Source organism: Oncorhynchus mykiss, chromosome 4, assembly GCF_057628025.1.
Source record: "Oncorhynchus mykiss isolate SJ-2025 chromosome 4, ASM5762802v1, whole genome shotgun sequence".
NCBI lineage: Eukaryota > Metazoa > Chordata > Actinopteri > Salmoniformes > Salmonidae > Oncorhynchus > Oncorhynchus mykiss.
In genome coordinates this window covers 50,414,597-50,702,954 of record NC_143025.1, presented here as the reverse complement: position 1 = coordinate 50,702,954, position 288,358 = coordinate 50,414,597, and the positions used below count along the sequence as shown (strand labels likewise).

Sequence of the window (288,358 nt, the reverse complement as noted above, 5' to 3'; positions counted from 1 at the left end):
GAGATGCGGATACCTCCCAGCTGCATGGGTTCAGCACCCGAGCCGGCAGAGGAAGATGGTAGTGATGCGGAGAGGGGGGCGACGGAGAGCGCGAGCTCCTTTCCACGAGCTCGGTGACGAAGATCAACCCGTCGCTCAATGCGAATAGCGAGTTCAATCAAGGAATCCACGCTGGAAGGAACCTCCCGGGAGAGAATCTCATCCTTTACCTCTGCGCGGAAACCCTCCAGAAGACGAGCGAGCAAGGCCGGCTCGTTCCAGCCACTGGAGGCAGCAAGAGTGCGAAACTCAATAGAGTAGTCTGTTATGGATCGATTGCCTTGACATAGGGAAGACAGGGCCCTGGAAGCCTCCTCCCCAAAAACAGATCGATCAAAAACCCGTATCATCTCCTCCTTAAAGTCCTGATACTGGTTAGTACACTCAGCCCTTGCCTCCCAGATTGCCGTGCCCCACTCACGAGCCCGTCCAATAAGGAGAGATATGACGTAGGCGACACGAGCAGTGCTCCTGGAGTAAGTGTTGGGCTGGAGAGAAAACACAATATCACACTGGGTGAGGAACGAGCGGCATTCAGTGGGCTCCCCAGAGTAACACGGCGGGTTATTGATTCTGGGCTCCGGAGATTCGAAAGCCCTGGAAGTGGCCGGTGGATCGAGGCGGAGATGGTGAACCTGTTCTGTGAGGTTGGAGACTTGGGTGGCCAGGGTCTCAACGGCATGTCGAGCAGCAGACACTTCCTGCTCGTGTCTGCCTAGCATCGCTCCCTGGATCCCGACGGCTGAGTGGAGAGGATCCGAAGTCGCTGGGTCCATTCTTGGTCGGATTCTTCTGTTATGGTGAGTGAATGAGGACCCAAAAGCGAACTAACTTAAACAGAGCTTCTTTAATAACCAAACATAGGTAGGCTCAGATAGACCGGCAGATTCCGACAGGACAGGACAAGGTTACAGCAAACATGACGATAGTCTGGCTCAGGCATGAAACACAACAAACAAGAATCCGACAAGGACAGGAACAGAAACAGAGAGAGATATAGGGACCTAATCAGAGGGAAAAAGGGAACAGGTGGGAAACGGGGTGAATGGGTAGTTAGAGGAGACGAGGAACAGCTGGGGGAAAGCGGGGGAGAAAAGGTAACCTAACAACGACCAGCAGAGGGAGACAGGGTGAAGGGAAAGGACAGAGACAAGACACAACATGACAGTACATGACATAGTCTCCTGTCATGTACAAATGACTGACATAGCAGATTCGGACGGGAGTAAATTTACAGATGTGGTGTTTTGTGCTCGTGCACATACACTACCGGTCAAAAGTTTTCGAACACCTACTCATTCAAGGGTTTTGCTTTATTTTTACTATTTTCTATATTGTAGATGTTACGCCCTGACCATAGAGAGCGTTTTATGTCTCAATTTTGGTTTGGTCAGGGTGTGATTTGGGTGGGCAGTCTATGTTCTATTTCTATGTGTTTGGCCGGGTGTGGTTCTCAATCAGAGGCAGCTGTCTATCATTGTCTCTGATTGAGAACCATACTTAGGTAACCTTTTCCCCCACCTGTTTTGTGGGAAGTTAACTTTGACTTTGTTCAGGGCACATAGCCCAAAGCCTCACGGTTTGGTTTTGTTCTTTGTTTTGTCGGCGTCATTTTTAATAAAGAGAAAATGTACGCCTACCATGCTGCACCTTGGTCCAGTCCTTAAGCCAGCCGTGACAGTAGAATAATAGTGAAGACATCAAATCTATGAAATAACACACATGAATCACCCAAAAAAAGTGTTCAACAAAACAAAATATATTTTATATTTGAGATTCTTCAAATAGCCACCCTTTGCCTTGACATCTTTGCACAATCTTGGCATTCTCTCCACCAGCTTCAGGTAGTCACCTGGAATGCATTTCACTTAACAGGTGTGCCTTCTTAAAAGTTAATTTGTGGAATTTCTTAACTTCTTAACGCGTTTGAGCAATTCAGTTGTGTTGTGACAAGGTGTGTGTGTGGGGGGGGGGGGGGGGGGGGGAATGAAAGTCAGTCAATATGGAACATTTCTTCAAGTGAATTTGCAACAACCATGCTATGATGAAACTGGCTCTCATGAGAACTGCCCCTAGAGTAGACTGCGTGAGGTCTTCATGGTCAAAATACTGAAAAGAAACCACTACTAAAGGTCACCAATAACAAGAAGAGACTTGCTTGGGCCTTGAAACACGAGCAATGGACATTATTTGTCCTTTAGATTTTAGATTTTTGGTTCCAACTGCTGTGTCTTTGTGAGATGCAGTGTGGGTGAACAGATGATATCTGCATGTGTATTTCCCACCATAAAGCATGGAGGAGGAGGTGTAATGGTGTGGGGGTCCTTTGCTTGTGACACTGTCTGTGATTTATTTAGAATTCAAGGCACACTTAGCCAGCATGGCTACCGCAGCATTCTGCAGAGATTCTGGTTTGGGTTGAGTGGGACTATCATTTATTTTTCTACATGATAATGACCCAACACACATCCAGGCTGTGTAAGAGCTGTTTTACCAAGATGGAGAGCGATGGAGTGCTGCATCAGATGACCTGGCCTCCACAATCCCCCTGACCTCAACCAAATTGACATGGTTTGGAATGAGTTGGACCACAGAGTGATGGAAAAGCAGCCAACAAGTGCTCAGCATATGTGGAAACTCCTTCAAGATTGTTGGAAAAGCATTCAAAGTGAAGCTTGTTTAGAGAATGCCAAGAGTGTGCAAAGCTGTCATCAAGGCAAAGGTTGGCTACTTTTAAGAATCTCAAATATTTTCACACATTTATGGTTACTTCATAGTTTATGTCTTCACTATTATTCTACAATGTAGAAAATAGTAAAAAATAAAGCAAAAGCCTTGGAATAAGTAGGTGTTCTAAAACTTTTGACCGGTAGTGGAATATACATTACCCGACCGTCCCAGTAAAACTAATCGCACCCGAATAGGGCACAATAGGGCCTGACCTATTCCATACTATAATCACATCAATAAATGTGTTATAACAATCTCTGAGTACTGTAACACACGTGACAGCAAAATGGATGCATAGGACTTGACAAATAAACTCGAAACAGGGAATGTTTACTGGCTTCTCAGGAGGTAAAGTGAAAATCAGATGTGTGGAATACATTTGACTAGTGAAATGTACTGGGGAAAAAGAAAAAGAAGGAAAGGAGCGAGTTCTGCGTGCATATTATGTGTGCCAAACAGGTGCTATATAGATTACAATGTCATTTTTCTGACCGTTTGGAACAATGTAAACACTAAACAAATCATAAGCGTACCTGATAGTCTGTTGTAATGTTTATTTTTAAGCCTTTATTACATCAAAGACTCAAAACAGTCACATTCATTCGTGAATGCAATTTCTGAAATTGAACTGGTGTATATATTCTTTACACTATTTTTATTTTTAAACTAAAATGCTTGATTGCATTTCAAATCATGGATGACTCGTATGCTGTGTGATGACTTGAACAAATTAATGATTGCGCAATAGCATATATAAGTATTGAAATATATGCCTAAATAAGTTACGGTTTTAAGACTAAACAGGGTGAACTCTTAGGCCTGGTGGTTATACAAGGTTGATATACTAAGCCTACTAATGATAATGACATTACTTTTGATACTAATAATAGTAATAATAACATTAAGAAGAAGATCAAGAAAAATTTGCCTTATTATTATTACAAATAGTATTTTTCTGTGTAAACACAGTGTAAACACTAAATAAATTATAAATAATTCCAGACAGGCTGTTCTAATGAAAAGTGAAAGCCTTTATTACAATATAGCAAAGATTAAAAACTGCCGAATTTGGGAAATTGTTTACTTGACATGTTGTTGCATGTGTCTTGGTGCTCATGGAATCAGTAGGCTATTTAAACAAACACTCAAACAGGCAACAGAAGCAGGATCTGTCTTATTTCTGTAGATATGGATGATTTATAAAGCCAGGCACATTTAACAGTTAGACTGTTGATTATAGACCTAATTAAGTTGGGGTTTCCTCTCTCCTCACTTTTCTTAGACAATTAAGGCAAGGCCTGTTTTCTCATCTCTCTGCTGCTGCCTCCACCGCATTGTTCTCAACCACAATACGCTGATTAACTTTGCTATTAGGCACATAGCAACATGGTCTAGGAAAAGGTGCCAATTCAACAGCGCACTGATGTGTTTCTGATGCGCAAACAACAACCACTATTCAATGCGGGATAAATCGCATTTGTTATAAAATAATTAGATTTTTATTAGTGTTGCACCATTTTTTTTTTTACCTTTATTTAACTAGGCAAGTCAGTTAATAAGAACAAATTCTTATTTTCAATTACGGGTTTAACTAGGAACAGTGGGTTAACTGCCTTGTTCAGTTCACCTTTTCACCAGCTTGGGGTAAATTTTGCAACCTTTCGGTTACTAGTCCAACGCTCTAACCACTAGGCTTCCTGCCGCCACATTGTTCTTATGTAATATAAACATATCCAATTTCAGTAGCACATGTCATAGTGATGGACTGTGCTATCCTCAAAGCCTCCACAACGGATCAGTCCACTCAGACAGGATGTGAATCAGACAGGTGATATATCTACATATATTTTTTGCTACTGCTCAACTAAAGAAATCTCAGTCAATGAAACAATCGACTTGTCGACTAAATGGGGTCAGCCCTAATCTAGATTGATTTGGCTTATTTGTCCTTTTTAACTTCACCAAGGTGTTTTTTTTTGCTCTTGACATGCAAAGGCTTCAAATAGACACGCATAACCTCAGAGCTATGCTTCCAATATTAGAGAAGACAGATTAAGGGATTTCTTTCAAATGTATTTTACTTATTTCACCTTTATTTAACTTGGTAGGCCAGTTGAGAACAAGTTCTCATTTACAACTGCGACCTGGCCAAGATAAAGCAAAGCAGTGCAACAAAAACAACAACACAGAGTTACACATGGGATAAACAAACGTACAGTCAATAACACAATAGAAAAATCTGTATACACTGTGTGCAAAAGTTTAAGATGCTCTAATGCTCTAATGATATTTGTGTCAGTGATGTTTTGGTATCACAGCATGATCATTGAGGAGGTGTCATCAGAATTGACATAATTGGAACACATACGCACAAACGTGTCCTACATATCTACAGTTAAATCTAAGAAAACAAAGCCTCTATCCTCAGAGATTTGCATCTTCTTCTTAAACTGTCTAAATCACACCTGTCATTCTCAAAGGACAGAATTCCTCTATGAAGACAATCTAATTCTCATGCAGTCCATGCATGAAGTCACGTGCAGTAAAGTTTATCTATACACACTCTTCTCACAACATGAGAAAACTCACAGGAGCATGGGACTAGACTTCCAACATGTTTTCTTACGGGATACAGTTTCCTCTGGGCTTAGCATCGAACCGAGCCGGCTGTGGTGGGAGTCGGTAAAGCGGCGGGCTCCCCGAAGGCCAGACCATCTCTCTCCGGTGACATCACCGCAGTTAATCTCCTCTGCCAAAGAAAATGGCACACACTGGCCACGGCTGATGAGGCGAGAGACAGGAGTCCCTCGGAGCCGACAGGGTTCTGGCAGCCGGCCCATGTCAACACACACCCCAGGAGCCTATTGGGCCGGAGTGCAGTGATATCACTGGACTAAAATCCCTGTACAGCCCATAGGGCCCGAACTCCATCCATCATAGGCAAATACGTGTGCATGGTTTATGACAGCGGATTTGATGCACAAATAACAAAGGCTGAGAAAACAGCTACCATTCAAAAGCCTGGAGAGTTTCTATTTTTCGACAGCAGAACCCTGTCACGTCAATGCTTACAAATCAATTTGAGGATAAACTCTGTGGCGACTCAATGGGATGACTCTATACCGGAGCCTATTGCCAATTTTAAATGTCAACAAAAATTACTAAGTCAAAATGTATTTTGAAATTATGGATTTCCCTTCTACCTTCTAAAGCTGTTTGTACTTCTACTCGAGTATCTGCTTTTACTTACATTATATATACAAAAGTATGTGGACACCCTTTCTAGTTAGTGGATTCGGCTATTTCAGCCACACCTGTTGCTGACAGGTGTTTAAAATCGAGCACACAGCCATGCAATCTCCATAGACGAACATTGGCAGTAGAAAGCCTTACTGAAAAGCTCAGTGACTTTCAACATGGCACTGTCATAGGCTGCCACCTTTCCAAAAAGTAAGTTAGTCAAATTTCTGCCCTGCTAGAGCTGCCCCAGTCAACTGTAAGTGCTGTTATAGTGAAGTGGAAACGTTTAGGAGCAACAACGGTTCAGCCACAAAGCTAGGCCCATTATTTCCAGAGAAAGGAAATCTTAACCTGTCTACGATACTGGTTCCCAATTGGGGATCAACCCTCCCACGTTCAGCTGAAACGGTGGCGCATGGAACGCAAAAATATTCTTAAAAATATTTAACCTCCACACATTAACAAGTCCAATAGCTCAAATGAAAGATAAACACCTTGTTCATCTAGCCAGCAAGTCAGATTTCTAAAATGTTTTACGGCGAAAACATAGCACATATATATGTAAAACCACCACCAGACACAGCTCATTTCAATAGCCAAAACATGCAATCAACAAACGCAGGATTAAAAAATAAATCGCTCACTAACCTTTTGAAAATCTTCATCAGATGACAGTAATATGACATATTACACAGTACATATTTTTTTTTTCAATAATATGCCATTTATATCCATAAATGTCCATTTACAGTGAGTTCACCTTCAGAAATTACTCAAAAATGCCCGCAGGAAATCTATGTAGCGCGGCAAGATAACGTAAATAGACATCATAAACTTTGACTAAATATACATGTTCTACATATAGTTAGAAAGATACACTGCTTCTTTATGCAACCGCTGTGTTAGATTTATTTTTAACGTTACAGAAATCGCACACTGTTCCATATGCTGAGACAGCGCTCAGTTCCAAGCTACATTTCCACGTAATGTTGGAGTCAACAGAAACACAGATTTAAGCATAAATATTCCCTTACCTTCGATGGTCTTCGTTCAGAATGTTCTGGAAGGCTTCATACTTACCCAATACATCGTTTGGTTTCAAGTCTTGCGTCTTTGTATTAGCTACTGCTAATAACATCAGCTGAAATGCACCCAAAACATCCTCTGGTCCGGATAAGTTGCGCATCAAAACTTCAAAATTACACATTATATGTCGACTAAACAGGTCAAACTAAGTGCAGAAGCAAGCTTTATGATGTTTTAGACGTGCAAAACAAACTTCAATTCAATCGGCCATCGTCTGCCCTTCTCTTGAGTGCTGGAAACAAAGGAATGGCTGGGACCAATTCGCGCCCATACGCACAGCCTATTCTCTCGTGGCACGCACTAATTTCACTCCCATAGGAGGCTCTAATGAAAGAGGACATCTAGCGGAAGAGAAAGAAAGTGTCCCCAGAATCATAGCTCGTTGGGAAGGGTGGGGGCCATGACGTCAAAGTTGCTCCAACTTTCATGGCCACAAAAACTAGTTTGGAAGAATGCCTGCCCTGTGAGTTCTGCTATACTTACAGACATAATTCCAACGGTTTTAGAATCTTTAGAGTGTTTTCTATCCAATAATAATTTTTATTTGCATATATTAGCAATTTTTGACAGATTTTTTTTCCAGTTTACTAGGGGTACCCAATCTCTCCAAAGGGGGCGTATGTCTGCCATATCCTTAACAGGTACAGCGTACCATCTAGATGATTCTGTGCTTTTAACTTTGTGACAACAGTTTCGGGAAGGCCCTTTCCTTTTTCAGCATGACAATGCCTGTGTGCACAAAGCGAGGTCGAGATCGGTGTGGAAGAACTTGACTGGCCTGCACAGAGCCCTGACCTCAACTCTATCGAACACCTTCGGGATGAATTGGAACTCCGACTGCGAGCCAGGCCTGATCGCCCAACATCAGTGCCCAACCTCACTAATGCTGTTGTGCCTGAATGGAAGCCAGTCCCCGCAGCAACGTTCCAACATCTAGTAGAAAGCCTTCCCAGAAGAGTGGAGGCTGTTATAGCTTTTTGTCATGTAGTGTACGTTCTACAGACACTATATGGGCTGAAATAATTGAAAAGGGTTTCCGACAAAAGGAACAAGCTCAATGTAACAATGCCAAGACAACATTTTATTTTTTCATTAAATCAAGAAATCACAATGTGAAAACAATTTTGAAAGCCATAAACAGGTTCAACCACACCATCTATTTATCTCCCTCCCCTTCATCTGTCCATCCATCCATCCCTATTTGGCCTGCAGCATGTGCTGGAATATTTCGGCTGATATTTTTACCTGTTTTATTAAGACCCTGTCTGACCCGTTGAGTTGTACTCCCTGCAGGAATTGTCAAACTGTTCCCTGCCTGTTAGGGAAGACTGCACAAAGTCATAAAAACAATGTGACAGTCTCCCTTACTTCCAAGACAAACACAGGAGTTCTTGACAGGTCATGCGTGTTCGGTCCAAGCCAAGGCTTAGCTCGTTTTTAGAGAATTGTAGTCAATATCCCAGAGGGCATATTAACTCGCCCCTAACACACAGCGAGATGGAAATTTGTGAAACAGAATAACGGGGCAATATAAAGTATGGAATGATGCACGCTGTTTTGGGCTCTGATTGACAACACGGGAAAAATAGAATAGGTGGAAATGTAATCGCAAAGGGATTGTTTCTGTGCACTACAAGACATGTGGTCTGACCAATGTTTATGTGGCTTTCTGGAACAGTGAAGAACATTCTGTGAGGGGAGACCAATGTTGTGAGGGAGAGGCTACAGTATGTTGAAGTTTCCTCATGTCTCTATTGGTTTTTGTATGTGGTATCGCTTTGCAATTGATGCTATCTTGCTCCCTGCTTTAAATCTGTCAGAAAGGCCGGGCTACACTTTGTCATGTCATCGTTTCATTCAAACAGATTCTCTCCCTTTCTCTTATTTTCTTCACCTCACTGTCAGAGCTAGAGGAGGATAGGGAACAGCTGGACAGAATGAGAGCATCTCCGACTTGGCTATGGGTCAACTGGATGGAAGCGGCGCGCACACATAAGGATACAATTTACAGTAAGCATAGGATTGCATTCCCTAGTGCTGCGACAGATTTTGACTAAAGCCTCTGTGTTAGACACACAGATCAGATACAATGTTATAGGGTCAAAAACTAAACTTTAAACATTCTGGAAAATAATTCACATAATGGAAATATCTTTTGGCTCACATATGGGATCATATCTAGATAAAGCCATACTAATTGTTCTAAACACTAAATATCTGTGCATTTGTAAATGACCTTTCTCACATTAAGTAACAATGATAGAACCTGAATCTGGGACATTTAACCTTTTTCAAACCTCATCCACTTCTTTGCTTTAGACAGCTGACTGATAAATTCCACTCACCCTTCTCATTGTACACAGACAGACAGTGTGCATTCTGGGTCAGAGACACAGTGAGAGGGATGGGGCGTAGTTATTGCAGGGCATCAGGACACTGTGAAGCATTTATGTGAAAATTGATAGGCTGCAGTGCCTTGCAAAAGTATTAATCCACTTTGGCATTTTTACTCTTTTGTTGTATCACAAACTGTAATTTGAATAGATTTAAAATTGGATTTCATGTAATGGACATACCCAAAATAGTCCAAATTGGTGAAGTGAAATGAAAAAAATAACTTGTTTCAATAAATTCTAAACAATAAAAAAATGAAAGTGGTGAGTGCATATGCATTCTTTGCAATGAAGCCCCTAAATAAGATCTGGTGCAACAAATTACCTTCAGTTGTCACATAATTAGTTAACTTCTTTGGGATAGGGGGCAGCATTTTCACTTTTGGATGAATAGCGTGCCCAGAGTATACTGTCTCCTACCCAGTCCCAGATGCTAATATATGCATATTATTAGTATTATTAGTAGTACTCTGACATTTCTAAAACTGTTTGAATTATGTCTGTGAGTATAACAGAACTCATATGGCAGGCAAAAACCTGAGGAAAAATCCAAACAGGAAGTGGAAATCTGAGGTTTATAGTTTTTGAACTCAACCCCTATCGAATTCACAGTGCGATATGGGTTATGTTGCACTTCCTAAGGCTTCCACTAGATATCAACCGTCTTTAGAACGTTGTTTCAGGCTTCTACTGTGAAGTGGGAGTGAATGAGAGCTTTTTGACTCAGGTGTCTGGGAGCAGCCTTGTTCTTAGTTACGCGCATTCACACGAGAAGTATCTCTCGTTCCATTGCTTTTCTACAGACAATGGAATTTTCTGATTGGAACATTATTGAACATTTATGATAAAAACATCCTAAAGATTGATTCTATACTTAGTTTGACAAGTTTCTTCGACCTGTAATATAACTTTTTGAACTTTCGTCCGACTGGACCTGAACGCGCTTTTGAATTTGTTTACCTAACGCCCTAACAAAAGAAGCTATTTGGACATGAATGATGGACATTATTGAACAAATCAAACATTTATATGGTGGAACTGGGATTCCTGGGAGTGCATTCTGATAAAGATCATCAAAGGTAAGTGAATATTTACAATGCTATTTATGACTAATGTTGACTGTGCAACATGGCGGATATTTCTTTTGGCTGTTTTGGGCTCTGAGCGCCGTACTCAGATTATGCTTTTTACGCAATTTTTTTTTACAAATCTGACACAACGGTTTTATTAAGGAGAAGTTTATCTATATTTCCATCAACAGTTACAATGAGTATTTCTGTAAATTCATGTGGCTATCTGCAATTTCACTACATGTTTTGGAACTACTGAACATAACGCGCCAATGTAAAATACGATTTTGGGATATAAATATGAACTTTACCGAACAAAACATACATGTATTTTGTAACATGAAGTCCTATGAGTGTCATCTGATGAAGATCATCAGAGGTGAGTGATTCATTTTATCTCTATTTGTGCTTTTTGTGACTCCTCTCTTTGGCTGGAAAAATGGCTGGGTTTTTCTGTGAGTTGGTGGTGACCTAACATAATCGTATGTGGAGCTTTCGCTGTAAAGCATTTTTGAAATCCGACACGGTGGCTGGATAAATGAGAATTGTACATTTAAAATGGTGCCTAATACTTGTATGTTTGAGAAATTTGATTTATGAGATTTCTGTTGATTTGTATTTGGCACCCTGCAATTCCATTGGCTGTTGGCGACTGTTGGCAGTCCTAGACTGGTTAAATAAAGTCCACCTGTGTGCAATTTAAGTGTCACATGTTCTGTCACATGATCTCAGTATATATACACCTGTTCCAGAGTCTGCTGGTGATATATACACCAGCTCCAGAGTCTGCAACACCACTAAGCAAGGGGCACCACTAAGCAAGCGGCACCATGAAGGCCAAGGAGCTCTCCAAACAGGTCAGGGAGCAATTTGTGGAGATGTACAGATCAGGGTTGGGTTATAAAAAATTTAAAAAACTTTGAACATCCCATTGAGCACCATTAAATCCATTATTAAAAATGGAAAGAATATGGCAACAAAACAAACCTGAGAAGTGAGGGCTGCCCACCAAAACTCACGGACCAGGCAGGAGTGCATTAATCAGAGAGGCAACAAAGAGACAAAAAAAACCTGAAGGAGCTGCAAAGCTCCACAGTGGAAATTGGAGTATCTGTCCATAGGACCACTTTAAGCCGTAAACTCCACAAAGCTGGGCTTTAAGGAAGAGTGGCCAGAAAAAAGCCATTGCTTAATTAAATAAAAAAATATCTGAACATGTTTGGTGTTCGCCAATAGGCATGTGGGAGAATCTCCAAACATTTGGAAAAGGTACTCTGGTCAGATGAAACAAGAATGTAGCTTTTTGGCCATCAAGGAAAACGCTATGTCTGGCGCAAGCCAAACACCTCTCGTCTGGTGGCAGTATCATAATGTGGGGATGTTCTTCATCGGCAGGGACCGGGAAACTGGTCAGAATTGAAGTAATGATGGCACTAAATACAGGGAAATTCTTGAGGGAAACCTGTTGCAGTCTTCCAGAGATTTGAGACTGGGACGGAGGTTCACCTTCCAGCAGGACAATGACCCTAAGCATACTGCTAAAGCAACACTTGAGTGGTTCAAGGAGAAACATTTACATGTCTTGGAATGGCCTAGTCAAAGCCCAGACCTCAATCCAATTGAGAATCTGTGGTATGACTTAAATATTGCTGTACACCAGCGGAACCCATCCGACTTGAAGGAGCTGGAGCAGTTTTGCCTTGAAGAATGGGCAAAAATCCCAGTATCTAGATGTGCCAAGCTTATAGAGACATATCTTCAAAGTTGTACTCCCAAGAGACTTGCAACTGTAATTACTGCAAAAGGTGGCTCTACAAAGTATTGCCTTTGGTGGGGTGAATAGTTATGCACACTCAAGTTTTCTGTTTTTTTTGTTATGTTTTGTGTTTGCATCTTCAAAGTTGTAGGCATGTTGTGTAAATGAAATGATACAAACCCCCCCAAAATCTATTTTAATTCCAGGTTGTAAGGCAACAAAACAGGACAAATGCTAAGGGGGTGAATGCTTTCGCAAGCCACTGTACGTCAGTCTTATCTCTCTGCACATTGTAAATTTGTATTTATTACCCTCTATCAAACATACACATTAATACACATAAATATACACTATATACATAAATCTACACCTCAATACACAAAAACACAATGAAAAAAAATAAATCATGAGTAAAAAGGTACTAAATCAGCCATCTGAATTGCCCTAGAGGCACCAACTCTTCTTATTTTAGAGAGCATTGGAGATTATTCCACAATAAGGTCTAAAAAAACTCAAATAGATTTACAGAAATTAGCCATCTCTAAGGTCGGGTCTGTCGATTAACAATGGTGGAAGTTTATGCAAGAGGGCTTTATAAACAAAAAGGGTACAATGTATTGATCTGCAAGACTTCAAAGAGGCCTACATTCCTACAGCCTACATTCTGATACAGAAAGCAATAATGTGTACTGAACCTGTCACACATAATGAACAACAGAATCTCACACTCAATTCGTTCAAATATTTACAAAAAGTATTTCTGCAGACTAACACGTTTTTATGTGGCTTAATTCCTGTGAAAATACAAACAAAATTGCGTGATTTAGGAAAATATATTTTTGGGGTGTCACCTTAGAGAGTTTTTTATGTCTGTATTTTGGTTTGGTCATGGCATTCTTTGTTCTATGTTTTGGCCGGTTATGGTTCTCAATCAGGGACAGCTGACTATCGTTGTCTCTGATTGGGAAACTTTTTCCCCACCTATGTTTTGTCGTAGTTGTTTTCTGTTTAGTGTTCTGCACCTGACAGGACTGTTTCAGTTCCGGTTTTGTTTTGCACTTTCTAAATTTTGTTTCAGTGTTCAGTTTAATAAAAGTCATGAACACTTACCACGCTGCGCTTTGGTCCGATTCTTCCTCATCAGACGACGACCGTTACATGGGGGGCAAACTTAGGAACAATATTTTGAAAGTTATTGTAATAATGCATTTTTGTGTCCCACATATATTTATATAAAAATAAAAAACGTGTTAACAATACAATATTGTTAATCAACAAAGTTGTCACCGAAATACTTATAATATAATAGTAGCCTTGTGTTTTTTTATTCTTTATTAATGCCAATAGTGTTTTCAATGATTGTTTTTTGCTACATACTTTGGGATATTGGTGCCATGTCGGATTTTATGAGGGGTTGCCAGATTGTAGTAAAAAGCTGTATTTGTCGATAGTTTTTTGTGTTATTGATGAAGGTATTTGATTGGGGAATGGGGATACATTTTCATAATTGGAAATTACTTAATCAATAAAATGGGAAACAAAAGACCTGTTTGGTTTCAATTCCCCATGGTATTTGCAACTACAATGAACCTGGACTTCGATCAATTATACCGTATCAATGCAGTTAATGTATACTCTGAATTATTTTGGCTCTCTTTTATGGCACTTTCAAGGCTGATTCATGATGATTATTACGGTCATGTCAATCATGTTGTAACGGTTTTCCTGTTGTGAAGTAGAGGCGGACCAAAATGCGGCGTGGTGGTTATTCATGTTTTTAATAAAGACGACTATACATGAACAGACTAAACAAAACAAGAAAAGTGAAAACCTAAACAGTCCTATCTCGTGCAAACACAGAGACAGGAACAATCACCCACAAACACACAGTGAAACACAGGCTACCTAAATATGGTTCCCAATCAGAGACAATGACTAACACCTGCCTCTGATTGAGAACCATATCAGGCCAGACATAGAAATAGACAAACAAGACATCCAACATAGACTGCCCACTCAGATCACACCCTGACCAACCAAAACATAGAAGCATACAAAGCAAACTATGGTCAGGGTGTGACAGTACAGCTCTGGTGCTGAACGTGGCCCCCACTTCACCGTAGTCTTAGTCCCCCACCTTGTCCGCTTCCGTGGCCTCCTAGCCACGGCGACCCTACTTAATGGGGCTCTGGCGCCTCTGGGGGGCTCTGGCGCCTCTGGGCTGAGGGGCTCTGGCGCCTCGGTGCTGAGGGGTTCTGGCGCTGGGCAGACGGGTAGCTCAGATGGCGCTGGGCAGACGGAAAGCTCCGGCAACGCTGGACAGGAAGGCTCTGGCAGCGCTGGAGTGAGTAGCTCTGGTGCCTCTGGAATGAGGAGCGGGAGCTCTGGTAGCGCAGAACAGGCGGGAGACTCCGGCTGCGCTGGAGAGGAGGAAGGCTCTGGCAGGGGAGACTCCGACAGCGCTGGAGAGGAGGAAGGCTCCGGCAGCGCTGGACAGGCGGGAGCCCCTGTAAGGATGAGCCGGAGAGACAGCCTGGTGCGGGGGGCTGCCACCGGAGGGCTGGTGGGTGGAGGTGGTGACTGATAGACCGGACCGTGCAGGCGCACTGGAGCTCTTGAGCACCGAGCCTGCCCAACCTTACCCGATTGAATGCTCCCGGTCGCACTGCCAGTGCGGCGAGGTGGAATAGCCCGCACTGGGCTATGCAGGCAAACCGGGGACACCGTGCGCAAGGCTGGTGCCATGTAAGCCGGCCCAAGGAGACGCACTGGAGACCAGATACGTAGAGCCGGCTTCATGCCACTTGGCTCGATGCCCACTCTAGCCCGGCCGATACGCGGAGCTGGAATGTACCGCACCGGGCTATGCACCCGCACTGGGGACACCGTGCGCTCCACCGCATAACACGGTGCCTGCCTGGTCTCTCTCGCCCCCCGGTGAGCACAGGAAGTTGGCGCAGGTCTCCTACCTGGCTTCGCCACACTTCCTGTGTTCCCCCCCCCCAATACATTTTTGGGGCTGACTCTCGGGCCTCCATCCACGCCGCCGTGCTGCCTCCTCATACCAGCGCCTCTCCGCCTTCGCCGCCTCCAGCTCTTCTTTGGGGCGGCGATATTCTCCAGGCTGTGCCCAGGGTCCTTTTCCATCCAACTCATCCTCCCATGTCCATTCCTCTTCTCGCTGCTGTTGCTGTTGCTTCTTCTGCCGCACCTTGGGACGGCGACACTCCCCTGGTTTTGCCCAGGGTCCTCTCCCATCGAGGATTTCCTCCCAAGTCCAGAAGTTTTTAATCGCTTCTCCTGCTGCTGCCCGTTACCACGCCGCTTGGTCCTGTTGTGGTGGGTGATTCTGTAACGGTTTTCCTGTTGTGAAGTAGAGGCGGACCAAAATGCGGCGTGGTGGTTATTCATGTTTAATAACAAAAAAAGATAAACACAAACACTACAAAACAATAAACGTGGAAAACCAAAAACAGCCCTATCTCGTGCAAACACAGAGACAGGAAAAATCACCCACAAACACACAGTGAAACCCAGGCTACCTAAATATGGTTCCCAATCAGAGACAATGACTAACACCTGCCTCTGATTGAGAACCATATCAGGCCAGACATAGAAATAGACAAACAAGACATCCAACATAGAATGCCCACTCAGATCACACCCTGACCAACCAAAACATAGAAACATACAAAGCAAACTATGGTCAGGGTGTGACACATGTTATATACTTAGGCTATACTAAGGCATATACCAGCATTGTAGGTCTACTGCCTCTGCCAAGAGGCCAACTAGGCTTTCTTGGCAACGGCCATTAAAGTTCACTTTACCACATATGAGCCCTGGTTAGAGTCTCTGTTGCAGCTTTCACTTTCTTCCCCTACACTGGTGGCAGCGATGGGATCACGTCCAGCTCACGTCTAGTTAATTATCCACATATATGGGTAGACAAATATGTATTTTTATTTAACCTTTATTTACCTAGGCAAGTCCGTTAAGAACAGATTCTTATTTACAATGACGGCCTACCCCCCCCAGCGAAACTCTCCCCTAACCCAGAAAACGCTGGAGCAGTTGTGTGCCGCCCTATAGGACCCTATGTGACATCCGATCACTGCAATGATCTGCAGCAAAACAGCAAAATGCAGCAAAACACAACTTTGCTTTTTTTAGGATGCAAACCAGTAGTATGAATCACTGTTGATCCATCCTGTTTTGATCCAATGAGATGGATGTAGGATTTTCTACGGCCTAGAATCAAGGCTTTTCCCAGGAAGCTAGGCTCCTCTTGGTTCCGATTGGCGAATACTGAACTCAAGTTAAGGTTTCTATGTCAGACTCTCCTATACCCCTTTGCCCAACATGTTATACCCCAGAGGTTGAACAATAAACCCTTTGTAGGTGATATAACTTGTATCATTATAATAGGGCTGTGAAACCCATAGTCGAATAACTTCAGGCTGAGCATTTCTCACGAGATATTCCTGCTGACATTGAACATAGCTTAGGGTATTTAATTCATTTCAGACTCTCCTATGCTACTATTCCCAACATATTATACCCCATAGTTTGAAAATAAACCATTTGCAAGCTGATATAGCTTGTATCATTATTATAGGGCTGTGAAACTCATAGCCGAATGACTTCAGACTGAGCATTTCTCACCATTTATTTACCGAAAGCAATTTCCGTTTTATTACAGGTAGTGTCCATTTATTTACAGTTGTGTGTTGATTAATTATTGCTTTCTTCAGTGGAAATACAGAATATGAATAAAAAATCTAAATGTACCCAAAGCTAAATCAAATCGAGATGTATGACTATTTAACCATGTTAATCATTACTGAAACATGCACATTTAACAGTTAAAGATAATGAATACATGACAAATAGATACAAATATGTTAATATAAATAATTCATACGAAAATACAAGAGTTGGATATTACATGAGTACAAAGTGAGTGTGTGTATTTGACATAGCCTTGTATAAAATGCATTATGAAAGAAATGGTGTAATGTACACAAAAAAAGTGGAGCCTTGTATTAAATGTATTATGAAGAAAATAGTGTAATGTAGACTCCATGAAATATTAAATGCGTAATGAATAAAATTGTGACGGCCTAATATTGTCTACATGAAAAAGGGGCCTTTCTGACTACAAGTGCACCAGTACCCCAAAGCTGAAAACAAGCAATGAAAACAGTATTGGCATTAATAAAAAATGTAATAATGTAAGGCTGCTATTATAATTATTTCAGTAAGAACCTGTTTGATTAACAATATTGGGTTATTAATTAACACGTTTGTTTTTTTATATAAATAAATGTTGGACACAAAAATAGGCAGTGTAGAACAGCATTGCCCAAAATCCATTGCTCCAATAACTTTTAAAAGATTTTTCCGAAGTTTGCCCTCCAAAAATATATTGTAAATGTATTGTAATGTAAGTTGCACAATTATGTTTGTATTTTCACACAAATTGAGCCACACATAAACATACGACATCTGCTGAAATACTTTTTTGTAAAAATTTGCACAAATTGAGTGTGAGATTGTGTTGTTTATTACGTGCGAGAGGTTCAGTGCACATCATTGCTTTCTGTATCAGAAAGTAGGCAGGCCCTCTTTGAAGTCTTGTAGATCGATGCATTGTACTCTTTTTGTTTATATTGGGCTACTATTATATTACAAATATTTCAATGACAACCTGGTTGATTAACAATATTGGTTTATTAACACGGTTGTTTTTTATATAAATACCTGTGGGACAAAAAAAAAGGAAGTGTAGAACAACATTGCCCATGAATCATTGCTCTAATAAATTTCAAAAGATTGTTTCGAAGTTTTCCCCCACATTTTTAATTTTCCTATAAATGAAGTCGCACAAACGTTTATTTTCACACGAATTAAGCCACAAAGAATTTCACAAAATCTGCTGAAATTCTTTTTGTACATATTTGCACGAACTGAGTGTGAGAATGTATTGTAATAAAATGTAATGTGTTGTGATAAACTGTGTCCATTGGCTTCAATACAGTGGCAGCTGCATTAATGTAAACGATATCACCATAACCTATAACCGGTATGAATGTTGACTGGATTATTTAATGGAAGGTATGCTGTTTAATGAATCTTACAATTCTATGGATACAGTATATAAACAAATCTCAATTAAAAAAAAGTGGCACCCTATTCCTATCAAGGTAGCCCATTTTAATTCTTAACTTCATAACTATCATCAATATGCTTTTTGAATGATAGCTTCTCGTCAATCCAGATACCCAGATATTTAAAAGTGAGGACAAGATCAATGTGGGCACTATTCGATGTACAAATGCATAAATCATCAGATACCTGTCTAAGCTTTTTTTTTTATAACTTATACTTAGTTTTTTCTGCATTAAGTACTAATTTCAGTTCAACAAGGCCTTTCTGCAAAGCAAAAAAGGCAGATTGTAGCTCAGAGAAAGCCTTGTCAATAAAAGGGGCAACAGAATACAACAGTATCATCCACATACAAATGGAGGGTTACAACTTCCTACAGACAAACAAATGTTTATGTAGACAGTAAAAAGTACAGTGCCTTAAGAGATACTGTTGAAAATATGGTGCAAATAATTCAGTAGGCCATGTTTTCCTCTGAATTATTTGAGTTTTTTTAATTCATTAGTATTTTAAAGTTTATTTTATGGGAAGTTGAGGGGCTGAAAATACTGTAACAAAAAGGAAGTAATGTATCCCGTAGGAGATATAAAAAGAAATCGCATTGCACCTCCCCAGAACATATACTTTTGGAAAAAACATTTGTTCCCTGATATAAATCAATGAACAACTCTGCGTATGGAATTATATTATGATATCAAACTTGTTATTCAGGAAATGGTTTATAGACAGCCCTCGGCCTGTCCTGCTGGGTTGTAGGACTGGTAGAAGCCGTTTATTGGGCCACGATCTCACCCCAAAAACATCAATGTACAAGAAACACACACACAGACAGCTTAGCAAATAAACACACATACTGAGAGCTTAGCAAAGAGACACATAAAGAGGGCTTTGCACATATCACCGGAAGCCGAAAGGCAAACAGACTTGACGGCTTACTGCTCACACACCTTGTGTGCGCCTTTACCATTCAATGAAAATATTTTGAACACAGCTTCTCACCACCACAGACAAAAAGGTAGTGTGGCAGACAGTTACACATCACAGCTGGGGCTCAATTAGTACTACTGAGTTATTTATTTAGCCTATTCTAACTCCCTACACCATGGTGAAAACCTTTCCGACATACTGTAAGCAATGTTTGAGGGAACACAGTTTATTAGTTGGCATAGCATTTATTATATATGTAACCTATGCTCATTATGCGTTAATGTACTGTAGCTATACTTTGTGATATCTGATTATAATGTGTCAATAAGCTTTATATAATAAATAATTAATAAGCATTTATGGCTGAATGATCTTATATCAGTGAAATGTATCCCTATGTATTTCTGCATGGATGCTTGATATTGATATTGCATAATGGGATAAAGCTAGTTTTCTGTTAGTACTTTATACATGCATAAATAGTTTTCCTTTCATGAAAAAAATGTGCTGTAGGGTAATAAAACATACATATTATACATTACTGTCTATTCCCCACTGTTGATTTTTGTATTTGCTTTTTAAAACTTGGCCAACATCCGGTGAAATTTCAGAGCCCCAAATTCAAAATACAGAAATACTCATAATAAAAATTCATAAACTATACAGGTGTTATACATCGGCTTAAAGATGAACTTCTTGTTAATCCAGCCGCTTTGTCAGATTTCAAAAAGGCTTTACGGCGAAAGCATATCATGCGATTATCTGAGGACAGTGCCCCGTTTACAAAACTATACAAACATTTTCCAGCCAAGTAGAGAAGATACAAAAGTCAGAAATAGCGATAAAATGAATCACTTTCCTTTGATGATATTCATTCATATGGTTGCACTAACAAGACTCCCTGTTACACAATAAATGTTTGTTTTGTTCAATCAAGTCCCTCTTTATGTCCCAAAAACTCTGTTTTGTTGGCGCGTTTTGTTCAGTAATCCACTGGTTCCAGGGCAGTCAAAACCTGCAGACTATACATCCTAATAGTACCAGTAAAGTTTGTTGAAACATGTCAAACAATGTTTATCATTAATCCTCAGGTTGTCTATATTTCAACCGGACAATAGCGTTTTTAATTGAAAGGAAAAACAACGTGAACTATCGGTCAAGCGCGCCAAGCAGCTCTGCGTTTTTCCCCTGTCCTCTGACCAAAATGTATTTTTTACTCGTCGTTTTTCAAAATTCAAGCCTAAAAGCATGTCTAAAGAATGTTGACATCTATTGGAAGCCATAGGAACTGCAGTCTGGGCCCTAACCCATAACACACTCAATAGGCATTCAATGGAAAAAAGCTCATATAAAAAAGAACACTTCTTGGATGGATTTTCCACGGATTTACGCCTGCCATATCAGTTCTGTTATACTCACAGACATTATTTTAACAGTTTTAGAAACTTCAGGGTGTTTTCTATCCAATACTACCATCCATATGCATATCCTAGATTCCGGGCCTGAGTAACAGGCAGTTTACTTTGGGCACATTTGACATCCAAACTTCAAAATACTGTACCCTACCCAAGAGAGGTTTTAACTATATCTGTCCATATAAAATCTTAAATATATGCCACAGAGTATGCCAAACATCGGTTCCATGGTAAGTGGGTCCCATGGGATTCAGATAGTGGTTTTGATGATAGAACTTGACTTGAAATGTTAAAGGAGCATGGTTAAATATTTGTAAGTTTAATTATGAGAGATCGGCATTTGATGAAGTCTCGCTTTGGTCTTCATTACCAGAAATGTAACACCACTCAAATCAAGTGTGGCAGGCCATTTTTTTCTCCTATGAATTAAAGGTGCACATTATTTAGCTTATGCATACTTAGCTGGGAACATTTACAATTCCTCAGGAACAATAACGGGGAAAGCGCACATACTTTATTGTGGATAAATGCCCTCATCCTTCTCCCAGACTTTCCTCCACTTACCCACATCTATGGACAAACATTCAGCCAGGAAGGAAGCAAAGCATATTTGGGCCACTTGAAGTTCAGAAACATTTGCAGGTAGAGAGCAAAAAAGAGAAGAGACGGCGAGGCTGGCTCTGAGAGGGAGTGAATGAAGAAGGCATAGGAATGACAGAGAGATGAAAGACAGTGTGAACCAGCAGGAAAGAGCAGGGTGTCTCACTTTCCCAACATGCTCCTGGCAGTGGAAGCTAGGAGGACCTAACAGGGTGTTGACATGTCTGAGGGGGAAGCTGTTTGGATAAAGATTCCCCCCGTGCCCATCACTCCTCTATGGACGGGATAGATTGATACAGAGAGAAATAAAGAGAGAGGAGAGAAAGAAAGAGAGGGAAAAAGAGAATAAGTGAGAATTAAAGAGTGAACAAAAAGGTGTGATAGAATGGCTTCATAAACGAGAGCAACAACAGTGTATGTTTGAAAAGGAGATGGAGAGAGAGAAAGAAAGAGCAAGAACAACAAAGGAGGAACTGTCAGCTAAAGAAGGCACCTCATTAAAGAAGGCACCTAGATAGTATACTGGCTGGCAGATTATGACAGATCTGCTGCTCCATGCAGCATCCCCTCCTCACGCTCCTCGCTGGGAAGACATTACTGTAAGCTCTAAACAATGCAATCACCATGATTTTATTGACTCACTCAGGCAATGGTTTTCCCCCTGTTGATTTCACTTCATCTTAAATATTAGTGGTATCAGAAAATCTTTCCCTCTCCCTCTAACAGACAACTCTGACATTTAAAGTGCCATAGCAGTCTGTTCCCTATGCTGTGCCAATACAATGGCTGTTGTATTGGCATGCAGTCTGCAGTCTCTGACATTAATGACAGCTGGCCTGGTCGCTCAGGTGGGGGAGTGTAATCATCTATGAGACAAAGAAAGGGAGAGGGAGAAGAAAGGAGAGAGGGGGGAGAAGGAAAGGAGAGATCAGCATGGGAATAAACACAACAATCGCATTTAGTATGGAATTAAGTTGGTTTCAATATAGCAACTTTTGCCATTATTTCAAATGCACATAAAATCCAAAGAGGAAATATTGCAGTACATCCATAGTGAAAACTGATTACTGGCTTACTGTTGAACTGAACCTTTTTGGGATAGGGGGCAGCATTTTCACTTTTGGATGAATAGCGTGCTACTCTGTCCCAGATGCTAATATATGCATATTATTAGTAGGATTGGATAGAAAGCACTCTGAAGTTTCTAAAACTGTTTGAATGATGTCTGTGAGCATAACAGAACTCATATGGCAGGCAAAAACCTGAGAAAAATCCAACCAGGAAGTGAGACATCTCAGGTTTGTAGTTTTTTAGAGCTTGGCCTACCGAATACACAGTGTCTATGGAGTCAAGTTGCACTTCCTACAGCTTCCACTAGATGTCAACCTTCTTTAGAAACTTGAATGAGGATTCTACTATAAAGGAGGAGCTCATGAGACCTGTTTGAGTCAGTGGTCTGGCAGAGTGTCTCAGGCTCGTGACGCGCGCTCCCGACAGAGTTAGCTCTCGTTCCAGTGCTTTTCTTCAGACATAGGAATTCTCCGGTTGGAACATTATTGATGTTTTATGTTAAAAACATCCTAAAGATTGATTCCATACATCGTTTGACTTGTTTCTATGACCTGTAACGGAACTTTTCGAGTTTTTGTCTGGACGAAGTGCTCGCGCCTCATGAAGATGGATTACTGGGCTGAACACGCTAACAACAAGTGGTTATTTGGACATAAATGATATACTTTATGGGACTTTATGGAACAAATCAGTCATTTTTTGTCGAACTGGGATTCCTGGGAGTGCCTTCTGATGAAGATCATCAAAGGTAAGTGAATATTTATAGTGTTATTTCTAACTTCTGTTGACTCCAAAATGGCGGATATTTCTAAGATCATGCTTTTCCGTAAAGTTTTTTTGAAATCTGACAGTATTAAGGAGAAGTCTCTCTTTAATTCTGTGAATAACACTTGTATCTTTTATCGATGTTTATTATGAGTATTTCTGCAAAATCATCAGATGTTTTGGAATCAAAACATTACTGCACGTAACGCGCCAATGTAAACTGAGATTTTTGAATATAAATATGCACATTATCGAACAAAACATACATGTATTGTGTAACATGATGTCCTATGAGTGTCATCTGATGAAGATCATCAAAGGTTAATGATTAATTCTATCTATATTTCTGCTTTTTGTGACTCCTCTCTTTGGCTGGGAAAATGGCTGTTTGTTTTTTTGACTTGGAGGTGATCTAACATATGTTGTGCTTTCGCTGAAAAGCATTTTTGAAATTGGACACGATGGGTTGATTAACAAGAAGTGTATTTTTAATTTGCTGTATTGGACTTGTTAACCTGTTGAATCTAGGGGGCACTATTTTCATTTTTGGAAAAATAACGTTCCCAAAGTAAACGGGGTATTTTGTCAAGACAAGATGCTAAAATATGCATATAATTGACAGCTTAGGCTAGAAAACATACTAAAGTTTCTAAAACTGTAAAAATATTGTCTGTGAGTACAACAGAACTGATATTGCAGGCGAAAGCCTGAGAAAAATCCAATCAGGAAGTTCTGCGTTCCTATGCATCCCTATGAATGAGATATCAACCAGATTCCTTTTTCTATGGCTTCCCTAATGTGTCACATTGCGGCAGTGGTCAGCTGGAGTCTCTCAGAGTGGTTTGTGAGTGTTTTGTGCGTAAGAGACAAATGCGGCCATTGTTTCTCTCTTTCCTACTAAGAAGCCACCTGTCCCGGTTGATTTATAGATAGGTTTTTGAAAACCACCTTGAGGAGTGATTATAAACAACGTTTGCCATGTTTCTGTCGATATTATGGAGCTAATTTGGAATATTTTTTGCCGTTGTCGTGACCGCAATTTCCGGTCGAATTCTCAGCCAAATGTGAAAAACTAACGGAGTTTTTGGAAAAAATGAATATTTGCTATCTAACTGGGAGTCTTGTGAGTGAAAACATCCGAAGCTCATCAAAGGTAAACGATTTAATTTGATTGCTTTTCTGATTTTCGTGACCAAGTTGCCTGCTGTTAGCTAGGCAAAATGCCATGCTAGGCTATCGATAAACTTACACAAATGCTTGTCTTGCTTTGGCTGTAAAGCATATTTTCACAATCTGAGATGACAGGGTGATTAACAAAAGGCTAAGCTGTGTTTCAATATTTCACTTGTGATTTCATGAATTTGAATATTTTCTAGTAATATCAATGTCCGTTGCGTTATGCTAATTAGTGTCAGTTGATGACAACTCTCCCGGATCCGGGATGGGTAGTTAAGCAATGGTCCCTTTAAGGATTTTGGGCTAGGGGGCGGTATTTTGACGTCCGGATGAAAAGCGTGCCCAAAGTAAACTGCCTGCTACTCAGGCCCAGAAGCTAGGATATGCAAACACTCCAAAGTTTCTAAAACTGTTAAAATAATGTCTGTGAGTATAACAGAACTGAAATGGCAGGTGAAACCCGAGGGCAAACCATCCCCCAAAAGTATATTTTCTTCCTACCACTGATTTCAATTGCTGGCACTATTATAATAAGGCGAAATCCTCCCTGATTGCAGTTCCTAGGGCTTCAACTAGATGTCAACAGTTTTTATAAAGAGTTTCAGGCTGTTTGTTTGGAAAATGAGGGAGAAGTTGTAGTTTTTCTAAGTGGCTCCCATTTTGCCTGTCGTGTTTCCAATGAGCGTGGAGGAAAGTGCGTTCTTTGTTATTTATCTCCGGTAAAGACAATAACAATTCTTCGTGTTAAATTTTTTCATTTATTTGCCAAATTAGGGTACCTAAGGTTTGATTATAAATGTTGATTGACTTGTTTGGATAAGTCTATTGGTAACATTTAGGATTAATTTTGTATGCATTTTGAAGGAGAGAAACCAAGTGGATTATTGACTGAAGCAGGCCAGCTAAACTGAGTTTTTATGGATATAAAGAAGGAATTTATCGAACAAAAGGACCATTTGTAATGTAACTCAGGCCTTTTGGAGTGCCAACAGAAGAAGATATTTAAAGGTAAGGCATATATTATATTGCTTTTTCTGACTTTCGTTTCGCAACTCCCTGGTTGAAAATGATTAGTTGAATGAGATATCAACCAGATTCCTTTTTCTATGGCTTCCCTAATGTGTCACATTGCGGCAGTGGTCAGCTGGAGTCTCTCAGAGTGGTTTGTGAGTGTTTTGTGCGTAAGAGACAAATGCGGCCATTGTTTCTCTCTTTCCTACTAAGAAGCCACCTGTCCCGGTTGATTTATAGATAGGTTTTTGAAAACCACCTTGAGGAGTGATTATAAACAACGTTTGCCATGTTTCTGTCGATATTATGGAGCTAATTTGGAATATTTTTTGCCGTTGTCGTGACCGCAATTTCCGGTCGAATTCTCAGCCAAATGTGAAAAACTAACGGAGTTTTTGGAAAAAATGAATATTTGCTATCTAACTGGGAGTCTTGTGAGTGAAAACATCCGAAGCTCATCAAAGGTAAACGATTTAATTTGATTGCTTTTCTGATTTTCGTGACCAAGTTGCCTGCTGTTAGCTAGGCAAAATGCCATGCTAGGCTATCGATAAACTTACACAAATGCTTGTCTTGCTTTGGCTGTAAAGCATATTTTCACAATCTGAGATGACAGGGTGATTAACAAAAGGCTAAGCTGTGTTTCAATATTTCACTTGTGATTTCATGAATTTGAATATTTTCTAGTAATATCAATGTCCGTTGCGTTATGCTAATTAGTGTCAGTTGATGACAACTCTCCCGGATCCGGGATGGGTAGTTAAGCAATGGTCCCTTTAAGGATTTTGGGCTAGGGGGCGGTATTTTGACGTCCGGATGAAAAGCGTGCCCAAAGTAAACTGCCTGCTACTCAGGCCCAGAAGCTAGGATATGCAAACACTCCAAAGTTTCTAAAACTGTTAAAATAATGTCTGTGAGTATAACAGAACTGAAATGGCAGGTGAAACCCGAGGGCAAACCATCCCCCAAAAGTATATTTTCTTCCTACCACTGATTTCAATTGCTGGCACTATTATAATAAGGCGAAATCCTCCCTGATTGCAGTTCCTAGGGCTTCAACTAGATGTCAACAGTTTTTATAAAGAGTTTCAGGCTGTTTGTTTGGAAAATGAGGGAGAAGTTGTAGTTTTTCTAAGTGGCTCCCATTTTGCCTGTCGTGTTTCCAATGAGCGTGGAGGAAAGTGCGTTCTTTGTTATTTATCTCCGGTAAAGACAATAACAATTCTTTGTGTTAAATTTTTTCATTTATTTGCCAAATTAGGGTACCTAAGGTTTGATTATAAATGTTGATTGACTTGTTTGGATAAGTCTATTGGTAACATTTAGGATTAATTTTGTATGCATTTTGAAGGAGAGAAACCAAGTGGATTATTGACTGAAGCAGGCCAGCTAAACTGAGTTTTTATGGATATAAAGAAGGAATTTATCGAACAAAAGGACCATTTGTAATGTAACTCAGGCCTTTTGGAGTGCCAACAGAAGAAGATATTTAAAGGTAAGGCATATATTATATTGCTTTTTCTGACTTTCGTTTCGCAACTCCCTGGTTGAAAATGATTAGTTATGCATTTGTATGCAGGGCACTGTCCTCAGATAATTGCATGGTTTGCTTGCTTTATTTTGATGTATTACACTTGTGATTTCATGAAAGTAAAATATTTATAGTAATTTTATTTGAATTTGGCGCTCTGCAATTTCACCGGATGTTGTCAAATCGATCCCGCTAGAGGGATTTGATCCCTAAGAAGTTTTAAACCAGACAATAGAAAGATTAATGATTTTGACTGGGAGGATGCAAGTGATACCTTTTGAAGGGCAGCCCTGTGACATTAGGGATCCTCTAATTTAAGTGGGCAGTCGGTCGTTTCACTGAAGCGGCCTATGAAATTCAACCCTTATTTACCCTGCCAGTGGATTGGAGCGAAGGCAATAAATATGTAAACCTGACCTGGGACGCAAATCGAACGTGCCTCTCGCTCGGTCCCAAATTTCACGTTTTGGAAGGCACGTATGAGACAGGAGTGAAAAGCGCAGCAGAATTCCTCACAGCTCAGATAGTTTCAAGATGGGGCTGTTCAAAGCTTTCGAGAAAGGAGCACACCGAAAGAGAACCCTTCTTTGTCTCTGTTTAGAATCAAAGACTTATGGAAATATGCCTTGGAAGTCAACTGTCCTCAATGGGAAACGTGAACTCAGAAAGTGGCGACGCACTCCAAGAGAACAGTGAGTGGCTGCTTTCTCTTGATAGGGATGGGAACATCGAAAGAGCACCAAAACGTCAAGGAGTCTCATTTGTTTGTATTACAAATGGCCCTGTAAGGGTCAGAGTGATAATCATGTGTAAACACACTCCTCCTCCTTGGTAACACGATGGAAAGGCTTCAAATTGAGCCTTTTCTCTTCCAGATGAGTGTGTGTGAATACCTCCTCTCGAGTGCAGTTGTAAACAATTTATTTAGAATTAATTTGATGCTATGGGAATAGAATGTGATCAATACCTTTGCTGAAGTCAACTATACTGGTTCTGGGTGTCAGTATTAGCTGTATGAAGTTACTCATAACCTAAAACTACCAAATAATATTGTATAGTTTGGGTGCGATTTTTTAAAATGACAAAATCATTTTTTTTCTCTCTGTTTGCATAGTAATACTTATTCCAGTTGCGGGTGGCCACAAGTGTTTTAATCAAAACCACACAAACACACAGACACACACAGAGAGCCCTCGGTAATTAATATCCCCTCTGTCTCCCGAGCCATGAGGCGATTCAGCTAATCCCCTGGCAGTTTGTCCATTATAATCAGTGCTGTGGCCTCAGTAAAGCCTCTGGAATGCTGTAATTAGCATCATTGATTTTCTCCTCATATTCTGGCATGCAAATAGCCCGAAAAATAAGTAACTTCTCTAAGGAGACCTATTACTCCAAGCCAGTGTACCAGCTCATTGTTTTTTGCTGGGTAAGTACAGGTTGGACTAAATCCATTTACAGTGCATTCGGAAAGTATTCAGACCCATTCACTTTTTACACATATTGTTATATTACAGCCTTATTGATTAAATTGTTTTTTCTACACACAATACCTCATAATGACAAAGCAAAAACAGGTTTTTAGATTTTTCTTGCAAATGAACAAAAAAAATCTGAAATATTACATTTACATAAGCATTCAGACCCAGTACTTTGACCCAGTACTCAGAGACAACGATAAACAGCTGTCTCTGATTGGGAACCATATCAGACCACCATAAACAAAAAAATACCTAGACCTACTTAACTCTAGACATACAAAAACCCTAGGCAATACAAAAACTAGCGTTTCCACCCTAGTCACACCCTGACCTAACCAAAATATAAAGAAAACAGAGATATCTCAGGTCAGGGCGTGACAGAGGCCACTGTGTACTTGGGGACCTTCAATGCTGCAGAAATGTTTTGGTACCCTTCCCCAGAAGGGTTCACAATCCAAGGCAGTTAAACCACTGTTCCTAGGCTGTCATTGTAAATAATAATTTGTTCTCAACTGACTTGCCTAGTTAAATAATGGTTAAAAAATACATGTAATTTTTTTATATTTTTTTAAATCAGCCTGAACTACTAATTCATATGCACATTGCATCTGAAACTGTTCTTTAGAGATTGCAACACCTCTGTCCCCACAAAAAGTGTGTTTAGGGCTCCATCTATGTTCGTTCCACCTGGGCCAATTTACCCAGTTGTGTATACGTAATACAGACTGGTGCGTAAGACATAGCCAAGCTAGAGGCAATAGGACATGTCTGTTATAACTTTACCCGCTCTGAGAAACAAGGCCTTATATCTCCAGAATGATACATCTACACTCGTCCTCCCAGCACATGAGGGTAGTGCTGTTACTGTAAACGACTAAACTCTCTATAGGATTGAAGTAATTAGGAAACTGATCAGACTATAAAAGACTCACTGCAAACATCACAAAATAGCTTTTGGCTGTAATCAAACAGACTTTCACCAAGGGCATGCACAAAGGGGATACCAACAAAAGAGAACAGATTATTGACACGTAAAAACAGCTCAGCGCCTGTAATCTGCTGTCTCTAAAACAGTGTTTAATTATCTAAATCCCAAAGCGACAAATCTTCTTTGCGATATCAGACCAGGTTTGGCAAAAGACATGAAGATCTCTGCTCGGCTTCAATTGCCCTGATTGATAAATATGCCCCTATGTATTGTGACACTTTTGTTTACAAAGACACAGTTAGACATTAGTTACACTTTTTCCACTTAATAAAAAGGACTCCACACAACATTATTGTACCAAAGAATTTCTGCAAATTGTTTTTGCCCAGTAGGTGGCTTTTGACTATAGTTTCAAGTATTTGAAATAGCCTAATTGGTCGGCTTCAGCTTGCACAGAATAGTAAGGTAGTGATAGTTTTTATGCTACTGCTGCATGATGCTATAAAACTGCATGTCTCAGCAAGTTGATCCCTGCAATGGGAGGATTTATTTAGCAACCCGTGCATCCAATCTATCCATTACGCATGGTTCACCCTTATCATCAAATATATTTGCCATCGGTGCTATTGAAAATCGGATAGCTTCCTTATGTTTCAGTAAACCATTAGCCAACACTAAAACAATTAAACAAAGTGTCATCAGGTAAATCTATTATAATTTCATTTTGGTGATTAAATACATTTTTCCTGTTATTACAAACTGTAGACTAATTAAAAGGTTAAATTTGTTATATAGGCCTATCACAAACCTCTTTTTGTAGGCGATTCTGGTAGGCTAATTACAGCATGTTGTTTGCAGCATAAACCAGCTTATTATCTCTGAAGTTCATTAATTTATTGGTGATGGATGCTTTAACTGTAAGTTTAGGCTACTGTTAAAGAGCTCACATAGGCTACTTCTATGCCAGAGCGAGTGAGATAACTAGTCCTACTGGTAAATGCAGTCTAAGCAATTCCCTTATGATATCACAGTACCTCCCTACCAAGGTTTCCATTAGCCTTTAATTGCCGGCTTTTGGCTTTTAAAAAAAAATGAAAAGCTGAATTTTTTTTTGTTGCCAGCCAAATTGTTGCAGGCCAAATTTACCGGGAGAGAAAACAATGGTAGGCAGGCTATCAGCATGTCACCTACCACTTTATAATGTGAGCATACTTATTATTATTTTTTTTTATCTAAGTGTTTGACATATTATGAGGCTTGAAAATCCGACCATAGAAGGTGGAGGCAATTGTTTTATGAAGACTTTTATGAAGAGTCCTACCATTTCTATCCATCTGTGGGTCAGTTATGATTTACATATGTGCATTTTCATGGATCACTTTTATTTCAATAATAACGTTTTCTCAAAATCATTCTCATGTGGTTAATCATAAAAATCTTACTTAAAATGATACAAATATCAATGTAAAATTAAAGTAATGCGAGAGCACCTGCCTCTGCTATATGGACACATTGATGCAACGTGATAATTGGCGGCTAAATAGCCTAAATGAGTGCATGACACTTATTGATCAATGTAGCAGTTGGCCTATAACATCCACTGTCAACAAAGTACAAATATATAAAGCTAACAAATAAAAACAGTATAAAAAATATACCGTACTGATATATTCAGTTTCTTTCAATCAATCACATTCATCTATCTACTCAGCCTCTCTTTCCAGCTGTCTTGATTTGAGCTATCGCTAGTGGAGTGCAATGTCGTATCAACTGGATCTGTCCTGAAGCTGTCTCTAGCAAACTTGGTATCATTATGCCCAGGGCTCTCCAACCCTGTTCCTGGAGAGCTAACATCCTGTAGGTTTTTGCTCCAACCCTAATCTAGCGCACCTGATTCTAATAATAAGCTGGTTGATCAGCAGAATCCGATTATTTACAAATGGGGTTGGAGTGAAAACCTACAACGGTAAGGAATAGGGTTGGAGAGCCCTGAACTAGCCTATTCAGGGCGTTAGAGTTTCCCGCTCCAGTGAGCTCTGGACAGACAACTGTTTTGCACAAGGGAAAGATATTTTATGACGTTTCCACTGGATTTATGGGATCATAAGATGATGATACTTCACACCGAGGCTTGGTGATAATCGACGGGAGATTGTTGGAAATACTTTTCAGAAAAGCCTACTCCTCAGGAGATGGTAGAGAGATGGTAACTCCCTAAACAACTTACTCCGTGGTGCCCCAAATCCTAATGAGTTACATTATTGATTTAATCAGGTAACAATTAAACATAGTTAGTGGATTAAATAAATAACCATCAACAGATTAATGAAAGTAAAGTAACGACAAGGTGCAAAAGCAACTCTTCAACCTCAGGAGGCTGAAGAAATTTGGCTTGGCAACTAAAACCCTCAAACTTTTACAGATGCACAATTGAGAACATCCTGTCGGGCTGTATCACCGCCAGGTACGGCAACTGCACCGCCAGCAACCGCAGGGCTCTCCAGAGGATGGTGCGGTCTGCCCAACGCATCACCGGGGGCAAACTACCTGCCCTCCAGGACACCTACAGCACCCGATGTCACAGGAAGGTCAAAAATATCATCAAGGACAACAACCACCCAAGCCAATGCCTGTTCAGCTCGCTATCATCCGCACGGCGAGGTCAGTATAGGTGTATCAAATCTGGGACCGAGACACTGAAAAACAGCTTCAATCTCAAGGCCATCAGACTGTTAAATAGCCATCACTAGCACATTAGAGGCTGCTGCCCTATATACATAGACTATAAATCACTGGCCACTTTAATAATGGACCATTAGTCATTTTAATAATGTTTACATATTTTACATTACTCATCTTATATGTATATACTGTATTCTATCCTATTCTACTGTATGTTAGTCTATGCCACTCTGACATTGCTCACCCAAACATTTATATATTCTTAATTCCATTCCTTTACTTTAGATGTGTGTATTATGAAATTGTTAGATTTTACTGCACTGTTAGAGCTAGAAACACAAGCATTTCGCTACACGTTATTGGGGGTGTAGCGAAATGCTTGTGTTTCTAGCTCTAACAGTGCAGTAAAATCAATAACATGTGCTAAACACTTGTATGTGACAAATACAGTTCGATTTGATTTGTCGCTATTCATGTTATCTGTTGTCTGTAGCTTGTGTGGTATGTAAACACTGCACATAATTACAGAGTTGTTTAGCGAGCTACACATAGCTTGGCTGCTGGTAACTCGCGATCAACCTGTTGGAGACCCCTGGTGTAGAGCATACATCGAAAGGGGAGTGTCCTCTTTAATATTGCAGATAGATTGTAGCTTCCATCAATAATGTATATTTTTTGGGGGTGTGTGTCTGTATATATACAGTACCAGTCAAAGTATTTGAATGCCAAGAGTGTGCAAAGCTGTCATCAAGGCAAAGGGTGGCTACTTAAAGAATCTTTTTTAACACTTTTTTGGTAACTACATGATTCCATATGTGCAATTCATCCTCCTACCCAAGAGAGGTTAAGGTCTGCCCAAGTTACTGCCTAAATCCACTAGCCGGAACGACCAGACGACGGGCCGGAACACAGAGCCACAGCCGGACCTCCCATGTCCATTCTGGTGGTGATCTGTAGCTTGCAGAAATCCTACCAGGGTAAAACACCAGGGGGACTGCTACGATGATCCACAACCCAGGACATCCGATAGTCATTCCTGTGGTGGGTTGTAACATGCAGAATCCTTCCAAATTTAACCCAACAGAGGGGGACTGTCATGACTGGCCTGTTTGGGTCAGGTTACTGTGGACCACAATCCTACAGAGAGATCTCTCACACCCACCAGCAGGGGAGAGATCGAGAGGTATTTATTTATTTTTATTTAACAAGGCAAGTCAGTTAAGAACAAATTCTTATTTACAATGACGGCCTACCAAAAGGCAAAAGGCCTCCTGCGGGGGCGGGGGCTGGGATTGAAAATAAAAACATGTAATATAAATATTGGACGAAACACACATCACGACGAGACAACACAACACTACATAAAGAGAGACCTAAGATAACAACATAGCAAGGCAGCATAACATGACAACACAAAATGGTAGCAACACAGCATGATAGCAGCACAAATCATGGTACAAACATTATTGGGCACAGACAACAGCACAAAGGGCAAGAAGGTAGAGACCACAATACATCACGCAAAGCAGCCACAACTGTCAGTAAGAGTGTCCTTGATTGAGTCTTTGAATGGAGAGATTGAGTTAAAACTGTCCAGTTAGGGTTTTTGTTGCAGCTTGTTCCAGTCATTAGCTGCAGCGAACTGAAAAGACAAGCCACCCAGGGATGTGTGTGCTTTGGAGACCTTTAACAGAATTTGATTGGCAGAACGGGTGTTGTATGTGGAGGACGAGGGCTGCAGTAGATATCTCAGAAAGGGGGAGTGAGGCCTAAGAGTGTTTTATAAATAAGCATCAAACAAAGGGTATACAGAGATTACCAGTTTACAGAGGAGTATAGAGTGCAGTGATGTGTCCGATAAGGAGCATTGGTGGCAAATCTGATGGCCGAATGGTGAAGAACATCTAGCCACTCGAGTGTATCCTTTCCTGCCAATCTATAAATGATATCTCTGTAATCTAGCATGGGTAGGATGGTCATTTGAATTAGTTTTGCAGCTGAGGTGAAAGAGGAGCGATTATGATAGAGGAAACCAAGTCTAGATTTAACTTTAGCCTGCAGCTTTGATATGTGCTGAGAGAAAGACAGTGTACCATCTAACCATACTTCCAAGTACTTGTATGCGGTAACTACCTAAAGCTCTAAACCCCTCAGAGGTAGTACTCAACCTGTGGGGAGAGGGGCATTCTTCTTACCGACCACATGACCTTTGTTTTGGAGGGTGTTCAGAACAAGGTTAAGGGTAGAGAAAGCTTGTTGGACACACAGAAAGCTTTGTTGTAGAGCATTTAACACAAAATCCGGGGAGGGGCCAGCAGCGTATAAGACTGTATCATCTGCATATAAATGGATGAGAGAGCTTCCTACTACCTGAGCAATGTTGTTGATGTAAATTGAGATCAGCGTGATAATGATGACATCATTGAGGACCTTTAAGGATGCAGTGACACATCCATAACCTGAGCGGAAACCAGATTGCATACCAGAGAGAATGCCATAGATATGAAGAAAGCCTGTCAGTTAATTATTGTTGTTCCAACACTTTTGATAAACGGCGCAAAATAGAAACATTGTAAATGTCTATTGTAGCTGGAAACGGCTGATTTTAATGGAATATCTACATAGGCGTACAGAGGCCGATTATCAGCAACTATCACTCCTGTGTTCCAAAGGCACTTTAATATTAAACATTTATGAACATACAAGTATCTTATATCGGCTACGGGACCGGTGTCCCCCGCGGAACGGTTGAGCTAACATGGGCTAAAATGATTAGCATGAGGTTGTAAGTAACAGAAAAATATCCCAGAACATAGACTTATCTAAATGTATTTCATTTTCAGCACCCGCATTTACAAAATAATTGCACTTCTAAGTTATTTGGTATTAATATAAAACAACACATCAAATACAACAATACAGCAAAACAAGGAGTGAGACAAGCATAAAAAAAACAAAAAACAAAAATAAATAATTTGATACAGTTGCTACAGGTCAACTAGCACAGATAATACAGTGCTTAAGTCCAAGATGCTGTGTATACACATACCAGGCCTCTTACATTACCAATATATAAGGATAAATATACATCACTCCGGACTTGTAAGAACCTAAAGAAATTATGTCTGGGGAGACCAAATTTAGCTGATAATTGTTCAAACGTACCAAATGTATTGTTAATATAGAGATCTCTGAATATTTTAATACATGGGGAAAAGCTGGGTTTGAGACTAACGGAGCAAAAGAAGAGGTTGTCTGAAACCCAAAGTGGCACCTGAATTGATTCCATATCTTAAATGTTGTTTTGACACATATATTTTTGGTGAAGGAGGAGTAAGGGCAGCAGGGTAGCCTAGTGGTTAGAGCATTAGACTAGTTACCGAAAGGTTACAAGTTTGAATCCCTTAGCTGACAAGGTACAAATCTGTCATTCTGCCCCTAACCAAGGCAGTTAAGGCACCCACTGTTCCTAGGCCATCATTGAAAATAATAATCTGTTCTTTACTGACTTGCCTAGTTAAATAAAGGTAAAATATATGTATCTTTTTAAAAGGGCCTGTAATGTAGGAGTGAGCGATCGAAGACAATGATGCTGGTATAGATGAAGTGGCCTTCATCTCTAGCCAAATTGAGGGTGGGAATATCTCTCTGCTCTACAACCAGTACTGAATGATCCTAAGGTTAGTGGCCCAATAATAGAATCTGAAACACGGTAGCGCTAGACCGCCATCTGGTTTGGGACTCTGCAAAAGCTGTTTTCGTATCCTAGAGGGCTTTTTGGCCCATTTAAAATGTAGAATTAGGCCATCGATCTTTTTGAAAAACATATTTCGTAGAAAAATAGGTAGGCACTGATAGAGATAAGAATTGTGGAATATAATTCATTTTAATATAATTAATTATTACAACTAAGGAGAGGTGTAGTAAAAACCAGTGTTCCAAATCGTTCTTAGTACGGGTCAAAAGAGGATCAAAGTTGTCTTGAAAAAGGTTTTAAAATCTGATTGTGATATATGTACCCCGAGAAAAATAAAACTACTGTGAGAAATTTTAAATTGCAAGTTATGTAAAGTGTATTTTTTGCAGCCATATTAAGCGGCATCAATTCACTTTTACTGAGATTCAGTTTAAACCTTGATAAGTCACTGAAAGATGTGAATGTGGCAAGGGCAGTAGGAACAGCAACAGAAAGGTTGGATGTGAATAATAATAAATAATCTGCGTATAAAGACAGTTTGTGTCCGTATCTGACTACACCTTTGATGAGGGGGTTGGAGCGAAGTGCTATTGCAAGGGGTTCTATGGCGAGGGCAAACAGTTAGGGACTTAAAGGGAAACCCTGGTGTGTCGATCGTTGCAAAGGGAAGCAATCTGATTGAGTGTTATTAGTCCTGACAGAGGCTTGATGGGATGAGTACAGAAGTCTTATCCAAGTAATGAATTTGGAGCCAAAGCCACATTTATTTAGAGTGTAAAAAAAGGTATTTCCATTCCACCCGGTCAAACACTTTCTCTGCCTCCAGGGATATAATGGCTTCAGAGGCACTGGTCGTTGAAGATTGAAGAATGAGTGTGTCTATTTTTAATAAATCCTGTTTGATCTGGAGAGATAATTGATGGGAGGACTGTTTCCAGATGCATTACCTAAAGTTTGCCTAGAATTTTATAGTCAACATTTAGCAGGCTAATTGGACAGTATGATACACAGTCAAGAGGGTCTTTGTTTTTTTTAAAGACTAAGACAAATGGTTTCCTGAGTGAGAGTCTGTGGGAGAGCACCATTTCCAAATACTTCATTGTAAATTTCAATTAGATTATGGGCTATTTTGGAGATAAACTTTTTATAAAACTCTGCCAAGTAGCTGTCAGGCCCTGAGCTTTTCCCTGAGTGAAGGGATTTGACGGCATTAGACAATTCTTCTACAGTGATCGGCTACTCTAATGTTTTAACCAAATCCCGGCTGACAGAAGGCACAGCAAGTGAGTGGAAGAAATAATCCAATTCCACTGTATCCGCTTTACTTTCTGAAGATTATAAAGTCTGGTAAAATCTCTTGAACCCATCATTGATGTCCCTAGGGTCTAATGATATCCCAGAAGATGAACGAAATTTAGGAATCTGGTATGATGATGATAGTTTATGTAATTTGTGAGCTAATCATTTACTGGCTTTATCTCCTTGTTCATAGTAAGTGCTCCTAGACTTGACAAGTGGTTCAGCAACCTGGTCTGTTAATAACGTGTCAAATTCTGCTTGCAAAGTTAAATGCTCCTTATAAATACGGCATAAAATGAATCTAATTGGGCAATACAGAGTGTTAACATAAATAACCTATCCTTTTTCAGTTTGTTCTCATGTGTGGTGTAGGAAATAATTCCACATCTGATATAAGCTTTCAAAGTTTCCCAGAAATAGACATATCTGATATGGGCAGAAAGCTTATAATCTTGCTAATCGGACTGCACTGTCGAATTTACAATAGCTATTACAGTGAAACAATACCATGCTATTGTTTGAGGAGAGTGCACAATTATGAACTTGAAAATGTATTATTAAACCATTTAGGCACATCTGGGCAGTTTTGATACAACATTTTTAACAGATATGCAATAGTTCATTGGATCAGAATCCCCTTTTATCTCCTGGAGGACTACAAATGACCACAAGGTACAGGAATGGTGGACACACATGTTTCACTCAGGATGGATTAATAAACAAACACTTAGTAAAGAGCTCAAAACATGTCTTCCTCAAATTGAAATCCTACGGAAAAAAACTCAAACATCAAGGACGGCGAGGCAGTAGGAATCAGTAGGAATTATCCACTCATGAGCTAAAAGAGTCCACACAGAACTGTATCTCCCTCTCTTCCCCCTCTCACAGCTGAATGTAGTGGTGTTGACCAAAGCAATTGAATAACATTGCCCAAATGCCCAGCTATCCTTAAACAACAAAACCGTACATGGATCCTGAGTGAACCAGCAGTCCAAGGCACTGCATCACAGTGCTAGAGGTGTCACTACATATCCAGGTTCGATCCTGGGCTGTATCACAACCGGCTGTGATTGAGAGTCCCATAGGGTGGCGCACAATTGGCCCAGCGTCGTCCGTGTTAGGGGAGGGTTTAGCCAGGGTAGGCCGTTATTGTAAATAATAATTTGTTCTTAACTGACTTGCCTAGTTAAATAAAGGTACAAAAATTGAAAATACTCATCAGTGACATTATGGTGGACAAATCTATTGATGTTCTGTGCCTAACAGAGACATTGCAACAACCCAATAACTCTTGCCTGCTTAACTAAGCAACACCATCTGGATATGTTTACCTTGACAAACCTTGTACTGTGGGTCGTAGAGGTGGGCTTGGTGTCCTTATCAAATTCACACCTGTACTGCTTATAGTCCTCATCTACTTGTCTTTTCCTTTGTCACTGAATCCACCATTACTGAACTATTTTCTAAATCCAAAACCTCGCTTGACCACATGCCCACTGTCTTAGTAAGGCACGACTCCCTGTACTCTGCCCCCTGGTGGTCAAGATTGTAAATGGCATAGTTCCTACTCCTTACTTACACCAAACTGATGGGGGGTCCCTGTGCCTTGAGGGGGAGGGGACCCCCCCCCCCCCCTTCAACCTTATGAACAGTGCAATTAATATATTATACATTTCATATATTCTATCGCAAAAATAATATTTTGGTTGTGTTTATGAAGGTCTAAGGTAACATTGAATGTGATTGTTATTTTATTTCAAATAACACAATAGCGTTTTCATTAGTTTGTTACTGTAGGCCAGGGGTACTCAACTCTTACCCTTTGAGGTCCAGAGCCTGCTGGTTTTCTGTTCTACCTGATAATTAATTACACACACCTGGGGGTCCAGGTCTAAATCAGTCCCTGATTACAGGGTACAATGACAAAATGCAGTGGAACTGGCTTCGAGGTCCAGAGTTGAGTTTGAGAGCTGTAGGCTATATGTAAATATATATATTTTTGAATCAAGTGTTCAATACATTTTATTTGTGGAGTGCCTTTGTTACAACTATGAAACAGAACTTGTGTTGGAACTACCAAGATGCACGGTCAGCAAGACTCACGGTCAAATTATGAAAATATCAGTAGCCTAAACATCATTATTTTCGCCAAGCGTGCTTGACAAATAGTGAAAATCAGCACAAAGCAATAATGACATTATAATGAATAAGTTTAGATATGACAGCAGCAAAAAATAGAAAATGAATAATATGTCGGATACCATGGCAAATTTGTCAGTTTCATCAAAATGAAGTAACGCATGAACTCTCTGAAGCAATCAAGTGACATGGTTTCTCCAAAGAAAAGTATCCCATACATGTCTGACCAGAAGCATTCCATATAGACTCTCTTTCCACCGCTCCACTGCTCCACTGACCTACAGGATTGAAATGAACGCTTCCAGCTCATCAACGGATACCAGGCAGTGTCTCCTTACTCTGTGTGCGCCTTAGCCACAGTACAGTTCCTGAATGCTGTAGCATGTTCAAGTTGCTTAAACAAGGAAACCTGGTGATTGCATTGCTAATGTTTTTTGCTTAATGCATTCTGGGTGTCAGGTAAACATCTGTTAGACCAAATATGTTATAACAAAACAAGCTGAAGGGATGGTTAACTTGTCTTTTGGGTTAACTTTCCAAAGTGAATGATGGGAAGTGAACGATGGGAGTTACCTTTTACCTATCTTGTCCTATGAAACTGCCTAGATGACAGACTCTCTTCAACATGCATAATGCAAACAGACCCAACTCATCTTGTCACCTTGTCTTACCTTTGGTTGATGCGGAAACAAATATGGCTGCGCGCACAAACTCTAGCCACTGTCGGATTACTTAGGACTTTTGGAAAGTGTTTTGCTAAATTTTACTCACCCGTGATGTGATCAATTGTGAATACTAATTGTCATTGTCTAATTCATTTTATTTTTTTAATCAGCCAAGAGTTAGCTAAGTATGACCACTTACTAACTCTTTCCTCATTCAGTGCTAGAACTAATGTGGCCTACTTTTTCCAATTTGGATGAGAATGACAGCTGTATCCAGGCAGAGCGGTCGGCAGTGCTTGTGCCATGAAAGCTGGTCAGTTGAGGCGGAGAAAAGGGATTCTGCTCTATTTTTCAAGCAGCACCGTCATTGTTGACCAATCACAGTAGAAAATGTAGCCTGCGTGATGATATGTGAGCACTTACAACCAACAGCAGGACCAGCTAACTAGCCCACTCTAGCTAGCTAGCTGGCTAACACTAAATTAAATTTAACCAAGAACAAAAAAACAATTACAATCTATTTGTGGACTAATCATTTCAGAGTGAGCATGCACATTCAGTTTTTGCATTCTGTAGATGAGACTGCTCTCCATTTCTTCTTTAATAAAATGCTTTATTGGCATCTAACAACCTTGGATTCAGTTCACTGTGGCAACAAATGAAATTAATGCAAATTCACTCTTTACCTCAAAAGTGACAGCCAACTTATGTTTGGGTTCTTTGGTAGTCGTCTTGGTCAACGAGCTAACAGATACAGTGCCTTGCAAAAGTATTCGACCCCCTTGAACTTTGCGACCTTTTGCCACATTTCAGGCTTCAAACATAAAGATATGAAACTATATTTTTTTGTGAAGAATCAACAACAAGTGGGACACAATCATGAAGTGGAACGACATTTATTGGATATTTCAAACTTTTTTAACAAATCAAAAACTGAAAAATTGGGCGTGCAAAATTATTCAGCCCCCTTAACTTAATACTTTGTAGCGCCACCTTTTGCTGCGATTACAGCCGTAAGTCGCTTGGGGTATGTCTCTATCAGTTTTGCACATCGAGAGACTGACATTTTTTCCCATTCCTCCTTGCAAAACAGCTCGAGCTCAGTGAGGTTGGATGGAGAGCATTTGTGAACAGCAGTTTTCAGTTCTTTCCACAGATTCTCGATTGGATTCAGGTCTGGACTTTGACTTGGCCATTCTAACACCTGGATATGTTTATTTTTGAACCATTCCATTGTAGATTTTGCTTTATGTTTTGAATCATTGTCTTGTTGGAAGACAAATCTCCGTCCCAGTCTCAGGTCTTTTGCAGACTCCATCAGGTTTTCTTCCAGAATGGTCCTGTATTTGGCTCCATCCATCTTCCCATCAATTTTAACCATCTTCCCTGTCCCTGCTGAAGAAAAGCAGGCCCAAACCATGATGCTGCCACCACCATGTTTGACAGTGGGGATGGTGTGTTCAGCTGTGTTGATTTTATGCCAAACATAACGTTTTGCATTGTTGCCAAAAAGTTCAATTTTGGTTTCATCTGACCAGAGCACCTTCTTCCACATGTTTGGTGTGTCTCCCAGGTGGCTTGTGGCAAACTTTAAACAACACTTTTTATGGATATCTTTAAGAAATGGCTTTCTTCTTGCCACTCTTCCATCAAGGCCAGATTTGTGCAATATATGACTGATTGTTGTCCTATGGACAGAGTCTCCCACCTCAGCTGTAGATCTCTGCAGTTCATCCAGAGTGATCATGGGCCTCTTGGTTGCATCTCTGATCAGTCTTCTCCTTGTATGAGCTGAAAGTTTAGAGGGACGGCCAGGTCTTGGTAGATTTGCAGTGGTCTGATACTCCTTCCATTTCAATATTATCGCTTGCACAGTGCTCCTTGGGATGTTTAAAGCTTGGGAAATCTTTTTGTATCCAATTCCGGCTTTAAACTTCTTCACAACAGTATCTCGGACCTGCCTGGTGTGTTCCTTGTTCTTCATGATGCTCTCTGCGCTTTTAACGGACCTCTGAGACTATCACAGTGCAGGTGCATTTATACGGAGACTTGATTACACACAGGTGGATTGTATTTATCATCATTAGTCATTTAGGTCAACATTGGATCATTCAGAGATCCTCACTGAACTTCTGGAGAGAGTTTGCTGCACTGAAAGTAAAGGGGCTGAATAATTTTGCACGCCCAATTTTTCAGTTTTTGATTTGTTCAAAAAGTTTGAAATATCCAATAAATGTCGTTCCACTTCATGATTGTGTCCCACTTGTTGTTGATTCTTCACAAAAAAATACAGTTTTATATCTTTATGTTTGAAGCCTGAAATGTGGCAAAAGGTCGCAAAGTTCAAGGGGGCCGAATACTTTCGCAAGGCACTGTATATGCTCTGTTTTAAAGATTATGACTTACATTCTGATATCTTGCTCTTATTTCTCTTCCTGAGGGTCCCAGTGATCAAATTAAGTTTTCTTTGATAAAATCCATTTTTATAGCTTAAATCAGAACATTTTGTAACCCGTTTGTGCCGTGAATTCCGTCTCTATAAATTTTTTACGGAGCATTCGACGTAATTACACACGGTAAACCATTGTTTATCTAGTCATGGTTGGTTTCAGCGCATTCCTCTGGATGTTTGCAACACAGCCAAACGTCATTGTTTTTTTTTGCAGGGAGTATTGACCGAAGTGAACTGATTTGAAGACAACGAGCAATGACTACCTTGCTCACCAATAATTTTAGCGAAGCTTTGTTGATGGATTGTATTTCTGCCCAATGACCACTGATCTTCTTGAAATCTAGCTGGGTAGATAGCCAATGAGCTGAGGTAAACGCCAGTATGTAACGGTTTTGGGTTGGACCACCATTCCTTGTTTGTAATCGCACGTGTAACGACCTCCATTCTCGCCTTGACGATCAGAGGAGTTGCTGTGAGGCTTGTTACGCGCAGCAGTATTTCGGAAAGTTGTATTTTCAACGATTTCATTGAAGATATCATGGCGAATAAATCAGGAAAAGCAAAGTCAAAGTCTAAAGTGAAAGTGAAAAAGTGAAAGTGAGACAGTTTTTTTTTTTTAGGAATCTTTGAGTGTTATGATTCAAACAGGAACTGAGGAGCTGGTTCTGCAAGGACAGGACGTACTTCTGGACGGGTAAGTGCTAATACAGTTTTATGAAATATAAATATATACATATATTTTTGCAAAAAAATAAATATATATATATTTTTTTATTTTATTTTTTATTTGCAATGAAATGTGTGGCAAAGATAACCCTGAAGGAGCTGCAAAACTCCACAGCAGAGATTGGAGTATCTGTCCATAGGACCACTTTAAGCCGTACACTCCACAGAGCTGGGCTTTACGGAAGAGTGGCCAAAAAAAGCCATTGCTTAAAGAAAAAAATAAGCAAACACATTTCCTGTTAGCCAAAAGGCATGTGGGAGACTCCCCAAACATATGACAGAAGGTACTCTGGTCAGATGAGACTAAAATTGAGCTTTTTGGCCATCAAGAAAAACGCTATGTCTGGCGCACCTCTCATCACCTCGAGAAAACCATCCCTACAGTGAAGTATGGTGGTGGCGGCATCCTGCTGTGGGGATGTTTTTCATTGGCAGGGACTGGGAAACTGGTCAGAATTGAAGGAATGACGGAGGGAAATTCTTGAGGGAAATCTGTTTCATTCAGTCTTCCATAGACTTGAGACTGGTACAGAGGTTCACCTTCCAGCAGGACAATAACCCTAAGCATCCTGCTAAAGCAACACTCGAGTGGTTTAAGGGGAAACACTTAAATGTATTGTAACGGCCTAGTCAAAGCCCAGACCTCAATCCAATTGAGAATCTGTGTTATGACTTAAATATTGCTGTACACCAGCAGAACCAATCCAACTTGAAGGAGCTGGAACAGTTTGGCAAAATTCCCCGTGACCATGCTCAATTTATCATATTTTTGTGTTATTTCTTGCTTGTTTCACAATTAAAAATATTTTGCATCTTCAAATTGGTATGCATGTTGTGTAAATCAAATGGTACAAAGCCTTCAAAAATCAATTTAAATTCCAGGTTGTAAGGCAACAAAATAGGGAAAATGCCAAGGGGGGTGAATACTTTCCCAACTGTATTAGCTGTCCACTGGCCCCCAATCCTGAAGACCCCCACCCCCACCCCCACCCACACTTGTCACCCCTCCCCTCGCAGACACTGGAGAAAGGGCTGGGATGGGCCTATCAGCTGGACTGCAGCTGTCTGTATCAGTGGATTAGTGGGCAGACCTCATCAGCCTCAGTGCAAACTTAATTCCTGGGTGCCTTGCAGGGTACCTTGCAGCCAGTGGGAGGCCATTATCTCTGAATGACGCCATACAGACAAGGCACAGGGCCTCGCTCCCACACACAGCAGGTACTATGGACAGTGTGCAATGTGCTTCACACGTATGCACACTCACACAGACACACACTTACACTTGTCCGGCCCAGGTCCAAAAGGAATATCTGAATATAGTATCTAATCCTGGGAAAGTAAGCAGACAGGTGGTTTGATTCCAGCATATGTGTTAATTTCCTTAACATCAATCTGAGAAATAACTAGCTTGCTCTTTTTGCAGAGACTGATTTGATTAATTGTTCATAATATGTATGTCTCTGTAACTTTCTCACTCACTATTCATGATTCATTCATGATTATCTGTACTCATGGTAGCATCCACATTAATAAAGAAGTGTTTATAAACATACTCTATTCTTATATACAATATAAGTGTAGAAGTTATATACAAGTGACTCCAAAATGACACACATTATTTACCATTGATTTACAGTACCAGTCAAAAGTTTGGACACACCTACTCATTCAAGGTTTTTTCTTTATTTTTACTATTTTACATTGTAGAATAATGGTGACGACAACAACACTATGAAATAACACATATGGAATCATGTAGTAACCAAAAAAGTGTTATATACTTATATTTGAGATTCTTCATCATAGCCACCCTTTGCCTTGATGACAGCTTTGCCACTCTTGGCACTCTCTCAACCAGCTCCATGAGGAATGCTTTTTCAACAGTCTTGAAGTAGTTCCCACATATGCTGAGCAATTGTTGGCTGCTTTTCCTTCACTCTGCGGTCCAACTCATCCCAAACCATCTCAATTTGGTTGAGGTTCGTTGTTTGTGGAGGCCAGGTCATCTGATGCAGCACTCCTTCACTCTCCTTCTTGGTCAAACAGCCTGAAGGTGTGTTGGGTCATTCCCCTGTCGAAAAACAAATGATAGTGGGACTAAGTGCAAACCAGATGGGATGGCGTATCGCTGTAGAATGCTGTGGTAGCCATGCTGATTAAGTGTGCCTTGAAATATAATAAATCACAGACACTGTCACCAGCAAAGCACCCCCACACCATCACACCTCCTTCTCCATGATTCGCATTGGGAACCTCACATGCAGAGATAATCCGTTCTGCGTCTACTCTGCGTCTCACAAAGACACAGGGGTTGGAACCAAAAATCTCAAATTTGGACTCGTCAGACCAAAGGACAGATTTCCACTGGTCTAATGGATTGTGTTTCTTGGCCCAAGCAAGTCTCTTCTTATTATTGGTTTCATCTAGTAGTGGTTTCTTTGCAGAAATTCTACCATGAAGGCCTGATTCTCACAGTCTCCTCTGAACAGTTGATGTTGAGATATGTCTGTTACTTGAAATCTGTGTAGCATTTATATGGGCTGCAATCTGAGGTGCAGTTAACTCTAACGAATTCATCCTCTGCAGCAGAGATGACTTTCTATCTTCCTTTCCTGTGGCGGTCCTTATGAGAGCCAGTTTCATCATAGTGCTTGATGGTTTCTCCGATTGCACTTGAAGTTCTTGAAATTTTCTGAATTGGATGACCTTCATGTCTTAAAGTAATGGACTGTCGTTTCTCTCTTTGCTTATTTGAGCTGTTCTTGCCATAATATGGACTTGGTCTTTGACCAAATAGGGCTATCTTCTGTATATCACCCTTACCTTGTCACAACAAAACTGATTGGCTCAAACGCATTAAGAAGGAAAGAACTTCCACAAATTAACTTTTATCAAGGCACACCTCTTATTTGAAATGAATACCAGATGACTACCTCATGAAGCTGGTTGAGAGAATGCCAAGAGTGTTTAACTTGTTGACGCTTATCCATCCCTGCAGCGGGATAATTGTCATCAGCAACAGCTGAATAGCATAGCGCCACAGTCAAATATTATTTTAAAAAAAATATTCATTTTCATGAAATCACAAGCGCAATATAGGAAAACACAGCTTAGCCTTTTGTTAATCCACCTGTCATCTCAGATTTTGAAATGATGCTTTACAGCGAAAGCAATCCAAGCGTTTGTGTAAGTTTATCGAAAGCACAGAATAACATTATGTACACTAAGCATTAAGTAGCTAGGTCACAAAAATCAGAAAATCAATCAAAAAAATCGGTTACCTTTGATGATCTTCGGATGTTTTCACTCACGAGACTCCCAGTTACACAACAAATGTTCATTTTGTTCCATAAAGATTATTTTTATACTCAAAATACTGACGTTTGTTTGTCGCGTTATGTTCAGAAATCCACAGGAAAGAGCGGTCACGACAAAGCAGACGTATAATCAAAGCAGAAGTATATTCCAAATAATATCCATTAGGTCCACAGAAATATGTCAAACGTTTTTTATAATCAATCCTCATGTTGTTTTTTAAATATATATTCGATAATATATCAACCGAGTGTGTAGGTTTTTCAATAATACCGGGAGGAACAATGGCAGCTTTACTCAGTTGCGCAACCCACTTACGTACCCACTTACGCAATGTGATCCTGCATGCTTATTTTTCAAAATAAAAGCCTGAAACTAAATCTAAAGACTGTTGACACCTTAGGGAATCTTGTTGATATTCCTTTAAATGGAGGATAGGCATGCATAGGAACAGAGAGGTTTCAAAATAAGAGGCACTTCCTGATTGGATTTTCCTCAGACTTTCGCCTGCAATATAAGTTAATATGTTATACTCACAGACAATATTGTTACAGTTTTGGAAACTTTAGAGTGTTTCCTATCCTAATCTGACAATTATATGCATATTCTAGTTTCTGGGGCTGAGAAATAGGCAGTTTCAAATGGGTACGTTTTTTTTTGCCAAAAACGAAAATACTGCCCCCTACACGGAAAAGGTTAAAGCTGTCATCAAGTTAAGTGTCTATGTATATGTATATGTATATGTTGATTTGTTGTGTGTTCACTATTACTCTACAATGTAGAAAAAAGTACAAATAAATAAAAATCCTTGAATGAGTATCTGTGTCAACTTTTGAGTGGTACTATATATTTGGCACTAAATAGTCTGAAACACAATCCAAAGTGCTAGCTCCAAAGAGCCAAAATCACCGAAAATGTGTTTTAGACATAGGTAGATCCTAAGGACATTAACTTCTTGAATCTAGGCGCCACTATTTTCATTTTTGGAAAAATAACATTCCCTAAATAAACGGGCTATTTTGTCATGACAAGATGCTAGAATATGCATATAATTGACAGCTTAGGATAGGAAACACTCTAAAGTTTCCAGAACTGTAAAAATATTGTCTGTGAGTATAACAGAACTGATATTGCTGGCGAAAACCTGAGAAAAATCCAATCAGGAAGTGACACTTATTTAGAAACCTCTGCGTTCCTATGCGTCCCTATTGAGCAGTGAATGAGATATCAACCAGATTCCTTTTTCTATGGCTTCCCTAATGTGTCTAGTGTCATAATACATAGTTTCAGCCTTTTATTTTGAAAAATGAGCCTGAACGTCAACATTGCGTCAGTGGTCAGCTGAAGTCTCTCAGAGTGTTTTGTGCGTAAAGGACAAATGCGGCCATTGTTTCTCTCTTTCCTACTAAGAAGCCACCTGTCCCGGTTGATATATTATCGAATAGATATTTGAAAAACACCTTGAGGAGTGATTATAAACAACGTTTGCCATGTTTCTGTCGATATTATGGAGCTAATTTGGAATAATTTTCGGCCTTGTCGTGACCGTAATTTCTGGTTGAATTCTCAGCCAAACCTGAAAAACTAACAGAGTTATTTCGGCTACAAAAATAATATTTTTGGAAAAAGGAACATTTGCTATCTAACTGGGAGTCTTGTGAGTGAAAACATCCAAAGCTCATCAAAAGTAAAATATTTAATTTGATTGCTTTTCTGATTTTCGTGACCAGGTTGCCTGCTGCTAGCTAGGCATAATGCTATGCTAGGCCATCGATTACCTTACACAAATGCTTGTCTTGCTTTGTCTGTAAAGCATATTTTCAAAATCTGAGAGGACAAAGTGATTAACCAGTTAGAGCTCTAGGGGCGCTATTTCATTTTTGGATAAAAAACGTTCCCGTTTTAAGCGCGATATTTTGTCACGAAAAGATGCTCGACTATGCATATTCTTGACAGTTTTGGAAAGAAAACACTCTGAAGTTTCAGAATCTGCAAAGATTTTGTCTGTAAGTGCCCCAGAACTCATTCTACAGGCGAAACCAAGATGATGCATCACCCAGGAATTAGCAGAATTTCTGAAGCTCTGTTTTCCATTCTCTCCTTATATGGCTGTGATTGCGCAACGAATGAGCCTACACTTTCTGTCGTTCGCCCAAGGTCTTAGCAGCATTGTGACGTATTTGTAGGCATATCATTGGAAGATTGACCATAAGAGACTACATTTTCCAAGTGTCCGCCTGGTGTCCTGCGTCGAATTCGGTGCGCAATTGCCAGCTGCTTCAACTTTACCATTTGATTCAGGGGAGAAAGCATGTGTCCAAGAACGATGTATCAATGAAGAGATATGTGAAAAACACCTTGATGATTGATTCTAAACAACGTTTGCCATGTTTTCAGTCGATATTATGGAGTTAATTTGGAAAAAAGTTTGCGTTTTGAGGACTGAATTGATGGATTTTTTTTGGTAGCCAAATGTGATGTATAAAACGGAGCTATTTCTAATACACAAGGAATCTTTTTGGAAAAACTGAGCATCTGCTATCTAACTGAGAGTATCCTCATTGAAAACATCAGAAGTTCTTCAAAGGTAAATGATTTTATTTGAAGGCTTTTATGTTTTTGTTAATGTTGCGTGCTGGATGCTAACGCTAATGCTAACGCTAAATGCTAACGCGAAATGCTAACTCTAGCTAGCTACTTTTACACAAATTATTGTTTTCCTATGGTTGAGAAGCATATTTTGAAAATCTGAGATGACAGTGTTGTTTACAAAAGGCTAAGCTTGAGAGATGGCATATTTATTTCATTTCATTTGCGATTTTCATAAATAGTTAACGTTGTGTTATGCTACTGAGCTTGCTGATAGATTTACACAATCCTGGATACAGGGGTTTTTTCATAGCTAAACGTGACGCAGAAAACGGAGCGATTTGTCCTAAACAAATAATCTTTCAGGAAAAACTGAACATTTGCTATCTGAGAGTCTCCTCATTGAAAACATCTGAAGTTCTTCAAAGGTAAATGATTTTTTTGAATGCTTTTCTGTTTTTTTGTGTAAATGTTGCCAGCTGAATGCTAATGCTAAATGCTACGTTAGCCATCAATACTGTTACACAAATGCTTGTTTTGCAATGGTTGAGAAGCATATTTTGAAAATCTGAGATGACAGTGTTGTTAACAAAAGGCTAAGCTTGAGAGCTAGCATATTTATTTCATTTCATTTGCGATTTTCATGAATAGTTAACGTTGCGTTATGGTAATGAGCTTGAGTCTGTATTCACGAACCCGGATCCGGGATGGGGAGATCAGAAAGGTTAACAAAAGTCTAAGCTGTGTTTCAATATATTTCACTTGTGATTTCATGAATATGAATATTTTCTAGTAATATTTATGTCCATTGCGTTATGCTAATTAGTGTCAGTTGATGATTACGCTCCCGGATCCGAGATGGTTAGTTAAGCAATGGTCCCTTTAAGGATTTTGGCGAGATGTTATCCACTTACATTCTGGTCCTGGTTTGGTCACAGTATAACGTTATAATAAGGTGTCTTGATTTCCATTAGGAAACATTACAAAAAGGTTCCTATTTGGTTCTGATAGGATGTTATCTATGGAACATTCAATAACCACAAGGGGACATTTCATGATGGTCAAGGGGACGTCACATGATGGTCCTAAGAGAACGTTCTCTCAGGGACCTTTGTCTAGTTCCCTGTACATTACCAGTACGTCACTGAGGACCTTGTCATGAACTTTTTAGGACGTCCTCATTTCTATAATTCTACTAGTCCTCTACAAGACCATAACACAACATCCCAAGCACAAACTGGGTGCTAATCAAAACCTCCATGACACAACGTTCTGACGACTTTAGGCAACCATTTCGTTACGTTCCGGGGACATCCTAACCACTCTGAGTTTTTTGCAGGATGCCCTCTTCTTTCATAACCACCCTTGAAGCACACCCCCTCACCATAAATCTCCTTTTTTTGTGATGAATGCTATAGTCTCTTCTGAGTCTGCTTTTTGTTAACAACACTCCTCTCTGCCAGTGAGTCATGAGGCATATCTGAAAGGCATGTTTCAGGCCCTGATATGAACTTGATACAGGTGTAGGCACTTCAGTTCAATTCAGGCCTTAACTGTATATCAGTAGACTGCGATGTCAGTGGTTTCTCTCTTAGACATGGCGGTAAAGACTAGCATGTGATTAAAGACAATTTCAATGTGCAGAAAAGTTCTAAAACTCACAGCTCAAGAAGGAATTTAAAACATGTCTCAACTGTCAGAGAATGAAGTGCACATTTTCATAATCCATTTGTATTCTTCCTGGGCCAGTTGTTGCATTTGGAATATATCTGGTGTTAAATGCCTAATCCAGTAGTGTTTTTTTTTTTGGCACCATCGGTCAGACATCTTTGATCCAGTCGGTTTTGACAGGAAAAACAAGAGGTTTCAGTAATTTGACGCACTGCAGCTGAACTCGGCTCTTTTCCTCTTAGTCATTTACACAGTCTATTACATAGCAAAAATAGCCAGGGTGCAAGCTGTGTGTGGAGAGATGAGATGAAGGACTTACCTGTGAAAGGTTATGTTATGTTTTGTCCTTTACTCCCTAAAGACTTGACATGAGTTACCTAATTTGTTTCTTTCCACTAATATCTTCCTTGATTCAAGGTTGAGGTCTCTAAGGCCACAAAGACCCGAAAATCCAAGATCTGACCCGGGACCTGAGCGGGTCCTAAATTCTGAATTTTGTCTCTAATCTGGATTGAGTCTAATGTAATTGCCACGGGCCTCGGCCAGGTGTGTAATTAAAATATATTTAACAACTGGACACGATTTTACCCTTCCTCTGTTAATTTAATGTGTGAGGTGATGAGTGTCAGCTTTTTATCTGTGTCATCCAATTCCAACTCAATGAAATGTATAACTTATGTCCAGCTGAAAATGGTTCTGGCCACTCATCTCATGTGAGAGAGAGAGCGAGTGAAAGGAGCCTTGGCCTAGGCCCTAGGCTACTGTTGATTGCGAAGATGGAGAACTTTTTTTCAAACAACAATCTTAAGTACCTTGTTGACCCAGTAAAGTGTCACACCTTGAACTAGAGGTCTTCACAGGTCCAAAAAGTTGGACCTGTTCTGAAATGGACCCAAGGACAGTCAGAACCATTCATAACAGACCTGTACCGGTACAGATCCAAGATTAGAAAGAGAGATAGAAGGAAACAGACTGGGTGCAGCCAGCGTCATCAATAAACAAGCAATATAAGCCAAATTATCCTACATGTCCTGAAAACTGCATATAACAAATTACTACTTTTTGGACCCGTGAAAACCTCTGTTTAAGGTGTGACACTTTACCGGGTCTACATAGTACTTAATAGGCCTGTATTCTTCCCACGTTTAACAGATATCTTGCTCATCTACCCCTCTTCTGACCAATTAGTCTGTACAATGTTTGTTTATACACACACAGTAGTCTAAGTCTATATGAGGGATTGGTAAAAGGTGGGAGAGATGTGAAGGTAATATGTGAGCTCATGATCATTACACTCAGAGCTTAAACTCATCATTTGAACCATCAAATCTCTCTCTCTTGCTCTCTCACTTTATTGAATGTTGTGTGACATTACAGAGGCTCATCATTTTTGTTAGATACTCTCGCCATGTTTTGACAGACATCTTGCTTATCTGGATGACCTGTTCTACCCCTCTTCTGACCAATTAGTCTGTATATAAAGTACACACAGATTGTTGGTTGTGTGAAAAGTACAGATGCTCAATCTGTACTTGCATGTTACTTGCGTCTATTATTTGCATGTTCACTATGAACTATGGAACCTTAAGATACAATATGTACCTACTGTAATGACATCTGCCTGTATGGACGGTTTTATCATTGCTGCTAATAAATGGGCAAAAGACCCAACCAAGAATCTGTTTGGAAAGCAGTTTGTTGTGCATGCATTTATGACCTTGCAATCTCACATATGCTAGAGTAGCTATCAGGAAGGTTCACCGACACACACACACACACTGCGTCGTCTAAGGGATGGGTAAAGGTTTGGTGAGGCTTGCATATAAGGTGTAAGGTGTGGAAGGATATGTGAATGGACATTTCCCAATTGAAAGTCTATGGCCATTTGAATGCATTGATTTGTATGTACTGCTATGGTTTAAAAAGTAGAAATATTATCAACAAGATTTTCTCAGGTGATCTACTCTAAAGCAGTCTTTCATGTTAGTTAGGTGTCTGTAGCTTAAAGGTTTTAGAGCAGGGGTGGTCAGAAGACAAATAGTATGAGTATGTCGTGTCTGTAAAAGCACACTAAAACCCTAAAAGTATTACCTCTGGTTAGTTCAGTGGATGTGTATGATTCATTTCATTAGTAGGTGAAAATAAATAACTTATGTGGAAAAATACTAAATGTCAACAATTGTCAACAATGTATTGCAAACACCATAAAATATGAGCAAATTGCTAATTTGCATATGTATATACGGGTAAATACAATTATATTTAATTTTAATATTCTGAAATTATTGTATATAACCCCTGAAAATGTAATGTTGATAGGACATTCCTATCATGAGATATTTGAGTTTATGATTGTTAATCTAAGTCCACCATTTTGGTGCCATTTTTGAAAAATGTTTTGCCATAGAGCTTGCCAGTTTGTAGTCCTAAAATCCGTAAATGAAACCTGGTTTGTTCAGACATTCCTATTTGGGAAATAATGGATTTTGGGATGAATTCTGAAAATAAGTTCTGAGGTTGTCACGCCCTGGCCATAGAGAAGCTTTTATTCTCTATTTTGGTTAGGCCAGGGTGTGACTAGGGTGTGCATTCTATGTTCATTTTCTATGTTTTGTATTTCTTTGTTGTTTGGCCTGTGGTTCTCAATCAGAAGCAGCTGTCTATCGTTGTCTCTGATTGAGAACCATACTTAAGTAGCTTTTTCCCACTGGGTTGTTGTGGGTAGTTGTTTTCTGTTTTTGTGTCTGCACCAGACAGAATCGTTTCGGTTATTCCCTTTGTTATTTTTGTATTTAGTGTTCAGCGTCAATAAAATAACATGAACATGTATAACGCTGCGCTTTGGTCCTCACCTTCTTCCACCAACAGCCGCTACAGAGGTTAAGGAGATTTTATACATTTTGCTCTTTGAGATAATATCAGTCAGGTAACAAGACCGTTATGAATATTGAAGCCTTTCTTCATTATGTGCATTACATAAACGCTTCAAAATTCACAAAAAGTAATGTTAGCTGATGAAGACTCATTAAACAAAACGTATAAGAGCTCCTAAGCCTGTGTTTATCCAAAAGCCCTTCCATTTCCCCAAAGACTTTGACCAACGAGCCCATGGCGGAGTAATCTTCCATTAATGCCTACAAAAAGGCCCCATTACTATTGCTTTTTATTGACCAGGGCCCGGTTTCCTAATAGTGATGGGAGTGTTTTAATGATGCATCTTTCTTAATGGCTGAAGTTGTGTTTCCCAAAACACCACGCAGAGAGAACGTTCACTAGGTGCGTTGTTGAAGCATGTGTCGATACTATAAGGATCGAAAGAAAGACAGCCTTAAAATGCATGTTTCATCTTCGGCCATTGTAAGAAAGATGCATAATTAAAACGTCTTCAGGATTGGTGGGTCCCCTCCGTGACGTTTCACTAATGTGATTATTATTCTTGTAAGTAACAAGAACATTTGAGGACATAGACATATCTGATATCGGCAGAAAGCTTAAATTCTTGTTAATCTAACTGCACTCTCCAATTTACAGTGTCTATTACAGTGAAAGAAAGCCATGCTATTGTTTGAGGAGAGTGTACAGTTTTAAAATTATTCCAGAATACTGATGACGGAGTAGCTCTTAAAAAGATATTAACTTTGGCTGCAAATATTGAGGTGGCATGTAATACTTACCCTAAAATAATGCACTAAATAAAGAGTTGGCACATCATTGCGCATGTTACACATTATGAAATACACTGGGGCAAAAAAGTATTTAGTCAGCCACCAATTTTGTAAATTCTCCCACTTAAAAAGATGAGAGGCCTGTAATTTTCATCATAGGCACACTTCAACTATGACAGACAAAATAAGAAAAACAATCCTGAAAATCACATTGTAGGATTTTTTATGAATTTATTTGCAAATTATGGTGGAAAATAAGTATTTGGTCACCTACAAACAAGCAAGATTTCTAGCTCTCACAGACCTGTAACTTCTTCTTTAAGAGGCTCCTCTGTCCTCCACTCGTTACCTGTATTAATGGCACCTGTTTGAACTTGTTATCAGTATAAAAGACACCTGTCCACAACCTCAAACAGTCACACTACAAACTCCATTATGGCCAAGACCAAAGAGCTGTCAAAGGACACCAGAAACAAAATTGTAGACCTGCACCAGGCTGGGAAGACTGAATGTGCAATAGGTAAGCAGCTTGGTTTGAAGAAATCAACTGTGGGAGCAATTATTAGGAAATGGAAGACATACAAGACCACTGATGATCTGGGGCTCCACGCAAGATCTCACCTATGGGGTCAAAATGATCACAAGAACGGTGAGAAAAAATCCCAGAACCACACGGGGGACCTAGTGAATGACCTGCAGAGAGCTGGGACCAAAGTAACAAAGCCTACCATCAGTAACACACTATGCCGCCAGGGACTCAAATCGTGCAGTGCCAGACGTGTCCCCCTGCTTAACTCAGTACATGTCCAGGCCCGTCTGAAGTTTGCTAGAGAGCATTTCGATGATCCAGAAGAAGATTGGGAGAATGTCATATGGTCAGATGAAACTAAAATATAACTTTTTGGAAAAAACTCAACTCGTCGTGTTTGGAGGACAAAGAAGGCTGAGTTGCATCTAAAGAACACCATACCTACTGTGAAGCAGGGTGGAAACATCATGCCTTTCCGTTTACCTTCCCACTCCTGGGCCAGACTACACTCAATCATATGACCCACTGAAGAGATGAGTTCAGTAAAGACTTAAAGGTTGAGACCGAGTTTGCGTCTCTGACATGGGTAGGCAGACCATTCCATAAAAATGGAGCTCTATAGGAGAAAGCCCTGCCTCCAGCTGTTTGCTTAGAAATTCTAGGGACAATTAGGAGGCCTGCGTCTTGTGACCGTAGCGTACGTGTAGGTATGTACGGCAGGACCAAATCAGAGAGATAGGTAGGAGCAAGCCCATGTAATGCTTTGTAGGTTAGCAGTAAAACCTTGAAATCAGCCCTTGCTTTGACAGGAAGCCAGTGTACGGAGGCTAGCACTGGAGTAATATGATCACATTTTTTGGTTCTAGTCAGGATTCTAGCAGCCGTATTTAGCACTAACTGAAGTTTATTTAGTGCTTTATCCGGATAGCCGGAAAGTAGAGCATTGCAGTAGTCTAACCTAGAAGTGACAAAAGCATGGATACATTTTTCTGCATCATTTTTGGACAGAAAGTTTCTGATTTTTGCAATGTTACGTAGATGGTAAAAAGCTGTCCTTGAAATGGTCTTGATATGTTCTTCAAAAGAGAGATCAGGGTCCAGAGTAACGCCGAGGTCCTTCACAGTTTTATTTGAGACGACTGTACAACCATTAAGATTAATTGTCAGATTCAACAGAAGATCTCTTTGTTTTTGGGATCTAGAACAAGCATCTCTGTTTTGTCCGAATGTAAAAGTAGAACGTTTGCAGCCATCCACTTCCTTATGTCTGAAACACATGCTTCTAGCAAGGGCAATTTTGGGGCTTCACCATGTTTCATTGAAATGTACAGCTGTGTGTCATCCGCATAGCAGTGAAAGTTAACATTATGTTTTCGAATGACATCCCCAAGAGGTAAAATATATAGTGAAAACAAAAGTGGTCCTAAAACGGAACCTTGAGGAACACCGAAATTTACAGTTGATTTGTCAGAGGACAAACCATTCACAGAGACAAACTGATATCTTTCCGACAGATAAGATCTAAACCAGGCCAGAACTTGTCCGTGTAGACCAATTTGGGTTTCCAATCTCTCCAAAAGAATGTGGTGATCGATGGTATCAAAAGCAGCACTAAGGTCTAGGAGCACGAGGACAGATGCAGAGCCTCGGTCCGATGCCATTAACATGTAATTTACCACCTTCACAAGTGCAGTCTCAGTGCTATGATGGGGTCTAAAACCAGACTGAAGCATTTCGTTTACATTGTTTGTCTTCAGGAAGGCAGTGAGTACCTGCACAACAGCCTTTTCTAAAATTTTTGAGAGGAATGGAAGATTCGATATAGGCCGATAGTTTTTTATATTTTCTGGGTCAAGGTTTGGCTTTTTCAAGAGAGGCTTTATTACTTCCACTTTTAGTGAGTTTGGTACACATCCGGTGGATAGAGAGCCGTTTATTATGTTCAACATAGGAGGGCCACGCACAGGAAGCAGCTCTTTCAGTAGTTTAGTTGGAATAGGGTCCAGTATGCAGCTTGAAGGTTTAGAGGCCATGATTATTTTCATCATTGTGTCAAGAGATATAGTACTAAAACATTTGACCGTCTCTCTTGATCCTAGGTCCTGGCAGAGTTGTGCAGACTCAGGACAACTGAGCTTTGGAGGAATACGCAGATTTAAAGAGGAGTCCGTAATTTGCTTTCTAATAATCATATTCTTTTCCTCAAAGAAGTTCATGAATTTATCACTGACAAAGTGAAAGCCATCCTCTCTTGGGGAATGCTGCTTTTTAGTTAGCTTTGCGACAGTATCAAAAAGGAATTTCGGATTGTTCTTATTTTCCTCAATTAAGTTAGAAAAATAGGATGATTGAGCAGCAGTAAGGGGTCTTCGGTACTGCGCGGTACTGTCTTTCCAAGCTAGTCGGAAGACTTCCAGTTTGGTGTGGCGCCATTTCCGTTCCAATTTTCTGGAAGCTTGCTTCAGAGCTCGGGTATTTTCTGTGTACCAGTGAGCTAGTTTCTTATGAGAAATGTTTTTAGTTTTTAGGGGTGCAACTGCATCGAGGGTATTGTGCAAGGTTAAATTGAGTTCCTCAGTTAGGTGGTTAACTGATTTTTGTCCTCTGGAAGCCCATAGTGCCGGAATACCTGCTTGAACAGTGCCTCAATGACCTGGAGAGTAGTAGGGAGACCAGAGAGAGGGATAAAACGGCAGGATTTAGAGAATCTGTCCACCACCACCAAAATGGTTAGAAAACATCAGAGGGGATCCAGACGTGACCAAGGCCGCTGAGGCACAGGTAGGGAAATAGTTTCACTGCTGGAGCGTGTCGGGGAGTTTTGGATTGAATAGGTACTGAACATGAGTTCGTCCTGCGCAAAAGTGAGCCACGAGTATTTGTCAGAAAGGTATTGGATGATGTGGGTGATACCTGGGTGTCTAGCAGCGAGAGATGTGTGTGCCCAGGATAAAAGTCAATATCTCTCACCTCCACGGTGATGCAGATGTGCTCTGGAGGGCAGGTGGCAGAAGCGGGTTCCATCTTCAGAACTTGGCAGATCCCAGCGTTCATTTACCCAGGGCTTGGACCGAACAAGGAGAGGGGAACGGGTTGGCGGTGATGTTGAGGGAGGAGACGAGGGCCTGGCCGATGAAATTCCACGCGGCACCGGAGTCCACTAGAGCCGTACAGACAACACCTGAGGGACAGCCAGCCAGTGAAATAGAAACAAGGAAGGGTTTGGTGGAAAACAATGAAGAAATACTCATGCCTTCCCTGGGAGACAGATGATCACGGGGCTGTCCTTCTACCCCAGTGGAGTTCGGGTTAGGACACACAGGACACAGTTGTTGCCAGTGCCCCTCCTGGCCGCAATAAGGACACAACCCCAGCCGTCTCCGGCGACATTGCTCTGCCGGGGAGAGATGTGTGACCCTTTCTCCATGGGTTCAAGCTCTGCCTCAGGATGGCCAAAGGAGACGAGGGACGAGGGGACCACCGATACTCTCGAAGAAGGTTGTCCAGATGGATGGCCATCACGATGAACGCGTCCAGGGAATAGGTTGTCGTCCTGACATGCCAACTCCGTCTAGACAATCTCACGCAGTCCTCTTCAGATTAGGGTACGGAGCGCCGGCTCATTTCATCCACTGGAGACTGCCACGGCCCAGAAGGTGAGGGCGCCTACTCTCTGCCCTCTGGTGGATGGTCGAAGACCGCCCTGAACAGAGCCATGAACCCCTCGTAGGAACCCAGCTCCTCCTCTCCCCACTCCCAGGCGGCCACTCCAACACCCGCCCGGTCAGCAGGGCGGCAAATGATCGTGGCAACCTTGGACCTCTTGGTGGTGGAGGATCCCGTCTGATAGGCAAAATAGAGGGAGCACTCGAGTAGGACCCACAGCATTTGGATGGAGTCCCGTCATATCTCTCTGGGAGGGACAGTTGGACATCACTGACCTGGGCGGACTGCTGGGTGGTGTCGTGACTTTACTTTCATTAATCTGATGATTGCTATTTATTTAATTCACTAACTATGTTTAATTGTTACCCGATTAAATGAATCATGCTACAATTAACTCGTTAGGAATTTAGGGCACCACAGAGTTACCATCTCCCGAATTAAACTCTATAAGGTCTTTATCCATTTCATCAATAAACAGTCATCTTATTAATCATTACCTCTTATCATATCATCATTCTGAACAGTCGTAACCTCATGCATTTGCAAAAAATCAGCTTACTCATGATTCAGTACTATTTACTTATTAGCTAACAGGATAATATATACACACTTAACATGAGTCAAAGGTCCCTAGCGAACTTTTACACCATTGTGGTTTCTACACAACAACATGGAGAGGGAGAGAGGGAAAGAGAGAAAAATAAATTTATCGTCGATGCATTTCAGAGCTATTCTCACATTAATCATATAGTTTGCACACGAACCGCCGCCCTTTTGGAATAGGAAATCATGAATGTATTTACATGTGGGCGCCTTTGTAGTTCTGTTCAGGATTACGCGATGAACAAAGTTCACTCTGTTCCATTTTCTCCTGAAGCTGCTTATTTGAAGATAAACTTCCAGCAATATCGACGGTTCCCATTGGTGATGAGTGTTGTAGAATAGTTTCACTTAGATGAACTTTTCTTGATATTTGACTCCAGACAGCTAACATTAATCAGCTGTCTCAGTGACTGTTTGAGAGGTGAGCTTCTCGCCTCTCCCTCCTTGTGTTGGTATACAGGATTTGTACTACGATGGACATGAGCTGCAGCTCGCTACCTCTCTGGTCTAAAGAAAGGTGAGTTTATTTCTTCACCTCGTGTTGAGGTTCAAAGTTCCAACCATTTCAAACATGTGGCTCACGTATCCTGGTCTAATGTCAATTTCGTTGCCAATGCCTTTTATGCTCTATCATCAAAAGGGGATTGTTCCACCATTGACACACTATCTGACCTCGTTTGGGGCATGGCTACTTCCTATGAACAGTTTATAGGAAATAGATTATCTTATCCCTCCTAAAAATCACATTCCTAGCTTAACACAAATACTTTCATCATTATTCATATAATATGCACAACGTGTTGATGGAAAGTTGACAGATAAAAGGGATATACTTTACAAGTTACAGTATTTTGTCAATATAATTTTTTTATGACATCACAAAATTAACTTCTTATGGTCTAGGGGACGCTTGCGTCCCACTTGGCCAAAAGCCAGGGAAAATACAGCGCGGCAAATTCAAATAAAATGATATAAAAATCTAACTTTCACTAAATCACACATGTAAGATACTAAATTAAAGCTACACTTGTTGTGAAACCTTCCAACATGTCAGATTTTAAAAAGGCTTTTCGGCGAAAGCATAAGAAGCTATTATCTGATGATAGCACAACAGTAAACAAAGAGAGTAGAACATGCCTTACCTTTGACAAGCTTCTTTTGTTGGCACTCCAATATGTCCCATAAACATCACAATTGGTCCTTTTGTTCGATTAATTCCGTCCATATATATCCAAAATGTCCATTCATTTGGCGCGTTTGATCCAGAAAAAAACAGCTTCCAAATTGTGCAACGTCACAACAAAATATCTCAAAAGTTGCCTGTAAACTTATCCAAAACATTTCATACTACTTTTGTAATACATCTTTAGGTATTTTTAAACATTAATAATCGATCCCGGTCTATCTGTTTTCAATAGAGGACGAGAGGAAACGAACGCTACTTTTCAAGTCTTGCGCAACTCTCAACAGTGTTACCCATTTCCTAGATGGCCGTACTTCTTCATTGCACAAAGGAATAACCTCAATCAAATTCCAAAGACTGGTGACATCCAGTGGAAGCGGTAGGAACTGAAAACAAGTGCCTAAGAAATATCGTTTCCCACTGAACAGACAGAGACCTAAAAAAAAAAGAATTCTGAACGGTTAGTCCTCTGGGTTTTGCCTGCTACATAAGTTCTGTTATACTCACAGACATGATTCAAACAGTTTTAGAAACGTGTTTTCTATCAAAATCTACTAATGATATGCATATCTTATATTCTTGGCATAAGTAGCAGGAAGTTGAAATTGGGCACGCTATTTATCCAAAAGTGAAAATGCTGCCCCCTATACCTTAAGAAGTTTTAACAAGTCCAATACCTCAAATGAAAGATAAACATCTTGTTCATCTACCCATCATGTCCGATTTTTAAAATGTTTTACAGCGAAAACACAACATATATTTATTTTAGACCACCACCAATTCAAAGGAAAAAGTTATTTTTCATTTTTTCCAGCCAAAGATAGAGTCACAAAAGCTGGATTATAGATAAAATCAATCACTAACCCGTATGACAGTTTTCTATAGCTCCCCACTGATAATTCCCCATCATTCTTATGTTAGAAATATTGATCCACCATCCACTGTTGACCGTGTTAGTTTAACTTTAAAAATCATTCCTGGCAGTCGGTTTCTCATCAAAGGCAAACGGAAAAATACTGCAGCTGGAATGCGATTGAAACTGCAAGCAAGTGCCTTAGAAATCTAGATCCACATAGAAATCTCATTGAAAAGAGAAAAAAATCCTTAATGGTTTGTCCTCAGGGTTTCGTCTGCCAAATAAATTCTGTTATACTCACTGACATAATCTTAACAGTTTTAGAAACTTTATAGTGTTTTCTATATACATATACCAATCTATATGCATATCCTAGCTTCTGGGCCTGAGTAGCAGGCAGTTTACTTTGGGCACACTTTTCATCCGGACGTGAAAATAGTGCCCCCTAGCTTTAAGAAGTTAAAGAGGGAAAACTGTGTGTGATACTGGTTGATACTAAAGGGGGAGAAAGAGCCCCCCTTCTCCTGTAATTTACAACAGGGTGTGAACTGTCAAACCGGCCCAGTTCCCTCCTCCCCTTTTCTGTGGGTGAGAGAAGGTTTGGTTATTGTCATGACAGTAGGCTGGGGGACTGGCTCCCTGAAACGACTCGTGGTAGAGGACAATCCGCTATCTGAAAGTGACTCCTCTCGGGTGGTGTTGAGGTGGTGGAGGACGTGGAGGACCTCATCTGCAGTTGCGCCAGCTGATGGTGTTGGTGGAGTAGGTGTCCCTGTTCGCCGACCGTCTGGTATTTCTCTATCTTCTACTGCTTCAATATTTTCAAAGTAGTATTCTGTAACGTAAACACAGGGTGTCTGGAAGCAAATGCAAGTTTAATGAAAATGAACATGGAATGAAAACAAAACATGAGAAGAGTCTAACAAGGAAAAAATAACCAATTCCACCTGAAGAATGTGAGTGCTAGATAATGTGGGAGTATTCTGGGTAGTGATGGAGTCCAGGTGTGCCTCATGATAAGGTGCAGGTGTGCATAATGATGGTTTGCCAGGACCGGTGGTAAGTAAACTGGCGACGTCGAGCACCGTAGAGGGGGAACGAGAGTAGACGTAACACCCAGTGTCTGTTGGAAAAAAGACTGAAACAGGTTTTCCTCTAGGGTTTTCCCTGTGCTTAGCTATATACAAATTATATATATATATTTTTTTTTTAAATCCCTTGCGGTTTCCTCCCTTTCCGGAAACTGAGTTAGGAAGGACGGCTGTATCTTTGTAGTGACTGGGTGTATTGATATACCATCCAGTGCAATTAATAACTTCACCATGCTCGAAGGGATATTCAATGTCTGCTTTTTTATTTTTACCCATCTACCAAAAGGTGCCCTTCTTTGTGAGGCATTGGAAAATCTCCCTGGTATTTGTGGTTGAATCTGTGTTTTAAATTCAGTGTTCAAACACTATTATTGCACACAGAGTGAGCCCATGTAACTTATTACAGTATGTGACTTGCAGTGCTTGACTTGGGATGAAAGAAGTCAGGAGCTGTCTTTTTCGAAGTCCGTCCATTAGACTTTGTTCACCAAAATTCACAAATTACATTATGCAATAGAGACCTCTGACTATTAATTGTTAGGGTTCATACACATTTTCCATTAGTTCTCTATGACTTTTAACCACATTTTCATGACTATTATTATAGCCTACGTTAAAAAGTATTCTGGAAGACAGCTGTGTCTGATCCCATGTAGGCTGGAAGACAGCTGTGTCTGATCCCATGTAGGTCTACCATCTCCTGCCGTTGTGCCCTTGATCAAGGGACTTCACCACCGACAAAATAGAACTGCACTCCATCTAGAGAGCTCCTGGGTGTGCAGGCTTGGCTTTTGATCCAGCCCTGAAACACCAGTCTACTTAACAAGGTCCTGTTGAGTAGCTGATGTTTAGTCTACAATGTAGTTAGGGGCTTGAACAAAATCTGGGCCGGTGAAAGGCTACTTTTTTATATAAAAAAAATTGAAACATAATTACCCTTTGACGTGGGGTATTGTGTGTAAGCTAGTCACACAAAATCTAAATCTCAAAATGTGGAAAAAGTCAAGACGTGTGAAGGCACTGAATGTCTCTCTGTTTTCTCAGTATTTTGTCAGTACAGGATATTTTTTTATTTCTATATTATTTTTTTGACATTTATGTAGTTCAGTCCTGCAACTGTTCATGTCTGTTCTGTTCTGTATTCTCTTCTCTTCTTAGATAGTGATGTTTTCATCTCACAGTATTTAAAAAAATATATATTTCCTCATTTATTTTATGGAACCAGACGGAAAGTTGTATTGCCATGATAATGTAACCGGTTCAAAGGGGATCAATCTGCAAAGAAAAATTCCCCCAAAATAGCATTAAATTGTCCCAGTGAATGTGGTCGTTATCGTTCTGGCTCGGGTCCATGTTACAGACAATCAGGATAAAGGCAGTATCTGAGTGTGCACTGGAGTCTGCAAGCGAAGCTTTGAACCAAAACAATGACATCGATAAAAAAGGTCATTCCACTGGCTCTCTGTTTAGACTTTGAAGACTTTAAATGGTATTTAATTGCACCATAGGGCTCTAGACAAAGGGCTATTTTTAAACTGCATCAATTCCTTTGCCCTGTACATTCCTTTGTAGTGATCCTGAGGTACTGCCTGGGAATGGCATCGGTGTGTGTGTGTGTGTGTGTGTGAGAGAGAGAGCTATCTATTGGATGAAATACCACAGTGTGCAATCACAGCAGCAACCAGTGAAGAACAAACACCCTTATTTATGTTAATTTATTTTATTATTATACTTGAACTATTTGCACATCGTTACACCACTGTATGACATATGACATTTGAACTGTCTTTATTCTTTTGAGACTTTTGTGAGTGTAATGTTTACTGTTAATTATATATTGTTTAATTCACTTCCTTAGGCAATGTATGTTTACCATGTCAATAAAGCCCCTTAAATTGAAATTGAGAGCGAGAGAGAATCCACAGCTCCGATCATTGGGATTCAACAGCTCAACTAGAGGCATGTTTTGATTGTTCTTAACACAAGCAGACGCTAATCTCCTACCAAACCCAAGGGAATGAAAAAAATGTTTTCTTAAAGAAGCAGATTTTTTTCATGATATCCCAAAAAATGAGGGAAAAACGCAAAGGATTTATTTGAAGCTGCACACTCAGAAAATAGGGTTCCTCAAGGGTTCTTTGGGAAGGGTGATAGTTCAATGTGGAACCATCATGACTTAACTTCTTGAATCTACTTGAGACGCATATGTCTCAAGTAGGCACCTGGAAATGCAAATGCGCTACGCTAAATGCTAAATGTACTCGTTAAAACTCAAACCTTGATCAAAATTCACAAGCAGGGTATTGAATTAAAGCTACACTCGTTGTGAACCTAGCCAGCAAGTCAGATTTTTAAAATGCTTTTCGGCGAAAGCATCAGAAGCTATTATCTGATAGCATGCACCCCCCAAAATGCCAGCTCGACACGTAAACAACAGATTTTGCGATAGCCGGCGCTACCCAAAACGCAGAAATAAAATATAAAACATTCATTACCTTAGACGAGCTTCTTTCTTGGCACTCCTATATGCCCCATAAACATCACTATTGGGTCTTTTTTTCGTTTAAATCGGTCCATATATACCCAAAATAGCTTTGTATAGAAGTAGTGTCATTCAGAAAAATTCATCGTTTTTAAACGCTGCGTAATTTTTTAAAATTAAAAAAGTCGACGATAAACTTTCACAAAACACTTCGAAATCCTTTTGTAATCCAACTTTAGGTATTAGTAAACGTTTATAATCTATCAAAATGATTACAGGGCGATGTCTCTTCAATAGGTCCTCACTTCAAAAACAATGCAATCTGATCTCTCCCTAAACTGCATCCGGGTGAAGACTGGAAAACTTGAGGTCAGACAGATGGATTTTCCAACAATTAATTCGATTGAAAATTAGTACAATGGCGCCATCGTGCGGAATTTGTAGACGGTGCAGGCAAATTCCCATTAAATTCTGTTGTCTTTTAACAACTGGTGGAAGTGACTTATGGAAATTATTTTTTGCTTTCAGAGAGCAGTTTTTCTTGCGTTTTTCAATGAAACACACGCTCTGTTATAGTCACAGCCGTGATTTAACCAGTTTTATAAACTTCAGAGTGTTTTCTATCCACACATACTAATCATATGCATATACTATATTCCTGGCATGAGTAGCAGGACGCTGAAAAGTTGCGCGATTTTTAACAGAATTTTCAAAAAAGGTGGGGGTAGAAGTAAGAGTTAAAGAACCCTTTGAGCCCTTCAAATGGTTATTTACAGTTCACAAAAGGGTTCTTTAGAGATCATTAAAATGTAGGCGTGCCGGCTCATTAGCATATTTTGGGGCATGGTTTCCGTGCAGCTCTTTTTGTGCAACCGTGAGTGTCATTCCAGTTTGTCAATTGTGTTATGTTATGCTATTACATGTTAAATAAAACTATGGTAAGTTACAGTATCTTGTAAAAGATACATATGGCCTTGTGTCAATGGAGAACATTTGATAAAACAGGGGTTCTCAATTCTCTCCTCAGAGACCCCAGAGCTAGCACACCTAATTCTACTTGTCAGTTAACACATTACTAGCACCCATGATTTTTAACAATATGATATGGCTATCCAGAAAAAAAAATGGTTCTGCAAAATAATCAACGAAGCACCTTTGAGATTAATGAATGGTTCTATAAAATAACAACAACATCATAGCGGAACCCTTATTTGGCTCTATTTACAACCTTTTTTTCAATGATTCTTTATAGAACCTTAGGAAGTGTTTATTTAAATCACCATACAGGTTCCATTTAGAACCTGTATTTATAAGCATGATTCTTTATAGAACCATCAAAATAAGGGATAAAAAAGGGATCTCTTATGATTAAAGCCAAATAACCTTTATTTTGGCACTATATAGAACCATTTGTTTTTAGTGTGTGGACATGACACGAGTGTGAGACAGCTTTCCCAGTACTTCTTCAGTCCCTCATTTTCTCATCTTCAAAGGATCCTTCACTCTTAGCGCTGCTAAACTCTCTCTCTCCTCTCACTCTCTCTTCCACACTCTCATTCGTTCTGACTTCTTCTCAAACTCTTCTGTCTGAAACAGCCTCCCTTTTCTTCTTACCACCTTTTCCATTCCTCACTCTGACTTTCTGACTAACTACCGCTCCCCATTCCCTCCCTCCCTCTGTAATGAAGCGCTGGTAACATGTTAATTACCCGTCTGTGCTGGGAAGCACACATGGGCATCCATTCACGTAAACACAGGGGAGCATGTTGACAAGATGGCCATATGAACTATCAATACTATTTATAGCAATCACCCACGCTCTGATTAATGACGGGATTAATCAGATACATAAAGGGAGGAATGTGTGTGTGTGTGTGCTTGTGTGCATGCTAACATGCACACAAGTCCCTGTGTGTGTATGCAGGTGTGTGCGTTTGTGCACGTTAGTGTGTGTGTGTGTCTGAAACCCGGGGCAATGTTTTGATTGGGAAGGCCTGAGTTGGTGAAGGAGAAAGCCTATTAACCTGTGTTTCCTGCGGGTCGCCCGGCGTCATTCCAGGTCAAAACGCAGTGCAGTGACACAGGAAGCAGATTAGTGTCAGCCTGATTGTGTTTGAAGATAGCTATCTGTAGCGGTGCTGTCTCTGTTCTACTCATGTACCATCCTCCACTGTTTGGGAATCCTCACAGATGAGGGGCTCCATGACATCGGCATAACTCGCATGAAGTACAGACAGATCTACACATTTGCCAGATGATGCTTAGGCCTTTGGCAAGTGTGACTAAATGTCTCAGATGAATGGCTACTTTCTATATCACACATCCAGTCTGGTCTGTTTCCCAGCCCCAGACATTATTACGATTCTATGTATTTTAATTTTTGGGGGCATGGCGTGGATTGAAAGGCAGTGGTGTTATTGTACTCCTGGGTCATGTTCATTAAAAGGCATGCAATGAAAAACTTTTTAAAAGGCTTTACAGTGAAAAACAAGTCCATGTAGTCCTTCCTTGTTTTAGTCTGTTTTTTTCAATTTAGTGGCAAATCAATATGACCCAGTGCTTGGTAATTATTTTAGACGTCTTATGGTACCCTCGAAGCAGTCACTGTAAAATGGTGATCTTTATGATGTAAGTCGTCAGTTTGCCGACAACATGGCACTCTTCTGAGTGACACTTGAACCTAAGATGCCCAGACAACTCCCTTCCTTGCTGTGACAGATTGTACCGCTCCTCTCTAAACCCCAGGAGTACAAAACAACATCCTTGGCCATCCCTGTGTTTAGATTTCATGATGAATCCCCTCCATGACAAACCAATCAGTCACAGTGATCAGAGAAAGGACACTGCCATTTACAGGCATGAGGGGGGGGGGGACTGGCAGGGGCTGTTCAGAAATCAGGCTCTGACTTTACAACAACCCTTCCAGAGGAGAAGATCCCACATGGCGCTTGGTCCTTCCAGTCAACCTTGAGGTCTGACCTCACCGTAACCATCTCATTAATCCCGAGGGATCCCAGCGGTCAGCCCTATCGAGTGGAGTGCTCCTATAAAATAAATTGAATGATCCGCCGAGGCAAATGTTGAAGGTGAAGGACAGAGGGGCTTGCTCAACCCAGAGCACACTTCAGCTCTTCTGGGCTCCATCGGTCTGGGGCTGCCTAGATGGATGACTGCCTGCCTGACTGGATGGTTGTAGCTGTGGGGAAAAGGTTACAGACGGAATTAAACATGAGGCCCCCAGAACGTCAGGAATGTTGGCCGTCACTCTCCGGGAAAAATACCTGCGCACATCGGATGGGCTTGTCAGGTGTTGGAATAGATATGCTTGGCTTGGTGGAGGGAGAAATTAGAATTGCAGATGAATAAAGGGAGAAAAAATTATACTGGCATGCTACCATCCATGGTTTCAGAGAGCTGTTATTATACCTGCAGTTGAGCCAAAACAGATCTTTGGTGTGAGGATCAATTAATGCTCAAACAAATAGACAGTGAGATTATTTCGAGCCAATGACCGATTATTAAAACCACAAAGAAAATATGCATTCCCTCTTATCTGATCTCTGGTCTGGGTAAGAATGTATAGTTTATGGCCTTGATACTTGACCGTGAGCTACTAAACTATCCCATTTTAATTTGGTTCGGTTTTATAATCACATCCCCTGTGTTGTGGGCTGTGTTTTTTTTCCAATAACTGCTACAAAAAAAAGCTCTAGTAGATGTGGTCATAGTAATCCAACAGATTTCATTTTATGCCCTTCCAAAGAGCCAGATTTTTTATTTCTCTGTACCACTGATAATGTACATACAAAACAACTTCCCTTCCCATGGAGTAAAATAACGTTCTGGATTGTCACTGAGGTATCGAGATGTGAGCCCAATTTGAGGTGTTAGTGATCTTGTAAATAACACATTATCATCTTCTATATCAAATGAACAATACTACAATGTGTATTCTTTGTCCGTTGTAAAAAAAAAAAGACCAATAAATAAATCCTCCAGTCATACACTACCCACTCTGTATAGTTTTGGGATAACAGCATTGGTGGTTTAACTGCATTGCTATAGAGTACCAATTTGTGTTACAAAAACTACAGTTTTTATGCATCAGTCAAAGTCAGACAAAATAGAACATCAACCCAGCAGTGAGCCAGTCAAGCAGATCCTCTCCCAGACACAGGTGTACATGGTTAAAGTATTCACAATACTATCTCCCTGCCAGCTCACCACAGAAGAAGCAATTTGTTGGAAGAAGTAAATCCATTTAGCCTCGACAGAAAGGTGGCACGCAGACTTAATTGAGGTCTCTGGCTATGTTTAAAAGGAGTTAATCATTTTTGGGCTTCAGCAGTTATTTTCTGCTCAGGTCAGCCAACTGAATACATGCCCAGTAATGAAACGACTACACTCGTAGAAAAAAGGGTTCTTCGGCTGTCACCATAGGATAAGCCTTTTTGGTTCCAACACATTTTGGTTCGATGTACAACCTGGAGTCAAAAGGGTTCTCCATGTGAATAAAGGGTTATTCAAAGGGTTCTATGGGGACAGCCAAATAACCCCTTAAGGTTGTAGTTAGCACCTCTTTTGTTCTTTGTAATGTACTTTGTAATTCCAGGATTAACAATAAACTCATGCACAAAAGCTGGACAATGTATTATCAAATGGCTTGACTCAAAATGTCCTTTTCCTTGTCTGAAAGTCTGAAATGTTTTCTAGTCAGATGTCTATTATACAGCAGTAAATGTCTTGGTCTGAGAAGATGTATTGGTCTGTTGTTGTTTATTCTTGGCAAAATGCTGAATACCTGAACCAACCAACTTTACCATGTAAAGATTTCAACAAAGTCAAGACAGTCAACAGACACACACACACACACACACATACGCAAGCATGCACACACATGCACGCATACACACAAACAAACCTGCCAAGAGGTTTGGACAGAGCAAGACTGGATGGAGTCAGCCAGATGCTTCTTGGCCTACTCACTCTAACACAGCAGCACATACACTTTAAAAGGCACATTGGAGCAGTCCCCAAACTCCGATAACAGAGTGAGGTAAGACCCTGGACCCTTTCATGACAAGTGCTATCTAAATTTTGCCATCTGGTTAGAATTAGTGTCTCTTTTCAATGGAAAAGGTGCTGAATATTTGTCTGTGACCTGCCCTCCCTGGCCCCCATTCCCCTCTGTGTTTTTAAATGTTTTCATCAGTGTTTTTCTAATGCATCAACTTGTAAATCAATATTGCCCCTGGAGCCCCGAAACAGTTCTGGCATAAAACAGCCATTGCAGCATTTTAGATGTTGTTTTGTTTTTTCCCCTCTCTAGCAGTAAATGTTTAAATTTGTTGCAGGTTTTCTTAAACCATGTCACTGCGCTTGACCGGCCAGTAGATGACTCCGTGATAGGGCAGCAGACCTTTTATTTACACTTTCTTTCCCCCAAAACATGGTTCTAGTCTCTGAAGAACTTCTAAAGCACTTTGCCAAGGTGTCCAACATTGCGGTTTTGCTGTTATTAACTTTTTTCTCTCATTTCTCAGAAAGCCATGTGGTACAAAAGCCATGAATTCAAGATGGCAGGCGAAAGCTCATTTCAGACACAGGAGGTCATTCCTGTGACTTTATACAAAGTCAAGTATTTAATGTTATTGGAGCTATTCTGAGGAGAGCGGTTGTAAAGAGCTTAATCCTGGTTGACCTTGTCTGTTCAGCTGTTGTTGGACTTATCTCTAAAAGCGCTATAACTCGAGAGACACTGTAGCTGAGTATACAAAGCAACATGCACACAAGTCAAATATTTATTCTCAAAGTGTCCTCAATTACAATTGGACCACACTAACTTTAAAACCCTCTTTACAAGGATCAAGTTATTTTCCTCCATCTTTGCTCTAAAAAGGACAGTGATATTTCTTCAATGTGGCCAACCAAAGACAGTGATGATGAGGGTCGAGTGGCTAAGATTCAAATTAATGCACACCGCCGTGTGACGAAATATGACAATTCTGTCATTAGTGTACAATATAAACTCAGCAAAAAAAACGTCCCTTTTTCAGGACCCTGTCATTCAAAGATAATTCGTAAAAATACAAATAACTTCACAGATCTTCATTGTAAAGAGTTTAAACACTGTTTGCTCAATGAACCATAAAAATGTATGAACATGCACCTGTGGAAAGGTTGTGAAGACACTAACAGCTTACAGACGGTAGGCAATTAAGGTCACAGTTATGAAAATGTAGGACACTAAAGAGGCCCTTCTACTGACTCTGAAAAACACCAAAAGAAAGATGCCCAGGGTCCCTGCTCATCTGCGTGAACGTGCCTTAGGCGTGCTGCAAGGAGGCATGAGGACTGCAGATGTGGCCAGGGCAATCAATTGCAATGTCCGTACTGTGAGACGCCTAAGACAGTGTTACAGGGAGACAGGACAGACAGCTGATCGTCCTCGCAGTGGCAGACCACGTGTAACAACACGGGACAGGTACAGGATGGCAACAACTGCCCGAGTTACACCAGGAACGCACAATCCCTTCATCAGTGCTCAGACTGTCCGCAATAGGCTGAGAGAGGCTGGACTAAGGGATGGTAGGCCTGTTGTAAGGCAGGTCCTCACCAGACATTACTGTCAACAACGTCGCTTATGGGCACAAACCCATCCTCGCTGGATCAGACAGGACTGGCAAAAAGTGCTCTGGAGCGGGATCGATTTGGAGGTGGAGGTTCTGTCATGGTCTGAGGCGGTGTGTCACAGCATCATCAGACTGAGCTTGTTGACATTGCAGGCAATCTCAATGCAGAGCGTTACAGGGAAGACATCCTCCTCCCTCATGTGGTACCCTTCCTGCAGGCTCATCCATACTGCTCGTTCTGTGCACGATTTCCTGCAAGACAGGAATGTCAGTCTTCTGCCATGGCCAGCGAAGAGCCCGGATCTCAATCCCATTGAGCACATCTGGGACCTGTTGGATTGGAGGGTGAGGGCTAGGGTCATTCCCCCCAGAAATGTCTGGGAAATTGCAGGTACCTTCGAGGAAGAGTGGGGTAATGTGTCACAGCAAGAACTGGCAAATATGGTGCCGTCCATGAGGAGGAGATGCACTGCAGTACTTAATGCAGCTGGTGGCCACACCAGATACTGACTGTTACTTTTGATTATGACTCCCTCTTTGTTCATGGGCACATCATTCCATTTCTGTTAGTAACATGTCTGTGGAAGTTGTTGAATCTTGTTATCTTCATGCAAATGTTTGCTAAAATTAAACGCAGTTGACAGTGAGAGGACATTTCTTTTTTTGCTGAGGTTACATCCACACTTCACAAATTCTGCATTTGACTAACTCGTATTTTTTGTCTATTTATTATCTCTCTGCCAGTTTGTTTTGTTTCTGAAGCACTGTTTGAGCCCTAACAATAATTGCCCTAAGGGGACAAATAAAGTTGTTGAATTGAATTGAGAAATGTTGTATTAGTATATCCTAGAATGCCCTGGAATGTTCAGCGCTTATTATCTCAGAACCAGGAGATTGCACGTTAAAAAGGGCAGCTGAAATTGAAGTAGATCAATAGAATGAGATGGATTACATCACGGACCTAGACACCTTAGGTAATCTTAGGTTCTCCTTTGTGTGCGTGCTGAGTGCTCTGAGAGATCCACCCCAAGGCTTTAGTATGAGTCCCAAATGTCACCCTGTTCATCCTTGCCACACTTGATTAGTTCAGTCTGGCCATAACTCTTCAGCGAGTGTCATTATTTGGAGTGGGGACATTAACTGAATCAATATTTTGACACCTCGCCTCGCCATGTGGATAATTGGACATCACAGGTACATTGGGTAATTAAATCCTATCTCTGTGATTGACAGGTAAGAAGGATAAGGATTATTTCAGCCACTGACATCACTTGTGCCCATTGTCAGATGGCTTCATGAAAAATGCATTTTTGGGGGGGTTGAGCCTTGACAAAGAGAACGGCAAAGACTTCTAAACTGCACAGTTCTTTTCAATGGTTATTTTTTGGATTTCTTTTGCGACCGATTTCAGTCCGTTATGATAGATATCGTGTATATCCTCTGGTTAATCTTATGTCTCTCTGAAATAAGCAGTTAGCTGGTGTCCTTGTGTGTGTACTCCCAAGTCAATGCTGTGCTCCATTGTTATCCTTGACTAGCACAGAAAGTGCTCGAGGCAAAGTCCCAGCCAGTCTTGGCTGCCCAAGAATAATTACCAAACTGAGTGTCATAACAGAGAGAGAGAGCTGATAGCTCCAACTCCAGCAGTATACTGTATCTGCGTTGTTTCAGATTACACACCCTTTTTAACCAATACTTCTCCATCGCTTGGCAGGTACAAGTTCTCCCTTGATCATGTGGTAAGAGAGTTGTAAGATTATATAGCTCCTTTACTACCCAGGAGGTCCACAGTTATTAAATACCACCTGTCGCTGAGAGAAACCTGCAATGGGCCTGATGCCAGAGCACATGCACCTAACAAAGTTTAATATAAATTATTCATGAACAGACTGTCAGTCGACTTTATTCGAGGAATAGATAGTGCACTAAAACATGCATCTTATTGAACTATATATTTTAATAAAAGGCATGCATTATCAGCAAAAGAAATGTAGAGGAGAACCGGGATGAAAGTAACACCTTCAGTTTTTGTTCTAATTACTCAGAGATCGATAGAGCTAGAGACAAAATATTTTTTATCAAACAACTTATATACAGTGCATTCAAGAAAGTATTTACATCCATTGACATTTTCCACATTTTGTTATCTTACAGCATTATTATAAAATTTATTAAATTGTTTTTCTTCATCAATCTACACACAATACCCCATAATGACAAAGCAAAAAATGTATATATCACATATCCATACTGAAGTATACAGACTCTTTTCTCAGTACTTTGTTGAATAACCTTTGACAGCAATACAGTCTCGAATGTTCTTGGATATGACCCTACAAGCTTGAAACACCTGAATTTGGGGAGTTTCTCCCATTCTTCTCTGCAGCTCTTCTCAAAATCTGTCAAGTTGGATGGGGAGTGTTGCTGCACAGCTATTTTCAGGTCTCTCCAGAGATGTTCGATCGGGTTTAAGTGCGGGCTCTGGCTGGGCCACTCAAGGACATTCAGAGACTTGTCCTGAAGCCACTTCTGCATTGTCATGGCTGTGTGCTTAGGGTCGTTGTCCTGTTGGAAAATGAACCTTCACTCCCAGTCTGAGGTCCTAAGCGCTCTGGAGCAGGTTTCAATCAAGAATCTCTCTGTTCATCTTTCCCTCAATCCTGACTAGTCTCCAAGTTCCTTCCGCTGAAAAACATCCCCACAACATGCCACAGTGCTTCACCGTAGGGATGATGCCAGGTTTCTTCCAGACATGACGCTTGGCATTCAGGCCAAATAGTTACATTTTGTTTCGTCAGACTAGAGAATCTTGTTTCTCGTGGTCTAAGAGTCCTTTAGGTGAAAACTCCAAGCGGGTTGACATGAGCCTTTTACTGAGGAGTGGCTTCTGTCTGTACACTCTACCATAAAGGCCTGATTTGTGGAGTGCTGGAGAGATGGTTGTCCTTCTGGAATGTTCTCCCATCTCCACAGAGAAACTCTGGAGCTCTGTCAGAGTGACCATTGGGTTCTTGGTCATCTGCCTGACCAAGGCTCTTTTCCCCCGATTGCTCAGTTTGGCCGGGTGTCCAGCTCTAGGAATATTATTTTGTGCATACGATGGCGCCGACAGAGAGGGCTGCTTCGCTTCTAGTCCTAAGGAAACTTTGCAGTATTTTGTTTTTTATGTATTATTTCTTACATTGTTAGCCCAGAAAATCTTAATTGTTATTACATACAACCGGGAAGAACTATTGGACATCAGAGAGGCGTAAACTTACCAGCACTACAACCAGGAATATGACTTTTCCGAAGCGGATCCTGTGTCCGCATCACCCAAGGCATTTGATCTGATTCAAGAGGCCGACCCAAAACAATGGCGCCGGAGAAGAGGAAGAGGGTGTCAGAGCAGTCTTTTAGTCAGACTTTGGAGGCACGCACACCCCCCACTGCTTCCGAGTATATGCTTTCCAGAGAGACATCAGGGATTGTAACATAAAGTGCCTTGCAAAAGTATTCATCCCCCTTGGCGTTTTTCCTATTTTGTTGCATTACAACCTATAATTTAAATAGATTTTTTTTTGGATTTCATGTAATGGACATACACAAAATAGTCCAAATTGGTGAAGTAAAATGGGAAAAAAATGACTTGTTTAAAAAAATATTAAAAATGAAAAACTGAAAATTGGTGTGTGCATAAGTATTCACCCCCTTTGCTATGAAGCCACTAAATAAGATCTGGTGCAACCAATTACCTTCAAAAGTCATATAATTCGTTAGATTGCACACATGTGGACTTTATTTAAGTGTCACATGATCTCAGTATATATACACCTGTTCTGCAACACCACTAATCAAGGAGCACCACCAGCAAGTGGCACCATGAAGACCAAGGAGCTCTCCAAACAGGTCAGGGACAAAGTTGTGGAGAAGTACAGATCAAGGTTGGATTCTAAAAAAATATCCGAAACTTTGCACGGAGCACCATTAAATCCATTATTCAAAAAATTGAAAGAATATGGCATCACAACAAACCTGCCAAGAGAGGGCTGCCCACCAAAATGTATGGACCAGGCAAGGAGGGCATTAATCAGAAAAGCAACAGACAAAGAGACAAAAGATAACAAGAGACAAAAGATAACCCCGAAGGAGCAGCAAAGCTCCACAGCAGAGATTGGAGTATATGTCCATAGGACCACTTTAACTTGTTATGGCTGCAATCCCCCTATCGGGATTAGTGTCATCAACAACCGCTAAATAGCATAGCGCTACATTCAATAAATATTACTACAAATATTTATATTCATGAAATCACATGTGCAATATAGGAAAACCAAGTTTAGCCTAGTTTGCTTTTCTGATTTTCGTGACCGAGCTACCTGATGCTAAGTGCACTTAATGTTTTATCGTGCGATCGATAAATTTACACAAGCGCTTGGATTGCTTTCGTTGTAAAGCATAATTTCAAAATCTGACATGACAGGTGGATTAACAAAAGGCTAAGCTGTGTTTTCCTATATTGCACGGGACGCGTGGGTTGCACTGTATTATCCTCAGAGCGGGCAGAGAAGGCATTGAGTTTGTCTGGAAGCAAGGCATGCCTTCTTTGCCCGCTCTGAGGATAATACAATGCAACCCACGCGTCCCGCTACTAAGGACAGTGGGCTCTCCTCTCTGTGGCCGACGTGATTAAGACATTTAAAGATCATAACCCTCGCTCGGCTGCCGACCCAGACGGAATCCCTAGCAGCATCCTCAGAGCATGCGCAGACCAGCTGGCTGGTGTGTTTACGGACATATTCAATCTCTCCCTATGCTTCAAGATGGCCACCATTGTTCCTGTACCCAAGAATGCAAAGGTAACTGAACTAAATGTTGTGGGGTTGCTCTGTCATAATGAAGTGCTTTTAGAGACAAGTAAAGGATCATATCACCTCCACCTTACCTGTCACACAAGACCCACTTCAATTTGCTTACCGCCCAGCACACTGTCCTGTCCCATCTGGACAAGAGGAATACCTATGTAAGAATGCTGTTCATTGACTATAGCTCAGAATTCAACACAATAGTAACTTCCAAGCTCATCATTAAGCTTGAGAAACTGAGTCTCAACCGCGCCATGTGCAATTGGGTCCTGGACTTCCTCACTGGCCGCCACCCAGGTGGTGAAGGTAGGAAATAACATCCCCACTTCGCTGGTCCTAAACACTGGGGCCCCACAAGGGGGTTATATTACAGGTCGAAGAAACTTGTCAAACTAAGTATAGAATCAATCTTTAGGATGTTTTTATCATTATTGTTCCAACCGGAGAATTCCATTGTCTGTAGAAAAGCAATGGAACGCAGGTCGCTCTCATGTAAAATGCGCGTGACCAGCGTGTGGCTCTTTGCCAGACCACTGACTCAAAGAGCTCTCATTCGGTCCCACTTCACAGTAGAAGCCCGAAACAAGGTTCTAAAGACGGTTGACATCTAATGGAAGCCTTAGGAAGTGCAACATCACCCATATACCACTGTGAATTCGATAGGGGCTGAGTTCAAAAACTACAAACCTCAGATTTCCCACTTCCTGTTAGGATTTATTCTCCGGTTTTTGCCTGCCATATGAGTTATGTTATACTCACAGACATCATTCAAACATTTTTTGAAACTTCAGAGTGTTTCCTATCCAATGCTAATAATAATACGCATATATCCGCATCTGGGACTGAGTAGGAGGCAGTTTACTCTGGGCACGCTTTTCATCCAAAAGTGAAAATGCTGCCCCCTAGAATAAAAAGAGGAGTGGGAGACCTACTGCAAAACTGAGCAAGAGGACAAGTACATTGGAGTGCCTAGTTTGAGAGACAGACACCTCACAAGTCCTCAACTGGCAAGTTCATTAAATAGTACCCGCAAAACACCAGTCTCAACGTCAACAGTGAAGAGGCGACTCCGAGATGCTGGCCTTATAGGAAAATTTATTCTACCAACCATATAATATTACTGCAACCCTGAAAGTTTTTGTGTGGTTAACGATATACAGTTGAAGTCGGAAGGTTACATTCACTTAGGTAGGAGTCATTAAAACTCGTTTTTCAACCACTCCACAAATGTATTGTTATCAAACTATAGTTTTGTGCAAGACACAAGTAATTTTTCCAACAATTGTTTACAGACAGATTATTTCACTGTATCACAATTCCAGCGGGACAGAAGATTACATACACTAAATTGACTGTGCCTTTAAACAGCTTGGAAAAGTCCATAAAATGATGTCATGACTTTAGAAGCTTCTGATTGGCTAATTGACATCATTTGAGTCACTTGGAAGTGTACCTGTGACGCATTTCAAAGCCTACCTTCAAACTCAGTGCCTATTTGCTTGACATCATGGGAGAATCAAAAGAAATCAGCCTCCGAAAAAAAAAATTGTAGACATCCACAAGTCTGGTTCATCATTGGGAGCAATTTCCGAACGCCTGAAGGTACCACGTTCATCTGTACAAACAATAGTACGCAAGTATAAACACCATGGGACCACGCAGCCGTCATACCACTCAGGATGGAGAATCGTTCTGTCTCCTAGAGATGAACGTACTTTGACAAAGAAAGTGCAAAACACAGTAAAATGAGTCCTATATCGGCACAACCTGAAAGGACACTTAGCAAGGAAGAAGCCACTGCTCCAAAACCGCCCCCAAAAAGCCAGACTACGGTTTAAAACAGCACATGGGGACAAAGATCATACTTTTTGGAGAAATGTCCTCTGGTATGATGAAACAAAAATAGAACTATTTGGCCATAATGACCATCGTTATGTTTGAAGGAAAAAGAGGGATGCTGCAAGCCAAAGAATACCATCCCAACCGTGAAGAACGGGGGTGGCAACATCATGTTGTGGGATTGCTTTGCTGCAGGAGGGACTGGCGCACTTCACAAAATAGATGGCGTCATGAGGTAGGAAAATTATGTGGATATATTGAAGCAACATCTCAAGACATCAGTCAATAAGGTAAAGCTTGGTCGCAAATGGGTCTTCCAAATGGACAATGACCCCAAGCATACTTCCAAAGTTGTGGAAAATGGCTTAAAGACAACTAAGTCAAGATATTGGAGTGGCCAAAGCCCGACCTCAATCCCATAGAAAATTTGTGGGCAGGACTGAAAAAGCGTGTGCGAGCAAGGAGGATTACAAACCTGACTCAGTTACACCAGCTCTGTCAGGAGGAATGAGCCAAAATTGTGGGAAGCTTATTGTGGGAAGCTTGTGGAAGGCCAGTTAAACATTTTAAGGCAACGCTACCAAATATTTATTGCGTGAATGTAAACTTCTGGACCTAATTATATCTGGATCTCATTGTCCCAGACTGTCTACTTACCTCTTCACTTGGACTAAACACATTCAGCTGAGAGTCCAGGGGTGTACATTATACAGCAATCAGGTCAAAGGTCAAATAGGCAGAAACATGTAGTTGTCTCTGAACTAGAACGTAGAACCAGGAATTTAAAATCCTTCCACTTCCTGTTGTGTGGATGCGATTTCTCTCAGTAGGAACAAAGCTGGGACTTATTCCATTCTATCTGCTCAGTCAGACACGATGTTGCCACTGAGTCGGCCCTGCAATGGTTTCAGATGCAAATGTAGAGTTCGGATAGAGTTTCACCTGTAATATCAGGCGTCATGGGAATGACTATGTGGGACTGATGGTGGCATGGTCAGTTCTCACTGTCAGTCCCTGCACTCAATGAGGAACCCATTGAAAAGAGCTGCCAATTCACCAATGGGCCAGTGCCAGAGTTTCTTTCATTATTGCTAATGCATACTTTTTCACTATCTTCAAATATATGGCTAATAATGTTGTTTGTTTCACAATGCTTTGGTACTGCAAATAAGTATTTTGAGTAACACTCAATGCACTCGCCACTATTCTCAGCTGTTGTATCATTATGAAATAACCACATTGATTGGAATCAAATAGGCACTCACTACATTTATCACTGCAATTTTCAAACACAATGAGGATGCCATGAATAGAATTCTGTGGTGGCGAAAAGTTTAAATGGGATCATTTCTCAACATCACTTTTAGTGGAAAATTTGAATATAGTGTTTTTGGTAGACATCTTCTTTGACCACACCATAAATTACTAAACTTTTTGGATGCTAAGAGCCCTGTGATGGTTTTGTGGGGCTTTCCACATATTAAAGGATTGATTGATTCACTGTTTTACAAACAAATCTAAATATTTTAAGTAAATGGAATGTTATAGAAGTGTCGAGACACTTTTTTAGTGGTTTAAAGAAACTTACCACACCCACAGGGGCGGTTCCAGGCATAAGTGACATAAGTGGTCGCTTTGTGCCCCTGACCCTTTTTTTTATATATATATTAGGAACTCAGTCACGGTCTCAACTTTCTATTGCGAGTTAGAATAGTAGAATACACCAGGTGCAATTTCAAAATTTGTTTATGCAGTTTTTCTCTTGTTATATCAGTCACGAGGCAGGTTTCCAGTGACCGACCCAGAGCGGTATCCTACGTAGCAAGCTAGATCTACTCAGGGTTTTCAAAAGCTAATCAGCTTCAGTTAGCTTCACAGTCCAGCTCAGGTGTCATATGTACTACGACTGGGGATATTGCTTGTCCGCATGCTGCTAACTGTAGCAGGCTTGTAACTTGTAACTGTATCTAGTCAAACACTGAACTCTTCATTGAGACAATGCTAAAACATCAATCCATGGGGAAGTCAGTGCCACATTTTCATTTGCACCGAAATCAAAATAAAGGAAAGGTTAACTTGTAAATTCAGCAGGCTATGGTGTGAAATAGGCTTTTAGAAGTGCCAACTTTATTTTATTACTCGTCGTTAATGCTGCCTTAGGTGTGCTTATCAATGCATTAGCATATTTTTTCCCCACTCCAATCGATGAAATAATTTCATCATAGTATGTCATACAAAGGTTTTACTGTGTGTTAAGTTTCAAATGCATTATATAATTACTAAACAATATGATAGGTCTTTTAAAATGTAAAAAAAAAAGCATTATCAGTCTTTTCCTCAAATGATGGTGCAATCTTCGCGAGAGTGCGGCAGGTAGCCTAGCGGTTAAGATTTGATTTGATTTAAGAGCTTATCGACTCTCCGAGCTGACTAGGTGAAAAATCTGTCGATCTGCCCCTGAGCAAGGCACTTAACCCTAATTGCTCCTCTAAGTCGCTCTGGATAAGAGCATCTGCTAAATTAGTAAAATTTTTCAGATCTACAGGAGTGCAAGAGTCATTGGCACATGAGAATTATTAGAATATGGAAAATATTAGTCAATTAGGCACAGATTCCTACCCGAGTTAAGTGTGCCTAAACGGAAAGTTATCCCCTTTTTATGCACTTTTCTCTCTATGCATAAACTTAAAAAATATATATATATTCTTATGTTTAACGAGACAAGTCAGTTAAAAAAAATGTCTTATTTACAATGACGACCTACCCAGGCCAAACCCGGACAACGCTGTGCCAATTGTGCGCCGCCCTATGGGACTCCCAATCACGGCCGGACGTGATACAGCCTGGATTCGAGTGCCTTAAACCGCTGCTCCACTCCGGAGCCGACAGCATACTATTCACTCACTATTAATTCGGGGTGGAGATATAAGAAACAAATAAGCCGCATTAATTCCACCACCATTATTCTACCAACTTTACATGACCTGTTTGTTCCAAATGGAAAAAAACATATTTATTTTTTCAGATAAATCAAATCAAATTGTATTTGTCACATGCACCAAATACAACAGTTGTAGACATTACAGCGAATTGCTTACTTACAAGCCCTTAACCAACAATACAGTTTTAAGAAAAATACCCCAGTAACAAATAAAGTAACAAATAATTAAAGAGCAGCAGTAAAGCAACAATAGAGAGACTATATACAGGGGCGGGGGCACCGGTTAGTCGATGTTATTGAGGTAATATGTACATATAGGTAGAGTTATTAAAGTGACTATGTATGGATAATAACAGAGAATAGAGCAGCGTAAAAGAGAGGGGGGGCAATGCAAATAGTATGGGTGGCCATTTGATTAGATGTTCAGGAGTCTTATGGCTTGGGGGTAGAAGCTATTTTAGAAGCCTCTTGGACCGAGACTTGGCGCTCTGGTACCGCTTGCCATGCAGTATCAGAGAGAACAGTCTATGATTAGGATGGCTGGAAAATCATTATGGAAAAGGTTAAACCTGCAGCCTGGTGCACTGTTCATGACAACTAAACCATTGTCATACAGTTCAATGATTAACCAGAATTAGAGTAGATTTATAGGACTAAATGTGTTGTCTTGTGTTGATGCCTTGCTATGTTGTTGTCTTAGGTCTCTCTTTATGTTGTGTTGTGTTGTCTCTCTTGTCGTGATGGGGGTTTTGTCCTATATTTATAGATGTATATATATATTTTTTAATCCCAGCCCCCATCTTCGCAGCAGGCCTTTTGCCTTTTGGTAGGCCGTCATTGTAAATAAGGATTTCTTCTCCTTTAACTGACTTGCCTAGTTAAATAAAGGTATAAAAAAATACATTTGCCGATCAGATTTCCCTATCAATGCTCCTTATAGGACACATCACTGCACTCTATACTCCTCTGTAAATTGATCATCTCTGTATACCAGTCGCAAGACCCACTGGTTGATGCTTATTTATATAACCCTCTTAGGCCTCACTCCCCCTTTCTGAGATATCTACTGCAGCCCTCATCCCCACATACAACACCCTTTCTGCCAGTCACATTCTGTTAAAGGTCCCCAAAGCACACACATCCCTGAGTCGCTCCTCTTTTCAGTTTGACTGGAACGAGTGCAGCTAGCGACTGGAACGAGCTGCAACAAAACACTCAAACTAGAAAGTTTTATCTCCATCTCTTCATTCAAAGACTCAATCATGGACACTTACTGACAGTTGCTGCTGCTTTGTGTGATGTATTGTTGTCTCTACCTTCTTGCCCTTTGTGCTGTTGCCTGTGCCCAATAATGTTTGTACCATGTTTTGTGCTGCTACCATGTTGTTGATATGTTGCTAACATGCTGTGTTGTCTTGTGTTGATGCCTTGCTATGTTGTTGTCTAGGTCTCTCTTTATGTAGTGTTGTGTTGTCTCTCTTGTCCTGATGTGTGTTTTGTCCTATATTTATATTTTATTTATTTTTAATCCCAGCCCCGTCCCCACAGGAGGCCTTTTGTCATTTGGTATGGCTGTCATTGTGAATAAGAATTTTTTCTTAACGGACTAGCCTAGCTAAATAAAGGTGAAATAAAAATTTTAAAAAATACCTTGTCACAACAACTGATTGGCTCAAATGCATTGAGAAGAAATTCCACAAATTAACTTTTAACAAGGCACACCTGTTAATTGAAATGCACTCCATGTGACAACCTCATGAAGCTGCTTGAGAGAATGCCAAGAGTGGGCAAAGCTATAATCAAAGCAAACAGTGGCTACTTAGAAGAATCTAAAATATATTTTGATTTGATTAACACTTTGGTTACTACATGATTCAATATGTGTTATTTCATAGTTTGTATTTTTTATGTGTGATGTCATTCGATCCAGCTGTTTTTATCGACACAAGATTCAAGTTCAATGGAAATTTACTGTAGCAGGCAATATTTTAATTTTTTTTCTAGTCAAAGTTAAACGTCGACTAAATAAATTACTGGACAATTAGCCATGTCATACATTTTTGGTCATGATAGCATCCACATTAATGTAGAAGTGTTTATAAACACATTATATTCTTATTTACATTAAAAGTGACTGCAAAATGACACAATACAATATTTACCATTAAGTTCTATTGGGCACAAAATAATCAGAAAGAAAACCAACACAAAAAGCAAATGCATCCAACAAGTTCATAGAGTCACAAGCTTCATATGATCATTGCTTGCAAGGAATATTGGACCAAATACTTAACTTTTTACTACTCTAGTACACATAAGTGAATTTGTCCTAATACTTTTGGTCATCTAAATTGGGGGAGACTATGTACAGTGCTGTACTTTCTAAACGTTTATGGATGAACACAGACTCAGATTAAATGTTCATGTTGTTCTGTGGCCCCCGTACTGCAGAACGAGCATTGAGGAAGTATATTGTGGGCGAGGTAAATGTCTCAAAACCCAGTGAAATCACAAAAAAAGTGTCTGGACACTTCTATCAAATCAAATTGTATTTGTCACATGTTTTGAATTGGATCAAATTGTATTTGTCACAATTCAGAGAAAAAAAATGAAATAATATAACAAAATAAATACAAGGAATAAATACACACCAGGTAGCAAATGCTTGGTATACAGTGCCTTCGGAAAGTACCCCTTGACTTTTTCCACATGTTGTTACATTGCAGCCTTATTCTAAAATTGATTAAAAAACATTAACATTCTCAGCAATCTACACACAATACATCATAATGACAAAGCCATTTAAAAAAAAAAATGTATTAAAAAACTGAAATACCTGATATGCATAAGTATTCAGACCCTTTGCTATGAGACTCGGAATTAAGCTCAGGTGCATCCTGTTTCCATTGATCATCCTTGAGATGTTTCTACAACTTGACTGTGGAAAATTCAACTGATTGGACATGATTTGGCACACACCTGTGTATATAAGGACCCACAGTTGTCAGTGCATGTCAGAGCAAAAACCAAGCCATGAAGTCAAAGGAATTGTCCATAGAGCTCAAAAGACAGAATTGTTTCGAGGCACAAATATGGGGAATGGTAACAAAACATTTCTGCAGCATTGAAGGTTTGAAGGTCCCCAAGAACACAGTGGCCTCCATCATTCATAAATGGAAGAAGTTTGGAAACACCAAGACTCTTCTTTGAGGATCACCGCTCTGCCAAACTGAGCAATCGGTGGAAAAAGGGCTTGGTCAGGGAGGTGATCAAGAACCTGATGGTCACTCTGACAGAGCTCTAGAGTTCTTCTGTGGAGATGGGAGAACCTACTAGAAGGACAACCATCTCTGCAGCACTCCACCAATCAGGCCTTTAGGGTAGAGTGACCAGACGGAAGCCACTCCTCAGTAAAAGGCACATGACAGCCCACATGGAGTTTGCCAAAAGGTACCTAAAGACTCTTAGACCATGAGAAACAAGGTTCTCTGGTCTGATTGAACTCTTTGGCCTGAATGTCAAGTGTCACGTCTGAAGGAAACCTGGCACCATCCATACCGTGAAGCACGAGGGTGGCAGAATCATGCTGTGGGGATGTTTTTCAGCGGCAGGGACTGGGAGACTAGTCAGGATCGAGTGAAAGATGACTGGAGCAAAGTACAGAGACATACTTGACGAAGTCCTGAGCACTCTGGAGCAGGTTCTCAGACTAGGGCGAAGATTCACCTTCCAACAGGACAATGACCCTAAGTACACAGACAAGAAAGTGCAGGACTGGCTTCGGGACAAGTCTCTGAATGTCCTTGTGGCGCGGCCAGAGCCCGGACATGAACCCGATCAAACATCTCTGGAGAGACCTGAAAATAGATGTGTAGCAAGGCTCCTCATCCAACCTGAGAGCTTGAGAGGATCTGCAGAGAAGAATGGAAGAAACTCCCTAAATACAGGTGTGCCAAGCTTGTAGCGTCATACGCAAGGCTGTAATCACTGCCAAAGGTGCTTCAATAAAAGGTACTGAGTAAAGGGTCTGAATACTTATGTAAATGACACATTTCCGTTTTTTAAATGTTTTTATTAGCAAAGTTGTTTTTGCTTTGTCAATTATGGGGTACTATGTGTAGGTTGATGAGACAAAACAACAATTTAATACATTTTAGAACAAGGCTGTAACGTAGCAAAGTGTGGAAAAATATTTTTTTAATGCACTGTGTACAAGGGGTACCAGTACAGAGTCCATGTGCAAGCGTATGAGGTAATTGAGGTAGATATGTTCATATAGATAGGGAAAAAGTAACTATGCAATAGGATAGATAATGAACACTAGCAGCAGGGCATGTGATGAGTCAAAAGTATTAGTGCAAAAAGGGTCCATGCAGATGTTCAGGGTCCTGTTTGTTCCAGACTTGGTGCATCGGTACCGCTTGCTGGGTGGCTGGAGACTTTTGATTTTTTTTTAAATAACATGCCATTTATATCAAAAATGTGGATTTGGTTGTAAAATACACTACATCACCTGTGAAATGTGTTTTGTCAAATGCCAGACATTTATTACGGGCCCCTGGAGCAAATTAGGGTTAAGTGCCTTGCTCAAGGGCACATCAATAAATATTTCTGTTGGGAACATCAACTTGCCAGCTCAGATATTTAAACCAGCAATCATTTGGTTACTGTCCCAACACTCTAACCGTTAGGCTAACTGCCGTCCTTTAAGTCACTTCAACAAAAAGTAAGCTTGATGCATACTGTAGGATCAATCATGCTGTAGGGAAAGGTTGTATATTATTCATGGCGATTCACATAATATTTATTTGACGTCAGGGAAAAATGAGGTGGCTACGAATGGCTGTTCACCAGTGGCAAAGCCTGCAGTATTCTGCTCAGCTGTTGTAATTCAAGCAGTTAAGCAACACACTTTTCATTGAGGAAACCCAAGTCAGAACTGCGACATTCTTGAACGAACCTATTCCCACAAGTACAAAAAGTATTTAATGTAGTTAATCTCTACATTCTTTGCTATTACCCCCAATTCCTGCCAGCCCCACCCCAATGCACACACTCTCTTTCTCACACACACACACAAAGTGTGCATGATCCTGTGTTCGAATTTGTTACTCTGTCTTGTCAATCACCCCTATCGGCATTCCCTGTCCTTGGCATTTATGTGGCTGTGGTGGTTAAACAAAAATGCAGCAAGAGGGTGCTGACCATGACTTTTGAAGCCAGGAAATATACATAGAAAGTCAACCCAATGGACGAGTTCAATGTTGCAGCCAACTTGAAAGTTGAGTGGAGACTTACCGCTCTACAAATCACCTGGCATCATGAATAACTACTCAATATAATTTGTAGATCAGTCAGTCAATCAGAATTTGCCCATGATGCATAACGGTTTTGATGCTATCAAACATGGCCAATAACTAGCTTCCTTTTCAGACGGACCAATCGGCTAAACAGGAGCAATTGCTGACAAGGGGGGAGGGGAGGGGGGGGCCTCATTACCTAATTTGGAAAATAGTCCCTCCTAAAAAAAGCTTTGCTTTCTTTCCAAAGATAAATGGGGAAATGCTAAGCTTGAGTTAGCACTGATATCTGGGTGAATTGGGGATATGTACAAATTATTGGTTTCAATTAAACACTTAAGCGCCTTTCGATGAACGGCAACTAATGCTGAGTGAAATTCATTTTTTGGGGGGGTTATTAAACAATGTCAGTTCAATTACTTGAATTCCATATTGTTTTTTGTTTGTTTGTAATGAACCAAAATGACCATAATCCATTGCGCCTGAGATTATACACTTTTATGCCTGCTACATTGCTAGATAAACACAGACCGCGTAAGAGAGGAATGTACACAACAAAACAACGAGAGATTGGGATAGAGACAGTTTGTGAAAGTATGTCTTATCTACTTTGAAGAACTAGTACAATTATTTAAATCAGACAGCAATGTAGCATACTTAGACAGACTGGCCTAGCTAAATAAGATGTCTAAAGACAGTACAGTATGGGGAGCACAGAGATAACCTTGTCTGGGTGGCTGCTACTACCTGAGCAGATATTAGAGACTTTAAGGAATGAAAAAAAAAAAAGTATTAAAATAAAAACTAAGTAGTATTCACAACTTAATAATTTATTTTTTTCATAGTAATTTCCTATTTTTCTATTGATATTTATCCAATGTGGACCTGACAGAGACAATGGAATGTTCACTATTTTTGGCTAAGGAATTTCTATAAAAATATCTCTAGAGTAATTTTAATGTAATTATTTCATCATGCATTTAATGTTTTAAATAATAATCAAAACTGATTTTTTTTTTTAATAACCAAACCAACCTCAAAAGCAGTAATCGTTCAGCACTAACATCAACAAAAATACAACCTCTTATGAAAGCATCAATTAATAAAAAATGTGTGCTTACACATGCTGTAACTAACATTGATGTTGTAAAATCTGTAGGTATACAGACAATAACAAATGGAGGAAATACGGATTCTATTAGTGTACCATTTTCCCCAATCTTGTTGTCGCCAAACAGTCATATGAACCTATACCATGTCAGATATAGAGTTTAAATTCTTACATTTTGAGATTGCATCCCAATATTACACTTTATATACATCACAGAAGACTTAAAATAAATGAAAATAACTCTTTATTATTGGTGAAATGATGACAAATATTAATAACATTACACCTCTGAGGACAAAGAGGGCGCTTTTGGTCATTGACTGCAGGAAGGGCTACATCCGCAGGCATCCCCAGACCGCCCCACTTCTTGTGTTGTGTTTTCACTATGAACGAAAACATGGGGGTTGGTCCTACACAGCTCTGGGCTGGCCTTCTGGGCAAGGTGTGTCTTTGCGCTAACTTCCACCCAACTGACGTTGCCAAAGATTAACACAAGCTACAGCTTGTCGAAAGATTAACTGTTGTGGTAGCAGGGACAATGTTATCAGGAAATGTCTACAGAACAAGCATCATTATCAGTTGTAGGGTCTGAATCAACTTTACCCAAAAATAGAAAAAGTGAGAAAAAGACTATCCAGATACCGGATAATCATTGGAATACATTTTGAAAGGTTGCAGCCATTGAAAGATCTGGAAGGCTGGAAGGGTGACACCGAAATGGAAACCATTCCCTTGGACAGGAAAGTGTTGGGATGTCTTTTTAGCCTGCTAGCTACTTAGCTAGCTAATTACTGTATAGCATGTTAGCTGCACATTTTTGTTGAAAGTTCAATTTATATTCCTAAAACTTAAGTTTAAAGATTATGCTATCGCAGCTTCTTGTTGACAAGACACTTTGATAAACGTGTCCAAATCAATAACTAATATGCAGAAACCGTTCCTGATATTGAAAACCTAAACATAACATTTACAATTTATTTATACAGTTGAAGTCGGAAGCTTAAATACACTTTTGTTGGAGTCATTAAAACCACTCCACAAATTTCTTGATAACAAACTATAATTTTGGCAAGTCGGTTAGGACATCTACTTTGTGCACGACACAAGTAATTTTTCAACAATTGTTTACAGACATTATTTCACTTATAATTCACTGTATCACAATTCCAGTGGGTCAGAAGTTTACATACACTAAGATGACGATGCCTTTAAACAGCTTGGAAAATTCCAGAAAATGCTGTTATGGTTTTAGAAGCTTCTGATAGCCTAATTTACATCATTTTGAGTCAATTGGAGGTGTATCTGTGGATGTATTGCAAGGCCTACCTTCAAACTCAGAGCCTCTTTGCTTGAAATCATTTTACAAAGATGCTGGAGGAAACAGGTACAAAGCATCTATATCCTTAGTAAAATGAGTCCTATAATGACATAACCTGAACGGTTGCTCAGCAAAGAAGAAGCCACTGCTCCAAAACCGCCATAAAAAGCCAGACTACGGTTTGCAACAAAGATCGTACTTTTTGTCCTCTGGTCTGATGAAACAAAAATAGAACTGTTTGGCCATAATGACCATCACTATGTTTGGAGGCTTTCAAGCCGTAGAACACCATCCCAACCGTGAAGCACGGGGATGGCAGCATCATGTTGTGGGTGTGCTTTGCTGCAGGAGGGACTATTATCACAAAATAGATGGCATCATGAGGTAGGAAAATTATGTGGATAAATTGAAGCAACATCAAGACATCAAGTGTCACTTTCGCCATAACGAGGAGACCAAGGCGCAGCGTGAGATGAATACATTCTTCTTTATTTAATAAACAAACTAACAAAACGAGCGTGACGCTATAAACACGAGTGCTGAAATGCAACTACACAGACAATAACCCACGAAATACCCAAGGAATATGGCTACCTACATATGGTCCCCAATCAGAGACAACGATAAAAAGCTGCCTCTGATTGGGAACAAATCTAGGCAAACATAGACATATAAAGACCTAGATATGGAACAACCCCTAGACATACAAAACCCCCTAGACAATACAAAACTACACAAACCACCCTCGTCACACCCTGATCTAACCAAAATAATAAAGAAAACAAAGATAACTAAGGTCAGGGCGTGACAGTACCCCCCCAAAGGTGTGGACTCCCGGGCGCAAACATAAACCTATATGAAAGGGTCTGGGTTGGCATCTAACCTCAGTGGCGGCTCTGGTTCTGGGCGCCGCCCCCCTTCTTTACAATGAGTCCTCGCCGTAGGCCCCGGCTGGGGACCCTCGCTACGTGGATCATCGCCGGATGTTCTGGACTGTGGCCCGTCGCTGGAGACCCCGGGCTGTGGCCCGCCGCTGGAGACCCCCGTTGGAGGTTCCGGACTGTGGCCCGTCGTTGAAGGTTCCGGACTGTGGCCCGTCGTTGAAGGTTCCGGACTGTGGCCCGTCGTTGAAGGTTCCGGACTGTGTCCCGTCATTGAAGGTTCCGGTCTGTGAACTGTCGCCGGACGCTCTAGACTGCGCACTGTTGCCGGATACTCTGTACTGCCGAGGCGCACTGTAGGCCTGGTGCGTGGTGCCGGAACTGGTGGTACCGGGCTGAGGACACGCACCTCAGGGCGAGTGCGGGGAGGAGGAACAGGGCGTACTGGACCCTGGAGGCGCACTGGAAGCCTAGTGCGTGGTGTCGGCACTGGTGGTACTGGGCTGGTGACACACACCTTAGGGCGAGTGCGGGGAGGAGGAACAGCACATACTGGACTGTGGATGCGTACTGGAGGTCTGGAGTGTAGAGCTGACACAACCCGTCCTGGCTGGATGTTTATTTTCGACCTAGGGCGCTGGCACAGGACGTACTGGGCGTTGTAGACTCACAGGAAACACAGTATGCAAAGCCGGCGCAGGATATCCTGGTCCAATGAGGTACACTGGAGACCAGGAGCGTTGAGCCGGCACCCTCCTTCCTGGTCGGATGCCCATTCTAGCCTGGCCAATGCGAGGAGCTGGAATAGATCGCACTGGGCTAGAATAGCGCACTGGAGACACCGTGCACTCTACCGCATAACACGATGCCTGACCAGTAACACGCTCCCCACAGTAAGCACGAGGATTTGGCTCAGGTATCCTACCTTACTCAGCCAATCTCCTCGTGTACCCCCCCCCCCCAAAAAAAAACGTTGGGGCTGCCTCCCGGGCCTCCGTGCTAGCCGTGTACCTTCATATCGTCGCCATTCCTATATTCTCCGGTGTTTTTCCTTGTAGTATCGCCATGCCGCTTCGCTGCCTCTAACTCCTCCTTAGGATGGCAATTCTCCCCCGGCTGTGTCCAGGGTCCTGCTCCATCTAATATCTCCTCCCAGGTCCATCTCCCCATTAAGCGCTGTTCCTCCTTTTCACTCTGCTTGGTCCTTGTTAGGTGGGTTTTTCTGTCACGTTCGTCATAACAAGGAGACCAAGGCGCAATGTGAGATGAATACATTCTTCTTATTTAAACGAAGAACACTAAACAAACTAACAAAACAAGCGTGACGCTATAAAAACGAGTGCTGACATGCAACTACACATAGACAATAACCCACGGAATACCCAAGGAATATGGCTACCTAAATATGGTCCCCAATCAGAGTCAACGATAAACAGCTGCCTCTTATTGGGAACCAATCTAGGCAACCATAGACATACAAACACCTAGATATACAAGAACCCCTAGACATACAAAAACCCCTAGACAATACAAAATCTACACAAACCACCTTCGTCACACCCTGACTTAACCAAAATAATTTAGAAAACAAAGAAAGGGAGCCACCTTCGGTAATATTCGTGACAGTGTATGTACACTTCTGACCCACTGGGAATGTGGTGAAAGAAATTAAAACTGAAATAAATATATTATTCTGATATTTTACATTCTTAAAATAAAGTGGTGATTCTAACAATTTTTACTAGGATTAAATGTCAGGTGTATGTAAACTTCCGCCTTCAGCTGTACATGTGCAACAATAGTAATCATATTACTTGTAAATGGGCACATTATAAACTGCACACGGCACAAAAATTGCTGTTTTGACAAGTGGCAATAAATCACTTTTATTGAGTAGCAGGAAAAATCAGGTTGTATACACTGTTGAAACTCCCACAACTCAAAGACTACACTGAAACTGAATTTATTTTTACATCACTGGTTAGATGACAACCTCCAGAAGTCAGTCAGCAAAATTTTGCAATGTTGCATTTTGATAAGGGGGTCACCAAAACAGAATGGCAACACTTTAGTCAATCACTCATCAATTATCACGTTGAAATCAATAGCACGAGACGGGGGAGATGAGGTTGCATGTCCTGTTAAAACTAACACAGCTCAAAAACCAAACGGAATCTGAGAATAATGTGTACAGCATAATGTGTACAACACATTTTGAAGTGTTGCATTTTGATTCAATTGCGTCACCAGCGCGGTAGGTATAACGCAACATTTATTTTTGTATCACTTCCATAGATTTCACGTTAAAATCAATAGAACAAGGAGCAAATGTTTGTGGGTGTATGTGCTATTTAAACTAACACTATTCAAAGGCCACACAAAATCAGAGGATATTTTTTTCATCACTGGTTAGAAGAGAATTTGTTGAAGATAGTCATCTAAATTCTAGAATGTCTGGAGATTCTGGGAAGATGCCAAAAAGGGGAATTTTGATTTGATTACATAATATCGATGGAATATGATTCAATTATAGTAAGAACGTATGCACCATTTATGAATTCATCCACCTCGTCTTCTTCAATGCTCTCTATGGTTGTCACCATCAATGCTCAGTTGACTACAGCTAAAAGGGGGGGAAATGCCATTACTACCAATAAGCCAGTGTCACAACAGTGTCCTTTACATGGGATGTGGTGTTCTGCAATAACGAGTGTAACATGCTTCATTCTAATGTTACCATCCTATTACTTTGATTGCCCATAGTCTACCAATATTTAATGCAGATGAAGCCATTGTTTGATTGATTGCCCATAGCCTTTCCACATCCTTCTGGTGGGTTGTACACACTAGGAATCAATTATGTACTATATACAGCGTTTATATATAGGGTCTATACAGTATATTATATGCAATGTGCTGAACAGGTAAACATATCTAAATATTTTGGTCGATTACCAACCATATAATTATTGAATCACAAAGCAGAATAAAAAATGAATATAGGATTTCTTACCTCTCTGTCACGTTCTGACCTTAGTTCCTTTGTTATGTCTTTGTTTTAGTACGGTCAGGGCGTGAGTTGAGTGGGTTGTTTATGTTCTTTTTTCTATCATTTGGGATTTCTGTGTTCGGCCTGGTATGGTTCTCAATCAGAGGCAGCTGTCAATCGTTGTCCATGATTGAGAATCATACTTAGGTAGCCTGGTTTCACTTTTGAGTTGTGGGTGTGTATTTTCCATATTAGTGTTTGCCACACGGGACTGTTTCGGTTTGATTACTTCACGTTGATTGTTTTTGTTCGGTGTTCATTACTTTATTAAAAAATATGAACACTTACCACGCTGCGCTTTGGTCCTCACCTTCTTCAACCACAGGCGTTCGTTACACTCTCAGCATTAAGTTTTGCAATCCCACAACACTTACAGCCTGAGCCAGGTTCCTCGAAATCAGACTCCAGCAGTATCTCCCTAAGAAATACATGTTTATGTGATGCTAGTTATTTTATAACTAGATGCATTTTCTGGGGTGAAAATGCTACCGACCACCTAACTAGCTAGTATATCATCAACAAACCACACACACTATCATGCAACAATTTGCATATCTAGCTTTAGCTAGCTAACGTTAGTTGAAATAAAGCATAGGGGATATTGTAAGATGTATGCAGTGTAGATGATGTAGCTAGCTAGATATTTACTGTAGTAAGTACAACAATAGAAGATGTTAGCTAGCTTGAACATTAAACACAGTAGGGCTAGCAGCTAACGTTAGATAAGTAGCTTGCTAAGTAGCTAGCAGGATAAAAAGGCAACCCAACACTTACCTGTCCATGAGAATGGTGGCCATTCTTCCACCCTTTCAGATCGTTCAATGGTTACCACCTTTCAAAATTAATTCCAATGTTGATCTGGTATCTGAATTAGTTATGGACAGTCTTTTTCTCGCTTTTTTTTCTCTTTTTGCTTGGAATTGATTTAGAGCCAATAACTTATAATGATTCTTGTTGTGTAGACCTTTCCAGAAATTCTGATCCCTGCTTCCACAACAGTTTATCTGTTACAAGCAATAGCTTGCTGGTTGCGTCTGCTGTGTTTATCTTCGGCTTATGCAGAAAGAAACTTTCCACTTCCTCTCTCTAACACTGCCACTTGAATGGGCAGGAGTTAGCGCAAAGACACACCTTGCCCAGAAGGCCAGCCCAGAGCAGTGTAAGACCAATCCCCTTGTTTTCATTCAAAGTTAAAACACAACACAATAAGTGGGGTGGCCTGGGGGCGCCCACAGCCTGCGGACTTCAGCTTAAAGATGAAAACCGGGGAACCCTTCTGCTTATTCAATCTGTACTGAAGTATGTGATCGTGGTCATTAGAACAATGGACAATGCTTTAAAACAATGTGCAACAGAAAATGAAATGTGTGTTTCTTATTTGACTCTTAAGTCCAGGTGGTCTTAAATCTGGTTAGTCTCTCTCTGTTTCAGTCCATTTTCTTACGTTTGGTGCCTAATGAACACAACCCTTGCCAATATGTGCTGTATGTTCGTAGGCTGACACGGGGAGTGGAGGAGCAATAGTACACAGTAAAACCTTTCTGCAGCTGGGAAGAATTTAGCTCAGCCTGCAGCCCCAGCATGAGCCCTCATAATTGGCTCAAATCAGAAGGACTTATACATTTTCAAATTCAAATGTATATTTTCTAGTTTGCATCCCGCAGAAAGGATAGGCTTCCCTATTCACAGGCAGTGGGACTACTTTAATAAAACCTTGCAGGAAAATAACAGTACCTTTCAGTTAGAAGGATATCACAAAAAATGATAATGCTGTGTTATTATCTAATACCAATGGAAGGGAAAGGGAAAATCTGATTTACGCTTCAAATAAGCAGAAATCCAAGAATGAGCTATGGAGATCCAATAATGCACTATGGAGATCTGAGAAAGAGCTGGAGCCAGCATGAGATACAATTAGTCAGAACCTAGACAATACACAAAAACACCTACAACTCCCACAGGAGTGTATAGAGCCGAAGTGTGCGGTTAGACAGATTTTGTTCTCATATATCATGCATATTCTGTTTTAGTTGAGAACGTAGACAGTGTGGACCTTTTAACATTTTATATGGGCTCACTGGAATGAACTGTGAAAGCCAGATGTTGGATTCATCAGATATTCTGCTGCAAAAAACAAACTCTAAGAGAGAAGCAGCAATCTTACTCGTGCCTATAGTGTTATACAGGTGAACCACAGTCAGAATAGATTGTTTGTCGATTTTAGCGATTAGCCAACTAAAACTGCATGTTTGTCACATTGTGGGGTCTATACTAAGACTATACTATACTAAGACTCTATACTAAGATTGTGGTTTGGTATCTCAGCTAGGAAGTGTGACGAGAATGATGTTTTGTGGAAATAACAAATATAATTTCACATCCTATATACCTTATCCCTCCCTGAAGAGATGTAATGAAATACTTGAGAGAGTTCTACAAAGCAAGGGGGTACTCCTTTTGCCTTGACTCACAAGGGAAATGAACAGCACTGCAAGGCTACATTAACATTTCCTGGTGCTAACAGCCAGTCCGGAAAGCATGCCAACGTTTTGATGGAGGCCAAACAGCTGGTCCTATAAGTCAGCTGGGACTCCAGTGATATCGGAGTCAGAACACTTTGTATTCGTTTCACCTTAATTTATCCAGGTAAATCTTGGAGAAGACATTCTGGTCCTCAATAATGACCTGGTTTGATGGACGAGCAATAGACGAGAGGAAATGACAATAACATATCAAACAGCACAACATTTGAATTATCTACAGTATCTGTGACCAACAGATTGCATATCTAATATGTTTTCCCAGTCATGTGAAATCCATAGATTATGGCCTAATTAATTTTTTCAGCTGACTGATTTCCTTATATGAACTGTAACTCATTAAAATATTTGAAATTGTTTCATTTTGTGTTCATATTTTTGTTCAGTATACATTTTAATATGATTTTCTTGTGTGTAATTACAGGAATAAAAGTCTAGGTAGGCACAATGATACCATAACTAGAAACGACAAAACATCTTAAAGTATTTCAAAATATCACAAGAAATATGGACACCACATGTTTCTTTGTCATGCCTAGTTGCCAGGTCTTTTTGTGCTTTAGTCAACTTCTCTATCATTTATAGCCATGCTAAACATTCCTGAAGAATGAACAAGATAAACAACAGCCTTAATATATGTTTTAATAGTTGATCAAATAGTACAATATAATACAATGGGTTCTGTCAACAAAATCATTGACAATAATAATAACCAATAATGAAATCATTATAATGATTAAACTTCAAGCATTGTGTTTGTGTGTGCGTGTGTGTGTGCGTGCATGCGAGTCTGTGTCTTGAAAGTGCATTGTAGCCTGAGGGGAGAAACCTCCTCTTCCCCAATGTGCTAAGAGGGGGAGGTGAGGAATTAGGGTAAACAAGGGGAGAATCACAATTGCATTTCCTTGATCACCACCTCTCTCCTCGCCTCCTTCTCAAAACCAATTAGATAAGAAGGTGAGAGGGGAAGGACCTCTGACCTTCTCATCCAATGGGTTTTAAGAAGGAGATGCGGAGAGAGGATTCAACGAATCAAGGAAATGCAAATGAGATTCTCCCAAGGACAGAGAAAGCAATTATTTGACAGCTATTAAAGTCCCCATTCAGTCTTTGTAATTTTTTATTTTTAAATCATCACTATGTCTGATCACTGTTTGTGTGTATTTAGTGAAAATAACTCAAAAAAATATTTTTTTATAGTTTTTTTCCCTGAGCCTCTTTTGGCCCTTAAAATGCTCAATCTGATCATGTGGGTGTTGGGAAATAAATGTGAATATATTTACATACACAGCCTTGATTAGCTGATAGGATGGTCTAGAGATCACAACCAACGGTCTATTATAATAAGGTCATGATGTGGGCCAAAAGTTCCTTCCCTCCTGAACAGGCTTCAATTGCCAGATTTTTTTTCAAATATCTCTATCCCAAAAAGGGCATTATCATAATATTCCCAATTTCAGATTTTTGTTTTTACCCTTTCATTCCCGAATTCCAAGTATCTCTAATGGTTGCCCCAGCATTAGTTTTTTTTATGTGTGTGGTGTCAAAATGCACTCACTGTTTCAAAATGGATTGTTATTTTCACATTTTGAATTGAGTTGAGTTCCACCTCAATTGAGTTGAGTTCCACCCCATTTCACTATAGTGGAAAATTTATGTTTGAGGCATTACTGAGCCGGACAAACTTCTCTCTTCGTTTAGAGCCCAAGTACAGTGCCTTGCGAAAGTATTCGGCCCCCTTGAACTTTGCGACCTTTTGCCACATTTCAGGCTTCAAACATAAAGATAGAAAATTGTATTTTTTTGTGAAGAATCAACATCAAGTGGGACACAATCATGAAGTGGAACGACATTTATTGGATATTTCAAACTTTTTTAACAAATCAAAAACTGAAAAATTGGGCGTGCAAAATTATTCAGCCCCCTTAAGTTAATACTTTGTAGCGCCACCTTTTGCTGCGATTACAGCTGTAAGTCGCTTGGGGTATGTCTCTATCAGTTTTGCACATCGAGAGACTGAAATTTTTTCCCATTCCTCCTTGCAAAACAGCTCGAGCTCAGTGAGGTTGGATGGAGAGCATTTGTGAACAGCAGTTTTCAGTTCTTTCCACAGATTCTCGATTGGATTCAGGTCTGGACTTTGACTTGGCCATTCTAACACCTGGATATGTTTATTTTTGAACCATTCCATTGTAGATTTTGCTTCATGTTTTGGATCATTGTCCTGTTGGAAGACAAATCTCCGTCCCAGTCTCAGGTCTTTTGCAGACTCCATCAGGTTTTCTTCCAGAATGGTCCTGTATATGGCTCCATCCATCTTCCCATCAATTCTAACCATCTTCCCTGTCCCTGCTGAAGAAAATCAGGCCCAAACCATGATGCTGCCACCACCATGTTTGACAGTGGGGATGGTGTGGTGCTTTTACGCCAAACATAACGTTTTGCATTGTTGCCAAAAAGTTCAATTTTGGTTTCATCTGACCAGAGCACCTTCTTCCACATGTTTGGTGGTGTGTCTCCCAGGTGGCTTGTGGCAAACTTTAAACAACACTTTTTATGGATATCTTTAAGAAATGGCTTTCTTCTTGCCACTCTTCCATAAAGGCCAGATTTGTGCAATATATGACTGATTGTTGTCCTATGGACAGAGTCTCCCACCTCAGCTGTAGATCTCTGCAGTTCATCCAGAGTGATCATGGGCCTCTTGGCTGCATCTCTGATCAGTCTTCTCCTTGTATTAGCTGAAAGTTTAGAGGGACGGCCAGGTCTTGGTAGATTTGCAGTGGTCTGATACTCCTTCCATTTCAATATTAGCGCTTGCACAGTGCTCCTTGGGATGTTTAAAGCTTGGGAAATCTTTTTGTATCCAAATCCGGCTTTAAACTTCTTCACAACAGTATCTCGGACCTGCCTGGTGTGTTCCTTGTTCTTCATGATGCTCTCTGCGCTTTTAACGGACCTCTGAGACTATCACAGTGCAGGTGCATTTATACGGAGACTTGATTACACACAGGTCGATTGTATTTATCATCATTAGTCATTTAGGTCAACATTGGATCATTCAGAGATCCTCACTGAACTTCTGGAGAGAGTTTGCTGCACTGAAAGTAAAGGGGCTGAATAATTTTGCACGCCCAATTTTTCAGTTTTTCATTTGTTAAAAAAGTTTGAAATATCCAATAAATGTCGTTCCACTTCATGATTGTGTCCCACTTGTTGTTGATTCTTCACAAAAAAATACAGTTTTATATCTTTATGTTTGAAGCCTGAAATGTGGCAAAAGGTTGCAAAGTTCAAGGGGGCCGAATACTTTCGCAAGGCACTGTACTTCCCCAGTGTTTCCCCAGATCAAGTATGCAGACATTTGCACAGTCTTGCACAGTCTTTCGCCATGGCACATTTTTCTGTCATTGCCTTCATTGTTGTTTTCCTTACTGATAACAACTTTGGACATGTGTACGTTTAAACAAAATAAGTGCTTTAATTTACATATATTGTGTTGTCGTGTCTACTGTAGCATATTGTACAGTGGTTGCCCAACTAAAAGTTTTGAGATTATGCTGCGGGACTTTGTGATTTAGTGCGATACCCTGAGCCACTGGTTAATTGCTCCAGACCAGCGCAAGGGGAAGTTAGAGCACTGATTATGCTTTTTGGTCCCAAGGCGCTAATGTGTCTCTAACTGACAATTAATGGGCAACATAAACCAAATAGAAACTGACTATTGCGCACGACTTCAAAATTGAATTTCAATTTACTGAATGATGAGGATGAAGGTGATTGAATTTATAACAATAGTGTAAGAATTGCTATTCTTCTGTCCTGCATGCGCACACCCTGAAAAATACACATTTTTTTTCTAGTCATCAGTATTACTTACTAAAACACACTAAGGTTATTAAGCTAAGAGAAATAAAAATGTTCAATGATATTCCATGATAGTCTTATAATATACAGGATGTGTTGGCTGAATATAAGCAAGTGATGTCTGCTAAATAATCAAGTTGATGGCACAGTCATATAGCCTCGGAACCTAAATAAAGCTGAGTGACTCATTCATTCATGGTTTGGATAATTTAAAAAATAAGTATCAACATTCTTTCTGATAGTCTTAAATAAATACATATTTTGGTTATCCTGACCTGGACACCATGTATTATAATAGACCATTATGGGCTGTTAGCAGGGCAATAGGCTTTTGGCAATAGGCTCTTGCCAACACCTCTCTGTATTTTGATACTTTGTGCAAGGCAATTGATCAACATTAAAAACTTGGTGGATGGGGTGACGCAGTGGTCTACGACACTGCATCGCAGCGCAAACTGCATTGCTACAGATGCTGGTTCAATACCCATGCAGGCCGCGACCGAGGGACCCATGAGGGGACAGTGGGCTTTTGATGTCTCTCCCTGTAAAAACAGAAAAAAATAATTCAAAATAACAAATTGGCTTTATTTACAAATTAGTAAGAATGTCTCACCCCATGTTCAAGAATGGCCTTTTTCTCGCTCACATTAGGTTATTTGAAAATAAAATCATCTCGAAAATGTTGTTATTTTTTAAACAAAGCTATTATTATTATGAATTATATAAAATCCCCTCACAGTTCACATTTGCACTAACGAAAAATGCCTCTTGGATATTAATTTAGAATCCTCCAATTCTCTAAATCGAATTATTGGCGGAGAGTTGCGTCATTGAAAACATATTTTTTCGATATACTGTAGGCCTATCGTAGGTGTCATGAGTCTCACTAGTGTTGAGTTATGTGCTGACTTCTTGTGACTCCCAAACCCGCATGCGGGAGCGTAATCATCGCCTGAAACTAATTAGCATAACGCAACGGATATAAATATCCCTAGAAAATATTCCTATTCATGAAACCACAAATGAAATATATTGAAACACAGCTTAGCCTTTTGTTAATCACCCTGTCATCTCAGATTTTCAAAATATGCTTTACAGCAAAAGCTTGAAAAGCATTTGTGTAAGTTTATCGATAGCCTAGCATAGCATTATGCCTTGCTAGCAGCAGGCAACCTTGTCACGAAAATCAGAAAAGCAATCAAATGAAATCGTATACCTTTGATGAACTTCGGATGTTTTCACTCATGAGACTCCCAGGTAGATAGCCAAAGTTCATTTTTTCCCAAAATATTATTTTTGTAGTCGAAATAGCTCCCTTTGTTCTTCACGTTTGGCTGAGAAATCGCCCAGAAATTGGTCACAACAAAGGCGAAAAATATTCCAAATTAGCTCCATAATATCGACAGAAACATGGCAAACGTTGTTTATAATCAATCCTCAAGGTGTTTTTCTAATATCTATTCGATAATATATCCGTTGGGACAATTAGTTTTTCAGTTGGACCGATTGGAGTAATGGCTACCTCTGTATTTTACGCGAGAATCTCTCTCTGAGCCACCATGTGAACACTTACGCAATGTGGCCGCCTACGGCTATTCTTCAACAGAGATGCGTAAAACTACGTCACAATGCTGTAGACACCTTGGGGAATACGTAGAAAGCGTAAGCTAGTTGATGGCACATTCATAGCTCAATAGGGACTCATTGGACCGCAGCGCTTTCAAAACCTGGGGCACTTCCGGATTGGATTTTTCTCAGGCTTTCGCCTGCAACATCAGTTCTGTTATACTCACAGACAATATCTTTACAGTTTTGGAAACGTTAGAGTGTTTTCTATCCAAAGCTGTCAATTATATGCATATTCTAGCATCTTGTCCTGACAAAATATCCCATTTAAAACGGGAACGTGAGCTGTGAATGTGCCATCAACGAGCTTACGTTATTTAAAAATAAGTTTGAAGTTAGAAGCAATTGGAATTGTGGTATTTCAGCAACATTTTGCGCTGCTCTGATACAGACACACATGGGGACTGGTCTTCATAAATCAATGCAATTTTTATTTTCACTGACTCTCTGTTGGTTTGTTAGACTACAATTAGGTTGTGGAAATATTATGTTCTTAGCACTGTAGCCTACTTCTGACCGTCACATTGCACAACGCCAATTGACTGGTACAGTACATATTACCTCAATTATCTCGACTAACCTGTACCCCCGCACATTGACTCGCTACCGGTACCCCCTGTATATAGCCTTGTTATTGTTATTTCACTTATCCTCTTTTATTTTGACTTTGGTTTATTTTGTAAATATTTTTCTTAACTCTTATTTTTCTGCATTTTTGGTTATGGTCTTGTAAGTAAGCATTTCACAGTAAGGTTAAAAGTAGTGTAGGTCTCATTTATTTAAAAATCATTTTGAAGTTAGAAGCAATGTGCCAAATTAAATTTGATTTGATGTATGTATGTATGTACAGTCTGTATTGAGAATAAGGTATTTACTGTTTTGGTGACAAATCATGCATTTAAATTATTGCATAGATTGTAATGGACACATATGATGTGTGTAAAATACTTTTTTGAAGGTTGTACTTCCGGAATTGAATGAAGGGAAGTGAATGATGGTAGTTGACATGCATACTGCAAACAGACCAAACTCAACTTGTCTCCTCTTCTTATCTGTGGTTGACACAAAAAAACAAACATACCCATCGTCGGATTACTTTTGATTTTTAGAAAGTGTTTTACTCAATTATTTCAATCAATGGTGAACTCACCCCGTGACAAATTTGTAAACAATATTTTACATAGACATTTTTTTAAAGGACCAAAAAGTTTTGTCTGCTTAGTGTTTTCATTTTTGCTATGGAAAAAATATTGAGATGCTGATATCACCCCAGCCCCACCTCATAGTGTGTGTGTGGAAATATAATTCAAAAAATATGGAAAATCTATTTGTTTATGCACTGTAAAAAAATGCACATATACTGACTGACTTCGATACCATAATACCCATGGCCTGTCCAGAAACAACCCCTAGCTCCTACTGCCCAGAGTCGAGACACATGGAGATCTGAGTGGGATTGATGGGTAGTGATATGGTGAACAATAAAGTAAGATGTCTGCATAAGATTGGTGTGAATTGACTTAATGAACTGATGTTACTGTACATGGTTAGCTGACTGATATATCCTATTTACCCAATTCATCATTTATAACCACTCACTAACTATAGCTAGGGGCATATCTCTAGTCTAGCAATACATACTGTTATTTTGGCTGTATGGCATCATTGAATAAGATTACCAATGGTTAGTTATCTTGTTATGGCTGCAATCCCAATACCGGGATCGATATGACAACTACCAGTGAAAATAGAGGGCGCCAAATTCAAACCACAGAAATTACAATTCCTAAAACATACATGAGGTTTATATCATTTTAAAGGTAATCTTGTTGTTAATCCCACCAAAGTGTCCGATTTCAAAAAGGCTTTTCAGTGAAAGCACTACAAACGATTATGTTAGGTCTCCACCAAACCACAATAAGCACAGCCATTTTCCAGCTAAATATAGCATTCACAAAAAGCAGAAATAGAGATAAAATGAATCACTAACCTTGAATTATCTTCATCAGATAACACTCATAGGATGTCATGTTACACAATACATGCATGTTTTGTTTGATAAAGTTCATGTTTACATTAGCTTATTAGATTCACTAGTTCCAAAAACATCAAGTGATTTTGCATAGCACATCGTTTCAACAGAAATACTCATCATAAATGTAGAGGATAATACAAGTTATACATATGGAATTATAGATATACCTCTCCTTAAATGCAACCGCTGTGTCAGATTTCAAAAAGGTTTACGGAAAAAGCAACACATGCAATAATCTGAGACGGCGCTCAGAACAGAAGCCAAATTAGCTGCCATGTTGGAGTCAACAGAAACCAGAAAATACATGATAAATGTTTCCTTACCTTTGATGAACTTCATAAGAAGTTCGAAAATGTCCATTATTTATGTCCAATTAGTTTCTTTGGTTAGCACGTTTGGTAAACAATTCCACTATAACGTGACGAAATGTCCAAAAGTTCCGTAACAGTCAGTAGAAACATGTCAAACGATGTACTGAATCAATCTTTAGAATGTTGTTTACATATATCTTGAATAACGTTCCAACCGGAGAATTAGAATGACTTCAGATGACCGGTGGAACGCAGGTCCTTCCACTGTGAACGCGCATAGTGAAAGCATGGTCAACTCATGGCAGTGGTGACTATTTCCTGTCTCCTTTGTCCCCCCTTCACATTAGTCATCAGACAAAGTTATATTGACTGTTGACATCTAGTGGAAGGCATAGGAAGTGAAAACTCATCCATATCTCGCTGTAATTTCAATGAGAGCTTGGAGAGCTTGGAATTTCTCAGGTTTTTGCCTGCTATATGAGTTCTGCTATACTCACAGACATAATTCAAACAGTTTTAGAAACTTCAGAGTGTTTTCTATCCAATATCAATAATAATATGCAAATATTAGCAGCTATGACTGAGGAGCAGGCCGTTGGATATGGGCACCTCTGTGCACCTTTCATCCAAGCTACTCAATACTGCCCGCGCAGCCATAAGAAGTTATCTAACTAGGATATATCAGTTAGCAAACCATTTGCAGTAAGAGCAGTTCAATACACACTCAATATAAGCTCAATCGTACGCAGAAATTGAGAATTCACACTTTATCTTGGCACTGTGGCGTGGTATGGGCAGCTAATAATTGATTAATTAATCAATAATAGATTCATAGAATGGCGTTAGAAGGGTGAACTTATACTTTGAAAGTACAGGAAGTGTTGGCTGTTCAGTTAATCAGTGACAGGCATTCCACATTTAACCCCACCCACGTGAAAATCTAAATATCATTTTTATTTATATGCATAAATGAGGGGCCTCCCGAGTGGTTAGTCACCTCTTCACTGTTGACGTTGAGACTGATGTTTTGCATGTTATATTTAATGAAGCTGCCAGTTGAGGACGTATGAGTCCTCTTTTCTCAAACTAGACTCAAACTTGTCCTCTTGCTCAGTTGTGCACTGGGGCCTCCCACTCCTCTTTCTATTCTGGTTAGAGACATTTTGCGCTCTTCTGTGAAGAGTCGTACACATCATTGTACGATATCTTCCGTTTTTGTGCTTTTTTTTGCATGGAATTGCCTTAATTTCTCAGAACAGGAATCGACTGACGAGTTTGAGAAGAAAGTGCTTTGTTTCTGGTCATTTTGAGCCTGTTTGTAACAGTTTTCTTCATGGGAAGGAGAGGAGGACCAAAATGCAGCATGGTTATTAATAAACATCTTTAATGAAAGATGAAAACGTGAACACTATACAAAATAAGAAAACGTGGAAAAACCGAAACAGGTCCTAACTGGTGCAAAACACAGAGACAGGAACAACCACCAACAAAACAACCAAAGAATATGGCTGCCTAAATATGGTTCCCAATCAGAGACAACGATAAACACCTGCCTCTGATTGAGAACCACTCCAGGCAACCATAGATTTACCTAGAACACTACACTGAACACAACCCCATTAATCTACAAAACCCCTAGAAAAAACGAAACACAATAAATCACCCATGTCACACCCTGGCCTAACCAAAATACTAAAGAAAACACAGAATACTAAGGCCAGGGCGTGACACTGTTAACGAACCCACAAATGCTGATGCTCCAGATACTCAACATGTGGAATCATGTAGTAACGAAAAAAGTGTTAAACAAATCCAAATACATTTTATTTGCACACTTGGCATTCTACGAACCAGCTTCATGAGGTAGTCACGTGGAATGCATTTCAATTAACAGGTCTGCCTTGTTAAAAGTTAATTTGTGGAATTTCTTTCTTTCTTAATGTGTTTGAGCCAATCAGTTGTGTTGTGACATGGTAGGTCTGATATACAGAAGATGGCCCTATTTGGTAATATACGAAGTCCATTATTACTTTAAGACATCAAGGTCAGTCAATCCAGAAAATGTCAAGAACTTCAAAAGTTTCTTCAAGTGCAGTTGCAAAACCATCAAGTGCTATGATGAAACTGGCACTCATGAGGACCGCCACAGGAAAGGAAGACCCAGAGTTACCTGCAGCAGAGGAAAAGTCAATTAGAGTTAAATGCACCTCAGATTGCAACCCAAATAAACGCTTCACAGAGTTCAAGTAACAGACACATCTCAACATCAACTGTTCAAAGGAGACTGTGTGTATCAGGCCTTTATGGTTGAATTGCTGAAAAGATACCACTACTAAAGGACACCAATAAGAAGAAGAGACATGCTTGGGCCAAGAAACACTAGCACTGGACGTTAGACCAGTGTAAATCTGATGATTCCAAATTTGACATTTTTCCAACATCCATGTCTTTGTGAGACGCATAGCAGGTGTACAAATGATCTCTTCATGTGTGGTTCCCACCGTGAAGCATGGAGGAGGAGTTGAGATGGTGTTTGTGTGCTTTGCTGTTGACAAATTCAAGGCACATTTAAACAGCATGGTTACCAAAACATTCTGCAGCAATGCGTTCTGAGCCCTCTCCTGTACTCCCTATTCACCCACGACTGCGTGGCCATGCACGCCGCCAACTCAATCATCAAGTTTGCAGACGACACTACACTGGTAGGCTTGATTACGAACAACGACGAGACGGTCTACAGGGAGGAGGTGAGGGCCCTCAGAGTGTGGTGTCAGGAAAATAACCTCACACTCAACGTCAACAAAACAAAGGAGATGGTTGTGGACTTCAGGAAACAGCAAAGGGAGCACCCCCCTATCCACATCAATGGGACAATAGTGGAGAAGGTGGAAAGTTTTAAGTTCCTCTGCGTACACATCACGGACAAACAGAAATGGTCCACACAGACAGCGTTGCGAAAAAGGCGCAGTAGCGCCTCCTCAACCTCAGGAGGCTGAAGGAATTTGGTTTGGCACCAAAAACACTCACAAATCTTTACAGATGCACAATCGAGAGCATCCTGTCGGACTGTATCACCGCCTGGTACGGCAACTGCTCCACCCACAACCGTAAGGCTCTCCGGAAGGTAGTGAGGGCTGCACAACGCATCACCGGGGACCCTCCAGGACACCTACACCACCCGATGTCACAGGAAGGCCAAAAAGATCATGAAGGACAACAATCACCCCGTTATCATCCAGAAGGCAAGGTCAGTACAGGTGCATCAAAGCGGGGACCGAGAGACTGAAAAACAGCTTCTATCTCGAGGCCATCAGACTGTTAAACAGCCATCACTAACATTGAGAGGCTGCTGCCAACATACTGACTCAAATCTCCAGCCACTTTAATAATTAACAATTTGCAGTAATAAATGTATCACTAATCACTTTAAACAATGCCACTTTATATCATGTTTACATACCCTACATTACTCATCTAATATGTATATACTGTACTCTATACCATCTACTGCATCTTGCCTATGCCGTTCGGGCCATCGCTCATCCATATATTTATACGTACATATTCTTATTCAGTTCCTTTACACTTGTGTGTATAAGTAAGTTGTTGTGACATTGTTAGATTACTTGTTAGATATTACTGCATGGTCGGAACTAGAAGCATTTCGCTACATTCACATTAACATCTGCTAACCATGTGACCAATAACATTTGATTTGATATCAGTGGGGCTGGGAGGTAGTACATAGCATGACACACACCCTCTCTCTCTCTCTCTCTCTCTCTCTCTCGCTCTGTCACCCTCCTTCCCTTCCTCCCAGGAAATGAAAAGGCCTTCCTCCTATCTTCCCCGTACCTCAATCCCCCCTTACCCCATCCTGACATCCCATCCTCTTCCCCTCTCTCTTTCCTCTCCTATCCTCCCTCTCTTCCTCCTGACCACATCCATCTGAATTTCAACAGAGATGCCTTATTTATCAATTCCATTCAGATAGGGTCTCGGGAGATGGGAGACATCTGCTCCATGCACTTTGAAGATGCATCTACCAGCTCAATTACGAGCGGGGCCAAGGCCTCGTTTGCATATGGTGGCATGGAGAGTGTATCACTAACAGGTGGTGGGAGAGAACATACATGGCGGGCTGTTTGATAAATAAAATATATTATGGTAATGCAGCAATAGAAGAGAAGGGAGATCTGACTGCTGGGAAATTGTTGGGCTGTGTGCTCGCAGCTGGAGAGAAGATTAGGCCCGATAGACAGACATACATACACGCAAGCGCGGGCGCACGCCTATACACTCACAAACTCAGTCTAGACATGGTGGAAACTTGAATGTCCATCCATAGAGACACAGCACAGATGTACACACAGACAGTGACACACACACACCATACAAACATACAAACATACCAATTTGAGAGGCAAGACAACACCTTCCAGTGGGGAAATCTGTACACACACACATACACACACACACACACACACGTAGAGGTGAGGTCAAATGTCCTGAGACTGGTTGGCTCCCGTATGATTGATGAGGTCAGGGTGATTCATCAAGCGTTTGATCTCCCTCCAGCCATTAAGAGTATCTCACAGGACACTACAGTTTGATTGATTGATTCATGAAATTTGAACACACTTTTAAATCGATTGACTTCATAAAACCAGGACCCCATGACTCCCTCTCTCCCCCTCGTCTTCTCCCAATTCCCCATACCTAACACCTTTCACTCTCCACATCCAAGACAACAGATTAATGCATAAAATCAAATGTTATTTGTACAGAGTTTAATGACTGTGATAGAAGTAAACTGAGGTTGGATCAACAACATTGTAGATACTCCACAATACTAACCTAAATGAAAGAGTGAAAAGAAGGAGCCTTGTACAGAATACAAAATATTATTAAACATGCGACCTGTTTTCAACGAGGCACTAAAGTAGTTCTGCAAAAAATGTGGCAAAGCAATTAATTTTTTGTCCTGAATACAAAGTGTTCCTGTATGTTTGGGGAAAATCCAACAGAACACCTTACTGAGTACCACTCTCCATATATTCAAGCATGGTGTTGGTTGCATTCTGTTATGGGTATACTTGTAATCGTTAAGGAGTGTGAAAATTTCAGGATAAAAAAGAAAGGGATTGGAGCTCAGTACAGGTAAAATCCTAGAGGAAAACCTGGTCCAGTCTGCTTTCTACCAGACACTGGGAGATGAATTCACCTTTCAGCAGGACTAAAACCTAAATCTACATTGGAGTTGCTTACCAAGAAGTCAGTGAATGTTCCTGAGTGGACGAGTTACAGTTTTGACTTAAATCTACTTGAAAATCTATGGAAAGAATAATGGGCAAATGTTGCACAATCCAAATGTGGAAAGCTGTTAGACACTTACCCAGAGAGACTCACAGCTGTAATCGCTGCCAAATATGCTATTTCAAAGTATTGAGTCAGGGGTGTGAATACTTATGTAAATGAGATATTTCTGTATTCCATTCTCAATAAATTTGCAAAAAATTATAAAACATATTTTCACTTAGTCATTATTGGGTATTGTGAGTAGATTGATGTGGATTTGTTTAATTTAATCAATTTTAGGTGAGATATATATATATATTTTCATCCATTTTTAATTCAGGCTGTAAAACAAAAGAAATTGAAATAAGTCAAGGGCTATGAATATTTTCTGAAGGCACTACTGTTTGTGAATGTGTGCGGGTTTTGTGTGAGAGTGTCAGTGTAGTGTGTGTGTGAGGGAGTGAGTGTGTATATACAGTGCCTTGTGAAAGTATTCGGCCCCCTTGAACTTTGCGACCTTTTGCCACATTTCAGGCTTCAAACATAAAGATATAAAACTGTATTTTTGTTGTGAAGAATCAACAACAAGTGGGACACAATCATGAAGTGGAACGACATTTATTGGATATTTCAAACTTTTTTAACAAATCAAAAACTGAAAAATTGGGCGTGCAAAATTATTCAGCCCCTTTACTTTCAGTGCAGCAAACTCTCTCCAGAGGTTCAGTGAGGATCTCATGTTGACCTAAATGACTATTGATGATAAATTGATGATAAATACAATCCACCTGTGTGTAATCAAGTCTCCGTATAAATGCACCTGCACTGTGATAGTCTCAGAGGTCCGTTAAAAGCGCAGAGAGCATCATGAAGAACAAGGAACACACCAGGCAGGTCCGAGATACTGTTGTGAAGAAGTTTAAAGCCGGATTTGGATACAAAAAAAAATCCCAAGCTTTAAACATCCCAAGGAGCACTGTGCAAGCGATAATATTGAAATGGAAGGAGTATCAGACCACTGCAAATCTACCAAGACCTGGCCGTCCCTCTAAACTTTCAGCTCATACAAGGAGAAGACTGATCAGAGATGCAGCCAAGAGGCCCATGATCACTCTGGATGAACTGCAGAGATCTACAGCTGAGGTGGGAGACTCTGTCCATAGGACAACAATCAGTCATATATTGCACAAATCTGGCCTTTATGGAAGAGTGGCAAGAAGAAAGCCATTTCTTAAAGATATCCATAAAAAGTGTTGTTTAAAGTTTGCCACAAGCCACCTGGGAGACACACCACACATGTGGAAGAAGGTGCTCTGGTCAGATGAAACCAAAATTGAACTTTTTGGCAACAATGCAAAACGTTATGTTTGGCGTAAAAGCAACACAGCTCATCACCCTGAACACACCATCCCCACTGTCAAACATGGTGGTGGCAGCATCATGGTTTGGGCCTGCTTTTCTTCAGCAGGGACAGTGAAGATGGTTAAAATTGATGGGAAGATGGATGGAGCCAAATACAGGACCATTCTGGAAGAAAACCTGATGGAGTCTGCAAAAGACCTGAGACTGGGATGGAGATTTGTCTTCCAACAAGACAATGATCCAAAACATGAAGCAAAATCTACAATGGAATGGTTCAAAAATAAACATATCCAGGTGTTAGAATGGCCAAGTCAAAGTCCAGACCTGAATCCAATCGAGAATCTGTGGAAAGAACTGAAAACTGCTGTTCACAAATGCTCTCCATCCAACCTCACTGAGCTCAAGCTGTTTTGCAAGGAGGAATGGGAAAAAATGTCAGTCTCTCGATGTGCAAAACTGATAGAGACATACCCCAAGCGACTTACAGCTGTAATCGCAGCAAAAGGTGGCGCTACAAAGTATTAACTTAAGGGGGCTGAATAATTTTGCACGCCCAATTTTTCAGTTTTTGATTTGTTAAAAAAGTTTGAAATATCCAATAAATGTCGTTCCACTTCATGATTGTGTCCCACTTGTTGTTGATTCTTCACAAAAAAATACAGTTTTATATCTTTATGTTTGAAGCCTGAAATGTGGCAAAAGGTCGCAAAGTTCAAGGGGGCCGAATACTTTCGCAAGGCACTGTAAATAAAACACTGGAAAATACATTTTTTTTTTTTTACTTCACTGGGCCTTTAACGTGAATTATGGATTGCTTATGCTCTTACAGTAAATCAATATATTCAGGACTGTATTGTACTCGTGTGACTGACAAATGATCATATCTTAATCCCGTTTATTTATTTAGTCAACTTGACCCTATTTGATTGAAAAGGAGTGTTCATTGTTCATGATTTCTAGTGGAATCATTTGTTTATTGCACAAAGAATGTCAAGCACAGGTGTAACAGTAAAAAGCTGGAGCCCTAAAAGTGAAGCAGGTTCATGCCCTGTGCTCTGTGCAATTTATTAGTAGGCTTAGTTGTTGTTTTGGCAAAAAAAAACACACACAACTGCACTTTTATTAACTTGGAGCAAATATAAAAGAATAGTAATGAGTAGAGGAAAGAGGTAATGTTTTTTATGGAGTCTTTTTCAGCCCTGAAAATATATTTTTCTGAAAATGTGAAAAAAGAGCTGAAAACCTTAGCAGGGCATTTGGTTTCCAACTAGGTTGCTCCACTGACCTGGCGATCGCACGTCTTGTATCATAAGACACTAGTGTAATTGATGCAGAGCACACTTTACGTTGGATTCATTCTAGTTTTTTTATTACACCAATTGTGCACTTGTTTACTTTTAATGATGATTGTGATACAACATAAGATTCCCAATTAAAGAAGTCTGATAGCCCTTCTTTATATGCCCTTCGTGCTTACCCGCCGTACTCTTCACCTTTTCCCCCAGATTTCTCACACTGACGGTAGGCATTAAACTTGACTCTTGTCCCCGGTTTGAGACTGAGGCCCTTTGGCTTAGGCCACATGTTTTCACATGACCCACCAACTGAACTTGTATGTTAAAAACAGCAGAAAATAACCACATGAAACACAGGGAAATAATTAATAAGTGTCAAAGGCCTTCTGATCTCAAAAGACAATGAGGAAAAAGTCTAAACCAAATGAAGACGTAGTGGCTCCATTCCAATCAATTATCTCCAAAATGTGAATGAAGGAGAGAGTTCTGAATGCTCCCCTCTGTTTTATCCCTCCGTCTGCGGCTGCAGAGAGATATTCTTCTTATAGGATGCGTGACACAAATCCATTAGCTCTGCTGTATCTTTGCCAGTTGGATTTAGGAGGCGCTATTTAAATTTTTGGATGAAAAACGTTCCCGTTTTAAACAAGATATTTTGTCATGAAAAGATGCTCGACTATGCATATAATTGACTCTGATGTTTCCAAAACTGCAAAGATATTGTCTGTGAGTGCCACAGAACTGATGTTACAGGCGAAACCCAGATAAAAAACCAACCAGGAAGTGCCGCATTTTTTGAAACCGCCTCATGCCAATGACTCCTTATATGGCTGTGAATGAGCTACGAATGAGCTTACATTTTCCACGTCTACAGCATTGTGACGTCTTTTTAGGCATTTCCCTTGAAGAATGGCTGTAAGGGACCATATATGGCATGTGGTCACATGGTGTCTCCCGCAGAAAACCTTGCGTAAAATACTGAGGTAGCCATTTTTCCAATCGCTTCTTATGAGAAACCAACTGCCTCGACAGATATATTATCTAATATATTTGTTAAAAACGCCTTGAGGATGGATCCTAAACAACGTTTGCCGTGTTTCTGTCGATATTATGTAGCTAATTTTGAAAAAAGTTTGGCTTTATAGTTGTAGCATTTTTCGGTCGATTTCTCAGCCAAGCATGGTGAAGAAACGGGAGCTTTTTCGCCTACAAAAATAATATTTTTGGAAAAAAGGAACATTTGCTATCTAACTGGGAGTCTCCTGAGTGAAAGCATCCAAAGTTCTTCAAAGGTAAATGATTTAATTTGGTTGCTTTTCTTATTTTTGTGAAAATGTTGCCTGCTGCCAGCAGAGCCTAGCATAGCATTATGCCATGATAAACTTACACAAATGCTTGTCTAGCGTTGGCTGTAACGCATATTTTGAAAATCTGAGATGACAGTGTTGTTAACAAAAGGCTAAGCTTGTGTTTGAATATATTTATTTCATTTCATATGCGATTTTCATGAATAGGAAAAGTTTCTAGGGGTATTTATGTCCGTTGCGTTATGCTAATGCATTTGAGGCTATGATTACGCTCCCGGATACGGGTTTGCTCGTCGCAAGAAGTTAGCGACTGCAGACCTGTTCTAGGTCCACCTCCTTGGAAAGAGAGTAGTCAAAGTTGGACAGGAACATATTGGGCAGGTTCTAGGTAGACTAAATGCTGCATAGGTCTGCACAGGTCATCACAGCTTTGCAATGCTGGAGGATGTGTTAAACATCTCAGGAGCACATCAACATGATACTAGGTGTAAATGGGTGGGTGTAGCTGGTGCATGGAAGTCAGGGGCAGGAGAGCAGACATGAGTGGACAAAGCACTTTACTCAGACAATATTATTAAAACATGACGCAACCGCATCACATAAAAAAATGCCCAAGGAACAAGTGAGGCAGCACAAAGTACACACAATCAAGTAAAAAGTACCGGCTGCCACAAAGCATGGGTACAAAACAAAACCCGGCGTACCCCAGCCGGAAGCGTACCAACCTGACAATAAACAATTTCACACACAGACATGGGGGAACAGAGGGTTATATACACGACAAGTAATGAGGGAATGTAACCAGGTGTGTGGGACAACAAGACAAAACGAATGGAAAATGAAAGGTGGATTGGCGATGGCAAGAAGACCGGTGACCGGTGACGCTGCCCGAACAAGGAGAGGAACCGACTTTGGCAGAAATCATGACAGTATCCCCCCCTTGACGTGCGGCTCCAGCAGTGTGCCGACACCGGCCTCGGGGACGACCCGGAGAGCGAGGTGCAGGGCGATCCGGATGGAGACGGTGGAACTCCCGCAGCATTGAAGGGTCCAACACGTCCTCCACCGGAACCCAGCATCTCTCATCCGGACCGTACCCATCCCACTCCATGAGGTACTGAAGGCCCCTCGCCCAATGCCTCGAATCCAGTATGGAGCGAACGGAATACGGCGGGGGGGGGGGGGGCGGAAGAACCTCCCGCACCTCAGACTCCTGGAGCGGGCCAGTCACCATTTGCCTGAGGAGAGACACATGGAACGAGGGGATAATATGGTAATCGGGGGGAAACTGTAACCTGTAACTAACCTTGTTCAGTCTCCTCAGGACTTTAAATAGCCCCACAAACTGCGGCCACAGATTCCGGCAGGGCAGGCGGAGAGGTAGGTTTCGGGTCGAGAGCCAGACCCGGTCCAGTTCCCCCTGTTCGAACACCGGGACCTCACTGCGGTGATGGTCTGCGCTGGCTTTCTGGCACAGAACGGCCCGATGAAGGTGAACATGAGCGTTGTCCCATGTCGCCTCCGATGCCAAGGTGCCAGAACCGGCTGGTACCCCAGTATGCACTGGAATGGAGAGCGTTTAGTGAAGGAGTGGCAGAGCGAGTTCTGGGCCATCTCTGCAAAATGGCACGAACCCTGCCCACTCCCCCGTCCGGTCCTGGCAATAAGCACACAGAAACCTACCCACATCCTTGTTCACTCTCTCCACCTGCCCGTTACTCTCGGGGTGAAAACCAGAGGTAAGACTGATCGAGACCCCAGACGTTCCATGAACGCTCTCCAGACCCTCAAAGTAAACTGGGGACCCCGATCAGACACTATTTCCTCAGGCACCCCGTAGTGCCGGAAGACGTGCGTAAACAAGACCTCCACAGTCTGTAGGGCCGTAGGGAGACCGGGCAGAGGGAGGAGATGGCAGGACTTAGAAAAAAGATCCACAACGACCAGGATCGTGGTGTTACCCTGTGAGGGAGGAAGATCGGTAAGGAAATCCACCAACAGGTGCGACCAAGGCCGTTGTTGAACGGGTAAGGGGTGTAGCTTACCTCTGGGCAGGTGCCTAGGTGCCTTACACCGGGCGCAGACCGAGCAGGAGGAAACATAAACCCTCACGTCCTAAGCCAAAGTAGGCCACCAGTACTTCCCACTCAGACAGGGCACCGTCCGTCCGATGCCTGGATGACCAGAGGAGGGTGACGGGTGGGCCCAATAGATCAGCCAATCACGGACAGCAGACAAAACATACAGATGCCCAACGGGACACTGGAGGGGAGTGGGCTCTGCACGTAGCGCCTGCTCAATGTCCACGTTCAGCTCCCACACTACCGGCACCACCAAGCAGGAGAGGAGTATGGGGGTGGGATCCATGGGCCGCTCCTTTGTGTCATGCAGCCGGGACAGTGTGTCTGCCTTCACGTTCTGGGAACCTGGTCTTTAAGAAAGAATGAAAACAAAACGGGTGAAAAACATGGCCCACCTTGCCTGGCGAGGGTTCAGTCTCCTCGCTGCCCTGATGTACTCCAGATTGCGGTGGTCAGTCCAGATGAGAAAGGGGTGTTTAGCCCCCTCAAGCCAATGTCTCCACGCCTTCAAAGCCTTAACGACAGCCAACATCTCCCGGTCCCCCACATCATAGTTTCGCTCCGCCGGGCTGAGCTTCCTCGTGAAGAAAGAACAGGGGCGGAGCTTCGGTGGCATACTCGAGCGCTGAGAGAGCACAGCTCCTATCCCAGATTCAGAAGCGTCCACCTCCACTATGAATGCCAAAGAGGGATCCGGATGGAACAGCACGGGAGCCGAGCTAAACAGAGCCCTCAGGTGATCAAAAGCCCTGTCCTCCTCAGCCGACCCCTGCAAATGTACCGGTCCCCCTTTCAGCAGTGAGGTAATGGGAGCCGCTACCTGACCAAATCCCCAGATAAACCTCCGGTAGTAATTGGCAAACCCTGGAAGCCGCTACACCTCCTTTACCGTGGTGGTTGTCGGCCATTTACGCATGGCTGAAATGCGGTCACTCTCCATCTCCCCCCCTGAGGTTGAAATGCAGTACCCTAGGAAGGAGACGGACTGTTGGAAGAACAGGCATTTCTCAGCCTTGACGTACAGGTCATGCTCCAATTGTCAACCAAGCACCCTGCCCACAAGGGACACATGCTCGGAGCGTGTAGCGGAGTATATCAGATTGTCATCAATATACACCACTACTCCCTGCCCGTGCAGGTCCCTGAAAATCTTGTCTACAAAGGCTTTGAAGACTGATGGAGCATTCATCAACCCGTACGGCATGACGAGGTACTCATAATGCCCTGAGCTAGTACTGAACACTGTCTTCTACTCATCTCTCTCCCGGATACGCACAAGGTTGTAAGCGCTCCTGAGATCTAGTTTGGTTAAGAAGCGCACCCCGTTTATTGAATCAATCGCTGTGGCTATGAGAGGTAGCGGGTAACTGTACCTCACAATGATCTGGTTTAGGCCTCAATAGTCAATACACGGGAGCAGACCTCCCTCCTTCTTCACAAAAAATAAACTTGAGGCGGGTGAAGTAGAGGACCGAATGTACCCCTGACGCAAGGATTTTTGAGACATATGTTTCCATTGCTGCCATCTCCGCCTGTGACAGGGAATACACGTGACTCCTGGGAAGTGCGGCATCTACCAGGAGATGTATTGCATAATCCCCCCGTTGATGAGGTGGTAATTGAGTCACCTTCTTTTTGGAGAAGGCGAGAGCCAAATCGGCATATTCGGGGGGAATACGCACAGTGGAGACATGGTCTGGACTTTCCACCGTAGTAGCAACAACGGAAACCACCTAAACACCTCCCCAAGCACTCCCGCGACCACCCCGTGAGAGTCCTCCGTTGCCATGAAACCGTGGGGTCATGACAGGCTAACCAGGGTAATCCTAGCACCACAGGAAACGCAGGAGAGTCAATGAGGAAGAGATTGATTCTCTCCTTGTGACACCCCTACGTCACCATGCCCAGAGGAGCGGTGGCCTTCCTAATCAACCCTGACCCTAATGGTTGACTGTCTAAGGCGTGAACTGGGAAGGGCATAGCCACTGGAACAATAGGGATCCCTAAACTATGGGCGAATTATCTGTCTATAAAATTACCAGCTGCGCCTGAATCGACGAGCGCCTTATGCTGGGAATGCAGGGAAAACTCAGGAAATGTAATATACAAAAACATGTGTACAATAGAGGGCTCTGGGTGAGAATGGTGCTGGCTCACCTAGTGTGACGCCAGAGTGCCCTGCCTGCTGCCTCAACCCCCAGAGGAACTAACCCAGCACCGACCAGCAGTGTGACCTCTGCGGCCACAGATCGTGCATGAGACGGAACCTCCTCCGGTCTCCCTGAGCGCAGCACCTCCCAGCTTCATGGTAATCGGAGTGGTGGTGCTGGGGGATGGAACCGATAGACCCCGCTCTGGACGTCTGCGGGTAGCCAGCAGGTTATCCAGCCGAATGGTCAGGTCCACCAGCTGGTCGAAGGTGAGGGTGGTGTCCCTGCAGGCCAACTCCCGACGGACGTCCGTGCGCAAACTGCAGTGATAGTGGTCGATCAGGGCCCTGTCGTTCCATCCCACGCCGGCGGCCAGGGTCCGAAAGTCCATTGCGAACTCCTGGGCGCTCATCTTCCCCTGCCTCAGATGGAAGAGACATTCACCTGAAATCCTCGAAATGGTCCAGCGCTGCATCTCCTTCTCCACACACAGCGTTGTCCCACTCCAGGGCTTTCCCCGAGAGGCTCGAGACGAGGGCGGAAACCTTCTCACGACCCGAAGGAGCCGGGTGGACGGTTGCCAGGTAGAGATCCTGCCAGGAAACCGTGGCAGCGTGCAGCCGTCCCATCGTGCTCCCGGGGAAGGGCAAGACGAATCCCACTGGGACCAGGTGCAGGGGGAGCGAGTAGTGGAACCCTGGTTGTGCTGTTGGAGGCGCTGGAGGAACTCCCTGTCTCTCCCAGCGGTCCATGGTTTGGATGACGTGGTTCATGGCGGCGCCGAGATGATGGAGCATGGCCGCGTGCACCCGGACGCACTACTCGACCCCTATACCAGGGGCACCTGCTCCTGCTGACTCCATATTGTGGGTGTGAAATTCTGTCAATGGGTGGCTGTAGCTGGTGCATGGAAGTCAGGCGCAGGAGAGCAGAGATGAGTGGACAAAGCACTTTACTCAGACAATATTTTTAAAACAGGACGCAACCGCATCACAAAAAACAAATGCCCAAAGAACAAGTGAGGCAGCACAAAGTACACACAACCAAGTACAAAGTTCCGGCTACCACAGAGCACGGGTACAACACAAAACTCGGCGTACACCAGCCGGAAGCGTACCAACCTGACAATAAACAATTTCACACACAGACATAGGGGGAACAGAGGGTTATATACACCAGGTGTGTAAGATGAAAGGTGGATTGACGATGGCTAGAAGACCGCCGAACAAGGAGAGGAACCGACTTCGTGACACTAGGCCTGCACACGGAATTCGTGACACTAGGCCTGCACAGAATGTATGGTTCTAGAATGCACCTTCCTGATTTCAGACGACAATGGCTAGCCTAAACATGTCGAAAAATAAAGTTACTGTATATATAGTGCAGTGAAAAAGTATTTTCCCCTTTCTGATTATTCTCTGTTTTTGCATATGTTTGACACTGAATGTCAACACATCTTCAAACATAACCTAATATTAGAGAAAGGGAAACTGAGTTTACAAATAACAAAAAATATATTCTTATTTTATTTATTTATTTAACAAACTTATGCAACACCCATTCCCCTGTGTGAAACAGTAATTGCCCCCTGGTTGTGCCTGGTTGTGCCACCTTTAGCTGCAATGACTACAACCAAATGCTTCCTGCAGAACTGCTTTAAGTCAGCGACATTTGTGGGTTTTCAAGCATGAACTGCTCATTTCAAGTCCTGCTAGAACACCTCCATTGGGATTAGGTCTGGACTTTGACTAGGCCATTCCAAAATGTATAATTTGTTGCTTTTTAGCCATTTTCATGTAGACTTGATTATGTGTTTTGGATCGTTGTCTTGCTGTATGACCCAGCTGTGTTTCAGCTTTAGCTCACAGATTGATGGCCTGACATTCTCCTGTTGAATGATCTGATACAAAGCAGAATTCATGGATCCTTCTATTAAGGTAAGTCGTCCAGGTTCTGAATCAGCAAAGTTTCCCCAAACCATCACACTACCACCATCCTGCTTGACTGTTGGTTTGAGATTCTTACTGTAGAATGCAATGTTTGGTTTTCACCAGGCATAATGGGACCCATGTTGTCCAGGTGCTTCAAGGTGCTTTTTTGGCAAACTTGAGTAAACTTTTTGGACAGAGGAGGTCATGCTTGAAAACCCACAAATGTTGCTGAGTTACAGCAGTTCCGCATTGAGGACAAATTCCTCCACAGTGACGTGAGAGACTGATTCAACAACTACAGGAAGCTTTTGGTTAGAGTCCTTGCATCTAAAGGTGGCACAACCAGTTATTGAGTGTAAGAGGGCAATTACTTTCTCACATGGTACTGGGTGTTGCACACTTTGTTTTTGAAATAAAAACATGAAATAAGTGTGTTACTGTTGTGCTATTTGTTCACTCAGTTTCCCTTTATCTGATATCAGGTTTTGGTTGAAGATCTGATAACATTCAGTATCGAAAATATGTAAAAGTAGGGAAAATTAGAATGAGGGAAAATACCTTTTCACGGCACTGTAAGCCTAGCTGTTACTCAATGGTATGAGACATTAAGGACATGGACGAAGAAAAAGATTGGGGGTCAACAAATACCAGATGGGGCATGCTGTTCTTATGTCATTTGTGTGCTTTGAATTGCTCTAATAAATTGCCAGATGGGTAAATGGAACACTGAACTATGCATACCACATACCGAAAGTGGCTGCTAGGCAAATATATTGTTAGTGTATCATATAAAAATGAGAGAACAGTATTCCATCTTGATAACAAGTTTAATGAAGTTTAAATGCCCGCACAGTATGAGGCCGCTTTTCATACGTCAATTTGATCTATAATGGATGAGAAATGGCCAAAGGGGACAACTTAAAGGAAAATTTGACCTAAAGGAAAATATGGGAGACATTAATAGGACATTCTCCTAAGCACAATTCATCTTTCCCCTCCCTGCATTAACCGAGAGACAGAATAAGGATGTTGGCGATGGTGACATGTTAAAAGATCTAGAAAACAGTGCTCCATGATGAACTCAAGAGCCAGAGGCAGGGAAATCAGAGAAAAAAACTTTTAGGAGATTGAATGTGGGATAAGCTTGAAAGTGGCACAAAGTGAGCTCTGAACATGCTCAAAATCTGTCTCTATCGTGTCGTGATTAACTGCCTTTAGGCTGTAGTCGGGACGATCAACCATACCACATCTCTATGTGAGAAGCTACGCCATGGTGCATGTTCGGTGAGCGCTCCCCAAGCAAAGGTGCTTTGTCAAAGAAAAAGTTGAGTAAAAGTTTGTTTTTTTTAAACACAGGAAGCAGCCCATATCTATTTGATTCTATTTTTGTAGATATATGCTGTTCAACCTGTTTGACATATTATTGTAGGCAACCAGGAGAATAACCCTCTCTGTCACAGCTACAGAGCCCCAGCTATTAAAACAACATGGGAATTTGCAGTGCATTCAGAAAGTATTCAGACCTTGACTTTTTCCACATTTTGTTACATTACAGCCTTATTCTAAAATTGATTAAATACAAAAAAGCATCATCAATCTACAGACAATACCCCATAATGACAAAGTGAAAACAGGTTTTAAGAATTTTTGCAAATGTAAAAAAAACAAAAAAGAGATACCTTATTTACATAAGCATTCAGGCCCTTTGCTATGAGACTCAACATTTAGCTCAGGTGCATCATATTTCCATTGATCTTCTTTGAGATGTTATTACAAATTGGTTGGAGTCCAGCTGGGGTAGATTCCATTGATTGGACATGATTTGGAAAGGCACACACCTGGCTATATAAGGTCCCACAATTGACAGTGCATGTCATATCAAAAACCAAGCCATGAGGTCGAAGTACTCGCTCTCAACCTTTAAGTTGTTATTGAAGACTCATATCTTCAGTGGGTCTTATGATTAAGTGTAGTCTGGCCTAGTGGTGTGAAGGTGTAGGTGAATGGAAAGGCACTGGTGCGATGAACTGCCCATGCTGTCTCTGCCTGGCCGGTTCCCCTCTCTCCACTGGGATTCTCTGCCTCTAACCCTATTATGGGGGCTGAATCACTGGCTTACTGGTGCTCTTCCATGCCGTCCCTAGGAGGGGTGCGTCACTTCAGTGGGTTGAGTCACTAACATGATCTTCCTGTCCGTGTTGGCGCCCCCTTCGGATTCGTGCCATGGGGGAGATCTTCATGGGCTACAGTCGGCCTTGTCTCAGGGTAGTAGGTTGGTGGTTGAAGATATCCCTCTAGTGGTGTAGGAGCTGTGCTTTAGCAAAGTTGGTGGGGTTATATCCTGCCTGTTTGGCCCTGTCTGGGGGTATAATCGGACAGGGCCACAGTGTCTCCCAACCCCTCTTGTCTCAGCCTCCAGTATTTATGCTGCAGTAGTTTATGTGTCGGGGGGCTAGGGTCAGTCTGTTACATTTGGAGTGGATCTCCTGTATTAACCGGTGTCCTGTGTGAATTTAAGTATGCTCCCTCTAAATCTCTATGTCTCTTTTTCTCTCTCTCTTTCTCTCTCTCTTCTCTCACACCTGAGCCCCTGGACCATACCTCAGGACTACCTGGCCTGATGACTCCTTGCTGTCCCCAGTCCACCTATTCATGCTGCTGCTCCAGTTTAAACTGTTCTGCCAGCGGCTATGGAACCCTGACCTGTTCACCAGACGTGCTACCTTGTCCCGGACCTGCTGTTTTGGACTCTCTCTCTACTGCACCTGCTGTCTCTAACTCTGAATGATTGGCTATGAAAAGCCAACTGATATTTACTCCTGAGGTGCTGACCTGTTGCACCCTATAACCACTGTGATTATTATTATTATACCCTGCTGGTAATCTATGAACTTTTGAACTTCTTCGCCATGTACTGTTATAATCTCCACCAGGCACAACCAGAAGAGGACTGGCCACACCTCAGAGCTGATGTAAAAAGGGCTTTATAAATACATTTGATTGATTGATTGATTGAATTGTCTGTAGAGCTCCGAGACAGGATTGTGTCGAGGCACAGATCTGGGGAAGGGTACCAACAAATCTCTGCAGCATTGAAGGTCCTCAAGATCAAAGTGGCCTCCATCATTCTTAAATGTAAGAAGTTTGGAACCACTCCTCCTAGAGCTGACTGGGCCAAACTGAGCAATAAGGGGAGAAGGGCCTTGGTCAGGGAGGGGACCAAGAACCCGATGATCACTCTGACAGCCCACTTAGGGTTTGCCAGAAAGCACCTAAAGGACTCTCAGACCATGAGAAACAAGATAATCTGTTCTGATGAAACCAATAATGAACTATTTGGCCTGAATGCGTGAAGTGGCCTGAAGTGTCACGTCTGTAGGAAACATGGCACCATCCCTCCGGTGAAGCATGGTGGTGGCAGCATCATGCTGAGATGTTTTTCAGCTGCAGGGACTGGGAGACTAGTCACGATCAAGGGAAAGATGAACGGAGCAAAGTACAGAAAGATCCTTGATGACCTCAGACTGGGGTGAAGGTTCACCTTCCAACAGGACAACGACCCTAACCACACAGCCATGATCATGCAGAGGTGGCTTTGGGTCTTGTCTCTGAATGTCCTTGAGTGGTCTAGCCAGAGCCCGGCCTTGAACCCAATTGAACAACTCTGGAGTGACCTGAAAATTGCTGTGCAGCAACGCTCTCCTTTCAACCTGACAGATCTTGAGAGGATCCGCAGGGAAGAATGAGAGAAACTCCCCAAATATAGGTGTGCCAAGCTTGTAGCGTCATACCCAAGAACACTCTAAGCTGTCATCGCTGCCAAAGGTACTTTAACAAAGTACAATTTGCTAAAATATCTAAACCTGTTTTTGCTTTGTCATAATAGGGTATTGTGTGTTGATTAATGAGTTTTAAAAAACTATTTAATCAATTTTAAAATAAGGCTGTAATGTAACAAAATGTGCAAAAAGTCAAGGTGTCTGTATACTTTCCGAATGCACTGTCTATGCAATTAAATGCATTATGCTTGTCATTTTCTATGAAAATGTACAATGCTTTAAGACATCTTTAAATGAATGGGTTTGAAAAATAAACAAGGTGGAAAGGGTTGTTACAGGAAACCATAGCATGGGAAAATAGTCCTTCCTGAACATGTTAATCCCTCATATCTAGCTATTTCACTCCGGATTCCTGTGTGTAAACTAACCCACTGGTGAGTTATGGCCATAGCTTTCAATGCCTCCACTGTTGCTTCTTACACTGTGGCTTGCTTCTTGTAGATGCAATGTACTTTTCATGAATAAAATAAATGCTATGATATTCATCACTTTCCCTGATCCTAACCTAAAGAGAATCTTAAAATATCTGCACAACACCAAATCCTCTCATCAGTGGGATGTACAAACCTGAGAGATGTATAGAGGACCAGTTTTTGCTTGGGTTGTACCATTTAGGACTTTAACCATTTGCAAGTAGTCAACTGGCTGGGAATTTCAATGGGTTAGGAAGGATAACATTATTTTATCCAGGTCATCAGTAGGGATTTAGTCATTTAGCAGATACTCTTATCCAAAGCGACTTACAGGAGCAATTAGGGCTTAAGTGCCTTGTTCAAGGGCACATCGACAGATTTTTCACCTAGTCAGCTCGGGACCTCAAACCGGCAACCATTCAGTTACGGGCCCAATGCTCTTAACCGCTAGGCTACCATCAACCATTAAATTAAAACTTGGGAGCAAACATTCCAGAACTGCAGATTGCGGTTTGAACAACACACTTCAGGTGGCAGTATGCACCGTTCAGTTTGTTTACCAACTTATAGAAGTAGTAGAATAAGCAAATTGACAACTTAAAAATGGAGATGACCTCAATTGCACTGACAACGTTGTGATTTCTATTAATCTCTGTGGTGCAGACCAGTGTCATCTACAGATTTACTGTCAACATCCTGTTGGTCAAAGGTCAAAGGTCAGATCAGGGCCACAGACACCATAACATCATGATCCAATGTATTCGAGTTAAACAGTCAAAATAATGAAGAGAGTCCCAACACTGGAATAATTGCGTACTTCTCTGATATTGATGTCAATTTATTGTTTATGCAGGCCTTTGCCAAGCAAGTCCGTGTGAGAACATATGTGACTCACCACCTGGATTCGGTCTTATGTAGCAAAATTTTCAATTGTGTTTTTTACATTATATAAAAGAAGAGACTGAGCTACAAAATGGTATATCATACACATTTGAGGAACAATGGGAAAGTAATTATGCTTTGAAAGTTGATCAACTTGTAAACTCACTGTTGATAAAATCGCCTTTGAATGTTTTGCTATCTAGTGAAGAGCTCATCTTTGTGTACACTCATTCAGCATCGTTCACACCCTCCCATCACACCCTCCCACACTCTTTTCCCCACCCATCTCGTTTCGCTCTCGAAGCGCACCCTGACACTCTGACCTATGATTTGTTTACCTCTGGATAACATGACAACAGCATAACCAGCTCTGATGGCAACAATTTCATTACGCTTTTTTGCAAACGTTTACTGACACCGGCCATATTCAGCGGGTGTTGTACACACATCACGTAATGTTAGCTAATGTGTACACCCAGGTAAACTAGGCAAACAATGAAGGTAATCAATGTACCTAGCTAGGTAAACAAAGTGTAAGTTCACACACGTCACATAACGTTAACTAACGAGCCAGCTAACATTAGCAAGTTAAACAACAATGAACAGTGCCAACAATGCCACAGTGCTGGGAGCTAACCAACCATGTCCAATGTTAGCTAGCTAACATTAGGCTCCAACTAGAACAGCAAATGGCTCTGGGAAACGAGTCGTAACATCAGCTAGGGAGCCAGCCAGCTAAGTTTAACTAGCTAGCTAACAGTACACTTTGGCTTGAAATGAAACCACTTTCTGTCAAAATCAGAAAATGTGTAACATCTGAAATTGTAACGTTAGCTAGCTAACGCTAGACTATCTTACCTGTATACATCATCATTCATGGACGCGTCTTGCTGTTAGGATTGCCATGCCATGGTTGCCCTTAGTTTGAAGATGTAATCCGGAGACAGAAGTTTCCTCCATCTCTTTAGCTATCATAATCTAATTTCAATGATTTCAAAACTTGTTCCTCCAGAAAGTGGAGAGTAACACTTATGCAGCTCCACTATACAATGTTTTTTTTAAAGCCGCATTCGACAGCCGCATAAGAGTTTGTTGTTAAGGCACATGAAAGTTTACATGTTCAAGAAGGCGTTTCTGCCCCAAAAAAACGCATTTTGATTAAAAAAAAACATTTTTTACGTTAAAACGGCTCTCCTGGGAATCTGTGACTTGCGACATATGACTACTTTCCTGAATTGGGTCACATATGGATTATTTTTTCACCTTAAAGTTAGTATAATGGTGCAATAGTTCCATGAAGTTGTTAGAGCAACAATCAGGATGACTTTACCTTTTTTTATTTTATTATTTTAAATCACCTTTATTTAACCAGATAGGCTAGTTGAGAACAAGTTCTCATTTACAACTGCGACCTGGCCAAGACAAAGCAAAGCAGTGCGACACAAACAACAACACAGAGTTAAACATGGAATAAACAAAACATACAGTCAATAACACAATAGAAAAAAATTAGATATACAGTGTGTGCAAATGAGTTAAGATAATGGATATATAAAGGCAGTAAATAGGCCATGGTGGCGAAATAATTACAATTTAGCAATTAAACGCTGGAGTGATAGAGACTGGGGTGATAGATGTGCAGAAGATGAATGTGCGAGTAGAGAAACTGGGGTGCAAAGGAGCAAAAAAAATCTAAAATAACAGTATGGGGATGAGGTAGTTGGATGGGCTATTTACAGATGGGCTATGTACAGGTGCAGTGATATGTGGGCTGCTCTGACAGCTGGTGCTTAAAGTTAGTGGGGGATATATGAGTCTCCAGCTTCAGCGATTTTTGCAATTCGTTTCAGTCATTGGCAGCAGAGAACTGGAAGGAAAGGCGGCCAAAGGAAGAATTGGCTTTGGGAGTGACCAGTGAAATATATCTGCTGGAGCGTGTGCTACGGGTGGGTGCTGCTATGGCGACCAGTGAGCTGACATAAGTCGGGGCTTTAACTAGCAAAGACTTATAGATGACCTAGAGCCAGTGGGTTTGGCGATGGATTTGAAGCGAGGGCCAGCCAACGAGAGCATACAGGTCGCAGTGGTCGGTAGTATATGGGGCTTTGGTGACAAAACGGATGGCACTGTGATAGACGGCATCCAATTTGCTGAGTAGAGTGTTGGCAATATTGTAAATGACATCGCCGAGGTCAAGGATCGGTAGGATAGTCAGTTTTACGAGGGTATGTTTGGCAGCATGAGTGAAGGATGCTTTGGTGTGAAATAGAAAGCCAGATTTAGGAAGATTTAGGGAAATAGATTCAGGAAGCTAGATTTAATTTTAGATTGGAGTTGCTTAATGTGAGTCTGGAAGGAGAGTTTACAGTCTAAACAGACACCTAGGTATTTGTAGATGTCAACATATTCTAACTCAGAACCATCCAGAGTAGTGATGCTGGACAGGCGGGCAGGTACTGGTAGCATTCATTTGAAAAGCATGCATTTAGTTTTACTTGCATTTAAGAGCAGTTGGAGGCCACGGAAGGAGAGTTGTATGGCATTGAAGCTCGTCTGGAAGTTAGTTAACACAGTGTCCAAAGAAGGGCCAGATGTATACAGAATGGTGTCGTCTGCGTAGAGGTTGATCAGAGAATCACCAGCAGCAAGACTGACATCATTGATGTATACAGAGAAAAGAGTCGGCCCGAGATTTGAACCCTGTGGCACTCCCATAGAGACTACCAGAGGTCCGGACAACAAGCTCTCCGATTTGACACACTGAACTCTGTCTGAGAAGTCGTTGGTGAACCAGGCGAGGCGAAACCAAGGCTTTTGAGTCTGCCGATAAGAATGTGGTGATTGACAGAGTTGAAGGCCTTGGTCAGGTCTATGAAAACAGCTGCACAGTATTGTCTCGTATCGATGGAGGTTAGGATATCTTTTAGGACCTTGAGAGTGGCTGTGCCCCCATGACCAGCTCGGAAACCAGATTGCATAGTGGAGGAGGTACGGTGGGATTAGAAGTGGTCGGTGATCTGATTGTTATTTCGAAGACCTTAGAAATGCAGGGTAGGATAGATACAGGTCTGTAGCAGATTGGGTCTAGAGTGTCTCCCGCTTTGAAGAGGTGGGTGGCCGCGGCAGCCTTCCAATCTTTGGGGATCTCAGACAATACAAATGTCCTTCTTTAGACTAGTTGAGTATCTGGAGCATCAGCACTTGTTGGTTCGATTACAGCCTCAAAATGGCCAGAAACAAAGACCTTTCTTCTGAAAATCGTCAGTCTATTCTCGTTCTGAGAAATGAAGGCTATTCCATGCGAGAAATTGCCAAGAAACTGAAGATCTCGTACAAGGCTGTGTACTACTCCCATCACAGAACTGGCGCTAACCAGAATAGATAGAGGAGTGGGAGGCCCCAGTGCACAACTGAGCAAGAGGACAAGTACATAAGAGTGTCTAGATTGAGAAACATACATGGCCTCAACTAGCAGCTTCATTAAATAGTACCTGCAAAACACCACTCTCAAAAGTGAAGAGGCGACTCCTGGGTGCTGGTCTTCTAGGCAGAGTTGCAAAAGACATATCTCAGACTGGCCAATAAAAATAAAATATTAAGATGGCCAAAAGAACACAGACAATGGACAGAGGAAGATTGGAAAAAAGTGTTATGGACAGACAAATCTAAGTTTGAGGTGTTCTGATCACAAAGCTGAACATTCGTAAGACGCAGAAAAAATTAAAAGATGCTGGAGGAGTGCTTGACGCCATCTGTCAAGCACGGTGGAGGAAATGTGATGTTCTGGGGGAGCTTTGGTGGTAGTAAAGTGGGAGATTTGTACAGGGTGAAAGGGACCTTGAAGAAGCCACGCTGTCACCCCATTTTGCAACGCCATGCCATACCCTGTGGACGGCGCTTAATTGGAGCCAATTTTCTCCTACAACAGGACAGAGCGCGTGGAAGAGTGCGTTCTTTGGTGTTTTTCTCCGGTTTAGACAATAACGATTCTCCGTCATAAATGTTATCGTTTATTTACGTATTAGGGTAAGTAAGGCTTGATTATAGACGTTGTTTGACTTGTTTGGAAAGGTTTATTAGTAACGTTTGGGATTCATTTTGAATGCATTTTGATTGAGGGAAACTGGGTGGATTATTGACTGAATCTGGGACCCTTTGGAGTGCCAACAGAAGAAGATCATCAAAGATAAGGCATTTTAATATCACTATTTCTGACTGGTTTAAATATGTTTTTCATGTGTTAGTATAGGGGCGCTGTCCTCAGATTATGACATGGTTTGTTTTCGCCGTAAAGCCTTTTTGAAATCTGACACAGTAGCATCCCACCTGCCCATAAGAGGTTCAAAACTGTAATATCTTATGTTTCACCAAGTCGTGGCTGAACGACGATATGAATAACATACAGATGCAGGGGTTTATGCTGCATCGGCAATATAGAACACCCACCTCCGGTAAGACAAGGGGTAGCAGTTTGTGTATATTTGTAAACAACAAATGGTGCACAAAATCCAATAGTAAGGAAGTCTTGAGGTTTTGCTCGCCTGAGGTAGAGTATCTCATGATAAGCTAAAGATGGAAGTATTAACTAAGAGAGTATCAATCTATATTTTTTGTAGCTGTCTTTTTTCCACCACAAACCGATGCTGGCACTGAGACCACACTCAATGAGCTGTATAAGTTCATAAGCAAACAGAAAAACGCTCATCCAGAGTTGCCACTCCTACACAATAGCACAATTGGTTACGGGATTGTGAAAAGCCATCTCATTCTCTTTTCTCTTTTTTTCATCCTCGTTGAAATGCGGCAATGTAATACATTACGATTTCTGTTTTTTGATGTTCCTGGTCATAGATCCTCCCATCCCTATGCAGCGTACTCATGAGTACCACATTTTTGCTTTTCTTTGGCATGTAGGACACTAGGGACGTGTCGGCTGTGAACTCAAACTTAGAGGAATTGCTAGGCCTGTTCCTTGTATTCAACCATTGAGGTGGGAGCTCTGGCTTGTTTTTTTTTAATACTGTTCCTACCATCGTCAACTTCCTCTTGAGGAGCTCCTGTTCCAGCTTGTGCAAAGTAAAAAAGTTATTGCATGTGATGTTGTGGGCACAGAGTCCCTGTGCCTCTGAGCTGGTCTGGTGTCTCAGTTATCGAAGTGGATAACCCTGGAAACAATGTGGACATTTTCCAGAGACATTGTTGCACATAAAAGTACTCTGCCAGGTTCTGCATCCCACAGGGATTCTGTGGATTCCCCATTGGATTTGAAAACACCAGCAAGGATAAGAACCCCAAAGTATGCATGTAAATGTGTTTGGTCCATCTCCTTCCATCTCTCTCTGAAAACAACCACTTGACCTCCAAATTAGTACAGTCCAGAATGATTTTCTGGATGGTGTCTGGGATGAACAGCTAAAAAGAAAACTGCACATGAGTAACCGCCATCCGCGTCGGCCCTGGTTGGATCCTTATCACATTGGCAGCCATGCGGGGTGGCTCAATGCTTGGGCAAGAAGACCATTTAATTTCATTTTTTTGTGGGATACTTTAGGAGCTGACAAGGTAAAAATCTGTCATGCTGCCCCTGAATAAGGCAGTTAACCCACTGTTCCTCCTTGAAAACAATCATTTGTTCTTAACTGACTTGCCTAGTTAAATAAAGGTAAAAAATAAAAAAATAAAAAAAATAAGACATGAAGGTCAGTCAATCCGGAAAACTTCAAGAACTTTACATTTTTTTTCAAGTGTATTGGGAATTTTCCAGTACATGTGTGACATCTTAGAGTAAAATAAGTGCACTCTATATGTGTATCTAGGTCATTAGGCACCATTAGACGTGTACTTGTCTTGGGAGAGGGCATGTCCGTTTATTTTTGTACTTTTGCTATGGCCTAATGTTTCCTGTTGCTATGGTTACACCACAAACAGAATCTATGCCCTAATGTGAAGCCAAGCTAGTATTTTTGCAAGGTGAAAAGATAATGGTGGCTAAATGCCAGAGGGGATGAATCATTTAAATAAAGAGGAGTTACTATGTGTGTGACGTAAGGAGGAAAACTGTATAGAAAGTGTTTGCCAAGGCTTGAGGGAGTTGCTTCATGAACCAGCTCGGCTTATATTACCTTGTAATAAAGTCTATTTGAAGTCACAAGCTCCGGTATTGGAGAAAAATTATTGAGTGATAATTTCCACGAAAAGTGCAGTCGCAAAAACCATCAAGCGCTATGATGAAACTGGCTCTCATGATGACCACCACAGGAAAGGAAGACCCAGAGTTACCTCTGCTGCAGAGGATAAGCTCATTAGAGTTACCAACCTCAGAAATTGTAGCCCAAATAAATGCTTCATAGATATCAAGTAACAGACACATCTCAACATCTCAACAGCGACTACGTGAATCAGGCCTTCATGGTCGAATTGCTACAAAGAAACCACTACTAAAGGACAATCAATAAGAAGAATAGACTTGCTTGGACCAAGAAACATGAACAATGGACATTAGACAGGTGAAAATCTGTCCTTTGGTCTGATAAGTTTTTGGTTCCAACCACTGTGTCTTTGTGAGACGCAGAGAAGGTGAATGGATGATCTCCGCATGTGTGGTTTCCACCATGAAGCATGGACGACGAGGTGTGATGGTGTGGGGGTGCTTTGCTGGTGACACTGTCTGTGATTTTGTCACGTCCTGACCTTAGTTATCTTTGTTTTCTTTATTATTTTGGTTAGGTCAGGTTGTGACAAGGGTGGTTGGTTTAGTTTTTGTATTGTCATTTTCCACCTGTCTAGGGTTTTTGTATATCTATGGGGTTTTAGTATGTCTAGGTATATGTAGGTCTATTGTGGCCTGAATTGGTTCCCAATCAGAGACAGCTGTTTATCGATGTGTCTGATTGGGGAAAATATTTAGGTTGCCATTTCCATTTTTGGTTTGGTGGGTTATTGTCTATGTGTATTTGCATGTCAGAACTCGTGTTTATAGCTTCACGGTCGTTTTGTTATTTTGTTAGTTTGTTTAGTGTTCTTCATTTAAATAAAGAAGAATGTATTCTTCTCACGCTGCGCCTTGGTCTCCTCGTTATGACGGACGTGACAGATTTATTTAGAATTCAAGGCACACTTTACCAACCTTTTCTCAACCTCTTGTCACGGGCATGGAGTTCCACATGTTTAATAAACTCACCAAAAAAATAATGAAACGTGAAGTAAGGAGTGCTCACAGACACTACACAAAAACAAACAATATCCCATAACCCACAGGTGGAAAAATGCAACTTAAGTGTGATGCCCAATTAGAGACAACGATTACCAGCTGCCTCTAATTGGGAATCATACACAAACCCCAACATAGAAAATAAAACCTAGAACCCCACATAGAAAATATAAACTAGACTAAAACCCCTAGTTACACCCTGACCTACTCTCCCATAGAAAATACAGGCTTTCTATGGTCAGGACGTGACATCTCTCTAACTTTCGGAATTCTGGACATTTGGAAGTTTGTTCCGTTTTAATAGCAGCAATTGTTTAAGCTCTAGAGATGGCGGAAAATATAGAATACTCTCAAGACCATGTAAGAAATCTGGAGTTGTGCATTGCCTTCAGCAAGGACACCTAATAAGACTTTGCAAGAAATCTAGAGTTGTGCTTTGCCTTCAGCAAACACACCTATTTAAGATCATTCAAGGGGAGGTCAAAAAATGACAGGATTTAAAAGGGATAATGGGGTTTGGAATAGAAAATATGATGGACACATTATATTAATTCCATGTAATAATGCATGTATAACGGATTATAATTTGATAATTTATTAATCATTACTCTCATATTTGTAAATGTTAGTAACCTAGTTTTTCACACATTTATAAACAACTGGAGATCATTAAGATCATTCGTAATATGTCAAATCAAATTTTATTTGTCACATGCACCGAATACAACTGGTGAAGACTATACCGTGAAATGCTTGATTTACGACCCCTTCCCAACTATGCAGAATTTAAAAATATTAATAAAACTGTAAAACGATGAATACAATAAAATACACAAAAATTGAGCTATATACAGGGAGTACCAGTACCAGATCAATATGCAGAGGTACTTGAGGTAGATAGAGTGCATTTGGAAAGTATTTAGACCCCTTCCCTTTTTCTACATTTTGTTACGTTACAGCCTTATTCTAAAATTGATTAAATATAAACAAATCCTCATCAATCAACACACAATACACAACACACAACACACAACACACAACACACAACACCCCATAATGACAAAGTGAAAACAAGTTTTTAGATATTTTTGCAAATGTATTCAGACCCTTTGTGATGCAGGTCCATCCTGTTTCTATTGATCATCCTTGAGATGTTAATACAACTTGATTGGAGTCAACCTGTGATACATCACTGCAGCACTCCACCAATCAGGCCATTATGGTTGAGTTGCCAGACAAAAGCCACTCCTCAGTGAAAGGCACATGACAGCTCGCAAAAGGATTCTCTGGTCTGATGAAACCAAGATTGAACTCTTACACGTGAATGCCAAGGGTCACGTCTGGAGGAAACCTGGCACCGTTCCTCCGGTGAATCATGGTGTTGGCAGCAACATGCTGCGTGATTGTTTTTCAGTGGCAGTGACTGGGAGACTAGTCAGGATCGAGGGAAAGATGAACGGAGCAGAGTACAGAGAAATCGTTGATAAAAACCTGCTCCAGAGGGCTCTGGACCTCAAACTGGGGCGAAGGTTCACCTTCGAACAGGACAACGGCCCTAAGCTCACAGCCAAGACAAGATAGGAGTGGCTTCGGGAGAAGTTTCTGAATGTCCTTGAGTGGCCCAGCCAGAGCCCGGACATAAACCCGATCGAACATCTCTGGAGAGACCTGAAAATAGCTGTTCAGCAACGTTCCCATACAACCTGACAGAGCTTGAGAGAATCTGCAGAGAAGAATGGGAGAAACCCCACAATTACATGTGTGCTAAGCTTGTAATCGCTGCCAAAGGTGCTTCAACAAAATACTGAGTAAAGGGTCTGTAAATGTGAAATATCAGTTGTTATTTTTGTAAACATTTGTAAAAACCTGTTTTTGATTGGTCATTATTGGGTATTGTGTGTAGATTGATGAGGGGAATAACGCTTTAATCCATTTTAGAATAAGGCTGTAATGTAAAAAAATTTGGAAAAAGTCAAGGGGTCTGAATACTTTCCGAATGCACGGTATGTACATGAAGGGAGGTTAAAGTGATTAGGCATCAGGTTAGAAAATTATAAGAGGAATATAAAGAACAGAGCAGCAGTGGCAAATGATGAGTGTAAAAGTGTGTGCGTGTCTGTGTAATGTGCATGTGTGTGTTCTATCGGTCTGCATGGGGTGTGTTATGTGTGTGGGTTTTGTGTGGGAGTGTCAATGTAGTGAGTGAGTGAGTGAGTGAGTGTGTATATCGGATAAATTGCCTAGTGAGTGTGCGTAGGGTCATTGCAAGATAGATTCAGTGCAGATAGTTTGGGTACTATTATTTTACTCTTTAGCAGTCTTATGGCTTGGGGGTAGAAACTGTCTCGGAGACATTAAGTCTGAGTGCCGATGCTCCTGTACCGTTTGCCCGATGGTAGCAGTGTAAACAGTCTAGTTTGGGTTGCTGGAGTCTTTTGCACTGCCCAATATGAGGTCCTTGATGGCAGGGAACTTGGCCCCAGTGATGTACTTTTCCATACCAAGCGGGGATACAGCCAGTCAAGAAGCTCTCGAATGTGCAGCTGTAGAGTTGCAGTGATGAGAAAAGACTAACTAGCAATTGGATACCACAAAATTGGGGAGAAAAAGGGCAAAAAAAAGATGGACACGTCATCGGTAGATGTTCCAGTAGTACCTGATTCAAAATAGCCGCTAGAACATATTAGGAATGAGCACACAATTCAGAGGATGTTTAAGAAAAGGTTTTGAAAATGTTATTACAAAACAGTCTCACTGTTGTAATCGTCTGATTGTGCAGCCGTGAGGACGGAGTCAGGTGCAGGACACAGAACTGAGTAAAATAGCATACTTTACTCGAAAAGAAACCATACAATTCCAAGGAGGGAAAAACACACCATAACACAGCAGTCTAATAACACTCAACATGGAACATTCACGCACAAAACATATTGGGAACCAGAGGGTTAAATAGGGAAAATAATTATAACGTAATGGGAACCAGGTGTGTACAATCAAGACAAAACAAATAGAAAAAGAAACGTACATCAGTGGCCGATCGAAAGCCGGTGTCACGGGATTCTTGTATTGAAGGAGAGGCAGACCAAAATGCAGCGCGGTAGTTGTCCATGGTTTTTTAATTAGAAAACTGAACATGAACACAACCAAAACAACAAAGTAAAAACCCGAAAACAGTCCTGTGTGGCACAAACACTAACACAGGAACAATCACCAACACCAAACAGGCTACCTAAATATGGTTCCCAATCAGAGACAATGACTAACACCTGCCTCTGGTTGAGAACCATATCAGGCCAAACACAGAAACAGACAAACTAGACACACCACAACATAGAATGCCCACTCAGATCACACCGTGACCAAACAAAACATAGAAACCTACAAAGCAAACTATGGTCAGGGTGTGACAGTAACCCCCCCCCCCCCCCCCCCAAGGTGCGGACTCCAGCTGCAAAACCTGAACCTATTGGGGAGGGTCTGGGTGGGCATCTGTCCGCGGTGGCGGCTCTGGTGCTGGACGTGGCCCCCACTTCACCATAGTCTTAGTCCGCCCCATTGTCCGCTTCCGTGGCCTCCTAACCACGGTGACCCTTCTAAATGAACCCACTGGACAGAGGGGCAGCTCAGGACAGAGGGGCAGCTCCGTACTGGCTGACGACTGTGGCAGATCCTGGCTGAATGGCGGTTCTGAAAGAACCTGGCTGACTGGCTGCTCTGGCAGATCCTGGATGAATGGCAGTTCTGGCAGATCCTGGCTGACTGGCAGCTCTGGCTGCTCCATGCTGACTGGCGGCTCTGGCTGCTCCATGCTGACTGGCGGCTCTGGCTGCTCCATGCTGACTGGCGGCTCTGGCTGCTCCATGCTGACTGGCGGCTCTGGCTGCTCCATGCTGACTGGCGGCTCTGGCTGCTCCATGCAGACTGGCGGCTCTGGCTGCTCCATGCAGACTGGCGGCTCTGGCTGCTCCATGCAGACTGCCGGCTCTGGCTGCTCCATGCAGACTGGCGGCTCTGGCTGCTCCATGCAGACTGGCAGCTCTGGCAGCTCCATGCAGACTGGCAGCTCTGGCAGCTCCATGCAGACTGGCATTTTCGGCAGCTCCTTGCAGACTGGAAGCTCTGGCAGCTCCTTGCAGACTGGCAGCTCTGGCAGCTCCTTTGGGGCGGCGATATTCTCCAGGCTGGGCCCAGGGTCCTTTTCCATCCAACTCATCCTCCCATGTCCAGTACTCCTCGCGCTGCTCCTGCTGCCGCTGCCTGTTACCATGCCGCTTGGTCCTGTTGTGGTGGGTGATTCAGTCACGGTTTCTTCTGTTGAAGGAGAGGCGGACCAAAATGCAGTGCGGTAGTTGTCCATGGTTTTTTAATTAGAAAACTGAACATGAACACATAACCAAAACAACAAAGTGAAAACCCGAAAACAGTCCCATGTGGCACAAACACTAACACAGGAACAATCACCCACAAAACCCAACACCAAACAGGCTACCTAAATATGGTTCCCAATCAGAGACAATGACTAACACCTGCCTCTGATTGAGAACCACATCAGGCCAAACAAAGAAACAGACAAACTAGACACACAACATAGAATGCCCACTCAGATCACACCCTGACCAAACAAAACATAGAAACCTACAAAGCAAACTATGGTCAGGGTGTGACAGTCGGTGACGACGACCGCAGAACACCGCCCGAACAAGGAGAAGCACCAACTTCGGCGGAAATCGTGACACTGATTGAAATCGTGACACTCTATGCTAAGTAAAATAATGTTTTTTTGGTGCGAAAATGCTAACATAAGTGTTTCTTGGCACTGACTTTTCTACCAAAACCAAAGTATGAATTACAGTCACTCCTTAGAGCAGTCTAATCTCGGTTAACCCAGAACAAAAATTTGGTCCTGCTAATTTTACCACAAGCACAAAGCAGTCAAAGTTTAAGCACTGCCTTCACTCAATCCTGGTATGTCCAAATATTCAGTGAGCAGTAACTCTGCCCAATCCTGCTATATCCAAATAATTAGTGAGGAAAACCCAAACACAGGAACTATTGCTTCTCCTTATCATACGCATACCATCTCCTCGAGACAGATTCTTCAGTTTACACACAGAATCTGTCCATGAAAGATTAAAAGCAGTTCATAGACTGCTTATGAGGAAAAGAAACACACATCTCAATACATTATTTCTCTGAACTATGAGATTACGTTTCAAGACGTCCCCCAGCGATTTTTTACATTTTCCTGTTGAAAATCGTGACTAGTAAAGGTGCCGCCAAACAAAATCAGTTAGCACAGTGGATATGGGCCGATTCCGGTATTTATAAAGTATTAAATAGCCCACACTTTAGATGAGGCCATGTAAAAATACTAATGATTAGTAAATGGTTCATAAGGACCTATATTAAACATTTTATGAATGAAGTAATGATTAATAAATTATGAATAACTATTTACTAATCGATTATTGATTACATTTAAAAAAAAATGTAAGTAGCAGATTTCTTTCATTTTCAACAAATCTTGGATGAACTCATAATGCTCACAGGTTAAGTTTATTCCTTAAACCATCGGCCCAAAAAATGCATTGTACGTTAAATGCTGGGATTAGCTCTCAAACAAACCAATATCTCCCAAACTTGCTGTTATGGGTGAGGTATACCACTGAAACTTCAACATAACTTTTCCGTCCACTTAATCAATGGTGCAAAAAAGTATTCATTCAGCCACCAATTGTGCAAGTTCTCTCACTTAAAAAGATGAGAGAGGCCTGTAATTTTCATCATAGGTACACTTCAACTATGACAGACAAAATGGAAAAAAATCCAGACAATCACATTGTAGGATTTTTAATGAATTTATTTGCAAATTATGGTGGAAAATAAGTATTTGGTCACCTACAAACAAGCAAGATTTCTGGCTCTCACAGACCTGTAACCTCTTCTTTAAGAGGCTCCTCTGTCCTCCACTCATTACCTGTATTAATGGCACCTGTTTGAACTTGTTATCAGTATAAAAGACACCTGTCCACAACCTCAAACAGTCACACTCCAAACTCCACTATGGCCAAGACCAAAAGCTGTCAAAGGACACCAGAAACAAAATTGTAGACCTGCACCAGGCTGGGAAGACTGAATCTGCAATAGGTAAGCAGCTTGGTTTGAAGAAATCAACTGTAGGAGCAATTATTAGGAAATGGAAGACATACAAGACCACTGATAATCTCCCTCGATCTGGGGCTCCACGCAAGTTCTCACCCCGTGGGGTCAAAATGATCACAAGAACGGTGAGCAAAAATCCCAGAACCACACGGGGGAACCTAGTGAATGACCTGCAGAGAGCTGGGACCAAAGTAACAAAGCCTACCATCAGTAACACACTACGCTGCCAGGGACTCAAATCCTGCAGTGCCAGACGTGTCCCCCTGCTTAACTCAGTACATGTCCAGGCCCATCTGAAGTTTGCTAGAGAGCATTTGGATGATCCAGAAGAATATTGGGAGAATGTCATATGGTCAGATGAAACCAAAATATAACTTTTGGTAAAAACTCAGCTCGTCGTGTTTGGAGGACAAAGAATGCTGAATTGCATCCAAAGAACACCATACCTACTGGGGGTGGACACATCATGATTTGGGGCTGTTTTTCTGCAAAGGGACCAGGACGACTGATCCGTGTAAAGGAAAGAATGAATGGGGCCATGTATCGTGAGATTTTGAGTGAAAACCTCCTTTCATCAGCAAGGACATTGAAGATGAAACGTGGCTGGGTCTTTCAGCATGACAATGATCCCAAACACACCGCCCGGGCAACGAAGGAGTGGCTTCGTAAGAAGCATTTCAAGGTCCTGGAGTGGCCTAGCCAGTCTCCAGATCTCAACCCCATAGAAAATCTTTGGTGGGAGTTGAACGTCCGTGTTGCCCAGCAACAGCCCCAAAACATCACTGCTCTAGATGAGATCTGCATGGAGGAATGGGCCAAAATACCAGCAACAGTGTGTGAAAACGTTGTGATGATTTACAGAAAACGTTTGACCTCTCTCATTGCCAACAAAGGGTACATAACAAATTATTGAGAAACTTTTGTTATTGACCAAATACTTATTTTCCACCATAATTTGCAAATAAATTCATAAAAAATCCTACAATGTGATTTTCTGGAATATTTTCTCATTTTGTCTGTCATAGTTGAAGTGTACCTATGATGAAAATTACAGGCCTCTCTCATCTTTTTAAGTGGGAGAACTTGCACAATTGGTGGCTGACTAAATACTTTTTTGCCCCACTGTAATAGGCTCTAGCGTGGCTATTCCCAAATTGGAGTATGTGCAATGCATTCAGGGGTATGCCGAATAAAAATGAAAATCACATTTTCAAACAGTCCATTTAGATTTTCCAACGGGGCTATACATTTGGGTGATGTTTTTTCTCGCCTGAGTAGCCTTGTTTCACTGTCAAAAATAAAATTAAACCATCTAGTATTCAGCGAAAATAATCAAATAAGTCAAATAATTAACATCCAATGACATTAACTGTTACTATCTCACGGGAATTTCACTAATGGTCCATATGTAGCCAAACTTAGCTGCTGCTCATTCCATTTGCTCAAAAATGTATACAGTGCCTTGCAAAATTATTCATCCCCCTTAACTTTTTTCCTACTTTGTTACATTACAACCTGTAATTTATAGTAATTTTTATTTGGATTTCATGTAATGGACATACTCAAAATAGTCCAAATTGGTAAAGTGAAATTTAAAAAATAAAAAATAACTTATTTAAAAAATGTAAAAAAATGTTTAACCTGTTGATCCTACTTGAGACGAAGACGTCTCAAGTAGGCACCTGGAAATGCAAATGCGCTACGCTAAATGCTAAATGTACTCGTTAAAACTCAAACGTTCATTAAAACACACATACAGGGTATTGAATTAAAGCTACACTCGTTGTGAATCTAGCCAACAAGTCAGATTTTTAAAATGCTTTTCGGCAAAAGCATGAGAAGCTATTATCTGATAGCATGCAACACCCCAAAATGCCTGAAGGCGACGTAAACAAAATAATTAGCGTAGCCGGCGCTACACAAATAGCAGAAATAAAATTGTAATCCAACTTTAGGTATTAGTAAACGTTTATAATCTATCAAAATGATCACGGGGCGATGTGTATTCAATAGCTCCACGTCTTCAAATCATGGTCGAAAATCTCTCCTCCACAACTTCCTGTCGGAGACCGGAAGAAATGGAATCTCTTTCCTTTGTTTGACCAAGAAATAACTGTCAGGAAAATGACGACAATGGCGACATCGTGTGGAATCTGTAGGAATTGCATCCTTGGCCCCATTTAATTTGGTGTCCTTTAAACAATACATGCAAGTGGCGCATGGATATTATTTTCAGCTTTCAGTGACCAGTTTTTCTTGCGCTTTTCGATGAAACACACGCTCTGTTATAGTCACAGACGTGATTTAACCAGTTTTAGAAACTTCAGAGTGTTTTCTATCCACACATACTAATCATATGCATATGCTATATTCCTGGCATGAGTAGCAGGACGCTGAAATGTTGCACGATTTTTAACAGAATGTTCGAAAAAGGAGAGGGTAGACTTCTTAACAGAAAATTGGTGCGTGCATATGTATTCACCCCTTTTGATATGAAGCCCCAAAATAAGATTCGTTTTAAAAAAGCCCACCTGTGTTCAATCTAAGGATCACATGATCTCAGTATACAGTTGAAGTAGGAAGTTTACATACACTTAGGTTGGAGTCATTAAAACAAGTTTTTCAACCCCTCCACAAATGTCTTGTTAAAACCTCTACTGATTCCCCATCCCGCACGCGGGAGAGTAATCATCGCCTGACACTAATTAGCATAACGCAACGGACATAAATATCCCTAGAAAATATTCCTATTCATGAAAATCACAAATGAAATACATTTAGACACAGTTTAGCCTTTTGTTAATCACCCTGTAATCTCAGATTTTCAAAATATGCTTTACAGCCAAAGCTAGACAAGCATTTGTGTAAGTTTATCGATAGCCTAGCATAGCATTTTGTCCAGCTAGCAGCAGGTAACTTGGTCATGGAAATCAGAAAAGCAATCAAATTAAATAGTTTACCTTTGATGAGCTTCGGATGTTTTCACTCACGAGACTCCCAGTTAGACAGCAAATGTCCCTTTTTTCCCAAAATATTATTTTTGTAGGCAAAATAGCTCCGTTTGTTCTTCACGTTTGGCTGAGAAATCGCCCGGAAATTGCAGTCACGAAAACGGCAAAAAAAAAAAAAAAATTAGCTCCATAATATCGACAGAAACATAGCAAACCTTGTTTATAATCAATCCTCAAGGTTTTTTTCAAATATCTATTCGATAATATATATCCATCGGGACAATTCGTTTTTCAGTAAGACCGATTGGAGTAATGGCTAACTCTGTATTTTACGCGAGAATCTCTCTGGGGGCATCAGGTGACTACTTGCGCAATGTAGCCGCGTACGGCATAAATGCGTAAAACTATGTCACAATGCTGTAGACACCTTGGGGAATACGTAGAAAGCGTAATCTGGTTGATAGCACATTCACAGCTCAATAGGGACTCATTGGAACGCAGCGCTTTCAAAATATGGGGCACTTCCGGATTGGATTTTTCTCAGGCTTTCGCCTGCAACATCAGTTCTGTTATACTCACAGGCAATATCTTTACAGTTTTGGAAACGTTAGAGTGTTTTCTATCCTAAACTGTCAATTATATGCATATTCTATTATCTTGTCCTGACAAAATATCCCGTTTGAAACGGGAACGTTTTTTTTCCAAAAATGAAAATACTCTCCCTAGAGTCGCAACAGGCAGATTTACAGACATATTATTTCACTTATAATTCACTGTATCACAATTCCAGTCTGTCAGCAATTAACATACACTAATTTGACTGTGCCTTTAAACAGCTTGGAAAATTCCAGAAAATTATGTCATGTCATTAGAAGCTTCTGATAGGCTAATTGACATCATTTTAGTCAATTGGAGGTACCTGTGGAGGTATTTCAAGGCCTACATTCAAACGCAGTGCCTCTTCGCTTGACATCATGGGAAAATCGAAAGAAATCAGCCAACATTTTTAGACCTCCACAAGTCTGGTTCATCCTTGGGAGCAGTTTCCAAACGTCTGAAGGTACCACGTTCATCTGTACAAACAATAGCACGCAAGTATAAACACCATGGGACCACGCAGCCATCATACCGCTCAGGAAGGACGTTGTGTCTCCTAGAGATGAAAGTACTGTGGTGCGAAAAGTGCAATTCAATCCCAGAACAGCAAAGGACCTTGTGAAGAGGATGGAGGAAACAGGAACAAAAGTATCTATATCCACAGTAAATCGAGTCCTACATCGACATACCCTGAAAGGCTGTTCAGCAAGGAAGAAGCAAACTGCTCCAAAACTGCCAAAAAGAGCCAGACTACGGTTTGCAACTGCACATAGGGACAAAGATGATACTTTTTGGAGAAATGTCCTCTGGTCTGATGAAACAAAACTAGAACTTGTTGTCCATAATGACCGCTGTTATGTTTGGAGTTAAAAGGGGGAGGCTTGCAAGCCGAAGAACACCATCCCAACCGTGAAGCACGGTGGCAGCATCATGTTGTGGGGGTGCTTTGCTGCAGGAGGGACTGGTGCACTTCACAAAATAGATGGCATCACGAGAGAGGAAAATGATGTGTATATATTGAAGCAACATCTCAAGATATACAGTGGGGTATTTGATACGCTGCCGATTTTGCAGGTTTTCCTACTTACAAAGCATGAAGAGGTCTGTAATTTTTTATCATAGGTACACTTCAACTGTGATAGACGGAATCTAAAACAAAAATCCAGAAATTCACATTGTATGATTTTTAAGTAACTAATTTGCATTTTATTGCATGACCTAAGTATTTGTTCACCTACCAACCAGTAAGAATTCTGGCTCTCACAGACCAAGTTTTTCTTTAAGAAGCCCCCTGTTCTCCACTCATTACCTGTATTAACTGCACCTGTTTGAACTCGTTACCTGTATAAAAGAAACCTGTCCATACACTTAATCAAACAGACTCCAACCTCTCCACAATGGCCAAGACCAGAGAGCTGTGTAAGGACATCAGGGATAAAATTGTAGACCTGCACAAGGCTGGGATAGGCTACAGGACAATAGGCAAGCAGCTTGGTGAGAAGGCAACAACTGTTGGCGCAATTATTAGAAAATGGAAGAACTTCAAGATGACGGTCAATCACCCTCGGTCTGGGGCTCCATGCAAGATCTCACCTCGTGGGGCATCAAGGATCACGAGAACCATTAGTAACACACTACGCCGTCATGGATTAAAATTCTGCAGCGCACGCAAGGTCCCCCTGCTCAAGCCAGCGCATGTCCAGGCCTGTCTGAAGTTTGCCAATGACCATCTGGATGATCCAGAGGAGGAATGGGAGAAGGTCATGTGGTCTGATGGAAGAAGAAGGATGAGTACAACCCCAAGAACACCATCCCAACCGTGAAGCATGGAGGTGGAAACATCATTCTTTGGGGATGCTTTTCTGCAAAGGGGACAGGACGACTGCACCATATTGAGGGGAGGATGGATGGGGCCATGTATCGTGAGATCTTGGCCAACAACCTCCTTCCCTCAGTAAGAGCATTGAAGATGGGTCGTGGCTGGGTCTTCCAGCATGACAACGACCCGAAACATACAGCCAGTGCAACTAAGGAGTGGCTCCGTAAGAAGCATCTCAAAGTCCTGGAGTGGCCTAGCCAGTCTCCAGACCTGTACCCAATAGAAAATCTTTGGAGGGAGCTGAAAGTCCGTATTGCACAGCGACAGCCCCGAAACCTGAAGGATCTGGAGAAGGTCTGTATGGAGGAGTGGGCCAAAATCCCTGCTGCAGTGTGTGCAAACCTGGTCAAGAACTACAGGAAATGTATGATCTCTGTAAATGCAAACAAACGTTTCTGTTCCAAATATTAAGTTCTGCTTTTCTGATGTATCAAATACTTATGTCATGCAATAAAATGCAAATTAATTACTTAAAAATCATAAAATGTGATTTTCTGGATTTTTTTTTAGATTCCGTCTCTCACAGAAGTGTACCTATGATAAGAATTACAGACCTCTACAAATACTTGTTCTCCCCACTGTAAGTCAGGAAGTTAATGCTTGGTCGCAAATGAGTCTTCAAAATGGACAATGACCCCAAGCATTCTTCCAAATTTGTGGCAAAATGGCTTAAGGACAAGGTATTGGGGTGGCCATACACAAAGCCCCGACCTCAGTCCTATAGAAAATTTGTGGGCAGTACTGAAAAAGGGTGTGCGATCAAGGAGGCCTAAAAACCTAACTCAATTACACCAGCTCTGTCGGGCAGAATGGGCCAAAATTCACGCAACTTATTTTGGGAAGCATGTGGAAGGCTACCTGAAACGTTTGACCCAAGTTAAACAATTTAAAGGCAATCCTACTGAATACTAATTGAGTGTATGTGAACTTCTGACCCACTCGGAATGTGATGAAAGAAATAAAAGCTGAAATAAATAATTCTCTCTACTATTATTCTGACATTTCACATTCTTAAAATAAAGTGGTGATCCTAACTGACCTCAGACAGGGAATTTTTACTAGGATTAAATGTCAGGAATTGTGAAAAACTGAGTTTAAATGTATTTGGCTAAGGTGTATGTACACATCTGACTTCAACTGTTTGTTTCAAAATGGTGGACAAAAGTTGGGTAAAGCTATAATCCTTAATTGAAACAATTACAAGTTGCTCACTCCACTGTTTTTTTCTTATACTGTAGTGTCATACTTAAGCAATTACATGTAGTTTTTTCAGAGGATGCATGAGAATCAATGGAAGACCTGAGCAGGAAATGGCAGCCAGATGACATGGAGGAGTGCAGAGATGCACAGCCATCTACAGATGGCCAAAAAGGGACATCTAGTATACCATTGAAACAAGCAAAACTACAACCAGGATAGAATACTCAATATATATATATTTGACTTCATCATGAAGATTCTCATATAGAGTATGTCCTCTTACTGGAATACAACAGTAATTTCTACCCTCAATCATCTGAGTAGGCTAGCTTCAGTATAGGCCTACTGCAATGCCATGTCTAATATGTGGGTTTATTGCACCTAGCTGCACCCAGGGGCAGCAGGGTAGCCTAGTGGTTAGAGTGTTGGACTAGTAACCGAAAGGTTGCAAGTTTGAATCCCTGAGCTGACAAGGTACAAATCTGTCGTTCTGCCCCTGAACAGGCAGTTAACCCACTGTTCCTAGGCCCTCATTGAAAATAAGAATTTGTTATTAACTGACTTGCCTAGTTAAATAAAGCTACAATAAAAAAAAAATCTGTTAAACTTAAAAATCTACTTGGTGTGACTACATACTGCATTTTATTAAGTGAAAAACATTTCCAAATCAAATTTTTGTCATTTAGCAGACATTTTTATCCAGAGAGACTTAGTGAGTGCATACATTGTCATACTTGTTTTTGTACTGGTGTCCCATTGGATAAGTGTTTAGCACCATCCATGTTAATGTGTTACTTAAACCCTTCTACCTGGTTTTAAAATGTACATTTGACCTGCACATTGGGTTTGTGCCCACATTTTTAGATGCGTGTGCATGATTTAAAGACGCATTGTGCTCTGACTGTGATCAGATCTTATAGGTGTAAATGGGCAAGATCAGGATGAAGGACACATGTTAGAGGCAAGTACACAGGGCTTAAATACATTCTTGTCACAATGTTTTGTGATGTGTTCTAATGTGGTTCTGCTTAGTGGCTCAAACACCCTGAAATAAAGGTTGTTAAATTGGTCTCATTTTATGTTTTACAGTTGAAAGTAATCAGACTACGTTACTGAGTTTAGGTAATCCAAAAATGACGTAACTGATTGCAATTTTAGATAGGTAAATAGTAACTAACGGATTACATTTAAAAAGTAACCTACCCAACCCCGATCTTTAGTTTCTATAATGCACAGAGAAACGATTACATGTTGTCCTTGCCTTACTACTCTTGTGGTTCAGGGGTTCCCGAGTGTTTCACTGGTTGCACCTCCACTGTGGCGCATACAGCTCTCATTACACCGGGAGCAGATTGGGGGCCTTGCCATTTGGAGCCTGACTGTATCGCCCATCGTCAGCTGGTGGTTTATTAGCCAGGGCACTCTGTCAACAGGCCTCCTTAAACTCCTGAGCATGTCTGCTAGGGAGGCAGACTGAGGTACAGGACAAATATGTGGTGGACGGGAAGCCTGATATGGGGATCATGGAACAGGTGGCGACCGCTGTTTGACGAGGCCGGAGAGAGTCCGATCAAAGCATAGAGTGGCCAGGAGTAGAAGCCCTCAGCCAGCTCCCCAATGCAGACTTCTGTCTAATTTTAAATGCGAGGAATTGAATTTATGAGGTCTGCAAAAGCAGAGTTGAGCTTTGACATTAATACAATTCTTATAGTATGGGACTCTCATTGTAATTGTATTGCCCGTGATACAAGCCATTACACATTTATTATTTAATTTAGTGAAGAAATGCCAGCAGTCAGAAAGCTGATACCTTGCATCCTGATTTTGCTCCATTTCTTGTTGAATTATATTCTATGCTCTGAAAGACTGAGTGTACAAAACATTAGGAACACCTTTCTAATATTGAGTTGCATGCCCTTTTGCCCTCAGAACAGCCTCAATTTGTCAGGGCAAGGACTCGACAAGTTGTCAAAAGTGTTCCACAGGGATGCTGGCCTATGTTCACTTCAATGCTTCCCAAAGTTGTGTCAAATTGGCTGGATGTCCTTTGGGCGGTGATTCTTGATACACACAGGAACCTGTGAGCGTGAAAAACCCAGCATCATTGCAGTTCTTGACATAATCCGTTGCTCCTTGCACCTACTACCATACCCCGTTGAAAGGCAATTAAATATTTTGTCTTGTCCATTCTCCCTCTGAACACACTATCGATGTCTCAGTGGTCTCAAGGCTTAAAGATCCATCTTTAACCTGTCTCCTCCCTTTCATCAACACTGATTGAAGTGGTGACATCAATAGTTGATCATAGCTTTCACCTGGATTCACCTGGTCAGTCTATATCGTGGAAAGAGCAGGTGTTCCTAATGTTTTTTACACTGTGTATGTGTTTTGTGGTCATTCTAGTTTTTTTTTAAAGTGACACATCATCTGACCAGCTCCTGGTCCCGAACAAAGGAATGCTTGTAATACAATATGTGCCCTTGACAGAGCCTGTGATGATTTAAAATGAATCCAACAGGTGAAAACCAAATGTACACTGACTATCTTAGAATTACTCTAAGCCCCCACTCTCCATGGCTTCTTTGAAAATTGTAAAGATCTCTGATAAAGAGATCTGTGAAATAAAAGTCCAATCTGCGACCTTTGACCTCCCTCTTTGCGCTGAACTCTCCTGCCTCTGTAGTTTCCTCAGCTGTTATGGTTTTCGGGCCATCTGATAAGCCGATCCACGCAGCTCATTCTTGCATCCCTAACTCACTGACCTCTCTGCTCTCTGCGTAATTGCCTCAGGGTTTGAATGACTGGTGTCTCCGAAGCAGACAGTCTCTCTCATCATATGCAGTGATAGCAGCTATGAGTCTGTCTCCCGTCCACTGTCGAACACCTCGTTCTCTATAATGAGTAAACATTGGTTGCGAACAAAGCCTCCATTTGCTAAGGAAATAAAGCCTGTTGCAATCTCCCACTGAAAGTCTGGTTTGCATTTCTTCTTGGGGGATAGAACCTCATGCTTTCCATCATGTACCTTTTAGCAGCACTTATGAAGCATACTTATATGGCACAGTTATTGGCTGATCTCTCTACTTAATACAGATGTCAAAATTGCTGCTCCAGTCCTACGTGTTGTGATCAAAAACACCTGGGACTCTTTGATTTGTTCCACTTATAGGATGTGGATCCTACAGCCAAGTTCTGGGACAACTCACAGGGCTTTGTTAATCTACGCTGTGCATAGAGTGCATTTCCTTTACTCAAAAACAAAGCAATACCTCATTATGGAATTTAAGTGGGAAGATTAGGGTGATTAGTAGTCCGGATAATATGGAAAATGCAGACTAAAAATAAGACACATCCTATATTGTCTGATACAAAGCAAATGTGCTCAGAGTAATAATAAGAATGGGAGAGCTGAACAACACCAGCATTGGAACAAAAGGCTTCGCAGGAAACGCATGTTTACCAGAACAGTAAAATAGGATAAAGCCAAGAAACATCATCCTGAGCTTGGCCCTTATCTTATACCTAATTTTCCCATTCAGAGGATAAATAAAAGTGAAATATATACTGTGGAATATATCTCTGTGGAAGGCCAAGGGATTCATCCACACTGATTTTGGCAGACCTTTTCCACAGACAACAGAAAGTCATGTCTGGCAGGCCAATGGACAGAGATAGACAGATTGATGAATTCATAGGTGTTGAGTAAAGAGCTCACGAGACACACATGCATGGAGGCTTTAACCCCTGAGCTCCTGAGACTCCCCCGAAGCCCCGTACTAACGGACGGGAAGGAGGGTGATAGATGAAGATATATGACTGCAGATAGGCCATCAGATTAGCCGTCTGCTATGTCTGATGTTCTGGTGTAATCAATCCCACTCCCAGTCCCTCTTTTTGCCTGCTCTGCTAGCGCTGCTATCTCTCCCTATGTCTAGCCACCTGATAGCCACACACGCACGCACCCCCCCCCCCCAACCCACCACACACACATATACACACACACTCACATCCTAAACTGAAGGATCTGATGCCATAGAACAACAATAATGCTTTCATGCCTTCTTTCTTACTTTTAACCATCTTTCTCTTTCTTTTGTTATCTTTCTTTCAGTCTTCCCTTCCTCCCTCCCTCCCTCACTCACTCACTCACTCATTCCCTTCCATCCATCCATCCATCCATCCATCCATCCATCCATCCTTCCTTCCTTCCTTCCTTCCTTCCTTCCTTCCTTCCTTCCTTCCTTCCTTCCTTACTTACTTACTTACTTACTTACTTACTTCCTTCCTTCCTTCCTTCCTTCCTTCCTTCCTTCCTTCCTTCCTTCCTTCCTTCTTTCCTTCCTTCCTTCCTTCCTTCCTTCCTTCCTTCCTTCCTTCCTTCCTTCCTTCCTTCCTTCCTTCCTTCCTTACACTCAATGCTGTTGTAAATTCTCCATGGTAATGGAACACAGCCTGTTGGTTCATTGCAGTATCATCGGACATCTTTTGGTGATTATTGTGTTTAGTTTCTTCACAGGGACGTGATATGTTTGAGGGTGTGTGCATATCAGAAGAGAGCTCTCAAGTCTTGCCAGCTCTGTTATTTCCCTGGTGGAGATTAGCTAATTGTTAACAGGACAGATATGGTGTGCAGGATGTAATAGAATTTGGGACTGCAGTCAAATGTGTGAGACACATGTGGAGAGAACTTGGAGCCAGATGAGGGGATAAAGACCCAGCCACCTACGTCAATATATCCATAAAGAGAGAGATCTTGCTCACAAAAAAAACCTGTGCATTGTAGTAAACATACAGATAAAAATAAAATTTATCAAAATCTCAGAGGACGGAGAACCATGTGGTCCTTAAACTTTTTATTTACATCCGTCAAAGATAAAAACAATGACAACATCCTCGACTGCCTTTGAAAAATGGTCTCTTATACAGTTTTACTGATTCCTCAATAAATCTTAACGAAGGAAGACTTTCTAATTTCGCTGGGGTATACATTTCAGATGATTAATACATATGCACAATCACAATTATAACTTGTGTTTCCATTATCTAAATGTACAAACTCTGAAAGCCCTCTTATACAATTGGTGGTCCATAGAAATAATGTGGTGGACCAAGCTTGGCTGTAGACTCCAATGACAGTTTTTACATGCCAAAACACGACACTGTCACGCCCTGACCAGGGTTACCTTTGTTTTCTTTATTATTTTGGTTAGGTCAGGGTCTGACGAGGGTGGTATGTGTGTTTTTGTCTTGTCTAGGGATTTTTGTACATCTATGGGGTTTTGGTTTGTCTAGGTAAATGTAGGTCTATGGTGGCCTGAATTGGTTCCCAATCAGAGGCAGCTGTTTATCATTGTCTCTGATTGGGGATCCTATTTAGGTTGCCATTTCCATTTTGGTTTTGTGGGTTATTGTCTATGTGTAGTTGCATGTCAGCACTCGTGTTTATAGTGTCACGTTTTGTTATTTTATTTCTTATTTAAATTTAAACGAAGAAACTAAACAATGTATTCCTCTCACACTGCGCCTTGGTCTCCTCGTTATGACGAATGTGACAGACACTTAGACCTACAATTCTCCATATACAGTATATGAGATGCCTCCCATTTAATTTATTTAAAGTACAAAAAAGTAAAGGAAAAAAGCCATAGTTGCCCTTTCAATGAAGCAAGCAGAGGAACTTGCTTATCTTTCCTCAGAAAATGCTTAGTGAACTTACTCTGTCCATTAGCAGGTAGTCTGGAGATGTTGGGCTGTGCAGAACTGTTCAGCTGCGGACAGGCAACGTGAGCTTTCCTCCCCAGCTGTGCAGTGCTAGTCTAGCCTACATCTGGCAGCCATGACAGGTAAAGAAGGATAAAGTGTTATTCCTCCTTCAGCACTAATGGGAATAAATGGCTTACCTAAGCTCCTCAACGTCTAACCACATCCTGCTAGGCCGCTCAAAAAGTCTCCCCGTCTATCTTGGGGCCTAAACAATCCTTTCAGCAGCAAAAACAGTGTCTGAAAGTAAAATGTTTACATTTTCAAAATCACTTTCATGGCAGAGTTTGCAGAAATGGGGAAAAAGGAAAAGCATCTCTTTCATGAGCGTGTTCTCCACTGGGGAGTGTCAGACAAACATACCTCAGACAGATAAAATGCTGCCTAACACAACTGTACATGTGAACCATGATTTACCTGGCATGAATACGTGGGATTCTATCTAAATGGGCAACATCTTTGAAATAAAATAGAATTAGCACGAGTTACAGTGCTAATTAGTTGCACATGGGGAGCAACGTAGTCGAAAGTGTGACATTTGAAACATATTGCAGCATTTTGTGGTATGGGAAACTCACTGCAAACAATTCTGCCCATGACCCAAACTGCATGGTGAGTTTCTTCCCTCCAGAAAATACCACAGGATTGAACTGAAGAACAAAGGCAAAAAAGCGGTTGAAGCTCGGATGATGTGCACTCAATTTCCTCTTCCTCATTGATCTTCTTCAAATGTTTCACTTCTGATTTCCTCAGAGCTTTAATGTAAACTCGTCAAAAAAAAAATGTCCCTTTTTCAGGACCCTGTCTTTCAGAGATAATTCGTAAAAATCCAAATAACTTCACATATCATTGTAAATGGTTTAAATACATGCTTGGTCAATGAACCATAAACAATTAATGAACATGCACCTGTGGAATGGTCGTTAAGACACTAACAGCTTACAGACGGTAGGCAATAAAGGTCACAGTTATGATAATTTAGGACACTAAAGAGGCCTTTCTACTGACTCTGAAAAGCACCAAAATAATGATGCCCAGGATCCCTGCTCATCTGCGTGAACTTGCCTTAGGCATGCGGCAAGGAGGCATGAGGACTGCTGAAGTGGACAGGGCAACAAATTGCAATGTCTGTAATGTGAGATGCATAAGACAGCACTACAGGGAGACCACTGCCCGAGTAACACCAGGAATGCACAATCCCTCCATCAGTGCTCAGACTGTCCTCAGTTGGCTGAAAGAGGCTGGACTGAGGGCTTGTAGGCCTGTTGTAAGGCAGATCCTCACCAGACATCACCGGCAACAACCCCCATAGGTGACGTTACAACAGACCTGCAACAGACCTTGACGTCTTCACTATTATTATACAATGTAGAAAATAATAAAATTAAACATAAAACCTTTGAATGAGTACATGTAGGGGTTGACATTTTTAGTAAGGGCAAATCTGGTAATTAATATTGAGTTAGGAATGTAAAACTTTAGAGTACTTGAGCATCAAATACATTGCAAGATTGCCCATTTTTGGTCATTAGGCTACACTTTTACAATAGGACTCAACTCTGGCTGACCGCAGCATCTATCGGTAGTCTAAACTGTGGCACAAATTGGGGAATTTTTCACACCTAGCCGAGTTATTAGAGTTTGGAGAGTGTGAATGTTTCAGTCAGTCTCTCTCACATTGACAACTCAAATCGCTTTCAAGAGCCTTCTAATTTTACCAAAGATATAAATATACAAAAACAATAACTTCAAAAACAGTGAATTTAAAAACAGTCCATTCATAATTGGATTTCTTCAAATTGATATGCAGGAAATGGATGTCATCCACTGTGCCTGGTCGCAGCCTCGCAGCTGTCTTCTCTCTGAAACCACACATCCATCTGAAGGTGACTCTTTATCCACCGTGCCTGGCCCCAGGCTAACAGCTGTCTTCTCTCTGAAACCACAGATCCGTCTGAAGGTGATGCTTTATCCTTTGGAACCACAATTACCAGGTGGACAGTAGGCCTCTTGAATCGATAGATCCACAAGTATTAATTCACAATAGCTGGCCTTATGTTATCTGCAGTTTTGAGCTGCACTGTCCTACTCTTCGTTTATGTAATGGGCTGTAAGGCACAAGTCTTCTATTTAAAAAAATGGCCCGTCTACATGTCAAATGTAATTGCACCATTGTATTTACCCAAGTTCTCTCTCAACTCCAGGACCGCCAGCAAATCATTTTTGTTGTTCGATGCAGGACACTAGTGCCAGAGAAGAGAGACTGCCGGACTGAAACATTCACTCTGAAACATTCATTCTGAAACATCTCCATTAATTTACGAAAATATAGTCAATTTGTGCCACAGTTTATACTACCGATAGATCAGCGATCTAACTCCCACTTGTGATAGTGTGGTGCAACGACCGAATGACGCAAATTTCCACAATATGCCACCATCTACCACAAACAGTCACGGTATAAGCTCAAAACTTTTAATTGAAGAACCACTGTAGATCCTCTGAGGCTGTGGGGGGATCTGAAATGTGAATTTAAAATAAAACATGAATCATCAGTGAATAATGACTCTTTTTTTTTTAGGCCCTGGATTAGTAGACCCTTGATATTATTGCTGGATCTGATTTTAATAGTCAACATTTCAATGGCCATAATAAATAGGTATGCCAATAGTGGACAACCTTGCTTTACACCTCTTTAAAGTTTAATACTTTCTTAAAATAATCCATTATTTACACCTAGGGTTACAATACAAAACTTTAACCCATTGTACAATAGATTCTCCAAAATTGAAATATTCCAGGCATTTATATATAAATTCCAGTCGTACTTTATCAAAATATTTTCCAAAGTCAGCTATAAATACCAGGCCTGGATTCCCAGATTTTTCATAGTGTTCTATTGCTTCCATTTCTTTTCTAATATTCTCTCCAATTTATCGTCCATGTAAAAAAAAAACATTAACATTTTATGTGTTATGCATTTTGCTACAATTCTTGCATCACAACACAGAAGTGTGAGTGGCCTCCAATTTTTTTATGGACTGGATCTTTATATTTACCACTTGGGTCCAGTTTCACTAATAATGAAATCAGACCTTCTTGTTCAGTATTAGATCATCTACAATTTTTATAGGAGTGGTTAAATTAAATATTTAAAATAGCATACCCTTGTGTTTTTTAATTCATTTGGATAGATTTACTGTGACAGAAAACTGTATTTACTGCGGAATCCTCTAGAAACTTGATACCAAAATGTTACCACAGAAAATATCATTATCAATATCAATATCAAATATCAGCAGCAAGTAGGACTGTGATTTTCCCCAGTTTTCAGGTATTTGCTCTCAAAAACACTTTATTAATAGAAAAACTACTAAATTGGAAGCTTAAACCACAACAGGGGACCATTTTTGAGGTCTAGGAATAGTCAAAGAAATTTAGATTTTTTTGTAGTTACCCTTCAGCTGCGCACCAGCCAGACAGTTGTGTTTGGCTTGCGGTGTTTCTGTAGCTTACTTGTGATGGAGTTTTCAAAACAGATGGCCAAATGGATTGATTCAAATAATCATGATTCTGCCAAGTAGGCATATGCTACTTTGTAGTTATCTATTAATTGCCTTTCCATCTACCCAAAGACGGTTAGGCTATCATTAACATTGTTAATGGCTACACAAAATGGTAGACACAATAGGCCCTACGCCCACCGCACACAGCAGGGCTCCACATTCAGGTAAATTTGACAGTGGCACACTGGCCTACGTAAAGATCTGACAAGAAAGTGAATGATGTGTGAATAATTTCGCTTTGTATGGAAACCCATTTAATAAGAATATTCATTGTGTTCTTGCTCATAATAACCTCACATGGTTGACCGCAACAAGCACAACAGACTAGCACAACACCCTTCAATTGAAATATGGGAGGGAAATGAAAGTGGCTACATCTCTTAGAAAAACTGATCAGAAATGAAATCACAGAATAATTATATTGCAGCATGCTACAGTCAACAACCAACTGTGTGAGAGATGCACGCTCTCTCTGCCTGACAGATTATCTATAGGCTATGTGTACAGCTTGTACGTGATAATTAATCAACATAATGAACCAACAGCTTTGGGAATTCATCCGTTTTTTAAAATAAATTGTAGCTTTGATAAAAAATATAATTATTACAATAATATTTTCACTGGCCCAAGCGGGCCACTGACGGGATGATCGACTGGCCCGGAGTGTTTCCGAAACCTGCCCTGTATGTTGAGCCGTAACAAATCAAATCAAATCAAATCAAATCAAATTTATTTATATAGCCCTTCGTACGTCAGCTGATATCTCAAAGTGCTGTACAGAAACCCAGCCTAAAACCCCAAACAGCAAGCAATGCAGGTGTAGAAGCACGGTGGCTAGGAAAAACTCCCTAGAAAGGCCAAAACCTAGGAAGAAACCTAGAGAGGAACCAGGCTATGTGGGGTGGCCAGTCCTCTTCTGGCTGTGCCGGGTGGAGATTATAACAAAACATGGTCAAGATGTTCAAATGTTCATAAATGACCAGCATGGTCGAATAATAATAAGGCAGAATAGTTGAAACTGGAGCAGCAGCACAGTCAGGTGGACTGGGGACAGCAAGGAGTCATCATGTCAGGTATTCCTGGGGCATGGTCCTAGGGCTCAGGTCCTCCGAGAGAGAGAAAGAAAGAGAGAATTAGAGAGAGCCTATGTGGGATGGCCAGTCCTCTTCTGGCTGTGCCGGGTGGAGATTATAACAGAACATGGCCAAGATGTTCAAATGTTAATAAATGACCAGCATGGTCGAATAATAATAAGGCAGAACAGTTGAAACTGGAGCAGCAGCACAGCCAGGTGGACTGGGGACAGCAAGGAGTCATCATGTCAGGTAGTCCTGGGGCATGGTCCTAGGGCTCAGGTCCTCCGAGAGAGAGAAAGAGAGAAGGAGAAAATTAGAGAACGCACACTTAGATTCACACAGGACACCGAATAGGACAGGAGAAGTACTCCAGATATAACAAACTGACCCTAGCCCCCCGACACATAAACTACTGCAGCATAAATACTGGAGGCTGAGACAGGAGGGGTCAGGAGACACTGTGGCCCACTCCGAGGACACCCCCGGACAGGGCCAAACAGGAAGGATGTAACACATACAGACAGGGGCATTTCTTTGCCATTGTTGACTCTTCAGAAAGTTTTTTGTTGTTGTTGTCAATTTCACATTAGTTTGAAAAAATCATAATGATAAAAAATATATATATCACCAAAAACGAACATGACCAGGTACCTCCTGCCCATAGAAGTGTATGCCGTATTAACTTCATTAATCAACTCTACATGTGAGGGTGGCGGAGAAAGAAATATAAATCGAGTAGTGGATAAGGAGGTGGCGAAAGAGATATTGAGCGAGAAAGATGGGTTGAGAGTTAAGAACATTGGGGAAGGGAGAATGTGAGAGTGAAAAATGTTGTGGGTCTTGTGGAGAGAGAGAAAGGGAGCGAGAGTGAGAGAGGGAGATGGTGGGTGGTGTACTAGTCAGGAGAGAGGGGGAGCTGGAGGTCTGTGAGATATGGCTTGTTGAATGGGTGTTATAACATGGGGCCTGATAGGGAGCTAGGAGACCTTGGGCCTCTTTGACAAGCCTTCTCTTCCATTAAAGTGGGGAGTTCTGTTCCATTTAGGATTATTAAAGTACACTAATATTTAAAGTATCTGCAATAATAATGTCTCACTTGAATAAGGATAATAACGTCATCCATTAAACCTAGAACACACTGTGGCAGTTTTATCTACAATATAAATAATCATGGTCCAACTCCTCTCATTCAGACATCTCAAGACTTGAACATACAAATGAAGAAAGTGTTTGCTTTCCGATAAGAGGGTTCTCCCTTATCCTGGCTGTTTCCAGGAACATTAGATCATGTAAACACTGCATGACAAATCATTGCTAATTTAGATTTAGGGAGATATTAAAGACCTTCGACTTCAAATACACATGTACAGATTATTAATGAAAACATCCCCACGTCTGAGTATGGATTCACAATTTGTCAGTCAAATGGTTTTATGCCCCCTAATTTAAAATGTTATTGATAATATTATCCTGTCCAGTTTCAGTGTCTGACCGCACATAACACATTACATAGGCACTCAAAATAAGTATTCCAAGATTTTTTGGTTGTTTTTGTTGAAAATAGCTATCCATTGACCCGATATATAGACAGAAAGCAGTTGAATAGGGCCTTGTAACTTAGACAAACGTGTGAATGTGCATGTATTGTACTGCGCACCTTAACTCTACATGGGGTAATGAATACTTTTAAACCTTCTGGTGGGTTCAAAGAGTATATGGCTTCTTTCAAATACATTACCTGCTTTTATTGAGCTTGCCTGGTGTAAATCAATCAATAGAGTACCCTCAAAAGTGCAAACCTCATCCACCTGGCACTCCAGGCAGACTCAAACAAACGCTACAAGTACGATTTGAACCCAGGCCTGCTTAATTCACAAAACAGCAAGATCGCCGGAGTCTCCTGGAACGGAATCTTTGGGGTGTTGTGATTGTACAGAGTCTGGATTACTTAATGCTAATCCATCTAAGAGTCATCTGTGCCTATCCTGCCGTGACCTTTGAACTCTCTCAAGCTCCCTTGTCCCACATCCTTGTCAGTATGGTGGAAGGGAGGGAAGAGGAGGGGTGAAACCCTTTCTCCATATTGTTTCCCTCAGTCCAAGCCTCAGGTCTCTCTGGGCTGGGTTCCTCCCCAAATCCAGTTCCCCAATCTCTGCCCAAAGGGCAGTGCATTATTTGTTTCCCACTGACCGCTAATAGAGAAAGGGTTAGCCCCTGTACAACTAATCGCTACCAGACTGCCAATTCCAAATTATGTGAGAACTTTTCAGGGAACATCAATGGAGGTCCCTCGCCTCAACGCGAGATGAGATCCTGTCTGGTGCCGGGTGGCCAGGAAAGGGGGAACTTGGTAGGGGTGAGGGGGTGTGTGATGGGCGGTATATGCTTCCCTTGTGTAGACAGGGAGGTAGAGAGCAGAGGGATGTGGTGGGGGGGGAATTGTTGGGAAAGGGGCGGACTAAAGAATCCGAGACACACAGTGGAGCAGGAGGACAACCTCTCCATTTAGGCCTGTAGAAAAACAGCTGTGTCCAAATGTTCCCTCGCTCGGGTAAGCCCCAGGGAGGGACACTATTCACTGGCCCTGTACTTTGGTAATCCCAGTCCCAACTGCTACACACACACACACACACACACACACACACACACACACACACACACACACACACACACACACACACACACACACACACACAACCCCTTCTACCCCCCATTCCATCACTCTGGTTTGAGAGTGGATTCCACCGCTGAGGCAATAGTGAACAGGAACAAATGGGAGAGGTGGACCACCCCTATACTCCTAAGCTCTCTCTCAAAGCCCTGGCTCGTACACAAAGAAAACATCACAGATTTAATGATATTGGGTTTTGGGATTGTTTTCCTCTCCCTTTGTCAAAGAATCAAACACTTCAAGAATCTCTGCTGCGCTGTGTGTGTATGTTTGTGTGTGTGTGTGACATGGGACCTGTGGTGAAATACACTAGGTATACCAAACATTAGAAATACCTTCCTAATATTGAGTTGCCTCCAGTCCTTCGGTTGGTGGACCATTCTTGCCGCAAACAATAAAAAAAAATATATATATATATATATGACATACACTGCTCTTTACATGACATAGCCTAAACAGGTGAATCCAGGTGAGTCATTTATTAAATCAACTTCAAGCAGTGTAGATGTAGGGGAGTAGACTGGTTAAATAAGTATTTTAAGCCTTGAGACAATTGAAACATGGATTGTGTATGTGTGCTATTAAAAGGGTGAATGGGCAAGAACAAAAAGAGGACAATTACATTAGAGTGTCTAGTCTGAGAAACAGACGCCTTAGAAAATAGTTCATTAGTACCCGCAAAACATCAGTCTCAACGTCAACAGTAAAGAGGTGACTCCAGGATGCTGGCTTCTTGGCAGTAGTAAACAAAAAAGTATCAAACAAATCAAAAAATAATTTCGATTTGAGATTTTTCAAAGTTGCCACCCTTTGCCTTGATGACAGCTTTGCAAACTCTTGGCATTCTCAACCAGCTTCATGAAGTAGTCACCTGGAATGCAGTTCAATTAACAGGAGTACCTTTCCTTCTTAATGTGTTTGAGCCAATCAGTTGTGTTGTGAAAAGGTAGGGGTGATAAACAGAAGATAGCACTATGTGGTAAAAATATTTTGGCAAGAACAGCTCAAATAAGCAAAGAGAAACGACAGTCAGTCATTGCGGAACATTTCAAGAAATGTAGCACTATGTTTCTTCAACTACAGTCACAAAACCCATCAAGAGCTACGATTAAACTGGCTCTCAGGAAGACCCTGAGTTCTCTGCTGCAGAGGACAAGTTCATTCAAATAACTAGAATAAATGCCTCAGCGTTCAAGTAGCAGACACATCTCGACATCAACTGTTCAGAAGTGACTCCATGAATAAGGACTTCATGGCCAAATTGCTGCAAAGAAAACTACTAAAGGACACCAATAAGAAGAAACTTGCTTGGGCCAAGAAACATGAGCAATGGAAATCTTCCCCTTGATCTGATGAGTCCAAATTTGAGATTTTTGGTTCCAACCGCTGTCTTTGTGAGACAGAGTAGGTGAACAGATGATCTCCGCATGTGTGGTTCCCACCGTGATGCATGGAGGAGGAGGTGTGATGGTGCTTTGCTGGTGACACTCTCTGTGATTTATTTAGAAGGCACACTACACCAGCATGGCTACCACAGCATTCTGCAGCGATACGCCATCCCATCTGGTTTGCGCTTAGTGGGACTATCATTTATTTTTCAACAGGACAATGACCCAAAACACACCTTCAGGCTGTGTAAGGGCTATTTGACCAAGAAGAAGAGTGATGGAGTGCTGCATCAGATGACCTGGACTCCACAATTGCCCGACCTCAACCCAATCGAGATGGTTTGGGATGAGTTGGACCACAGAGTGAAGGAAAAGCAGCCAACAAGTGCTCAGCATATGTGGGAACTCCTTCAAGACTGTTGGAAAAGCATTCCAGGAGAATTTGGTTGAGAGAATGCAAAGAGTGTGCAAAGCTATCCTCAAGGGTGGCTACTTTTAAGCATCTCAAAATTTAAATATATTTTTATTTGTTTACAGTATTTTGGTTACTAAATTATTCTATATTTGTTATTTCATAGTTTTGATGTCTTCACTATTATTCTACAATGTAGAAAATTGTAAAAAATAAGAAAACCCCTGGAATGAGTATGTGTCCCAACTTTTGATTGGTACTATATATATACTCAGTGTATGTCACCTTTTTCTTCGCTTTTCTCCCTACAATAGCAGCTTATTGTCCAATCCATGATAAAACTTCTTAGGGCTGCAATCCTGTTAACGGGATCGATATGACAACAGCCAGTGAAAGTGCAGGGCGCCAAATTCAAAACAAACAGAAATCTCATAATTAAGATTCCTCAAATATACATACATCTTAGCAGTTTTGAGTAGCTTGGATGAAAAGGTGCCCATTTGTAAACAGCCAGCTCCTCAGTCTCAGTTGCTAATATATGCATATTATTATTAGTAGTAGTATTGAATAGAACACAATCTGAAGTTTCTAAAACTGTTTGAATTATGTCTGTGAGTATAACAGAACTGATATTTCAGGCAAAAATCTGAGAAATCCCACTTCCTGTTTGTATTTTTTGGGGGGTGGCAGATTTTCAACCAAGCTCTCATTGAAATTACAGCGAGATATGGATGAGTTTTCACTTCCTACGCCTTCCACTAGATGTCAACAGTCAATAGAACTTTGTCTGATGACTCTAATGTGAAGGGGGGTCGAATGTGACAGGAAATAGTCACCACTGCCACGAGTTTACCATGCTTTCACCATGCGCGATCACAGGGGAAGGACCTGCGTTCCACCGGTCATTTGAAGTCATTCTAATCGTTTGACATGTTTCTACGGACTGTTCTGGAACTGTTGGACATTTCGTCACGTTATAGTGGACGCGCTTTGTGACTTTGGAATTGTTTACCAAACGCGCTAACCAAAGTAGCTAATTGGACAAAAATAACGGACATTTTCGAACAAATCAAGCATTTATTATGGACCTGGGATTCCTAGGACTGCCTTCTGATGAAGTTCATCAAAGGTAAAGAAACATTTACCATGTATTTTCTGGTTTCTGTTGACTCTAACATGAGCTCCGTCTCAGAATATTGCATGGGTTGCTTTTTCCGTAAACATTTTTTGAAATCTGACACAGCGGTTGCATAAAGGAGAGGTATATCTATAATTCCATGTGTATAACTTGCATTATTATCTACATTTATGATGAGTATTTCTGTTGAAACGATGTGGATATGCAAAATCACTTGATGTTTTTGCATTTAGTGAATCTAACACGCCAATGTAAACTCAGATTATTTGATATAAATATGAACTTTATCAAACAAAACATGCATGTATTGTGTAACATGAAGTCCTATGAGTGTCATCTGATGAAGATAATTCAACGTTAGTGATTCATTTTATCTCTATTTCTGCTTTTTGTGAATGCTATATTTAGCTGGAAAATGGCTGTGCTTATTGTGGTATGGTGGAGACCTAACATAATCGTTTGTAGTGCTTTTGTTGAAATGCATATTTGAAATTGGACACTTTGGTGGGATTAAACCATTTGTTAATTCAACGTTGTCTGCATCTTACCTTCATGCCTGAACTCCAGACTCCATCTACATTTCTTTACAAATTCAACTTTTCATAATCAATTCAAAGACATGTCAACTTTATCTCCAACACAAAATACACTCAAGCTATATACAGTTGAAGTTTACATACACTTAGGATGTAGTCTTAACTTTTTTGCAACCACTCCACTATAGTTTTGACAAGTCAGTTAGGACATCTACTTTATGCATGACACAAGTAATTTGTCCAAAAATTGTTTACAGAAAGGATAATTCACTGTATCACAAATCCAATGGGTCAGAAATTACATACACTAAGTTGACTGTGCCTTTAAACAGCTTGGAAAATTCCAGAAAATGATGTCATGGCATTAGAAGCATCTGAAAGGCTAATTGCCATACTTTGAGTCAATTGGAGGTGTACCTGTGGATGTATATCAAGGCCTACCTTCAAATGCAGTGCCTCTTTGCTTGACATCATGGGAAAATCAAAATAAATCAGCCAAGACCTCACAAAAAAATTGTAGACCTCCACAAGTCTGGTTCATCCTTGGGAGCCATTTCCAAACGCCTTAAGGTACCACGTTCATCTGTACAAGCAATAGTACGCAAGTATAAACACCATGGGACCACGCAGCAGTCATACCGCTCAGGAAGGAGACGCATTCTGTCTCCTAGGTGCAAAAAGTGCAAATCAATCCCAGAACAACAGCAGAGGACCTTGTGAAGATGCTGGAGAAAACAGGTACAAAACTATCTATATCCACAGTAAAATTAGTCCTATATTGACATAACCTGAAAGGCTGTTCAGCAAGGAAGAAGCCACTGTTCCAAAACCACCATAAAAAAAAACAGACTACGGTTTGCAACTAGACATAGGGACAAAGATCGTACTTTTTGGAGAAATGTCCTCTGGTCTGATGAAACAAAACTAGAACTGTTTGGCCATAATGACCATCGCTATGTTTGGAGGAAAAAGGGGGATGCTTGCAAGCCGAAGAACACCATCCCAACCGTGAAGCACGGGGGTGGCAGCATCATGTTGTGGGGGTGGCAGCATCATGTTGTGGCAGTGCCTTGCTGCAGGAGGGACTGGTGCACTTCACAAAATAGATGGCATCATGAGAGGGAAAATTATGTGGATATATTGAAGCAACATCTTCAAGACATAAGTCAGGAAGTTAAAGCTTGGTCACAATGACACCAAGCATACTTCCAAAGTTGTGGCAAAATGGCTTAAGGATAACATAGTCAAGGTATCACAAAGCCTTGACCTCAGTCCCATAAAAAATGTGTGGGCAGAACTGAAAAAGCGTGTGCGAGCAAGGAGGCCTTACAATCCTGATTCAGTTACTCCAGCTCTGTCAGGAGGAATGGGCCAAAATTCACACAATTTATTGTGGGAAGCTGGTGGAAGGCTACCTGAAATGTTTGATCCAAGTTAAACAATTTAATGGCAATGCTACCAAATACTATTTGAGTGTATGTAAACTTGTGACCCACTAGGAATGTGATGAAAAAATTTAAATCTGAAATAAAACATTCTCTCTACTAATATTCTGACATTTCACATTCTTAAAATAAAGTGGTGATCCTAACTGACCTAAGACAGGGAATGTTTACTAGGATTAAACATCAGGAATTGTGAAAAACAGAGTTTAAATGTATTTGGCTAATGTGTATGTAAACTTCCGACTTCAACTGTATATATAGTCAGTATTTATTTTCAATGTATAACAGATGTTCCCTACACGTAAGCTACTTTGAAATTATTGCTTCATCAAGATAAACCATTTCATGGTAGTGTGATGTTGAAGTAATCACGTTGCGTTGAACAATTTTTTATGAATTATGACTAACAATTTGACTTAAAGAGATTTCTGCTAATTTACTCTGTGATCTTAATCCATATTTTAAAATCATTTAAGCTATTTCCTCTGTCATTCTTCCTGCTAAACCACCCGTCTCATTTACAATTGCAGCTTAATTAAGTAAAACGTGTGCATAATTTAACACCCCAAACCACATATCAGTATGATATCTGCATGTTTATGTCTGAACTCATTACGCCTGAAAGAGTTTTGATAGACTTTTGGTGACAGCCTTGGCCGTATAATGGATTTATGTGTGTGATGGTGTGCGTAAATACAGTATGTATGTGTGCACTGTCATAGGTGCATGTACAGTGGGGCAAAAAAGTATTTAGTCAGCCACCAATTGTGCAAGTTATCCCACTTAAAAAGATGAGAGGCCTGTAATTTTCATCATAGGTACACTTCAACTATGACAGACAAAATGAGAAAAAAAATCCAGAAAATCACATTGTAGGATTTTTTATGAATTTACAGAGCCTTGCGAAAGTATTCGGCCCCCTTGAACTTTGCGACCTTTTGCCACATTTCAGGCTTCAAACATAAAGATATAAAACTGTATTTTTTTGTGAAGAATCAACAACAAGTGGGACACAATCATGAAGTGGAACGACATTTATTGGATATTTCAAACTTTTTTAACAAATCAAAAACTGAAAAATTGGGCGTGCAAAATTATTAAGCCCCTTCACTTTCAGTGCAGCAAACTCTCTCCAGAAGTTCAGTGAGGATCTCTGAATGATCCAATGTTGACCTAAATGACTAATGATGATAAATACAATCCACCTGTGTGTAATCAAGTCTCCGTATAAATGCACCTGCACTGTGATAGTCTCAGAGGTCCGTTAAAAGCGCAGAGAGCATCATGAAGAACAAGGAACACACCAGGCAGGTCCGAGATACTGTTGTGAAGAAGTTTAAAGCCGGATTTGGATACAAAAAGATTTCCCAAGCTTTAAACATCCCAAGGAGCACTGTGCAAGCGATAATATTGAAATGGAAGGAGTATCAGACCACTGCAAATCTACCAAGACCTGGCCGTCCCTCTAAACTTTCAGCTCATACAAGGAGAAGACTGATCAGAGATGCAGCCAAGAGGCCCATGATCACTCTGGATGAACTGCAGAGATCTACAGCTGAGGTGGGAGACTCTGTCCATAGGACAACAATCAGTCGTATATTGCACAAATCTGGCCTTTATGGAAGAGTGGCAAGAAGAAAGCCATTTCTTAAAGATATCCATAAAAAGTGTTGTTTAAAGTTTGCCACAAGCCACCTGGCAGACACACCAAACATGTGGAAGAAGGTGCTCTGGTCAGATGAAACCAAAATTGAACTTTTTGGCAACAATGCAAAACATTATGTTTGGCGTAAAAGCAACACAGCTGAACACACCATCCCCACTGTCAAACATGGTGGTGGCAGCATCATGGTTTGGGCCTGCTTTTCTACAGCAGGGACAGGGAAGATGGTTAAAATTGATGGGAAGATGGATGGAGCCAAATACAGGACCATTCTGGAAGAAAACCTGATGGAGTCTGCAAAAGACCTGAGACTGGGACGGAGATTTGTCTTCCAACAAGACAATGATCCAAAACATAAAGCAAAATCTACAATGGAATGGTTCAAAAATAAACATATCCAGGTGTTAGAATGGCCAAGTCAAAGTCCAGACCTGAATCCAATCGAGAATCTGTGGAAAGAACTGAAAACTGCTGTTCACAAATGCTCTCCATTCAACCTCACTGAGCTCGAGCTGTTTTGCAAGGAGGAATGGGAAAAAATGTCAGTCTCTCGATGTGCAAAACTGATAGAGACATACCCCAAGCGACTTACAGCTGTAATCGCAGCAAAAGGTGGCGCTACAAAGTATTAACTTAAGGGGGCTGAATAATTTTGCACGCCCAATTTTTCAGTTTTTGATTTGTTAAAAAAGTTTGAAATATCCAATAAATGTCGTTCCACTTCATGATTGTGTCCCACTTGTTGTTGATTCTTCACAAAAAAATACAGTTTTATATGTTTATGTTTGAAGCCTGAAATGTGGCAAAAGGTCGCAAAGTTCAAGGGGGCCGAATACTTTCGCAAGGCACTGTATTTGCAAATTATGGTGGAAAATAAGTATTTGGTCACCTACAAACAAGCAACATTTCTGGCTTTCACAGACCAAATATTTGGTCAATAACAAAAGTTTATCTCAATACCCTTTGTTGGCAATGTCAGAGGTATTTTGGCCCATTCCTCCATGCAGATCTCCTCTAGAGCAGTAATGTTTTGGGGCTATTCCATAAAAAATGGGGAGAAGTTGACAGCATTTTCCATCAAAATTGAGACAACCAGTCATTATGCTGTAGGTTAGAAAAAACAACATTCTAACCACTGTAGTCTTTGTGTAATGTAAAGCTTTTCATATTATAGAATGGTGAGGGGGAAAAAACAAGACACAAATAGTATGTCATAATATTATTTTTCTTTCCTTTAAGCTCATTAGAGTTCTACTATTCTGTGCCCATTCATTTCATTAAGTCAGACCTGGAAGTTTGCAGACACCTCGTCAATGGTGTTGGTGAAGAGTGATGCTTTCCAGATTCTGACCACTGCAACTTTCTCCAGAAAAACACCCCTTTTCCTTCCTCTCTCGTTCTCACACAAACACACACACACAGGCACAAGCATGGACACACACGTGCATATATGCATGCGGACACACACACAACCTTGTCCAAAATGTGCCAAAAGAGGAAAATATTGAGCACATTTCCAAGGCGTTCCCTGTGTGCTCAATGAGAAATCCATTTGAAATGTACTATTTTGATTTGATTTATTAGGATCCCCATTAGCCGACGCCAATGACGACAGCTAATCTTAATGGAGTCCAACACATAACAAAAAGACTACAATTTACATACATTTAAAAACATTCAAATGTGTTTGTGTGTGCATCTTTCAGTTACACATACAGTTGCTTGCGAAAGTATTCACCCCCCTTTGCATTTTTCTTATTTTGTTGTCTTACAACCTGGAATTAAAATAGATTTTTTGGGGCGTTTGTATCATTTGATTTACACAACATGCCTACCACTTTGAAGATGCAAAATATTTTTTCTTGTGAAACAAACAAGAAATAACAAAAAAAAATGGAAAACTTGAACGTGCATAACTTTTCATCCCTCGAAAGGCAATACTTTGTAGTGCCACCTTTTGCAGCAATTACAGCTGAACGTCTCTTGGGGTATGTCTCTACAGTGCCTTGCAAAATTATTCATCCCCCTTGGTATTTTTCCTATTTCGTTGTGGTACAACCTGTAATGTGAATGGATTTTTATTTGGATTTCATGTCAATGTTCTTAACTGACCTACCTGGTTAAATAAAGCTTAAATGATCTGTCACATGATCTCAGTATATATACACCTTTTCTGAAAGGTCCCAGAGTCTGAAACAGAACAAAGTAAGGGGCACCACCAAGCAAGCGGCACCATGAAGACCAAGGAGCTCTCCAAACAGGAGAGTCACAAAGTTGTGGAGAAGTATAGATCAGGGTTTGGTTATAAAAAAATATCCAAAACTTTGAACATCTCACGAAGCACCATTAAATCTAATATTTAAAAAAATGAAAGAATATGGCACCACAACAAACCTGCCAAGTGAGGCCTGCCCACCAAATCTCACGGCCCAGGCAAGGAGGGCATTAATCAGAGAGGCAACAAAGAGATCAAAGCTCCACAGCAGAGATTGGAGTATCTGTCCATAGGACCACTTTAAGCCATACAGTCCACAGAGCTGGGCTTTATGGAAGTGGCCAGAAAAAAGCCATTGCTTAAAGAAAAAAATAAGCAAACACGTTTGGTGTTTGCAAAAAGGCATGTGGCAGACTCCCCAAACATATGGTCAGATGAAACAAAAATGTAGCTTTTTGGCCAGCAAGGAAAATGCAATGTCTGGCACAAACCCAACACCTCTCATCACCCAGAGAACACCATCCCCACAGTGAAGCATGGGGTTGGCAGCATTATGCTGTGGGGATGTTTTTCATCGGTAGGGACTGTGAAACTGGTCAAAATTGAAGGAATGATGGATGGCGCTAAATACAGCAAAATTCTTGAGGGAAATTTGTTTCAGTTTTCCAGAGATTTTTGCCCATTCTTCAAGGGAAAACTGCTCCAGCTCCTTCAAGTCGGATTAGTTCCGCTGGTGTATAGCAGTCTAAGTCATACCACAGACTCTCAATTGGATTGAGGTCTGGGCTTTGACAAGGCCATTACAAGACATTTAAATGTTTCCCCTTAAACCACTCGAGTGTTGCTTTAGCAGTATGCTTAGGGTCATTGTCCTGCTGGAAGGAGAAACTATGTCCCAGTCTCAAATCTCTGGAAGACTGAAACAGGTTTCCCTCAAGAACTTCCCTGTATTTAGGAAAAAGTCTGCCAGAGGAAAAATAGTGATTGCATTATTATTGTGTATGTGAGTTAGCAGCAGTCTTTCAGTTTAGTAATTGAATCCCAGATAGTAGCCAGTTAATTTTCAAATGAAGCATTAAGGAACACGGACAAGGACTTCTACACAAAGGGGAATGTTTCTAGTCTTTCTCTGTATAAATGTGGAGAGGGCAGAGAAAAAATACATAATTCTCATGAATCTTTAAGACATCAAAGGACAAAGTACATGGCATTCAAAGGTAACTGAGGTGTGGGTATTGAAATTATCAGTAGTAGTTTAGTCTGACTAGTCAGCTGTGAAAATCCGTGTTTGTCAAAAATGCTCAAGCTCAGTAAATTTGGTTGGGATTCATTGATGGACAGCAATTTTCAAATATTGTTTCAGATTTTTCTACCAAATGTAAGTCAGCACTGAGACTGCGCAACAGGACCACTCAATGCCTTTAACCATTCTGGTGTGTCTTTGGCATAAAAAAAACTCCATCAGTGTTTCCGCTAACGTTTTATCTGGACTCAAGTTATTTAGCTCCTGACAGACTCCCCAGTCCCTGCTGGTGACAAGCATACCCATAACGTGATGCTGCCACCACAACTCTTGAAAATACAAATGTGGAGAAGGTTGTGCACATCGGTTGGGGAAAAGTTTATTGTATCAATTTGTAGATAACATTTGAAGGCTGCAAACTATGAAGAATGTGCAAAGGGTGTGTAGACCTTCACTTAGCACTGTACTTGAAATTCAGTCCATTCTAAATTTTCACCCATATGAAAACAGAACACATTTTTTAATAAATACATTACAAATGTTTTTATTTTCTAACTATGCCCTATTGAAACTGAACAGTGCATTAAGAAAGTATTCAGACCCCTTCCATTTTTCTACATTCTGTTACATTACAGCCTCACTCTAAAATGTATTACATTTAAACAATTCCTCATCAATCCACACAATACTCCATAATGACAAAGCAAAAACAGGTTTTCAGTTTTTTTTTGCAAATGTACCCAAATAAAAAAACTGAAATACCGTATTCAAATAAGTATTCAGACCCTTTGCTATGAGACTCAAATAAGTATTCAGACCCTTTGCTATGAGACTCAAAATTAAGCTTAGGTGCATCCTGTTTCCGCTGGTCATTCCTGAGAAGTTTCTACAACTTCACTGGAGTCCAGCTGTGGTAAACTAAATTGATTGGACATGATTTGGAAAGGTACACTCCTGTCTAAGGTCCTACAGATGACAGCGCATATCAGAACAAAAACCAAGCCATGAGGTTGAAGGAATTGTCCTTAGAGCTCAGAGACAGGAGTGTGTCGAAGCACAGGTCAGGGGAAGGGTACCAAACATTTTCTGCGGCATTGAAGGTCCCCACTCTGACAGATCTCCAGAGTTCCTTTGTGGAGATGGGAGAACCTTCACTCCACCAAACAGGCCTTTCGGAAGCCACTCCTCAGTAAAAGGTACATGACAGCATGCTTGGAGTTTGCTAAAAGGCAACTAAGGGACACTCAGACCATGACAAACAAGATTCTCTAGTCTGATGAAACAAAGATTGAACTCTTTGGCCTCAATGTCAAGCATCACGTCTGGATGAAACCTGGCACAATCCCTACGTTGAAGCATGGTGGTGGTAGCATCATATTGTGGGGATGTTTATCAGCGGCAGGGACTGGGAGACTAGTCAGGATCGAGGGAAGGATGAACAGAGCAAAGTACAGAGAGATCCTTGAAAAAAAACCTGCTCCAGAGTGCTCTGCACCTTAGACTGGGAGAAGGTTCACCTTCCAACAGGACAACGACCCTAAGCACGCAGTCAAGACAACGCAGGAGTGGTTTCAGGATAAATATTTGAATATTTTCTTCTTTTTTTTGTTTACTAGGCAAGTCAGTTAAGAACAAATTCTTATTTTCATTGACGGCCTAGGAACAGTGGGTTAACTGCGTGTTCAGGAGCAGAATGACAGATTTGTAGCTTGTCGGTTTGAACTTACAACCTTCTGGTTACTAGTCCAACACTCTAACGACTAGGCTACCCTGCCGCTACCCTGAATGTCCTTGAGTGGCCCAGCAAGAGCCCGGACTTGAACCCAATCCTGAAAATAGCTGTTCAGCGATGCTCCAACCTGACAGAGTTTGAGAGGATCTACAGGAAAGATTGGGAGAAACTCCCCAAATACAGGTGCGACCAGCTTGTAGCGTCATACCCAAGAAGACTCGAGGCTGTAATCGCTGCCAAAGGTGCTTCAACAAAGTACTGAGAAAAGGGTCTGAATACTTATGTAAATGTGATATTTCAGTGTTTTATTCTTAATAAATGTGCAAACACTTCTAAAAAAAACAGTTTTTGCTATGTCATTATGGGGTATTGTGTGGATTTAAAATAAATAAAAAACATAGAATAAGGCTGGAAAAAGTCAAGGGGTCTGAATACTTTCCGAACGGACTGTATATAAAGTCTACACAACTTTTTATTTCGATGGCAAACTGTCCTGTGATCACCTAGAATGTGCCCTGCCTGGTCTGAGTTGTGTATCTTGACCAGCATCCCTTTGGAGCTGTGTACATTTGGAGGTTACAGAAAGCCGTGCCTCTCCTAATGCCATCTCTCTTAATGCTTTCTGGGGCTGTTTAAAGGCCTCCTGTGGAGGACAGCACTTACATGAACAGGAGTTTACGATAACGTCTCTAAAAGCAGTTAAAGCACAATACCTCCTGATGATTGAGTGCCAATGTTCTTTAAGTATGATTTTTTTCTAGGTTACAATAAATTAATATGAACCGGTCCTTTTCAAGTTTATGTGGCCATGAAGTGTAGCAAGCATTTGAAGTATGATTTTATAGAAAATTGTGTGTGCTGTCAAAACAACTGATCTTGACTGTAAAGCTGTATACAGTATATCTAGCTGTATATATGATTGTTATAGAACTATATAAATACAGAAACAACTTAAAAAAATATGGAAATGATGTTGTATGCCAAGTATTCAAGGCGTCAAAAGAGTGACAGAGAACCGTCTATGTCTTTCTAGCCTTATGTCTGTCTGGCTGCCCTCAGCCACAACAACAACACACACACACACACACACACACACACACACACACACACACAAAGCCATACAAACACCCTTCTGCAATGAAGGCATCTTCCCATAATGTTCCCCAATATATGCTGCTGTATGGGACTTCCTTCAAAGCACTGCGAGATTTTCACATTTCCCTACCCAACATATATGCGTGTAAAATATTATTGAGCAGCACTTAACGTTAAGTTACCCTTATGCCACAGACCGTAGTTAACGTGTAATTACTTTGGCAGCCAAAGTGTAATTACTGAGCTGTATATCGTCATGAAATCAAACTGCATGGCATAATTTAATTAAAATTGGTTTGAAATTAATGACAAGCAATTAAACCAAGAAATCAGTAAATGGGTGATTCTACAGAAGTGGTGCAATTTGCAATCCTACCCCCAAAACAATATTTTCAACATTTATTTACATCATAATATGTTTAAATTCAATCCATGGCAATAACAAACATATTGTTCATACACCTATTTCTATTGAGTGGTGGCTGTCCCAAACCCGGACTCCTGAACTTCATGTTGGAACATAAAGCAATTAATGATTTTTATTTCAATAGAACATCTTGAGTTGTTCTATTATGCCATTGAAAGTTACTGATCTAATTAGTCTATTGATGTCAATTCTGAAACATGCACATTAACAAACTGTTTAATGAATGTGCCTTAATCCTCAAACCTACAAATATTATCAGGTGATGGGATTTCACCCCTTTTCGTTATGGTCACATGGTGAATAGTCTGACTGCAAACATTTTGGAGAAAATGAGGGAGCAAGTTGGTAAATCTTCAGGTATTTTTCAGAAGTGTCACTACCGAACATCTAATATATCAAGAAATATGTAAAGTACTGTTTTGGGATTAAAATATATACTGTATTTGCTGGGATGTACATCTGTCAAAATGAAAGATAGCCAGCCAAATGTTAGCTGTGGGGATTCTTTAAAGCCCCCAAAAAGATCAAATTTTCCTAACCAAAACGGTCACAAGTGGAACAATTGACACCATAGAGCTATATAGTCTCAAATTTGTATCTGTGCCAGAACTGCTGCATTCAAGGAGCAGGACACTAATCAGGATGCTTATAAGAAATCCAGCTATGATCTCCAACTAGCCATTAAAAAGTCAAAATGTCAATACAGGATTAAGATCGAATCCTACTTGGAAACAATCATGAATTACAAAGGGAAACCCAGCCGCAAGTTAGAGCTAAATTCCTTCTATGCTCGCTTCGAGGCAAGCAACACTGAACCATGCATGCAGCTGTTCTGGACGACTGTGATCTTGCTCCCCTTAGCCGATGTGAGTAAACCTTTAACCTCTTGAATCTAGGGGGCACTATTGTCATTTTCGGAAAAATAACGTCCCCAAAGTAAACGGGCTATTTTGTCAGGACAAGACGCTAGAATATGCATATAATTGACAGCTTAGGATAGAAAACACTAAAGTTTCCAAAACTGTAAAAAATATTGTCTGTGAGTATAACAGAACTGATATTGCAGGCGAAATCCAATCAGGAAATGACTCCTATTTAGAAACCTCTGCGTTCCTATGCGTCCCTATTGAGCAGTGAAAGGGATATCAACCAGATTCCTTTTTCTATGGCTTCCCTAATGTGTCTAGTATCACAATACATAATTTCAGGTTTTTATTTTGAAAAATGAGCCTGAACGTCAACATTGCGTCAGTGGTCAGCTGAAGTCTCTGAGTGTTTTGTGCGTTAAGGACAAATGCGGCCATTGTTTCTCTCGCTCCTCCTAAGAAGCCACCAGTCCCGGTTGATATATTATCGAATAGATATTTGAAAAACACCTTGAGGATTGATTATAAACAATGTTTGCCATGTTTCTGTCGATATTATGGAGCTAATTTGGAATATTTTTCAGCGTTGTCGTGACCGCAATTTCCGGTTGATTTCTCAGCCACACGTGAAGAACAAATGGAGCTAGTCTGCCTACAAAAATAATATTTTTGGAAAAAAGGAACATTTGCTATCTAACTGGGAGTCTAGTGAGTGAAAACATCCGAAGCTCATCAAAGGTAAACGATTTAATTGTATTGCTTTTCTGATTTTCGTGACAAGGTTGCCTACTGCTAGCTAGGCTATCAATAAACTTACACAAATGTTTGTCTTAATTTGGCTGTAAAGCATATTTTCAAAATATGAGATGACAGGGTGATTAACAAAAGGCTAAGCTGTGTTTCAATATATTTGTGATTTCATGAATAGGAATATTTTCTAGTAATATTTATGTCTGTTGCGTTATGCTAATTAGTGTCAGTTGATGACAACGCTCCCGGACCCGGGATGGGTAGTATCAAGATGTTCATATTCACAAGGCCGTGGGGCCACATGGATTACTAGGACGTGTACTCAGAGCATGTGTACAACAACTCTATCTTACCAGACACCCTGGACACACTCCAATTTGCATACTGCCCCAACAGATCCACAGATGATGCAATGTCTAATGCACTCCACACTGCCCTTTCACACCTGGACAAGAAGAACACATATGTGAGAATGCTGTCCATTGACTATAGCTCAGCATTCAACACCATAGTGCCTTACAAGCTCATCACTAAGCTCAAGACCTTGGGACTGAACACCTCCCTCTGCAACTGGATCCTGGACTTCCTGACGGGCCAAACTGCAGGGGTGAGTGTAGGGACGTCACATCTGCCACGCTGACCACAAACACGGGGTTCCCTCAGGGGTGCATGCTTAGACTCCTCCTGTACTCCCTGTTAATCTATGACTAGGTGGCCGCGCACAATTCCAAAACCATCATGAAGTTTAATGATGACGTAACGGTGGTTGGCCTGCACTGAATAACAGATTCACTACATGGAACAACAGATAGTTCCCCTCCAAAAAATCTAAAGGAAGTTTGTTCTGAGGTGTCTATCCTATATCTGAGAGGTTTAAGAAAGGTCAAGAAACCTTTTTTTTTTACCTTTTATTTTTGTCACTAAAGAGGAATGGAAGTATACTTCCATAAATATTTTTAAACTGGTACCGGGGGACCTCCGGGGGAGTCTTGAGAGGCCTGTGTGTATCCTAGAGCAAACCAATATTTGTGAGAGCCTCATCTTTACACAGAGGGGTCATATTAGTGTGTAGCGCAAAGTCATCAGACGCTACAGAAAGAAGTTGGCAGACCGGCTGTACCGACGTGTCTGGTCTCAAACCAGAGTCTCTAGCGGCACAGCTTAGCACTGTGATGCAGTGCCTTAGACCACTGCGCCACTCGGGAGGCCAAGCAAAACCATTCTGAAGCTTTAGACTGTTTTGTGAGAAGACCGATTTTCGGGATGACTCTGTCTGACAAACACTGCTCTCGCTCTGTCACCTTTCACCACAGATGCGGAAGTGTTACATAAATGCATGTGGTGGAATTGAGACGCATCAATGCAAAAATATGTATATCTCTAGCTTAAACTGACAGATTTTTATGGGGATGTTTTTATCATGCTAATTTGGGGGAGCGGACGTCAATTTTATGTTGTTAATTAACTATATTATATTATCTGGCATTGACCCCCTTTTCACTCTTTTGACTCATCACATACTGTATGCAGCTGCTACTGTTTATTATCTATCCTGTTGCCTAGTCACTTTATTCCTACCTATACATATACATACTGTATCTACCTCAATTACCTGGTACCCTGTTTATATAGCCAAGTTATTGTTACTCATTGTGATTATTCCTTGTGTTGTTATTTTACTATTTTTAAAAAATCTCTCTGCCTTGTTGGGATGGGCCCATAAGTAGTTAGTTTACACTTGTTTACAGTGCATTTGGAAAATATTTAGACCCGTTGACTTTTTCCACATTTTGTTATGTTTCAGCCTCATTCTAAAAGGGATTAAATACATGTTTTTCCACATCAATCTACACAAAATACCCCATTATGACAAACCGAAAACACTTTGTGAAATTTTTGGAAATGTATGCATTTATTTTTAATAGAAATACCTTAGTATTCAGACCCTTTGCTCTAAGCCTTGAAATTGAGCTTTAGGTGCATCCTGTTTCCGTTGATCCTCCTTGAGATGTTTCTTCAACTTGACTAGAGTCGAACTGTGGTAAATTCAAATGATTGGACATGATTTGGACCGGCACACACCTGTCTATGTACGGTCCCACAGTTGACAGTGCATGTCAGAGGAAAACCAAGCCATAAGGTCGAAGGAATTGTCCTTAAAATCAAATCAAATCAAATGGTATTTGTCACATACACATGGTTAGCAGATGTTAATGCGAGTGTATCGAAATGCTTGTGCTTCTAGTTCCGAAAATGCAGTAATAACCAACGAGTAATCTAACCTAACAATTCCACAACTACAGTACTACCTTATACACACAAGTGTAAATGGATAAAGAATATATACATAAAGATAGAGCTTTGAGACATGGTTGTGTTGAGGCACAGATCTTGGGAAGGGTAGCAAAAATGTCTTCAGCATTGAAGGTCCCCAAGAACACAGTGGCCTCCATCATTCTTAAATGGAAGAAGTTTGGAAACACTAAGACTATTCCTAGAGCTGGCCGCTCTGCCAAACTGAGCAATTGGGAGAGAAGGTGTCACATCTGCTCCTGCCACACCACCTATTGGACAACCTGTGTCTCCTTGACCTGCATTCGTTCCCATAGTTCTCTCTCCCTCTCCCTCTCTCTGTGATTGTGTGGTTGGAGACAGGTGTGCTGCAGTTCCCCACCAGCTGCAACCCGTTCCATAATCAAGACCTCTACAAATACTCAGTCCTGCCACTTCCACTCAGCCAGATCATAATCTCCATTCAGTGCTTCTAGCTATTTGTTATTATTTAAGATCCTGTATCCTGCTGTGCCTGCATCCTTGCCTGATGCTGTTTCTCCTCTCACTACAGTTTTGCCGCTCTGACCCTGGGCCCTGTGTCCTGTTCCACATCTCACCACCCTGCTACCCTGTTCTGGATTCAACTCAACATCACTCCCTTGGATTCCCCTATGGACCTGTTTACCCTGTCCCAACCCAGCTCATTCCAACCTCAGCCTCCACATCTGGTTTCCTACAACTCATCCAAACTTCCCTGGATCTGCACTTCATCTCTCCCTGTTACAATAAATATATTGGTTCATTCATCCCTGTTTTCTGGTCTGAGTCTGCTCTTGGGTTCCCCTGTGCTGCTCATGCCTAACAGAAGGGTGTCACGCTCTGATCTATTTCACTTGTCCTTGTGATTGTCTCCACCCCCTCCAGGTGTTGTGTATATACCCCTGTGTTTCCTGTCTCTGTGTGCCAGTTCGTCTTGTTTGCCAAGTCAACCAGCCTTTTCCCATGCTTCTACACCTGCATTGCTTGTTGTTTGGGGTTTTAGGCTGGGTTTCTGTACAGCACATTGAGATATCAGCTGCTGTAAGAAGGGCATAATAAATACATTTGATTTGATTTTCCTTGCTCCTATTTTTTCCAAGTCTCTTTGGTTCTAGTCCTCCTGGTACTGTTTGGACTCGGATCTGGTTTCTGAACCCCTGCCTGGCCTGACTTCGAGACTGCCGTCCGGTACTGTTTTGGACTCTGACCCCGTTTATGATCTCTTGCCTGTCCCCGACCTACCTTTTGCCTACCCTTTGGATTAATACATATTGGAGCTCAACCATCTGCTTCCTGTGTCTGCATTTGGGTCTCACCTTGTGTCCCTATAAAGGGCCTTGGTCAGGGAGGGGACCAATAACCCGATGGTCACTCAGACAGAGCTCCAGAGTTCCTCTGTGTAGATGGGGGAACCCTCCAAAAGGTCGGCCATCAATCAGGCTTTTATTGTAGAGTGGCCAGACAGAAGCCTCACCTCAGTAAAATACATATGACAACCTGCTTGGAGTTTGCCAAAAGGCAACTAAAGGCCTAAAGACCATGAGAAACAAGATTCTCTGGTCTGTTGAAATAAAGATTGAATTCTTTGGCCTGAATGCCAAGTATCATGTCTGGAGGAACCCTGGAACCATCCCTACGATGAAGCATGATGGTGGCAGCATCATGCTGTGAGAATGTTTTTCAGGGACAGGGAGAGGGAAAGATGAACAGAGGTACAAAAAAGATCCTTGATGAAAACCTGCTCCAGGGTGCTCAGGACCTCAGACAAGGGGCAAGGTTCACCTTCTAACAGGACCATTACCCTAGGCACACAGCCAAGACAATGCAGGAGTGCCTTCAGGATAAATCTCTGAATGTCCTTGAGTGGCCCAGCCAGAGCCTGCTGCAGTGTGTGCAAACCTGGTCAAGAACTACAGGAAATGTATGATCTCTGCAATTGCAAGCAAAGGTTTCTGTACCAAATATTAAGTTATGCTTTTCTGATGTATCAAATACTTACATCATGCAATAAAATGCTAAATAATTACTTAAAAATCATAACATTTTCTGGATTTTTGTTTTAGATTCCGTCTCTCACAGTTGAAGTGTACCTATGATAAAAATGACATACCTCTACATACTTAGTAAGTAGGAAAACCTACAAAATCGGCAGTGTATCAAATACTTGTTCTCCCCACTGTATGTCTTCCTGACATACAGTATGTTGAAGGACATGCATGCTAAATGCTTGGGAAAAGGTTGATACAATTTCTATGTACTTAACCTTGTGTTTAGCTTTTAGTTGGACTGCAGAGTAAGGAAAAGCAGCCAACAACTGCTCAGCATATGTGGGAACTCCTTCAAGACTATTGGAAAAACATTTCTGGGTGAAGCTGGTTGAGAGAATGCCAACTGTGTGCAAAGCTGTCATCAAGGCAAAGGGTGGCTACTTTGAAAAATCTTAATCTTAATCTTAAAGTTAATCTTAAAGTCTTAAATATATTTTGATTTGTTTAACACTTTACAACATGATTCCATATGTGTTATGTCACGGTTTTGATATCTTCACTATTATTCTACAAAATAGTAAAAATAATGAAAAATCCTTGAATGAGTAGGTGTGTCCAAACTTTTGACTGGTACTGTAGATCAGTTAACGAGGACAGGATACACATTTATTTATATGCAGGAATCATATCAAGGAGTGTAGTCCACTTCCATGTGGAAGGGGCGGCAGGTAGCCTCGTGGCTACAGCATTGGACTAGTAACAGAAAGGTTGCAAGATCGAATCCAATCCCCGAGCTGACAAGGTAAAAATCTGTCTTTCTGCCCCCTGAACAAGGCAGTTAACCTGTCTACGATATTGGTTCCCAATTGGGAATCAACCCTCCCACGTTCAGCTGAAACGGTGGCGCATGGAACGCAAAAATATTCTTAAAAATATTTAACCTCCACACATTAACAAGTCCAATAGCTCAAATGAAAGATAAACACCTTGTTCATCTAGCCAGCAAGTTTCAGATTTCTAAAATGTTTTACGGCGAAAACATAGCACATATATATGTAAAACCACCACCAGACACAGCTCATTTGAATAGCCAAAACATGCAATCAACAAACGCAGGATTAAAAAATAAATCGTTCACTAACCTTTTGAAAATCTTCATCAGATGACAGTAATATGACATGTTACACAGTACATTTTTTTTTTCAATAATATGCCATTTATATCCATAAATGTCCATTTACAGTGAGTTCACGTTCAGAAATTACTCAAAAATGCCCGCAGGAAATCTAGGTAGCGCGGCAAGATAACGTAAATAGACATCATAAACTTTGACTAAATATACATGTTCTACATATAGTTAGAAAGATACACTGCTTCTTTATGCAACCGCTTTGTTAGATTTATTTTTAACGTTACAGAAATCGCACACTATTCAATATGCTGAGACGGCGCTCAGTTCCAAGCTACATTTCTACGTAATGTTGGAGTCAACAGAAACACAGATTTAAGCATAAATATTCCCTTACCTTCGATGGTCTTCGTTCAGAATGTTCTGGAAGGCTTCATACTTACCCAATACATCGTTTGGTTTCAAGTCTTGCGTCTTTGTATTAGCTACTGCTAATAACATCAGCTGAAATGCACCCAAAACGTCCTCTGGTCCGGAAAAGTTGCGCATCAAAACTTCAAAATTACATATTATATGTCTACTAAACAGGTCAAACTAAGTGCAGAAGCAAGCTTTATGATGTTTTAGACACAAAACAAACTTCAATTCAATCGGCCATCGTCTGCCCTTCTCTTGAGTGCTGGAACAAAGGAATGGCTGGGACCAATTCGCGCCCCTACACACAGCCTATTTTCTCATGGCACGCACTAATTTCACTCCCATAGGGTCAATTCTCGCGGAATTTGAACGATTCAAAGCTCTACTGAAAGAGGACATCTAGCGGAAGAGAGAGAAAGTCTCCCCAGAATCATAACTGGTTGGGAAGGGTGGGGGCCATGACGTCAAAGTTGCTCCAACTTTCATGGCCACAAAAACTAGTTTGGAAGAATGCCTGCCCTGTGAGTTCTGCTATACTTACAGACATAATTCCAACGGTTTTAGAATCTTTAGAGTGTTTTCTATCCAATAATAATTTTTATTTGCATATATTAGCAATTTTTGACAGATTTTTTTTTCAGTTTACTAGGGGTACCCAATCTCTCCAAAGGGGGCATATGTCTGCCATATCCTTAACAGGTTTTAACCCACTGTTCCTAGACTGTCATTGAAAATAAGATTTTTTTCTTAACTGACAGCCTAGCAAAATAAATAAATGTGAAGAAGGGATGGATACGAGTTTGGGAAATACTGTATTACATTGTTTTCTCTCCGAATGAAATGTATTTGTCTTTGTTATGAAGATCGAATGTTCACAAAAACGATTGTCTTTTGTATAAAGACCCATAAGTATACAGACCAGTCAAACTCTATATGAAGCCTTTCACTCGCATACATCAGGTGTCAACTTCTATCGAGTCATCGTCTGACAACTCATTGATTCCGACGCAGCATAAGGATCCTGGCACTGCTTTGTGGGGAATTTACATGTAGTTATATCCAATATCCGCAACAATTTCGAAAACAACAACACTCTACTTGTCACGCCCTGAACTTAGAAAGCCTTTTTATGTCTCGATTTGGTTTGGTCAGGGTGTGATTTGGGTGGGCATTCTATGTTCTGATTTCTATGTTTTGGCCAGGTACGGCTCTCAATCAGAGACAGATGTCTATCTATGTCTCTGATTGGGAATCATACTTAGGCAGCCTTTTTCCCTTTTGTTATTGTGGGAAGTTACAGTATCTGTGTTAGTGGCACTATAGGCCTTGTAAGCGGCATGGTCATGTCTTTGTTTCTTGTTTTGTTGGCAACATTTACATTAAATAAAGGAAAATGTACGCTAACCACCCTGTGCTTTGGTCCACTTCTTCAGACGATCGTGACACTACTCCACAATCCGTTGCTTCAAACACTCTTCTTCCAAAGAGAGAAAAAAAACATTGACCAAAGTTTCCTGAGGGACATAAAAAAAAAATTACACAGAGAGTTGTGTGCACAAAGGGACCTGTCATCCTCCTCTTCTGGGAGTGTGAGGGATTGGGTGAGAGAGGCAAGGCCTGCCAACTGTGACCTGCTTGAGACACGGCCACCTCTCTCTCTCTTTCTTTCTCTCTCCTGTCCGTTCTTCATCTGAAAGCAGGAGAGAAAAGTTACTTTTCCTCGCCGACTCGACTCGGGTTGCCAGTCTCCGCCAGCCCCTTCATTTCTCCTGACACTCGTTACGGCCCAGTGAGAGGCAGTCATTTCCCCTGCACCTGTGACTGACCACACAAAGGAGCTCCACTCTGGCTTCAATAAAACATGTATGGTAGGTGGACACCTGAGCAAGGAGAGGGGGCTATATGAGTGCTATAGGATGATTTGTTGAGTACTGTACTCTCTCACTTTAGGCTACCGTGTTTTTCTAACTGTATCCATTACTGTGTATACTCTTGCTCTGTCAATTCAGGTGAACTCAACTTAAAAAAATGTATTTGGCAATGCAACTGTACTTTGGTTTAACAACTGTACTTTGCAGTTTGTTGCTAACATTTTAAATGGAGCAGAAGTCTACATGGCATTAAGTGGTACAAACAAAATACCCTCATTATTGCTACTACACACCAGACCTAGGTTCAGATGGTGTTTGTTTTCTTTCATATATGATCACCAGAATTTCAAAGTTCAAACCTCACCCATTTGGCATTCCGGGCAGGCTAAATTAAAATATTCACAGTACTTGAAAGAAAACACACTACAATTTCGAGCCATATCATTCTAAAGTGCAGTTGCAGGGGAGTGATGGAGGTGCGATGAGCATGGTGCATTATGGCTGTAAGCTCCTGTAAAATATGAGTTGATATCTCACCAGCTCGTTTCTCAAGGAATATTAATCAGAGAGGCAAAGACACAATGACAAGTTCAGCTAGGAGCTTGAACGGCCCTGTATTGACGATACATACAGTAACAGATGATACAGCAGGGGCCAAGTGATTTTATAGTTTGTCAAATGGCTTCACACGAGAGAGAGCTACACTACCTGTCAAAAGTTTTAGAACACCTACTCATCCAAGGGTTTTTCTTTATTTTCACTGTTTTCTACATTGTAGAATAATACTGAAGACATCCAAACTATGAAATAACACACATGGAATCATGTAGTAACCAAAAAAGTGTTAAAAAAATCTAAATATATTTTGAATTTGAGATGCTTCAAATAGCCAACCTTTGCCTTGATGACATCTTTGCACACTCTTGGCATTCTCTCAACCAGCTTCATGAGGTAGTCACCTGGATTTCAATTAACCTTTCTGGCGCAAGAGTTCCGCTAGCGACCCACCTCAAAATACAAAAATAGTCATAATAAACATTCATAAAAAATACAAGTGTTATACATCGACATAAAGATAAACTTCTTGTTAATCCAGCCGCTTTGTCAGATTTCAAAAAGGCTTTATGCGGAAATCATACCATGCGATTATCTGAGGACAGCGCCCCGCTTACAAAAACATACAAACATTTTACAACCAAGTAGAGGAGTCAGGTACAGTAAGTCCGAAATAGCGGTAAAATTAATCACTTACCTTTGAAGATCTTCATCTGGTTGCAGTCACTAGAGTCCCAGCTACACAATACATGTTTTTGTTTGATGAAGTTCCTCTTTATATCCCAAAAACTAAGTTTTGTTGAAGCATTTTGTTCAGTAATCCACTGGCTCAAAGGCGGTCAAAACATGCAGATGAATACATCCTAATAGTACCGGTAAAGGTCGTCGAAACATGTAAAACGATGTTTAAAATTAATCCGCAGGTTGTCAATTGTCTAAATAATCGACAATATTTCAACCGGACAATAGCGTATTCAATAGAAATAAAAAACAAACCAGCACTGCACAGCACTGTAGAAGCATGCGCAAACCAGCACTGCATGGTTCTACAGTTCACTGACAGAAATGTCTCATTCTTCTTCATTTTTCAGAAAGTGAGCCTGAAACAATGTCTAAAGACTGTTGACATCTTGTGGAAGCCATAGGAACTGCAATCTGTGTCCTAACCCATTAGATACTCTATAGGCATTCAATTGAAAATACCCAATTCAAAAAAATCCCACTTCCTGGATGGATTTTCCTCAGGTTTTCGCCTGCCATATCAGTTTTGTTATACTCACAGACATTATTTTAACAGTTTTGGAAACTTTAGAGTGTTTTCTATCCAAATATATGCAAATCTATATGCATATCCTAGCTTCTGGGCCTGAGTAACAGGCAGTTTACTTTTACAGTTTACTTTGAGTTTGAGTTACATAGAGCCACATCCATTATGGACAGTTTTACATTTACATTTTAGTCATTTAGCAGACACTCTTATCCAGAGCATTCATCTTAAGCTAGCTAGGTGAGACAACAAAATATCACAATCTTAGCAATAATGGCGCCTACGTTTTACTTGCTCCTAAGCAACTGTGTTATTTTGTTAGTTTTTTTGCGTTGTTTGTAACTTATTTATTTTTACTTATTTTGTACATAATGTTATCACCGAAAATAACTTCTGGACATCAGAACAACGTTTACTCACCTCGAACTGGAATATTTTTTTTTCATTAATGAGTCCGACGTGAAGGATATGCTGCTATCCCGGGAACAGGACCAAATCCCCGTCATTTGCATGAAGAAAATACAGAGAAAAAGGGGGCGGAGGTTGGGATGCCTTCCATCGAATTTGTAGGCGAGCGAGTAAACTCCCAATGCCATCCGTTCTGTTGGCCAAAGTGCAATCATTGGAAAATAAAATCGATGACATACAATCAAGATCGTCCAACTAACGGGACATTAAAAACTGTAATATCTTATGTTTCACCGAGTCATGGCTGAACGACGACACGGATAATGGAGCTGGCGGGATTTTCCATGCACCGGCAGAACAGAGAAGCTACATCTGGTAAGACGAGGTGTGGGAATGTGTGTCTATTTGTCAATAACAGCTGGTGCGCGATGTCTAATATTAAAGAAGTCTCGAGGTAGAGTACCTTATGATAAGCTGTAGACCATACTATCAACCAAGAGAGTTCTCAGCCATTCGTAGCCATCTATTTACCACCACAGACCGATGCTGGCACTAAGACCGCACTCAACCACTTCTATAAGGCCATAAGCAAACAAGAAAATGCTCATCCAGAAGAGGCGCTTCCGTGGACTTTAATGCAGGCAAACTTAAATACTTTTTACCTCATTTCTACTAGCATATCACATGTGCAACCAGAGGAAAACAAACTCTAGACCACCTTTACTCCACACAGAGATGCATACAAAGCTCTCACCCACCCTCCATTTGGCAAATCTGACCCTACAATTGCCAACAGGCAACATCCGCATCGAGCTAAAAGCTAGAGCTGCCACTTTCAAGGAGCAGGACAATAATCCGGACGCTTATATGAAATCCCACTATGCCCTCAGAGGCACCATCAAACAGGCTCCCGAGTGGCACTGCGGTCTAAGGCAGTGCTTGAGGCATGGGTCCCCAGATCCTCAAAAAGTTCTACAGCTGCACCATCGAGAGCATCCTGATTGGTTGCATCACTGCCGGGTATGGCAACTGCACAGCATCTGACCGTAAGGCGCGAGAAAGGGTAATGCGTACGGCCCAGTACATCACTGGGGCCAAGCTTCCTGCCATCCATTGCAAAAATGGCAAAAATGACAAAAATCGCAGAAGTTTGAGACGAATCTCCCTCACTAACTTCAAGCATCAGCTGTCAGAGCAGCTTACCGATCGCTGCAGCTGTACACAGCCCATTTGTAAATAGCCCATCCAACAAACTACCTACCTCATCCCATATTTGTTTTTGATTTTCTGCTCTTTTGCACACCAGTATTTCTACTTGCACAACCTCATCTGCACATCTATCACTCCAGTGTTAATTGCTAAATTGTAATTACTTCGCCACTATGGCCTATTTATTGCCTTACCTCCTTACTTCATTTGCACACAGAGTATACCAATTTTTCTATTGTGTTATTGACTGTACGTTTGTTTATCCCATGTGTAACTCTGTGTTGTTGTTTTTGTCGCACTGCTTTGCTTTATCTTGAACAGGTCGCAGTTGTAAATGAGAACTTGTTCTCAACTGGCCTACCTGGTTTAATAAAGGTGAAATAAAAAATGTACAAAAATCCAGGACCTATATAATAGGCGGAGACCCAAGTCATAGACTATTTTCTCTGCTACTGCACGGCAAGCAGTTCAGGAGCGCCAAGTTTAGGACCAAAAGGCTCCTTAACAGCTTCTACCCCAAAAGCCATAAGACTGCTGAACAATTAATCAAATGGCTACCCGAGTATTTACATTTACCACCCTCCCTCCGTTTGTTTTGTACACTGCTGCTACTCCTTGTTTATTATCTGTACATGGTCACTTCACCCCTACCCACATGTACAAATCACCTCGACTAACCTGTACCTCCGCACATTGACGGTACCGGTACCCCCTGTATATAGCCTCGTTATTGTTAATGTATTGTGTTACTTTTTATATTTTTTTTTATGTTAGTTTATTTGGTAAATATTTTCTTACCTCTTCTTGAACTGCACTGTTGGTTGAGGGCTTGTACGTAAGCATTTCATGGTAAGGTCTATACTTGTTGTAATCGACGCATGTGACAAATAAAGTTAGATTTGAAGTACATTTTCCCTCAACAAATTAGTTTGTTATTATTAAAATCAGTGCTAGTAGTAAAAGATAAGTCTTTATTTGTTTTCGGGGGGGGGGGGTGGATTGCCCCATAGGATTTATTTTTAGGGGAAGCTTGTTCCACCATGGTGGTGCAAGGACAGAGAGGAGCTTTGACTGGGCTCACGTGTGGGTGGGAAGGCCTAGAGACCAGAGGTGGCAGAATGGAGTGCTTGGGTTGAGGTTTAAGGTTTGACCATAGCCTGAAGGTAGAGACGGGCAGTTCCCCTTGCTGCTCCGTAAGCCAGCAACAGGGTCTTGAAGATGATGCAAGCTTATGAGCGGAGTGTGCGGAGGAGCCGGGCATAAAATAAGACACACACATACTGTACATGCAAACACACACACACACAAATACACACACACACACACATACACACATACTGTACACGCAAACACACACACACACACACACACAAACACATACACATACACAAACATACTGTACATGCAAACAAAAACACACACACCACCCCTGAGCAGACATAAAAGAAGTGCAGTAAACGAGAGGCGTAAGCCAATGCAGTAATGGGCTGTGCATAAGACAGGAGCTAGAAGCAAACAATCACAAGATGCCTGTCTGCTCCATGTTCTCTCACAACGGCCCGTCCTGACAGGCTGCGTTGATAGGATGTTTACTTGAGCGCCGTTAGGGATGCACAAACAGGCTCACACTGACGGCTTTCTCCCATTAGTTCTGTCAAACATGTGTACAGTGGAGCTCTCTCTTCCCTTCCTCATTCTATCCCTCCCTCTTTCCCTGTCTCCCTCTCTGTCTCTCTCTGCCTTTACTTGTCCACCACATATATTCTTCCTTCCATCCTTTTTCTCCCTCATCCCCCTCTCCCCAGCCCTTTCCCAGCCACACCAAGGACAGCGAGAGTAAACACACAGCATGGGAAACATCAGCAATTAGACCACGGAGGAGAGGAGAGAGAAACATTGTCATAAACGAAACCAGTACACAAAAACTTGAAAAGTTGGTTTGGCACCTCTGCAAAATGGTACTGCGTGACTTGGATGAGTGGGAGGCAGTACTTCTTTGTGTCACACCACATGCAACTTGTTCACATCCAGAAAGACCAGACGAAATAAGAAAGGATGAGAAAATATAGAGATTGCTTTATTTAGGACAGCATCTGCTACAAACCAGTGGTTTCCAAAGTGAGTGGACTCTTTGTCAATCAATAGTCATAACTAATTTCATTTTATAGTTTTTTTTGTGTTATTCTGAATTCCTGGATGCCCTGAACAGTCCAGGTTAGACAGACAGACAGACAGACACATTTGCTAGTGAAAATTAAAACAACACAATTTCGCCCCCTGAGAATTACAGCATAGGGGGTTATAATGATGTTAAAATATGTGAGCCCTGCATCCAGACCTCGTACTGTATTCTCCATATTCCATAATTCAGCATGTACAGTATGTCACTCAGGTATTTGTCTGTTGGATGTCCAATCTGACACCTGCTATAGTCTCAGTGGTTCCCAACCTGGGGTAAGGGTACTTGGGAAATCCACAGGGGACATTTGGGAAGACTCATAAGATCATAGGCCTACTGGTAAAATTCAAATGAGAGGGTACTTTGTGGGTTCTCCGAACAGAGCACATTGTGATTTGGGGTACAGTAACCAAAAAAGGTTGGGAATCGCTGGTCTAGACTGATTCTCGAATGAGGAATCACACCCAAGTGACCACTGCCAAATCCACACAAACATAACCTAAAGGTTGTCCAAGGATGCCAAAACACTCCAAGCAGCTGTGAATCTGACCCATCTCTCGGCCATCTTGGCAAGAAACGTCCTAGTCCAAGTCTGAAAGTGAAGGCTTGGCTCTTGTTAGCTTTATATCATTCACAGACCACGGGAAGACCCTCTCTCCTTGTCTTTGTCTGTAGCTCGGGGGGAGAGCTGTTGGCTTCCAACTAGAGGGGAGTGTCGATAAAAGGCGCTCGCAAGTCTGTGTTTAAATTCACGCTCCGCCACACAAAGGAGAAGACAAAAGAAAATCTGCTTCTCAGATGGTGGAGCAGCTGAAAGGAAAAAGGGGCCCAACACACTGGAAACTCAAAATATTCTCGGAGTCCGGATGGATCATTTCATCAAAGACTCACTTCTCGCCAAACACATTTTTTTCGGGAGATGGAGCAAAGACTCAGGTTTTGGTTGGCCACTGGCTTCAGCCATACTGTTACAGAACGTGAGCTGCCCCTACACATGGCCATATGTGAGCAGGGGTTGAACACATTTCAAACAGGCTGGATTATCCCCCCACACACTAAAAATGATAAATCCCTTCAACCCTACGTAGATGTACAGGGCCTTCAGAAAGTATTCACACCCATTGACTTCTTCCACATTTTGTTGTGTTACAGACTGAATTTAAAATGGATTACAATTTAGATTTTTTTGGTCACTGGCCTACACACAATACCCCATAACGTCAAAGTGTATTTTGTCCCCCGAAATATTTACTAATTAATAAAACTTTTAAAGCTGAAATGTCTTAAGTCAATAAGCATTCAACCCCTTTGTTATGTCAAGCCTAAAAAAAGTTCAGGAGTATAAATTGCATGGACTCACTCTGTGTGCAATAATATTGTTTAACATGATATATAAAATTATTACCTCATCTTTGTACCCCACACTCACAACTATCTGTAAGGTCCTTCAGTCGAGCATTGAATTTCAGACAGATTCAACCACAAAGACCAGGAGGTTTTCCAATGCCTCGCAAAGAAGTGTAGATGGGTAAAAATAAAAAAGCAGACATTGAATATCCGTTTGAGCATGGTGTTATTATTACACTTCGGATGGTGTATCAATAGTGTTGCACAACCCAGGTGTGGAAAGCTCTTAGAGCCTTACTGAGAAGAACTCACAGCTGTAATTGCTGCCATAGATGATTCTAACATGTATTGACTCAGGGGGTTGAATATATATCTAATCAAGATATATTAGAGTTGTATTTTTCATAAAAGTTTTACACATTTTTCTTCCACTTTGACATTACAGAGTATTTTGTGTATATAGTTGACCAAAAATGACAATTAAATCAATTTTTTTTGTCCTTTAAAATATCATAAAATTGATCAGAAATACATTGTAGACATTGTTAATGTGGTAAATGACTTTCATAGCTGGAAACGGCAGATTCTTTATGGAATATCTACATAGGCCCATTATCAGCAACCATCACTCCTCTGTTCCAATGGCATGTTTTGTTAGCTAATTCAAGTTTATAATTTTAAAAGGTTAAATGATCATAAGAAAATAGTTTTGCAATTAAGGTTGGAACAAACCACTGTACCCCGGTAGGCCATCATTGTAAATAAGAATTTGTTCTTAATTGGCTTGCCTTATTGGTCCCCCAAATAGATATTTTTTTTAATGAGCGTAAAGGGGCCTATTACATAAGCCCACCATTTCTAAGGCAGGGAAATGCTGGCATCCTAAATAATTTTTGTTCATTTTTAAAAATATATTTAATTTATTCTCCCCTGAAAAAACTAGGCTACAGCGGTGGCTACATTTCATCATCATGTCGTATTTACACCCCTGGACATGTAGTCTACCGATGCCTGCCTCACAAGGAAGATATTTCAAGGAAGATATTTCGTAATCATTATATTATTATTATCAAAAGTATTATGGCTTGGATAGGTTTTAGCCTGGTTGAGGCGGAGGAGAATGTGAACAGGGTGGTGGATCAAGTCATGAAAGTAACAAAATTGTGTGGGTGTGTCACACTGATCTGTTTCACATGCCTTTGTGCTTGTTTTCACACCCCTCCAGGTGTTGCCCATCTTCCCCATTATTCCCGGTGCATTTATACCTGTGTTCTCTGTCTGTTGCCAGTTCATCTTGTCTTGTCAGGTCTAGCCAGTGTGCTTACCCGTCTTCCTTTTTCTCAAGTTCTGTTTCCTAGTTTTCCCGGTTCTGACTTTTCTGCCTGCCCTTACCCCAAACCTGCCTGCCGTCCTGTACCTGCCTGACTTTGACCTGATCATGGCCTGTCCTCAACCTCCCCTTTGACTGCCCCGTGTTTAGAATAAATCAGCTGAGAACTGTACTAACTGTACACTTCTGTGTCTGCATCTGGGTCATATCCTGAGTCGTGATAGGGTGATCATATTGAATCAGCTATATTGTATGCAGAGACCATGGCATGAGAGAAACTAACGAGCTAGACAGGTTTTGCTTGTTACGTGGGTGGACCAGTTATTGCTCTCCTTCCAAAACGTGGTTACATTTTTAGAAACTTAAGTATTACTAACAATACAGTATATCCCCAGGAAAACTCAAATTGTGCTCTTTAATCTACAGTAGTCTACAGATTAGGTTAAAAGTTGTTGGTTAAGGAAAATATGATTTTGAAAAGTTTGATTGAAATTGATTTAACATAATTACGAGAATGCATTACAAATCAAGGAATAATACAATTTTATTACATGCTTTCCTTTTTCTGTTTTATTTCAGAAATGAAGCCTAGGAGTCAAACAAAGTATTTAATTTCAGGTAAAGAAACATGTTACTTTTCTATATTTTATTTTTAAGAACATTTCTCTAATACCCCCTCATCCACTATACGTCAAATACCTCAAGTCATACATTTCAATACTTTTAAAGATAATTTAAATTTGAATATTAGCATAAAGCAACAATTGTATCAGCCACTATAGGCCCACTTTCCACTTTGTAGTGCTTCAGGGTGTGGTACTCGTCAAAGCAAGGAACTGCACACAAGGCTGTGTTACAAGGCTCACACATGTACTTAGTCACCTTCCTTTGCTTATGTCGTCAGGTAGATATTAAACAGACCTTGCAATGCCTCCTTGTGCTTTTCCCTTGCAGGGTGGTCTGAGGAACATTGCTTGTTAAGTGGCATCAGTGAGGCGTAGAGGATTGTCAGAGGCAGGCCTGCCCCTAACTGACGGACGACAAGGAGTGTGGTAGTCCTCAAGGAGCTGTCGCATCAGGTTTATCCTGTACTGCTGGTACAAGATCACCTGTCCTGTGACCTGCTGGTGGACAATGTGGCCGTTGACGAGAGCTATATCTATTAGGTTGAAAAATAGCTTATTGTACCATTTAAGGGACTTTCTGGCACACTAAACAAAACTGTTCTGCATGTCCACTTTGTCAACTGCTCCCATCCTCTTGTTGTACTCCAAGACACAGTGTGGCTTCATTTTCCTCTCTCCAGTGACAGTCTAGTTCCCCTGTGTCTGACATTTTGGAGGTGTGCACAGTGGACAGAAAATGGACATTGCATTTGTCGTGCCATTTTACTGCCAATATCTCCCGGTTTGTTTGGAAATTTACCTCCTCCTTGCTCATTTTCCACAAGCCCCTGTGTTCTCCCTCAAACGGTACTGTAAAAGGGTAGGGTACTGTACCACAAATACAGTTTACCCCTTTCTGAGTTAAGGCTGCAGCATGGGGATCACCACTGATCCAGAAATGGCAAGACCCTCAAAATGCCTTATACCTGAGGTGGTGCCGGTGTAGATGATTAGGTCCTGCACATATCCTGTCAGACAGTCACATAAAACAAAGAACTTGACTCCAAATCTGTGGCGCTTGATGGGATGTATTCACGGAATGCAAGCCTCTCTTTCTAAGCCATGAGAGACTGATCAATGCACATGTCCTTGTAAGGCACAACCACTCCAAATGCCTGGTCAAGCTGCCCAGGATATCCTAATTTTATAAAGGGGGTCGGTGAGGTTGGCAGGGGCATTGTTCACAAAGTGGAGCACTATCAACAAAACAAGGAAGCGGTCTTGGGAGAAAAGGGTGGGGGAAAAGGTGTCTGCAGCATGGGCTCAGTGTTCTAGTAGGCTCTCACATAGCCCTTCTTCACCATCAGTAGCACCGTAACCAGGAAGGTATACATTTCACTGATGGTAATGTTAACCCATTTTGAGAGCTTCCCTTTTACACCAATATACACTGTAACAAGCATATTGAAGATATGTAATATGCTGAAAAGTGGCCAAACTAAGTTGATATTTTTAGGACAATGGGCACAGCCATCTTTGACTTTGTTTATTTGCGTCTTATAGTGGATGGCATTCTGGGATAAAGTAGTTTTCGCATGTCAAACATAAACAAACATGGCTTCCATCATAAGGAAGTTGGCTGCTGTTAGATTAGCTGACACATACTGTATCTCTTTTCTAAACAACATTGCAATTCTCCCTTTTCCACACTAGAGATGTGGTACATTGTAAACAAGTCTAGCTGACCGGTTGCTAACTTCTGTTTTTTTTTTTGCAAGCCCAACCTGCTATTTAGACTGTTTTATGGAATTAGTTTTTTACTGTGGATGTGTTTCATGTGATGCTTGGGTGATGTAATTCGCATTTATCTTTAACAATAAAAGGTGAAACTGAGGAATAATGTTGAAGACCTTTATTTTCAATCAGTATAAAACATTGCTTAGATGTTGTTCAGACAATAATGCTGTTTAGGAATTTGTTTTGCATCATACACTCTGTTGCTACTGTTTCAATCCCATATTTGCCATGATACGCTGCTGGGACCACGCAACACTGATCACAAATATGTCATTGTCTGCGTCAAAGAGTTAACCCCAACCCTAAACATAACCCTAGCTCATAATCATAAAACTAACCCTAGCTCCTAACCCTGACCCTAAACCTAATTCTAACATAAATTCTAACCTTAACCCTAAACCCACTAGAAATAGCATTTGACCTTGTAGGGACTAACAACATTTCCCCAGTTGTACTTCTGGACCCCAGAAGTATAGTTAAACACACACAAACTGACCCACACATGCTTTCACACTGACCCACACACTTAGACACAAACACATCAGAGATGCTCATGCTTGTCAGCAAAGCTTTCTCAATACACGTGACCTGTGGTGTAAAGTACTTTCGTAAAAATACTTTTAAGTATTTTTTGGGGGTATCTGTACTTTACTTTTCTATTTATATTTTTGACTTCTACTTTTACTCCATTACATTCCTATAGAAAATAAGAAATCATTTTTACTAATTACATTTTCCAATGACATCCAAAGTACTCGTTACACTTTGAATACTTAGCAGGACAGAAAAAAATGTCTAATTCACATACTTATCAAGAGAACATTCCTGGTCATCCCTACTGCCTCTAATCTGGCAGACTCACTAAACACGAATGCTTTGTTTGTAAATTATGTGTTGAACAGTGTTGAACAGTGCTATCCACAAATACAATTGTGTCATCTGGTTTAAGTAACATAAGGATTTTAAAATTATTTATACTTTTACTTTTGATACTTAAGTACATTTAAACCAAATACTTTTAGACTTTTACTCACGTAGAATGTTGCTAGGTGACTTTTACTTTTACTTGAGGTACTTTTATCTTTACTTGAGGTTGGGTACTTTTACATACCAAACTATGTTTAATTGCTACCTGATTAAAGTAATCCTGTAACAATTAACTCATTAGGATCTGGGGCACCACAAGAGTGGTTATTTAAATAGTTATCATCTCCCGAATTAAACTGAAAGGTTTTTACCAATCACATCTTTAAACAGTCAACTTATTAATCATCACCTCATATCATATCATCTTTCTGAACAGTCGTAACCTCCTTCATCTGCAAAAAATGAGTCTTACTTATGATTCTACTTATGACTACTATTCCCGGCGCCGACAGAGATGGGAATGCAGTTTTTTGTTTTTTTACGTGTTATTTCTTACATTAGTACCCCAGGTCATCTTAGGTTTCATTACATACAGTCGAGAAGAACTACTGAATATAAGATCAGCGTCAACTCACCATCAGTACGACCAAGAATATGTTTTTCGCGACGCGGATCCTGTGTTCTGCCTTACAAACAGGACAACGGAGTGGACCCTATGCAGCGACCCAAAAAAACGACTACGAAAGAGAGGGAAACGAGGCGGTCTTCTGGTCAGACTCCGGAGACGGGCACACCGTGGACCACTCCCTAGCATTCTTCTTGCCAATGTCCAGTCTCTTGACAACAAGGTTGATGAAATCCGAGCAAGGGTAGCATTCCAGAGGGACATCAGAGACTGTAACGTCCTTTGCTTCACTGAAACATGGCTCACTGGAGAGACTCTATCCGAAGCGGTGCAGCCAACGGGTTTCTCCACGCATCGCGCTGACAGAAACAAACATCTTTCTGGTAAGAAGAGGGGCGGGGGCGTATGCCTCATGGCCAACGTGACATGGTGTGATGAAAGAAACATACAGGAACTCAAATTCTTCTGTTCACCTGATTTAGAATTCCTCACAATCAAATGTAGACCGCATTATCTACCAAGAGAATTCTCTTCGATTATAATCACAGCCGTATATATCCCCCCCCCAAGCAGACACATCGATGGCTCTGAACGAACTTTATTTAACTCTCTGCAAACTGGAAACGATTTATCCGGAGGCTGCATTCATTGTAGCTGGGGATTTTAACAAGGCTAATCTGAAAACAAGACTCCCTAAATTTTATCAGCATATCGATTGCGCAACCAGGGGTGGAAAGACCTTGGATCACTGTTACTCTAACTTCCGCGACGCATATAAGGCCCTGCCCCGCCCCCCTTTCGGAAAAGCTGACCACGACTCCATTTTGTTGATCCCTGCCTACAGACAGAAACTAAAACAAGAGGCTCCCACGCTGAGGTCTGTCCAACGCTGGCGTATTGCGTCAGATAACATTGACGAATACGCTGATTCGGTGTGCGAGTTCATTAGAACGTGCGTTGAAGATGTCGTTCCCATAGCAACGATTAAAACATTCCCTAACCAGAAACCGTGGATTGATGGCAGCATTCGTGTGAAAATGAAAGCGCGAACCACTGCTTTTAATCAGGGCAAGGTGTCTGGTAACATGACCGAATACAAACAGTGCAGCTATTCCCTCCGCAAGGCTATCAAACAAGCTAAGCGCCAGTACAGAGACAAAGTAGAATCTCAATTCAACGGCTCAGACACAAGAGGCATGTGGCAGGGTCTACAGTCAATCACGGACTACAGGAAGAAATCCAGCCCAGTCACGGACCAGGATGTCTTGCTCCCAGGCAGACTAAATGACTTTTTTGCCCGCTTTGAGGACAATACAGTGCCACTGACACGGCCTGCTACGAAAACATGCAGTCTCTCCTTCACTGCAGCCGAGGTGAGTAAGACATTTAAACGTGTTAACCCTCGCAAGGCAGCAGGCCCAGACGGCATCCCCAGCCGCGCCCTCAGAGCATGCGCAGACCAGCTGGCCGGTGTGTTTACGGACATATTCAATCAATCCCTATACCAGTCTGCTGTTCCCACATGCTTCAAGAGGGCCACCATTGTTCCTGTTCCCAAGAAAGCTAAGGTAACTGAGCTAAACGACTACCGCCCCGTAGCACTCACATGCGTCATCATGAAGTGCTTTGAGAGACTAGTCAAGGACCATATCACCTCCACCCTACCTGACACCCTAGACCCACTCCAATTTGCTTACCGCCCAAATAGGTCCACAGACGATGCAATCTCAACCACACTGCACACTGCCCTAACCCATCTGGACAAGAGGAATACCTATGTGAGAATGCTGTTCATCGACTACAGCTCGGCATTCAACACCATAGTAACCTCCAAGCTCGTCATCAAGCTCGAGACCCTGGGTCTCGACCCCGCCCTGTGCAACTGGGTACTGGACTTCCTGACGGGCCGCCCCCAGGTGGTGAGGGTAGGCAACAACATCTCCTCCCCGCTGATCCTCAACACTGGGGCCCCATAAGGGTGCGTTCTGAGCCCTCTCCTGTACTCCCTGTTCACCCACGACTGCGTGGCCACGCACGCCTCCAACTCAATCATCAAGTTTGCGGACGACACAACAGTGGTAGGCTTGATTACCAACAACGACGAGACGGCCTACAGGGAGGAGGTGAGGGCCCTCGGAGTGTGGTGTCAGGAAAATAACCTCACACTCAACGTCAACAAAACTAAGGAGATGATTGTGGACTTCAGGAAACAGCAGAGGGAACACCCCCCTATCCACATCGATGGAACAGTAGTGGAGAGGGTAGCAAGTTTTAAGTTCCTCGGCATACACATCACAGACAAACTGAATTGGTCCACTCACACAGACAGCATCGTGAAGAAGGCGCAGCAGCGCCTCTTCAACCTCAGGAGGCTGAAGAAATTTGGCTTGTCACCAAAAACACTCACAAACTTCTACAGATGCACAATCGAGAGCATCCTGGCGGGCTGTATCACCGCCTGGTATGGCAACTGCACTGCCCTCAACCGTAAGGCTCTCCAGAGGGTAGTGAGGTCTGCACAACGCATCACCGGGGGCAAACTACCTGCCCTCCAGGACACCTACACCACCCGATGTCACAGGAAGGCCATAAAGATCATCAAGGACATCAACCACCCGAGCCACTGCCTGTTCACCCCGCTATCATCCAGAAGGCGAGGTCAGTACAGGTGCATCAAAGCTGGGACCGAGAGACTGAAAAACAGCTTCTATCTCAAGGCCATCAGACTGTTAAACAGCCACCACTAACACTGAGTGGCTGCTGCCAACACACTGACACTGACTCAACTCCAGCCACTTTAATAATGGGAATTGATGGGAAATGATGTAAATATATCACTAGCCACTTTAAACAATGCTACCTTATATAATGTTACTTACCCTACATTATTCATCTCATATGCATACGTATATACTGTACTCTATATCATCGACTGTATCCTTATGTAATACATGTATCACTAGCCACTTTAAACTATGCCACTTTGTTTACATACTCATCTCATTTGTACATACTGTACTCGCTATGCTGCTCTGTACCATCACTCATTCATATATCCTTATGTACATATTCTTTATCCCCTTACACTGTGTACAAGACAGTAGTTTTGGAATTGTTAGTTAGATTACTTGTTATTACTGCATTGTCGGAACTAGAAGCACAAGCATTTCGCTACACTCGCATTAACATCTGCTAACCATGTGTATGTGACAAATAAAATTTGATTTGATTTGATTTGATTCAGTACTACACAAATTGGTTTTATTATTTATTTACTAGCTAATTAAATGGTAACACGGGATAAACATATACACTTAATATTTTAAAAACAGGTCCCTAGCGGAATGACAACAATATGGCTGCTTGGTAAAGGAACCGTATACTTTGCACACAAACCGCCGCTCGCTTTGAGTAAGAAATCATGACTGTATTTACCTGAAATGCCTGGGTCCGCCATGGGTCTCTCTTGGTGGACAGGGCCGCCTTGGAAAAGGAGTTGGGCCTTTTTGCAGCACGCTTGTAAGGCTCTGATTGTCCAAAAGGGTTCCAGAATCTACTGTTGTTCTTATCTGTATTTGTCCGGTGTCCTGGTACTTGTTTTGTAGTTCTGAACAGAACTACAGAGTTTACTTTCCTTCCATTCGCTCTTAAAGATCCTTTGAAGAGAGTTCCAAGTGGGGTGATGGTTCCAAGTGGGGTGATGAGAGTAGCGTAATACAATGGTTTGAGCAGGGCAGTATAATGGTCCTACTTAAATTAGCTTTTGAAGATACTTTACTTAGTATCTTAGTACTTTACTCAGCTAATCAGCCGTACCAGCGATGGTATTCAAGGTTCAAACCACTTTAAACGTGCAGCTGTAGCTTGATGCTTTTCTGCTATGGAATGTTAATTTCTTGACTCATCATTTATACAGTTTGTTCGAAATGGGCGGTTCCATCAGGCTGACACACTCTCTGACCTCACTCGGGGGTGTGACTTGTCTCTTGTACAAAGTTATGTAAAACAATTAACTCTTATAGTTTCTCAAGTCACATCACTCTCTTAACAAAAACATTTCATCCATGTAGTGGGTATACTTTACAAGTTACAGTATCTCCTTCATAACATTTTTAATGACATCACAAAATAACAAACAAAATGACATTAGTGTCCTATAGCCTCTGACCATTCTCCACATTCTATGTTAGAAATATTGTTCCTGTAGTTGCTTTTGAACGTGTTACAGCGGGAAAAAGGTCTGTTGAGACAAAGGACATTCCTTTGGTGAAAATTGGAGAGGGAGACCTGAATCTTCTCCCGTTGATTTACATCAGGACGTGAGTTGTTAATCCTGTCTAGTTCATTCCCACCCTCTGCGTATGAGAGGCGGTCTGAGTGAAGTTCTTCATTGCAAACCTGATCTGACCTATTTGGATTCTCGTGGACAGTCATGACAATGCATTCATGCACACACATTCCTGCAATCTTTAAAGTATGTCTGGCACTTCCACCAAATGGTGCCATCATTGAACACCATTTGTGTCACAGAATGGCTCTTGAAGATATGACCACTGCCATACAACATTTGGTCTGCATCATACTATTTAAAGCCCTTTTGATTCACCAGGCTACACTCCAATATGAAACTGAAATACAGAGCTTTAGAAGAAAAAAAGATTTTCAATGTAGGCCTACTTGATGTTTTTGCCTCTTTCTCATATTCTCTCACAAAATCGATGTTTGAGCCATCCTTCCAGAAAACAGCATTAAAACTTATTGGTCCCCCTTCTGAAATACTCAACAAGGCATCCCTTTATTCGTGAAAAGGCAGCAGGGCTATTAACAAATTATTGCTGTACGGAATTAAGGATGAAGGAAGGACTGACACTTGCCAGTGTTGGCCATGAGAAATGCCAGATGAGGTCATGATCCCAATGAGTTTGTGTGGGTACGTGTGCATATGTGTGCATGCATGTGTTCATACCCAAGCACCTGCATGCATATGCGCATTTATATGCATGAATGTGTATGTGCATGTGTGCTATGTGTGTGTGCAATGCATAGGTGTGCCCATTTGTTACTGGGCGGAGGTAACATTTTATTCACTAACAGCCCCTTAGCTGTCATCACGGCCAGCACGACCTCCAAGGCAGCTGCACCAGCACAGGCTACGCCAAGCATCCTCCTCACAATGAGGTCCTTCCAGACCATGCGCAGGCATTTCCAAGGCAATTCCAAGTAATAGGTGTGTGTGTGTGTGTGTGTGTGTGTGTGTGTGTGTGCGTGTGTGTGTGTGTGTGTGTGTGTGTGTGTGTGTGTGTGTGTGTGTGTGTGTGTGTGTGTGTGTGTGTGTGTGTGTGTGAATCAACAGTGTGCGTTATAGTGGGGCAGAGGCCAGAAATAATGGTGTGTATATCTACATGCCTGTGCCTTGACAGTCATCATTCTGACACTGCCTGCTATCCATATTACAGATTACACTTAAAACGAATGGTAAAAACCTTGACACTAAAGTCTGGGCACCATACACAGCACCATTTAAGCCTGGTAGTGACTGGCCTCTGTGGCTATTCATGGTATGTACTTCATAAATGCCATTGTTTTCTTAAAGAGTACATGAAAAATGAATACATTGAGATCCAAAAGTATTGGGACAGTGGCACACATTTAGTTTTTTTGGCTCTGTATTCCAGTACTTTCGATTTGAATTGATACAGTGACTATTGAAGTTAAAGTGCTCATCTTTAATTTGAGGGTATTTTTTATCCATATCGGGTGAACGTTTTAGAAATTACAGCACTTTTTGTACATAGTCTCCCCATTTTAGGGGAATAAAAGTATTGCGACATATTCAGTTATGTATTAAAGTAGTAAAAAGTTAAGAATTTTGTCCCCTTTTCATAGCACGCAATGACTCTATCAAGCTTGTGACTACACATTTGTTGGATGCATTTCCTGTTTATTTTGGTTGTGTTTCAGATTGTTTTGTGCCCAATAGAAATGAGTGGTATATAATTTATTTTGTAATTTCACAAGCTTGATGTAGTCATTCAATACTTTTGGAGTTCACTGTAGCACAGTACTAATAGCCTCTTTATTGCATATCTTAAACAGCTCATTTGAAAACCCTGTTACTTAACTGTTGTGTATGGCTTTTCCTCCACATGTGGGAATATATTAGACAAAATACATTACAATATCTTGAAACAAACAAAATGTGTTGTTTATCTTACAATTACCATAAGTATTCAGCGTTGTATTCTCATATGTGCCAGTGACTAACACTTGCTGTGAGCGCGGAATTGTTTTTGGACTCATGCTCTGCTATCTCCAACTCGAGTACATCAGAGGCATAATTAATAGTTTATGACACCGTCAATCTGGACGCCTGGCAGAAAAAGTGGATTCCTCGCAGCTATATAATCTCGCAGTGCCTTTTCCTGATGGAATCGAATTCCACAGCTATGCCTGAGCCATCATCTGTCACATCAGACATGAAAAAATATATATTGATAGGAAGAACACAAATAGAAAGTTGTCACGACAGAGAAATGAGCACTATCTTCTTTCCTCTCTTTCATTATGTGATTTAAGCTTTCAATTGTGCATATGTTGAGAGAGACAGACAGAGAGAGTGAAAGAGATTGACACACAGAGAGAGAGAGATAGTGAGGAGAGAGACAGAAAGGGAGAGAGCACTGGATGAAATGTAATTAACCTGTATGTTTCCTGACAAACCCAGTATCATCAGACATGTGCGTGGCGGAGATCTTTGTGGGCTATACTCAGCCTTGTCTCAGGATGGTAAGTTGAAGATATCCCTCTAGTGGTGTGGGGGGGCTGTGCTTTGTCAAAGTGGGTGGGGTTATATCCTTCCTGTTTGGCCCTGTCCGGGGGTGTCCTCGGATGGGGCCACAGGGTCTCCTGACCCCTCCTGTCTCAGCCTCCAGTGTTTATGCTGCAGTAGTTTATGTGTCGGGGGGCTAGGGTCAGTTTGTTATATCTGGAGAACTTCTCCTGTCCTATTCGGTGTCCTGTGTGAATTTAAGTGTGCTCTCTCTAATTCTCTCTTTCTCTCTTTCTTTCTCTCTCTCGGAGGACCTGAGCCCTAGGACCATGCCTCAGGACTACCTGACATGATGACTCCTTGCTGTCCCCAGTCCACCTGGCCGTGCTGCTGCTCCATTTTCAACTGTTCTGCCTTATTGGACCATGCTGGTCATTTATGAACATTTGAACAACTTGGCCATGTTCTGTTATAATCTCCACCCGGCACAGCGAGAAGAGGACTGGCCACCCCACATCGCCTGGTTCCTCTCTAGGTTTCTTCCTAGGTTTTGGCCTTTCTAGGGAGTTATTCAAAGCCACCGTGCTTCTACACCTGCATTGCTTGCTGTTTGGGGTTTTAGGCTGGGTCTCTGTACAGCACTTTGAGATATCAGCTGATGTACGAAGGGCTATATAAATACATTTGATTTGATGTGCGTAACAGTGCAGAGCGTATCGTCTCTGACTGAAGTTAAGTTTTCTCGTGTAATTAAAAGTGTATTTTTCGCTAAGAGGACCTTGTGTGGGTAAGTGTGGGCTCAGGCAGTGTGCATCCAGCAGACAGCTCGTTTGTGGTAAGGTATGACACATTGGTTACCTTTACGCTAAGTGTCCACAGCAGCAGAGAGAATAGAATACATCATTTGAAGAAAAAAACATAATTGTGGCAATTCACATTTTACAGTAAAACTGTAAATATGACTTTAATCTCAAGAGAAGACAGGTTTCATGTTACTTAGAAAAAAGTCCTGAGTGTATAGGCTGTAAAAATATTGTCTGTGAGTATAACAGAACTGATGTTGCAGGCGAAAGCCTGAGAAAAAAACAATCCAGAAGTGCCTCATGTTTTGAAAGCGCTGCGTTCCAATGCGTCCCTATTGAGCAGTGAATGGGCTATCAACCAGATTATTCTTTCTCCGTATTCCCGAAGGTGTCTACAGCATTGTGACGTAGTTTTACGCATTCATGTTGAAGAATACCCGTAAGCGGCTACATTGCGCAAGTACCTGATGGCTCCCAGAGTGACTCTCGCGTAATATACAGAGGTGACCATTATTCCAATCGGTCCTACTGAAAAACGAATTGTCCCGGCGGATATATTATCGAATAGATATTTGAAAAACACATTGAGGATTGATTATAAACAACGTTTGCCATGTTTCTGTCGATATTATGGAGCTAATTTGGAATATTTTTCGCCATTTTCGTGACTGCAATTTCCTAGCGATTTCTCAGCCAAACGTAAAGAACAAACGGCGCTATTTCGCCAACAAAAATAATATTTGCTATCTAACTGGGAGTCTCGTGAGTGAAAACATCCGAAGCTCATCAAAGGTAAATTATTTAATTTGATTGCTTTTCTGATTTCCGTGACCAAGTTACCTGCTGCTAGCTGGACAAAGTGCTATGCTAGGCTATCGATGAACTTACACAAATACTTGTCTAGCTTTGGCTGTAAAGCATAATTAGAAAATCTGAGATTACAGGGTGATTCACAAAAGGCTAAGCTGTGTCTCAATATATTTCATTTGTGATTTTCATGAATAGGAATATTTTCTAGGAATATTTATGTCCGTTGCGTTATGCTAATTAGTGTCAGTCGATGATAATGCTCCCGCATGCGGGATGGGTAGTCACTAGAGGTTAAAGTATTGCATAATATAGCTATGTATTTTCAGTTGGAATCAAGGCATTAGAATGTACCACTGGCCACCAAAATGCAGATTGTTCTGCAACAACAACAAATAATCACTGGGTGCATGACTCCCTGGACCCCCCAGCAGGAACTCCCTTGTTGGCTACTTTTTCTATTTGGCTGACTACTCCATGTACTGATGGAAAACACTGCCATTTCCCCAAAGATAATAACAGTTGTAATATGTAACAATGTGTACCTATCATGTAACTACTCTGTAAATACAAAGGTATTTGGGACACGTATTGTAAAATGGAACGTTTTGTAAAATGGGAAGTATTGTAAAAACGTTTTCATGTGAAATTACTCAGTAGTGTACTGTTTCCTAAACTGCCTCAAAACCACATTTTGTGATAAGACACATGTCACATACGATAAGATGACCAACCACCTACACTACTGCTTATACATTACTCTCATGGAAGCAGTAAAACAGGGAATTCGGTCTACTTAAATCATATTGTTTGTTCTTGTACGGCTATGCCAAGTATAATCAATATCGTGCCCAGTAAATGGGGCATCTGGTGACAACACTGCACAGGAACCCAGGTCCATATACTGTTTGATGGCTTTGATCTAATGTACTACTTTAAAGCAATCTCATGCACCACATTAAACCTTTATAATGTTGGTGGGAAGAAGTACCATTGACAATGGACTCTCATTCTGCACATACTGGCATTGAGTAAAGACTATGTGCTCGTGAAGTTCACTATATTACTTACAGGTATGTGGATATGTGGGTGGTATCTGGGAACATACAGTAAGTGACCAGTAAATGCAATTGCTCAACTTAATGTGTGCTCATGTTACTTCTGTAATCTGTTAAACAGGTTATAAACCCTGATTTTCACTGAAAAGCAACCATTGTTCCAACAGATGGGAAAAAGGGAGGTCTGAAAAGTATTTTAAATTATCGATCTTCTCTGATTTGAACATGCACACTATTACGTGTATTACTTTTCTAGTATCTCCTTGGAAAGTCAATTTTCTCTCAGCAGGAGACAGATATTCGTACGTGTGGGAATCCCTATAAAAAATTTAATTTTCAAATTACTAGTCTAGAAGACCATGAATATGGCCTTCATATTTCTGAAATCAGAGAGGAGTTACGAGACGAAAATAGAGCGGGGAAACAATCCCTGCGATGATCATCTTCCTGGTGATGTTCCATTGAAACCTAGACACATCCATTTGTCTACTTATGCCACATGACATGTAACCGCCACGTTTCTGTCAAATATGAACTGCAGTGAAAACAATAAAACAAATCCTGGAATACACATTTTCTTCATAAAAAGGTACAGTATTTTCTTTGGTTAGTTTTTTCTGAAACGGAATCACCAATGTTCATCTACCTCGGTTCTACTGGCAAGGTGATGGAAACCTGTAGCCCTTTAATCAAATCAAATTGTATTTGTCACATAGATGTGTTTAGCAGATGTTATTGGGAGTGTAGCAAAGTGCTTGTGTTTCTAGCTCCGACAGTGCAGTAATATCTAACAAGTAATGTCTAACAATACACACAACCTAATGTAAAGGAATGGAATTAAGAATATGTAAATATTTGGACGAGCAATGTCAGAGCGGCATAGCCTAAGATACAGTAGAATAGGATACAGTACAGTATATACATATGAGATGAGTAATGCAAAATATGTAAACAATATTAAAGTAACCAGTGATTTCAAGTCTATGTATATGAGATAGAAGCTGTTTTTCAGTCTCTCTGTCCCATCTTTGATGCACCTGCACTGATCTCGCCTTCTGGATGATAGCGGGGTGAACAGGCACTGGCTCAGGTGGATGTTGTCCTTGATGATATTTTTGGCCTTCCTGTGACATTGGGTGATGTAGGTGTCCTGGAGGGCAGGTAGTTTGCCCTCTGTGATGCGTTGGGCAGACCGCACCACCCTCTGGAGATCCCAGGGGTTGCAGGCAGTGCAGTTGCCGTACCACGGGGTGAAACAGCCCAATGTGATGCTCTGAATTGTATATCTCTAACAGTTTGTGAGGGTTTTAGGTACCAAGCCAAATTTCTTCAGCCTCCTGAGGTTGAAGAGGCACTGTTACGCCTTCTTCGCCACACTGTCTGTGTGGGTGGACCATCTCAGTTTGTCAATGAAGTGTACGCTGAGAAACTTGAAGCTTTCCACCTTCTCTAATGTGGTCCCTTCAATGTGGATAGGGGATGCTCCCTCTGCTGTTCCTGAAGTCAGCTCCTTTGTTTTGTTGATGTTGGGTGAGAGGTTATTTTCCTGGTATCACACTCCCAGGGCCCTCACCTCCTAGGCTGTCTCGTCATTGTTGGTAATCAAGCCTACTACTGTTGTGTCATCTGCAAACTTGATGGTTGATTTGGAGGCGTGCGTGGCCACACAGTCATGGGTGAACAAGGAGTACAGGAGGGGGCTGAGCACGCATTGTTGTGGGGCCCCAGTGTTGAGGATCAGCGAAGTGGAGGTGTTGTTCCCTATCTTCACCACTTGTGGGCGGCCCGTCAGGAAGTCCAGGACCCAGTTGCACAGGGAGGGGTTCAGACCCAGGGCCTCGAGCTTAATGATGAACTTGGAGGGTACTATGGTGTTGAATGCTGAGCTATAGTGAATAAACAGCATTCTTACATATTCCTCTTGTCCAGATGGGATTGGGCCTGGTGCAATGCGATGGCGATTGCATTGTCTGTGAATCTATTGGGGCGGTAAGCTAATTGAGGTGGGTCTACGGTGTCAGGTAAGGTTGATGTGATATGATCCTTGACTAGTCTCTCAAAGCACTTCATGATGCCAGAAGTGAGTGCTACACATTTAGGTCAGTTACCTTTGCTTTCTTCGGTACAAGAACAATGGTGGACATCTTGAAGCATGTGGGGAACACAGACTGGGATAGGGAGAGATTGAATATGTCCGTAAATACTCTAGCCAGCTGGTCTGCGCATGCTCTGTGGAAGCAGCTGAGGAGGCGGTGTGTTAACCCTTGCGAGGGTTAACACGCTTAAATGTCTTTCGTCAGCCATGGAGAAGGAGAGCCCACAGTCCTTGGTAGTGGGCAGCTTCAGTGGCACTGTGTTATCTTCAAAGCGGGTGAAGAAGGTGTTTAACTTGTCTGGAATCAAGATGTCGGTATCATCGAAGTGGCTGGTTTTCTCTTTGTGGTCCGTGACTGTCTGTAGACCCTGCCACATACGTCTCGTGCCTGCGCCATTGAATTGCGACTCCACGTTGTCTCTAAACTGACAGTTTGATGGCTTTACAGAGGGAATAACTTTGTATTCAGCCATATTCCCTTTCACAATGCCAAGGTTCAATGCGATGGTTCTCGCTTTCAGTTTTGCGTGAATGCTTCCATCTATCCACGGTTTCTGGTTAGGGTAGTTTTTAAAAGTGTATTTATGCAGTCAAATGACCTAGTGGCCTAATGAGTGGAATGTTATTAATAGTTTTCATAGTTTCTAAACATTATTTGAAAAAACACGTTGAATATCTTGTGTTTCTATGTCAAACTTTTTTGTTATGTTTCACTCTTCTGTGATGGATATAAAGTTTAATATTGGGATGCTTTACTCAGAATTGTATACATTTCAACTCTATATCTGACATGGTAAAGTTGTCTTATTTTTCTTAAACCCATAACCATGTGTGTGAGGTGTATACTTTCGCTGTAAAGTAGATTTGTTTAAAACTACCAAGAAACACTCTGTGTTACCTTGATTTAGCCCACTGCAGTAAAAGGTTAAACCGATTCAGGGTCTTGACCATAGGATGTCTTAGCTTGCTAGTTTCTCCTGCAGTCATTTTTATTTGGGTAAAGTTATATAAACACTGGAAACAGTTATAGGTTCTATATATTATTGCAGTATTAGGCATGCTGAGTCAGGGTTTGGCTAGATGTGGCCAAGGTGGAAGTAAGTTACTATTCAGTTTCCTTTGGTTTTGTGTGTTTAGTTTCGTTAGCATTATATACAAGCTGTCATTACGCCAATGTGACTGATTCAAATAATGCAAATCGTAAAGCAGTGGATCTCTTCGATTCCGGTAAATGTTTTTATTTATTCCCTCCATTTTGATTGTTTGTTTTCTCTTTCGAGGAGTACCATGAACGTGTCAATTCTTCCCTGGGCACTAGATATACAGTGCATTCCGCAAGTATTCAGACCCCTTGACTTATTCCACATGTTGTTACGTTACAGCCTTATTCTAAAATAGATTCTTTCCACATCTATCGACACATAATACCCCATAATGACAAGTCAAAAAACTGATTTTTAGACATTTTTGCAAATGTATTAAAATATTTTTGTCGTTCGTTCCAGTCATTGGCAGCAGAGAACTGGAAGGAGAGGCAGCCAAAGGAAGAATTGGTTTTAGGGGTGACCAGAGAGATATACCTGCTGGAGCGCATGCTACAGGTGGGTGCTGCTATGGTGACCAGCGAGTTGAGATAAGGGGAGACTTTACCTAGCAGGGTCTTGTAGATGACCTGGAGCCAGTGGGTTTGGCGACGAGTATGAAGCGAGGGCCAGCCAACGAGAGCGTACAGGTCGCAGTGGTGGGTAGTATATGGGGATTTGGTGACAAAAAATATCAAACTGAAATATCGTATTTACATAAGTTTTCAGACTCTTTACTCAGTACATTGTTGAAGTATCTTTGGTAGTGATTACAGCCTCAAGTCTTCTTAGGTATGAACCTACAAGCTTGGCACACCTGTTTTGGGGGATTTTCTCCCATTCCTCTCTGGAAAACCTCTCAAGCTCTGTCAGGTTGGATGGGGAGCATTGCTGCACAGCTATTATCAGATCTGTCCAGAGATGTTCGATCGGGTTCAAGTCCAGGCTCTGACTGTGCCACTAAAGGACATTCAGAGACATGTCAGATTGACAATCAGGTTCTAGTTCACCTGCCTGACCAAGGCCCTTCTCTCCCGGTTGCTCAGTTTGGCCCGGCGGCCTGCTCTAGAAAAAGTCTTGGTGGTTCCAAGCTTCATCCATTTAAGAATGATGGAGCCAACTGTGTTCTTGTGGACCTTAAATGCTGCAGAACAGTTTTTGTACCCTTCCCCAGATCTGTGCCTCGACACAATCCTGTCTCGGAGCTCTACGGACAATTCCTTCGACCTCATGGTTTCTTCTCTGACATGCACTGTCAACTGTGGGACCTTATATAAACAGGCCTTTCGAAATCATGTTCAATCAATTGAATTTACCACAGGTGGACTCCAATCAAATTGTATTAACATCTCAAGGATTATCAATGGAAACAAGATGAACCTGAGCTCAATTTCGAGTCTCATAGTAAAGGGTCTGAAAACTTTTGTAAATAAGGTTGTTGTTTTTTTGCAAAAATCTCCAAAAGCCTGTTTTTGCTTTGTCATTATGGGGTATTGTGTGTAGATTGATGAGGAAAAATATTTATTTTATACATTTTAGAATAAGGCTGTAACGTAACAAAATGTGGAAAAAGTAAAGGGGTCTGAATACTTTCCGAAGGTACTGTACTTGGCACTGAAAACAGTTTTCACACACTCCATTTTCAGCTGATGCATGTAGATTTGATTAACAGTTATGTGTTGTGAGGCTTTTTCTTTACCAACCATTCATTTTTAGAATATTCCGTTTCACACACTGATTTCCTTATTCCCTCCCTCAGAAAACGTTTAGCTTAAAACATTGAATTGCGATAAAAAAAGGCATGGTACTGTATCTGTTCTCTGTCCAAAATGTTCATCCTGTGCCCTAATACCACAAAGTGCACACATTTCCCCCCTTGGATCCTCCATCTTTATGGATTACAGAAGCTCCCTCCATTCAACCCAGATTTGGACTATCGCATCACTATAATCAACCCAACAACCACATTTCTGATTGTTACATTAGCCATATTAATTTCAGGATATCAGAGCAATTGATTGGCTGATGCTAAACTAGAGCACATGTTTGGTCTGGTTACCCTCACTTCAGAGTCTCCACTCTCAGGGAAGCATTTAATGCATTATTTCAATGGATTTGAATTATTGTAGGTCATGTAGCACCATAGCCATTAAAAAAGGTATTAGCATTTTGATAGCATGCTGTAGCACATAGCAGTCTTCATCACTTTTCCCATGTTTTTGAAGAACATGGCAACCCATGAGGTGATGATTATGTATTCACAGAACTAAGCTTTTACAGTAAAACTCAGGGAAACATCCCAATATCCACAATGGAAATACAATACGCCTCATGAAATAGCATTTTACATATCCGAAATAGAGACATTTATGTAAATGATCCTATATAATTAGTATACTGCATTACAACTGGATCTGATGTCCTATAACTAGAGCACGGTGTATACTGTAATACGCACCCACTCACAAAGCCCCCTTTGTTCCAATGGCCCCGGGTGTGGGAGGTCCTCGCACCCCCATGCTATCCCCTCCTCTGTCTATTAAGCTCTCCAATTCCTATTGGCCCTTTTTATTAATTCCAATCACCCGGAACCTGGCGACCACAACTCACCCTGAAACTCATGCGTAAACCCCCACCCCCGCGCGCTGCTTCTAATTAATTAATTACATCCCAGGTGATTTCACTTTAAGATGGAGGAAAAAGGGAGAGGGGGAAACTGCACCCTGCAGGCACCACCAAATTGGCAACAAAATCTCCTAGAAAAAAGTCTCAGTTCGCTTCTCCAGGGAGAGCCGAGCTTTGCTGCTTTCTAACTACTCTTGCTCTCGCTTTTCTTTTTTTCTTTCTCACAAACTCGTCAGTCTGCTACCCACAGCATCCTAGTAAAAACACTCTCTGGTATGAGCCCACAACAAATTGATATCCTATTATAAGGATTTAACATTTTGTGTTATTTAGCTGCATACAAACCATATTTCTGACTATTTCAACAATCTCTAATAAATCTCTATGGAAAAATAAGGGTTTTTCTCAGCATTGCGGCTGTATTGAATGAAACATCTCGACAAGTGATTGCATATCTCATTCATTTGATGTTGATGGTTTTTGCAAATTTCTCTCATGTCCTTCCAGCGTTCAACCCTCAATATCTGGGACACTCTCTTCTTGTGCTCCTGCTATCTCAGTAATGTGCTGACTTGTAAATGTTTGCCTCTGCAAATTCCCTATGCATCATGTTTAAATATTGATAACTATCAATAATCTTTCTAACAACTCATCTTCATCAGTAAAATGTAGTTTGAGTTGACTTTGACAGAACTTTCTGACTTGCTTTGGGCATAAGAGTCTAGTGCAGCAAGCAGTAACTGATCAATTCCCTAATGTTCCAAGCAAAAGTTTTTAATATGGATGTTATACAGACAGTTAATTTAAAGATGGTCAAATATACACTTCTCCAGGAGGTGACCTCAGTAAGAAATGTGAAAATACGTTGTAAAGCTTACTTAAAGGATGAATTCAAGAAAGTCTATGTTATGGATACTCAGCTTGATATGTTTTCTATTGAGTTAGTTATTCAAAATATTCCATAGTTTATTTGAACACACTTTTTTTACCTCTCTTTGAAAGTGTAGGTTTCTCTCATTTTCATTTTTGCTCTTTCAAGAAATAGAAGGAATAGAGGGCATTGCAGGAGTAGAAGTAGAAGGTGTAGAAGTAGAAGTATACATGTTTTAACTTTCAAATGTGACCAAATGATGTGCAGAAATGGTAAACGTTTGATTTTTTTGAACAATAGTTGAAAGGTTTGATGGAAGAGCTGCTTCCCAGCGGTGTACTAAACATAATTTCAAACCACTTTGTCCAATGGATAACCCTGAATGTCTGTAAAACCAAATCACTCTATGTATTTTCTCTCTCTCTCTCTTTTCAATCAAATCAATCAAATTTATTCATAAAGCCCTTTTTACATCAGCCGATGTCACAAAGTGCTATATAGAAATATAAGATAGTCACTCTCTATGGATAGTGTCCAATTGACCTAACACATTGTTTGATGTCTTTCCACTTCCTATTCAAATATCCTTCAGTCTCTCTCTAATACACTCAAATGGTTAGCCTCTACATTATTCTGGCTTGGGCATGTGTAGACATTATTTTTCAGTTACTAGTAGCCCTCTCTAAATCAGAGTACATGGATCGCTGCCATCTTCTCACCTCTCTGTGACTCTGTGTATGCCTGGCCATCCTTCCCCCGGGCACCTCTCCATGTAAATTAGTGCTCGAGGGGATTCTGGCATGGTGCTACCAAATGACAGAGTGCCAGGTTAGGATGAGCAGGGCCTAACAGAGCAGGGTTGAGTGTTTCTCTGAGACTTTTCCTCAATTAATCAAAATTGAAGGTGCATCTTACAAACAGATTAACAAATGGGCTAGCAACCGCCTGTGTAGGACTTGTTTTCTTTCTTTCCCTCCCTTTTCCAGGACAGTAATTAAGTCGCCTCAGGCCTTTAATTCCTTGTTTGGCATCTGGCTCGAGGCTTTGTGTCCTGGCCTATCTGCGCAGGCGTGTTTAAATATCATTAGTAATTTATAATCTGATTGTTACTATATTTAGAAAGCATTTAAATCATTTCAAGACCTATTCCACAACTTGTTGAATAGGAAAAAATAGATATATTCACATTATTTTTCATATTTGTACTGTGGAATGGAGCTTGTGTCTGTTACGGTTTTCTTTTATCTCCTCCTCGCAAGGATCGGACCAAAATGCAGCGTGGTAATTTTGATACATAGTTAATAAACTAATAAACACGAACAATACAAAACAACACGAGAACCGAAACAGCCTATACTGGTGCAAACTAACCCAATCAGAGACAACGATAAACACCTGCCTCTGATTGAGAACCACTTCAGGCAACCATAGACTTATCTAGACAACCCCACTATACCACAATCCCAATACCTAAAAAAAAAACAAACCCTGGCCTGACCAAAATAATAAAGAAAACACAAAATACTAAGACCAGGGCGTGACAGAACCCCCCCCCTAAACACCTAAACCCATAGGGGAGGGTCCGGGTGGGCTCCGGCGCGGGACGTGGACCCCACTCCAACAAAGTCTTAGTCCACTTGCATCGCGTCCTTAGATAGCCGACCTTGGCCTAGTAACCCTCACCAAGGACCCCACTGGACAGAGGGGCAGCTCGAGACTGAGGGGTAGCTTGGGACTGAGGGGTAGCTCGGAACTGAGGGGTAGCTCGGAACTGAGGGGTAACTCGGAACTGAGGGGTAGCTCGGAACTGAGGGGAAGCTCGGATCTGAGAGGAAGCTCGGAACTGAGAGGAAGCTCAGCACTGAGAGGAAGCTCAGTACTGAGAGGAAGCTCAGGCAGGTAAATGGCACTGGCAGATCCTGGCAGACTGGCGGCTCTGGCAGATCCTGGCTGAATGGCGGATCCTGGCTGACTGGCAGTTCTGGCTGAATGGCGGATCCTGGCTGACTGGCGTATCTGTTGGATCCTGGCTGACTGGCGGCTCTGGCGGATCCTGGCTGACTGGCGGCTCTAGCTGCTCCATGCAGACTGACAGCTCTGGCTGCTCCATGCAGACTGGCAGCTCTGGCTGCTCCATGCAGACTGGCAGCTCTGGCTGCTCCATGCAAACTGGCAGCTCTGGCGGCTCCTTGCAGACTGGCAGCTCTGGCAGCTCCTTGCAGACTGGCAGCTCCTTGCAGACTGACAGCTCTGGCTGCTCCATGCAGACTGGCAGCTCTGGCTGCTCCTTACAGACTGGCAGCTCTGGCTGCTCCTTACAGACTGGCAGCTCTGGCAGCGCTGAACAGGTAGGAGACTCCAGCAGCGCTGTAGAGGAGAAAGGCTCTGGCAGCGCTAAACAGGCCGGAGACTCCGACAGCGCTGTAGAGGAGGAAGGCTCTGGCAGCGCTAAACAGGCGGGAGACTCCGGCAGCGCTGGAGAGGAGGAAGGCTCTGGCAGCGCTAAACATGCGGGAGACTCCGGCAGCGCTGGAGAGGAGGAAGGCTCTGGCAGCGCTAAACAGGCGGGAGACTCCGGCAGCGCTGGAGAGGAGGAAGGCTCTGGCAGCGCTAAACAGGCGGGAGACTCCGGCAGCGCTGGAGAGGAGGAAGGCTCTGGCAGCGTTGGACAGGCGAAACGAACTGAAGGCCTGGTGCGTGGTGCTGGCACTGGTGGTACTGGGCCGAGAACACGCACAGGAAGCCTGGTGCGGGGAGCTGCCACCGGAGGGCTGGTGTGTGGAGGTGGCACAGGATGGACCGGACCGTCAAGGCGTACTGGAGATCTTGAGAGCAGGGCTGGCACAGGACGTGCAAGGCTAGGGAGGTGCACAGGAGGCCTGGTGCGTGAGGCTGGCACAATCTTCACCAGCCGACTAACACGCTCCTCAGGACGAGTATGGAGCGCTGACCCAGGAGCCATCAAATCGCCGACACGCTCCGTCGGGCGAATTCCGTGCCTAATGAACCAACACAGCAACTCCCTCATAACTCTCTCCTCCAATTTCCCCATTAACTCCTTCACAGTCTCTGCTTCGCTCACCTCCAACTCCGACTCTGGTTCTGGTCTCCTCCTTGGCTCCTCACAATAAACAGGGGAGTGTGCTCAGGTGTGACACCTGACTCTGCCACACTCTCCCTGTGCCCCCAGCCAATACATTTTTGGGGCTGACTCTCGGGCTTCCATCCACGCCTCCGTGCTGCTTCCTCATACCAGCGCCTCTCTGCCTTCGCTGCCTCCAGCTCTTCTTTGGGGCGGCGATATTCTCCAGGCTGTTCCCAGGGTCCTTTTCCATCCAATATCTCCTCCCATGTCCAGAAATCCGGATTTCGCTGCTCCTGCTGCCGGTGCCTGTCACCACGCCACTTGGTCCTGTTGTGGTGGGTGATTCTGTTACGGTTTTCTTCTATCTCCTCTGAAGAAGAGGTGTAGCAAGGATCGGACCAAAATGCAGCGTGGTAATTTTGATACATGTTTAATAAACAAAATAAACACGAACAATACAAAACAAGAAACGTAACACGAAAACCTAAACAGCCTATCTGGTGCAAACAAACACAGAGACAGGAACAATCACCCATGAAACACTCAAATAATATGGCTGCCTAAATATGGTTCCCAATCAGAGACAACGATAAACACCTGCCTCTGATTGAGAACCACTCCAGACAGCCATAGACTATTCTAGATAACCCACTATATCACAATCCCAATACCTACTAAAAACCCCAAGACAAAACACACCACATAATAAACCCATGTCACACCCTGGCCTGACCAAAATAATAAAGAAAACACAAAATACTAAGACCAGGGCGTGACAGTGTCTTCTAAAGTGACTACACCTCAGAAATGTGTAACTATTTTTTAAAATCTTTCTGGCAGTATAAGCATTTCTAGGTATGAGGAAATCTACCTTTTTACATTACATTTAACAGGTTTTAAAGTCATAAAAGTCATGACTGACTGTATCAAACATTGAAATGGAGGTGCACCCTTTCAAATATAGCAGAATGTAGAAACAAAGTTCCATACATACATAGTAACTTAGAAAGTGTGGGACGATGTCACACTGGTCTAGCTCTGTAAAATAATATAGTATCAGATGTTTTCGGACAGACACCATAACCACTCTGACTGTAAGCTTGATAACATTTGGGCAGCAGAGTAACAGCAGGTGGAGTGAAGAGGGTAGGGAGGAAATAAAAGGCCAAAGTTAATGACTGATTGGTTGGTGTAAGATACCTTTAAGCTCCAGTTCAACATTGAGAAAGTGAACACAATGCACCCACAAAAAAACAATCTGCAGACAAACAACCTGTGTGGAAGCAATGTGGTAAGAGGGGAGTAGAGCGGGCACAGAACCCAACCCTGAGGAAACCCAGCTCTTCTCTATATTGTAATCTAAACCCCTAGAGACATATGATAGAAAAACATAAAGCGACTCGAGACATTGAGCTTGAGACATTAAGGGAGCTGATAAAAAGGAAGATATTTTTAGAAGGTTGAAAGACCATTTTTGTGTCTTTCTTACACACACGGCAACAGCCACAGATTTTTTGCCAATGTGGAACACATGGTGTGAAATTACAGTGGGGCTTGTCACATATTTTTTTCCTATATTATATGGAGAGGGCCTCTAACGTGGGTAGCCCTCTCTCAAACCCTACTCCATGACACTCCAGTGGGCCCTCCATGTCCTCCGCACTGGATTCCCAGAGTGAGGAGTATCTCAGGCGGGAGGAATGTGGAACGGAATGTTACATTCCCAGGCCCGATCTCGGAGACATGTATTTTCTCGTTCATCACTCCTGGGCGACCTCTGAACTACTACTGTGTTTTTTCTCTCATCTCTCTCTGTGATGGTTTTTCACCCTCAGAGCCATAGGGCCTACTTTATGCTTTATCAGGGATGAAAGTAGAATACATTTGCGTGTGCACCCAAACAATTTATGGCCTGATCATAGAATTACACCTAGAATCCCTATTAATTCAATAGCATCTCTGTGAGCCGTAAAGATTTGTCATTTAACTTTTAAATATTTTACCTTGTATTGTGGCATAAACACAACCAGCCATGATGTTTTCATCTGATTGTAAAACACTTCACTTCAAAGGGCTCCTTTACTCGGCACATTCATCCTCTCGCAACATATTTACAGCCTCCAAACAGTGGTGAATGGAAAAAGAGACTTCTGTTAGACAAAATACCAAAAAGTCTTATGACATTTGGCAATTGTCAATAGTCCAGAATAAATGCATCCGCTGCTGTCAGTGTGAGTCTCGGTGTCGGCCATGTGTTCTCGTTGAACCACATTGCATTTTGGAGAGAAAGCTAAACCACCTGTTTTCAAGACCAATCGCTCATTTTGTATGCCTCTAACATGCGATAATGATAAATGTGGTGTAATAGCCTAGTTTTTAGTAAAGTTTTCTTGACATTTTGTTTAAATTATTGTGATAAACTCATAGTTTACCACTATTTGTTTTGCCAGGATGCCGTACCGGACCGTACCGCCTTACTTTCACCTCTATACTTTACACTGGGTTTCATGTGAACGCTCAGCAGGGGTTCTCCCTCTTCACACCCTTGACTGGTAGGAAAATCAGCCACAAATGGACTAAAGATGCTGGATTTGTTCTGCTGCTCATCCTAAAAGCTACAAAATGAACTTTGGTACAATGGTGATGAAGACGCCGTATGGAAGTGTGTTGGAGACATGGTGCTTCTAGGTGAGGTGTACTGTACATCACTGTGAGCCTAGTGGAACTCGTGGGTAAAGAGAGGAAACAGATGTTTTTGGTGCCCAAAGGGAAATGTAAGAGGATAAAGTAGAAGAGCTTAATGAAGGATAAGAAGAAGTGCTAAAAGAGACTTTGATGCATGAATTCTGTGATTTGAAATAAGTGCAGTACCCTCACTCTTTTTCACATTTGATAGGCCTGGATTTGGAGATTCAAAGCTACTTTACATAGTACAGCAACATATAAAAATGTGTTTAATTGTTTATTATCATCCCTAGGGCTTATGTATCATTGATAATAACATGGTAAATACATGTGTTATCACTTTACTTCGACAAATAGCCTACATGTTCAAAATAGGTGTACTTTACTGTATCTCTCTAACTCTGTCACCACCATGTGATTGTCTGCTTTGGCCATTTATTTTCAAATGGAGTGGATTGAAGTGATAAAACAGAGTTATGCACTGTTTTCCTTTGCTGTGCAGATGAACCATAGAAAGCTGTTAACATCTGCCAGGGGAGAGGGAAAGATTGCAGTGAAGCCAGTCAATATGCTCCAAGGGGCAAAAATGTAACTATCTGCTTTTGAATAGTTAAAGCACATTTTTCTGTTCAGCAGAACAACTGCACACAATGAATCTCTCTCAAACATGTGCATGGACAAAATATATTTGATTTAAACATTCATCCCAAGGCCTAATCAAATCTGTTGAATATACTTTTCACTTAGTTAAAAACATTGACGTTTCTGACCACAATGTCTAGATTAGGACGCATTCAAATGACAGGAATATTCACCAACACAAGAATGAACACCATAATAAATACAGATTGCTGAATGTAAGTATATTATTTACCTTCAGAGGTGAATATAGCAAACCAGTTGCCGTGATGAAAGTGTTTTGTTGTTGTGCACTATCCTCAAACAATAGCATGGCATTTTTTTTTGCTCTAATAGCTACTGTAAATTGGACACTGCAGTTAGATTAACAAGAATTTAAGCTTCCTGCCCATATAAGACATGTCTATGTCCCAGAACTGGCTGTTGTTTACGTCATTCTAGTCACATTATCGCATATAGAGGTTTAGGGTTTAGGGACCCCAATCCCGGACAGGTTTATGCCTAAACTTAATCCTAACCTTACAATTTTGGAGTTAATGCCTGAACGTAACCTTAAATACTTTGAAATTTGACGTTTGGAACAACTTCGAAATGTGACTTTTAAGAAAGATTTATGAAGGTCTAATTCTGGCATGAGACAGAGCTGGTAGAATAAACAATGAACAAATGTTGATGAAATCAATATAAGTTAACATGCAAATTGAAAACACATGTCAGGATATGAACTTAAGAGTTTAGAGATGTCAACAACATGTCAAAACAGCATCACAGAGATCATAATATAAGGTAACTACTGTATGTACCAAGCACATTATATTTACATCACTGTAGCATTGTTTTGCTAAAGATTGACATAAACCAAACTGGATTCCAACTCATCTCGTCTCCATCAAGGTTACTGTGAAATTAACATGAGGTTTCAGCCTCTATCAGTGACAAAGAGTGGCTTCTTTTTGGACATGCATTGATGACATCAGTTTGACTCGGGCTACCAGGGTTAAGCCTATGTTGTAAGTATGTGTGAGCAGTTCCTGTCTCTGTTTGCACCAGATAGGGCTGTTTCGTTTTTTCACGTTACGTTTATTGTTTTTGTATTGTTCGTTATTATCGTTATTAAAGATGTATAAAGATGACCACGCTGCATTTTGTCCTCCTCTCTTTCGACAGAAGAAAATCGTAACAGTAGTGCTCAGTGCCACAACATGCAAGATTACTGTTTCCATAAAGGATTCGGAATGTGAATGGATCGGGTAATTAAGCCAAAACATTTATATATTTATTTTACCTTTATTTAACTAGGCAAGTCAGTTTTTAAGAACAAATTCTGATTTTCAATAACGGCCCAGGAACAGTGGGCCGGAACGACAGATTTTTACCTTCAGCTCAGCTCTGGGAGCTCTGGGATTCGATTGTGCAACCTTCCGGTTACTAGTCCAACACTCTAAGCACTAGGCTACCTGTCGCCCATGAAAAACAAATGGCCTACAAAGGGAGCCTGTTTCCCAAGGACCTCCACTTTTGGAAGAATTACCAGACCCCTGTCCAATGGGCAAAATGTAAAAACATGTTTTTATGAAAGTGATGTTTAAAGCCCAGCTGACATGGTTTACATTATAACATAATTTTAAATTAAAACTGTTCATCCACTTGACTTTTTTTAAACTTGCACTGATGGCTGATAGCTACTTTATTGAGGAAAAATGCACTGATGGTTGTCCCACCTAGCTATCTTAAGATGAATGCACTAACTGTAAGTCACCCTAGATAAGAGTGTCTGCTAAATGACTAAAATGTAAAAATGTAAATTGAGTTAAGGAGAGGTAGACCATGTAGCTTTTACACTGCTGGGAGAGAGCCAAGGGAGAGAGCTTCAAAAAGGAAAATACCAGGAAGGTAAAAAGGAAAGTGCAGTATTTCATTCAAAAGCTTTTGAAGAATCTACAGTCGAATATGCTTTAATTTTGGAGGTTTTATGAAGTTTGAAGTTGCTCTACAGTTTATAGGATATTGCAAAAAAACCTCATATCACAATTTTCACTAGATTTTGGTCAAGCTTAGATACACTGTAGTGTTCTCCGGGTATGTTTTTTTGATGCAGTAAGTTGGCCTCTGAAGAGTTTTTTTTTGCCATCCAATGCAGAAATTAAGTAAGTGCTGCAAGTAAAGATGTCATTATTGACTTTGGCTTTTAACGTAATTTTCATAATTGTTCCCCCATTCCTCATAGCTTGACTGAACCAAATTAGTGCATGTCTTCAAACGGATAAAAAAAGTTACGTGATAAAATTAACCTTAAAGCTGTTAAAACATCTGTTTAGAATGTTAGACATCTAAATGAGCCCTATATTTTATACAAATGTAATATAAAATGTTGACAATACACAAAAGGAGCAGATTTTTGGATTGTGTTCATTAGGCACCAAATGAAAAGAAGAGCACAAAAACAGTCTGAATCAAGGAGTTGTCCAATAACAAAAACTGATTTTCACTTTCCTTTGCAAAACACTTTAAAACATGTTCTGTTGCGAACCTTTTTGAAGACAGCCCAGGTAGAGTACCAATGACCTCACAGCTCAAAGTAGGTTGAGGAACAGGTCCGACTGTAATGTAGAGCTACTCCCTGTGCCACTGGGTCCTCGGGAATGGGTCTTTAAAAAGACAGGGCCATCCTCTCTGTACAGGATGTTCTCAATAGACTGGTCTGACCTGGTAAAAGCCTGAGCTGCACGTCAGTCACTTCAGGGGGCCCTCCCAGGGGATGCAGCGTAATTATGAGAGCAAGGGCCCTGGGGCCACATCAAATCCACTCTGAGCACTGTGAGCCACCCACTAATCACAAATCACACACCCTGGAGGTGGCTTCCCTCAGAAACTGAACCAAAAAACATTTTAACTGGAAAAAGGTCAGGTAGGAAGATAACTGCGGAGCCAGGTTTTGTATGTGTGTGTGTAATCCCAAACTAGTTTTGAAAGGTAACCCAGCTGTGATTTCTAGGACAGGGTCATATTTTGTTGACTAAGCTGTCACAGGTCAAAGTTGACCAAAGAGCTGATTTGCATGGCACTATGCTAGGATAAATAGATGTAATTTGCAAATGTTGCATAAGACCAAGACGACTAGGTTATTATGGGACACAAATAAGTAAATCAAATCAAATGTATTTATATAGCCCTTCGTACATCAGCTGATATCTCAAAGTGCTGTACAGAAACCCAGCCTAAAACCCCAAACAGCAAGCAATGCAGGTGTAGAAGCACGGTGGCTAGGAAAAACTCCCTAGAAAGGCCAAAACCTAGGAAGAAACCTAGAGAGGAACCAGGCTATGTGGGGTGGCCAGTCCTCTTCTGGCTGTGCCGGGTGGAGATTATAACAGAACATGGCCAAGATGTTCAAATGTTCATAAATGACCAGCATGGTCGAATAATAATAAGGCAGAACAGTTGAAAATGGAGCAGCAGCACGGCCTGGTGGACTGCGGACAGCAAGGAGTCATCATGTCAGGTAGTCCTGGGGCATGGTCCTAGGGCTCAGGTCCTCCGAGAGAGAGAAAGAAAGAGAGAAAGAGAGAATTAGAGAACGCACACTTAGATTCACACAGGACACCGAATAGGACAGGAGAAGTACTCCAGATATAACAAACTGACCCTAGCCCCCGACACATAAACTACTGCAGCATAAATACTGGAGGCTGAGACAGGAGGAGTCAGGAGACACTGTGGCCCCATCCGAGGACACCCCCGGACAGGGCCAAACAGGAAGGATATAACCCCACCCACTTAGCCAAAGCACAGCCCCCACACCACTAGAGGGATATCTTCAACCACCAACTTACCATCCTGAGTATAGCCCACAAAGACCTCCGCCACGGCACAACCCAGGGGGGGGGGGCAACCCAGACAGGATGACCACATCAGTGAATCAACCCACTCAGGTGACGCACCCCCTCCAGGGACGGCATGAGAGAGCCCCAGTAAGCCAGTGACTCAGCCCCTGTAATAGGGTTAGAGGCAGAGAATCCCAGTGGAAAGAGGGGAACCAGCCAGGCAGGGACAGCAAGGGCGGTTCGTTGCTCCAGAGCCTTTCCGTTCACCCTCCCACTCCTGGGCCAGACTACACTCAATCATATGACCCACTGAAGAGATGAGTTCAGTAAAGACTTAAAAGTTGAGACCGAGTTTGCGTCTCTGACATGGGTAGTCAGACCGTTCCATAAAATTTGAGCTCTATATAGTAGAAAGCCCTGCCTCCAGCTGTTTGCTTAGAAATTCTAGGGACAATTAGGAGGCCTGCATCTTGTGACCGTAGCGTACGTGTAGGTATGTACGGCAGGACCAAATCAGAGAGATAGGTAGGAGCAAGCTCATGTAATGCTTTGTAGGTTAGCAGTATAACCTTGAAATCAGCCCTTGCTTTGACAGGAAGCTAGTGTAGAGAGGCTAGCACTGGAGTAATAAGATCAAATTTTTTGGTTCTAGTCAGGATTCTAGCAGCCGTATTTAGCACTAACTGAAGTTTATTTAGTGCTTTATCCGGGTAGCCGGAAAGTAGAGCATTGCAGTAGTCTAACCTAGAAGTGACAAAAGCATGGATTAATTTTTTTGCATCATTTTTGGACAGAAAGTTTCTGATTTTTGCAATGTTACGTAGATGGAAAAAAACTGTCCTTGAAATGGTCTTGATATGTTCTTCAAAAGAGCGATCATGGTCCAGAGTAACGCCGAGGTCCTTCACAGTTTTATTTGAGACGACTGTACAACCATTAAAATTAATTGTCAGATTCAACAGAAGATCTCTTTGTTTCTTGGGACCTAGAACAAGCATCTCTGTTTTGTCCGAGTTTAAAAGTAGAAAGTTTGCAGCCATCCACTTCCTTATGTCTGAAACACATAATTCTAGCAAGGGCAATTTTGGGGCTTCACCATGTTTCATTGAAATGTACAGCTGTGTGTCATCTGCATAGCAGTGAAAGTTAACATTATGTTTTCGAATAACATCCCCAAGAGGTAAAATATATAGTGAAAAGAATAGTGGTCCTAAAACGGAACCTTGAGGAACACCGACATTTACAGTTGATTTGTCAGAGGACAAACCATTCACAGAGACAAACTGATATCTTTCCGACAGATAAGATCTAAACCAGGCCAGAACTTGTCCGTGTAGACCAATTTGGGTTTCCAATCTCTCCAAAAGAATGTGGTGATTGATGTTATCAAAAGCAGCACTAAGGTCTAGGAGCACGAGGACAGATGCAGAGCCTCGGTCTGATGCCATTAAAAGGTAATTTACCACCTTCACAAGTGCCGTCTCAGTGCTATGATGGGGTCTAAAACCAGACTGAAGCATTTCGTATACATTGTTTGTCTTCAGGAAAGCAGTGAGTTGCTGCGCAACAGCCTTTTCTAAAAAATTTGAGAGGAATGGAAGATTCGATATAGGCCGATAGTTTTTTATATTTTCTGGGTCAAGGTTTGGCTTTTTCAAGAGAGGCTTTATTACTGCCACTTTTAGTGAGTTTGCTACACATCCGGGGGATAGAGAGCCGTTTATTATGTTCAACATAGGAGGGCCAAGCACAGGAAGCAGCTCTTTCAGTAGTTTAGTTGGAATAGGGTCCAGTATGCAGCTTGAAGGTTTAGAGGCCATGATTATTTTCATCATTGTGTCAAGAGATATAGTACTAAAACACTTGAGCGTCTCTCTTGATCCTAGGTCCTGTCAGAGTTGTGCAGACTCAGGACAACTGAGCTTTGAAGGAATACGCAGATTTAAAGAGGAGTCCGTAATTTGCTTTCTAATAATCATAATCTTTTCCTCAAAGAAAAGTTGAGGAAAAAAAATATATATATAAACGTTAATTAAAAAGTAAAAACCGTAAAGTTGTCAGGTAGCAAAACAGGTTGGTAACAAAACGCACAGCAACTCGAAAACAAGTCTGCAAGTTGTGACCGGAAATGAAAGTATTGTTGTCAATATTAATCTGTGTTGATTGAACAGTGTGATGGTGTTGGTCATATGTTGGATGCTATTCTGTTGCAGTAGTAATATATAATATGGTTATGTCTAAGAATTTGTATTTGTATTTATTAGGAAACCCCATTAGCTACTGCAAAGGCAGCAGCTACTTTTTCTGGTGTCCAAACACACCAAAGCACTCACTTTTAAGGGCCAGCTATGTGCCCTGTTCTGAGCCAACTGCAATTTTCCCAAGTCACTCTTTGTGGCACCTGACCACACTACTGAACAGTAGTTTAGGTGCGACAAAACTAGGCCTTGTAGGACCTGCCTTGTTGATAGTGTTGGCAGAGCATCACTATATTGTGGACAGACTTCTCCCCCTCTTAGCTACTGTTGTATCAATATGTTTTTACCATGACAGTTTCATTTCAACTTGCTCAATTTCCACATTATTCATTGTGAGATGTAGTTGAGGTTTAGGGTTTAGTGAATGATTTGTCACAAATGCAATGCTTTTAGTTTTGGAAATATTAAGGACTAACCTATTCTTTGCTACCCATTTCCGAAACTAACTGCAGCTCTTTGTTGCCGTCATTTCAGTCGCTGTTGTGGCTGACGTGTATAGTGTTGAGTCATTTGCATACATTGACACGCTGGCCTTACTCAAAGCCAGTGGCATGTCATTAGTAAAGATTGAAAAAAGGGGCCTAGCCAGCTACCTTGGGGAATTCCTGATTCTACCTGGATTATGTTTGAGAAAAATCCATTAAAGAACACCCTCTTTATCAACATTATAGCATGGGGTGTAAAGCCATAACACATATGTTTTTCCAGCAGCAGACTATGATCGATAATGTCAAAGGCTGCACTGAAGTCTAATAAGACAGCCCAACAATTATTTTATCATCAATTTCTCTCAGACAATCAATAGTCATTTGTGTGTTGTGCTTGTTGAGTGTTTACTGTGAAATAGCATTGGTCAAACACCATTTTTTCCAGAAGTTTACTAAGGGTTGGTAACAAGCTGATTGGTCTTCAATTAGAAACAATAAAGGGGACTTTACTATTCTTGGGTAGCTGAATGACTTTAGCTTCCCTCCAGGCCTGAGGGCCCACACTTTCTAGTAGGCTTAATTTGAAGATGTGGCAAATAGGAGTGGTAATATCATCCACTATTATCCTCAGTAATTTTCCATCCAGATTGTCAGACCCCGATGGCTTGTCATTGTTGATAGACAACAATAATTTTTAACCTCTTCCACACTGACTTAACAGAATTCAAAAGAACATTTCTTGTCTTTCATAATTTGGTCAGATATAGCTGGATGTGTAGTATCAGCGTTTGCTGCTGGCATGTCATCCCTAAGTTTCCCTATCTTGCCAATGAAAAAGTTAAAGTAGTTAACAAAATCCATGAGTTTTGTGATGAATGAACCCTCTGATTCAATGAATGATGGAGCCAAGGGGGCTTTCTTCCCCAAAGTTTCACAAGGTTCTCCAAAGATTATTTCTATCATTATTTCTATCATTTATCTTTGTTTCATAGTATAGTTTTTATTTTATTTAGTTTAGTCACATGATTTCTTAATTTGCAATACGTTTGCCAATTAGTTTGGCTGCCAGACTCTTTTGCCTTACCTTTTGCCTCATCCCTCTAACCATACAATTTTTCAATTCCTCATCAGTCCAAGGAGATTTAACATATTTTACAGTCATTTTCTTAATGGGTGCATTCTTATTAGTGACTGGAATAAGCTATTTAATAAATGTGTTGAGTGCAGCATCTGGTTGCTCCTCATTACACACCACAGACCATCAAATATTCTTTACATCATCAACTTATGAATCACTAAAAAACCTATTGTATGACCTCTTATACACTATATTGGGCACAGCCTTAGGAACTTTGTTTTTTCTAGATATGGCTATTATATTGTGATCTCTACATACTCCGGTTTTGGATACTGCTTTAAAGCAAATTCCTACAGCATTAGTAAAGATATGATCAATTCATGTTGATGATTTCATTCCTGTGGTGTTTGTAAATACCCTGGTAGGTTGACTGACAACCTGAACCAGGTTGCAGTCACTGGTTACAGCTAAAAAAAATTGAGTGGGCAGCTTGATGAGAGCCAGTAAAGTTTAGGATTTTGTCATGAACCCAACTTCTGTCCAAAAACTAAGCATGTGTCAACAAAACCTGTAAATATGTCATTCTCAATCTTTGTATTCAGAACTGAATGGTAGAATGACAAAAACCACCTCAAAAATCTGCATTAAACACATATTCTCATTAAATAATACTACAATACAGTGAGCACTAGTACCATAGTAGCCCTTTCTTGCAGTCAAATGACCAAGTGGTCTCATGTGTGCAATGTTCTTAATATCATTCTTTATTTCATATTTAATAAACATTGTTTAAAAAACCTGTTGAAAAGTTGTTATTTCTATTTCTATGTTCAACAGTTTAGTTATATGTTAGTCTTCTGGGAAGTATAGCAACAGTCAAAAGTTTGGACACCTTCTCATTCCAGGCTTTTTCTTTCTTTTTACTATTTTCTACATTGTAGTATAATAGTGAAGACATGATCACTAGGAAATAACACAAATTGAATCATGTAGTAAACAAAAAAGTGTTAACCAAATCATATTTGATATTCTTCAAAGTAGCCACCCTTTGACTTGTCACGGCACATACTTCCCCTCTATCACCAATCCTGTGTCAGACTGGACCAGGAGGCCGGGGTGACGAGTACCGGGTGCGAAGATCGCGCATCCTTCAGGGCCTGGAATGCCGCCTTTGTGTCCTCCGTCCATCGCAACGTCCAGGGTAGTCGTGCCTTTGTTATGTCTGTGAGGGGAGAAGATGTTGCGGCAATGTTAGGTACAAATCGACTGTAGTTCGGGGGACCGGCCATTCCAGAATGAGGGCACATTTTTTTTATTGGGGACTTCACATTTCCCCGCCTGACTTGACAGCCCATGTACTCCACCTCGGCGTAGCCCAGCTTGCACTTGAGGGGGTTCGCGGTCAGCCCCGCATCCCTTAGCGCATCCACCACCGCCTGGAGATGGGACTTCCAACTGTCACTTTGCACGATTATATCATCCAAATAAGTAGTTGTGTACACACCAGTGCTGGTGCAGGACGCGGTCCATGAGTTGCTTAAAGGTCGCTGGAGCCCCGTGGAGTCTGAAAGGAAGAACCTGGTAGGGGGTATAGCCCCCCCCCCAGGGCGGAGAAGGCCATCTTCTCATGGGAGGCCGCTGCCAGCGGCACTTGCCAGGAAATCTTCGCCAGGTCCAGGGTGCTGACGTATCTTGCCTTCCCCAAGCAGTCAATTAGTTCCTCTGGGGTAGGCGTCAAATTTACTGACCTCGTTCAGGCCCAGGAAGTCGTTGCAAAAGTTGAGGGTTCCGTCAGGTTTCAGAAGCAGCACTACAGGGCTAGACCACTCACTGTCGGACTCCTCCAGTACCCCCCTCTCAAGCATTGTTGTCACTTTAGTAGCCCTTTCTTGCAGTCAAATGACCAAGTGGTCTCATGTGAATATCTGGAGTACTTCTTCTGTCTTATCCGGTGTCCTGTGTGACTGAAAGAAACCGATTTGAAGACAACAAGTAATGACATCATTGTGCACCAATGATTTGCCCGCTGTTTCGTTGATTGACTGTATTTTAACCGAATGACCACTGATCGTCTTGAAATCTAGCTGGGTAGATAGCCAATGAGCTGAGGTAAACGGCAATAGGTCATGTTTATGTGTTGCAAGACCAACCCATGTAGCAAACTCCGACGTAAAGAGATTCGCTATTGAAGTTTCATACCTGAAGGAGCAACACATATTACGCACAGCGTTGTTTTGCATATTCAGCTGTTTATATATCAATCATTATGGTAACTAAGACAGGGAAAGCTAAATCTAAGTCTAGATATAAAGATGTACACACCATTTTAGAATACATTGATTGGGAAAGTGAGACAGAGATTGTTGTAGGACGATTCATTTAGCGATTCCCAAGTGGAGGAATATTTTTTGAACGGGAGAGGACTGGTTTTGGACTGGTAAGTTCTTCTCATGCTAATGCCCTTGTTCGAAAATAATAATATAAAATATTATTTGTGATTTTTATTTTATTTTAGATGCAATATATAAACATGTAATGTCATGAAATGTGAGATGCATGTGTCTGCCGCCCCACCCCAACCGACATGAAATAGCCTACTTGAGGCTGTTGAGTGGAGGGCAGGCCCACAACAATGGCCAAAGTGAAATGGAGACAGTAGATACAGCTGGTCTGTTGTAATATAATAAAGATAGTAGATCTAGCTGGTCTGTCATAATATATTCTACCTTATGTTCCCTCTACTCTATAAATATATATCTGTTTATTATACCTGTTGATACAGGGCACATATGTGAAACTATTCTAACTGAACATTTTCTTTCACAGTGACACTGACTCCGAATGGCAGCCCCCAGGGCCAAGGTGTCCGTCCCCCACTGAAGCTGGTTCATCCAGCTCCTGCCACAAGTGGTGTTCATCTGCCCAAATGTATTTCTGCAGGCATGGATGTGCCTCAGGGCCAAAAGGGCACAGCATGGATTCGTCGCTGTGTTCTTTGCATAATTAAGTCCCCCATTACCTGCGCCACATGCTTGGTGACCCTCTGCTTTACAGTAGAAAGAGACTGCTATGGCACCTGGCATCAGCAGCACAATATTGTGTAGAGCTTTGGCAAAGTGGGTGGGGTTATATACTGCCTGTTTGGCCCTGTCCGGAGGTCTCATCGGATGGGGCCACAGTGTCTCCTGACCCCTCCTGTCTCAACTTCCAGTATTTATGTGTCAGGGGGCTAGGGTCAGTTTGTTATATCTGGAGTACTTCTTCTGTCTTATCCGGTGTCCTGTGTGAATTTAAGTATGCTCTCTCTAATTCTCTCTTTCTCTCTTTCTTTCTCTCTCTCGGAGGACCTGAGCCTTAGGACCATGCCTCAGGACTACCTGGCATGATGACTCCTTGCTGTCCCCAATCCACCTGGCCTTGCTGCTGTTCCAGTTCCAACTACCTGCGGCTATGGAACCCTAAACTGCTCATATTTGCTCTTGAGGTGCTGTCCTGTTGCATCCTCTACAACTACTGTGATTATTATTATTTGACCCTGTTGGTCATCTATGAACGTTTGAAAATCTCGGCCAAGTTCTGTTATAATCTCCACCCGGCACAGCCAGAAGAGGACTGGCCACCCCTCATAGCCTGGTTCCTCTCTAGGTTTCTTCCTAGGTTTTGGCCTTTGTAGGGAGTTTTTCCTAGCCACCATGCTTCTACACCTGCATTGCTTGCTGTTTGGTGTTTTAGGCTGGGTTTCTGTACAGCACTTTGAGATATTAGCTGATGTACGAAGGGCTATATAAATTATTTGATTTGATAGAGGACTGAGGGTCTTCCAAATATTGAAAGTGTGTAAATAGTTACCTGTGTTATTTTGTAAATGTATATATTTGTTTCTTAATATTTTTTTCCCATATTTTTTTCTCCATTATTTTTTTGGGGGGGGGGGGGGGTTAGAATACCATTTGGGCAATTTGTATATAGTTATTTGTTTCAAAATGTATACCTTCACCAATTTGGCCACTTGGGCACATTTGGGCTACTTGTGTGGGACACCTGGGTGACTTCATGATAAATGTCATGTAGCACACTCATTTTGGAAGTTATCATTCTGAAACCTTGCACAAGTACTGTTGTCCTCTTGTATTGCTCACTGAAATTGTCCCCATCATCATATCTGATAGTTTTTTATCTTGTTAATTTTAAAGATGATGATACAACAATAAAAATAAAAAACATGTTTTTTTTCATTGTATTACCTAAACCAGATCTATTGTGTTATATTCTTCTACATTCAATTCACATTTACACAAACTTCAGAGTGTTTTCTTTCAAATGGTACCAAGAATATGCATATCCTTGCTTCTGGGCCAGAGCTACAGGCAGTTAGATTTGGGTATGTCTTCTGGCGGAAATTGAAAAAAGTAGGGGGGTAGCTCTAAGATGTTCATTATGGTATCTGTGACCAACAGATGCATATCTGTATTCCCAATCATGTGAAATCCATAACTTAGGGCCTAATTAATTCATTTAAATTTACTGATTTCCTCATATGAACTGTAACTCAGTTAAATCAATGAAATTGTTGCATGTTGTGTTTATATTTTTGTTCAGAATATATTTTTTAACCCCATAACCATGTGTGTGAGGTGTATACTCTTGTTTTAAAGTAGATTTGTTTAAGACTACCAAGAAACACTCTGTGTTACCCTGATTTATCCCATTGCAGTAAAAGGTTATTAAGTAGGCATTCACACATGACAGACTGTGCACTGCCACGGACTTACCGCACACCTCAGCCATGTGAGAAGACAAGTTACCAAAGGCCAGTCTGCAGTGTATTTAATGTGCTTATAAAATGGATCCCAACATTTTATTTGTGAAAATTCCATATTAAAAGTACTTTAACACTCGAACCGCCTGGCATTTCAGCATACAAGTTCATGGTGCGCAAACATGCTTGATAAATAACTCCTTGATAAATAGTGCATAAACTATTGTAAAGGATTAATTGCATGAATAAATATTAATGGGAATATATAGAGTCAATGATGTGTTTTATATAATTCTACAAAGTCCTAGAGGAAAAATAGGCTTAGAGTATATTTTTGTTTCCCTTACAATAAAAACATTACAGTGCAAAGTAGAAAGGAAAAAGATGATAATAATAATAATATAACCAGCCAAGTGCACAGGTGAAATTATTTGCTGTTTTTCTAAACAAAAGCACCAGTACATGAACAATTATATAGGATTCTTGGAAATATATACTCATGACAAGATATAAAAACAGTCATTTGTTGATTGTATCAGACACTGTTTTGTGCCCTTATAACCGCACCTTTACACATGAATCAATCACGTCTTCGCTTAATGCCTTGGGGCCACAGTCAGCACACAGCTTCAGGGCTTTGTGTGAGCAAGCCCCACAAACAAATTGGTTGCACTGCACACACTTTGTTTTGTGTGCGTGCACCTGCCGGACTTGACATTGTGTCTTCATTTTCCTGAGTGGGAGCTGTGGTGCTTGGGGAAGAGAGAGCTGCTGCCTTGGTGGCCTGTAGCTTTATTCTTGGAGTTCATGTGGTTCTTACAAACCTCACATCCCAGATCCAGTGGGATTTTAAATCTGTACACCATGAGTGTTGCTTTACACTCTCCATCACTGATGGGGAGTACAGCTCTGGGGGTATGCTGTTTTGCGCAGAGGGAGACAGCTCCCGCCTTTGTTTGTTCACTGTTCCCGAGCAGGCTAGTCTTCTTTGTCTGCGAGGGAAATTGATATGAAGACGTTGTCCATGGTTACATTTCTGCCTTTGCCCATGTAAGGCTCCAAGAGTCTCAAAACCACATTCTCACTGTCACTCACCCACCGTCATCGACGGCTAACCAAAACTTAACTGAAGTCAGATGCACCATTATAAGTTTCTATATGGTTTCTATCGCCCATTCATCCATTGACAACAGAATAACATATCGTAATTTTATGTTTATTAAGTTACTAGTTTTTGCTTAGTAGCCAGAGCAATGCTGCCACTCGAGTGGTCATGTGCTGAATGCATGGGCAGAACGATATTCTTGGAAAAAGTGACATTTGGAAAAAGTTTTGAGAGTTATTGACAAAGGTAAGCATCATAGAATCTGCAGAATATGCTCTTGCAGATACTATACACAGTAGAAATTACAATGTTTTACCTGCATGTGACTCTGAAGGATTTGATAAAGTGATGGACCTTTCCCTGCATCTGTCAATTATAAGATGTGCCCATCTCTTCATGTACAATTTGACTGATAGGCCTAATATTGTCACTTATTAGTGTATTGTCAATGTAATATTATCTATAGGCTAAATCTTATTTTGCTTGAAATTAGTTTGGGTATAGTTTAGGTGTAGTTTCGATGGGCCGGCTGTGCAGGCTGACTGGCATCGTCCGTTTCCCGCTAATCAACTTGGATAGAGTCAAGGATATGTTTTGCATTATTCTAAAGGTCTTACTGCAACATGTAGCATGTTTCGTTTCCCTTACAATACATTTGATTAGTAATAGAGTTATAGTCCCATAACAGCTTATTTTTACAAAGTAAAATATGAAACAGAATGGTATCAATCTGCAAACCTTTCGGTCAAATTATTAACATGAGCACCAATGCTGATACAGGCATAACACAAACTCATCATTACATTATTGTTTTTCTCAATTAAATCAACCTCTTCACCCTCATCATTCAGTTAGGCCTAATTTAAATTTGATTGTGAAGTAACTTGCACAATTATCGCCCATTCCATCAATTTGTCATTCATTCAGTGGGCTGGCATCATTTGCTTGGCTAGACAGAGTCAAGGATATGTTTTCCATAATTCTAAAGGCCTAATGCAACATGTAACATGTTTTCATTTCCCTTACAATAAATTAGATTAGGAATAGAGTTATAGTAAATAAAGCAGCCCAATAACAGCTTATTTTTATAAAGTAAATCGTAAACGAGAATGGTATCAACGGTAACATGTATGCTGGGAGTCGGGAAGCATGTACAGGGAGTGCAAATGTAATAAATAACGGAACAAAACAAGAAACATGAACAGCGTACAGACATGAAACAGAAACAGAGTCAATAACGCCTGAGGAAATAACCAAGGGGAGTGACAGATATAGGGGAGGTAATCACGAAGGGGATGGAGTCCAGGTGAGTGTACGATGGTGACAGGTGTGCGTAATAATGAGACAACTGGTGACGTCGAGTGCCGGAGAGGGTGATCGGGAGTAAACGTGACATCAACCCGCAAGGCATGCTGTCAAATTATTTGCTGCTGATAAATAGGCATAATTTAACATGCTGACCGAATTTGACACCCGTGTACGTCCGCATGCGCCTACGAGAGCACGTTGATTTTGTTCACCCAACCCAGAAGTGATCAGGACAAGCAGGTTGAAATATCAAAACAAACTCTGAACTAATTATATTAATTTGGGGACAGGTCAAAAAGCATTAAATATTGATGGCAATTTATTTAGCTGGCTTGCTATTGCTAGATTATTGTGTCCTGGTATATAAACATTGGGTTATACATTTACTTGTAACACACAAGGTCCTCAACTCCGACAATTAATCCACAGATAAAACGGTAAACCGAGTTTGTTTCTCATCATCTCTCCTCCATCCTTAAGGCTTATTTTTCTTCTTTGGACTTTGGAGGTTGGCAACCAAATTTATAGCATTACTACAACCTACCGGAGTGTGGACCTAAGTTCAACATTCAATCCCCCACGTGGGTATATGCTCCTAAAACCCAATGAGGAGATGGGAGAGGTCAGACTTGCAGCGTGTTGAGCATCACAAACATAACCAATTTCTATTTTAGCGCCTGGCCACACAAACACTTGCTGATGTCCGTGAGCAGTGTGGGTGCAATGATTGAATAACATGCATGTGTACATTTATTTAATTGTGATCAGTATGTTACACAAACTCATCATTACACTATTATCTTTCTAAATTAAATCAACCTCTTCACCCTCCTAAATTCAGAATATTTTTATTTTATTTCACCTTTATTTAACCAGGTAGGCCAGTTGAGAACAAGTTCTCATTTACACCTGCGACATGGCCAAGATTAAGCAAAGCAGTGCAACAAAAACAACAACACAGAGTTACACATGGGATAAACAGTCAATAAAACAATAGAAAAATCTGTATACAGTGTGTGTGAATGAAGTAAGGAGGTAAAGGCAATAAATAGGCCACCGTGGTGAAGTAATTACAATTTAGGAAATTAACACTGGAGTGATAGATGTGCAGATAAGGATGTGCATGTAAAAATACTGGTGTGTAAAAGAGCAGATGAATGGGCAGAGTGTAACGTTCATCGTTGGGAGAAAGAGAGGAGGACCAAGGTGCAGCGTGGTAAGTGTTCATCTTGTTTTAATAAGAAATAGTAAACACTGAACAAAACAATAAAATGACAAAACGAACAGTCCTGAATGGTGAAACAAAACACAGAACAGAAAATAAGCACCCACAACTCAAAGTGAAACCAGGCAACCTAAGTATGGTTCTCAATCAGGGACAACGATTGACAGCTGCCTCTGATTGAGAACCATACCAGGCCAAACATAGAATTCCCAAATCATAGAAAGAAGAACATAGACAACCCACCCAACTCACGCCCTGACCATACTTAAAACAAAGACATAACAAAAGAACTAAGGTCAGAACGTGACACAGGGCCTGAGTTCGAGGCTGGGGCAGACATCAGCTGTCTAGCCGAGTGATCATAGGGTCCAATGAGCAGCAATAGATGACACGGGGAGCCGTTCGGTAGTCGTTACTAAACTAGGCGAGCGGGAGACACGGCGTTCAGAAAGCTAGCGGGCCGGGGAAAGTAGATGGGTCTTCACCGACATCCACGACGCAGAGACCGGTTGAGAGCACATCAGCATAATTACGTCAGCAGACCAGTCGTGATGGATCGACGGGGCTCCGTGTCGACAAAGGGTCCAGGCCAATTGGCAAGGGAGGTATTGTAGTTGGTGTACTTCGTTTGCTAGCCGGGAGATGAGCCTAGCTCGAGGCTAGCTTGAGGCTAACTGGTGCTTGCAAGTGTGTTAGCCAAAATAGCCACTCGGTAGCAGCTAGCTTGCTGCGATGGTCCAGAGCTTGCGGAAGGATTCAGGTGATGTAGTGGAAAAAAGCAGTCCGATATGCTCAGGGCTGATATCGCGCTATGCAGACTGGTAGGTTTTATCCAGGCTAAAGCGGCTGGTGTCTGAGCTAAAGGTAAAGACCGCTAGCAGTGGCTAACAATGACTAAATAGCTAGTGCTAATTTGCTGGCTAGCTTCTGATGGTGGTTCCAGTTATAAGGTCAGAAAAATAGCAGATCCATTCCACATTGGGTGAGGAAGGTAATATTTAACTCAAAAATTGAAAAAAAGAGACTGAAATATATTGAAATATATACAAAAAACGACAAAACTTACTGCTACGCCATCTTGTGAAGTAAGATGAACAATTAACCCCAATTCATCCATTTCTCACTAATTCAGTGAGGGGAATGGATACTAACGTCCTACAGCACATTGTCTTGATGGATTAAGTTAGGAATTGGCGTGAAAATAACTGGTAAAAAGCCTCTAAATATAGTGCTTTTCTGTTTGTGATTTCAAAATTCTGACAAACGAGCAGTGTAAGAAAAATTAAACAATTGTTGCGAGAGTGTGGCTAACCTCTGACATTAACATATCCCTCACCACTCCTCTGACTGTTGCCAAGAACCTAATGACCACTCTGACAGAACTACAGAGTTCTATGCCTGAGATGGTAGAACATGCCAGAAGGACAACAGATTCTACAGCACTTCACCAATTTGGGCTTTATGGTAAAGTGGAAGGACTGAAGCCACTCCTGAGAAAAAGGCACATGACAGCATGCCTGGAGTTTGCAAAATGGCACGTGACAGACTCTGAGAGCATAAGTCAAAAGATTCTGTGGTCTGATGAGACAAAACATGTATTTCACTTGAGAAAATTTGTCAAAGACAGATCAGTCAGTGTTTTCTCCCTCTTCATTGTTTTTCTCTCTCGTGTTCAGCTGGAATTGACCATAATTGAGCATTGGAAGCAAATCATTCAAACAACGACAGAGAATTTCTCCTAAGAATGCTACAATTCCAACTTCATTTGTCATTAAGAGGCAGACATTTCTGTTTAAATAATACGCAGTAGAGGCATTTGCCTCATTTGATTAGGCATGTCTAGTGGTTCAGTCTGTCTGCTCAGACTCCAGCAGGGGAGGGATTTCGAGTGAACAAGCAGAGTCAACGTGTAGTAAATACTATTTCTAAGAAGAATTGCAGGTTAGTTTTGTACGGTAACCATGCCACATAAGAAAGTCCACTATTTTTGGTTATGGTCACTCTAATCATTTCCTTTTCCTGATATTGTCTCCCTCTTTTCCTGCCTACCCCATTTCCTCTTGATTTGATTAACTTGAACATATCCTAGCTTTCGTTTATTAAAGTCATCAATTTATCTTATCTATCGGTTGTTATAGTAACCCTCCCTATCTCTAGCTGTCCTCCTTTTCTATCTTTCCTATCCCCTTTTCCCTTTCAAACCATCAGGGCCTTCAAGGGTCTCCTCAGATCACGTCACTGTGCCTCGGCATCTGGTTCCAATCCCCTGCAATTAACCAGGCTGACTGGGGACTGTTGTTCTCTCCTGCGTTCCCCTCCATTTCTCTCCCTCCATGCTTCTCTCTCTCTCTCTCCCTCTCTCTCAATCTCTATCTCACTCTCTCTGTCCCACTCTCACTCGCTCTGTCCCATTGTTTCTCAGCTCTTTGGAACATATCCATTGTCTTTGTGTCTCTCTGAATCAATACAATAACCAATCTCATCCAATTACAAGGTTTGTTTCCAATGGGTGGGCTCCTCAGTCGTGTGCTCTGAATGTTAATTTTGTAGTTGTAGAGTAGAGACAAGAGTATTTCTATGTCCAGTTCATAGGTATTCATAATAGTCCATGTGCCAGACCCCCAAATTTGAGCCATTGGGCTCACTTGGGGTTACGATGTCTCATAGTGATTTTTTTTTAAGGTCTATGTCCCTATAGTTGTGTGATAGCAGTGTAGAAATGCGAGCTTTCTGTGTGTAATTACGCTTTCTTTCATCAATACATCCCATTATTTTTCCCATAGGGATTTTACCCTACGACAAACAATGTCACCCCAGCTAGCACATAACGTTCTGAGTGCTTGGTGAGAGTGTGGTTGTCCTATGGCTATTTTGTATACAACCTTCCCACAACTTTCTGGGAAAGGTGCAGGATATTTTCATGCTCAGCACATTTAAGGAACTTGACAAAAAAATGTATTTTCTTGGTATTTCAGTAATGTAACCCTCATACTACTGACTGGGTCATATTTTTCATCATAGACCAATGGTGTTTAATTAAATTCTTTCAATATTTCATGACTGTCGATCAACTAAAGTAAATCAATATGGACTTTTAAAACATTCAAGTCCTTTGGGGTCATTTGATAAATAGGACCTTTATCTGAATCTAGGTTTATCTGGGGACATAATTACAAGTTGTCCATACCACCAGAGTGTGGAGGGGCACCTATATCAGGGATTTTTACCAGATAGATTGTCTGCCGAGATAATACACCCCATGTACTCGCATACCCCGTGTACTTATCACGGCTCAGGATAAGACCCATATGCAGACAGTTTGAAATAACAACGTTTATTTACAAAACAGGGAGCAGGTAAAGGACAGGTCCAGGCAGAGGTCAGTAATCCAGAGCAGAGTCTGAGAGGTACAGACCGGCAGGCAGGCTCAAGGTCAGGGCAGGCAGAGTTCAGTAATCCAGGGCAGTGTCACAAGGTACAGAACGGCAGGCAGGCTCCGGGTCAGGGCAGTCAGAAAGGTCAAAACCGGGAAAACTAGAAAACAGGGACTAGAGAGAGAACATGAGTACGGGAAAAACGCTGGTAGGCTTGACGAGACAAGAACTGGCAACAGACAAACAGAGAACACAAATTGTATTTGTCACATGCTTCGTAAACAACAGTGAAATGCTTACACTTATGGCTCCTTTTCCAACAATGCAGAGTTAAAGATAAAATGTAAATAGTGATACAAAGAATAAATACACAGTGAATAGCGAATAACAAAAACAAGTAAAAATAAAACGTTTTTATACAGGTAGTACCAGTACCAAGTCGATGTGCATTTAGCGTTTTATTGTGTTACAGACGGAATTCAATATTGATTAAATTTACTTTTTTTCCTGCCATCTACACACAATACCCCATAATGACAAAGTGAATACATGTTGTTAGAATTGACTGAAAATAAAATTCATAAATATTTCATTCACACCCCTGAATTAATTAGAATCACATTTGGCAGCTATTACATTTTTATTTAACTAGGCAAGCCAGTTAAGAACAAATTCTTATTTACAAAGATGGCCTACATTGGCCAAACCCATAATACACTGGGCCAATTGTACACCACCCTATTGGACTCATAAACACAGCGAGGTTGTGATACAGCCTGCATTTGAACCAGGGTGTCTGTCGTGACACCTCAAGCACTGAGATGCAGTGCCTTTAGACTGCTGTGCCACTTGGGAGCCACGCTGTGAGAGTTTGTGGATAAGTCTCTAAGAGCTTTACAACACTTGGATTGTACAATATTAGCACATAAATTATTTTTAACAATTATTCAAGCTCTGTCAAGTTGGTTGTTAATCATTGCTATATCGCCATTTTAAAGTATTGCCAAGACAATTTAAGACAAAACTGTAACTGGGCCTCTCAGGAACAGGAAATTCAATGTTGTCTTGGTAAGCAACTCCAGTGCATATTTGGCCTTGTGTTTTAGGTTGCTGTCTGTTGAAAGGTGAATTTGTCTCCCAGTGTCTGTTGGATGGTAGACTGAACCAGGTATTCCTCAAGGATTTTGCCTGTGCTTTATCTATATTCCGTATTTTGTTTATCATAAATACAACTCCTTAGTCCCTGGCGATGACATACATACCCATACCATGATACAGCCACCACCATGCTTGAACAAATGAAGAGTGGTACTCAGTGATGCATTGTACTGGATTAAAGATTAATATTCCAGACATTAAGTTCATTTCTTTGCCACATCTTTTGCAGTTTTACTTTAATGTCTTATTGCAAACAAGGATGCAAGTTTTGGAACAATTGTACTCTGTCCAAGCTTCCTTCTTTTCACACTGTCAATTATGTTAGTATTGTGGAGTGACTACAATGCTGTTGATCCATCCTCAGCTTTCTCCTATCACAGCCATTAAACTGTGTAACTGTTTTAAAGTTACCATTGGCCTCATGGTGAAATCCTTGAGTGGTTTACTTCTTCTCTAGCAACTGAGTTAGGAAGGATGCCTGTATCTTTTTAGTGACTTGGTGTATTGATAGACTATACAGTGTACTTAATCATTTCACCATGCTCAATTGTTTAACAATTTTCCTTCAATTCGCAAGTGGCTGAATGTCGCTCACCGAAGAAAGCATCCGAGAGAGCGAAACAGTGCCCTTCTGTATCTGTATGTGTAGCCCATCTATCTGATGCTGTCTGGTCAAAAAGAGTATGACATTGTTGCCACTTGTAGCATTGAATGCAAGGGAAGCCATTGAGCATTTGGCCTCCCTTGATAAAAAAAGGTAGCATATCAGTGTTGAGCTAAACTTGAGTGAGCTCCACTGTGAATGGTCCTGGCATGCCAAAGAAAAGTTTTAAGGGAAGACAGTTTAGATTTGGCTTCACATCAATCAAATCACATTGAGAGCAAAACGTTATAAACAGAAAAACTTCAATTGTTGCATCTTGTTGTGTTGTTGTCCTCCGGTGGATGGCTGGATAGCTCAAATGTGTCCTTGCCTAAATTAACCATGGATGGAGATAGGGATTTGGACCAACCATAAATTCATACATTGTGCCCCTGGCCTGAGAGAATGGAAGTTCAGTATGTAGCTAGATGTAACAGGCTAATGTTAGCTAGTTGGCTCATCGTTGCCCATGAAAGGAAGTTAGGCTAGCGAGCAACCATTTTAGCCAGGTAGCCTATGACAACAAAAACTAAAGAGAACTGTATGAATGAGTCATAGACCGTTTCGTCAACATGAAAGAGAGGACGATGACATTGACGTTTCTTTACAAGTAGGGTGAGTCAATATGTTTTTTTCTACTTTCTACTACTCTCCTTCACTGCAGCCGAGGTGAGTAAGACATTTAAACGTGTTAACCCTCGCAAGGCTGCAGGCCCAGACGGCATCCCCAGCCGCACCCTCAGAGCATGCGCAGACCAGCTGGCCGGTGTGTTTACGGACATATTCAATCAATCCCTATACCAGTCTGCTGTTCCCACATGCTTCAAGAGGGCCACCATTGTTCCTGTTCCCAAGAAAGCTAAGGTAACTGAGCTAAACGACTACCGCCCCGTAGCACTCACTTCCGTCATCATGAAGTGCTTTGAGAGACTAGTCAAGGACCATATCACCTCCACCCTACCTGACACCCTAGACCCACTCCAATTTGCTTACCGCCCAAATAGGTCCACAGACGATGCAATCTCAACCACACTGCACACTGCCCTAACCCATCTGGACAAGAGGAATACCTATGTGAGAATGCTGTTCATCAACTACAGCTCGGCATTCAACACCATAGTACCCTCCAAACTCGTCATCAAGCTCAAGACCCTGGGTCTCGACCACACCCTGTGCAACTGGGTACTTGACTTCATAACGCGCTGCCCCCAGGTGGTGAGGGTAGGTAACAACATCTCCACCCCGCTGCTCCTCAACACTTGGGCCCCACAAGGGTGCATTCTGAGCCCTCTCCTCTACTCCCTGTTCACCCACGATTGCTTGGCCATGCACGCCTCCAACTTAATCATCAAGTTTGTGGACGACACTACAGTGGTAGGCTTGACTACCAACAACGATGAGACGGCCTACATGGAGGAGGTGAGGGCCCTCGGAGTGTGGTGTCAGGAAATTAACCTCACACTCAACGTCAACCAAACAAAAGAGATGATCGTGGACTTCAGGACACAGTAGAGGGAGCACCCCTCTAACCACATCGATGGGACAGTATTGGAGAGGGTAGTAAGTTTTAAGTTCCTCGGTGTACACATCACGGACAAACTGAATTGGTCCACCCACACAGACAGCGTTGTGAAGAAGGCGCAGCAGCGCCTCTTCAACCTCAGGAGGCTGAAGAAATTTGGCTTGTCACCAAAAGCACTCAAACTTTTTCAGATGCACAGTCGAGAGCATCCTGTCGGGCTGTTTCACCGCCTGGTACGGCGGTTACAACCGTAAGGCTCTCCAGAGGGTAGTGAGGTCTGCACAAGGACAAGGTCTGATCATCAAGGACAACAACCACCTGAGCCACTGCCTGTTCACCCTGCTTTCATCCAGAAGGCGAGGTCAGTACAGGTGCATCAAAGCAGGGACCGAGAGACTGAAAAACAGCTTCTATCTCAAGGCCATCAGACTGTTAAATTGCCATCACTAACATTGAGTGACTGCTGGCTACATACATTCTTGAAATCATTGGTATCTTTAATAAATGGAACACTGTTCACTTTAATAATGTTGCATATCTTGCATTACTCATCTCATATGTATATACTGCATTTATACTATTCTACTGTTTCTTAGTCTATGCTACTCTGAGATTGCTCGTACACATATTTATATATTCTTAATTCCATTCCTTTACTTAGATTTGTCTGAATAGGGTATATGTTGTGAATTTGTTAGATATTACCTGTACTGTGTCGCACTGCTTTGCTTTACCTTGGCGAGGTCGCAGTTGTAAATGAGAACTTGTTCTCAACTGGCCTACCTAGTTAAATAAAGGTGAAATAAAAAATCAAATACCTGTTAGATATTGCTGCACTGTCAGAACTAGAAGTACAATCAATTTGTTACACCTGCAATAACATCTGCTTAACACGTGTATGTGACAAATACAATTTGATTTGAGATGCTGCTTATCCTGATTGTTTGTTGCACAAATATAGATGGACTATAGACACTGTTCTGTTGAAAGTCAACAGACATGCAGTTGACATAGATAGTTCATCTGTAGATGCTCTACAAACTATCCAATTAAAGTGTTACCCAGTGTTCTAATCAACCCGGGCTTTTAGGAAGTCCCTCAGGGCATCAAACTGTGACACTGAGTGCCCAAAGCCATTTGTGCCCAATGACAGATAAAACTACTTCCAGACAGTACAGCACTCTAATGCTCCATTTGAGCTGTGCAAATTGTGCTTATACTTTCAGTTATAGATTATTCATTACTCTGAGTAATGCGAAAAAAGTTGCAGCCAGAGCGATTTTGGAAGAAGAAAAGACAGTATACTGAACAAAAATATAAACGCAACATGCAACATTTTACAGTTCATACTGTATAAGGAAATCAGTCAATTTAAATGAATGAATTAAGCCCTAATCTATTTATTTCACATGACTTGGAAAACAGACATGCATCGGTTGGTCATAGTTACAGTGGTTCTTCCTTTAAAAGTTGTGGCATACTGCAGCACAGCTCATCATTCGATGAGCCAACTAGCTAACATTAGCCTGTTACATCTAGCTACATACTGAACTTCCATTCTCTCAGGCCAGTGCCACAGATTTCCTTGCGACATGGGGCCGTGCATTATCATGCTGAAACATGAGATGATGGCGACAGATGAATGGTACGACAATGGGCCTCAGAATCTCGTCAAGGTGCATTCAAATTGCCATCAATAAAATGCAATTGTGTTTGTTTTTTGTAGCTTATCCCTGCCCATACCTTAACCCCACCGCCACCATGGGGCTCTCTGTTCACAACATTGGCATCAGCAAACCGCTCACCCACATGATGACATACAAGCTATCTGCCCAGTACTGTTGAAACCAGGATTCATCTGTGAAGAGCACACTTCTCCAGCGTGCCAGTGGCCATCAAAAGTGAGCATTTGCCCACTGAAGTCGGTTACGATGCCGAACTGCAGTCAGATCAAGACTGTGGTGAGGATGACGAGCACGCAGCTGAGCTTCTCTGAGACAGTTTCTGACAGTTTGTGCAGAAATTGTTTGGTTGAGCAAATCCACAGATTCATCAGATGTCCGGGTGGCTGGTCTAAGACGATCCTGCAGGTGAAGAAGCCGGATTTGGAGGGCCTGGGCTGGCGTGGTTACATGTGGTCTGCGGTTGTGTGGCAGGTTGCTAATATACTGCCAAATCCTCTAAAACAAAGTTGGAGGCGGCTTATGGTAGAGAAATACAAATACAATTATCTTTCAAAAGCTCTGGTGGACATTCCTCCAGTCAGCATGCCAATTGTACACTCCCTCAAAACTTGAGAGATCTGTGGCATTCTGTAGTGTAACAAAACTGCACATTTTAGAGTGACATTTTATTGTCCCCAGCACAAGATGCATCTGTGTAATGATAAAGCTGTTTAACCAGTTGCGGCGAGCAAACCCGGATCCGGGATCCTATTTATAGACCTAAGCTCATTACCATAACGCAACGTTAACTATTCATGAAAATCGCATATGAAATGAAATAAATATGCTAGCTCTCAAGCTTAGCCTTTTGTTAACAACACTGTCATCTCAGATTTTCAAAATATGCTTTTCAACCATAGCAAATCAAGCATTTGTGTAAAAGTATTGATACCTAGCATAGCATTTAGCGTAGCATTTAGCATAGCATTTAGCATAGCATTTAGCGTAGCAGTTCAGCATGCAACATTTTCACAAAAACAAGAAAAGCCTTCAAATAAAATAATTTACCTTTGAAGAACTTCAGATGTTTTCAATGAGGACACTCTCAGTTAGATAGCAAATGTTCAGTTTTTCCAAAAAGATTCTTTGTGTATTAGAAATCGCTCCGTTTTTTACATCACGTTTGGCTACCAAAAAAAAACGAAAATCCAGTCATCAATACGCCAAACTTTTTTCCAAATTAACTCCATAATATCGACTGAAACATGGCAAACGTTGTTTAGAACCAATCCTCAAGGTGTTTATTCACATATCTCTTCGATGATATATCCTTCGTGGAAGTGTGCTTTCTGTCCTGAATCCCAGGAGAAAATGCCCGCAACTGAAGATTACGCACCAATTTAGACAAAGGACACCGGGCGGACCCCTGGAAAATGTAGTCTCTTATGGCCAGTCTTCCAATGATATGCCTACAAATACGTCACAATGCTGCAGACATCTTGAAGAAACGACAGAAAGCGCAGGCTCGTTCCTGCTGCATTCACAGCCATATAAGGAGACATTGGAAAAGAGAGCTCATTTCCTGTTTGAAGTTTCATCTTGGTTTTGCCTGTAGCATGAGTTCTGTGGCACTCACAGATAATATCTTTGCAGTTTTGGAAACGTTAGACTGTTTTCTTTCCAAAGCTGTCAATTATATGCATAGTCGAGCATCTTTTCGTGACAAAATATTGCGCTTAAAACGGGCACGTTTTTTTATCCAATAATGAAATAGCGCCCCCATAGATTCAACAGGTTAATTGGCTTCTTGATATGCCATACCTGTCAGGTGGATGGATAATCAAGAAATTTGTGCCAAAAGATGTAGAAAAAAATAAGCTTTTTGTGAGTATAGAACATTTCTGGGATCATTTTTTTCAGATCACGAAACATGGGACCAACACTTTAGATGTTGCGTTTATATTTCCGTTCAGTATATCTATGATTTCTTTACTTACTATTACACTTTTAATAAAACAAGACCATGTCAGTCCCTCTTTAAATGACATGCAGCTTATAAAGGCTTCATAAAGCCTTCACAATGCTTTTATAAGCACTGCATAAACGTATTACAAAGTATCTATAACCATATGTCATGCTTTATTAACAGTTCATAAATGTGGCATAACTGTATGGCAATCACCAATGTCAAATATGACATAACCCACTATGTTTAATATGATCTAAACATGGGCTTTATAAAGGGTGAGAGTGGGGTCGAAGGATTAGAATATGCTGTAAAGTGAAGTCATGTTAGTTACATTACACCTAATCTCATTCCCAGACACTTCTGGGAAGTGTGCAGAAGGTCTGGTGTACCAACGCATCAAACTTGTCCTTCATTAGTTAGGGTAGGTTTAACATGACTATTTAAGAAGATAAATTCTGGAAATGGCAGGGGTTTAGCCATATTTATTACTTTTTTACTGTGTTAGCTAGTGACAGTGACAAATACTTTACTCAGTAAGATCACATCTATCGATTTTTATGGTCACTCCCACTAAGGCCAACTTTGAATGGTTGATATCCCAGGCTTATATGTGCTGTGTGTGCAATAGCCTGGGGATGACGTTACTCCAAGAAACACTTATCTTGATGAAAGCCCCCAACCTACAGAAATTGAAAGTGGCTTTCTTATGCAACCAAGTTATATGTTCCTCACTACACAAACACACACATCATATATTTGACACATTCACCCCGCTGAAAGACCAGCCACAAAATGTTGGCACCATTGTTAACAGGTTGTAATCAAGCCCTGATCTCCAGCATAGGAACAGAAGAGGTACTGTGGTCTCAGGTTGGACTACTCCAAATCATCTTAGCTCTGACGCAAACACATGCTTTGAAGGTCCATCAACCCATTTTAAATACCTCTCACATCCTACAGTAACCTGTGGCTCATGAGAGAACCTTCATAAATCAGCGGAACGTTAATAACGTATTTATTGACACTTCATGTAGTGTCCTGTAATACTTCGTTTGAAGTGAGACACCTTCGGTCATTCATAACACATCCCTAAAGACTCTATATTGCATGGCGCTGTACGTAATTTAAAGTCACACCCCTTGGGTAATTTATAACACATACATAAATGCCTTGTATCATATGATGCTGTACTTACTATACAGTCAGACACATTTTGGTCAAAAACTGTTATGGGTGCCGCAATAATGTAATAATGTATGGTGTCATTGCATGGGGCTCTGTCCTTTTACTCCACCCATTCCATTGGCGGCCTCAATGCGAATAACTGTACATGGAAAATATAATCATCACGTGTGATTACTGGACTACAGAAAACCCTGTAATCAAACAACAGTGCAGGGCATGAGCCCTGAATTAAAGGGAAACTACACAACAACAAAAAATCACAGACCTCAAAAGTCATCCCCTGATGTGGTTTAAGCATTGTTGTGAAAACAGAAAATCAAATGTTGTTTTTCTATTAAAAAAAAATATAAAATGTGGGAAATCCAAAACCTGGACAAACAAAACTGAGGAAATTGGATTTTGGAAAAAAACTGAAGGTAAAAAAATATGAATTGATTTTAATAGGCCTCACCAATGTCATCCTGCAGCAGAGCATTTTGGGGAAAGTTGAGGTCAGGTCCAATACTGACTATGCACCCCAAGAGGTAAAGAAGTTGGGCTATCATAGTAATGTTTTATAATATAATAGTAATAAAATACATTTAGCAAAAGCTTTTTTCCAAAGCAACTTACAGTCAGTCATGAGTGAATACATTTTTACATATGTGACTTACCGGCTCAAATCGGTCTTATGAGCTACAAAATGGTGTATCATACACTGCATTTTTTAGGAAAATTCTGCATTGAAAGTTGATAAACTTCTAAACTCACTTTTGAGAAAAGGGACATTGAATGTTTTGGTACCTACTGGAAAGCTGTCCTTTGTCGACACCATTCAGCATTGTTCACATCCTCTTAAGCCAGCCCCACCCATCTCTTTAATTAAGGATTCATATGAGGTCATGTGCTGAACAGTGAGTAGTGTAGTAAAGATAAAGACTAAAAAGTGGTAGTAGCCAACAATAAGGAACAATTTCAATTTTAAACAGAAAGTGTCCAGATAAAAATATTTTATAAATATTAGTTGTCTAAATTTATGGGTCATGTGAAATACATGCCATAACCCCCAGCCACATCCAGTGGTGGAAAAGGTACTAAATTGTAATTCCTGAGTAAATGTAAAAAGACCTTAATAGAAAATGTCTCATGTAAAAGTTACCCAGAAAAATATTACTTAAAGTATAAAAGTATTTGGTTTTAAAAATACTTAAATATAAAAAGTAAATTATTTAAATGTCCTTATTTGTCACGCCCTGACCATAGAGAGCCCTTGGTTATCTATGGTGTAGTAGGTCAGAGCATGACTAGGGGGTGTTCTAGCTCAATATTTCTATGTTGGTGTTTTGTATGGTTCCCAATTAGAGGCAGCTGGTAATCGTTGCCTCTAATTGGGGATCATATTTAGGTAGCCATTTTTCCCACCTGTGTTTGTGGGATATTGTTTTGTGTTTGTGCATGTGCACCACTACTTTCACGTTTCGTTTTTGGTTGATTGTTTTTTGTTTAAAGTTTCACCGTAATAAAGATGTGGAACTTCAATCACGCTGCGCCTTGGTCCACTCATTAAGACAATCGTGACAATATTAAACCAGAAGGACCAATTGTCTTTTCTTTTTTTTTATTGACGGATAGCCAGGGGCACACTCCAACACTCAGACATAATTTGCAAACGAAGCATTTGTGTTTAGTGAGTCTGCCAGATCAGATGCAGTAGGGATGTTCTCTTGATAAGTGTGTGACATGGACAAGTACTTTTGGGTGTCAGGGAAAATGTATTGAGTAAAAAGTGCATTATTTTCTTTTGGAATGTAGTGAAGTAAATGCTGCCAAAATATAAATAGTAAGTAATGTAGAGATACCCCCCAAAAATACACAAGTAGTACTTTAAACCACTGCTCAAATGCCTTCACACTGGTACATTGCCATATATACTGTTACATACGCACTTACCACATAGTATTCCATAGATACGTTAAGGCCTTGCAACCTGAGTTGAAACCTGAGGTGCACACATACAGTACATAAACAGATGCATGCGCCATATATTTATGTGGTGGACACTTGATACGGTCACATTATATTGTTGTGGTATGTCACAAAATCATGTTACGACAGCACATATCAATATTCATTTTAGATATCAATATTTTGCTAAGGCTTGCTAAGTGGATTTGTCTCTACAGAAGGTGTAAACGGTACAGCCAAATGGTTACTTGCAAAGTAAAGTATGGATCCTCAAAAGAGAGCCATCAAACTACAGCTGGCTAGCTAACAGCAAGATTTAACTAGCAATACAAACCGATTGTCATTGCTAGCTAAAGTTAACCAAACAGGTTTAATGTTAGCTAGTTAGCTAGCTGACTTTAGGCTATAACTAGCAATGCAAAATGGCATTCTGAGAAAACATCACTAATGTTACATACACGTAAGTTAAAGTTAGCTAGCAAGTCAGCCATCGAACCTCAGCTTTAAGAGCAAGTTTTAACTTGGGGTCTTTTATTTATACAGTTATATAGTTAGCTAGCTAACATTAGGCTATAACTAGCAATATGAAATGGCATTCTGAGAAAATATCACTAATGTTATACACACTTCATACAGTAAATTAATCTGCAGTCTTCTTCAATGAAAATGTTTTTACCTTAATCAGGGATTTCCTCATCGTCTGATTCATTGTCAGACTCAGAGAGAGTCAGCATGGCATGATCATCCTCCAGAAAGTAGTCCATGATAACCTTTTCCCACTGATCTTTGTTGATAGTGCCTGACAAATTCAGTGTAGCAATGTTATTGAGAGCAGTGGCAACATATTTGCAGTTCTCCATGGCTAAGTTATATCTTTCGGAAAAAATGCAGTAGAAAGGATTATCTACGCATTATGAGCAGCTCATTTTGTAGACAGAAGATGCTACACAGCAGTCCAATCTGAAACAAATTTCTCGGCATGTCCAGCGCCCACTCATTATCTCAACCAATTATGGGTAGCGTGAAGGTTCCTGTCTTTTTTTGGCAGGCTAAACCAACTAGGCTCGTAATTTAACAACTTTATTTGTATTTACAAATGGCATGACAGTTTTTTATTAAGGCACATGAAAGTTCACATGTTCGAGAAGTCATTTCTGCCAATAAACACATTTTGATAAAAAACATTTTTTTTTTACATTCAAACGGCTCTCCTGTGAAGTCGTGACTTGCGACATAAGCCTAGTTTCCTGAATCGGGTCACATATGGGTGGTCCCAGGAATCGAACCCACTATCCTGGCATTGTAATGCTCTACCAAGATGCATGACATGGTTATAAATGCTTTGTGAAGCCTCAATTTAATAATATTGATAAGACCTTTATTAAGCGGTACTTATGCCACCATTTATAAAGTTCAGGTTTATGTCATACTTGACATAGTGGGTTATGTCACATTTGACAGTAGTGGTTATGTCACAGACTTATGCCACATTTATGAACCCTTTATAATGCATGACAAATGGTTATAGATGATTTGTAGCACATTTATGTAGTGTTAATGAAGCCTTTATAAGCTGCACATAATTTAAAAGAGGACATTTTGTTAAAATGTCTCGACACATCTTGAGTCAGAGGAGTGACGATTAACTCAAGAAGAACTAAAGAAGGGGATAAATGTAAAGCTGAGGGTGTCCCAAAAATTGACAGGTTGGCAGGTTGAGAGGCCACCACCTGGAAGTGATTGGAAGTATACTGTAAAAAGTGAGGGGAGGTGTGCTCTTCAATCTTTCATGCTGGATAAGAGATGGATAGATAGTTAGGGAGGATAAGAGAATGACCAATAGATGGGTGAAATAGGACGATTTGATAAAAAAGAAGGCTAGGACATTTGACAGTCACATAAGACATCATATGTGACTGACCGCCTCGATTCGGTCTTAAGTAGCAACATTTTAAATTGTGTTTTTTTACATTGGATAAAAGTAGAGACTCAGAGCTAGAAAATGGTATATCATACACGGCAGTTGAATAACAATGGGAAAGTAATTCTGCTTTGGATGTTGATAAACTTGTTACCCCACTTTTGAGAAGAATGTTTGAATGTTTTGGTACACCTACTGGAGAGGTCTTCTTTGTCTACACCCATTCAGCATCGTTCATACCCTCTTATGCCTTAGCCCATCCATCTCTTTAAGGATTGACATGTGAGGCCATGTGGTTAACACATGCTATATTAAATAAAATCAAAGTTTATTTGTAACATGTACAGGATACAGAAGGTGTAAACGGTACACTGAAATGGTTACTTGTGTTAGCAATTTATGTTATACTTCAATAACATAAACTCCAAAGCAAATCAGGGGGAGAAAAATAAGTTTAATTGAGAAGGACAAATCAAGATGTTATGCTGGGAGGTAGATGTTCAGTCTACCCCGTCCTCAGTTTTTCTCCACCGAGCAATACAAATGAGTTTCTGATTCGAATAATATTACTACAGCGATCATACACTTAAATTAGCTAGCGAGCCTGCCAGTGTTAGGGATCAACAGATTACATGTAATAGCACAACCCTGCTATAGCTCCTAAGTATTATGATTATCATCAAAATGTAATTTGGTAATGGGTATAGTCAAATAGATTACGATCAGTTTCATTCTCAGGATTAGAGTTCACCCTCTCCATTCACCAGGGTATGCTGAGAATAGTGTCAACATCGTTGGTATCAACTTCTTTACACATGTCACAATCAGCATAACAATAATCAAAACAATCAATCCATAATATATTAATTGTTTTACTCATATAGTTATTAACATACTAACAATTTACTAAAATCAATTTCTCCGTATTAAAATAATTTGGTTTACAAATTATAATCAACACCCAATTAATTATCCAACTCACATTTAGAATGACATTGGTTCTATTACTCAAATTTGAAACCCTCAACTTAACACACATTAACACTGGCAGAATATACATTTATATTAACCATTGTGTTGTCTTAAGGGTAAAAATGACCCGCCACTATGTTTAACAGCAGAAAAAATCCCGTAAATTATATTTTTGGACTTGAAATTTGATTACCTTTCCTAGAGTGACCCCAACATTAGAAAAAGTGAAACATTGCGTTTGTTCATATTTCCATGAAAGCTGTACACCACCAGGGTACAAAGATTGTCTTAGAGTCATTTTTGACCCGGCAGTTATAAAATAATTTACATACCACAAAAACCACAAAGACACACACACACACACACACACACACACACACACACACACACACACACACACACACACACACACACACACACACACACACACACACACACACACACACACACACACACACACACACACACACACACAATGAGAAATTGAGATTATCTGTGCTACTGATTGAACTCAGCCAGCAGCTCCTACATTCCATAAGTTTCTTCAGTACATTTCTAATCAAAATAATTCACATGTTCAATTAATACTCAGAAATTAAAACCTTCAAAAAAGTATATTTACATGCCCCGTTAAGATACCTCAGATCTAACCCATGAAAAAACAACTAAAACCAAATGAAATAGACCACTTACAATAAATCAGACATGGTATTAAAACAGTAACAAATATTCATAATGTAGGGTAAAAACAAACAAAATTTGCCAGGCCTTATTTAATGTGGGAGCTCCGAATCGGGTACCTTTATACTTTATAAAACTGCAGAATTTCACTAACTGCTCTTCCAAGGCAATAACCTCGGAAACCTTTCGAAGTGAGAGAAACAAACATTTTGTTAAATCTTAATCAGTCCAACTAATTCCAATTCGAAATCCTTGCTTTCCAATTAACTTACTTTCCTTTCTTTCCTTCACTAGTCTACATCTCTGTAAAGCGCTCTACAATCTCTACTATACTCTACCTCTGTCTTTCCGTCTAACGTTACTTTATTTAAGCATCATTTTTTTTGCATTATTAGGCCTTCTGTACAGTACTGTAACCTACTGTACCGGTTCATTTTCCTGGGCTTTTCCATTCGGCGTGACACAAGCATCTGACTATAGTGTTTGCGAATAGCACTGTCCGTGACCGTAATCCCCAAGTCTAACAGTATTTTTGACCACAAACTTCTGAATGGCAATATTATCCACAGATGTATTGTTTTAGCATAGATTATTTCAGTCTGTTTTTGACAATGGATGACAGTGCAAAACTCCGCCCCCTCAGTATGCATTACAAGCAAGCCAGTGCCATATTTCCGGGTACCAGACTGGTGCGCTTTTGGCCCGCATGACAAATAGACAAATAGACCCACCAGTACTAGCTTGGGTATGGTACGATTTAGTAACTAGGTGGAAAAACTGTTGTAAGCGGAGAGATATCCAGTATAACCATTAAGGCCTGCAATATTGGGAAGGTCAAGTTAAACATTTTTCACTCTATTTTACACATGGTTACCTGCTTTTTCCAATCACAGTGGTGTTTCTGACCTCATTTGTCACAGTATAGTTGACAGTACTGTACAACCTGAGCTATATATAGCGATATATGACTTTCTATGGGCTCTTGGTATAGCTGGCCTAGAGTAGAACGGCTTTCCCTCATAGATAATAACCATGGGGTGAGTGAACTTCAGAATGACACAAATATGAACAAAGCTGTTAGACTCTGCAGTTGACCTGACTGGAGAATGTCAAGCTCAGACAGTTTCATAGACTAGGCTTTATCATAAAACCCTGTTTTGTCTGCAGGTATCTCACTAGCCATTTCTCAAGGTCAGTTTCTAAACAGCCAGAGCAGCTTTTTCCCTCTGAAAGACTGGGAGTTTTTAAATATTTTCCTACCAAACAATTGTTTGCTTGTGTCACTGAAATGTGTGGATAGCAATGCAAACAAAACTCACCTCAAGTCTTTCAAATGTAAATTAGAACCAGCTGCTGCCAGTGTCAACAGGGTAAATCGGAGTGTTTCATTCTCTTTTACAACTTGTAAAGAACTTTTGAAGTGCAAAAGAGCTCTATACGCTGTCTAAGGAACACAACTTCCAAGCTATGAGTAGTAAAAATGGGGGAGAGTGCTTGCAGAACAAGAGGTCAATGTCAAGAATAACTTTTTTCACACCGTGGCGTAAACATTTTTGCCTTCATATACTCAAATTCAGAAACACAGCTGTAAACTGTTGTGTATTTATTTACTGCATGGCTGGCTGGGTGTTGACTTTGTTCACACTGTGAAAATGCATTTTGAATGGAAATGGCTGAATGCAGTTTGGGCAACAAACGATGATCCTTGATTGTTCATGGTGGTATTCATTACTCACGTTAATAACTGGAACTTCTTTGCAGTTGACTCCTTTTAGAGGAAAACAAATAATTCAGTTCAAATCACAGTGAACTGTACCAGATTCATTTGAATTATCTTGGGAATGACAGACATCGCTAACCCCCTCACTGTTTGCTTCCTGCTCCAAATCTCTGTTTATCGTCAATATGGTAATATGATCTGCTGCAATAGCTGACATGCTATCAACAACACCATCAATTCCACTAAAATCAACTAGTCAGGGTTTTTAGTTCTGATTCCCGAGAACCCAGGCACTGTGGTTCCGATCCATCATAAATTAAACCTATTACCAATCACTGCCTGCGGAATGATCAATGAAGTCTAGGATTGAGCTTTTGGACAAAGTGTATGCCATGTATTTGACAAACTTATAGAGCAAGGTGAGGGGTGACTTCATATGAGTTGAGTGGAAATACACACCAGTAAACAGAAAAAAGGAATGATTACAATAAAATGACTCCCAGGCTTCCCCCAAACATAAATAAAATAGAAAAAAATGCTATAGCATCGCTGGGAAACCAACAGAACAGAGCTCTTGAATCCTGGCTAGGATAAGTCATATGTGCATTTGCTATACGGCGACAGGCCTCAGGGTGTGAAATAAAAGGAAGTTGCCACAGAAAGTTAGGTGATCTGTCCTCATTTCTTGCCCTGGGTGGGAAAGAGGAGGAAGGACAACCCCAAAACGGAGAACTCTGGGTGTTACACCCCAGCCACCTCCATGTTGGATTTGAGAAATACCATATCAATTCCCCACTGAGGGTGATATTTTCAACTATTTATGATCTCAAGAATTACTGCGCCATTTATGAATTTGAGAGTGGTTATTAAGTTTCTTTCTTTTTTAATGGTACACATTTTGGGGCATCCATTAAAACACTTTGTAGGCTTAATTTCATTACACTAATGGTGTTTGTAATAGATATCCCTTTCCATTCAAATGGCGGGTACACTGTTATGATGCTGGACTTACAGTACACGAATGTGCCAGGTTAACCTACTTTTTAAGTGTTTGTTTGACAATCAGATGAAAACATCATGAATGTCACGGTATAACTCGCACTATGGATGGCATTTTCAAGTGAATTTACTGCTGCTTAATGTTATGCCCTTATATAAAATCCTAATATTGAATGCGAACATTGTAACAAGACTTTTGGAATTGAGTTATGATTTATTTGAACAGGGAAATGAACCAAACCTAAGCTAAGGCATTTAATGCATTAAACCATCATAATTTTATTGCAAAAATCAACCTTGCATCAATTAACGTTCAAAATGTTATGGACCCCTAAATTGGGTTTTACCCCACCTTGGCCATCCCATTCAAAATCTCAGGATAATGATTATTTTTGGTGACCTTTCTCCAATCATTTTCACTCCTTCGAATCAATAACAGTTCAAGGTGGCTGATGGTAGAAGCCTTGATGCCAGTCTACTTTCCTTAGAGGGGAGAAGTGACATGTGCAGGCTCTGTAAAGTAATTTCCTGTGGTCACAGAAATACAGGGTAACATTATTCTAGCAGCAACCATATGGCCTTATAGTTAAACAGAGCTCGTACAGAGCTAACTAGTAATTTTTATATTTCCACCCCCAAAAAGATGGTGTGTAACAGAAAACATGGCAGTGTCTAGCCCACCTCCTCTTAAAATGATTCAGCTCCTCATGGCATTGTCTCCCAACCGTGTTTTCTCAATACTGAGAAGGAAATATTTTGTCTTTGTTGGTTTCTTCTGGGGGTTTAAAATTACTTAATTTCCCTTCCAAATTGACCTAAGAACAACAGTAACATTTTTCAGGGAATATGGTCTCAGCATAACCACAACCACAAGTGAAATTAAACTGAATGTCATTGTATCTGTTCTATACACAATACTGTTTCTAAAGTCTTGCTACACATTGTAGTTTTTAGCTTGTCTATGTCTGTGTGCATGAGTGTGTCTTTTTATGTGTGTGTGTGCTTGTGGATGTAGGGTGGCAGGTAACCTAGTGGTAAGGTCTGGTTAAAATCCCCGAGCTGACTGGGAGAACAAATCTGTCGATGTGCCCTTGACCAAGGAACTCATTGCTCTAGTAAGTCGCTCTGGATAAGAGCAACTGCTAAATGATTAACATGTGTGTGTCACAGAGGACTTGGGTAAGTTGCTGGTCGATGTGAGTTAGGGGTCAAGGCTGACCAATGCCAACTAGGCCCTAAGTGCTTACATTATTGATGGTTCATCTTAAAGCAGAACTTGCCTTTACTTTGAATTCTTTCCAGCCAGTGCTAACTTTTTCCTGCAATTACAATGTTAAGTCATAACAATTTTCTTGACCACTTGAGACAATATAACTGTTTTTTTATCAACCCGTAATCCCTAGATATAAATTACCTTTACTCTTGATAATTAAGTTTGAGGAATATTATGTGTGATGAAGACGAGTTAAAACCCTCTTCATCACGGACTTCCCAAAAGGCAATTAACTAGATTCTCTGGTCTGATGAAACCAAGAATGAACTCTTTAGCCTGAATGCCAAGCTTCACGTCTGGAGGAAACCTGGCACCATCCCTATGGTGACGAATGGTGGTTGCAGCATAATGCTGTTGGGATGTTTTTCAGCAGTAGGGACTGGGAGACTAGTCAGGATCGAGGGAAAGATGAACAGAGTAAATACAGAGAGATCCTTGATGAAAACCTGCTCCAGAGTGCTCAGGACCTCAGACAGGGGCGAAGGTTCACCTTCCAACAGGACAATGACCCTAAGTACAGTCGTGGCCAAAAGTTTTGAAAAATACACAAATATTAGTTTCCACAAAGTTTGCTGCTTCAGGGTCTTTAGTTATTTTTGTCAGATGTTACTATGGAATATTGAAGTAAAATTACAAGCATTGATAGGTGTCAAGGCTTTAATTGACAATGATGATGCAAAGAGTCAATATTTGCAGTGTTGACCCTTCTTTTCAAAGACCTCTGCAATCCACCCTGGCATGCTGTCAATTAACTTCTGGGCCACATCCTGATTGCAGCCCATTCTTGCATAATCAATGCTTGGAGTTTGTCAGAATTTGTGGGTTTTATCAATGTTTTGTTTCCCGAGCCACTTAGTTATCACTTTGCCTTGTGACAAGGCGCTCCATCATGCTGGAAAAGGAATTGATCATCAACAAACTGTTCCTGGATGGTTGGGGGAAGTTGCTCTCGGAGGATGTTTTGGTACCATTCTTTATTCATGGCTGTGTTCTTAGGCAAAATTGTGAGTGAGCCAGCTCCCTTGGCTGAGAAGCAACCCCACACATGAATGGTCTCAGGAAGCTTTTACTGTTGGCATTACACAGGACTGATGGTAGCGCTCACCTTGTCTTCTCCTGACAAGCTTTTTTCCGGATGCCCCAAACAATCAGAAAGGGGATTCATCAGAGAAAACGACTTGATCCCCGTCCTCAGCAGTCCAATTCCTGTACCTTTTGCAGAATATCAGTCTGTCCCTGATGTTTTTCCTGGAGATAAGTTGCTTTTTTTTGCTGCCCTTCTTGACACCAGGCCATCATCCAAAAGTCTTCGCCTCACTGTGCGTGCAGATGCACTCACACCTGCCTGTGCTATTCCTGAGCATGCTCTGTACTGGTGGTGCCCAAATCCCGCAGCTGAATCAACTTTAGGAGACGGTCCTGGAGCTTGCTGGACTTTCCTGGGCGCCCTGAAGCCTTCTTCACAACAATTGAACAGCTCTCCTTGAAGTTTTTGATGATCCAATAAATGGTTGATTTAGGTGCAATCTTACTGGCAGCAATATCCTTGCCTGTGAAGCCCTTTTTGAGCAAAGCAATGATGACGGCATGTGTTTCCTTGCAGTTAACCATGATTGACAAAGGAAGAACAATGATTCCAAGCACCACCCTCCTTCCAGTCTGTTACTTGAACTCAATCAGCAGGATAGAGTGATCTCCAGCCTTGTCCTCGTCAACACTTATACCTGTGTTAACTTCTTGGTGACAAGGGGCAGTATTTTCACGTAAGGATGAAATGCATGCCCAAATTCAACTGCCTGCTACTCATCCCCAGAAGATAATATATGCATAGTATTAGTATATTTGGATAGAAAACACTCTGAAGGTTCTAAAACTGTTTGAATCATGTCGGTGAGTATTACAGAACTTATTCAGCAGGCGAAACCCAGAGGACAAACCATTCAGATTTTTTTTTTAGGTCAATGATTTTCATTGGGATTCTTGCAGTTCCTATCGCTTCCACTGGATGTCAACAGTCTAGAAATTGGTTGAAGTTTTTCCTTTGTGTAATGAAGAAGTACGGCCATCTTGAACGAGGGTAACTTGAAGTGTACTGTTAGATAGAGGCGTGTGACCAGAAAGCTAGCTACAGTTTGACTTTGCAATTAATTGCAATTCATCTGACCACTCTTCATAAAATTCTGGAGTATATGCAAATTGCCATCATACAAACTGAGGCAGCAGATTTTGTGAAAATGTATATTTGTGTCATTCTCAAAACCTTTGGCCACGACTTTACACAGCCGAGACAATTCAGGAGTGGCTTCGGGACAAGTCTCTGAATGTCTTTGAGTTGCCCAGCCAGATCTCGGACTTGAACCTGATCGAACATCTCTGTAGAGACCTGAAAATAGCTGTGCACAATGCTCCCCATCCAACCTGACAGAGCTTCAGAGGATCTGCAGAGAAGAAGGGGAGAAACTCCTCAAACACAGGCGTGCCATGCTTGTAGCGTCATACCCAAGAAGATGCGAGGCTGTAATCGCTGCCAAATGTGCTTGAACAAAGTACTGAGTAAAGGTTCTGAATACTTATGTATTTCATTTTTTTTATTTTTAAAACATTTGCAAAAAATCTTAAACCCTGTTTTTGCTTTGGCATTATGGGATATTGTGTGTAGATTGATGAGGGGAAAAAAACGATTTAATCCATTTTAGAATAAGGCTGTAACGTAACAAAAAATGTAAAAAGTGAAGTGGTCTGACTACTTCCCAAATGCACATTATGCTAATGTTTACAGTACTTAAAACTGCACTGTACACTTTCAAGTCCATTATTCCAGCATGTCAGTGCAATTGATTACTTTGCCAATGCAGTTTTTTAGAGACAACGACACAACTTCCCAAAGAGTGATTAAAGCAAATGTGATTTACACTATCGATCTGCATGCATAATTAGTTAATTAATGAAGCGGGCTATTTGCCAAGAGAGAAATCAATCCAGTCACCTTAACGAGGCAGATGATTAGCATGGCGTGCCAAACCCAAAGTTAATTGCTGAGCCGATTTGACTCGCCGCATCAGAGATAATGCACTGTGGCACGTATGAAAAATTGACCAAACTCTCTCTCTATTTAAAGATCACCGACATCAAAGTGGGGGTGGGAAACAGGAGGACTCTGGTTTGAAGTTGTGTATTAGAGGTCGACCGATTATGATTTTTCAACGCCGATACCGATACCGATTGTTGGAGGACCAAAAAGGCCGATACCGATTAATCGGCCGAGTTTTATTTATTTATTTGTATTAATCACAATTACAACAATACTGAATTAACACTAACTTAATATAATACATCAATTTAGCCTCAAATAAATAATGAAACATGTTCAATTTGGTTTAAATAATGCAAAAACAAAGTGTCGGAGAAGTAAAAGTGCAATATGTGCCATGCAAAAAAGCTAACATTTGAGTTCCTTGCTCAGAATATGAGAACATTTGAAGGTTGGTGGTTCCTTTTAACATGAGACTTCAATATTCCAAGGTAAGAGGTTGTAGTTAATATAGTATTTATAGGACTATTTCTCTCTATACCATTTGTATTTTATATACCTTTGACTATTGGATGTTCTTATAGGCACTATAGTATTGCCAGTGTAACAGTATAGCTTCCGTCCCTCTCCTCGCTCCTACCTGGGCTCGAACCAGGAACACATCGACAACAGCCACACTGTTCTGAAAGAGCTGCAAAACCTGGACCCGTACAAATCAGCTGGGCTTGACAATCTGGACCCTCTATTTCTGAAACTATCCGCCGCCATTGTCGCAACCCCTATTACCAGCCTGTTCAACCTCTCTTTCATATCATCTGAGATCCCCAAGGATTGGAAAGCTGCCGCAGTCATCCCCCCACTTCAAAGGGGGAGACACCCTGGACCCAAACTGTTACAGACCTATATCCATCCTGCCCTGCCTATCTAAGGTCTTCGAAAGCCAAGCCAACAAACAGATCACTGACCATCTCGAATCCCACCGTACCTTCTCCGCTGTGCAATCTGATTTCCGAGCCGGTCACGGGTGCACCTCAGCCACGCTCAAGGTACTAAACGATATCATAACCGCCATCGATAAAAGACAGTACTGTGCAGCCGTCTTCATCGACCTGGCCAAGGCTTTCCACTCTGTCAATCACCATATTCTTATCGGCAGACTCAGTAGCCTCGGTTTTTCTAATGACTGCCTTGCCTGGATCACCAACTACTTTGCAGACAGAGTTCAGTGTGTCAAATTGGAGGGCATGTTGTCCCGTCCTCTGGCAGTCTCTATGGGGGTGCCACAGGGTTCAATTCTCGGGCTGACTCTTTTCTCCGTATATATCAATGATGTTGCTCTAGCTGCGGGCGATTCCCTGATCCACCTCTACGCAGACGACACCATTCTGTATACTTCTGGCCCTTACTTGGATACTGTCCTCCAAACGAGCTTCAATGCCATAAAACACTCCTTCCGTGGCCTCCAACTGCTCTTAAATGCTAGTAAAACCAAATGCATGCTTTTCAACCGTTCGCTGCCTGCACCCACACGCCCGACTAGCATCACCACCCTGGATGGTTCCGACCTAGAATATGTGGACATCTATAAGTACCTAGGTGTCTGGCTAGACTGTAAACTCTCCTTACAGACTCATATCAAACATCTCCAATCTATAATCAAATCTAGAGTCGGCTTTCTATTCCGCAACAAAGCCTCCTTCACTCACGCCGCCAAACTTACCCTAGTAAAATTTACTATCCTACCGATCCTCGACTTCGGCGATGTCATCTACAAAATAGCTTCCAATACTCTACTCAGCAAACTGGATGCAGTTTATCACAGTGCCATCCGTTTTGTTACTAAAGCACCTTATACCACCCACCACTGCGACCTGTATGCTCTAGTCGGCTGGCCCTCGCTACATATTCATCGCCAGACCCACTGGCTCCAGGTCATCTACAAGTCCATGCTAGGTAAAGCTTTGCCTTATCTCAGTTCACTGGTCACGATGGCGACACCCACCCGTAGCACGCGCTCCAGCAGGTGTATCTCACTGATCATCCCTAAAGCCAACACCTCATTTGGCTGCATTTCCTTCCAATTCTCTGCTGCCTGTGACTGGAACGAATTGCAAAAATCACTGAAGTTGGAGACTTTTCTCTCCCTCACCAACTTTAAACATCTGCTATCTGAGCAGCTAACCGATCGCTGCAGCTGTACATAGTCCATCGGTAAATAGCCCACCCAATGTACCTACCTCATCCCCATACTGTTTTTATTTATTTACTTTTCTGCTCTTTTGCACACCAGTAGCTTTACCTGCACATGACCATCTGATCATTTATCACTCCAGTGTTAATCTGCAAAGTTGTAATTATTCTCCTACCTCCTCATGCCTTTTGCACACAATGTATATAGACTCTTTTTTTCTTTTTTTCTACTGTGTTATTGTCTTGTTTATTGTTTACTCCATGTGTAACTCTGTGTTGTTGTCTGTTCACACTGCTATGCTTTATCTTGGCCAGGTCGCAGTTGTAAATGAGAACTTGTTCTCAACTAGCCTACCTGGTTAAATAAAGGTGAAATAAAAAAATGTAATAAAAAACTCGAAGCAGCGTTACCCATCGCTCCACAAAAGCCACGGCCCTTGCAGAGCAAGGGGAATGACTACTCCAAGTCTCAGAGCGATTGACGTTTGAAACGCTATTAGCGCGCACCCCGCTAACTAGCTACTCATTTCACATTGGTTACATCAGCCATTAGGCTGATAGGCTTGAAGTCATAAACAGCGCTGTGCTTGTGAAGAGCTGCTGGCAAAACGCACGAAAGTACTGTTTGAATGAATGCTTACGATCCTGCTGCTGCCTACCATCGCTCAGTCAGACTGCTCTATCAAATCATAGACTTAATTATAACATAACAACACACAGAAATACGAGCCTTTGGTCAGTAATATGGTCGAATCCGGAAACTGTCATTTCGAAAACAAAACTTTTATTATTTCAGTGAAATACGGAACAGTTAGGGATGCCACCCGTTAGGTAAAATACCAAAGTCTAAATATTATTGTTACATTGCACAACCTTCAATGTTATGTCATAATTACGTAAAATTCTGGCAAATTAGTACGCAATGAGCCAGGCTGCCCAAACTGTTGCATATACCCTGACTCTGCCTGTGCAATGAACGCAAGAGAAATGACACAATTTCACCTGGTTAATATTTTAGCTAAATATGCAGGTTTAAAAATATATACTGTACTTCTGTGTATTGATTTTAAGAAAGGCATTGGTGTTTATGGTTAGGTACAGTCGTCCAACGATTGTGCTTTTTTCGCAAATGCGCTTCTGTTAAATCATCCCCCAGCGTTGCAGCGATTACATGCAACGCAGGACACGCTAAATAAACGAGTAATATCATCAACCATGTGTAGTAACTAGTGATTATGATTGATTGATTGTTTTTTATAAGGTAAGTTTAATGCTAGCTAGCAACTTACCTTGGCTTCTACTGCATTTGCAGTACCAATTTCAGATTGTTGAAAATTGATGAAAACTTGAAATCGGCCCTATTAATTGGCCATTCCGATTAATCGGTCGACCTCTATTGTGTATATATGATTTAGCCTTTGCTGCCATAGTGAAATATAAAATATAGAACAGGCACTGGCTTCCTTGGCATGCGGTGCCAAATGTTAGATGCATGTGTGTTTCTAGCCTGGATAATGAGGGAAGAATTGAGGTTTGGGAAATGACCGCCACTCAAGGTCTTGTTCCCTGCGACTGGGCCGATTCCTGCTTCTTTCTCAATGCAGGCTTGGAGAAGAGCCCACTGTGGGCATTTCCATGGCCTAGAGTACCTCCATTAACAAATAATCTTCTACTGGAGAGCTGTGAGGGAACAGCAGTCACAGCTGTCACCATGCTCTTCCCTTCTCCCTCTCTCCTTCTCACTCTTTTTTGGTTTTTCCATTGGCAAATAAAAATAACACTTATTGTATGTGCCTTGCCAATTCATTTGAAATAAAATACATTGGTTACGCATCATTTATGCTCTAAGCCCAAGGCTGCTGGTGTTAGACAAATATACAAGCTCCACACTAAATTACAGACCACTTGGATTGAGAGAAAGAGTGTGGAGCCTTGGCGAGGTTTGAAAGTAAAAGTGGACCCTCACATTTTGTGGGCTCAGGCTCTCCAAACCAAACAAACACGGTCAAGCTTCACTTGTAAAGGGATCATTAAGCGTTGTGTGTGACTGATCTTTCCCCTTTGGACCGGTGTGGTGAGGAGAGAAAGGTATGTGTATGTATATAACAGGTTTAATATTCAGTTTGTGTTCATTTTTTTGTTTGATGTATATCTAATGCTATACATATTATGTCCAAGCAGTGCCAAGATCTTGGGTTGTAATAAAATTCCCCCCATTTTGATACTGTTGATCAGGACGTTATAGTAAGTTCCGTCACCTGACAACTGGTCCTTTGTAGCTCAGTTGGTAGAGTATGAATTTGTAAATGAATTTGATCAAGCTATGTAGCCTATTGATCCATTCTTGATGAATAAATAAAACAACAATGTTTTGTTGTTTCTCTGTAATATTAGCAACCTAGAAATTTTATTAAATTGTCTTTAGCAAGCCAGCTAGATTGGGAACCTATCTCCCAACCTCATAACTTGCCATCAAGCCATTTCAGGCAAGCAATTGGAGTAGCTTGTCTAACTCTCTTAGTTGACGTGCCTGCTGGCAAGGTAACTAGACTTTAGAAAATACAACAAATTGCTTTACTTCTTGGGTTATGATAATATATATCAGTGTGGCAGTTGTAGTAAACTCCTAAGTCATAAAAGTTCTTAAATAATCAGTGTTCATCATTAATTTAAATGACAATTGAACTGGTAAAGAGGTATACTTATATAACCTATGCAGAAAAATAGACATACAATTTTACATCGAAGTAGGCAATGATTATGGCTCTAAATTGCAGGACAAAGGTGTTAAAAAAATTCTAAATTCTCTGAATTCCCGACCCCCCCATCCTCACGCACTTCACACACCCTCTAAAATAATGGTTGCTTTATGCCCCAGCTGTAAATACAGCATTTAATATATACGGTGAAGTTTGGTCATCAATCTTGTTGTCTACAATGATCAATCACGACACAATCTTCCTTAGGCAGTGTATATATGAAATACAGTTAAATGGAGACAATAAGGGGCCAAATGTAATTTGGTTGTAAATTATATTGTGAGTCGGCCACAAGCTTATAAAGCTGTCACTGGCTGTTCTCAGTGCTGTATTCAGTCTAAACCCCATGGCGACTGTCGGTTGCGTTTGTGCTGGACCTGCTGAACCCCATGCTCTAGAAGCCTCCTTTGCCCCGGCTTGTGTTCTGGCTCAGAGAAAACCCAGGAACATAAGGAACTTCCTCTTCTCTCTCAGTCTTTCTCCTCTCCGCAATTGGCGTTCCGAGTTTTCAAGTTTTTGAGGGCTTGGAAGGCTGGGATATATGGGCTAGCAGAGCATTTCAAGGGGGAAGCAGCCATTTCAATGAGGAATAAAAACACTTTTCCAAGGGTTATTGTATGGTTACCAAGAAAAACAAGACATCTTTTGCAGACCCGCAGCCCAACTGTGTACACATCAATGAAATAATTTCTGCTGTTCTGACATTTTTTAAAGTAATCTGTTTTTCATTGACTACATGGTTTCATTTGAACAGATGTTTCATTTAAAACGCTTGAAGCATCAAACAAGACCTTTACATTTTTCTTTCGCACATGAGCCAGGGGGGTTGGTCGGGCTCACTCCAGGTGACTATGTCTCATAGGGATTTTTGAAGGTCTATGTTGGGAAATGTGTGATAGCAATGGTATCTTTCTGTGTGTCGGTTAGCATTGTCAGAATGTTCAAGTCAACATAACCTTGACCTCTAGGGTACATATCAGAATTCACCCTAAAATAAGCTCCGCCCAGAATGTTGGACAACCAATCGCAGCGCTCCAATGGATAGCAACTGTCTTCGAGTCCGACACAAGCTCACATTTAAATCGCATAAAAGCCAGTGAGGGCTATGGCAAAAACGGAGTCTCCTTCAGAAAATCAATTGTTTAAATGGTTAAATAATTTAACAATAATTGAAGTTAGCAATGTTATGAATACAACTCCAATATGCTGTAGATATCAGGATACAATTTGAGAGCACTATTTAGCTCCAAAATTGGTTATAGCTATAACTGCATGATGGTAAAACATAATTTTACCTGGTTCTCGTGAAGCAATTGTAAGCACAGTCCTGCACAACATGCCCAATAGTTTCCTGATTAGCAAGGGTTAGTCTGTGTTAAATGTAATTGTGTATTCGAAACACAGTTTGAGCGGATTTCACCAGTGGTTGAATGGGGAATTGGGCTTCCCGGGAAATTGTTGTCGGAGGTTGCAACAGTAACCAAGTGGGGCAGGGCTTAGCAAAAGGTTACCTGTGAAATTTCTTTAAAAATTATTCCCTGAACTTTGTATGACAAGTGGTTCTGAAAGGTCATGAAATTACCTTTCAAATTATATATAATATAATCAACTTTGAAAATACCCATATTGTGCCATTGACATTAAAATGTTGGAAGCTTAGCCATAGAATTCCATGTAGTAGGGCAGCTAGATTTTTGGATTGTAACTTTGGCCAAATTGCACACACACAGCTAGAACAGGTTTTTAAAAAGATGGGTAGATACAGGACCATCACAGGATTCAAGCATTATCCACATAGAAGCCTTTTCCCAATATTGCCACTAAACAACTCAGTGGGGTCTTATTGGATACATTTTGCATGACCATACCTGTATGAAATATTATTATAGTATGCCCAATAATATCTTAAAATGTTCATAGTGATGTAGAATTCACAACCAAATTAGCCAGGTGTGCCAGATATTTAAAGACGTTAAATTATTGACAGAATTGTAGTAAGACTGTGCCCAAAAAGCTGTTATGATCAATAATTGCAATATTTCATCTTGAAACATTTTAATTGGATTTATACATGTAAATAGTTATGGATGTGGACTGATTCAAATGATTTACAACGTTATCCTATTAACTGTATTCATTATGAGGACTATAAACCTGCCCCGTACATTCCATTACAATGTACTGAAATCCTATGTTGGGTTTGTTGACACTTACACTACTGTTCAAAAGTTTGGGGTCACAGAAATGTCCTTGTTTTTGAACGAAATGCACTTTTTTGTCCAATAAAATAACATCAAATTGATCAGAAATACAGTGTAGACATTGTTAATGTTGTAAATTACTATTGTAGCTGGAAATGGCATATTTTTTATGGAATATCTACACAGGACCATCACTCCTGTATTCCAACGGCATGTTGTTGTTATGGTTTTCTGTTGAAAGAGAGGAGGACCAAAATGCAGCGTGGTTATTTATAAACATCTTTAATAAAGATGAAAATACGAACAATATACAAAAACAATAAACGTGAAAAAAAACGAAACAGCCCTATCTGGTGCAACAAACACAGAGACAGGAACAATCACCCATGAAACACTCAAAGAATATGGCTGCCTAAATATGGTTCCCAATCAGAGACAACGATAAACACCTGCCTCTGATTGAGAACCACTCTAGGCAACCATAGACTTAACTACACTACTTCACTAAACCACAATCCCATAACCTACAAAAAAAACCTAGACAAAACACACCACATAAATACCCATGTCATACCCTGGCCTGACAGAAATAATAAAGAAAACACAAAATACTAAGGCCAGGGCGTGACAGTACTGTGTATAATACAGTTGAAGTCGGAAGTTTACATACACTTAGGTTGGAGTCATTAAAACTTGTTTTTTAACCTCGCCACAAATGTCTTTTTAACAAACTAGTTTTGGCAAGTCAGTTAGGACATCTACTTTGAACATGACACAATACATTTTTTCCAACAATTGTTTACTGACAGATTATTTCACTTATAATTCAATTCCTGTGGGTCAGAAGTTTACATGTAGTAAGTTGACTGTGCCTTTAACCTGTTGAATCTATGGGGGCGCTATTTCATTATTGGATAAAAAAACGTGCCCGTTTTAAGCGCAATATTTTGTCACGAAAAGATGCTCGACTATGCATATAATTGACAGCTTTGGAAAGAAAACAGTCTAACGTTTCCAAAACTGCAAAGATATTATCTGTGAGTGCCACAGAAATCATGCTACAGGCGAAACCAAGATGAAACTTCAAACAGGAAATGAGCTCTGTTTTCCAATGTCTCCTTATATGGCTGTGAATGCAGCAGGAACGAGCCTGCGCTTTCTGTCGTTTCTTCAAGATGTCTGCAGCATTGTGACGTATTTGTAGGCATATCATTGGAAGATTGGCCATAAGAGACTACATTTTCCAGGGGTCCGCCCGGTGTCCTTTGTCTAAATTGGTGCGTAATCTTCAGTTGCGGGCATTTTCTCCTGGGATTCAGGACAGAAAGCACACTTCCACGAACGATACATCGTCAAAGAGATATGTGAAAAACACCTTGAGGATTGGTTCTAAACAACGTTTGCCATGTTTCAGTCGATATTATGGAGTTAATTTGGAAAAAAGTTAGGCGTTTTGATGACCGGATTTTCGGGTTTTTTTGGTAGCCAAACGTGACGCAACAAACGGAGCGATTTCTCCTAAACAAATAATCTTTCAGGAAAAATTGAACATTTGCTATCTAACAGAGTCTCCTCATTGAAAACATCTGAAGTTCTTCAAAGGTAAATTATTTTATTTGAATGCTTTTCTGGTTTTTGTGAAAATGTTGCCTGCTGAATGCTAACGCTAATGCTAACGCTAAATGCTACGCTAGCTAGCTACTGTTACACAAATGATTGGTTTTTCTATGGTTGAGAAGCATATTTTGAAAATCTGAGATGACAGTGTTGTTAACAAAAGGCTAAGCTTGAGAGCTAGCATATTTATTTCATTTCATTTGCGATTTTCATGAATAGTTAACGTTGCGTTATGGTAATGAGCTTCAGGCTGTATTCACGATCCGGGATGGCTAGACGCTAGAGGTTGAAACAGCTTGGAAAATTCCAGAAAATTACGTCATTTGTCACGAAAAGATGCTCGACTATGCATATAATTGACAGCTTTGGAAAGAAAACAGTCTAACGTTTCCAAAACTGCAAAGATATTATCTGTGAGTGCCACAGAAATCATGCTACAGGCGAAACCAAGATGAAACTTCAAACAGGAAATGAGCTCTGTTTTCCAATGTCTCCTTATATGGCTGTGAATGCAGCAGGAACGAGCCTGCGCTTTCTGTCGTTTCTTCAAGATGTCTGCAGCATTGTGACGTATTTGTAGGCATATCATTGGAAGATTGGCCATAAGAGACTACATTTTCCAGGGGTCCGCCCGGTGTCCTTTGTCTAAATTGGTGCGTAATAATTGAAGCTTCTGATAGGCTTGACATAATTTGAGTCAATTGGAGGTGTACCTGTGGATGTATATCAAGGCCTACCTTCAAACTCAATGCCTCTTTGCTTGACATCATGGGAAAATCAAAAGAAATCAGCCAAGACCTCAGAATTTTTTTTTGTAGACCTCCATCCTTGGGAGCAATTTCCAAACACCTGAAGGTACCACGTTCATCTGTACAAACAATAGTACACAAGTATAAACACCACGGGACCACGCAGCCGTCATGCCGCTGAGGAAGGAGACGCGTTCTGTCTCCTAGAGATGAACATGCTTTGGTGCGAAAGTGCAAATCCATCCCAGAACAACAGCAAAGGACCCTATGAAGATGCTGGAGGAAACAGGTACAAAAGCATCTATATCCATAGTAAAACGAGTCCTATATCGACATAACCTGAAAGGCCGCTCAGCAGGGAATAAGCCACTTCTCCAAAACCGCCATAAAAAAGCCAGACTACGGTTTGCAACTGCACATGGGGACAAAGATCATACTTTTTAGAGAAATGTCCTCTGGCCTGATGAAACAAAAATAGAACTGTATGGACATAATGACTATCATTATGTTTGGAGGGAAAAGGGGGAAGCTTGCAAGCCGAAAAACACCATCCCTACAGTGAAGCACGGGGGTGGCAGCATCATGTTGTGGGGCTGCTTTGCTGCAGGAGGGACTGGTGCACTTCACAAAATAGATGGCATCATGAGATAGGAAAAGTATGTGGATATATGAAGTTAAAGCTTGGTCGCGAATAGGTCTTCCAAATGGACAATGACCCCAAGCATACTTCCAAAGATGTTGCAAACTGGCTTAAGGACTACAAAGTCAAGGTATTGGAGTGGCCATCACAAAGCCCTGACCTCAATCCTATAGAAAATGTCTGATGTCTGTGAGTATAACAGAACTTATATGGCAGGCGAAAACCTGAGGTAAATCCATTCAGGAAGTGCTATTATTTTGAAACAGCTGTTTTTTCATTGAAAGCCTATCCACCATACAAAGACTTATGACGCAGTTCACGATCCCTATGGCTTCCACTATGTGGCCAATCTTTAGGCATAGTTTCAGGCTTTTACTCTGAAAAATGAGGGAGACCCACACCACTTTCAATGAGAGGCCAGTGGAAATTTCCAGAGATGTGTCCTGCGCGATCCCGAGAGCGCGCCTTTCTTGTTATTCCTTTTCTATTGACGAAGCTATTGTCCGGTTGAAATATGATCAATTATATATGACAACCTGAGGGTTGATTATAAACATCGTATGGCATGTTTCTACCTACTTTTATGGTACTTTTTAGATTTTTCGTCCGCCTGCTATGACCACGCTTTGTGCCAATGGATTACTGAACAAAACGCACTAACAAAACTGAGGTTTTTGGACATAAATAGGGACTTATTGAACAAAATAAACATTTATTGTGTAACATGGAGTCTTGTGAGTGCAACCATTCAAAGATCATCAAAGGTAAGTGATAAATTGTATCGTTATTTCTGACTTTTGTTACTCCTCTGAATGGCTGGTTAATGTTTGTAATGACTTGTCTGCTGGCATTGTTCTCAGATAATCGCATGGTTTGCTTTCGCTGTAAAGCCTTTTTGAAAACTGACACAGCGGATGGATTAACAAGAAGTTTATCTCATGTATAACACTTGTATGTTTTAGGAATTTTTATTATGAGAATTTCTGTTTTTGAATTTGGAGCTCTGAAATTTCACTGACTGTTGGCCAGGCCACACTACCGTCCCACCTATCCCAAATAAGTTTTAATGCATTTGAGCCAATCAGTTGTGTTGTGACAAGGTATAGGTGGTATACAGAAGATAGCCCTTGTTTGGAAAAAGACCAAGTCCATATTATGGCAAGAAAAACTAAAATAAGCAAAGAGAAACGACAGTACTTCATTACTTTAAGACATGAAGGTCAGTCAATCCAGAAAATGTCAACTTTTAATCACTATGATGAAACTGGCTCTTATGAGGACCACCACATGAAAGGAAGACCCAGAGTTACCTATGCTGCAGGACAAGTTCATTAGATTTACCAGCCTCAGAAATTGCAGCCCAAATAAATGCTTCACAGAGTTCAAGTAACTCTTCAGAGGACACTGCATGAATCAGGCCTTCATAGTCTAATTGGTCTAAATAAACCACTACTAAAGGACACCAATAAGAAGAAGAGACTTGCTTGGGCCAAGAAACACAAGCAATGGACATTTGAATGGTGGAAATCTGTCCTTTGGTCTGATTAGTCCAAATTTTTGGTTCCAACCACCGTGTCTTTGTGAGATGCAGAGTAGGTGAACGGATGATCTCTGCATGTGTAGTTCCCACCGTGAAGCATGGAGGAGGAGGTGTGACGTTATGGGGGTTGCTTTGCTGGTGACACTGTCAGTGATATATTTAGAATTCAAGGCACACTTAACCAACATGGCTACCACAGCATTCTGCAGTGATACGCCATCCCATCTGGTTTGAGCTTAATGGGACTATCATTTGTTTTCAGCAGGACAATGACCCAACACACCTCCAGGCTGTGTAAGGGCTATTTGACCAAGAAAGAGAGTGATGGAGGGCTGCATCAGATGACCTGGCCTCCACAATCACCTGACCTCAACCCAATTGAGATGGAGTGGGATGAGTTGGACCGCAGAGTGAAGGAAAAGCAGCCAACAACTGCTCAGCATATGTGGGAACTCATTCAAGACTGTTGGAAAAGCATTCCTCATGAAGCTTGTTGAGAGAATGCCAAGCGTGTGCAAAGCTGTCATCAAGGCAAAGGGTGGCTACTTTGAAGAATCACAAATATAAAATATATTTTGATTTGTTTAACCCTTTTTTGCTTACTACATGATTATATATGTGTTATTTCATAGTTTTGATCTCTTCACTATAATCATACAATGTAGTAAATAGTAAAAATAAAGAAAAACCCTGGAATGAGTAGGTTTCTCAACTTTTGACTGGTACTGTTCAGTTGTCGCCAAAAGTTGAGAATGACACAAATATTAATTTCCACAAAGTTTGCTGCTTCAGATGTTACTATGGAATACTGAAGTATAATTACCAGCATTTTGTAAGTGTCAAAGACTACTATGGAATATTGAAGTAAAATTACAAGCATTGATAGGTGTCAAGGCTTTAATTGACAATGATGATGCAAAGAGTCAATATTTGCAGTGTTGAACCTTCTTACTCACGACCTCTGCAATCTGCCCTGGCATGCTGTCAATTAACTTCTGGGCCACATCCTGACTGATGGCAGCCCATTCTTTCATAATCAATGCTTGGAGTTTGTCAGAGTTTGTGGATTTTTGTTTGTCCACTCGCCTCTTGAGGATTGACCACAAGTTCTCAATGGGATTAAGGTCTGGGGAGTTTCCTGGCCATGGACCCAAAATATCGATGTTTTGTTCCCCGAGCCACTTAGTTATCACTTTTGCCTTATGGCAAGGTTCTCCATAACTTTTGTCCACGACTTGTATGTAAATAATGTTTTTTTTTTATAAATGTGCAAAAATGTTAAAAAAACACACGCATATGCTCATTGGTATGCATGATGCTTGTCATGGTTGAAGCCATTGTCTCATTGTCCAGGCCTTGTCACACTTATCCTCAAAGATATTCATAAGCTAATTCACCACTCTAGAAGAGTACAGTGCTGTGGCAACCAATTCGGCTCTAGTTCCTGTCCACAAGTCACATCTTGTCTTCCTGTTCCCCCACTGCAGAGTCACTGCTCAGACAATCTGCTCTCAAGGCGAAACGCAGCTCATCCAAGTCTCCACTCATCTCTTCCCCTCTTCTCCTGAGCCAAGGCCTTGTGGTGGTATTGATTAAAGTGGTGTCTTTTTGTCTCCTGCCAGCGTATTTTCACAAACCGCTATGATCTGAGAGGAAACAGCCACAGAGAGAAAGGGAAGGAGGGAGAGAGGGAGGGAGTGGAGATATCTTGGTTATTGCGCCAGCATACCCTCTCACAGAAATGTAGAAACCCCCGGTGATGCACGAACTTCCAAGCCATGGTTGTCATATACAGTACAGTACACACAACAACCTTCCTCCGTTTTTTGCCTTCCTCTTCCTCCTTTCCTCATTTTCCACCCATCCTGCTACCTCTTCCGCTGCTCCCTCTTTCCTCCCTGCCACATTGAGGGAGTTTTGGGGGTCCTGTGAGGTGCGGCCGGCCAGTCTGCCATGTGCCTTTGGTAAATCAGCACTTCGCTAGAGTCAATAGCGTCACATCTGTAACAATAAAACAGGTTCATGTGGGAGCCAATCTCAGGGGACCAGAGCTCACATCTCAGGGAACATCTGGAGAGATATTTGGAATTGCCAGCAGGCAGTCATATAGCTTTCTCTGCTCTCTCTTGCAAGAGAACCCCCTTCTCTCTCTTTCCAAAAGCCGACCTCTCCCTGTTTCTCTTTCCATTTCCATCTCCCATTCTTTTTCTCTCTCTCCATCTCTAATCTTTCCCTCCCTCCCTCCCAAATCAAGGACCTTCCACAAAGCTGACATTAAGTGGCATTGTAAATAAACGTCTTATACATTGTGCAGACAGGAGTCAGTGCTGATATTGCACCGAAGTACAGCTGTGAAAAAAGACAGGCCACAGACAAATAAAACAAATCAATCAAAAAGTTGAAATATTCCGTTGATCAGCGTAGGTTTGCATGTGCTGATGCTTCCCGGCAGTCCAATGCAATTAGCCTGGATTATACCTTATTCCCTGTTCCCATTCTCATTCTCATTTAATAGATGTAGTAAATAATTTAAGAAACAGATCTGCTAAATCTGAAATAGAAAATTAGTAATTTAGATTCCTAGGCAATATCACTGAAAGTTTAGAGGGCACACTAATGACCTTAGATTGCAGATCCGCATCAGACATGGAAAATATGTAAACAAGGCCTAATACAAACACACGCACGCATACACCCATTGCTTCCCCTAGAGAGCAGTCATTTGTGACCCTGTTTTGGGAATAGCAGACACATTGTATAGTAAAATGGAGGGTTGGGGAATTAGCTTCCCTGTTGAATTGTTCAACTCTCCCCTGTGCCTCTAACATATTCAGTGTATTCTGAAGGCCTGAGGCGAGGATGGTTAGGCTGTGGAGAAACCAACTAACCCAGACACACGTGCCAATGTGCAGGAGTCCAGATGCTTTCTGTTTTGGAATGCTGATACCATTAGTTAGGTCCCTTGGCATTCTCCTGGAGTTTTGGCGCAAACTTCTAGCTAGCTGCCTCAGGGCAAATGCCATTAGATTGAACATTCCAGGCTGTGGAGTCAGTATGTGATGCTAGTAAACATAAGGCGTAGTTCCCATGCTAATAATAAGAGAATACCACTAGGACCAGCACTATTTGACAATACTATCATCATAAATAAAAACATGTTTGTTGATTTTTGATGTGTCACATTTTCACTTAGACATTCGCGGTTAGTGCCAAGTCAGTTTCTTTTTTTTCCACTAGCGGTTAGTGCCAAATTAGTTTCTTATTTTTCCACTAAATCAAGCCGGTATGGATTTTTTGTCCACTCTTTGGCGCTATGAGGATTCACTTTCAACTGTTAACATGCTGGAATGATCCTCTTAGAACGACAGAAAGGGGAAGAGACAGAACAATCAGGAGGTGCATCATGTAGCCCTCAAATCACCATGCAGGAAGTGGTGTGTGTAAAATTTGCTCGCCCCGTTTCCATTTGCGGGATATTCTGAATGAGAGTATAGAGGGGTAGATGGAAAGAGAGAAAGAAAGAAGTCTGTGGTGATGTAAATATGGAAAAAATATGAAATTCAGAAAATTCCCTCATCTAGGTAAGTAATAGTAGTAGTAGGGGAAGCGGAATTCTAAATAGACCGAAATAGAAGACTCTGGAAACCATTCGAGGTGAAATACTTTTCTTACATCTGGGATTCATGCTGAACATAGTCCTTGATATTGTACCACTGAGATTGTGTTCATGATGATAGGCTTTGGACATCCTGTACTTCATTCTTGAACTTCATTCAAATGCCCCACTGCCTTTCAGTCTTCGATGGGTTTGCGAAACCACTCTAGGAAACCACTCTAAAACGAAAACATCTCCACAGCCATTGCACCAGCTGTCGTCATCGGCAGCTCTATGGTGAGAAACAGAGCTATCCTGGAGCACGAGTACAGGACATTACAAGGCTGCTTACGACCATTCTAAGACAGCTGCCAGGAGCTTTAGCTGTCGTAGTCCATGTGGGGTCAAACAACACTAGGAGGGCTAGCTTGTAATAGGGCTGTTGCGGTGACCGTATTACCGCCATACCGGCAATCATGAATCATTTCCATGTGGCCGTTGAGTTATGGTAATCTCCTTTTATGCACTGTGGCCATGCTTTGTTAGTACCCAAATTGCTAACGACGATCAGGCCCTAATGACCTGGTACTCAGGGCTCTATTGTCCCTCTAACGACTCTGACAATGCAAATGCAAACACATACTGTATCATCAAAACAGTAGGCTTATAGCACTTTTAAACTCACCTCACTGTGATGATCAATTTGAAGAAAGAAAATCAACAACAGGTTGAAACTGTGTAAAACATGGTTATTGTGGATGATATTTCAAAGCCAAACACAACAAAATGGACAGTGCTTTCTAAGGTGATGATTCATTCAAAACACCCACACGCATATTAGAGCTTATGCATACGCTTATGAGCCCAAGCGCGAAAAAATAAACCTGAATTAAAATGATGATTGTGTCGTTATACAATACATAGTCTACCATGAATTACACATGGCAGAAAAACATAAAATTAAACTGTGTTTGGTGCTCTATAATTCTATAATTATACAAATTAGAGTAATCGCCTTTGAGTGTTAACTGTATTATTATGCATACTGTATGGTTTCTTATGCTCTCAAATTTCTATCCATGAATCTGGGAGAGTATGTATATCCCAAGGTGATACTATTGGTTGTGCAGGGTGGCTTACAGTTAGCCTACAATTAGTGAATTTGTATTTCATTTTGAATAGCCTAGTAATAGGGCATTTTTTACATTTTCATAATTAATTGGGTGACACATTACCTTTAGCTATACAGAAAATCTCACCACCATGCGTTTCCATCTCCTCCTCTCTCTCCTTTATTCCTTTCTCGAGCACACAGACCGGTTGTCAACAGTTTAGTGAAATATGTTTTGTTGCGAAAACATGTTACTATCGATGTTCCCGAACAGATTTCACAGGTTTCCCAAATTAAACACTGGGTATCTACAGGAACAAGTTTGGAGAGCCCATGGCATACAGAGTTTGGGTGGAAAATCACCTGTTGGTGCAGCAAGAGCATGCTCCTCAAATACAGTCGTTGATGCATGGAGTGAAATAAGTGTTCTCATATGTGACCGACCGGCTTAAATCGGTCTTATGGGTTTGGATGAAAGTAGAGACTCAGAGCTACAAAATTGTAGATCATACACTGCATTTGAGGAACATTGGAAAAGTAAAACTGCTTTGAAAGTTGATAAACTTGTCAACTCACATTTGAGAAAATGGCCTTTGAATATTTGGCACCTACTGGAAAGCTCTCCTTTGTCTACACCCATTGAGCATTGTTCACGCACTCTTAAGACAGCTCCACCCATCTGTTTAAGGATTCACAAGTGCTAAACAGTGTAATAAAGATGAATACTAAAAGTGGTAGTAACCTACAATAAGGAAAAATTCCAGGTAAACAAAGTGCCCAGAAAAAAATATTTCATAAATATAAGATGACGCTTACCCAGACACACTAAATTTATGGGTCATGTCAAAGACATGCTACAACCCCCAGCCACATATTGCCAAGTAGATGGGTCTCTACAGAAGGTGTAAGCGGTACAGCCAAATGTCCAACTAGCAATGAGGAATCGACACACTTCCGGGTGGCTGGAACTGATTGAATTGGCCTGGAATTGATTGTCGGACTCGGCCCGGAATCAAAATGAATGACTTCCCAGAATCGGCCCAAATGCATTGGGCCGTTTCCGTCTACCGAAATTCAGACGACTTTGCCGGCATCTTAACTGAATCCCCCCAGAAGCGGCCCGATGCAAATTTAAATACATGTAAACAAAATTATCCGGTTTAGTCATTTTAAATATAAAAATGTTATAAATACAAATTATACCCAATAACAACAACAAAAATTGTGTTGGAAACACCATACACCTGGTGACCTTGCACAAAAGTTTTAAAACACCACGCAGGACTCTTAAAGAATTTAATTTAATTGTTAATTGTATTTTTTGATCACAGAAACAATGAAATATTAATTACATAAAGCAGCCCGTGTAATTATCTGCCAGAGTGTAGCCCCAATTGTTTACGAGCCTCAAGTAATACATTTGACCAAGATAACTCTCACCGGAATCGGCCCAAGCAAAACATTTGGGCAAGGTAACTCACACCGGAATCGTGCAATCCCTGTATCCTAGCCATAAGTAATTTGGCCGAGTCTGACTCTCAGCCGGCATCGGCCCAGATCTACTGTGCTAGCTGGCTGGTTACTTGCATAGTTGCAATATCAGATATAGATAGTATCAAAATAAATAAAATAATATACAGTATGTAGAAGAACATTAACAATATTAGTGAAATATGAGATATTTACAGTATATGCATACACTAATGGGTAAAGCAGCAAGATACAATACGTTAATGTTACAAAAAAATGTATGTGTTTTAAATCAAATGCAATTGTATTTATCACATCCCCCGAAAACAACAAGTGTAGACCTTAAAGTGAAATGCTTACTTACAAGCCTTTAACCAACAACGCAGTTTTAATAAAAATACCTAAAAAATAAGAAAGTAAAGTAACAAATAATTAAAGAGCAGCAGTAAAATAACAACAGCGAGGCAATTTAGAGGGGGTCAATGTGTGGGGCACTGGTTAGTCGAGGTAATAAGTACATGTAGGTAGAGTTATTAAAGTGACTATGCTTAGATAATAACAGAAAGTAGCCGTGTGGTAGCAGAGAGAACAGTCTATGTCTAGGGTGGCTGGAGTCTTTGACAAATTTTAGGGCCTTCCTCTGACACCGCCTGGTATAGAGGTCCTGGATGGTAGGAAGCTTGGGCCCAGCGATGTAATGGGCCGAACGCACTACCCTCTATAGTGCCTTGCAGTCGGTGTTAGGAGAGAGTCATGTTAATTTTTTGCACTGCAGATAGTGCTGATGACTGGTCCTTCTGAACCACACATGAACAAGGGAATCTATATTTGGAGAGCCTGATTCTGTCCTGCTTTGACTTTGGTGCAGGGCATGTGATGTCCATAGCCTCTTCATCGCAAAACTCCCTGATCTTCTCAAAAAAATAAGATTGTCTGGTTGTGTCCAGTCCAGGTGGTGCTTGTTCAGGCAGACCATCTATGGGAGGAAGGATGTCAGTGTTGCTCAGCAGCTGAAACCTGGTCCCGACAAACACCAGGCTCCAGACCATTGAAACTGTAAAACTCTAATGCCTGCTCCCGTTCCCCCTCCGAGCGCCAGGCACTCCAGCATTAAGCACTCCTGCCACCATCATTATGCACACCTGCCATCCCCCTGTCATGCGCACCAGCGATTATTGGATTCATCTGGACTCAATCACCTCTGTCATTACCTCCCCTATATCTGTCTGGTTCCCCGCTCTATTCCCTGCTTCAGCATTAATTGTTTTTTGTCATTGTTTACCCGTGTGCTGATGCTGTTCCTGTTTTGTTACCTGTCTGTTCCTAAATAAATGTTGATTCCCCATACCTGCTTCTCATCTCCAGCGGCGGTCATTGCAAAAACAGGAAAGAACAAAGAAAAGTAAGACATTACAACCCTGCACAACATAATAACCTCATACAATGCAATGAAAATGATATTCACCTGAAGTGCTGGTACTGCTTGAAATGTGTCAGCGGCCTGAAGAACGGAGTCAAGCTTTGTTGTCGGCCATACAGTAGCTTTCCACCAGCACCATACCATCCTCCAGTTTAACCTTTCTGATCTCCCCATCCCGGATCCGGGATCGTGAATACAGACTCAAGCTCATTACCATAACGCAACGTTAACTATTCATGAAAATCGCAAATGAAATGAAATAAATATGCCATCTCTCAAGCTTAGCCTTTTGTAAACAACACTGTCATCTCAGATTTTCAAAATATGCTTCTCAACCATAGGAAAACAATCATTTGTGTAAAAGTAGCTAGCTAGCGTAGCATTTAGCGTTAGCATTAGCGTTAGCATCCAGCACGCAACATTTCAACAAAAACATAAAAGCCTTCAAATAAAATCATTTACCTTTGAAGAACTTCAGATGTTTTCAATGAGGAGACTCTGTTAGATAGCAGATGCTCAGTTTTTCCAAAAAGATTCTTTGTGTATTAGAAATAGCTTTGTTTTGTACATCACATTTGGCTACCAAAAAAAAACGAAAATTCAGTCCTCAAAACGCGAACTTTTTTCCAAATTAACTCCATAATATCGACTGAAAACATGGCAAACGTTGTTTAAAATCAATCCTCAAGGTGTTTTTCACATATCTCTTCGATGATATATCGTTCGTGGAAGCATGGTTTCCCCTCTCAATCAAATGGAAAAATACTTGCACATGGCTTTGCGCACCAGTTTCGACGCAGGACACCAGGCGGTCACTTGGAAAATGTAGTCTCTTATGGTCAATCTTCCAATGATATGCCTACAAATACGTCACAATGCTGCCGACATCTTGGGGAAACGGCAGAAGGTCTAAGCTTATTCCTGTCGCATTCACAGCCATATAAGGAGACATTAGAAAACAGAGCTTCAGAAATTCTGCTCATTTCCTGTTTGACGTATCATCTTGGTTTCGCCTGTAGAATGAGTTCTGGGGCACTTAGACAAAATCTTTGCAGATTCTGAAACTTCAGAGTGTTTTCTTTCCAAAACTGTCAAGAATATGCATAGTCGAGCATCTTTTCGTTTTATCCAAAAATGAAATAGCGCCCCTAGAGATGCAACTGGTTAACCAGCTGTGGGATGTCGACCCCTGTCACAGTGCTGTCCTTCACAACACCAGCAATCTCAGACAAAATGTTCACTCTGGTCTTTCTGAAGCGCTGCTTGATGAGGCTGAAGCACCAGTCAGGGTGGCAAACTTGGTGTGACCTGTGATCAGGTTAGTGAAGGTCCAGACTGTGGTGGAGCTTGTGCATGGTCCACCACGCACAATACCAGAGCACAAACTTGTCCTTATTTTGGCCACTGCAGTTATCACAATTCAGGTCCACACTTGTTTCCCAACTCCGTAGTTGAAGAAATGGTGCATGTAGTTAATGACTGTGCTGCTGCCTTTGATGGATGACATGCCTTCGTCAATCAAGTAGTTGACGTGTTGTGGTATTCCTTCACAGCAGACACCAAACAAGCCACACTTGCGAGGAGATAAAAAGTAAATGGGACCTGGCTGCATAGGGTCAGAAGGATAGTGCACCTGCAAAAATATTAAATTAAGATCAGTTAATGAAAAGACAATGTAATGTAAAACATTATATTATTTCTTATGCATCATTATCAGGTAAGTCTCACTTACCTACAAATGTGCAGAGAAGCAGCACTGCATACAGAAACAATCTTGGAAACTGGGAATTAAAATAACACAGAAATGTGCGATCAGTTAATTAATGTAAATCTGTTGTTTATTCTTTACATACACAGTGTTGTCAATGATTCCTTGTAGAGACGCCACACTGCTGCTTTTGTCACATGGGATGGCAGCAGCTTTCAAACCAAAGTGTTTGGGTCCTGGGTGGCGTCCTGATAATATTATTGCATTATCCTCTGCAAGTTCTCATGCTTCAGGTGTAACCTGTGCTTGCTTGGGCCAGCTCTCTTTTTGATGGGAGACATTAGACCACCCTTCTTGTATGACTGGTGGAGGAGAGTCAGGCATGTTCTACTGATGCTGAATGACAAATTCCAGATTCAAATATTTTGGCATTATTATACAATAGATAGCCGTAATCACTGTCAGGCTATAACTAGCATTCTGAGATAACATTACTACACACAGATCATAAACTTGTGCTAGTGAGCCATCCATCGAATGTCAGCAGGTTAGCTAACAGTAAGCTTTAAAACCTTTTGAGACTTAGGGGCAGTAGTTTGATGTTTGGATGAAAAACGTACACAAATGAAACTGCCTATTTCTCAGGCCCAGAAGCTAGAATATGCTATTAATTGGCAGATTAGGATAGAAACCACTCTAAAGTTTCCAAAGCAGAATAGTATAACAGAACTGAGTATAACAGAACTGATATTGCAGGTGAAAACCTGAGGAAAATCCAACCAGGAAATGCTGTTATTTTGAAACCTCTCTGTTCCATTGCAAGCCTGTCCTCCATTTAAAGGGATATCAACCAGATTCCTTTCCCTATAGCTTCCACAACGTGTGAACAGTCTTTAGACATAGTTTCAGGCTTTTATTCTGAAAAATGAGCGAGAATGATCACATCGTGTCAGTGGATAGCTGTGTGTTCCCAGAGGTTTGCATGCGCGAGCAGCTTGGAGCAGACCTTTTCTCTCTCCCTCTCTCTCTCCTGTTGAAATATTATGGATTATTTATTATAAAAACAACCTGAGGATTGCATCAACCTGAGGATTGCATCAAGAAGTTAAATTATACAAAACAGAACGAACCACGGTACATTAGCACTGAGGCGGTGTGCCCTCATAGAAAGTCCACTGTCATGTCTACTTCTGATAAGCTTCCCAGTAAAGCAATAAAACATTACAGAAAAATGTTAAAAGTAGCCCACATTAACATATGTATCCTATGAAACAATGTTCATGAAATTGATAACTTGCTAGTAACACATGATTCATATTCTGATTATCTTTGAAATTTAGATAATACCTTTGATGATGCAGCAGTAGCAATACATACAATGCATTCGTCAAGTATTCAGAAGACTTCCCTTTTTCCACATTTTGTTAGGTTACAGCCTTATTCTAAAATGGAGTAAAAAATAAATAATTCTCATCAATCTTCACACAATAACCTATAATGCCAAAGTGAAAACAGGTTTTTAGAATTTTTGCAAATTTATTTAAACCAGAAATACCTTATTTTACATACATATTCAGACCTAGGGATGTTGAAGAGACCATATTACCACCACACTGGCGGTCACAAGGCAGTCAAATTCCACGTGACAGTTTAGTCATGGTAATTAGGTTTCTTCAAACCCTGATGCTGCTGATGGTCATTAGTAGCCTACCGAACTTGCTAACTGCCTGGAACTCAGCACTCTATTGTCCCTATAACCACTCTGAAATCTAATCAAACACTTCATGAGAGCCCATGAGCTCATGTTGCGCTACATTTCCAAAGGCCTTGAAATTCCAAGAGAAAACAGAGTGATGGCCTTTATTATAAAGGAGGATCCTGTCAGCTTTCTATAGGCTAGGCCTACTATATATATTTCTCAACTTTCCTAATATTAACCACATTGCTTATCTTTACAACAGGAGTATAGCCCACCAGCATGGTACAAAAATTAACCACAGGAAAAGTGTCTTCCATTCGCTAATTTAAGTGCAGAGATTACATGTATCTTTCCCCTGCCCCTGTTTCAAGTAAGGTGCATGATAATGGTCCATTCTAAATAAAAAAGAATTTCACGCATACAGTGGGGAGAAGAAGTATTTGATAACCTGCAAAATCGGCAGTGTTTCCTACTTACAAAGCATGTAGAGGTCTTTTTATCATAGGTACACTTCAACTGTGAGAGACGGAATCTAAAACAAAAATCCAGGAAATCACATTGGATAATTTTTAAGTAATTAATTTGCATTTTATTGCATGACATAAGTATTTGATACATCAGAAAAGCAGAACCTAATATTTGGTACAGAAATCTTGTTTGCAATTACAGAGATCATACGTTTCCTGTAGTTCTTGACCAGGTTTGCACACACTGCAGCAGGGATTTTGGCCCACTCCTCCATACAGACCTTCTCCAGATCCTTCAGGTTTCGGGGCTGTCGCTGGGCAATATGGACTTTTAGCTCCCTCCAAAGAATTTCTATTGGGTTCAGGTCTGGAGACTGGCTAGGCCACTCCAGGACCTTGAGGTTCTTCTTATGGAGCCACTCCTTAGTTGCCCTGGTTGTGTGTTTCGGGTTGTTGTCATGCTGGAAGACCCAGCCACGACCCATCTTCAATGCTCTTACTGAGTGAAGGAGGTTGTTGGCCAAGATCTCGCGATACATGGCCCCATCCATCCTCCCCTTATAGCTACTGCCGTACGCGCATTGCCGTGCTTATAATGTGAAGAAGTAGCCTAATAGTTTATCAACATTTTAAATGTTCAACAAATAAATGTTCTGTTGAGTCAGCCTCATTGGCTAAAAAAAAGTTTTCATACTAGTGGTTGTATTAATTTGGGATCTATCGCATCCCACAGTTGTCCAAGACTATGTTTGGAATATTTATTTCTCGCACAGAATAGGTCAACTTTAGTAGATTGACATAGGCTAGTTATTTTGCTGTTTGTCAGGCCTGCTTATCTTGTTGGCTGATGAAAAGTAAATGTGGACAGTTCTTCCAATATCTTCAATATGCACCTCAGAATTGGATGAGGATACGCGCAATTGCATCCCTGATGTGTCTATCTTCACTTGAAGCCTTTGGGAAAGACCAGATCACATGATGTAGGGCCATGTGAGTGAGAGGAGCTTAGGAGGAGGCAACCCAGCAAAAGCATGGATTTTTTTAGGGTGCATTATGGCCACACAAAGGGGATGCTGCTGGGAAAATTGAGGTATTAACTTAACCTGTTAGAGCTCTAGGGGCGCTATTTCATTTTTGGATAAAAAACGTTCCCGTTTTAAGCGCGATATTTTGTCACGAAAAGATGCTCGACTATGCATATTCTCGACAGTTTTGGAAAGAAAACACTCTGAAGTTTCAGAATCTGCAAAGATTTTGTCTGTAAGTGCCCCAGAACTCATTCTACAGGCGAAACCAAGATGATGCATCAACCAGGAATTAGCAGAATTTCTGAAGCTCTGTTTTCCATTGTCTCCTTATATGGCTGTGGTTGCGCAAGGAATGAGCCTACACTTTCTGTCGTTCGCCCAAGGTCTTAGCAGCATTGTGACGTATTTGTAGGCATATCATTGGAAGATTGACCATAAGAGACTACATTTTCCAAGTGTCCGCCTGGTGTCCTGCGTCGAATTCGGTGCGCAATTGCCAGCTGCTTCTACTTTACCATTTGATTCAGGGGAGAAAGCATGTGTCCAAGAACGATGTATCAATGAAGAGATATGTGAAAAACACCTTGATGATTGATTCTAAACAACGTTTGCCATGTTTTCAATCGATATTATGGAGTTAATTTGGAAAAAAGTTCGCGTTTTGAGGACTGAATTTTCAGATTTTTTTTGGTAGCCAAATGTGATGTATAAAACGGAGCTATTTCTAATACACAAGGAATCTTTTTGGAAAAACTGAGCATCTGCTATCTAACTGAGAGTATCCTCATTGAAAACATCAGAAGTTCTTCAAAGATAAATGATTTTATTTTAAGGCTTTTATGTTTTTGTTAATGTTGCGTGCTGGATGCTAACGCTAATGCTAACGCTAAATGCTAACGCTAAATGCTAACGCTAAATGCTAACGCTAGCTAGCTACTTTTACACAAATGATTGTTTTCCTATGGTTGAGAAGCATATTTTGAAAATCTGAGATGACAGTGTTGTTTACAAAAGGCTAAGCTTGAGAGATGGCATATTTATTTCATTTCATTTGCGATTTTCATAAATAGTTAACGTTGTGTTATGCTAATGAGCTTGCTGATAGATTTACACAATCCTGGATACAGGGGTTTTTTCATAGCTAAACGTGACGCAGAAAACGGAGCGATTTGTCCTAAACAAATAATCTTTCAGGAAAAACTGAACATTTGCTATCTGAGAGTCTCCTCATTGAAAACATCTGAAGTTCTTCAAAGGTAAATGATTTTATTTGAATGCTTTTCTGTTTTTTTGTGTAAATGTTGCCAGCTGAATGCTAATGCTAAATGCTACGTTAGCCATCAATACTGTTACACAAATGCTTGTTTTGCAATGGTTGAGAAGCATATTTTGAAAATCTGAGATGACAGTGTTGTTAACAAAAGGCTAAGCTTGAGAGCTAGCATATTTATTTCATTTCATTTGCGATTTTCATGAATAGTTAACGTTGCGTTATGGTAATGAGCTTGAGTCTGTATTCACGATCCTTGATCCGGGATGGGGAGATCAGAAAGGTTAAGGTATAGGGGGCAGCATTGTCACTTTTGGATAAATATCATGCCCAATTGCAACTTCCTGCTACTCATGCCAAGAATATAAGATATGCATATTATTAGTAGAGTTTATAAAACTGTTCGAATTATGTCTGTGAGTATAACAGAACTTATGTAGCAGGCAAATTCCGAGGACTAACCGTTCAAATTCGGTTTTTGAGGTCTCTGTCTATTCACTGAATTCTCATTGGCAAACGATATTTCTTAGGAACTTGTGTTCAGTTCCTACCGCTTCCACTGGATGTCACCAGTCCTTGGAATTTGGTTGAGGTTATTCATTTGTGCATTGAAGAAATAGGGCCAACTAGGAACTGCCTAGCACTGTTGAGAGTTGAGCAAAGTAGCTTGGTTTGTTATCTTCCTGTATTGAACAGCGATAGACCTGACTTCAATTTGATCGATTATTAACGTTTGAAAATAACTACAGTTGTATTACAAAAGTAGTTTGAAATATTTTGGCAAAGTTCATAGGCAACATTTGAAATATTTTCTAGTGACGTTGCGCATTTTGGAAGCTGTTCTTTTCTGGATCAAACGGCCAGATAAATTGACATTTTGGATAAATATGGACGGAATTAAATCGAACAAAAAGGACCAATTGTGATGTTTATGGGACATATTGGAGTGCCAACAAAAGAAGCTCGTCAAAGGTAAGGCATGTTTTATATTTTATTTCTGCGTTTTGTGTAGCGCAGCACGGTTGAATAATGCTACCCTCTTTGTTTACTGTTGTGCTATCAGATAATAGCTACTTATGATTTCGCCAAAAAGCCTTTTTAAAATCTGACATGTTGGCTGGATTCACAATGAGTGTAACTTTGAGTATCTTGCATGTGTGATTTAAATGAAAGTTTGATTTTTAAATCAATTTATTTGAATTTGCTGCGCTGCATTTTCCCTGGTTTTTGGCCAAGTGGGACGCAAGCTTCCCCTATACCATAAGAAGCTAAGTGCTTCTCAAATTGTGAATAAGAGACTGACAAAGTGTGCAAAAAACAAAGCAGAGGTCAAGCAACTATGTTCAAATCATTAGAGTATCATACAGCCTTACAATGTATTAAAAATCATGAATGAACTAGTCTAGCCCACAGCCATATGGCACAGCCAGATTAGGACCTAACATAAGGAAAACTCAGAGTATGCATTTCTGTTCTTCTGAAATAGACTACATTTTCTTCATGTCATGTTTCTTTAGACCTGTTTAAAATAAATAATGGGTTTATTGTGAAAGCGTAGGCTATATTACATGGATGTATTAGACTTTTTAAAATTTAGATGTTGCAAATGTCTGCATCATTGGCTTGTACGCTATGTGTGGAAGCCAGGAGATGCTAAATGTGTTTGTTAATTAACGGTCAATTACCGTGAGACCGACAGTTATTTGCTTGACAATCACCGACTGACGACCCTTTGCTTTGAGACACAAAATTGAGCTCAGGTGCATCCTGTTTCCATTGATCATCCTTGAGATGTTTCTATAACTTGTTTGGAGTCCATCTGTGGTAAAATCAATTGATTAAACATGATTTGGAAAGGCACACACCTGTTCCACAGTTGACAGTGCATGACAGAGCAAGGTCCAAGCCAAAAGGTCGAAGAAATTGTCCGTAGAAGTTGTTCACCTCGTCACAATCCTGACACTGAGCTCTACGGACAATTTTTTCGACCTTTTGGCTTGGATTTTGCTCAGTCATGCACTGTCAATCTCAGTGTCAGGATTGTGACGAGGCACAAATCTGGGGAAGGGTACCAACACATTTCTGCAGCATTGAAGGTCCCCAAGAACATAGCTGTCTCCATCATTCAAGAAAATGGAAGACGTTTGGAACCAACAAGACATTTCCTAGAGCTGGCCGCCCAGCCAAACTGAGCAATCGGGGTAGTAGGATATTGGCAGGGAGGTGACCAAGAACCAGATGATCACTCTGACAGAGCTCCAGAGCTTCCTCTGTGGAATTGGGAGACCATTGCAGAAGTACAACCATCTCTGCAGCACTCCACCAATCAGGCCAGAAAGGAAGCCACTCCTCAGTAAAACGCACATGACAGCCCACTTGGAGTTTGCGAAAAGGCACCTGAAGGACTCTCAGACCATGATAAACAACATTCTCTTGTCTGATGAAATCAAGATTGAACTCTTTGTCATGAATGTCAAGTGTCACAGCTGGAGGAAACCTGGTACCATCCCTACAGTGAAGCATGGTGGTGGCAGCATCATGCCGTGGGGATGTTTTTCAGCGGTAGGGACTTGGAGACCTGTCTGGATTGATGGAAATAGGCAGTGGAATGAAATGTGCCACCTTTGAAAATTAGTCCACAATGACCAGGATGACAGTGTGGCCCTCTGCGGATGGAAGGCCCGTGATGAAATCCATAGAGAGATGAGACCAGGGTCGAAAGTTTTGGCAGAGGATGAAGAAGCCCCAGAGGCTGCTGACGAGGAGTCTTATTCCAGGCACATGTCGGACAGGCAGCCACAAAGGTCATAGTGTCCGCCTCCACCACCAAAACCTCCTCCCCAGAAACTCTAGCGTTTGCTGCCCTCCCGGATGAGAGGTGAGATGCGACGATTGAGCTCACTGAAGTACCTTGGACCTTGCATCAAGAGGAACAAAAAGTCTGTTAGATGGACAGCCGTCAGGAATGGTGCAAGGATGAGCGACATGGGGATGATGAACCCCAGCAGCCGATCCTCACTGGAGCTGGGGAACTGGCATGAAAGGGCATCTGGCTTCACGTTCTTAAACCCCGTAAGATAACGTGAATCTGAACCGAGTGACGAAAAGAGCCCAGCGAGCCTGTTGGGGACTGAGGCATTTAGCCTCCTGGATGCAGCCAGGTTTTTGTGGTCAGTCCAAACCATGAAGCAGGGTTGGGCAATTCCAGTCCTCAAGGGCCTGATTGGTGTCACAGTTTTGCCCCAGCTAACACACCTGACTCCAATAATCTCCTAATCATGATCTTCAGTTTAGAATGTAAGTTGATCAGCTGTGTTTGCTAGGGATGGAAAAAAAGTGTCACCAATTAGGTCCTCGGGGACTGGAGTTGCCCACCCCTGCAGTAAAGGGATGTTCCGAACCCTCCAACCAGTGCTGCCAATCATCCAAAGCCAGTTTGACCGAAAGAAGCTCCCGATTGCCGACATCATAGTTCCTCTGCTGGAGTGAGACACATGGAGAAGAAGGCACAGAGATTAAGCTTTTGGTCTTTAGCCGAGTCCTGAGACAAAACCGCACCCACGCCAACATCAGAAGCATCCACCTCTACCACATGAACTAGAATGGGTGTAGAAGAAAACCAACGTTTCAAGTCCTGGAACATCTTCTCAGCAGCAGGGGGCCAGCTTTACATGCCCAGCCGAGCCCTTGGTGAGCTGAAATAAATTCTCTCAAATCTCCGGTAGAAATTAATAAAACGCAAAAGACCTTGGCCTTGCTTGACTGTGCTGTGGCCTGTTGACCATCGCTTCAGCCTTTTGGGAGTCCATCCATACACAGCCATGAGACACGATGTACCCCAGCAAGGAGGTCTGAGGAACCTGAAGCTCACACTTTTTGGCCTTCATGAACAAGTGGTGAGAGGAGTTTTTGAAGAACCTGGCGAATATGTGGGATGTGTTCAACCATGGACCTGGAGAAGATGAGGATGTCATCCAGGTACACAAACACGCAAAGGAAGTCGATCAGCACATCAGGGCCTGGAAAATGGCTGGAGCATTTGTAAGTCCAAACAGCATGACACAATACTCATGTCCATTTGGAGAGTTGAACGCGGTCTTTCACTCGTCTCCCTGTCTGATGTGCACCAGATGACACTTTCCGTATATACAATTGAGAAAATTGTAGCTCCCTAGAGTCTCTCAAAGGCTGATGACAAGAGGAAGAGGGTAATGGTTCTTGATGGTATTGTTTTTTAAACCTTAGTAAGCAATACAGTGACGTAAACCTCCATCCCTCTTTCCAACAAAGAAAAAACCCGCTCCTGCAGGTGAAGTGGATGGCTGAATAAAACCAGCCACCAGCGCCTCCTTAATATAACTATTCAAGTCTGCAGTCTCTGGACCTGAGAGAGAATACTGCCCTTCTGTCTGAGGAGTGGTGCCAGCAGAAGATCGATGGCACAATCCTGTCACATTCTGTTATTTGATTGTTTCCTTAGGTTACCACTGGAGGGAACACTTATCCTGTTTCCAGGTTATCCAGATTACTTATTGGATTCACCGGTGTTTAATTACCTTCTGTTCACCTGGTTGCCTTGTTATTTAGGTTCCTCAGTTGGCCTGTATCTTTGCTTAGGTCTACTGTAACAATAATGCTAGTACGAACTTGAACCCAGGCACAGAGAAACACAGCAAGCAGAGGTTAGGGTAAATCCAGAACCTTTACTAACAGAAACAAGGCAACCGCACACTAATAAAACATGAGACCCAAGTAAAGATACAGGGTAAGGGTGCACATCAGCAGTAACCTAAAGAAACAATAAACACCTACTTTATTGATTTTTTTAATTGGCAACATTAGCAAACAGACATGACAGCAACAAAAACAACCATACACATCCAAATATAACTGATCAAATTAGTTTAAAAAAAAAAAATTGACAACCAACTTTCAGCAAGCTTTTAGAGAAGGGTATTCAACATGCACGGCACTTACACAAATGACTGTCTGAGAGAAATTGATAATAAAAATATTTTGAGAGCTGTTTTGTTAGACTTCAGTGTGGCTTTTGACATTATTGATCATGGTCTGCTGCTGGAAAAACAGATGTTTTATGGCTTTAAAACCCCTGCTATATTGTGGATAAAGAATTACTTGTCGAACAGAACACAGAGGGTGTTCTTTAATGGCAGCCTCTCCAACATAATCCAGGTAGAATCAGATATTCTACAGGGCAGCTGTCTAAGGCCCTTAATTTTTTCAATCTCTACTAATGTCCTGCGACTGGCTTTGAGTAAAGCCAGTGTATCTATGTATGTGGATGACACAACGTCAGCTACACGTCAGCTACGTGTACACTAAATAAAGAGCTGCAGTCAGTTTCAGAATGGGTGGAAAGAAATAAGTTAGTCCTAAATATTTCAAAAACTAAAATGATTGTATTTGACAAGTCTTTCAATAAACCCTTAACCTCAACTAAATATTGTTATAAATCATGTGGAAATTGAGCAATTTGAAGTGACTAAACTGCTTGGTGTAAAGCTGGATTGTAAACGGTCATGATCAAAGCATGTTGATATAACAGTAGCTAAAATAGGGAGAAGTCTGTCCATAATAAAGCGCTGCTCTGCTTCTTAACACTCAACAAAGCAGGTCCTACACAGCCTAGTTTTGACACACCTGGACTACTATGTAGTTGGGTGGTCAGTTGCCACAAAGTGGGATTTTATGAAAATTACAATTGGCTCAGAACAGCACAGCTGGCCCTTAAATATACACAGAGAACTAACATTAATAATATGCATGTCGATCTCTCTCAAAGTCAAGGAGAGATTGACTTCATCACTACTTGTTTTTCCAAGAAGTATTGACATGTTGAATGCACCGAGCTGTCTGTTTAAACTACTAGCACATAGCTCGGACACCCATGCATACCCCACAAGACATGCACGAGATGTCTCTTCACATTACCCAAGTCCAGAAGAGTGTAACGGTCATCGCTGCATGAAGAAGTGGACCAAAGTGCAGTGTGGTAAGTGTTCATGATTTATTAATAGAACTGAACACTGAATAACTAAACCGAAACAGTTCTGCAGACACAAAAACAGAAAACAACTACCCACAAAACACAGGTGGGAAAAAGCTACCTAAGTATGGTTCTCAATCAGAGACAACGATAGACAGCTGCCTCTGATTGAGAACCACACCCGGCCAAACACACAGAAATAGAAAACATAGAACACAAAACATAGAATGCCCACCCCAACTCACGCCCTGACCAAACCAAAATAGAGACATAAAAAGGATCTCTAAGGTCAGGGCGTGACAAACAAACTTTGGGAGTTGCACAGTAAAACATAGATCCATGGCTAAATGGAACTATATTCAACATCAGGTAACTGAATAAAATACACCTTACGGAACAGCAGGGAGAGTGAAGAGACGCACAGACACATGAATACACATACCAACACATGCACTCTACAAACACGTACACATTTCGTATAGTAGATATGTGGTAGTGGAGTAGTTGCCTGAGGGGACACCCTTAATATGTTGTGAAATGCGTTATGAAATTGAATTTAATGTAATATTTTTTATTGTATATAACTGCCTTAATGTTGCTAGACCCCAGGAAGAATAGCTGCTGCCTTGTGCGTCTGTAACTCTCACTCATCATTATTCCCGATTTACTCAGGATTATCCATAATCATGGTAGCATCCATATTAATGTAGAGTGTTTAGGAATGTGTTCTTATTTACATAAAAAATTACTTCAAAATGACACAATACATGATTTACCATTCCTTTACATTGGGCACAAAATAATCCCCCAAAAACTGACCTAATACGTTTGGTCTCCTAAAACGTGGTGACTGTACATAAATTGCTGTAATTTCTAAACGGTTAACCAGATATGGATAAAATATCCTCAAATGAAAGCTGACAGTCTGCACTTTAACATCATAGTAATCGTCTCAATTAAAAGTGCTGTAGTACTGAGCCAAAACAACCACAAAAGTTGTCACTGTCCCAATACTTTTGGAGCTCACTGTAAATATGAACATTTATTGAGGTTTTGAGATTTCAATATCCCAATGTGTAGAATGAGAAGATGAAGTAAGCCCAGACAAAATTTCTGTGTTCATGATTTATTAATATCAAACATGTTTTTAGAAGTTTCAATTATTATTATTTTTTAAATCAATTAATGGCTTTAATTTAGCAATGTGAGGTTCCTCCATGATGGTTTCTCGATGTCTTGAAGATGGTGCCATTTAGCAAATGAGGCTCTGTTACAACGCAGTGGATTTGATGTTGCTATGTTTATTCATTACAGAAACCAAAAGCCCTGTGTGTGTGGTCTGTGTGTGTTCACACGAAGGCTATTGGTGGTGGTGTGTATGTGGCCTGTGTGTTCTTCTGAAGGCTCAGCCGGGGGAGTGTTGTCGGGTGGGTGGTTTGGGGGATGTTTCACAAGTTGTACCAAGTGCTCTAAAGTGAGGGACCCACAAGCAATTAGGCAGAACCCACACCACGGTGGCCTTTCGGTGTCACTCACTGATTGATGCAGGGCTGTAAACTACAGTATATCCTAGGCTCGCACAGTTCTGTGAAGGGACATCATGCATGCAAATGCTGTGAGGTAAGCTTTGAGCATTACTTTCTCTAATGATAGGCTGTTACTTGAAAGCTGTACTGTACATAGTACACTCTTAGAAAAAAAGTTATATCTAGAACCTCAGTGTTATATGTCTGTCCTTATAAGAGAACCTTTTGAAGAATCCTTTTTTAAAATTCAAACGGTTCTCCTATGAGGACAGGCAAATAACCCATTTGGAACCTATTTTATAAGTGTAGATTACTGTAAGGCCTTAGAACGTTTTAATTTCCATGAGAAATGCTATTTAGGCTGTGCACATCAGTAAATTACGAGGGAAATACATTTTAGTTGTGCTATCTAGAACCTAAAAGGGTTCTTCAGCTGTCCCCATAAATATTTTTTTTTGGTTCCAGGTAGAACCCTTTTGTGTTCTGTGTAGAATCCTTTCCACAGGGGGTTCTACCTGGAACCAAAAAGCGTTCTATGGGAACAGCTGAATAACCCTTTTGGAACCTTTTTTTCTAAGAGTGTACAAGTCAATTGAGCAGTTTGATTAAGTCTTAAGTCAATTTATTAGCGGCAGAGATCTTATTTCAGAAGACTTGCGGTTAATTAGTAAATTCTATTAAATACACTCTCGATACACATTAAGCAGCTGCAAATTATTTTCTTTCTGGTGACAGTTCATAATGGAATGTCAAATTAATTGACTGTTTTCATGTATATCTGTTAATTAAAAAATAATGAAGCTATTGCACTATACTGTCTAATTAGCTTCTCTGGCGTTCACTTAGATCTTTTTTTAATTGCTCAAACCTGTTTGTGTTGTACTATTTAAAATACAGCAACTCTTAAGTATTTTCCACTCTTATTGACGGGACTTCTTTCATTAGTGGTCAAATTAACCATTCTACTCCCTTCTAATAACCTTTTCACACTTTCATGCCAACCTGAACTGTATTCTGCTGGCTCAGATATTTTCTTTTCACACTGTCCTTTCCAGCACGATTACAGAAACTTTGGTGAATCCATAACCAGGCCAGCGTGGTACAGCTGTGTAAAAAGGATAAGTGTCAATATTTGCTGTTAAACTTTCTTTTAACAGTCCGTAAAAAAAACATTTATTCGGCATTTACAAAAAGATTGCACACCATTTAGGGGTAGGTTAGGTAAGGGTAATGGTTAGGGTTAGGGTTACAAAGTGCTCACATTAGATTAGGGCACACCTAAGCAAAAAACACAAATTATGGTTACTAAATAGTTTATAAATGTGGGAGTAATGATTAATAAATGGATTATTACGAATCATCAATG

At 41.1% G+C, this 288,358-nt stretch overlaps 2 long non-coding RNA genes across 3 annotated transcripts; both read left to right on the top strand.

Annotated features, from left to right (window-relative positions):
- Positions 1-48,216: 48,216 nt before the first annotated feature.
- LOC149984047 (uncharacterized) lies at positions 48,217-158,311 on the top strand. Of its 2 annotated transcripts, none has more exons than XR_016495316.1 (3): positions 48,217-48,946; positions 49,315-49,376; positions 158,223-158,311. It is a non-coding gene; the product is annotated as an uncharacterized LOC149984047 (long non-coding RNA). The 2 variants fall into 2 exon arrangements; XR_016495315.1 differs by lacking the exon at positions 158,223-158,311 and adding an exon at positions 51,037-52,297 and having other exon boundaries at positions 48,218-48,946.
- Positions 158,312-159,271: 960 nt separating this feature from the next.
- Positions 159,272-175,881, top strand: LOC149984046 (uncharacterized). The gene is made up of 2 exons (XR_016495604.1): positions 159,272-159,547; positions 174,374-175,881. It is a non-coding gene; the product is annotated as an uncharacterized LOC149984046 (long non-coding RNA).
- Positions 175,882-288,358: the final 112,477 nt, after the last annotated feature.